At 40.5% G+C, this 262,305-nt stretch overlaps 5 protein-coding genes and 1 pseudogene across 27 annotated transcripts; 3 read left to right on the forward strand and 3 right to left on the reverse strand.

The window, feature by feature from the left end:
- Positions 1 to 3,330: 3,330 nt before the first annotated feature.
- On the forward strand, positions 3,331 to 10,146 carry TMEM126A (transmembrane protein 126A). The gene is made up of 5 exons (XM_045818141.1): positions 3,331 to 3,491; positions 5,476 to 5,574; positions 7,947 to 8,140; positions 9,104 to 9,218; positions 9,882 to 10,146. Exons 2-5 carry the CDS (start codon positions 5,483 to 5,485, stop codon positions 10,072 to 10,074), a joined length of 594 nt encoding a protein of 197 aa, XP_045674097.1. The 5' UTR covers positions 3,331 to 3,491; positions 5,476 to 5,482; the 3' UTR covers positions 10,075 to 10,146.
- A 3,545-nt stretch (positions 10,147 to 13,691) lies between these two features.
- On the reverse strand, positions 13,692 to 22,978 carry CREBZF (CREB/ATF bZIP transcription factor). Of its 3 annotated transcripts, XM_045817919.1 has the most exons (4): positions 17,841 to 22,977; positions 17,552 to 17,629; positions 16,388 to 16,456; positions 13,692 to 14,614 (listed from the first exon to the last, which is right to left on the reverse strand). In XM_045817919.1, exons 1-2 carry the CDS (start codon positions 18,911 to 18,913, stop codon positions 17,614 to 17,616), a joined length of 1,089 nt encoding a protein of 362 aa, XP_045673875.1. In that variant the 5' UTR covers positions 18,914 to 22,977; the 3' UTR covers positions 13,692 to 14,614; positions 16,388 to 16,456; positions 17,552 to 17,613. The 3 variants fall into 3 exon arrangements, with proteins under 3 accessions (XP_045673875.1, XP_045673877.1, XP_045673876.1); XM_045817921.1 differs by having other exon boundaries at positions 17,552 to 22,978; XM_045817920.1 differs by lacking the exon at positions 13,692 to 14,614 and having other exon boundaries at positions 15,075 to 17,323; positions 17,841 to 22,978.
- Positions 22,979 to 32,848: 9,870 nt separating this feature from the next.
- Positions 32,849 to 35,207, reverse strand: CCDC89 (coiled-coil domain containing 89). The gene has a single exon (XM_045818099.1). It carries the CDS (start codon positions 35,143 to 35,145, stop codon positions 34,039 to 34,041), a length of 1,107 nt encoding a protein of 368 aa, XP_045674055.1. The 5' UTR covers positions 35,146 to 35,207; the 3' UTR covers positions 32,849 to 34,038.
- Positions 35,208 to 41,677: 6,470 nt separating this feature from the next.
- Positions 41,678 to 144,714, reverse strand: SYTL2 (synaptotagmin like 2). 21 transcript variants are annotated; one of them, XM_045818305.1, is made up of 21 exons: positions 144,474 to 144,713; positions 144,023 to 144,221; positions 98,539 to 99,041; positions 89,354 to 89,505; positions 87,135 to 87,270; positions 79,572 to 79,653; positions 77,687 to 77,801; positions 75,627 to 76,430; positions 68,581 to 72,408; positions 65,727 to 65,828; positions 63,731 to 63,784; positions 62,434 to 62,484; positions 58,770 to 58,864; positions 55,821 to 55,940; positions 54,352 to 54,521; positions 53,200 to 53,302; positions 50,938 to 51,108; positions 48,742 to 48,820; positions 45,870 to 45,969; positions 43,578 to 43,783; positions 41,678 to 42,758 (listed from the first exon to the last, which is right to left on the reverse strand). In XM_045818305.1, the coding sequence occupies exons 3-21, from the start codon at positions 98,649 to 98,651 to the stop codon at positions 42,613 to 42,615; spliced, it is 6,627 nt and encodes a 2,208-aa protein (XP_045674261.1). In that variant the 5' UTR covers positions 98,652 to 99,041; positions 144,023 to 144,221; positions 144,474 to 144,713; the 3' UTR covers positions 41,678 to 42,612. The 21 variants fall into 21 exon arrangements, with proteins under 21 accessions (XP_045674261.1, XP_045674265.1, XP_045674264.1 ...); XM_045818309.1 differs by lacking the exon at positions 144,023 to 144,221 and having other exon boundaries at positions 62,434 to 62,481; positions 87,135 to 87,189; positions 144,474 to 144,714; XM_045818308.1 differs by lacking the exon at positions 144,023 to 144,221 and having other exon boundaries at positions 87,135 to 87,189; positions 144,474 to 144,714.
- A 32,202-nt stretch (positions 144,715 to 176,916) lies between these two features.
- Positions 176,917 to 237,634, forward strand: CCDC83 (coiled-coil domain containing 83). The gene is made up of 12 exons (XM_045817822.1): positions 176,917 to 176,982; positions 177,267 to 177,330; positions 182,570 to 182,688; positions 191,183 to 191,267; positions 200,653 to 200,815; positions 204,210 to 204,377; positions 213,378 to 213,469; positions 216,076 to 216,144; positions 225,458 to 225,579; positions 230,502 to 230,581; positions 231,117 to 231,316; positions 237,473 to 237,634. Exons 3-12 carry the CDS (start codon positions 182,594 to 182,596, stop codon positions 237,632 to 237,634), a joined length of 1,236 nt encoding a protein of 411 aa, XP_045673778.1. The 5' UTR covers positions 176,917 to 176,982; positions 177,267 to 177,330; positions 182,570 to 182,593.
- Positions 218,366 to 221,080, forward strand: LOC123805526 (annotated as a pseudogene).
- Positions 237,635 to 262,305: the final 24,671 nt, after the last annotated feature.

The following is a 262,305-nucleotide window of genomic DNA, read 5'->3' on the forward strand; positions in this document are numbered from 1 at the left end:
CCAGCAAAGCTTTCATTTAGAATGGAAGGGCAGATAAAGTGCTTCTCAGATAAGGTCAAGTTAAAGGAGTTCATCATCACCAAGCCCTTATTATATGAAATGTTAAAAGGAAAAATAAGATCAAAACTATGAATAGTAAAATGACAACAAACTCACAACTATCAACAACTGACCCTAAAAAACAAACTAAGCAAACAACTACATAGGAACAGAACAATAGATATGAAGATAATTTGGAGGGTTATCAGAGGGGAGGGTGATCACGGGGAAGGAGAGGGAGAAAGAATGGGGGTAAAGACAGGGAATAAGAAGATAATTGGTAGGTATAAAATAGAAAGGTGGAGGTTAAGAATAGTATGGGAAATAGAGAAGCCAAAGAACTTATATTTATGACCCATAGACATGAACTAAGGTGGGGGGGGGGATGCTGGAGGGTTAGGGGGTGCAGGGCAGAGGGGAATAAAGGGGGGAAAATGGGACAGCTGTAATAGCATAATCAATAAAATATATTTTTTAAAAATGTTATAGCTAATAAGCCAAAAAAGAAAGAAAATGGAATATTCAATTAGTCTAAAAATACTTTAAAAAAAAGGAAAAGGGAAATGTAGAATAGACGGAACAAGTAGTAAGATGATAGATATAAATCCTAGACTATAATAATCATATTAAATATGTGTTCTAAACACTTCCTTTATTAAAAGCCAGAAATTGTCAATTTATATAAAAAATTCAATTATATACATGCCTATAGAAAGCCTGCACTACATATAATGACATAAATAGGTTAAAATAAAAGGATGGGAAAATCTATCTCATATTAACACTAATAAAAAGTTACTGGACTGGCAATATTAATATTAACATAATTAATATTAATGTTAAATAGCATAATAAGTAAACTGCAATGCAAAAGATATTACTAAGGATTAAGAAGGTTATTTCATAATTATACAGGGATCAATTTATCCTAAATGTTTATTCATATAATAATGGAGCTTTAAAATACATGAAGAGCTCATAGAGCTGAAAGCAAAATATGGAAATCCCCATAATAGTTGGTGATTTCATTAACCTTCTCTCAATAAGTGATAGAAGAAGTTGATAGAAATTGAGGAAGCATAAAGAAGTTTTAAACAATGCTATCAACCAGTTTTTGCTATCTAATTGATGTCTTAGAACACTTGGTACAACAGCAGCAGCATATATATTCTTTTCAGTCACACATGGAACATTTACCAAGATGTACCAGAATCTGTACTATAAATATCAATATATTTAAAAGGATTCAAATCACACAAATATATTCTGATCCCAATGAAATTTGATTATAAATCAATAATAGAAAGGCATCTGGAAAATTGGAACTATTAGGAAACTAACAGTTTTAAATAACCCATAAGTCAAAGAAAAGAGAGAGAGAAATCAGAAAGTATTTTCAAGTGAATTAAAATAATAAACAGCATTTCAAAATCTGTGGGATATACTAGAGCATAGTATACAGATTAGTACTATGAATTGGAGGGAAAGTCAAAGTACTAAAACCCATGTTGGGGGTGGGGGGAAATCTCACTTCAATGACCTCAGTTTTCTAATTGAAAGAATTAAAAAATGAAGAGCAACTTAAATCCCAGGTAAGAATAAGAAAGGAAAAAATATAGATCAGAGCTTAAAACAATCATGTTGAAAACAGAAAAAAATCAGTGAAATAAAAACAATGGTTATTTGAGATAAAAAAAATGATAAACCATCAGTCAGATTGGGCAGACCTGAAAAAAGAGAAGACAAAAATAACTGACACCAGAAAAGAGATGTGATTTCACTACAGATTCTACAAATTTTAAAGAATAAGGCAATATTATGAACAATTGAGGCCAATAAATTTGGGAACTTAGATGAAATGAACATTTCATCTTGTGAAGAACATTGATTTTTAAAATAAAATCTCAGTGTACTAAATCCTTCCAGAATATCATGCTACAGATTCTGTATAACATGAACATTAATTTAAAATTACCTTCAAACCATTAAATATGAAATTAGAATAAGAGCATAAAACAGAACATTAGGAATCAAAGTATTCTCTTACACACACATTATAGTTAGTATCTTAATAAGCTGGTTTTCCCAAACTTTCTCTGTAGTTACATTTGAAACTGTCCAATTGGAGCTTATGCCTTCTACCTTGGAAGCTGAAGACCTGTTTTTATGTTCTGCTTCATTGACTAGGGAATGTTTGACATCCGATAAATCCTTCTCAGCCAAGGAGTTTTGGGGGCTTTTCTCATCCTGCTCACTTCCCCTTGTGAAGTTTTCCGCTTTATCTGGAATACCACGTCGTCTTTGATAAAGCTCAATTATTTTCAGAGCAACTTAAATAAGCACTTTTATTGGATGCTCACATATTCACAAAATAATCAATGAAAATGTTATTTCCCCTCTTATTTTATAGATGAAAAAGAGGCTGCTAGGATGAGAACTGAGACATCTACAGAGGCTTAGTGCAAGACTTTTATTCTCAATCTTCCTGAGTGATGCAGCCACCAGGCTTCCTGGCTTTCTAGTTTTTCCTTAGCCACATTCACCCAATCCTGCTTTTTTATAAGCAGTGCTAGGCAGGGCTCCAGGGAATCTGCAGAAAAACAAGCTCTTTCTCTTGAGGTGGGCCAATAAATTATATTGCAACATGGCACAGGGAGCTAAAGATCTGAGGGAAAAGGGAAAATCGATGGAGCAAAGAAATCTTGTTTTTTGACTTTAAAGATTTTATTTATTTTTAAAAAGAGGAAAAGGGAGGGAGAAAGAGAGGGAGAAAAACATTCATGTGTGATTGCCTTTTGTGTGCTCCCTACTGGGGACCTGGTCTGCAGGTGCCCAGGAATGGGAATTGAAATGGTGAGTCTTTGATTTGCAGGCCAGCACTCAATCCACTGAGCCATACCAGCCAAGGGGTCCTCTTTTGACTTTAAAAATATATTTTATTTATTTTTCCATCATCATTTGTCCCCAGTACCCATTATATGCTAAGGGCTGTGTCTTCCTAAACCCCACATCCACTTTGAGGCAGGCTCTATCAGACAGTAAATTAACATGTCGAAGACAGGTTTTCAGTGAAAATGGCACTTCCGGTAACTTAACTTTCACCTGAAAATTTCAGCCTACAAGCTCTACCCAGGAAACCAGAGTTAGGTTGAACACTCCCCGCATTAACCCAAGTCTCGCGGGTCACCAGCCCAGCTCCTCCCTGGTAGAAAGCCTCTCAGGAGGAAGTCGCTGGTGCTTGCAACCTACCTCCAGAGAGCCCAATCAGTGACCGAGGCCACGCACCACGTCTGGGCCGAGTCACGTGCCAGTCAAAGATGGCTGCGCCCAGGCAAGTTGAGTGACGATTGCAGAGAGCTTTGGTGGCTGAGGAAGCCTAGAGAAAGTACCGACTTCTGAGAGGACTTCTGAGAGGAGAGCGTAAGGCACAGACCTTCTGGGGAAAGAGTGCAGTAAGTGTCTTGGTATCTGAAGCACAGCACGGGAAAGAGATTCTGGGGCTGGGTCGGAAGGGGAGAAGAGTTGGCCCTGCAGCACTGAGCGTCTCTTCATTTTCCACCTTGAAAGAAGAGACCTTATATTTAAGACCAGTAGAAGTTTTTTAAAAACCTTGCACTTGAATTTAACCCCTGGTTTACTGCCAATTTACTGAGTAGCTTGGGCCTAACTTCATATTCAGAGGCCCAGCTTTTTTTTCCGTTGCCTACCTTGAAGTTGTTCTGAGTGAAGTGAGATAGCTAATTCAAATACTAAAGTATTTGTAGAATTTAAAGGTGGCGTTGTCTTTGATAGGGGTTTACTGTTAACAACGGGGACAAAATGACCTATTGTGGGTTGCCAGGTCAGAACGTTTACCAAATTAAGGATGACTTTTAATAGCCACACAGCAGAAATGGGTAGTTCACAGAACTCAAAACCTTATCCATATAGAGAGCATAGAACAGAAAGAAAACTAATAGCATTAGGCCGGACTTTCTGAGGGTAATTTCTTTTATTTCAGACATATAAACCGTACACTTTGTATGTACTGAATTTGATTGTGTATTTCTCCACCCTCCCCCACTTCCCAACCCCAACACAAGCAAAGCGGTTTAAAGCTTCTGTAGGGTAGGGATTGTCTATTATGTTATTGTAACCAAAGCCCTCAGAAAATTTGAGTCCAGGATACCTAAATTTTTAAGTCCGCATTGTACTTACTAGGTTAATTTAAGTTTGGGTATACGAATTATTTTGAAATATATTTCGAATTATATATGAAATGTTGAGTGCCCTCAACATTTTCCAAATGATCTAATATATTTAACAGGTACCCAATAAATATTTGTTGAATTACTCATTGTGGTAAATTAATCTTGTAGCAAATGGGTGATAGTGAACCAAGAAAATCTAATTTCATAAAACCATGTTGTCCTTTGCTATTATCTCTGAACTTCTGCTTTACTTAACTCTGCTACGTTGAAGTATTATTTAATAAGCTAAATCTTCAGGGAAAAACCATTGCCTTACTCTGGCATTCACCCCAGCTAGTGCATGGATCAACAAACTACTGGCTTGTCAGCCAGAGGAAGCCTATAGTTTCTGTATGTATGAGCAGCCAGCTAAGAATGATTTTTACATTTTTAAAAAGTTATTTTAAAAAAGTATTAGACAAAGACCATAATTGACCCACCAAGCCTAAAATACAGTACTATGTTTTGTAGAGGAAAAAGCTTACTGACTTCTGCTGTAGTATATACCTAGAAGTGAAATTGTTGGGTATGTGTGTCTTCTACCTACTATGTAAATACCAAATTCTTTTTTGGAGAGGCTGTACTCAAATTGGATATAATTTTATGCTTCCACCAGCAACATGAATTACCCCACAATCTTGCCAGTAATTGAAATGGTCAGGTTTGGTTTTGTTTTTAGCTATAGTAGGTACACATACTGGTATCACTATGGTTTTAATTTCCACTTCCCTTATTATGAAGTTTAAGCATAGTTTCACGTTTACTGGTTCTTTGGCTTTCCTTTCAGTGATGTGCTGGTTCAAACCTTTTATCAATTTTCCTCTTGGCTTGCTTGCCCTTTTTTTGTTTCTACTTATTCACATATTCTGGGTACTAATTACTCATGTCAGTTATGTTAAAAACATTTCTGCATTAACTTAGCTTTCTGGTGCCTATTAAACACAAGTTCTTAACGAATTATTAGTTTAGTATTAGTTTCATGTCTTTTGGTGCTATTTGCAAGTTAAGTATTTGCTTTTCATGTTTTGATTTGTCTTAGAATTGATTTTCTTGTGTGGGGGGGAGGGTACTGTGTGTAGGCAGATTATGAATTCCATCTATAGCTAATTCTTTTGAAATTATTAATGGTTTTTGGAAGTCTTTTTATAAGCCCTTTTGTCTTTTTTTATGATAAACATTATTGAAAATGTTATTTTAATTTTTTAAGACTCAAGATGGAAAATCATGAACCAGTTGATACTGTTAAGGAAAAACAAATTTTTGATATCATAACCAGAAAAATCAATCAACTTCCAGAAGCAGAAAGGTAAGATCCTGTCTTAATTTAAAAATGTACCAAACAGATTTTCATTGATTATCTGATATTTATTTGGTTTCAGTGCCTTGAGAAAACCAAGGCCCACCAAGATTAACCGCTTAGTTTGAAGTCAAGGCTAGAATTCATGTCTTTGGCATTCATTTCTATTATTTGTCTTCATTTCTATTATTATAATAGCAGCCTAAATAATGCCATTTAACACATACAGATAGAAAAAAATCTCAGAAAACAGGACTGTGGTTAAGATCTTTTAAGATATTACTAAATAGAAAAAGGCTATGCAGGAAACGTACTGATCTATGACAGAGTGAACTATAAGTCCACTTTCACAAAATGTTTTTTAGATCTAGGCAAGAATGCCTCTTTGGTTAATTTAAACTGAAAATATGAGACAAAAAAGGATGAAAAGGAGTCAGCCTGGGGAGAAAGAAGGAACAGTATCTCAGGCAGAGGGAATAGCATATGCCTAGGCCACAGGATAACAGTTTGTCATATTTGAGGAACCATTGTTACTGAAGTGCAAGGGAATTGGGCAGAAGGTTGAAGGAACAGGAAGAGTTTTAAGCAGGGAATGATGTGATCGATCAGCTAACATTTCTAAAGTACATTGCAGTACTTTTTGGGAAGTAGATTTGAGGTAGGAGAGAAAAGGAAAACCAGTAGGAAAATGCATAGTAATCCTGGTAAGTGGTGATGGTAGGGTGGTAGCAGTTGAGATCTAATAGGATGGGTTTGGAGTAATTTCATATACCACATATTTCATTGCCACTTGTTAAATTTGTTCTTATATTTTACATGTTTAGTTCATGTGCCTAGTGATTTTATGTATGTTTTTGATAAAATATCATGTATTTCTAGTTGTATAGGCATTTTTTTTTAATTGACTAGCAAAGGGTCTGCTAGGTAACTTGGTGCTTACTGAATTAACTAAAAAATATGACTTAAAGCCATACTAAATTAAAATATGGTTGGGAGACAGCAAATTTTACTATTCCAATTCCAGTTGCATTTCTCGTTTATTATATTTTACAGTAATATATCAATATATAAATTATATTAATCTTATAATATATAAAATATATATGGGCAAATTATCTCTCAGCATTCATTCCTCTGACTAAAATAGAGATGATATATATTGCTCAGGACAGTTATAAAGATAACTTATTTCAGAGGAAGTGTTCAAATTTCCAGTTTCTACAAAAATAGGTCTTTCACATTCATGTTTTCTATTACTTGGTAGGTTCTTCTCTAGGCTCTTGTCACTCTTTAAAAATTATTTTATATAAGTTACTAGACTGCCTCTCTCTTACTGCAATTACAATTTTAATAGACATGTTATATCTCATGACTTTCGTCTTTTAATAAACTGAAAACAGTGAAGGTAGAGGGTAATCTGTTGTGCCTTCAGCAAGTCTGCTGCTTATAGCAACAACTGAATGACAAACAACACAATGCCTGCAAAGTGAAAAGAAAAGTAATATCTCATACAATGTAAGAAGCTATATTAGGAATTTCTAGAAACAGCCTTAAGATGAGTGTTAACAATATAAGTCTGAGGGGATATTGTGTGGCTAATCTGGCTGAATAGTGAGAAATTTAAGAAGTTGACACCTGTGTTGTAGATGGCAAAGCAGGGTAGTCTAGTTAAGCAGTAGGCTGAAGAGTTTGAAGTACTTTCAATATCCAGCAATAATTTTTGGTGTTTTTTCCAAAACTAAAGAATGCCCAAAACATGTGTTTTAAACTCATACATACCTTAACTTAGAACCACTATCTCAAAATATCATTTTACTCTTATTTCAGTGGGTTGTTGTAAGGAACCTGGTGTAGAGTATCCCTTAAATATTATTATTCTTCCAGGCCCTCAATCTTAACTCTAATGCTTTGTGGAAGAATGAAAGGAAACCAACTCCACCTCCTTAAATGCCTTGTGTCAGGTGCCTTTGAAACCAAAAGGAACTTCTTTGTACTCATTGTCTTGAACTTGTTTATAGTGGGTAATGCTAGTGGGGAATGCCTCAAAATGTGCTAGAGAGGTATTAGGTATTATGGGAGCCCAGAGGAGAGACATCCAAATCAGACTCTTCAGAAACTCCTCCCTGTTTTATATAGAATTATCCTTTGCAGAATCACAAAGTATGTTTAGCAAAATCTAAATTTATCACTGTATCCTTAATTGTTACCAAATTCAAAAGCCTTCCGAATAAAAATCTAATGAGGTTTTGGTTTTATGAAGCTGTAAGGGATAATATTCCTAAAGTTACGATAAGTTCTCTAACATATGCCAGAATTGTTAGAGTTCCTAACACACAACAGAGCCAAAGAAAACATTACTATTTTTTTTTTTACCCATTCAGGAATCTACTTGAATATGGATCAACATATATTGGACTTAATGCTGCTCTCTGTGGCCTAATAGCAAACAGTCTTTTTCGGCGCGTCCTAAATGTGACACAGGCTCGTATAGCTGCTGGTTTACCAATGGCAGTGATCCCATTTTTGACAGCAGAAGTATCTTATAAGAGTTTTATAAGTTTACCATTGAATACAGGTAAATTCTATGTCACTACTACCAAACTTTGCTTTGGTATATGCTATTTGTACTCTGCATTACTTCTTAAAATGGCAGTTTGTATTAGCATCGTCTACCAAACAAGTATATGTACACAGCAGTTATACATACTTTCCTTTATCTAACTTATCTTTCCCATGGTGCTTAAAATAAAAAATATTTGGAAACTCATTTAAAAAAAATTTAGAGAATTCCTTAAAGGGAAAAAATGTTTTTATGGGAATAAGACTTTTATATAGTGAATCTCTCAAGGCACTTAATATACATACAAGAATTAACAAATATATGGAGACTTGATTTCCTTTTGACAGTTTATCATGTGATCACTTTGAGTATAGTTCATCATGAGTAAGTTTTTGATTAATGATTTGAAATAAAAGTTTTACTATAAGTGGTGGTGGGGAGGGAGGCAGTCCATTTAAATTCTCTTCTGCTAAGTGCTGCTCTAAATTTAAGTTGTATGAGTATTTTGCTTGAGTCCCCATAATCAGTATGGAAAAACATTTGATTCAAGGAAATGTGTTGCCCAATGAATTAAACTTACTGAGTAAAAAATAAGATATACTAATTTGGAAAAGAATAAAGAATTTCATAAAAGTCACACTAATATAATGTAAACTATAAGATGAAGTATTAAAAAAATTTTCCATGGGTTAAAAAAAGTTTCTATCTTAAGATGAGTAGAATAACACAAACTGAGATTATATTCATTCAGGTTCAGAATAAGGGAGTTTTTTCAAAGATGGTTATTAATCAGTTACTCCTAATTATTTTAAGTTATCTGTACACATAATTACACCTTTTAACATACCTTGCAGAATTGCATTTGCTGTATTACTGCCTGAAAACTGAGGTTCTGTGATATGTAAGAGGAACTTGCATTCTTTAAATTCTTTGCTGGACTGTCATGACCTTCATTTCCAGAACAAATTTATTTCCTAGGTGATTTGAATTGTGAAACCTGCACCATAACACGAGGTGGACTGGTGGGACTTGTTTTTGGTGGTCTGTACCCTGTTTTTTTGGCTATACCTGTGAATGGTGGCCTAGCTGCCAGGTAGGATTCTTTGTTTTCTCATAATCACTGAAAAATTATAAATGATTACTTAGAAAATCTACAACTTAAAACAGCAAAAACATTTTCTCAGGCAATGTTAACTTTTGATTTGGAGGAGTTAAGACTTGCTTTTTCTTCTGAGTAATCAGCTATTCTCAGTAATTTGCAAACAGTTCTAGAAATATTTTACACCGTAGTCTTGGGTGTGTAGTTCAGGTTCTTAACCATAATTTACAGTTTTGGTTAATTTACAACTTAAAAAGCTGCTAATACCATTTCTAGCATTGAAACTGTTATATACACATTGTTCTTAAGAATTTAATTCCACTAAAGGAAAATTCCATCAGAAAATGTCTAGCTATACACCTTCTACTCCAAAATAACTGTTATTTTCTAATGAACTTTTGTATCGAGTAGTCTATGCTCTGTGAGCCTCCAGGAGTAAACTGGAGAAAGGGGCAAAAAAAACCAACAAAACAGAAAAACCAACAACAAAAGAACCAACCCAAAAAGAGTTTTAGGAGTAATAATAGCATTGCCTTAATTTTTACCTAGAGTAAACGAGGCAAGATTTCTGTGATTAATATATATGTTGTTGTACATCAGTTTGCCACTTGACACAACAATCTTTTCTAGCAAATTGTTCTCAATGTTTTCTTACAGGTATGCCTCAGCCCTGCTACCGGAGAAAGGAAACATCTTAACCTACTGGATCAGAATTTCTAAGCCTATCTTTAGAAGGATGTTATTTCCTGTTTTGCTCCAGACTGGATTTGCAGCATACCTTGGTTCTAGACAATATAAACTACTTATAAAGGCTCTTCAATTACCTGAACCTGGCCTAGAAATTCAGTGATTGTTAAGCAAATGTGTACGCAAAAATAAAATGTAGAAAAAACCTACTATATAAACATGGATTTGTAATTTATCACATGATGTACAACTCTTGAGACCTACAAAAGGCTACATAAGGCAACCAAAGGCTGAATATCACTAAAGACTATCCACTTAAACAAGAACATAACTTCTCTAGTTTGCCCAATAGTATTGCTTCATTGCACTTGTTCTATTCCTTTATATTAGGCAGAGTTTGGTCTAACACAGACAAAATATAAACATAAAGTAGTTTACAATGAAGACCTCATAAAGAATCCGAACAGGAGTGAAAATATCAGAACAGCAAATGTTATTAACACTTCATTTTCCATAGGTATTATTGATCCATAGAATCTTAGAACATACTTTATCAACCTACCTCAGAGGGATCAATTCCAGTATACAGGTAATTCAGGCCCAACCTGAGCTCCTCTAATGATATAGTTGCATATTTTAAAAGTCACCTTATTTATAGCCTTGGAAAGCTATATTCCTGGAGGATTGAAGCCAGTTCTATCTTAGAAGTTTCCATCTAGTGTGGAACAATTTTTGGACTCATAGACTCCAGCCTTTAACTGTGATGCTAATCAAGCTAACTATCCTCTCTGGCCCTCAATGTTCATCATTAACCTCACTTGAGTGATATTAAATAACATGTAATTTGCCTAACAGTGACAGTATCGAGCACTCACATGGCAGCCATATTCTTCCTATTGCTCCTGGTTTTGTTTTTGGAAATATCCTCATCTTTCCTCATTTCCTAAGATACAGCATTTCAATTTTAGGCATGACCTATTGTGTTCCCCTTCCTAAGACTTCTGATCTCAGTTCTTTAAAACCATTTTCTTTTGTGACAGCATTTAAATCAGTACTTTCCAACAACTTTCTGTGGTGGTGTATATCTGATTGACAATGTTAGCTATTAGCCGTTGAGCACCTGAAATAATGACTAATGCAACTGGGTAACTGAATTGTACATTTTAATTAAATTTTTAGCCACATGTGGCTAAAGGCTACAGTATTGGACAGCACCTATCTAGACACACTTTCCTTATAAAACAAGTCAGTTGTACCAGATTACTACATGATATCACAGATCATCCTCATAAGCATCTTAACTATTCCTTCCAAATATAATGACATAACTGTTAAGGAATCTTATGCTACTTAAATCATGAAAGGAGAACACAGCCTGTCACCTAGGAAAGGCACCTTGGTGAATGGATTTCTCCAGTGCAGCCAAAGATTAGAATTTAAGTAAAATTTAAAAATATGTATTTTTAATTTTTCAGAAAGCAAAGATTTGTTCTTTTAGCAGGTACTTAAAATGTATTATTCCCTACCAAACTTACACGAGAAATGATGCCAACTAAAAGGCAAACTATTCTTTTACAATGGATATTCTCTGGATTACCCCTGGCTGGTGTAGCTCAGTGGATTGAGCACTGGCCTGTGAACAAGGTTCAACAGTGCAATTCTCCAAGTGGGTTGCAGGCTACATCTCCAGTAGGGAGCATGCCAGAGGCAACCACAGTGATGTTTCTCTCCCTTTCTCCCCACCTTCCTTCTCTCTAAAAACAAATAAGATCTTTGGAAAAAAATTTAAAGTTCCCTATTTTATAAGCTAAAACTCTGGCCCCAAATTATACATTGTATCTGCACTGTCACTTTTATTTAAATCAGAGTTCTGCTTGTCACCATGAGAGAGTTGGAGAACAATGAATTAAAAGTAATTCCTGACTTCAAAAATAAGAAACCCAAATTACTAAATTTAAAACCCACTGATGTTAATTAGTTCAAATTGTTTCCTTAGATATCCTTAAACACTCCCAGTGTTTACTCCCTAGCATACCATTTATAAATGAATACAAGAATTTACAATGGTTTCAGGATTTCTCTCTAGTATGTGCTTTACATGGTATATTTCTTAATTCATCTTTTCAATTTAAAAAGGCAACAAGCAAAAGAGCATGTTATTTTAAATCTGTTGCTATGCAGCTATCTTACTGAAATTTTTGGTCAGGGGGGCAGGTAAATAATGAATTATAGATCTGCATTATAATTTAAGGAAACAGTCATTTGTAGCAAATACCTAAAGAACAGTGCCTCAGAAAAATAGTTTTTAGTGTTTCAGTTTAGTGACAGTAAACAAACCATTTAAATCTCTTTTACAATTTACTTATAGTTCTTTGACTTTAAGTAGATAAGATTCATATATTATTTTAAAATTAATATAATTTGCAAACCCCAGGACTAACAGCCAGAGGTGGGGAGGGAGGGAGTCTAGGAAATTGACCTCAATGGGTAAATAGGAAAGGTACATACACAATTTGGAGTAACATTCTAAATAAAGGTGGCCCACTAATAAAATTCAAATCTCTGCATATTAGCACATCTACACAAATGTTCAAACACCATTAGCAACTAGATTTTTTAATTAACCCAAAACTGAGCAAAATATTCTCAGCAAAACAAGTAACTTTGGATCAACAAGATTTTAAAATATTACTAAAGTCTATCGTGAACTGGCTTCTTTTCAAAAAGTGTGGTAAATACCTGAGTAACAAATACTGAATGTACAAATTGGGGAAAGGAAAAAACTAGGAATTAAAACACTACTGTCAGTAACCAAAGCAATGAAAAAGGTAAGTTAGTGAGCAACTTTCTATTAACCTATATCTAAAAAACATAAATATTTCTCTAATATCACATTATTTATGTTCCTAATTATAATTTACTTTCTGAATAAAAATGAAAATATCTCCAGTTTAGTTTTTCTACATTTCAAAACTGGAAGTAAATGACTATTTGCAGTCTAGGCTAGAGCTCAGTCTGGTATTAAAAGACAATAGGGAGTAACCAGACAGACTATTGTGGTATTCAAGTTCAAATATATAAAATATACTGTGCTGGCCAAACAAAGCACTACAAGTTTCTAATGAAAGCCCTCCCTCATTTTGATTTCTGGCTTCTGAAGAAGAAATCAGCACAATAAGATATAAAAATAAAAACATTTGGGAGGGTCTCAAATGTTTGAAAGTGAGTCTGGGAAAAAAATCTAAAAACTTTAAAATATTTTCCTACCTAGTTTTCAGGTTGTTTATATCTTAAAAACCCGACCAAGTTAATAAGACCTTAAACCTTCAAAATGAACTTGGTAATCATATATTTTAAGAGATAATTACTCATTATCTGTGAATTACCCACTCTGTGTTCCATCAAAGTGGTATAGTTGCCAAATAGTGTTGATGTCTAATCAGTTGTGGAATTACAACCATCTGTACTGTTTGTACTGTAAAAGCACCTATCCAATCACATAAGTATAAGCCACTGGAAATGCTCTTTGATGCCAGGTATCACAGACACTGAATACACTTAGAATACAAGATGCTGAGTGGATTTAATAAGGTTTTATATAATACCATTACAATAACCAAACTGCAGTTATGACTATGGAGAGAAAAGAAATGAGAGCCTCTGTCCTACCCTCTCCCACTTCTATCACCTGCCCAAATGTAAGATAGCACAGCTCAATCTAGACCAGGTGAAAGAATGTATTAACATAATCCAACAAAAATGAAATAAAACAATCCAGAGTTTTTAGTGTTTTTTCACACTGTAATAAACTGGAAAAATGTTTCAATTAAGTAAAACAACCATATTCCATGAAAAAAGCCACTCCCATCATCCAGAATACTAAAGCCCTTACATAACACTAGAGAAATTTTAATTTATGTAAAACAGTAGAAACCAGTACACCATTCATTAAAAATCTCAAAATATTCAAAAGAAAGTATCAAATACTCAGAGAAAGCTCAGTAAGCCAAAACCTCTGAATCTACACATCCTGGTATTACTCTGAATTGCAATTAACTACCCACATAGTTAATCATAAATCAACTTTTTCAAAGATATACAAACAATGCATCTATTTTAAAAGGTTACTCTTTATAGTTAAGGGCTGTACATTAACTTTCACATTCTACTTGGCAATATCTATCTGTACTTCAGATTATTTCTCATGTTCCAGGAAATAAATACAAACTCATGATGCCTGTGATCACTGATGGCCTGTTTATGCAATTCCACTCCACTAAATATAATTCCATAGAATGTGCTCTTGATAATGTAAAGAACCTAATAATAACTCCTTGATGAAATACTATAATTCTCTTCTCCAATGGTTACAAGTTTTTAAAAGGTATACGAAGAACTGAGTATCACTCCTATGAAAGACAAAAAAAAAAGTCTAATTTTGTTCCAAAATTAACTTAGTCTCATGTATTTCTATTAAGTCTTTCAAGGATTCCAGAGAATCTTTTCATATCTCCATTTCTGGAAAGTGAAATCTGGAAAGTGAAACCAGTATAGAAGTAATTTGGGAACTTGAAAATGGCATTCATTTTTTCAGCAGATGCCAAATTTTTGACCGACATGGCTCCCACAATTACTTTGTTATCATCAGTCCAGTCAGTTAACAGGTTGTAGGAAAAGATTCGTTTTTTGCAGACACTGCTAAGCTGTTTAAAGAGAAGAGAGAGAGATTAATTTAGTGATTATAAAATGTACAAATATTTAAAATATTCTGAACACTTTTTGTTGGCTTATATCAGAAGTGTGACTACATTTTAAGAAACATGGACATTTTAAGTTAAGTCAGGTCAAGGAAGTGCAGAAACAGTAAGTCATTATGATAGAAATAGTAGGTCAATATGATGTGTTAGTTCAATTAATGTATGAATTCCTGTCACCATCAGAAGACGAATATTAAAAAGCTGTATCTTTAGTTTTTATCATTTTGCCATAGAGACAAAATTAGGAGGAAAAAAATGTTGCCCAAATACTAAATTGTTTTCATCTATTACAGTAAGCAGCCAAACCTGAAAATTTCAAAACAATCCATATATTCCAGAAATCACCCTTATCCAACTATTATTCATCAGAACACAATTTTCTAAAAATAGTAAGACAACAGTTTTATATTAATCATAACCTTTTTAATTAACAAGTAACGAATAGGACACTTTTAAGATATTGTTTACTACATACTGAAATAAACAGATCTGTTGTAAATTCAGAAACTCAAAACATTTACAGTAAAATGTGCTTACACATAAATATGACCAAATTTATTTAAAGCCCCTGATAGATAGGTCCTAAATACATGCAATACCATGTAAAAACAAGACCATGAAGTTGATGTAAAAAATGACAAAATCACTGAGTCACCAAAATTAGAAAAAGAAAATGAAATGGAAACTAAGGAAAGACAATTAAAACCTAAGTAACCTAACAAAGCAGCTTTAAAAATAGGTGAAACTAATCTCCACTTTCAAAAGTTCTTAATCAAGTATGTCCAAAAAACTGCCATTTATAAAATGACATTCTACAATCTACACTTGGAATTTCAAAGCATCCCAGTTCAGAAAGCTTTTGACTACTGTTTGTCCCCAGCCCAAACTTCAAATAATGCAGGAAAATCATTGACGTAAGAAGAAAATATTCCAAGGAATCATATAATTTTTAGAAAACGCACTTACTGCTTCCAGAACCTTTTAAGACCCACAGTCAACATTAACAACAATCATATTTCCTATTCTCATCCATTATTTTTCAGTGTTATATTAGAGATGAAAAAATTGTTTGAGCCCATAACTGAAAGATCAACAAACCTGATTTTATTATGACACCATATTTTTGTCATTGGTACTGCACAAAATTATATACAAAGAAATATATACAAAATGTTCAAGTATTAATTAAATTTCAATTCAAGGCTTCTGTTTCAAAAAGCTACATTTAACATATTCCATAAAGATAGCACAAATTAGTCATTTCAAATAACTTTTCCAACTACTTTTGATATATATAAATATATATTTGTATATATTTATATATATTTAAATATTTATATTTCAGTAGGCACTAAAAATCCATGCATTGTGAGAGGCTTGCTCCTGCACTTAGGTATAGGCAGGTTCATCACTCCAGGTTGTGAGTTTGGCTACTACCCATTCATGCTCAAGTGCAGTAGATGATTTTACAAAATCTGCTGTGATGCACTGGATACCAGAGACCAAGTTAGGTCTCAAATAGCATTATCTAGCAACAAAACATTTACAGTTGTGCAAGAACAAGGATTCCATTTTCATAACCAAATAACAACAAAATAGAACATTTTGTGTGTAAGATAACTTACATCTTTGGACTGCTGGAAAATACTTTTTAATTATGAACATTTTAAAGACAGCAGAAGCCCTGATATTACCTCTTTTTCCTCATTCTTATACTACCTTTTAAAATAAAGCAGGAAATGTGGCCAGCAGCTGGTCCCGTCTCTTCTGCCCCAACAGCTGTATCCACTTTAGCACAAAGAAAAACAAGGATGCTAAATAGGTATATACTTTATCAAACAGTGATGTTTCACAAAGAATTTCTTAATGCCTCTTACACCAAAGGCCACTGTAACTCAATATATACAACTGGACAATAGATAAGAGTACTTCAAGGGAAGAATGTATCCCATCTTTGGAAAAAGAGTCAATCATGTCATTAAGTAGCCAGAACCACTCAATTTCTAAAATTATTTTTAGATAGGACAAATACCCTTTAAATACAGAAAATAAGAAAATAAGATTCTTTGTGAAGCCTCACTTTACATGTTTTCATTCATATTTCACAACCTTCAAAATCTAATCATACATAAATTTAACCTAAAATTTTAATACAACAAAAATAAAGGTGTTCAACAATGTATTTATACTCAGTGACAGGGTAGTATCACTGTGCTGGTTCTCAAAGAAACATTCCATTAACCATTCTTATTCCTCCTTCAAGTAACTAACACATGAGTCTGATATGCATGTTAATTTCCAATTTCTGTAATGGTGAGATATTAAAATCTATTAATCTGAATATTGTATTTCTGTATCTTCTACTTAAAACTAAAAGGCATTCTTGAGTATTTAAGAGTTATTTCGCTGTCACTTCCAGCAAAATAACTATCACATTTGTGCATGCCCCAAACATTTATTGTCAACCTCTGAAAAGTTGTTCTAAAAATTGGAATTCCAATTTGCACCTCGTACAACTCGGAACTTCCATTCAACTTCACCTGTTTGACTGTCTCCAAACTGTATCTCAATTAGCAGCTTTCAGTGTACAGTTGGAATCGATGTCATCCAAGGCCATGTCCACACTGGGGACAGAAGAGCTAGGTACACGCAAGTCTGAACAAGGGGACACATTAACAGCTATTTCAACCATAAGAAGCATCTCAAATACATTACTGACCAGCACAAGTCTGTTTCCAGGGTGGACAGGGCCCAAATTAGATTCCCCTCCCACCTTCCAAAAAAGAAAAAATAATAATCACACACACACAAAATTGAGATGTTGCCCATTAAAGTAGACTAAGCAGCAGAGCATGAGCGTTACGTGAAGAGATGGATCCTTACCAGGTTGTGAGGCGGGAACGACTGTTCTGTAACCCCTACAACGGAGCCTGGCAGGAAGGAAATCACCTAAAAAAGAAACTGTCAGAGAGATTTAATAGTCACATGTTATCATTGGGAGTTGGTTACAGTGTCACATTCATGCTTTTAGCTAAACACTTAAAAGATTCAATATTACTTTTTTTTTCCTCCTGAAATGTGTCCAGTGAAGATGTCCCACTAAGGTGTTTTACATGGTGTAAGGGAGTTGAAAGGGGTAAACGCGGATAAAGAGCAGATTACTTGACCCTACATTTTAAGAGAAGACGACGCCTTCCGGGCGCACGCCGAGCAGAACTCCACCGACACCTTATCCTTGTCCACATGAAGACACACTCCTCCCGCTGAGTCGTCCTCTTCCAGCAGGTCCTGCTGCTGCTTTCCCACCGGCAACGCGTAGTCATGGTCACCGGCGGGCGAGTCTCTGAAGAGTGAGGTGGTCAGCCGCAGTCCCACGCCGCTCAGCCGGCTCAGCAAGCGAGCCAGTCCGGTCTCGTTGGCTAAGACAGCCCGTAGGTAGCGACTCTCCTCCTGCAATGCTTGCACGCGCTTGCCCAGCTCCCGATTCTCGACCCGCAGCTCCTGGTTCTCGGCTGCCAAGGCCCGGACTCGACTCTCCAGCCCCATCACGTACTCCTTTTTCTTCAGTCGATTAAGACGGGCAGCAGCCGCCGCCGCCTTCCGAGGACTCTTTGTCGCCGCCTGGGTGTTGTCATTGCCGCTGCCGCCGCCGCCGACACCTCCTCCAGGGGACTTTCTCCGCCTCTTTTCGCCGCCGCCACTGTCACTGCCGCTGCTGCAGCCTCCGATACCATTTAACAGCCTCTGCAGCAGGTCAGAAAAGCGCTGCATCTCGGCAGCCGCAGACTCGTCGTCGTCATCCCCTCTCCAGAGGCCACCGCTATCCGAGCCTCCGCCGGAAGACGAGAGGGGGCCCGGCGAGCTGAGCCCGGGTTCCAGGTGCCAGTCCGGCTGTCGGGGGTCCAGCAGATCTGCCAGTTCCAGCCCGGACAGAAAGTCCATGTCCTCCGTCTCCTCCCCGGGGACGTTGGCAACCGCCTCCTCCTCCATCTCCTCTGGCGAGGGCGCGCGCACCGCTACGCCGCCGCGGCCCCCCCTCCCTTCCTCCACCTCGCCCTGGTCTCCGCGCCGCTGCTTACGGCCAAGAGATCCGAAGGCCGCCGCCGTCTCTTCGTCCTTGGCCGCTGGTGTCACCCGGGTCAAGTCCGGGGGCAGAGAGCAGGGGGCGGCCTGCGCAGGGCTGTCGCTACGGGTTGGGGAGTCGGTGCCGGAGGCCGCCAGCAGTTTGGTAAGGATGTGCCTCATGGAGTCCAGCGGCGGGCCCACGTAGGCCCCAGCCTCCCAGACCGGGCCTCGCGGGCCCCAGAGACCCCAGGCCCCAGCGCGGGTAACCGGTGAGCCGACCAGAACGAAATTAAGGGGAAGGGCCGAGTCGCCTCCCCCGGCACTTGGCTGGCCTACGCTCCGCACCCAAGCTGGGGTGCAAAGGGAGATCCGGACAACGAGGCGCCGCGATGACTCGACCGCGCCACCAAGACAACGGCCTAGGCGGAAGTCAGTCGTCTCGACCCAGCCCCTCCTACGGCGTTTCGCGCTCCACCTGGCTCTAGTATCGCGAGAGTTCAGGAAGGTCTGGAATGGGAGTTCTTCCAGCTCTCCAGTGATATCGTGGTAACAGCCTCAAAACTAACAACAAAACCCCGAGGTGATTGAAAAAATTATCTGCCCTCTCTGCCTTCACTTCTCAGCTCTGCATTCTATCCCACTTCCAATGCAACCACTCTCGCTCAGAAACGACCTTTCAGATACCAACTTCTGAATAAATTTAAAGTTATCCTGGATTTCTTTGGAATTTAAGACTGGTGACCAGATCCCTCTTGAAATTGCTCCTTTCCCCTTTCGCTATACTACAAGATCTTTTCATTCCAACACTTAGAGCACTAGGAAAAAAAAGGGCGGGTAAATAAATCATTCATATACAGTTGAATTTTCCAACTTTTTCTTATAAAAACTTCCAAACATATAGAATATAGTACAGATTTCACTCTAATTCAACCCAATACCCAGACTCAACAATTCAGCAATTAACGTCTTGCCATATGTGCTTTACCTGCATATAAGTGTTTGTAAAAACATTATTTTTTTCTGAATCATCCCAAAATTGCAGACAAGACACACCACCCCAACATACTTCACTATGCCTCTCTAAATATAAGGACATTCTCTTTTATAATCAGAACACTATTATCAGGTCTTGAGAAAACAATTATTTGGTAATACTATTACCGAGGCCTATTCAAATTTCCTCAAATTTCCTCAGAATAATTTTTTATTTGGATATTTTCTTTTGAGCCAGGATCCAAATAAGAATCACTATATTTGGTTGCTATGTTCTCAAACTAGATTAGTCCCTTTTACTTTTTAGTTTTTCTTCATATTGGTGTTTTGAAGAGACAAGGTCATTTCTTTGGAAAAATTCACCACATTCTCAATTTGTTTCCTCATAGTGTTATATTTGTTCCTTTAATCCCACAAGGTATTTGAGATTGGAAGCAGGTGACAAATACATTAGAAACAAAACAATTCAAACTTTTAATAAGCGAGATCAGTGAAAATATAGATGAAATAGGAAAATAAGGATTTCCAAAAGAGGGAAAGGTTAGTTCAGAAAAACAGATAAATTGAGGTAACAATAGATTAAGTTTCCTGGCAGCCCAAACAAAAAACAGAGAGAGAGGGAGGCACAGAGAGAAGCAAACTTCCCTTTGTTTATACATGAGTAAAATAAACAGTGTATGTATTCTTTAACCACTTTTCAAGTTCTTAGGTTTTAAACTTCTTTAGGGAATATTGAATAAAGCAGCAATTAACCTCAACACTAACTACTTTTATTTATGTGGCTGTTTCTTAGAAGGATAGAAAGCAAGTTCAATGAAAACTGGACATTCATTGATAGGTCCTAAACATCCAGATCAGTCCCTAGCACAGCTTAGATTTCAATAAATATTTGTCAAATAATTGAATAAAGGAGTGCTCCAGTTTTGGCTGAAGGCATAGTATTAAAGGCCAACTAATGAAAACAATTCTGCCAGGGGCAAAATGACTATGATCTTCGGTATCTAGAAGAATAAGTAAATGGCCTCCATGTCCCTTTTAACCTTTCCACTAGGAAAAGCTTGTGTTAAAGTAGGATACTGAAAAGTTCAAGGTGACATATGTTCTGACCTGCCTTGAGTTACAGATGTTTTCTGTGGCTGCTAATCCCATCCAACTGCATTTTCTCCTTAACAAAAATTCAAAATCATGGATTAATTTATTATATTTTTCCCTAATTATAAGATTTTGGTTTAAATATGCATTCCTTAAGAGCCTCTCCAGTTGGACTATAACAAGTAGAAAACAGAAAGAGTAGAAAATTTTTACAAGGTAGCCTCAAAATACAAAAAAGCAAGTGAAGCAAGAGTACACCTCCCAGAAAACAGTTCTTCTACCCCTTTTGCCATTCATCCTTTTTCTTCTCCTTACTCTTCTCAGTCTTGATTTCTTCCAGCTGTTTTATTTTTCTTTTTCTAGTTAATAATGATCATTGCAAAAAATTCAGAAATGTATTAAAAGTAGACAGATATTACCCACAATCTAACTACCCCAAAATAACTGTTATTAAAATTTTGGTATGTATCTAAAGAGATCTATGCACATACACATATTGTTTTGTTATATTTCTTTGAATTCTACTGTTTTGATATGAATATATTATGGACTTCTTCATGCAACTAAATGTAGATCCACATGCTTATTTTTGATGACTGTCTAGAATTCCATTTCTGGAACTTTACAACTTATTCACTGGGAACTCTTGCCCTAACTAAAGATGGCAGCTAAAAAAAGGGTAAAAGACACTGGGGAACTGACAAAAAAACAAACAAACAAACAAAACTCAGACACTAATGCATTATAGGAAGGACCAGGTATGAAATAACATAGGAAGTTCCATACCAAGTATTTAAATTAGGGTTGGCTGAAGGTCAGAAGGAAAAAGAGCCACAAGGTCTGCAGTGAGAGAGGAGGTCTGCCTGAAGAAGATGGTGACAGAGCTAATGGAGCTACACGGACCTGCCCAGCCACCCAGGCTCATGAAAAATGCTTGAAGCTGAACTGTGACCAGGACTGCTGAGTGGCAGACTTCTTCTCTGAAGGACATACAGAGAAGCCACTCTCTTGGGACGTGTGCTTCCCTGGAGTCCAACATAATCCAGTGTAACATGCCACATATTTTCCTGAACCATTACACGGAGGCTAAGAACAGTGCACCCAAAATCCTATAGAAAAAAAGCTGCTGCAAAAGGAAGATGACTCTAAAGCCCACAAGTGCACATTCCAAAAAGGATGGAAATGTTTGCATAACCAGCCAATGAATAAATAAAAATATGGGAAACTTCTGGGCATGTTTTGGCTTGTAGCATTTTGGAAAGCGAGCGAAGTTCTGGGTCTCATGGAAAAGGAGGGCTCTAAGCAGAAGTGCTGTTGGCACCTCCAAGATTGGAACTGTTAATTAAAGCCTGTTTTCTTCAACACTAACTGTTGGGTCATATGTGAAGGCACCAGGTACCAGTTTGCTCAGTAACAGTATTACAAACCACACAATAATGCTGTGCAAATATATTGGTTCACTTATTCTATAACTTCCTTAGAATAAATTCTTTGAACTAGATTTTCTATACAAAATATTTATACATAGACTCTATTACCTATGAAAAGGTATGTCTCACCAATGGTGCATGACAGTATTTAGTTCCAGCACATGCAATGACAGTTGATTTGTTCTTTTAAAATGTGCCAATCAAAAACAAAAAGTGCATATTTTCATGTGAATTTGCATTTCTTTTATTATGAGAATGTTAATGTTTTTCATATACTGATTGATTTTTAATATGAACAACCTTTTCACCTCCTTAGTCCATTTTTCTTTGAGGAAGGAAAGGACATCTGTCAGGAAAAATGTTTGTCTTTTTCCTTCTTGATTTAGATGAAGTTCTGCATTATAAGGAAAACATACCTTTGTCCCATATATATTTTCACCCAGTTGATTATTTATTGGGGGTTGGAAGGGCTAAAATTGCTTGTTTTGCTATGATTATTAAATACTCAATCATCAAATTTTTCTTCATGGGTTCTGGCTTTAATATTAAGCCTAAGAAGTCTTTATTAACCTAAATAATACTAATATTTTCCTGTATGTTTTAGAACTTCTTTAATTCTATTTATATTTTACTGAGTGTTTTTTATCAGCATAAGTGACATATTTCATTTTGATCCAAATGGAATTTATTCTGGTATAAAATGTGGCATAGGAATATAGTTTTCCAAAATGGGATCTGCCACAATAAAATTTATTGAACAATTCATACTTGTTCCTCTTGTTTTTCAACATGTATCCTATATGTCAAATTCATACATGTAGTTGGATCTATTTCTGCTCTTTTTCTTCTGGGTAATTGATCAATCTCATCATTCTGGAAGCAAAATCATTCCATTTTAACTGCAGCTTTATAAAATATCTCATAGGACAAGTCCTTTGTTTTATTTTCTCAGATTTTTTAATCAACAGATTAATATTTATTCTTCCAGATAACTTCATAAATTTTTTAAGTTCAAAAAAAATTGAAATTTTTATAAAAATTGCATTAGGTTTATTAATTTATCCTTCCCCGTTATTTAATGCATAATTTGTTACTGGACTAGATTATCTCTCCTTTTATATTTTCTGCATGGTTATTGTTGCTATGTAGGAAAACTACTGATCTTTTTTTGTTAAATTTTTAACTGACTAGCCCATTGAAATTTCTTAATAGTTTTTATTTTCAGCTTATTCATTCAAATTTTCCTGGTAGACAATTATATCACCTTATTATATATAAGGATAATTTTGCCTCCTTTGCAATACAATAATGAAATAACACTTCCAGACTGATGTTAAATGATACTGTTGATAGCCAATTTCCTTGTCTTATGTCTTACTTTAACAGGAATGCCTCTAGTGTCTGGCTATTGATTTGAGAGGAATATTTTTATTAGGTTAAGTTCAGTTGCAGAAAACAGATACCAATCCAACTATTTTAAGCAGAAAAAGATGGAATACAGAGAATGCATGCTTACAAAGTCGTTGAAACGATGGGAGGAGTGGGCATTAGACTGGGTGATCAAGAATACCACTCAGTACAATGCAGCCAAACAGGCCTGATAAAAAAATGTTATCTCTGCCCCAGATGGGTAAGTGTTGGCTTCAAGGATACAGCTGCTGCCAAAACTCTCAACTCCATATATTATATTGCTGCCTAACAAGATACCCAAAACCTTAAAACAACAATAAACATTTACTCTCTCTCACAGGTCAGAAACATGTAATTGCCTTGGCTATACAGTCTGGCTCCAGAATTCTCATGAAACTTAGTCAGATTTTGACTTGGGCTGTAGTCATCTGAAGGCTCAACACAGACTGGAAGGTCCACTTCCAAGGTGGCTGACAGGTTTGTCCTGGGGGACACCTCAGTACTCCCTCCATGTGGGCCTCTCTACAAGCTGTAGTGAGCCTCTACACTACATGGTGGCTGGCTTCCCCTAGAGAGAATGATCCAAGAGACCAAGGAAGCAGCAGCAATGTTTTTTATGACCCAGCCTCAGAAGTCACATAAATCAATCAATCACTTCCGTGATATTCTATGAGTCACAAGTAAGACTTTATTCACCGTGGAAGGGGACCACACAAGAATGGGGGTACCAGGAGACAAGAGACAAGAATTATTAGGTGCTATCTTGGGGATTGGCTACCATATCCCATAAAACCAGCAAATGCTCATTGGAATGCTATTGCAGAAAAATGTCTCCAAAAATGTGCTTGGCAGCAACAGCCAAAGCAAAGGAAAAGGTCTCCTGACTCATTTACATCTTCCAAATATAACTGCAGAAGAGTCTGCAAATACAGTTTGCTTAGTGTTTCTTTGTTTTAGCTTTTCCATTTCTGTAATACAGAAAAGCACATTAAAAGAGGGACTAGAATAGATGATGAATACAAATCTATCAAATTCTGCACAAAGACCATGACTGTATGGTACTTCAACACCAATATATACATTTATGAATTTTCTATAGCAGAGAGTTGGAGCAGAGATGGTAGGAAATGAAGCTGAATCAGGGCTGGTGCTTTGCTGAGCAGATCCAGCAGAATGGCACAAGTTCTACAGGGGACAGAGTGCTCTCTTTTTTAAAAGTAAAACTGTTATAGGTTTAGACTGATATTTGCAACTCAAATTTAAGATTAAATGATTTTTACTTTACTTTTTAATATCTTAATTTATACACTGAAAATTTCATCTCAAAAAACATTAACAATCATTTTTTTGCTTTAACCTCTCTCATTCTCTTGTTATGTGTATGTATGTATATATACATATATAATATACTTTAAAAATAGTTTTAAAGTATAATATAGCAGTTTTAAAAGAATACCAATATAAAAACTAACCATAAAACTAATCAATGATAATCAATGAAATTACTAAGATTTCTTCGTGATTCTAATTCTTTTTGGAATATATTATATTACGGATATTCATTTAAAATGCTGTTTTCTAGAGTCGTTTGCATAATTATTTTCTCTTTATGGTTATATCAATGTGAAATTCATAAGGTGTCTTGATCATATCTCTTACTGAAAGTTTTTGCTCTCTGATTTCCTCTTCACTCAGTAAGATCTTAGTTAAGGTCACCCAGTAAGTGACAAGATTTGAATTCAGACAGTCTCGTGCCAATGCGTGCATTCACTCACGGCTCTAATACTTTGACTAGTTCAGAGATCATGGACCTGGGTTTCCAAAGGGCCTAGTAGTAATGCATTTGAGTAGGGATGGGGTGAGGGGAGGATTGAGCCAGATTATAAAGGCTCACACTTCTGACTGGGACGAAGGTAAATATGGATGTGAGCAAAGTGGAATTAATCTGGCCACAGAGTCTTATATTAGAGTCTACCATGACTACTTATTCTGCATGCTGGATGATGTGGCTATTGGGAGAGGCAGTTTTCTTTTTGGGATTTAAATACATTTTAAATTTTTATTTTTAATTCATTTTTTTATTTGCATTCCGAAGGGGTAGGGTTGAGGGAGGTGGGGATGGCTCCGGTGGGAGGGAGTGGTGGGGGAAGAAAAGGAAAGGCAGTTGTCTTATCAGGAACAGGAAGTGTTGTGAAGGCTTCTGAGCTACTGTACTCTCAGGCTTTCTTCATCTCTTCTCTTGGATGATTCTTACACATTCTACAGACTTTAGCTTAAATGCCACTTCTAGGTAAAGCTTTCCCTGACCTCCCTGACATTATGTTGTAAAACCCTGCTATGCCCTCCCATGTGATCCCATCTTTCAGCATTTTTCTTACTCACTGGGATGCAAATTCAGTGAGGATAAGATCTCTGTCTGCTCACGTTGTATCCCAGAATTTAGCAATAGTATGCTCTTATAAGTATTTGTTAAATTGATAAGCTATAATAAATGAATGAGTTATTAATTAAAACTGAAAGATCAGAATGGCTTGGTCTGCCCTACCTTTACCATCTTTTGTTTACCTGTTAGGCTGAAACCAAAAACCAACTCCCAAAGTCTAAAAACTGGAAATGAGAAAACAGGCTTTCTAAAATTTAAAATTTAGTTCTCACACAAACATGTGAAAATCCATGAGAAAAGTTGTGTATATTTAAATGTTAAAATTTGGGAGAAAAATAGTAATCACTAGGAGGCACTCCTAAGAGTAGAAAAAGATTTTGTCATGAGCCATATGTTGTTGAACATTTGTGAAAGTGGAAGCTTCCAGCTCAATGGCCTGACCCAGATATGTCAGGACACATTTGGCTCTACATAAAATAGGTTTTGTCAACTCAATTCTTGGAGAAAGAAAAATTTGTAGGCTTTTTGAGGTCCTCTACTCAGAGCTTACTAGGAAGTTAAGCAGTTATGTGCCAGATTCTTTTATTTCTGTTTTTATTATCTTTTTAAATAAGTAATACATGCATGTGGTTCAAAAGTCAAATGATATAAAATTGTATACACTGAGAAGTTTCCTTTCCATCCTATCTATCCCTAACCACGGTAGTCCCAAACCCCTCCACACCACTAATAACCACTTTATTAGTATTTATTTTTCTCAATATGTATTTATGCAAGTAGGAATAAATATATTCATTTTCTTATTTCCCTTTCTGCCTCTCCACACTTACACAAAAAATAGTATACTACAGATATTATTTGCATCTTGTTTTTTTCCCCTCTGTATATCCTGGAGATATTTCTATAGTACTATATAAAGAGCCTCTCTCTCTTTTCTTTCTTATTTCTTCCTTCCTTTTCTTCATTTACAACATATTCCAAGGTATGAAGGGCCCACAGTTTAATCACCTCCTTATTGATGACATATAGCCTGTTTTCAATTTTTTATTATTACAAACAGTGACATTTTAGACCAGTACAAATCAAAGTAGGTTAGAGCATTAAATAGCAACAGTCTGGCAAATAGCTGAGTGAGTCCCTTTGTGAAACTGGAGAATGAGGGGCCTGGGGAAGGGGCCACCATAGTCAGTTAAATGTGCATTGAATGACCAGGGAAATCTGTCCAAAAGGAACTTTTTTCTTGGGCTTTTTCCAAGTGAGATAAACAGAATGTCTGGAGAGAACAGCATGAAGCAGAGAGGTGCATCTGTACAATTCTAAGCTCTTAAATTTAATAAGATGTTTTTACCCTGGCTGGCGTAGCTCAGTGGATTGAGCGTGGGCTGGGAACCAAAGTGTCCCAGGTTCGATTCCCAGCCAGGGTACATTCCTGGGTTGCAGGCCATGACCCCCAGCAACCGCACATTGATGTTTCTCTCTCTCTCTCTCCCTCTCTCTCCCCCTCCCTTCCCTCTCTAAAAAGATGTTTTAGTGTTTGGAAAATAACCTCGTTTGTCTTTAGGGAGATGGAAAAATAATTACATGTCCATTCTTGGCCACTTCCCAAAATCCCTACAATGTAGGAGGCCAAGTTTAAAAAAAAAAAGGACTCCCAGCCTGATAAGGCCGTGTCAATGTAACTAGGTGTGTTACAACAGACACTGTTGGCAGCCAACCCTGCCTTCATCAGAGAGCCCCTTCTACTCTGTGGCATAGGCTGGCCTTGTTCCAATCCAGGGGCAGATCCTGACTGGCCCAGGTTAGTCATGGTGGCAACAGTCCCCATGAAGATGCTTGGTTGAGGTGTTTGCATATGGCCCAATGTTGGCCAATGACAATGGAAGACAGGTCACCTGGAGGAGCAGGGGCAGCTTTGGGAGAACAGTTAGGGCCATGGTCCTTTTTCCTTTATTCATGTGCCAAGCTGTAGTATCTCAAATGTTTGTCTGGTTCTCTTGGGTTTGCCCAAGTCGGAAGGAGAGAATCATTCCCGCACGGACCCAGCCACAGTAACTCTACAGGTATCTCAGTGAATGAGGGCTGGACAGAAGAGCAAGCCCCTGGGCAGGTACTCCTTCAGACAATCTTCTTTAAATTATTATTTTGTTTTAATACAGTGAAGTTGGAGGGAAATAAAGTTTCTGTTACTACTTTGCTTATTAGAAACAAATTAAATTAATTTCTACTAATTGAAACAGTGTCACTATTATGAGAATACCATACAGTCAGTTCACTTTTCCTGTAGCTCTCATTCCTTTTCTTGCTCTTTTCCATGATTTTTTTGAAACCAGACAAGTTCCTTAAAGGCACACTGAAGGGCTTACAGTATATTGAATAGGTTACAGTATATTGAAAAGATAACACTTATCAGCCACACAGTGCTACTCACACATTCTTCGACTTTAGAATCTCTGTCTGCTAACTTTCACATTAGGGCTACTGCTTGTAGAATATTGCAGAAAATTTACTAGGGCTACAGGTCGCTTTATAAAGCAGTTTCATTGTTTTGTTTTTTCAATTTCCCTTCAAGGGCAGTAGTTTGGCCACAGTCCATTGACATTTTGCCAGTTTGTTTCAGTGATAAGATCATCTCATACATCAGCATACCACAATACACTAGTTGCTCATCCCTGAATTTGGCTCTGGGTCACAGACTGACTACAAATTAAGCACTGAGAGCATGGGATACAAAGTGCTGTGAAGCACAAAAAGACAATGCCATTTTGTGGCTAGTTAGAAGGTGGTTTGTATAGTGGGAGGGGGGGAAGAGCATAGGTTTTAGAGCCAGAAAGGAGATCCAGCTACATAAATTGCAATGCTCAGCAGGATATGAAAATGTACAGCCCCTTGTCACACAATGATTAAGAATCTCAAGGCAGCAATAGTGAAACATTAAAGCAGGCAATATACCCATGAAGCTGACTCTGCCAGAGTGGCTTGGGTCCAAAGCTCGCTCCTGCCAACCCCAAAGCTCCTGGCTTTGGGCAAGTCAACTTCCCAGTCTCACTTTTTTTCATCTGTAAAATAGTGAAAACTGAACATCCCTGAAGGGGTGATATGAAGGTGACAAGAAAAGCACTTGACACATCATAGGTTCACACTTCTTTTACTTTCTTAGTCTATGTTGTGAATTCTTTTCCTTGTTGTTTTTTTTTTTTTGAGGCATCCTTCTTTGACCCTCTATGCTCATTACCCATTTTTGATATCTTTCAAAAGGGTATTAGACATTATGAAAGGCTCATACCTAATCATTTGTGACCAATGAAGAAGCAGTTTTATATGGTCCAACCTAACCCAAACTTGCTAACACTGTCCTTAGACCTGGGCAACTGAGATCCTTTCTTCACACCCATATTTTAGGGGACATGTGCCCCCTACCTTGCCCACCCTCTGTGTTCTTCCAGACCAACCCTTCCCCATTAAGGAGGAATCCCAGGCCAAGTCTTCTACTAGACCACACTTGGGGGCCAGGACCCAAGATTCCCTTACCAAATGACCATCAGCCTTCTTCTGGGACCTGCTTGGCCTCTGCCCAGAAGCCTCCTCTTCCTCCTCAAAGGCTGGGCACAAAACTTGGGCTGGAGAGACCATCACCAGAAGGCTGATTGGGACAACTGGGTGGAGCTTGGACTGGGGGTTAGGGAGGGAGGGAGGGATGCTGGCAGCATGCACACCAGGCCCCTGGCAGAGCCTCCTGAACTTGGGTGGGAAGAGGAGGGCTGGTTTGTGGCCCTTATTTGTACGCTTGTACCTCCCCATTCACCCTCTCTCTCCCCAATATAAGGGACCAGCCTAAATTTCGAGACTACCTATATGATGCCCACAACCTTCTCTTCCAGTTCTATATGTAGACATGCTTCTCTGTACCTCAAAATCAGGTGCACCTCTGCACCTCTGCACCTGATTTCCCCAAATATTCTGGACATTTTTTTAAACTTCCATGACTTTCTACATGATGCTATCTCAAACATTTCTCCTTTTTCTTTACCTGATGAAATTCTACTAGCTGTTTAACAACTAGATTGTATATCAACTCCGGTATTAGTGATCTCTGAACATCCTCTCAACCATCCAACCCTTACCCCCAGTCAGAGTTAACTGTTCTGTGTGTTTGTGTCAGGAGGGTGGGAGGACCTGGCATTATCCACTGGGATCTCATAACACCCCCTGTGGAAACACACCATACTGTATGTAATTGCTTTTTTATCCATAGCCAAGAGTGTGTGAGAGCTCTTCCAGGGCAGAAAACATACTACTACATGCTCATTCTCAGTGCCTATCCCCAAAGCATGGCTCTCAGTGGACAACCCACAATCTTTCAGTGTGGTAGTGTCATCAAAATCCCAGCTTCTTTGGTGACTAGCTGGTTTTGGGCAAATTACTAAATCCTGGTTTCCTCTTCTTTGAAATACAAATGAACATAATTACCTTCTTGAATGGCCCTAAGGATTAAATAAAATTATCTATTTCAAGAGCTCCATCATAATGATACATAGTATGGGCTCAATAGAGGATAACCATTATAAAGTTAGCCCCTATATTCTGATCCTTGGTAACATGTAAGAGGAAGTAAATAGTCTTTTCAAAGCCAGTGATATAGTTCCCTGATATCTGTATTTAATATCTCACTCGTGATAAAACTGTGAGAAAAAAGGTTTAAAACATGCTTGAGGTAATCTGAAGCTTGAAAATTGTTTATTAAATAAGGGGGCTAAATGGTAATGGAAAAAATACAATAAAAAATTTACAAAGAAAGGAACTTCCAGCCAAAATGGAGGTGTAGGTAAATACCCTTTGCCTCCTCGCACAACCAAAGGACAACAAATTTAAAAACAAAAAATAACCAGAACTGCCAGAAAATCAAACTGTGTGGAAGTCTGACAACCAAGGAGTTGAAGAAGAAACATTCATCCAGACCAGTAGGAGGGGTGGAGACAGGCAGCCGAGGCAGAGACAGGCAGCCAGGGTGGAGAGGACTCATGGCAAGGTGGCAGCTGGAGGACCAGGGTGGGCTAGGTAATGGCTGGTGGAGTGGGTGGTTCTACATTTGCATGTGGATAAATCAGGAGCAACAACTGAGGAGCAACACAGCCCTCATAACCCAGGGTTCCACTGCTGGGAAATTCACCCTCAAAACCTCTGACTGGTAAAACCTGTGGGAATTCAGGTGGCAGAAGAAACTCCCAGCCTCACAGGAGAGTTCATTGGAGAGATCCACAGGGTCCTAGAATGTACACAAACCCACCCACCTGGGAATCAGCACCAAAAAGGCCCAATTTGCTCGTGGGTAGCAGAGAAAGTTACTGAAAGCTGGCCAACTGCTGAGCAAGTGGCATTGTTCCCTCTCAGACCCCTCCCCCACATGCATCACCACAATGCAGCCATGTGTTGTCCTGCCCTGGCAAATACCTAAGGTTCTGCCCCTTAGTACATAACAGGCACACCAAGACAAAAAAAAAAATACAGCCCAAATGAAAGAATAGATCAAAGTTCTAGAAAAAAATACAACTAAGCAATGAAGATATAGCCAACCTATCAGATGCAGAGTTCAAAACACTAGTAATCAAGATGCTCACAGAAATGGTTGAATCTGGTTGCAAAACAGAGGAAAAAGTGAAGGCTATGAAAAGTGAAATAAAGGAAAATATACAGGGAACCAACAGTGAAGGGAAGGAAAGCAGGACTCAAATCAATGGTTTGGAGCAGAAGGGAAAAATAAACATTCAACCAGAACAGATTTAAGAAAAAAGAATTCAAAAAATGAGGAGAGGCTTAGAAACCTCTGGAACAACTTTAAACATTCCAACATCCAAATTATAGGGATGCCAGAAGGAGAAGAGGAAGAGCAAGAATTTGGAAACTTATTTGAAAACATAATGAAGGAGAACTTCCCTAATCTGGCGAAGGAAATAAGACTTCTAGGAAGTCCATGAAGCTCAGAGAGTTCCAGAAAAGTACCCAAGGAAGCACACACCAAGGCAATCATAATTACATTACTCAAGATTAAAGAGAAGGAGAGACTCTTAAAAGCAGCAAGAGAAAAGGAGACAGTTACCTACAAAGGAGTTCCCATAAGACTCTCAGCTGATTTCTCACAAGAAATCTTGCAGGCAAGAAGGGGCTGGAAAGAAGTATTCCAAGACATGAAAGGTAAGGACCTACATCCAAGATTACTTTACCCAGCAAAGCTATCATTTAGAATGGAAGGGCAGATAAAGTGCTTCCCAGAAAAGGTCAAGTTAAAGGAGTTCATCATCAACAGGCCCTTATTATATGAAATGTTAAAGGGACTTATCTAAGAAAAAGAAGATAAAAAATATGAACAGTAAAATGACAACAAACTCACAACTATCTACAACTGATCCTAAAAAAAACAAAAACAAACTAAGCAAACAACTAGAACAGGAACAGATTCACAGAAATAGAGATCACATGGAAGGTTCTCAGTGGGGAGGGGGAGAGGGGAGAATGGGGGAAAAGTTACAGGGAATAAGAAGCATAAATGATAGGTACAAAATAGACAGGGGGAGGTTAAGAATAGTATGGGAAATGGAGAAGCCAAAGAACTTATATTTATGACCCATGGACATGAACTAAGGTGGGGGAATGATGGTGGGAGAGGGGTATAGGACAGAGGGGAATAAAGGTGAGAAAAAAATGGGACAACTGTAATAGCATAATCAATAAGATATATTTAAAAAATTACCAAAAAGTAAAAAATAAAATAAAACAATGAAGGTACCAAGAAATATTTTTTAATGAATCCAAACCATTAGGTAACTCTTGGCACTCCTGACACCAAATGTGTGAGCAACACACTACATTACAATTTGTTTTGAGAGGTATTCTTAATAATGTTTATATATCATCTAAATACAGGGAAATGAGGAAGCATAAGGTGTATTTTTAATAACTACCTCTTTAAGAACTTTATATAAATATGTAACTATTTTGTTTTTATAACTATATATTTAGGTATTCCTATAAAAATGCTTAAGTATACATATACACACTCTGTTTAGAAGTTTCAAAAAGGGAAAAAGCTAATTGCAAAAAAACCCATGTGCTAATAAAAAAAATCACTATCAGTTTCTATATGTATCTATCCAGTCTGCTATGACTTGTTATCCCAAATTGGGGCCTTCTTTCTATTAGTATAGGGTACACTATTAAATGAAACTGCTGACGTTTTTGCCTTCTTGTATCTCTAAATCCTGTTTTTATTAAGGAGAAAAAAACAAAAAATGGAATGCGATCTAAGCTCACAAGAAAAAAATCAAAACTAGTTGATTGCACTTATTTGAATCTTATTGCTAATACAGAAGGACTATAATAAAATTTGCTTAATGATGTCAATCTGTGTTTTCCAAATTAGTGCAAATAAAATAAGAAGGATACTGTTGTAAAGCTAGTGATGCAAGCAATTGTTTGGCCTGTTGCAAAATCAGACACTTTCTGCAAGTTGTCCATGCTATTATTATGTTGTTCACTATTATAGCTTACCATTTCAACTATAGGAGACTAAAAATCTACCTATCTACAAGGGCTCATTATACTAATTTTTCTTTCACAATAGCACATCTGATTGCACATTTAATATTTACTTAAATCTATAGGAGCTGCTAATTTAAAATCATAGGCTATATGAAAATATCTGGGTTGAGAATAAATAGTATATTATAGGAGAGGTAGGGATACTGATAGCACACTTAGGAAGATTTCAAAGGCACAGAACGCAATCTGGTAAATGACATGTTTTCTAAGCGGTATGACTGAAACTTAGTATTAGCCTTACAAGTCAACAACAACAATATAATAGTAAAACAGCTTTTCTTTGAGGTGCCTTTTGTGCTTAAAAATATTTTTTTAAAAATGCAAAACCATCTTTACTCTTGCCATAATGCTAAGGCACAAATATTTGAATTCTACATTGGAGGCCAGAGGAAGCAGAAGCTTCCTTATGGGAAGAGATGGCGGAGTTTGGCATTGAGTTCTCTCTCCTTGCTTAAAAGATCCAGACTGTGCTTTTTGAAGGCTTCTGACTGTAGCCTGAGCTCGTCGTAGGCCTTCTGGATCCCATCCACCCTGCGCTGAAGTTCCCGGACTCTTAAGTTACTGTCCACAGCCACTGCCTCTTGCTCAAACCGCTCTAGCGCTTGTCTCCTGGCCACATCTGCAGTCTCCAACTTCTCCTCAAGCTGGCAGATCTCTGCTTGCTTGCTCTGAAGCACCTTGCCCCTCTCCATGGACAGCTGCAGCAGCTCCTCTTTCTCCCGAGTGACCGTCTGCAGCCTGGCCTGCAGCTCCTGGCTCAGGCTGCTGTGGGCCTCCTCGGCCTTTGCCATCTGCGCTGTGGCCTGCTGGTGCTGCTGCTTGAGGTTCTGCAGCTGGCTGCGCAGCTGCTCTGTCTCCTTCGCGTGGGCGCTTGCCTGCTGGCTCTGCAGCTCCAGCAGCTCCTTCTCTCGGGCCTGTGACCTGCTGGTCTCTTGGGCACACCTCTCTTTCAGAGTCTGCAGCTCTTCAGCCAGGGCCTTGCTTCGGGCGGTGAGCTGCAGGACTTTAGTCTCCTTGTCCTTCAGCGCTTGGCTGAAGAGGTTGCTGTTCTCCAGCCTCAGCTTCTCATTCTCCTCTCTCAGCTTGATGTTCTGACTCTTGTGTTCGTCCTTGAAGCGGATCATCAACTCATGGTTGGCTGCCAGGGTCATAAAGCGTTCCTCCAGCTTCTGGGCAAGCTCACTCTTGGCCTTTAGCTTCTCGGTCTCCAGCATCCTCTTCTCCTCCAGCTCTGCATTGAGCAACTCCAGGACCTGACAGCGCTCCAGAGCCTCATCTGACCTCCGCTTCAGGATGCAGATGAGCTGGGACTGCTCGTGGATGCGGGAGCAAAGCCTCGCTTTCTCACTCTTCTCCTCGTCCGACAGCCCCCGGAGGTTTGCCAAGGCTTCCCTCAGACCGTCCAGTTCCTTAAATCCTATCTCCTCTTCTTGGTTTTCCAGTTTTTTGTTTTGTGAATCTAAGTGTTCTTCAGAGGGTGGGGTGTCCATCCATCCTGACAGCCCGCTCATCCTCAGACGCAGGCGCTCTTTTCCACTGTCCGCTGACTCCACGGTCTTTCCCCCTCAGATTTCGAAAGCCGCAGTGTTGCTAGGGGCTCCTGGCAATCTCCAGCCGCAGCTTCTTCCAATAAGGAGCCCTGTGATTGGTGGACAGGCCTTCAGACTGCTTTGAAGTAACAACAGCTGGGAGAGCCTAGAACCAATCCTGTCAGGTTATGCTTGCCTTTCTAACCAATCACAGCTCTCTGCTCATAGCTGGCCTTTACTGCACAGACTCTGGCCCGCCCCCTCCATTTCCAGCTAGCGTCGGGGCAGGAAACTTGACTCCACCTAATTTCTGGTAGGACTAAACAAATCAAGCTGGCTGTGACTATTCCTCCTTCCTCTCCACACTTCAACTGTCATTAGAATAAATTACTGTCTTTGGAAACACAGCTGGTTCCTTAAAAACCTGCAATCTATAAATTCAGAGTAGCAGTGGGACTCTGAGAGCCAGGACCCTGATTGGCTGTGAGTTTGCATCTGTAATGTTTGGCACGGTTCAGTAAAAGAGCAAACTCCCAATGAATTTTTTTTGTTGTTGTTTTCCTTAGCATTGTCCCCAGGTGTGAATAAATGCTCTTTGTTAGATATTCATCACTCCCTGTTTTTACCTTTACCAAAATAAGGTTACAGAAGGAAACTTGATGTAGATATGATAAACCTTAAAACAGGAGAAAATATCCAAATGAGGTTTACCATTCATATATCAAAGTCCATTCCAGATGAATTAAATAGTAAATGTAAAGAGTAAAAATCAAAGTATTAAGTAGAAACTAGAAGAAAATAAAGGTAACCATAAAAGTTCTGGGTTAGGAAGGACTTTCATAGCTTAAACATTATGTAAAAGACAAGTAAGGAAAAGTCTACTTTGACTTTGTTGAACATCTGAAGTTGTGTATAATTTTAAATATTATGTGACCTCTGAGGTCTTTCCAGTCTCTCCTTTCTTTGGATTTGCCTGACGTTTTACTCCCTATCCCGGAACCAACTATTGGTGTTCCCTTAACCAACCAGCTCTCTGGCCTTGTCTGTAGGTTCCCTTTGCCTGGAAGGCCTTTGCCTCCCTTGTCCCTTGTTACTCTCTAGCAGTTCAGTATTTGACAGTTAAGAATTGTCTCTGTGAAGCCTTTCCTGGCCCCAATATGTAGAATTGATATGTAGAATTGATCACTCACCTCTTTTAGTGCATCCAGCGCAGCCTTTTTGTACTTCTAATCAATGTGTCAAAACCTTATTGCACTCACTGTTTACCTGCCTGCCTCCCCTATTAAACCCCGAGATCATTAGGAGACTACATGTGTTTTATCCACGATGACTAGACCAGTGCCTGGCACATTGGGAAAACTCAGATAAATGTGTGTTGAAAGCAAAAATCAACTTGAGAAATTATCCATCATAAATAAAACAGACAACAGATTTGTATATTTATAGAGAGCCTGTGAAAGCCAATAAAGCTATTTAACATCTTACAAGAGAAATCAACAATTAGGTTCACAGATACGGGGACAGAAATGGTAAAGAATTGAACCCCATCAATGACCCAATAAATACAAGTTAAAATTAGTATTTAATCTACCAAATTATTAAGTTTCCCTTCTATTTTCAGACTCCTCAGGACTGGCAAACATGTAGTGAGATAGGTATTGTCTTATACTCTTGGTGGAAGTCAGATGACAGCATGTACTGAGAACTTAGAACATTTTTGTGTTTTTTTGGTCTAATGATTGCCCTTCTGGAGAGATCTTTGCTCAGAATATTATCTGAAAGAAAAATTTTTACACAAAGCTTTTCATTGTAGTGTGCTTTATAACAACTAAAGTTGAAAACCTAAATGTCTCCAAAGAGAAAATATTAACAAAATTATGATATTTTCATGTAACAATATTATCCAACCATTAAACATTATCTTGTTTATAGGCAATTTAATGGCATGGAAATGCTTATGTTAAGAAAAAACTGAATGATCTTAATGCTATGAAAGCTGAACATAGAATGTTGACAATTCCTATGATCTGACCACTGTCTCTGGTGTCAGATTTTATCTCTCAAGTCAAAATGATAAGGAAAAGGCCTGGGTGTTAGTATAGATGTTGGATGGATTTTTTACAGTTCAGATTTCACTGAGAGCAAAACAGATCTGAGAGAAGAGTTTCAGATTCCCCTTTGGTCTCAAAGATCAGGCTGTCATGTCCCAAGCCTCGAATCTCTTGTCTCGAGAGGAAACGCAAGGTTGAGGACTGAGGATATTTCCTGAACTGAAATTTTTGTAACTACTTACATTATAAAATATGGAGGTTGTATGAAAGTGGGTTCTGAAGACTTTAAAAAAGTACGAATTAAACATATTTGTGCCCTGGCTGGTGTGGCTCAGTGGGCTGAGCACCTGCCTGTGAACCAAAGGGTCACTAGTATGATTCCCTGTGACCCTTGCACATGCCTGGGTTGCGGGCCAGGTCCCCAGTGGCAACCATGTGAGAGGCACCCACACATTGATGTTTCTCTCCCTCTCTTTCTTCCTCCCATCCCCTCTGTCTATGGTATATGGTAAGTAAATAAAATCTTTTAAAAAATAAACATTTGTAACTTTTCCCTTTCTCTTCTTCACCTTTCCTTGAATTTCAACTTTATAGACTGAAATGGAACTTGTAAAGTTGAGGCAAGCGATTAGAAAATTAGAATAGTCCTCTTCGTTAAAATACAAGGGTCATACATAATTGAAAATTTTATTTGCCAATTACCTTATATGATCTGATATAGTTTAGTGAACTCACAGAATATGTGAAAAATAAAAAGAAGAAGACTGGGAAAATATTCAAAATTTTAACAGCAGTTGTTTCTTGAGGATGAGCTGTGGATGTTTTCCCTCCTCCTTCTGCCTAAGTCTCTTGCCTATAGTGGATGTTCAATGTTATTTGTTGATTAAATAGAGTTTCCACATTTAAATTATTTTATATTTCTTCTGTTAAAATTATTTTAAATAACATTAAGTCCATAGATTACTTGTCAAGGCTAAGAATCCCACAAGATCCTAACCAGTATTTACTCATTGATTTATTCAACAAACATTTGCAATGTACAGAGTGGGGATAGATGCAAAGTATACATTAATACATTAGATACCATAGCTCTTCAAAGAACCTATAATTCAGTAATGATGGCTTTTGGTTCCTCTCTACCAGAAGTTCCTCTCTACTGGGTTGTTTCCTTTGTTCTACCATTTTTTTTCCCCCAGCTACTTTTGATCTCCAAAGTAACCAGTATATTCCCTTCTCAGAGGTCCAAGGAATAATGAACCTTGGTCAGTGTTCTCCTTAGTGGTGACCAGTGAGGCCCCTCCATTTGCCTTTAGGTCTTTTAATGTCTATCTCTTTTTTAATTTAATTTTATTTTTATCCACTGCCTAGGCACGTGCCCTGGCTGGGAATGGAACCTGCAGCCTTTCAGTGCACAGGACAACAGACATTCCAACCACAGAGCCATACCAGCAATGTTTCTTTTTTTCAAAAACTACTATTAGAGTTCTTCTATACATCCTACACAGTACTAGGCATTTGTACATCTTCTCTCACTTAACTATATCTAACAATCTTTTTGAAAGATATGCACCATTATTCACATTTTAGAGTTTACAGGGAACAAAGAAACTATGGTACAGAAAGGTTAAGCAAGTTGCTCCAGCTTATCCAGAGAGCAGGTGATAGAGCCAGATTCAAACCCAGATCTTTTCTCTTTCTTTCCTTAATTTAATCTTCATTGCATTTTTTTACATTACCTTTTAGTCCCCTTATACCTGCCTCTCCCCAGCAATCAGCACACTGTTGTCCATGTCCATGAGTCCTTTTTCCTTTTTGCTCAATGCTTCCACCGTTTAACCTCCCCCACCTTGCCCCAACTAGCTGTCATCCTATTCTCCATCTATGAGTCTGTCCTCATTTTCCTTCTTACTTCAGTCTGCTCATCAGATTACACATATGAATGAAATCATATGGTATTTGTCTTTCTCTGCCTGGTTTATTTCACTTAGCATAATGTTCTCCAGGTCCATCCATACTGTTGCAAAGGGTAAAATTTTCTCCTTTTTTATGGCTGAGTAGTATTCCATTGTGCAAACCCAGATCTTTTTGATACCAAAGCCAATGATTTTTAGTTCATACTTCATTCATTTGCTCATTCATTCATTCATTCAATTCACATACCAAGAAACTATTCTGTCCAAGGTTACAGTCCAGCTCTTAAGATGATTACAGCCTAATGATGAGACAAATAATAGAAAAACAGCAATTCGGTGATAATTGCTAACATAATTGTGAATAAATCAGACACATCACTCCTCTCAAAGAATAAAGGTTAGCAAGCGATGATCTGAAGTCTGATCCCGCATCCTGACTGAGCTACTCAATGTGGTAGAGTGAGTCTTCTTGTGAAGCTGAAGGAGAATCAGGTCTTTTGGAACAAGTTCCAAAAAAGTAGAAGGAACAGACTGTGATTGGATCAAACATGTGGGGGCATTTATTTTGTGAAACAAACTAGTGAAATTAATGAATAAGCCTGGGAGGGAGTGGAGACAGAAGAGATGGGAGAGCAGTCCCAAAGCAGAATGCGAGTGAGAATACGGATGAAGGCAGATGTTCAGGGTTTTTACTTGCGTGGTGAATTTGGATGGCAGATGTGTAAGGGAGTCCAAGCAAGTTCCTTGGTACACACAGCTACGTATCTATGGAAGAATTTAGCTGAGGCTGACAGTAATCATACTTTTGGTGGATTCCTAGGCCATGTGAACAGGTCATGGGGTTCCTAGGATCCTCCTCGCCTACTTAGAAGCTCCAGCAATCATGGTGAATGGGAAATTTAGGCCTCTCTGGAGTCAGCAGTGAATATGAAATATTACTTCATTTTTTTCAATAACAGAATTTGGAAGTGTTTTCACTTGAGGGAGACATAAATTACAGCCTCTTGATTCCTGCAGGACCCATGTCTATACAGCACGCCATTCTTCTGATAATGGATCACTTCTCCCTGGCCACAAGGTGGACTCAATTCCAGGCGGGGTCAATCATAAGATCTTGCTCTACGTGGCCACGTGAGTGGTTCAATAGGTGGGGACATGACCCCAAGCCTGGCCAGTGTCTCCCAGATATCTCTCAAACTGAACCTAGAAAAGAGAAGTACTTTCAGCCAAGAGATTGTAAGGCTCTCTCGCACCCTCAGAGATAGTATCTAAGTTTCTGGTCCCAGCCTGTATGTCCCCAAAATAACCTAGGTTCCCGCAATACATTTTTAATTCTGAGGGCTAATGATGTATTTCTAATAAATTCTCCCTTTTGGGCTGATTTCTAATAGGGTTTTTTGAATTTAAAAAATAAAAATGATGGAGGGAAAAAGCCCTAAGACATGCAGTTCAAGGAGATACCTCCAGTTTTTAAAAAATATTTATTAAAGTTTTAGTGGGAACTTTGCTTACAAGTCTCACTGGCTCAAGTCTGTCAATGTGAGTCCACTAAAGAATTCAGGTTGCCCACACTTTGTAATGCGTGAAAGTCCCATTTAGCCTTCCTTTTGTAGCCAGGTGAGATTTAAGGTTGTGCTTTATATTTTCTTTTTCAGAAAAAGAAAAGAGACATGAAATCTCCTTGATGTCTGGAGGCAGCCAGAAAGTGCTGTGGCAGGCACAAGGAGGGTGTTTCTATTACTCTAGTTATTCAAGGAAGCAGGGAGTCCTAGTTCGAGATGGGGATATACTAGAACCAATCTCATTAGTGCTTCTGAGCTGGCTGGCTGCTGGGAGGTGGCTGGTATCTGAAAGAAAGGCTGAGAAAGTAGCTTGTGCAGCTCTGAAGTGGCAGGAGCTGGAACAGGATTTGCAATTCTGCTAATGTTCCGGGTAACCTTGGAGGTGTGCCTCCACTCAGCTCACCTTGCCCCTCCCCAAGGTCAGCACAGGAGGAGGAAATAAAGATAGACTACACACCTCCCTAAAAGACCTTGCCAGACAATGGGAAAGGAGTTGGTCCAGGTTAGTTGCTCTTATTGGTAAGTGTGTAGAAGGTTCTAATATCTGTTTGGGGGAGGAGGCAAGCACGCTAGTTGTTTTCAATGACATTTGTTAATTGCCTGTTATAAGATCTTACACTCCCCCACCATCCAGGCTTCTTCTAGCCCACAGGGAATCAGTTCTCATTTTGAGAAAGGCAACCTAGTTGACTCCCAAGGGAGAATGGTGCCCTGTATGTTAATATGGTCCAAAAATGTCTCTGTGGAAAACTTGTCAAGAATAAGTGTTAGTTTATTTTCAAAGCTTTTCAACTGCTTTTTAAAAGTAAAAACTCTGAATAAAATAGCTAAGACTGCCCACTTGGAGGAAATAATGTCCAGAGCTGCAGTAAAGACTGGAGAAATATTAGCCTAGCAGAATTTCTTTAGCCTTGCTAGGGAATTTAGCATTTAGGATTCATAATATAAAGTATTTCATTTAAAATAAAAAGTTAAATTAATTTGAAAATACATTTGAATCATAATAATTTATTCTAAGGGTTTTTACAAAATATTTTATGAAAATTATACATACATAGGAAGTACAATATAATTTAACAATTTACATTCTAATTAAAACTTTGTTGCAAAGCATGTCAGTGACCACTCTCATGCTGCTTTCATATAGTAGAGTTATAAGAAAAACAATCTATATATGCAACTTTTTTTTTGGTGTTTTGCTTTTTACATACTCTGTTAAAAAGTATAGGCTTAAGACCTACCCCAGGAGAAAATTAAGCCAAAAAATAAATTTCACCTATGGCCAGTGGGTGGCACCAAAGCACATTCAAGACTTAACACTGGGAAAAGGGAAAGCAGTTTCTCGACCCAAAATACATGCAGTAAAATTCAGTCTCATTCCCTTAACATGGAATTCCATGTTTTAATAGAGATTACAGAGTAAATGGATTTCTTATGGTAAAATTCTTTATCATCACTGATTTTCTGCCTCCTCTCCCCCATATTAGCATCCTTTTGTCACTTTTTCCCACAACCTACACATTTCTTACAAGGAATCTCAGTGGTCAAGAGGCAGGCTTTCCTAAATGGAGCACAAGACTGGGTGGAAGCACATGATGGCAAACTTGGAAACTTTGCCCATTAACAACACCCCACATTTAATTTTTTGGCAGCTTTTTCTGTGAAGCAACAGTTGGATTTTCCTAGCTTTCTGAAATGTCTTCTTTAACACTGGAGTCACAAATACATTACATATTTTGTTATTGTTTAAATCTCTTGGGCCTTGTAACCAAAGAGGACCTGCAGGTTGACTTTAATATGCTGTGTGGCATTCATTAGTGCCAACAGATAGGAGGTGAAGATCTCTGCTCACAGAGTCTGATTTTCAGGACCACATTCCACCTGGTTAGTAGTGTTCAGTGGTGGAGCCAATGGACTTTGAGTTCACTTGGAAATCTTAGCAATCAACAGCATTCTGAGAGGCAGGGTTGCTTCAATCCAAGTGTTGGGGGAATTCACCATCTTTTCCCAGAGAGCAACTTCCTCTGAAGTAGAGTCCATCCAATCCACTTCAGTACCATAGCTTTTACCTGAAAAAATAAACAAAAACAAACAAAAAAAATCAAAACAACAAGGAAGCATTGCATTAAGAAAGGAATAGTTTGTTGGGGGATGGGGAGGAATCACTCTTTAATTATAACCACCGATGGAAGTCAGCTAGGAAGAGTTTTAACATCCCCAGGAGGGCAGATCTGGGACCCAATAGAAGGAAGAAATGTTTAACCATCTGAGAAGAGTACTCAAGAGCTAGATGACAATCTGTCACAGGCATAGGGGAGTGGTAGGAAGGATTCCCCCACTGGGTTGGAGGTGACACTAGATGAACCCTGAGGGAGTGTGGTTACAGCTTTAGTGTTGAACAGACTCAATTTTGAATCGTGGCCCTGGCACTTATTAGCTCTGCTAATTTTTTAAAACCTCAATTATTCTGGAAATAACATTAGTAACTCCTCATAGAATTGTGAGGGTTAAGTGAAATAATGCAAATAAAGCACTCAGAACAGTGACTAGCGCTCCATAAATGTTAGCTACTATTATTATTCACAGCACACTTTTAGCTATGAAGAGTCATACATTCTTTTTTCAGGGAAGAGTGGTGACGAAGACTTTTCTGCCCCCCCCCGCCCCCCAATAAGGTAAATGCTATGTGGAGAGACTCAGCATCCTGGTAATCTCTATTTCCTGAGCCCTTAGCACACACAGCCTGACATTCCTTCACTGGTTCATTTACTTCATTACCCTTAACAGAAATAAAATATCTGCTCTCACTGGGAAGAAGCAATGCAAAAATCTCTAGTGTCTCCAGAAGCATTTGTCTCAGAGAAAATTAAAAATGTAACAAATATTACCTGTCCCAAAGCCAATCCGAAGACCTCCCAAAAACTGGTTGGTTAATTTGTAATGGTCCCAGACAGTAAGCTCCACACAGGCCTCCGTGAGATCTTCAGGCCTGAACCCGTCATACACCATGGTGTGGTTGAAGACAGGGTTGGTGGTTTTCCCTACGGCTCTTGTCTTCTGGCGACTTTTCCTACTTGTATCTGGAAGGATGGTACTACAAATGGAAACATTATTGTGAGAGCATTTGAATAAGATAGTGAGCATTTATGCTTCCGATGCACTTCAACACAGCTACTGAGGATAGAGTAGAGAAATCGTGCTGATGGGATGGGGGGCATTCCATTGGAAAGACTGTGCATCAGAGTGGACTAGACTTGCTTTGAATCCTGACTCTGCCACTTAGTGGCTGTGTGTTATAGGGAAAGTTACTTAACCTCTCAGATACTTGCTTCCTCATCTATAAGATCAGAATGGTAATGCCTACTTCATAAGATTAATATTAAAATTACACATTAAGCAAATAACTTAGTTCAATTCTGCATTTAGTAATTACTTACTATGTAGCAATTGTTTGAGGATGCCTTTAAAATTTGGAAGTACAGTCTATTGCTGAATTATCTGTGATAGCCTAAGGAATTAGTCTTGCACAGAATTGACAAAGAATATAAACCTCTCCAATTTGTTAGATTTGATTTTGGGGATAAATTATATATTTGCAACCATTTACATTTAATTTGTGGTAATCACTGAATTAACTTTAACCTATCATGGCTCTTGTAAAGGCAAGAAGGTCTGAGACTAGTCTCAGAATAGGAGACTGGCCTGAGCTGAGGAACTTTACCAGCTAGTATCTGTGAAGCATGCATGGCCTTTTTGTTTTATTGATGGTTTATTTGCTGTGTAGAAGCTTTTCAGTTTGATGTAGACATTCCTTTGTTTTTGGTTTTACTTCCCTTGCCTTTGGGGTCAAGTATATAAAACCTCTCTGAGACCAAGGCCCATAAGTTTAGTACCAATGCTCTTTCTATGTATTTTATTGTTTCAGGTCTTATATTCAAATCTTTAATCCATTTTAAGTTAATTTTTATATGTGGTGTCATACCCCTAGGTCTATTGCAGCCAGCTATGTTCATTATTCACAATGGCCAAGACATGAAAACAACCCAAGGGTCCTTCAATGGATGAATGAAGAAAATGTAGCACATTTATACAGTGAAATACTACTCAGCCATAGAAAATGATGAAATACTGCTACTTGCAACAACATGGATGGATCTTGAGTGTGTATCATGCTAAGTGAAATAAGTCAGGTGGAAAAGGACAAGAACCATACAATTTCACCCATATGTGGGATATAAAACAGACATCCAAACCCATATGTGGGATATCCCTATATGTGGGATATAAAGCAACATACAACAAAAAAAAAACAAACTCATAGACACAGACAATAGTATAGTAGTTACCAAAGGTGAAGAGGAGTGGAAAGAGGATGAGGAAGGTAAAGAGAGTCAAAAAGATGGTACTAGAAGTACACACAATGCAATATACAGATGATGCATTATAGAATTGCACACTTGAAACTTATACAATGTTATTAACCAATGTTACCCCAATAAATTTAATTTTTTAAAAAGAACATGTATAGAGAAAACCATAAATAATGTCACATAAAATTAAAAAGCTGCGGTTGGATTTCTGGTAGAATCTGTACAGATAAAATTAGTCAGAGGGAGCTAGGATGGCACGCTAATGTCTAATTACTATTTACCAGATACCAGGCATTTACATGTTTCACAGAGAAAAAAAATTTTGCTACTTAAGAACCAAAATTGTCTTAAGCTCTTATGAGCTATTAGCTGAGGTCTTTTAGCAAATAATTTTCCAGATATTTTCAGGCTGATGCCAAAGGGCTTTTGCAAATGGGCCACAAAACAGGTCCTTCACTAAGGAGCCAAGGGGTAAGACAGCCCACTGTTAGAAATTCATAAATTCTTCAGTACTGAATCTTGTTCCCACCAGGAATGTTCCCACCTAGGAAGCATTGCATATGTGTGTGTGTGGTCTCTGGTTTCATTTTTATATGTGCCCTCTCATCTTTATGATTTTAAAACTATATGAAGCCTTAAGGGGGTTGTGTCACAGATCCCCCTAGCTCATGTAGTCACTGTCTCAAGTGATTTCATTTAAACTGTGGATGATGAGTTTCAGCATCACAGATACAGAGAACTAAAATCAACCAGGAAAGGCCAGGCTGCTGCAGAAAGAACTGAGGGAGGCAGAATGATCCATGCCATTACCATTTAACAAAAGAGTTTAGATGGCTGCCCCTTAGCATTGGCAGGTCAAGGCATTCCTTCACCCAGATGTGCACTTCTCCAGTTGTAGGAAGCTTTTTACCTATAATAGAAAAAAGGGAGAAAATAAAATTTTACTACCAGTCCTCTCTTGGCAACACTGCATCTAAAGATGCCAATCCAAAAATGGCCTAGCCCAGAGATATAGCTAGTGCTTGAATACATGATCCTAATTGGTTAGATCTGTACATCCTTAACTATATCTTTTATAGTCTGGCTGTACTGAGCTCAGGCAGCTCTATGAAAATAATTTATGTGATTCCAAGTACAGAGTATGACATCATTCCTCTTGGATTTTGCTTGGCTCAACAGGATCAACTATAGACATCAGGTATGTGAGTCATCCATTTATAGTTATATTTGAAACATCTCCGTGAAATGCATATACCTTTCAAACACCGATACCAATATCCATTGGGGCTGACAGGAGGTATTTTAAACATGTTACTGTAAAATAACCAAAACAGGTACTGGCTAAAGTGTAGTTATTCTTCTTGTTAAAAGTAGAGTGTAAAAAGCTACACATTATATAAGACTTATTACACACAAGTAATAGTGAATATTATGGATATGGGATTACTGGGAAGTTGTTTTGGTCCAACATTTTTGTCTAGACTGGGTACACCTGGACAGAGAAATACTGCCATATTTTTCTGGATGAGTTAACCCAATCAGTCAACCATACAGATGTATAAGAAATCTATGCCCTTGGGAAATGTTCACCATTAATCTAGAGAGAGTAATTCAATAACAACTATAAAAATGGAAAACTGAATGAAATGCCAAGTTATTACTGTACTGTTCTAGGAGATAATGTGATCAGTGAGGGGGAATATAGTCAGGAAAAGCTACCTGGGGAGCTAGGGCGTCATCTAAGACTTGGAAAGGCCGAGGAGAAGATCACGACAATACAGAGAAGAGAAACTACATGACTGAAAACTCAGACAGGGTGAGGTTCATCCCAGCACACAGTCGCCTGGCGCCCACTGCCAAGAAATGCCAGTGAGGGGATGGGAAAAGAGACTAGCAGAATTTCTCTGCATGTTTACCATAAATGATAGGATACAAATTATATACAAAAGAATCTGCCTTTTAGAAAGATCTAGAAGTAACAAGATAGTGGTTTGGCAGCCAGTTTGGCCTAAAGATATGTTTGCTTGCCCTCTAACTTTTTTTAAAAACTGAATTAAAATGTCTTTCTCTAGTTCTGTCATTGTCCCCAGCATCCATTATGTCTTTCATCCCACAGCTTCACTGCATGGTTGCTGAAAGCATTTGCATGTGCAATCCCTGATTTGGGCCATAACATTCATACAGATTCTTAGGAAGAATAACTCGGGGAACTTGCTTGGGAAATTCGAGGGGGGCAGGCATTCATTTTCTGCCTGTCTCTTGCTCCTTAATGGGGCTGCAGACCTGAGGCCCTAACATCAAGAATTAGTAATCTTCAGGAAAGATTACAACTAGTAATCAGCAGGAAAAAGCTTTCTCTCCTGATGAGACCTTAAGAGTGAAAGACCACTGACTTTTAATTTCTTAGAGTTTCATATGAATTCTTCCAATTCCCACCCGTGAAAAACAACATTCAGGTTCCATTATTATCACAGCACTGTCAGCAGGTCCAAATTCTATATACAGGAAAGGCCATTCACAATGGGCAGACACAAACTTTTGGGAGAGTGAGATGAAAGTTAAAATAAGGACTGGAAACTGGACTGGCAAAAATAAAAAATTTGATTATAGAAACAGAAAGTAGAATGGTCTTTACCAGGAGCTGGGGGAAAGTGGGGTGAGGGGAGTTGTAATTCAGTGGCATGAACCCTGAGAAGAAAAAAATACACCTACTAAGAAGGGCTCCTGGTGGCTAACTGGGATCAAATAAATAAGCAGAGTCTAGCAGCCATTTCTGCGTAGGGGCCTCTCACACAAACTGCCTGCCTGCACTGTGTTTCTGCCATCTGAGCCAGCCCTTGTAAAGGTTTCCTGGAATCCCATTTCAACCAATAGTATTGAGGCTTTCACCATCCAGTTGGAGCTGTGCAACTCAAGCCAATCAGAGCAACTTTATTCTGACCCATCAGCATGGTGCCTTTTGGACCAATCAAACTGTGAAGATTTGGAGTCCTCATTTGCATCAGGACAGACCAATTAGGGACCAGGGGTGAGGACTTCTGTTCATATAAGCCAGCTCCCCTCTGGCTCAGGGAGCACATTTTCCCTTTCCACCCAAGAAGAGAGACTATGTCTCTCTGGCTGAGCTGAAACGCTGGAGATGTGCTGCCTGAGCAGAGCAAAGCCAGTCACATCATCAGCTGGAGACAAGGGGTGCAGAAAATAGCAGATCACTGAGGAGCAGAGCAGAACTGTCTAGCTGGAGAGGGGCCTGGCCCCAGAGTTTTTCTACCGCTGTGCTGTGTCACAGTTGACTCTGTTTTGTACTGAGTACAGTTTTCTCCTTCACTGCACCCTGAATTGGGGAATCCTGTGAGTGTTGAACCGGTGTCACTGTCCATCAGTTGACAATGGGTATGTTCTGGAGACCTGTTTCGCAACAATGTGAGTATACTCAACATTAACGGTACACTTAAAACTGGCTAAGGTGGTAAAATTTATGAGTTTTTATCACAATAAAAAAAACAGGAATTTTCTAGTTTACAACTGTGAATTGACTCATTTGGTCTATACAATTACTAGGTTAATGAGTTTGTTTAGGGCTTCACCTTTGAAAAATATCACAGAACCCAAAGAGAACCTTGGAGAGTGGGGGGATAAAGAAAGGGCAGGGCATAAGTCTGGACAGAAAATCATTACATACCAGGAATTGGCTCAGGAACATATTGGAGAGCTAACTTCATTTCACCTCTGTTTTCTGCTTCAAGGGCAACTGGTGCTGTCTGGAAAAATGAAGGAATGTCAGCAGGTGTGAGACAAACCGTTTACTCTGGTTGTTGGTACTCTGTTACGGGATTTTATCTGCCTCATTTCTGGGACAGTGGATCACTCCTCAGTGCCCTGGATTAAAACTTCCCTCCCCATCAGACCTAGACTGTTACTTTTATATCTGGGAGAGCTATACTGTGTATCTTGAAAAACCTTTCAGGGTACCCAGAACACACTTGAAGGCCTTTTAGTCTCAGAGATAGTGGAGAAATGAGAATGGCTTTCTTGGAGATGGGAAATGTGTTGTGGGGTGCCTTGTTTTTCATAAAAACATGTTTTAATAATCATTCATCCAGCTCATAAAACAATGTATTTATATTATCTTTCTTTGAAAGAGTGGGAAGAGCATGGGAACATAGAGGTACGGGGAAAGCCAAATACCACATTGTCTAAGCTGCATTAACCTGGTTATTTCAGACCAAATGAGTAGCTATCTACAAGAATAACAAAGACTGGGCAATAATTTTAAAATGTATATCTATTATTTTCAAGTATATGAGAGATGGTTTTACTTTCAAAATCTGGTCCATTAGAGCCTTATTTCCAAAACTTGGCCAAGCATCAGAAACATAAGGTGAGTTAGTTCAAAATGAATACTTTTGGCAACTTCTGAGGAGTTTAGTCGGATCTAGCAAGTCTTGGGTAGGGCTAGAAATAAGTGTTACAGGTGATTTTAATGTGATATTTAGGAAGCCTTTCTTAAAGGAACAGTTTTATTATGTAGATACTAAATAATGGCTTATATTAATTGTTTATATGTATCAATTGCAGCTATGATGGACTAGCTGGGATCATGTCAACCCTCACACCAAGAACAAAAATCAGTTACAAAGTCTACTTGAAGGTAAAAAGGGATTACAAAGACAGACAGAACTCAAACAGACAAGATGTTGGAGCCTGACATTTTTCTCTATTTCCCACTTTGAGGCATTACCTGATTGTTAAGTAATGCCAAGCTGAGAGAATAAAAAAACCTAGCAGAAAGAGACTAAGAAGCTGAGCAGGGCTTTTGGAGATCTCGTAGGGCTGGGGAGACAAAAACTGAAGTCCACAGCCAGCTAAGGAGGAATGGCCTTAGCTAATATTCTAGACCAGTGGTTCTCAAAGTATGATCGACAGGCCAGCATCATCAGTGCCTGGGAACTTGTTGGAAATGCTTATTCTTGGGACCAGATCTCATTAAATCAGAAACCTTGGGAATAGGGCCCAGAAATCTATGTTTTAATAAGTCCTTCGGGTGAGTTGGAATCATGCTAAAGTTTGATTCCTTCCCTGGTCTTTTCATTTGGAGCCCCTGAAGGGCCACGGCCTCAGAATATGGACAAACAAGAACTAGATGGACCACATGAAAACTGAACCCCAGCTTCTAGTCAGTTCACTCCCAGACTAGATTGAGGTGGTCTGTCCCTACTCTGTGTGTCAAAAACAAAAGTAAATTCTTTCAAATTATCCCTGGAATTTTTCATATGCAATGTCCAGCATGCAATAACAAATGAATAGACATACTAGGACAAAGGACCTAGTATGTCCATTCATTTAATAAACAAATAAAAGAAATAAAATGAATATGTCTACTTATTTAATTAACAAATAAAATAAAAATAAAATATTTAGATAAGACTCATAAAAGTTTAAGATACTGGAGTTTTCAGATACATACTTCAAATAACTTGGATTAACATATAAAGATATTGTCAAGAGGGAGAATTTTAGCAGAGAAATGGAGTTTATAAAAAGAATCAAATGAAAATATAAATCTGAAAAATATAATAATTGAGAACTTACAGATGGGTATCACAGTGGATTAGACATAGAAGATAAGAAAATTGTTGAACTGAAAGGTAGGTTAGCAAAAAACAGCCAAACTAAAGCATACAGAGGGGAAAAGAGAAAATACAGAAAAGAGAATAAGAGACATACAAGACAGTAAAAGGAGAGAATGATCCCAAACTATGGATAAGTATTCTGAATGAAAATGCACTTTCATAGTAGCTTCCTCCTACACACCAGGCCTCCAACCAACTAACCAACCAACCAACCAACCAACCAACCAAAAAACTCTTGAACTTACCTTCCGCTTCAGAGGATACCACTTCAATTGTTTATTCTGCTTGTTGTCCCAGTCCCAAGTTTCCAAATCAAGTTCCACTTCCCCTAGAAAGCTATTGCGTTTAAATGTATCCCGATGCCATACAGACAGGTTCAGCTTCTGTGTCTTTAAGGTTTGCTTTTCAATTTTATACTGCAGTTCAAAGAAGGAAATTAAAGTAGTGAATAAGATTACTTTATGCCAAAGTTATGACATAGAGATGAAAAGTCATCTGTGCAAATCAGATCTTCTCATCTGTTAGACTCCCAGTCTCAAGAATATTGCAAAGTCATCTTATTCTAAGTGTCTTGTTTCAAAGAGCTAAAACCCATCTTTCACAAAAGCTGATTTTCTTTGCCCCTTTGGAAAAAGCAAACTATGGCTCAAATATCATAGCTGGTAATAGCTCTCTAAAAACAAAAGCCAATTATTCAATTTTTACTGGATGTTTTTAGTTCTAACTAGGTAGAACATAAATCAAATTTAGTCTAAAAATACAAATGAAGTTTAATCCAATGGTCTGTTTCCTATCTAAGGAAAAGGTATATTTTTCAATATACTGTATTTTTTAGAGCAGTTTCAGATGCACAGCAAAACCGAGTGCAAAGTATAGAGTTCCCATGTAGACTTACCCCCTATGCTCCCAACATCTCCCACTTGATATCCTACAGGGACAAGGAATTTCTCCAGCAAAGATGGACTTGTTTTTTCTTGCTTCAAATGGTCAAGTGGAAAATATTTGGCATCCTAAAAGTTTTTTTTTTGTCTAAAATACAGTCACTCCTTGATTATATGTAATCATGGAAGGGATAATAGTACTTCTAATCTAAAAATAATCTCTATTTGGCTTTATGAAGTAATACTCCTTGAATGTCCATTTTAGGTGTACCAGACTTGTTTTTCTCTGAGTTGACTATTTAAATTATTTGGCTTTTTGTGAGTGTAGGGCTGAAGTAGCTGACCTAGAACTAGCCAAGGTACTGAGGTATATCATAGTCAAACTGTAATTAAAAACTTGCTACAGAAAATCCACAAAAAATTCACCCCTGGGTGACTGAGAATTAATTTAATGTGACTTCTTTTCTCAGATGATAACCAAATACTTGGACAGAGTTTTCAGAAAGAGGGAATGAATAATACTTCTATTTGTAGTTTTAAATGATCTGTTACTCAAGACTAAGATAGCATGGTGCAGTTTTGGGGGAAAAAGAATATGGGTATTTGAGTCAGGTACTTTCATTCATCTGTCCATCCATCTATCCTCCCAACAAACATTTCTTGAGTACCTATCCCAGACACTGTACCAAAAGTCAACATTTATTTAGTGTTTAATGTATACTCATCTCTTCATATATTCACAACTACTGAGAATGTTAAAAGGTAGGTATTATCATTATCTCCCTTTTGCAGGTGTGAAGTACAGACTGATTAAATCATTTACGCAAGGGCACGAAGTTTTAAAACAGCACAGAATTGGTCCCTGCCCTCAGGGAACTTACAATTTAACCAGAAAGCAGACAACCCAGTAGAGTGCTGGAAGTTAATATAGCCTGTTATAAAACAGGAAAACTGAGGCAGCTGACAGCAGGGGGACTGTGGGGTTAAGGCCAGCTGCTCATAGGAAGAGGTGTTTAAGGCTCCAGGAGGTGGTTAAGGATATTCTTCCCCAGAATGTGGGGAAGAATATTCCAGCCTGAGGAAACACGAAAGTCCCAGCAATGTGAGAAAAAGTAGCTCTTCCAAAGAACAGAAGGAATCGGGTATCCTGATCAAAATCTGTGACTGAAAAGGCGAGGCTGGAGCTCAGGTTGTGAGGGGCCTGGTGTGCATGTGAGGGTTGGACTTGACACTAACGATGATCGGGATTCTAAAACCCTTTAAGCAAAGAAATACTACGATCAGTTATGCTTTTTGGATCATTTTGGTTGCAATGCTCAGCTTCATCAGTTGTGTATCCGTGAGCAAGGATACTTTATTTCTCTAAAGTTCATTTTCCCCATCTGTGAGTTACAGATAATAATACCTGCCTGCCAGGGCATGTAGGGAGTGAATGAAATAATGCCTACAATATTCATGATATATCATCTCATACAAAACAGTTTCTCAGAAAATGTTTATTCCTTTCCTTCCCATCTCTCAGTAACTGACTTCATCTGTGGAGATACTATCCAAGAAGACATGGCTAGTTACACACACAGGTAGGTCACCATTTAGGATTTTCCTAGATAGGGAGTTCATAGATACCCGCAGTATCTCATTATACACAGGACTCAAGGTTTTCTTCACTATAAGTGTTTTCTTCTTGCCCATTTTGCCCTTGTCTGGTAACAGGTAAGTCTTCACATATCTAAAAAGAGAATTAAACAGATAAGAAGGTCAGAGAAAATGAAAGGGATTTTTAAACCTCTATTTTTAAAAATGCATTGAAAATGGACAGATACAATTCCTTCATGATAATGAGAAAAGCGGTAAGTAACAAGCTATTTCAGTGGAATTGATCATGAATTCCTTACTTTGGCCTCATGTAATGGGGGGAGGGGATAATAGACCTCTAACATAGTGCTTTATTCACTAGCTTTTTTTCCTATTAAGAAAGGCTTTGGTATTTGCAGAATTATTTTTAAAAGTTTTTGTTACTGTTTTGAAATAAAATTAATCTTGACATACACCTAGTTCAAGCCATATTCAATGCAAAAACAAAACCAAAAAAACACCCCGATATTGAGTTCAGTTCTTTTTTTTTTTTTTAAAAAAAGAAGAAAGGATTGGGTTTATGCTAGCAAAATGACAACGAATAAGACTTCTGCACAGGCATAAGTGGGGAACACCATTCAACTTTTGCAAATAAACTGAAATGCAATTAAACTTGTGATTTCAAAGGTGAATTGGTAATCCCCCTTAAAGTGCTTCTGCGGAATACAATTCAAACTACCTCATTCAAAAATCTTAACTAATCCTGTACCACTGAACATCGTGTAGTATGCCCACATGTCCCTGATTTTAGAGAAAGTTTGAGAGTGATGTGGAAAGAGAATAGGGTCCAGGGTTCAAGCCCTCATTCCTCATTTTGCTGCCAAGTGTCTGAATTTATGTAACTAGGCTGCTTCTCTTATCTGGCCCTTGTTTCCTTATCTGTAAAAAGAAGAAACTAGAAAATAGGACCTTAAAAGTTCCTTCCAATTTGAGACTGTGTGCATCTCTGATATTTTTGCAGTTGAATAAGTTCAGCGTGTGAATATATAAAGTAAATAAAACAGCATTCCTCTCCATCCAACTTTTCCTTTTAAACAGTCCTTTTAACAGAGTTATACACAAACCCTCCCTTCAATTACTTTCTTGCCTTCCCAATTTCTACAAGGTTAACTAAGAGAAAATAGTGACTCCAAGTGTACTTACGGGTCTGAACGCTGTTTTTTAACATCTGCAGCTGCTAAGTCTTTACACTGGGCCACAAAGATATGCAGCTCCTTCAGGGAGTCCACATAGTCAACTGCGAACTGAATACTTCCTTTGACTTCCAGGTTGCCAAAGTCTCCACTGTACACGCTCATCACACTGCCACTCACCTGAAAGCATTGGAAACACACAGTGTTTGTCTCTGTCTCATTCTTGGGCCCAACACAGGGATCATGGATGTAATCATTGCTTGCCATCATAGAAGCAGTTTATTTTATATGGCATAGAGACACACCAACACACAACCTGACGTGATATACATGATATGACTAGTGCTCTAAAAAAAATTGCCCTAGGAGGCATAGAAGAAAAGTAAAATGCGAAGTTATTTAGATGCTGGCTCATTTCACAGCAGGTTGCTTATATGGTGAGGGGTTTTCAGAGGTCCATTTTTAGGCATGCTTAGTATTGAAAATGTTAAAGAAAGAGGATGTGAGAAACCCCACGCACACAAATCACAGTGACACTTGCTCTATCAAATTTCCAAGGCACTGAAAAGGAATTTTACTATGTTACTCATCTGCTGAGTCTAGGAAAATGCTTACTGAACCATATGCTTTTAGAGGTCAGGAAGGGTCGAAAAAGGATGATTGATGAAGGGAGTTTAAAGCCTTCCCAAGACTATACGTTAGATTGTTGTCAGCAGAAATTAAATAGATTCTAAAAAAAGAAGTTTGAGAAATGTGAAGCTAGTAAAACATTTTTAAATAATTCATTGTTTTATTGTAGAGGCTAGTAAGGATTTATGCACAGCTTTATTGTTTGTTTAGCACACCTTGTGAGATATGTGCATGTATATCGGAGAAATATTTGGGTTAGTATATGTAGATATATATTCCTACTCATATACTACATGCACACAGAATTACCTCACTTTATGAAAGAAGTTCTATGTGAAGGAAAACTTTCTAGATCAAAACTGAGCAACCACACTTAGGGAGCTTTGCTTTTAAAACCCTGTTCAGAATCACCGCTCCTATTCTTTAATGCGAATCAGTACTTTTACCTCATCAGGCTTGCTGAGGGGGCGGGGGGGGGGGCGTAAGATTCTATACCTGTCAGTGGTATATAAAAGTATTTCTGCTATAAACAGACTTGATAACAGTTACCCATTTTTTTGCACAGAAAAATTTAGTGGTTCATTTTGTTGGTAATTTAGGTTTATTTTTGAAGTCCTTAAAAATCATATTGATTTATAATGAATATGAACTCTTATGCTTAAACACACACACACACACACACACACAGGAGGATTTAGCTAGCCAGAAGCTAATGGTGGGTGAGAGGAAAAGCTCATGCCCTTGGGATCTGAGAATGACAACAGGAGGCGATTTTACGGTAGCAGGAGCATGGCAGTGCAAGGTTCACAGAAGCGGTGGGCTATTAACATGGAGCCTTTGTTTACATACAGAAGACAAGGACGTCATGCCAGAGGAGCTGCTAAGATTGGTTAAAGAGCTGGGGCTCTTCTTGTGTCTGCTGAGCTGGTAACTGCTTTCTGATGCTGTATCTGTTTCTCTGTCATCACTCTATAAAACATCATATAATATATACACAATTTAAATTCAGAATGAGTCAAGATTAGAATCTGTTTAGATAAAGACAGTATCTTGGTATCACATTGATCTATGACATTTTCCAAGGTCAAAGGACATGAGTGCTAATTGCCAGGGAATGGGATTCAGGATAAGGTGGGTGGTCTGCCTGCCTTGGGCCTCACCTACAGAGAAGAGTGGTGCTTAGTTACCAAAATAACTGTAATTTTGGGACCTACAAGGTGATCCCAAGGTGCTACAGAGGACAGCACTACTGTGAGCTTCTTGTTACTCTCTTAATGTTACATACATATGTTTCTTGGAGAACTTTATTGATATGCATGAGAAATTAACTTTACCCAGGCAATAAGTTCTAAGTTTTACTGTAAAAACATAAAATGTCATTATGTGTTATTAACATAGCCTTAACTTCCCTAAAAATCAAATTAAACTAGGAAAAACAAATGGCAGCCTGATCTGTTCCAATTAAAAGTGATACAGTTAATCAATATTAGGCTACCTCGCATGTGTTTCTGTAGTGCTCTTGTGCTCATATTTTTGTTGCTCTAGGGAAGTAGATTAAATCGTGCATTCTACCTACATTAGATTTTAATACATTTTTGAAAAAATATAGCAACAAGATGCTTATTTTATATATGTCCCAGAGAATATTTACCTGGATCAAGAAAGTGGCCATAATAAATTTTATTATATTTAGATCTAAAGATTTTTAGATGGTAGTCTTAAAAAATCCATGATTCCGAATGAGCTCCTTTGGATGTTAAAGTTTACAGAGCAGTTCAGTGGTTCCGGGAATCAGGGCAACACCTTTATGAAGTAGTTAGTTCATGCAGACATATTCTAGAGCCATGCACTTTATGTATCAATATAACAGATGCCAATTATAGTGCAGATCAAGAAAGGAGTTAAAAAAACAACAAAAAATTTACAACCTGTATGAATGAGAAAAAACCCTCCAGGATTAAAAACATATCCAACCCTTTTTAGTATCTCTGTTGTCACATTCTCCCCCCACAGGCTTACAGTCCCTTCCCTCTATCATAGCATGCACTACGTTTTGCCTCATGTATCAGCTCATTGGTGAGTTACTGGAAGGATGGGACTCTGTCTTGTTAACCTGGAACACTGACTTTTCATACAGCTGGCAGTCAACACATGTCACTGATGCTAAGCCTCAAAGGGCCCGTGGACAGAGGAGCAAGGCCTGATTTCATCTCCACGTCCTCTAACATTCAGTCCAACCCGTGTACTACTTTGAAAGGTAAAATGATACGGCTTAATTTGGCATCTCTGATGCACAGACTCAAATGATTTGGACTCTATTGTGAGGCAGCAGGTTAAAACTGAAGGAAGGACAAAAATAAAAAGCCAGGAACTGGTGTCATTTGTCTCTCAGATCATTATATGGTTCATTCATATGAAGACCAAACCATATTTACAAAGGTATGAAAGCACAGTTGGCCTCCAGCTAATGAATTAGTTTCAAAGAATGAGTGGTTCCTCCCAAAGTAACTGCAATGTGGGCTCTTACAAATATTCAAGGGCTGACTATGTGTAGGTACAGTTCATCTAAGGCCCGAGGATGGTGCCCAGGAGTGGGGTAGGCGAGGTGTAACTTGCATGTTGTCTACAGCTTTCCTTGCATTCTACCTACAAAGAGAATGCTTGAGGATGAAGCTTTTTATTTCATCATCAAAAATCAGATCCACACTGCAAACAGTAACCACTAACATTATTGGGTACCCACCATGTGCCAGGCCCTGTGCTATGCATTCTCCCCACATCATCTCACTGACTCCTCACAACCTAATGAGGTGGGTACTAAGAAGCCAGACTCAGGGAAGTTAAAGGACTTGCTATGATCACACAGCAAATTAGTAGCATAGCCAGGACTGGGAATGCCTGACTCCAAAGCTCAGGCTTCTACTTACCTGGCTATAAGAACATGGAATCTTAATGAGTTACAGTTCTACAAGTCCTTTTTCATAGCTGTTGGATTTTGGGAAAGTTACTTAACCTCTCTGAGGTTCCCTATTTTTTTTTAATAAAACAGAGAAAATACTGCCACATTTTGTGAGTGAGAGTTAGATAACAGACCAAATATTAAATACCTGGTACTCACTAGATACTCAGTGAATAGTAGATAATAGTCATGTTCTTACTTGAGACAGTAGGTATAATGGTTAACAACGTGGGAGTCAGATCTGGCCTCCAGTCCTGGTTCAACCTCTTTCTAGCTGAGTGAGGTGACTTCACCTCTCTTAGCTGTTTCCTTATCTGTAATATCTAGGGATAATGATGGTGCCCATCTCCTAGGGTCGTTGGAGGATTAAATGAGATAATGTATATAATGTATATAAAGTGCCTATGCTCAGTAGATATCCTTGATTTTGCTATGTCATTGTTATTTTATTATTTTAACAAATGTTTTCTAGCTAGACATGCTACTTAGACTAAGCTTTCACAAACCACCTGTACTCTAAACTATGGAGGAGTAGTTAGTTCCTGCCAAAATATTTTTGTCTAGATTTCTCATTTTGTACCCACTTTGAAACAAAAGCCACATTCCCAAATCTATGCAATTTGACTTCACTACCAAAAGGAGTTACTGTCTGAGTCCAATGAGACATGCCTTGCCTTTTTCCAGATCAACAACACTACCTCTATTGATATGAAAGGCAAGGGTCAGTTCTGCTAACCTCTGGTCTCTGCCATGGCTGAATACAAACACCCCAACTCACTTGGCATAGCAACTCCACTTATTTGATTCCATTTTTGTGAAGGCACAAAAGATAAACTTGCCTCATCTTGGAGAAATGCTGGAACAGACTTGCTCATCCTTTTGAGTTTGTCGGGGTGAGAAAATTGATTATCAGGCTGTGAAGGCACTGTGGAAACTAAACAGCAGCATTTCTGTTCAAATTATCTTTACAATTGTCAGATAAACATAAGGCATAAGTTCAAAACACATTTTTCTTTCATCTACGAACAGAGATGTTTTTGTAAAATGGTTAAAGGCACAGTAGTTCACATGCACAGGATCATAAGGTAAGCAACATGCTGTTTTTATAAACTAATTATAGAGAGAAAACTAGCAAGGAGTTGAACCAAATAGAAAATAAAAATTAATTTAAAAACCATTTGCTTTTATTGAACTGGAGCTGGATTTGAATTATAATAAAACATACTGCCAATGGTCCTGGCCAAGTAGCTCAGTTGGTTAGAGCATCATCCTGATCCACCAAGGCTGTGGGTTCAATCCTTGATCAGGGCACATTTAAAAATCAACCAATGATTGCACAGATAAGTGAAACAAGAAACTGATTTTTTTTCTCCCCATCCCCTCTAAGAATCAATTAAAAAAATTAAAACATACTGTCAATGTGAATTGTTTTTAACTTATTTTTTTCACATCATAGCTTTGAACAAGATCTATAATTTATTGATTCATCTCCTTGAGATATATTTTTAACATGCTGCAGGCTGAAAAACTATTTCATTGGACAGCAAGGATCTCTGTATATAACTCAATCATAAACATGTCCTGGTTATTGAGTGTCTAAAAAAAAGGTTTGTTTGTTTAGTGACTGTGGAGATTACCATGAAAGACCATTACAGTTTTAAAACTAATTGCTTTTTGAAAATAAAAATTACTTTTTAATATTTTTAAATTTTTTTTACAGTTGACTTAAGTTCCAGGCATAGAACCCAGAGATTAGACATTATATAACTTATGAATATATCACCCTTCTGCTACCATGGTTACTACAATACCATTGACTACATTCCCACTTTCCATCCCATGATATCCTGTGCCTACCGACCAATTTGTGCTTCATAACCCCTTGGCTGTTTCGACCCAGTCACCCCACAGCCTCCCCGATGGCAACTGTCCAAATGTTCTCTATAAGTCTGTTTCTGTTCTGCTCATTTGTTTTTTTTAGATTTCACATATTAGATACCTGTCAACTCAAAGAATTTTCAATACAAATACCCAAGGCCAAGTTTGAATGATTCAAGTAAGGATACTCTAAGGACTTAATATGAAAATGTAGCACGTGGTTTCTTTCTGATACGGTAAGCATATGTGTGGAAGTCACAGTAAAATGATGAAATTTATTCCTAATTTGTGGAACTCTAGTTTAAAAGCTCTTTCCTTCTTTGTCTAAGGATCACAATGTCGAAGCTTTTTTTGTGGTGAATCAGAGCTTTTATAGTGAACGAGTTCATACTGTTCAAAGCATTCAGAGCAATGCCTGGTACATGGTAGGCCCTACACAAGTATCTGTTAAACGAATAAATGCTATCTGATAGAAATTCTCTAAGTTATCTTTATAATGTGATACAAATATATTGACTTTATCACTGAAAGCAATACTAGGAAGATGAAAATCAAATTATATTTCTATATATAACTCAAAAGGCTCAGATTCAGCTCTAAGCATTAGCTAAATGGAATCTAAGTGAAGGAAGACTGAAAACTGAGCTACACATATTAAGTATTTGCTTATTCACAGAGTAGGTCTCAGCCAGCCTTAGGCTCACACATGTATCAAAATACATTTCCGGTATCTCACAAGATGGCCCCTTCCTTTGACCACTTGCCATCACACAATAATGCGTATGTGCGTGGACTCGGCGACTTACACAGAAGCAGGGTGACATCTGGTCCCGGGAGGGCACAGGGCAGCCCAGAGAGCATGCAAAAATTGTTATCATGACACTGCTCCCTGTTATTTTAAAAGTATACACCCAGTACTCAAACATGTCAGTTTTATATTTATTGGGATTTATTATGTCTTGATCATGTATTTTGTTTTCTTCAGTAAACCATTTAAAAAATTTAAATTTTTCAATTAAAGTGGACATTCAATATTATATTAGTTTTAGGTATACAGATCATGCATTTCATTTTGTCTCGTATGGTAAGAATACACTCTTCACTAGAGAAAAGAAATAATCTCAGCCCAAGGATTAAGAGTCATCTTGGAAAATATCATAAAACAGAAAGAATTTATCCAGAATTCACTGCATGATTAGTCTATTTGTTTTGACCAATAACCAGGAGATCACCAATGAAGATGTAGCTATGTCGACTACATCTGTATCTACATATCTACATCTATGCAGAGGTAGATAGGTATACCTATACTTTGTTTTTACTCTTGAGTCTAAATATTGAAAAAAACAGCCAGATGAAATAAAATGCCCAGATTTAAGGGTTTTCCAGTTCAAAAGCAACTGGAAAAGCCCCTTACCCACCACACCTGAAGGGCAGAAGTCTTGTTTCCTCTGCAGCAGCCAGACAGAATAACACCAAGGACTGAAGCCCAGATTGCCGTGTTTCCTAGGTAGTTCTTAAGAATTTGTCAGGTCATGTGCTAAAGCTCAGCACCTTCATCTCAGGCAGGACTGCATGAGCGAAGTTTCAGCTTTCAGACAAGGTGTCACCACTTTCTAGCACCAGCACTTTGTTTCCCTCTCGAACGGCTCCTTCATTTAAGCTGCTCTTCTCATTAAGACCGAGGAGCACATCCAAAGAGTGCTGGGAGACTGTTATGAAAACCCCCTGGACTCCTGAGGGCAGGCCTGCACATCATGACCTTCAGACCTCCAGTGCCTACGACTGGGACACTGACTGAGGTGGGAGGTCACTCACACATATCTCCCTGCTTTGCTTGCCCACAAATACCTTTTCAATGTGCTATGTGCCCCAACATCATAGTCACAGTTAAGCACAGCAGTCTTAAGATTGAACAGAAAAGAGTGAAGAAGCATAATCTTTGCTTGGTCATGAATATTAATTAGTTGACAGGCATGAACCACCACAAGTGTACAATTATTTCTTAAGATTCAGATATTCACTTGCTTTACATGTTGAATATATCCTGTTTGAGTCCAATTTTAAACCTCAGAGCTTACTCCCTGGACATCATAAAATTGGCTTCTGTAGATATGCAGAGAAGCATACATAACCACACTACACACTCACTGTCAAAGTACAGTTCTTTCTTAGATCCAAATAAATTGTAAATTGCTCCATTTGTCCAGTCTGTGGAAAGGCCACAAAGGTCCAATACTCAAGACCATACTGCAGCATAAAAGCCAAGTGATATTGGAAGGTGCCAACTTCATTTAAGCAGACTCAAAGAGCAGAGAGACTAGCAAAAGGAAAATATCCAGCATTAACATATACATGTAACACATGTTACATACATATGTATATATAATAGCTTTTTAAAATATATAATTCTCCCTCAGTAGAACTACCAATTAATTTTTCAGCACAGACAGTAGTAAAATGTTTTTAATATAACCCTTGCCAGAATGAAATAGTTTTGTAAGCTGCAAGAGTTTAGCACCAATAATAAAGCTGTGTTATTAATGGGGTTAGTTATTTCAGTGTATTTAACACCATGTACAGTGGCAACATTTAGTCATTTGTGAGAAAGAACCTGCTACTCACTTCCTGGTATGCACTCATTTGTATCGCGGTCCTGATCTGCTTTTTGATCTACTCGGAAGGGCAACATTGAGAATAAATACCATTTTAACAGAAGGATTAACAGACACATGAAAGTAAAGCTCAAATGTCACTTTCATAGCAGAGACTGCAGAATGAGTCTGACCGGTGTTCAGCTTGCTTTCCTCCATTCCCCAGAACAATCTTCATTAGCGTGTCCTCTTCAACTAAAAGTCCAACATCCAGCATAGGAGCTGTTTAGCATCTTTCCTCCAATTCACTAAACCACAGCTTTTAAAATGGAAAGAGCACTGGACCAGAAGTAATGAAGCTGAGATTCTAGTCCTTACCTTCCCACCGACTAGCTACAGGATCTTAGACAAGCCACCTAATTTCTTGGAGGCTTTCTTATCTGTAAAATGAAGGTAAAAACCCCTGCCCCAACGACCTCAACAAGGTTGTTGTAAACATAAAATGAGAAAGACAAATCTATTACATAAAAGTAAGGAATGACCTTTGAGGATCTCTGCTACTGCTTTTATATGGGGAGGCTCAGTGAATATACATTGTTATTATTCTAGTGAAAGCAATTTAGAAAACAAAATTCCAGCATACAAATATAAATTACATATTTGCATAAATGCTGAACTTGAAAACTCAGACTCATTTCTATCCCTCCCTTCCCCCCACCAGGGCATTATTACCCTAATTCATTTTATAACTAAACCAAGTAATACCTGAGCAACTGAAAATCTTCAAAACCTTCTGGCCACTTAATGTTCAGAATCCGTTCATTTTACACTTGGTCTGTTCGTAGTTATTTACATGAACAGAGGCAGAATTCCTACTTTTGTTCTGGGAGCCTTTCCTTTGAATTTAAAGCATGAAGCCCATGTATGCTCAGAGTGATCTATATGCTGAGACATGATTATCAAATATAAGAATAACTTAATCCAGGAACCCACTCCAGTCTCGCAGCCTTCACAGGGAGTTCTGCCAGTCAGAGTAGCAAAAATCAGCTCACATCCATAGAAATACAATTGCCTATTTATAGAAACCCTTGCTTCCCAGGGTCTCTAAAGAGATCCTCGCAATGCTATCACTAGCAGAAGCCTTAGGAATACAAACAGTTAGTATTAAATTAACCAAGTCAGAACCGTTTTATAATAACTTAGGCACCATTCATCACAGAGTGGCAAATGACGTTTCTATTTTTTTCAATAGCTGCGTCCCAGTGACTGCCCAAACCACCCCAGAATCTAATACACAGACATACATGCAGACACATAAAGATATTTACCATCTTCAGCACTACGTACTAATTCTTCTGGCAGATTATCTATTTTTGCTTGATCTGTTCAGGAGAAATTAACAAATGGTTAACACGGCTGACCCTTGCCGAGAAAGAACAATGAGACTGTCCCTGAAAGCCCCCGGAGTTGGAAGCAATTAGTCAAGATGCGGTGAGGGGTGCAACCAAGATGTCTCCCCCCCCAAATACTTTCTCTTTAGCCACTTGAGCCAGTGCCATAGCGGTAGCTCCCGTTTCAGCCCCAATGCAGCTTACATCAGCACACTGCTGCACACAGACTCCCAAGGGTTAGAGGGTGAGCTCAGAGCAAGCAGTCAGCCGGCAGCAGGAGAAAGCATGGGGCTGCAACAGCCTCCCTATTCTTCTAAAAAGGGTAAGACACTAGCCATGACTAACACCTTCCCAAACCCACGGTCATTAACAAATATTTCTGTGCACGCATCACCATTTGTGTACGCCTCTGGGAGCCTTGCTTGGGAAGTCAAGTGAAGAGATGTGACTGGGGACCAGCTGCTAAGTGGAATCTTGGCAGGCTAGTATGAGAGTGGGTATCGGTATTTGGAAGGGAGCATGCAGGAATACCCATCAGCCGATGGTAATTTTTTTTAACCCTACACATTCCTGAGTACACTAAAACTGCACCATGGAAATAGCCCCATGTTTCACAAATAAGAGGTTTGCCAAATTGAACAATTGTTGCTGAGTTGTTTTTTTCTTCCCTCGGGGCCATCGCCATTAGGAAGAACAGTCGGGGCTGACCCACAAAGGATTGGAAGGCCTTCTCAGCAAGCATTCCTGCGGATGTGGGGGTGGGCCACCTGTTAAGGAGGCTTTAGAGGGAATTCCTGCATTGCAGGGAGTTTGGAATGGGTGGCCTTCAAGGTCCCTTCCAACCCTTGGATTCCAAGATCTTTGGCAGGGTTAGGACTGCATGACGAATTGTGAGCACTGCCTTTGGAGCCCTAGGAATCACTGAATTTTAGAAATTGTTTAGTGGAATGTTTTTTTTTCTTCTTTTTAAATTCTGACTTCCTAGTTTCAATTGCAGATGCATAAAAAGTATTCTAAACATGACAACGGTCAATTTTTAATCATAGGAGTTTGACAGTGGTTAACTTTCATTCAATAAACTTTCTTTGACCATCTGCAATCCTGAGAGTGTATCTTAGCTGAAAAACAATAAGAACAAAACCACTAGAAGTTGTGATTTCTAAGTCCATTTGTCTGGCGCACAAATCCCTATATACATTATGTGTCACGTTACTACTGAAGAAATCCTTCACCCACTAAAGCAGCAGCCAGGGGGGAATAGTGTGCCTCATGTGTTGCGTGTTAGGTAGTCTTTAGGCTTACAGTTCCAGCAAGAAATGCATGAAAATAAGGGATGAAAGAGAAAGGAGAGTCTTTAAAGCCAGGGACTAATTCATCTCCATAGCACGCAAAATTCATCAGACACCCAACTCTGTCATAAATGCTCTTGATTTTGAACCCCTGCTCTGCTGTATGATACTAAGCAAGTTAGTTTACCTCTTTGACCTTCATTGTCCTCATCTGTAAACTGGGGAAAACAACAACTGGTCCCTCACACGGTTACTTATGCCAGGTGAATAAAATAGTGCAAGTCAAACACTTAGCCAAGTCTTGCCACATAGTACTAGATACACGTTAGTTACTACTACCAGAACCACTAGCTTTCACTGTCTTTTAAAACTCACCTTACTTGAATAAACACTCAAACTGGGATTCTTCAATGCAAGGAAACCTAGTGTTTTAGTAACAAAATCTCATGCGTTATTTTAAAAGCAAACTTCTAGCCACTTTCGGACAAGCCTCTTGGGCTCACTTGGGCAAGGTTATTCTCATCTGTTAAGCCCCCCTTTAGGGGTTTCAGTGCACGACAGCATGCGGTGAGGCCACAGAGGAGCACATGAGCAGTTTTAAGCTTAGGTGGGGGCAGGAACAATGGGGCAAACTTTATTCTCACTTGATGACTCTGATGAAATGTCTTCTAGACTTTTGGAAGGCATTTTCCTAGCAGCACTCCTTCCCAAAGTTTTCAAAACAGGACTGGGTTCTTCTTCTGAACCTGTTATAAGACAAAACCGATGAACACTGCACAATAAAAAAATAACCCACCAAACTCTTATAACCAATGGACATTGAAATGGTAGGCAGAAAGGAGGCATTGTGCCATAAGCATCTATACCTTTGCTTACTCTATGAAGCATTTCAAAGATGGAAATAAAATTTCTTCACAAATAGTATGTCCTTTACAAAAATAACTTTCCTGGTCAAGAAACATTTGCAAGTATAAATCATACAGAAACAAGATTGCCACATTAATAGAAATGTGATCTCCTAGTCTTCTACACCTCTATTTTAGGCACATGATTTGTTCTGTGCCAGACTTTGAATCATTCCACTTCATTTCTAGCTTTTGAAGACAGCCACAAAGTGGTTTTAGAAGCATTAAAAAAATTAGCTAAAAACCATAAAAGGCAGGATTCAGATGTTTAACATCTGTGTATAATCTAATACAACACAGATGGGTGAATCGTCCAAATCAACAGATGTAGGCTTTTTTGGGTTTCATGAGCTACTAAAATTTCCATCAAAATATTGGGAAGTGACATGAGGTAGTCAACTTTTTGTTTTACTAGGCACTTTAAAGGGTAGGGGGTGGCTCTATCACCTATTAATACGTTTTCTTTATAAAAGGAGGACCAAAAGGAAAAAAAAAGGTCCATGACCTCGGAATGCAACAACTACATACATACAACCTTTCAAAGAATTTCCCTGGACCACCCTTCATTTTTCTGTTTCGACAGTACCAATTCCATCATGGGTGACCTTCTGAGTGCTGCCATCAATCATGGTTACATTCTCAGGGCCTAGGACAGCAGTTGGCTGACGGTGCTTCAAAAATGTTTGCAAAGCCAATGAGTGATTCCATTAATGAATCAATAACTTTGATTCATTTGAAAACTACCCCAGCCAATACTTCACAGAAACGCATCCTGGTTCTGCCCAATGCTAATGGGTGTTCTACAGCAAATGGTTCCAAGATGAATTAGACTGGGGACTCTCTGTGTTCAAAGCTAAAAGGTTTCTCACTATAGACCTTCTTGGAAATTTTAATGCTAATAATGTACATAATCTCCCAGCATTTCCAAAGTCTCTGACAACGGAAACTTCAAAAGAATTTGTTTTTATTTTTTTTAGGAGCACGTAGAGAGGTATCTGTCAGTTAAGAGCCTAGCCACAGGTCGGATGTGTTAGGTTGTTCACCAAGTTTTGGTGCCTTTGTAGTCGGGTTCCCCTCTGCTCTCACCACGCCACCCATTTGTTTTAAAATAATTTAGGTTAGAAGATGCACAAGTGTGACTGTACCATTTTATACCTCTTACAAAGCTTATGATTTTAATATATCTTCTCTGGGCCCTGTCTGGGCCATTATTTAATATTGATTATTTCATTTTTAGATAGGCTTTTTGCTGTTCAACCAGTTAGGCTGGTACACTATAAACACACCACACACAGTAGGCAACAGTATGCATGGTACGCAAGCCCTCCTCCTTCCGTGGGCCGCTTTGCTCCAGTGACGCGTTGGGGCAGTTTGGCAAACATCTACTTCGCCAAGTTCAACATGCTGACTTATATTCTTGCCTATATTCAGAGACAGGTGTTTCACTTTCCTTTTCTTACCAGAAACATTTGTTATGGGGTCTTCAACTTGATGATTAGGACTAAAAATGCATTCTTTGGTCAGATTTTAAGAGGCTCCACAGCTACTTGCCAAGGAACCTAAACCTCACAAGGCAGCCACTCAGCAAAGCTTATTTATTCTCATGAGATTGAAGGGAGCTGGAAAGTGAGAAATCCTGTTCAACTCCTAGGAAGGCGATGAACACTAGATGTGCAGCTTTGGTTAAAATGTCCTGCCAGGGAGCATCCTTTGTCATTTCATTACTCTCATCAGGTAACGTATTCCTATTTGTTCCTGGGTTTCTCTGCCCAACTGCCTGTGTTGACTGGAACAGCAAACTGAGACAAACCCTGTGCTTTACAGCCTAGCTGAAACCAGTGCCCATGATCCCACTCAGGTGAATATGATAATCACTAAGACCTTCATCCACTCGGCCAAGGCCGGAGACACAGAAATGCAGCAGGCCAGGCAATGCCTTTGTGTGGAATCAGGTGAGGTCATCTGACCAAAGTCATACTCTAGAAGGGGAAGATTCTGAAGACAACTGAAAATGCGAGGGAGAGTGTGGCAACAGAAACACCACAGCACAGGGATCTGAGGAAGCAAAGTGCCAGCCTTGCACTCCGTCCCTGGTGTTGAGCCATGGCTGCAGTAAACAGTGCCCCTAAAAGGGAAATCTGTACTCATTTGTGGCAATTTCTTGCCACAGATATAACTAGAGAGTTCTGTTTGGATTGCCAGTTATGAGAGAAATTCTAATTATTTCCAGAAGGAAAAGTAACTTGAATGTTAGAGGTAGTTTCTAAACACAAAAAGTTCTTTTTAACTTTTCTTAAAACTATTTTTAAAAATAGTTTCGAAAAGTTCTAGTGGTGATTAACAAGAAAAAAGTAAAACTCTAGACCACTGCCCTGTGGGTAAAACTGTCTCTATGTAACTTATTTAAAGACTACAAAAGGAAATGTAGTTTTTAATCAAGAAAGGCTAGGGAGAACTGAAGTCCTAAGAAGAATTTAGCACTATCTGGGAGTGTAAAATTAATTACAATTTTAAAAACTCCACATCATCCTTTACATCATCATTCCATTAATTAACTCATTAACCAATGGGTGAAAAACTTCAAAATGCTCACTGGACATATTTCTCCAGCTTTCTGCTTCAGAGCCAAAGTTTCCATCTGAAAAATCACAGTCAGAGACACCTTCTCTTTCTTCTTCTTCCTCTTGCCTCTCATAGGGCGATGCCAGAATCACTTCAACTTGTTTTTGTAGACTTGTTTTTGTAGAGTTTTCCTTGTTGGTCAGGAGAGGAACAGGCTGCCTCTTTCCAGACACACTGATTGTTTCAGGACCCTCTTCAAAGCCAGGCTCCTGAAAAGCCACTTCTCGAACCCCTGCAACCTCACTTTCACTATCCTTGGGCTCTGGGGGCTTTATGGTTTCAATGATCCCTATTTCATGGTCCACACAAAGGGTCTGAGGGATGATCTCAAGTCCACTTTCAGAACCACAGAGATATCCTGATAAATCAGTCACAGCTTCTCCTCTCAACATGTCATCACACTGGCTGACTTGAGATTCAAAAACATTACTCTTAAGCTTCATTTGGGGGGCCTCTTGGGTTCTGCCCAAGAACCTGGCCTGCTCTGACTCTGAAGTCTCCTTCTCAGGAGTTCCTTCCCTCACTGACACCTGGAGCTCATCAGAGGGAGCTTCTGATGCTTCTTTAAGGAGTTTCTCAAAACCAATATCAAAAGCACTCTCAGTTATTGACGGAGCCTCAGACTTTCTCACTATTTCTTTTATTTCCTCAGGATGGAATTCAGAAGCAGCTGGCCTGGGCGCCTCAGTACTACCTGTCTCTCTTTCATATGTTGAGAAGAGAGTTTCATTTGTTTCCTTCAGTAGTTTCTCTAAGCCAGCCCTGAATTCAAGGAATGCTGATTTAGGTTGAATAATTGTTTCCCTCACAATTTCTGCCACTTCTTGAGGTAATTCTTTGCTATACCAATCAACAGTAGAACCATATGAGCTAAGGGTTTCTTCTGATGGAGTCACTGGGGCAGCTAAATAAGATGCAACTTCATGAGTTTTATCGGGAACTGCATTGAAGGAATACAAATCCTTTCTATCTGGAACTGTAATGTCCATTGTAGCTGATGGTGGAGAATTTTGAAGGCTACCTGCTGCTTGTACTCCTTCAGGAAATTCTTTTACTTCTCCAGGAACTACTTCCCTCCCAACTGGGTAACTCAACCAAGCTTCTCTAAGTAGCTTTTGTAATACAACATTTACATCTTTCCATGCAGGTTTGGGTGGAACGGTGACTTTTTCCACAGTCTCTGAAATCTCCCTTTGAGAAGGTAGTGCCTTATCCTGAGGAGCAAGATAAGCATCTCTGGAAGAAGGCACATCTTGGGGAGAGCTGGCCACAATCCCAAAAGAACCCTTTCTGTAAAGATGGGAAGGTTGATCCAATGGGTAAGAGCCTTCAGCAGCCTCCTGAAACAAGTTTCCCTGGCACTCACCACTTTCAGTTTGCTGGGGGAGAGCTATTCTTCCCAAAGTTTCTTCCCCTTCTGGAGAAGGAGCTATCATCTCTCTCTGATATGCTGATGAGTCGTCACTCTGTTCTATGCCTTTTTCAAAAACTCCACTCTCTTCAAGCTTGGAGTTGACCCTATGGGTAATGGGTTCCAACTTGCTTTGCAAGGGAGAGGGTAAAGTTCCAGTTCCTTCCTTCAGGAGTTTTTCTAGACTAGCAGCCAAAGTGTTTGGTTTGACCTTTGGAGGAGCTACTGTTTTATCTACATACTCATTAATGATGTCCTTAGGTCCTTTGGATGCTTCCTCAGTATCAGCAAAATCTGCCTTTTGAGGACATGTCCTATTTTCAGCACCACCTGGTCCAAGCACTTGTTTTCCAGGAACTTTTTCATCAGAAGGTTGGATTGCTGGTGATGAAGCTTCTGAAAGTAGCTTCTGTAAGCTGACATTAAAAGTGTCTTTGTAGTCTTTAGACAAAACATTTGTTTTCACTATGGATTCTTGAATCTCTTGGTCTGAGTTATCCTTTTCTTCCTTGAACACTGGAGTAACAAACCATTCCATATTCTTTTGCACATTTTCCTTTGATGACTCATTTCCTGGCAGCTTATGAGTGGACTCTGTGGATGGCTTCAGTGGAAATGTGGTTTCATACGGTAACACCTGGAGTGTGCACTTGGAATTTAATTCCTGTATTTCCTCTGTTGCCGGAACTTGTGGGGGGCTTAGAAGTGTCTCTATCTCAGGGGTATTTTCTCCTGATGATTTGATATCATGGAATTCTTTGTGTTTCTGACTACTAAAAGGCACATATTTTTTTTGGCTTGTTTTGGTGGTATTCTTCTCAACATTGTCCTGACTGTTTGGGTTGCTTCCTAAGTCCCAAAACCTTCTTAAATTCTCAAATTGAGAGGGATTATAAACCTGTTCTGTATTGGATTCATCTATTCTTTCTTTTAGGGACATAACTTTAAAGTTGGGATTTGATCTATCAGTTAAAGATCTGTCTTTCTCCAAAGAAGTATGTATTTCACTCCCAGCATTTGAAGAGTGCTGCAGTGCTGGCAAAGTGATGTCTCTTTCAAAATGTAAACTGTCTGACCCTGGCAATCTTTTCATAGGCTTGTTTATCTTATTCTGAAACAGAGACACTTGACCAGATTGGTCAGTTGAAAGATCATTTTTGGATGAGCTTGATATTTGGGCCCTCATCTCTTGGGGTCTCTTTGAGGAATGAAAACCAGAGAGAGGAGCTGGTTGGCCATCCTCATCAAGGACCACTTGTTTGGCAGTCACTTGATTGTATTCATTCTGGCCTGTAGCTAAACTGCCCATGGACTTTACAGGCTGATAGGCTTTAGCAAAAGGTTGTCTCTGATTGTGTGAAGATGTGGGTTCTTTCTGAGTTAACTTAGGTGCAGCTTTCTCACCTTCCCAAAAGGATATTCTGTCACTCACTCTTTTGTATGTCTCCCTTAGCACTTGGTTCTTGGGAACCTCACCAGCTTCCTGTTGCAGTTGGACCCCAGGCTCCTTCCAAGGAGATGTGTTTTGGGGAGCCCCAGGGAGTGACTCAGTACCCTCTGGCTCTATGGAAGCTTTCAGAATATAAGTATCTCCTCCTTTGCTCGCTCTCTCTGCCTTCATGTTGTCTTTCAAACCTGGTCCTTTGACAATTTTTGAAGTGTCAAAATTGACCTCTGTGTTTCCTCTGTCTTTTTCATAAACATGAAACTTGGGCTCTTCTTCACATAAGCTGCCAACATCCTTAATGTTGCATGGAACTTGATGTGCTGCACCAGATCCCTTGAGAGCACTGGTTGAGTGAGGTATTCCATTTCCCACTCCTGCGTTTTTTGAAGCTTGGCTGAAGTCCATAGTTTTACTCCTTTGATTTGGACTGTAGATTTCAAATGGCTGCAATATGCCTGGACCTTTCTTGCCTTGATGGGACAAATTAATAGATTTGGGTTTGAGATTTGCATTACTGTCTTGGCACTTTCCAGAAAGCAGCATATTTCCTTCTCCCTGGGACATTTCATCAGATTCCACAGGCATCAATTTAACTTTGGTGGGTAATAGAGCTTTTGAGCCATTTCCTTTTAGAATGATGTCATCTGTCACCAAGGCAGTGGCAATCTGTGATTCTGAGTCTGCCTTTTCTTTGGGCTCTATTCCTCGGAGATGTTGGAGAGATGACTTATTGTCATCTAAATGAGAACTTCGGTTAAACCAGTCTAAGACTTTAGATATGGAATCATCAGTTGTCTTCCTTATCTCAGTGGCATGTGGACCAGAGCGTGAGACTGTCTCATCTTTTAAGGTCTTGAGAGGAGGAGGCTTACCTTGCTGATGGTCTCCTGAACTGTGATCTGGCACCTGAGAAGGCTCAGGCTCAACATGAGACAGTTCATCTGCAATATAGAAATGCTTTTCTAAATAAGAAAAGAGAACACCTAAAGAATTATTATTCAATCACTCACATTATCTTTTAAAAATGCACTTTATATTTACATGTTCCACACCATTAGTTGTTTATACCAGCATTTTTCAGGGGTTATAAGGTAAACCTAATTAAGATATTCCGAATTAAGATATTCTGCCAAAGATGTCCTATGACAGTAAGGGAAGGTAAATGGAGATGCCTGGAAGTATGGGGTGTAGACCGAATAGGGAAATTTCTTTCAGGTCTTTGGTTTACTTTAAAAATTCATGTAAATTTTGTATTCTGCTTCATGTTGCATTTACATATAATTTTCTCTCACTCTCAAATCATCTTTGCATGAAATTGACCTTCCAGGAAGATACGCCATGCTGATTTTATGACTCTACCTACCCACTAGCACACTCATAATCACTCAGGGTTTATACCCAAGTTTGAGGAACACAGACTTAGGAGATTTCAGGAGTTGAAAAGACATCTTTCAAGGAAGATTAAACAAAAATAGAATATCAGAATGAATAGAATATCAGAATGAAACAGTGAGAATGTTTGTATTCCTGGGCCAGACTCCTGATCTATTAAACTAGAATCTCTGAAGATGGGCCCAGGAGTCTTTACCAACAGCGATCCCAGTGACTGTCTTGCATACTGGAGTTTTAGGACCATGATCTCAAGAAGCTCCTTCATTATCCCCAATTTCCATCCTATAATTTGTGACTTAGAAATAGTTTCGATAAGCCAAATAAACCAAAATGAGGACCAATGGAAAATTTGATCTCTACCTGACATTGGCTAACCAGTGACTAGGAGGCTGGAGAAGAATATTTAGGTTCTTTCTAAGCCATCAAGAAAGTAGAGAGAGTCCTTTCTGAGCCTTAATCACAGGACACAGGGTACATTTAGATTAAGGGAACTCAGACATTCTTCCCCTCTGGTTAAGATTCAGGTATTTCAGCATGTCTCCCTCTTCCTTATGAATGCTAAGTTATGTTTCTGGAAATTACGTGAGCTAAATTTTTATGAAGTCAGCTACATTTCAAATGCACTAGAGGACATATTAGTTAATAAAATTCAATCTTTAATTTTATTTTTCAACTCTGGTTAAATATGAAAACAACAAGCTTTTATATTATAATTGACAATTACAGGTTATAATAGATACTGGTTTCCTTTCTTACCTATACTTTGTACTATTAAATACATGTAATAATTGTGAAATTTCTTTGAGAAATCTTTAAGAATTCTGTTAGACTGTTTAACAGAAAACTACTCAATGATGAAAAAGTGTTCGTAATATACTGTTACTGAAAAAAGAAGTCTAGGCAGTACAAACATAATTTAAAATTATATTCATGCCTAAAAATTATTGAAAAGCTCTACAATTAAAGGTTAGCAATAGTTACTGCAGGGTAATGACATCACAGATATTTGTTTTCTTCTGTGAGCATTTCTTCTTTTTACTTCTGTCCCTTCACCCCTAGGCCCCACTTATTTTAGCTATTGAGGTACAGCATCATTTATCAGCTGTTGGCTCGATGCACCTGAGAGCATTTCTTCTTGTCAAATGTTTAGTAATGAAAGTTTATTACTTTAAAAATAACACTTATTTTAAAACTTGGATGTGAGGTAATGTTCTGTTTCTTTTAAGGAATTCTTTTGTTTTGTGTTTTGTTCAGGATGACCGTGACATTGACTATTCTGAAGTTCAGAGCTAAAGTTAAACCTTCATAGTTTGAAGAGATTTTACCTTTTACTTGGTCCTAATTTTCTTTTTATGCTCCATATTTTTTACTGTATATTTTTGTGGTGTTCCATAAAACAGGTGTGGTGTTAATAAGCAAGCAGAACTTAGTTTACAAGCTCTGGGGTCAGAAGGCCTGCCTGTCCATCAAAAGCAGCCCAGCTAATGACTGATGTCTTCCTCCCAGTGTTCATGGTCAGTTGGGATTTAAAAATCAGAAAGCACAAGTAAGTAGTTATTATGAAGTTTCAAAGATATTCTCTAAAAGCAGTTGCAGTTTGAAAAACGGTAAAGATTTGCCAACTTTTTTCTATGGAAAAATATTACCAAAGAAATATCCTTCATCTTTTGAATAAACATTTAAGTAAGCATCATCCAATTATTTGCTAATATTTACTGAAACTTTAATAATTTCCTTTAATATGAGTTCCTTGATTTCTTAAAGAAGTACCTGCTGATTTTTAATTTTTTAAAAGTATTCTGTTCTCTTCAAATGATTTAAGTGTCGAGGGGAAGGGGGGTGAAAATGCTTTATCCTTTAAAAAGTAGGTTGATCTGAACAAGTATGAAACTGCAGAGCTGAGCAAAGTGACTCCAGTTAACTCACTACTGACAAATAAGGGAGAGAGAGCCAATGGGTTAGAAACTTGCCTGTTGCTACCATAAATATTCTTGACAATAAAGAAATAATCATAGGGTTGGATGAAGACTTACTGAAGATGGGAGAGTACAAGGAATTATTTTCACCATTGTTTCTGTTTTTTAAAACATAAGAATTATGAAGTAATCATGTAACTATGGGAAAGCAGTTTGAGGTATCCCCTGAGAGTTGTAGAATCTTCAAGAGAGAGCTAGTTAGCTGTTTGGCAGGAAAAAGAAGCATTCTTGTTACCTCTCAGCTCACACCAGCTGGAAGAGAAAGTTCCTGCAGAGCTTTCAAAGGCGAAGAAAAAAGGCCAGAGGCCCTGTGTAGGCCAAAGTAAGTACTCAAAATCTCGTTTCCCATCCTTTGAGGATAAGAAACTGAAGGTTCTCTTGAGATTAAAAGAGAAACCAAAGTTTGGTTAAGTGGTAATTGATGAATTTGAATTAGATAAGTAATAATATATTTATTCCATAGAAAGGTATTAGCATATTTTTAATTCTTGCTCTGTATAAAAACCTTGATACAACTCAAAACATGGCAATTTGCTTAAATAATTGATACGATTACATTTTTAGGTTAAAGCATAATGGGCCAGAAACCGTGCTATCCTGATTTCTTTAATCATTGGGGATTGAGGAAAACCTGCAAACCCATTAAGAGGTATAAGCATTCTCCAGTGGCATCTGCTTGAATTCCAGCAGGAATGGCTAGGAGGCAAAGTGCAGCTTCCACTGGTGCCTGGCCTAGCCATTTCAAGCCCCCTGAGTCAATGCTTATTGCCTGATAGTGACAACTCTCTTACCAGCAGGGTTTTTGGACAATTCCGATTCAAGCCTTGATAATTCTGATGATTTAGCTTTGTGTTCATCGACGGTGGGTGAGTTCTCACTGCACTGTGGTCTTGCTGTTAAAACCTCCAAGGGAGAAGGGTGCCCATGAATTGACAAAGAACCAGAAGTATTTGGCTGATGTGTTTCATTTTTTAATGCACTTGGGCTTGAGTCTGATTGATGTGAAGGCAAAGGCTTTCTGTATTGGGAAGACTTCAGGTCCTTCCAAAACTCATCCATGTTTCTGGCATCTTCTGTTCCATTCTTCAACCTGTCAGATTCTAAAACACTGAATTCCCCCACTTCCCGGCCATGGATTAGCCCAGTACTCTGTGGGAGTTCATCCTTCACTGCAGAGAATCTCACGTGCTTTGATGGCTCCAGTGAGTTTGAGGAGGAGTCATCTTCTAGAGAGCGCTCCTTCTCAGAAATTCTCTCATGGATGGTTAGGCCAGGTGACACAATTTTGCTTTTGGGTTCAAAGTTCTGATGAAAACGAACAGTTTCTGAGTCTGTGCTGCTGGAACTGGAGTTGCGCTTCAGGATCCCTCTTGGAACTCCTCTTGTATTTAGGGAGTCTGTCCTCTGTCTAGGAAAATACTGGTTATCATCCTGCTTTAAATCATGTGATTTGTAGATCATTTTCCTGGCTTTGGGGATTGGAGTTCTGATCTGGGATCCACTCTCAGGGCCTGGAAAATTCTGCTTTGGTTTCTCTAACTTTTGGTTCGAAATAGCCAGGATAGATGACTTTTCTTTTGTCCCTGGTAATTCACCTGAAATTTATGACATATTAGATGATATATCAAGTGGAGAGTAATGTATAATTTAACATACTTAAGAAAAACTTAATCTATATATAGTAAAAGTATTAAAATATTAAAGGCAATAAGTATGTAGTATAAATGCAGAACTAATTAAAAAGCCTTTTAAAATGCATGCACGCACTTCACTCAACTATATATTTGAGATTAATGTGCTTTACATACATACTTTGTGGTATTTTATACTCAATAAAAAAGTTTTTAAGAAAACAATTTGAAAAAATGCTGCAGGGAGGGGAAGGAAAACACAGAAGTCACTTAAAAAAATATATGGATGGAAACCAGAAAAAGAGACTCAATTAAACAAAACAAAACTCAATACCTAAAACAAAAATTAACTTTGTCAAATGTTTAAAAAAGTAATGTATTCCAGTGACTTCTTTCTGTATAATATTTATGCTGTGTAAAGTATTCCCAATGGAGAGAAATGTTAATATTTAAACAGGCTGATTGAAAGTCCTAACTTCACTTTCAATTGTTGATTTTCTACCCCTTACCCAATCTTTAATGTTTGTGAAATTTTCTTAGTTACTTCTTTTTTTTATTTTTTTATTTGAAAGATAGAGAGAGAAACATTGATTTGTTGTTTCACTTATTTATGTACTCATTGTTCTATTCTTGTATGTGTCCTGATTGGGATCGAACCTGTAATGTTGGCATATCGGGATAATGCCCTAACCAAGTCAGCTACCCAGCCAGCGTCTTTTTACAGTTACTTTTGAAGAGATTAAATTGTCTAGTATTTCCTTTTAATGGTATGGAAGAATGGTGAAATTTCATAAGAGGCAGACTTAAATTACTAGTCACAAACCTGACCTAATGCTCCTGAGGGACTGGGCTGATGATTACAGATTAGAGAATCAAAACATGATCAAGTAGTCCTTTTCTTTTGAGGCAAACTTTTAATTTTCAGCAGAACTGAGTCTGCATATGGTAGATATCCAATAAAAACTGTTAAATGAGTGACTGAATGCCTCTGGTGAAAAAATTTCCCAGTTCAGCTCCAAGGCTGGAATGCATGATCCTCTGGCTTCCAAAATGTGTGCTTCCTTCCTTCCCGGGAAACCAATGGGCAGAGCAGAACAAGAAAACCACCAGGACCTTTCACTTTCTCTTAAAAGTTATTTTAGTCAAAAGAACTCTGAGAATTTCCCTTTGTCTACAGATAGCAGAGATAAAAATATCTAGTCTATAAAAATAATATTTACCCTCTTTTGAAGTCTGAAAGAAACCAGTCCTTCCATTTGCTGACTGCTCTTTCTTGGTTTGTTGAGATAAGTGATCTTCTGGCAACTTGGAGCTATTAAATGGGTTCTTCCTTTGCTGGGGGAAAAATATTGTTTATTAAACCCATTTTAAATGTCATAACAACAACTCAGTGTTAGCAAATGCTTATTATCTCCAATATTTGATAGTCTTACCCCATAAATTCTATCTGGCACACTTGAAAAATGTCTGTGCTGGTTAATCAGTTTAGCATAGAATTACTATATGAGGTCTGTCCATAAAGTTTCCAGCCATGTAATATGAAAAATAGAGACATTCATTGAAGAAGATACAAGATACGAGAAACATAGGACAATGATGTCTCTGCCACCTTCAAAGTAGGCACCTTGGTACCTCACACAGTTCTCCCAGTGTCTCTTCCATTGTTCAAAACACTCTGTAAATTCTTTGTTGGAATCACCATCAGCTGCCCTGTCATGTTTTCCTAAATCTCATCAAAGGTCTGAAATCTCTTCCCTTTCAAAGGTGATTTTAGTTTTAGGGAAAGTCAGTAGTTTTTGGAATCCCCAGATCAGCTTCTAGTTCTCGCACTGTCAGTAGCCGATCTTTGCTGATTGCAGCCCATACGCATTCAACATTTTCAGGTGTTCTGCTTGCTGCAGATCATGCCAGAATGTGGATCACTTTCAACAGATTCTCAACCATCTTTGAAGCATTTGTGCCACACTTTTATTTGTGCTGCCCTCATTGTATTGTCCCTGAAAGCCTTCTGAATCATCTGAGTCATCTGAATCCTTCTGCAGAGGAATGTTCAAGCTTAACACAAAACTTGTTGCAGATCTATTGTTCTATTTGCTCAAGTCATTTTGAATGGGACAGCCACACAGTACACAAGCTCACTCAATGTGGCCTACTGCCCCCACTGACTAGTACAGTGAAGTCATCATTGTTCACACATGCGCATTCCAGTCCACTCTCCTTGGCTGCCAGGCTACATCGATGTTGTGTGAAATATTCTCATTATATTAACAATGGCTGGAGTTTTTCTGGACAGACCTTGTATATGTCACACAAAAAGGTAATGCTGTTATATAAAATATACTCAATTCCAGAGTTCTACAATGTCAGACCAGAGCCAGGGATTCAAATTTATATGTCACATTTTATAGAGAAAACTTAGGCCTGGATATATCAAAGATATGGTTAAGGTCAAGGTATACCTGACACTCTAATAAGGACAGATTCCCTATCAGTGCTCCTTCTACCAATGAGACTCTCATTGTGCTAGATTAAACCTGTACTAAATATAACTGTAATCGACCTTTTCTATAAAGATTTAAAAGATACTTATCAACATATCTTGAAGTATTTATAGTCACTATTATGATTACCAATTCCAATGAAGAAAGGATACCAGTAAACAGAATTTTTTAAATTAATATATAAGACTAAGTATCAATGTTTACTATCTATAGTTTCATAAATTGGCAATCCCCTCCCCCAAGCAGACCTCTAACAGAGGGTCAGGAAGCAACGAATAGGAAAAAAACCTGACATGGCATAAACAAGCCACACTGTGTAAGCTTAAAAAGAGCTTAAAAGGCATGTTGAAGCAGCCTCAAATAGCGTCAGACTTTTTACTCTCTAGGGCAAAAAATCTGGGTCTTCAGCATGATATACCAATAATATGGTATTCATTAACTTTCCCACCATACAAGTAACTTCTTGTATAAAATAGTAAAAATCATCCATATTTGGTACCAAAAAATACTACAAAATCCCCTTTATTTCATGGTGCTTTGATAAAATGAAAAAAATGGAATTCCCGCCAAAAATGCGATTTTTCAAAGCCTGAGTCCAGTCTACCTTAGCTGGAGACACAGCTGAGCTCCTGGAGTTTTCCGGAGACATAGCAATCACAGTGGAGGCTGGATTGACCACGGTGGAACTGCAAAAGAAACAATAATTCAGAGAAGAAAACCTCGCCCTCTGGGGAAGCATAAATCATGTCTCTGAAGCCAAACATTATTAAGGCAGGAAGGGAAAGAGAGTTGAGCCTAGAAATGATTAAGCAGTGAAGCAAAGGAAATGGCAGAGCAGAAATGAAAGACAAGTATGAGACAAGAAAAAAATAATCCCTCAGAAGCCCTGAAGTTTCTATCATGGTACCAGGCACACAAGGGGTTCACCATTTAAATTTGTAGAAATGAACTTGTCTCAAAGTCAGAAGCTAACATCAGATGCAGACAAAAGTGACCAAGTGGTCTCAGGGGGGAATGTTGCTGAAACATGACTCTGAAGAGTTTTAGGGCCTCATCAAATAGGCCAGGGCCAGAATGGCAGTGCTTGTTCTAACTCAGGTAGCAAATACCAAAGAGAAGCCTCAGGTGAGACAAGTGACTCAGCAAAGGGACAGAAGAAACAGCAGATCTAAGAGATTCTGTGCAGGAAGGCAGGAGGATTTGGGCAACTTACTAAGAACTTTCAGCCCAACTCTTCAGGCTGGCCAGGTGAGTTCCTATTCATATACAAATGGGATAAAGGCCAGCACAGCATCCAGAAGATGGAGGGAGGTTAAAACCTGGAAATGGCTTAGACCATGATTCCCTACTGAAAGGACCAGACAGACCCAGAATGAGAGTACAGTGAGAGTGAATGGAGGAAAGTGAGCTGAGCAGGCTCCCTCCTGAAAAGCCACTCCCTTGGCTATTGAGTAAGAAGGACAGGAGAGGGTCAAAGTACCTCTGGATGGGGAAAAAACCACCTGCTCAGATTTCCTGTTCCAGTGACCTGGCCTTGCCTCGGGCATAAGAGGTGAGGTCACTGTTGGCTGAACCACGATGCTGCATTAAACTCCACCTGTTCTCTCAGTGGCATCACTGAGTCAAGAGTATGGAAAATACCTCAGAGGGTGCTGGCTTTCCACCTGGCAGCAAAGAACCTGGAGGCTGAGAAGGAGAGTAACTTGCCCCAAGGCTACAAAGCCTGGCCCAATACTATTATCAAGATTGTGGGCTAGATGTTCCTACAGTTTCATTTCCTTTCTTTCCCTCTGCACTTCAGCTGTCATTTTTTGTACAGAGTTAGTCCCAGAAACAGGCTGAAATTTTGAGGTAGCCATTATTCCTTTTGTTCCCCTCCTCATTGCTCCAGAAAGGAATTAGAGGAGGTGAGGCAGATCTATATAAAATACAGTCTGAAGGGGGGAAGGATGGTGAGGGAAAGGAAAAGAAACAAGAGTAAGAACTTACAATGGAGCCAGAATTAAAGCTAATAGACAAACACATTACAGGAGGCTATTCTCGCAACAGATGGGAACACACTTGAATCAAGTTATCGAGCAGCCAGGGTGACAAAGGAAATCTGGTCACTGATAAGAGCTCACAATGTCTATACAATAAACAAACAAACAAATAATAGCTCAGGACTAGAAAGCAATTTCTCTTGAGTGTCATTTTAAGAAGCGGTGAGTGATGTCAGGAGCCTTATAGAATGTGCCATGCTCAGTTCCTTGGAGTGTTCTGTATCATCTCCCTCAGTCAATAAAGCAGCCACATAATAATCAGAAGAAATGAGCCAGGTGTGATGGTCAAGGGTCTCCATGGAACACTCATCTTCTCCTGACATCTTCCTCCTCTCCCCTTCCCACTCACCAAGAATAAAGGATAAGCAGCGTCTCTAGTTCTTTCTCTGTTCCCTAGAAATCCAGTCCTTAAAGCTCATATTGCACATGGTGTTGTCCCCTCCTTCCCAGAGATAAAACCAGTCTCTCTCTTACTAAACTCTATCCAGCCATGTAAGTCATGTCTATTCTGTAACTTCACCCTGTGTATATATATCTTACTGCTCATAGTAAACTGGAGGGACCCTCAAGAGGATCTCAACTACCTTCCTATCCCTGTAATGCCTTGTGTGGTGCCTGGCACACAAGTGGTGAATGAACAAACGAAGGCAACTCAGCCAGTGGTAGGGAAGGCAGCAGTGGCAGCAGACAGGTGACCATATTTGGTTTTATTTTTTTAAATCCATGTTATTTGTCAAACTACAATAACCCACATTGTGTAGGTTTTAAACAAAATGTCTTTGTCCTGCTATTCAGAAAGCAAAAGAATGGAAGAAATGAGGCATTCAGAACAGATGGTTAGACAGTAAAATACCAGAAACACACAGAATTCACTGGATTACCTTGTAGTTGGGGTGGGGGGAGTGGGATGAGAGTAGGATACCTGGTTAGCCGCAGTTTACAAGTCTGCTTAATTTAAAAATTTTAGAACAAGAGTCTTATGTCTCAAGCTCTATCTCTGAAAATACAGCTGCCTCCTAGATTAAGCTCTGGCTTTGCTTCTCTCAAGGAAGACAACAGTGTTTTGCGTACCGGTCTTTTATTGGGCAACCGTCAGTACAGTAATCGCCTTAATTCTCAGCTGATCTTGGCATCATCCCTGTTAGCTATATATCCTTCACCTCATTTTCTGGTAAGAAAACTGAGGCCAGAACAGGTTAAGTAACTTGCTCAATGTCACAGTTAGTTGTGAAATAGTTGGGGATTTGAACCAAGTGCATCTCACCCTGACTCCAAAGACAATCATCATAACAGCTCGGCTATACTGCCTGTTTCTGGCATCAGTAAAGCAGTGGTTTATGGCCAGAGGACTGGAGTACAGTCTGGGTGAGCCTTCTTCCTAGTGACTCTTACATCTGTCACTTCCTGTCCACCTGTGCATTACTCTCACATCTGACCTCCCGACTCTAGAGTGCCATTCCATTCAGCATTCCATCACTAAGCTGCAATGGTCTAAAGCACAATGTAGACTCTGTCCCTCTTCTACTAATTACCTTTCCCTGGATCATCAAGGCCTGGGGAATAAAGTCTAAATTTCCCAGAAAGGAAATGGAAATGGTCCACCATCTCCTCAATATACCTTCCCACTCCTTCTGTTGACCCTTCATACCAAACAAAGTGGTCTATGTACCTGCTGTCCCCAAACCTCACTGTCTCTGTGGTCTCCACTCAACCTGTCCCCCAGCTCCTCCCTCAAGTGTTTGCTCTGTTCTCTTCCCCAAATCTTCGCTTTAATCTTCAAGCACACTCCAACCCTCACCTCCTTTTATGATGCTGCTCCTGTGTCAGCCTAGCTGGAAGTGGGTCTCCTTGTCTCAAATCTTACAGCATACTTTATTGGTATTTTGGATTGGGAATTCATTCCCTGCCTGGCCCTATTTGTTATCATGTGATCAGATATTGTTAGATGGATGCACTTGTTTTCCTAAGAGCATGTAGCCTCTTTATAGCCAGATACTGTGTCTTTGGTGTCTTAGAATCCCTCTCAGAGGGCAGTAGACTGTGTCTTGCATATAAAAGTATTCAGTATATCCCACAAGATGAGCTTTTTAAACAGTAAAGCATGCCAAATTCTACACCCTATACTCCATAATTTCTTTCCATAGGCACCCATAAGAAACTCCCTGCATACTAGAAGGAACAATTAGACAAAATTGTTTATTTCCTTAACAGGATTATTAAAATATTAGATTGTGACTTTGGCATTAGGATTCCCCTCCTAAAAGTGTCTGCATTTTAATGCAAGCCTTTGAAGACTAAAATTAAAAAAAAAAAAAAAAAAACAATGTTAGGTACTGTGGCAGGGAATCAGGGAAAGTGGTAGGGCTTCACAGAAGTCTTAAAAATCACACCACATAAGCAGCCAGAAACTCCATTCATTTCTATGTCCAGCCATAAAGTGCTCCAACTTTCAAAGTTTAAAAAGCTTTTTAACTTTAACTAGCCTTTCTTTCTAAAACAGTGAAAAATAATAGCACACATCACATACTTTCTACTGATGTATTTTCCATTTTAAATATCAACAGTGTCTAGAATCAGAAGGAATCCTGCAAGTGATTTTCTTCCCATTTTTTTTTTTTGTTGCTGCTGATCTCTCCCTTTGGACTGCGAGCTTCCTGAAGCTAATGCTGCAGCTCATCCCCAGTGCCCAGCACCAAGCCTGCACATGTTACACTCAAGGAATCCTAAACACATGAATAAACAAATGAGGAAACAGCTCAGGGATAACTCGAAGGAACAGAATTAGGATATATGCTATACCAAGTCTTTCAAGTCAGTCTTCTTTTAAAGTAAAATATTACTTCTCTGGTGTGACCACATTTCATCCTACAAATTTATCTAACACAAATATTCTCATCCAAGTACAAGGCACTGTGATGCACAGTGAAACTATTCCTACCACAACTGATTTGGGTAAATCCAAGACCCTATATTAAGAACAATTCTTGTAAGACCTCAATATAAATGTCTCTGTGGGACAGGCCTCCAGGAAATGAAATGGCCACATCACTGGATTGCAATCAATCCAAGGACAAAAGATCAAATGCATTGCCCGTAGATCGACTCATCAGAAAAGAAGCTCAAAACTTCCATCCAGACAGGCTGGCATTATTGCAAAGTCAAATATTCCTTAGAATGGAACGCATGTTAGACCTCTCAAAGGAGAAAGGAGGCTGCCAGGCAACCGAGGGATGTGGGATAGGAAGGATGTGAGAGGAGGAGCCAGAAGGGGGAAAGAACTGGGAAGTCTGGAGAAACTATTGTTGTTGGGTTTTTTTAGAGGTCTTAGGCTGGTCCTATCTGTGGCCACAGAGCTAAGACAATATAAGTTAACAGAGGGTTACCCATCCTCACAGAGATTACCTTAAAGGAAGAGAGAGAGAAACTAAAAGGTCAGTCCCCTTCCAGGCTGTTTCAGGCCGGAGAAGCACCAACAGCCCTGCTCAGTAGAGAGGCTACTAGACTCTCAGTGTTTCCTGGAGCACCCAAACATGTTTTACAGAATATGTCATTGTAAGTAACAAAGGAGGGGCTTCTCATCCCAGAACACGCCTGCCTCTATAGCCAGGACACATTACACCTCATTTACGGAATGGGTCCTGACCACAGGAAGAGAGTGCCTCACATTTCCATTCTGTACTCCCCATTTTGGCTCAGTCCTGCAGTTTATGTACATGTTCTACAATAACTTGGGAGGTGTGGCAAGATGTGCCATCAAGGTGTGGTTCATGGACCAGTGACAGTCATGAACTGTCTGTTGCTATTCATGATGAGGTAAGTGCAGAAATTGAAAGAAATGCCTTAAAAAACACACACAAAGCAAAACACTAGTCCTTTACCACAGAGTTTTCCAATGCCATCCACAGTCTGACCGACAGAGCCCTGCTGACGGTCATTAGCCAGAACTAGAACTGTGAGCGTTTGGAGTTTTCTCATTCTCTTCTCCTCTGTTCACCAAACCTCTCTCTGCTTCCTGGTGTGACAGGTGCAAACAAATACGAGTTCCAAAAGAACACAGGTAGCTTCCAGTGGTTGAGTACATGCTCAGTACCCACAGTGGTTTCATTCCTCCCACACAGAATGCCCACAGAGTGGCACCCGCAACAGAAAGAAGGAATCTAGCCAGGGAGACCATTAGAAAACCTCCTTCAGAAACTACAATATCCAGTCACTGTTACCTCAGCTCTCTGACTCCTGGCTAAGAAAATATTGACAGGTATTGAGTCATTCTATTGAAGTTCACTTAGTCTAAAAGTACAATCCCCAAAATACACTTAACACACCCAGTTCCCAAAGGTTAAAGTATAGGTGAGAAACACTGCAGGAACCTGATACTGAGCAAAGCAGTGGTTTCTGACAAGGAACAGAGGAAGTAAGTGACAGCTCCACCTACAGTTCTGGGTGATTAGCACCCACGCCATGTAATGAGCAAAGCATGCTAGATACATCTAACATTCTTATTCTTGCTTTCTGAACCATACCCCATCTATATTGTAATGACTTAATTTTGCCACTTGAAAATTGCCAATTTTCTTTCTTCCTGAGAAGCGCTAAGTGGTCCCCCCACCTCATTTTATTTCATCTCACAGCATCCTGGTGAGGTAGCTCTGTCCTGATTAACAGATGAGACCTGAAAGACTCACAAGACCCTAAAGGTCACACAAAGGAAGGCAGAAAACAATGCAGACATAAAGTTTGGAAACTCAATAGCCTCAAACTGAGGAATGGGTGGGGTAATACCCAGTAGCCCACATGGGGGCATGAGGAAAGTGAGTTGGGCTATCAGGCAGTGACCCCTCTGTTCCTCAGGCCTTTTGAGATGATGTGAGTTTCTGGGAGAAGGACAGGAAGTCTGACCCCCATAAAACTGCAATGAGCTAAGTTCATCTCTGAAATTCCAAAATGTTCTGTGGTGCTTGTACCCTCTTCCCTCAGTCAGTGCTCTGGGGCCCCTCCACCCCCATCAAACCTGGCTCTTAGGAGCTGCTCTCAGTTCCTTGGTGGTTTATCTAAATGACTGTATTTTTGCTCCCAGAGTTTTTATTATTTAAGGTCTCATCTTTCCCTGTAGAAGGAAGGCAGGTATTCACCCCATTAGAGGGGTTGCAGGCAGCTGGTAAATGGAGAGTCACTGAAAGGAAAGGAGTAGGATATTCTTCACACCCTTTCCTGAGCTTCCTGAAATAGCTGTGTGTACATGAGAGCCCACGCTTCCATTCCTTCAGCCTCTACTGTGCCTTGGACCCCTTGACTCAGTGAGTCCCACCAATGAACCCATCATCTTTATCCCAGTTGGATACTCTGAAGTGAACTGTCTTCACTGAGGAGATACAGATAAAGTGGAACCACCCTCCTGCCAAAGGGTAACAACTATACCTTCAAGTGATGAACACCAGTAGGAAAAACCTTAAATACTTAAAAGGTCATCATCATGCTAAAAACATTTGTGGCATTATAGATCCACATCAGCCAGATGGTGACATGTAGGACAATGTACATCCTTAAAAAGCCAGGTATTCTGCATCCATTATCACTAATTGTCACCACAGTCTTTCCTGATGTAGATTATCATTCCTATCTCTAGTTAAGAAAAGAGACTCAGGGAGGTTAAATGACCTGCCCATGGTCAAATGGAATAACCAGCATATTCAGGATTTGAGCTCATATCTGCCTGGTTCACATGCTTGAGCATCTTCCATTGTACCAGGCTGTTATAATTTGGTTATAATTCATCTCTTCCCTGAAGTGACTCATCCTCTATATTCATGTTACAGTACCTCTTCATTTTACCCTAAGGGAAAATCCTTAGTACAAATAAAAAACAACTTCTTGTTGGTGCTGAAAGAAATCACCACTTAATATTTTAATTTTACTTAATATTCAGATTCATTAGACATTCTGGAAGCTGGGGTACAGTACTACCCAGGCTTTGCTTACCTTGGGGCCCAGAATTTTCTCAGAGATGCCCCTTCCCCATGCCCATGACAGTCTAGCATCTGCACTAACAGCCTGCTATTCTGCCTGCACAGCACACCAAGCCATGAACGCTGCATGCAGCCGCTCTCCCCACAAGTGCCTTGTCTTACCTGGGGCTTGCTGCTCCTACGTCTTCTGCTGGCTCTTCTACAACTCCAGCTAGCTCTGGGGGAAGGAAAGCATCTTTGTTGACATTATTCACCCAGCTTTCCTTTGCCCCATTTTCTCTGTCCTCACTCTGCTCAGCTGAAACAGGAAACAATAAAGACAGAAAGGTTATCTCTCACCTCTGTGACCTACAAACTCATATCATCTCTTATCACTGAAGGCTGGAACCTGAATTTCAGGCCTTCCCTGACTGTCACAGCAATCACCAATGTATCTGAGTATTAGGCATCAGAATTGTATCTGCAAGAGAAGCCAATAGATTCTTCTGAAGTTAGCTCCCTGTGTGCCCACACCCAGCAGTCTCCTGAGAGTAACGTGCAGGTAACTCCAGAGATGACTGAAGCAAAATTCTGACTGCCTCTAGGTGAATCTGACCCAAAATTGTGTCAGGACTGGATGTGTATGGCCAGGAGACTCTGAGGACAAGGAATCCTCATTGAAATGGAAGCACCATCATCACCAAGCATTTACTGAACTTTTACAATGTGCCTAACTCGAGGCTGGGCTCTGGGATAGTAAGAGGAACAAAGGCTTTAAGCCTAGAATTTTCCCCTCTACTACCTTCTCCTCCCCCCATTCTCTGCACACCCACGTTCTACATATTCCTTAATACACAGCTCAGATGCCAGGACCCCATAAAACCTCTGTGTTCACTCTTCAGGAAACAACCTCTTTTACATCTGAACATGGCTCTTGACCTGCTCCTCTCAGATAATGAGCATCAACAGAATGAAGACAGTGCCGTGGACAGAGCTGAGTTCTTTGCATGTATTCTCCTGTGAGGAGGGAGTGACTTTCCAAGTTTGTGGATTTGAAAATTGAGGATCACAGAGTTCTAGAAACTTACCCAAGACCACATAACCTGTAAGTGCCAAGAATACTTTCATCAGTGTTAAGAAGATGAACAATATAAGGGCTTTCAATTTCCATACATACTCACATTCCAGGGTGGTATTCCCCATAAGTCTCTTTATAGTATAAGCCTAGTTTTTTCAATTGCAAAATGGAGTCCACAGTACTAACCTGTACCCCTCAGGATTCCTGAAGGTCTGGATGGTTTTGAAAATCAAGAGGCCTGTGAGCAATGTGTGGTCCATACCAAGCAGGCAGCCTTTCCCTATAAGGAGTGTGGCTCTTTCTTTCAGAAAGACTGAAAGCCCAGCTCTGCCATTTGCCAGCTATCTGACCTCGGGCATATAGAACTTTACATACCCCATATATAGAATGGGGATAATAATACGTATCTTACAAGATTGCTGCTACAATTAGAAGAGAGAGTAAATGCCCATCATATATTAGGTGCTCAAAAGGTGATAGTTATTTTTCTTATTGAGTACAGGCTAGATCTAGGAAAGGGCTGTTTTCAGTGGTTAAGATTTACACTGACTAGTTCATAGTTAGAATGCACCAGGGAAATATTTAATGAACTCAACAGAATTCTTAAAAAGCCCTCAAAATACTGTCTTTGGAGTACCTTAAATAATGTACTTGGTTGATTAAAGAAGTATCAGATGTCAAGGTAATTTAATGGGGAGGCTAATCTCTTTCCAAGTTCTTCACCCTACTCAGGAGAAAAGGTTCTACATCTTCAAAGTTAAAAAAGAAAAAGAAAAAAGAAAGGTGGCCCTGGCCGGTGGCTCAGTAGGTTAAAGCATTGTCCTATACACTAAAGGTTGCAGGTTTGAACCCCAGTCAGGGCACATACCTAGGTTGCAGGTTTGATCCCTGGTTGGGGTGCATATGGGAGGCAACGAATTGATGTTTCTCTCCCCGCTCTCTCTTTCTCTCCCCAACCCTTCTCTTCCTTCTCCTCTCTCTAAAATCAATAAATACATCCTTGGGTAAGGATTTAAAAAAAAAGAAAGAAAGAAAGAAGAGATGTTAGGCCCTTATAAATCTCAATTGTGCAGCTATTACTACTCACCACGGCATCTATAAGGCTTCCTTTCTCCTTCTACACCACTCTGAGTCACTCAGCCCCTACTCATCCACCCAAATGCAGAGCAAGAAAAGTCTGAGCCAGAGGGCTACACATTATGAAAAGTGTACACTTAATGATTTCCCTCAGCAGATTTTCATAATAATTCTGACATTTCCCTTCTCCCAACTTCTCCTTCCCAAACGAAGGCTGCCTCTGACTGCACTAGCCCCATCAACTCACCTGCCACCTGGAGCCTCTTCTTCCTCATGGATGCTCTGATGATATCTGTGCCGTGGATTTTGTCTCTGTGCCTTTTTGCCTTTGCTTCATAAAACCATTGGCCACTCATATTCTTCAGCTGCTGGCCATCCTTAATTTTTTCAGGCAGATGTCTACAAAAGGAAAAGCTTTACTTTGCTGAGAACCCACAGTAAATAAATGAGTTCATTGTGAAACTGCATAGAGCAATTTGTAAACAGTCAAAATGAAGCTCTTGATGTCTTGGAAGATTCCACAAATCTCCCAGATGACGAACAAATGTATGTTCCCCACTGACTGAGAAGTCAGAGAAGCCAAGGCCAACATTTTTTTAAAATTCAAAGATTTAACCCATGATCCCCAGATGATGCCTGAAATTTCTCAAAGGCAGATCCACTTTTTGGCCAGTGCTGTGTGTGCACTGTTCACATGCAAATAACCCTGGGAGAGATGACATAATAAGCTTCCCTAAGCCTCTGTATCCTTATCTGTAAAAAGGGGTTAACAATAGTAACCCACCTCATAGTGTTGCTATGAAGATTAAATTAGTTTATGTGTGTCAACCACCCTCTGCACATGCCTGGCACCTAATAAATACTCAATGACTAACCAGCGAGGTAGTTATCAGCTTATCAGGCCTTTCCTTTTCAGTGACATTTTCCTGGAAGCTTTCAGGAGACAGGGCATGATGTCCCTGGTTAGGGAAATGAATGCTGGAAAGGCAGGCTGGAGAATCAAGAAAGATCAACTTTATGGGGCGGGGGGCAGGGAGATTAGTGGAAGCAGGGGCAGAGGCAAATTCCTTTTATGCAGATACTGCTTTGAAGGGTTCTGCAATCATTCATGCTCTCTGAAAAGCTAAAACTTAATTAACCACCCAAGTACTGCCCTCTGAGACACTCCTAATTTACCCTGGCTAGAAAAATTATGTTCTTCTTCACAAGTCTTTTAACCTTTGCATCTCTCTATCCATCTCAATAAAATGAGAATCACAAAATCTACCTTTTCTTATTCATAGGGATGCACTAAGAATAAAGTAGAATAAAAGCCTTAAGGAGACTTTGAGCTCTTAGAAGATAAGGCACTACACAAATCCAAGAAGGTTTTATGACTGTTATTCAATACATATGCATGCTTCCCAAAGTAGAGAAGCTAAGCTTTAGTCAGAGAGTGTGTCTAGTGGCCATGCCAGGGTGGCAGCAGGGCTGGGCATGACGGCTGGTAGCGGGAGGAACAGGAGACATAGTTACCCTGAGTCTCTCCCAGGTGTGCTTGGAGAGCGTCTTCCCACCTGGAGTTCAACACTCTGTCGGGACTTCCCCCACTCTCCCAACCCCCCCAGGAGGAAGTGACCCTACCCCAAACATGCCCCATCATCACCCTTGGACACACTGCCATGACTGCCCATCACTAAATCCTGACAGGAACAGTATTATCACTTCACGCTTCTACATCACCAGACAGGTTATGGTTTTTAGTAAACGTTTCTAATGGTTTTCCACTGCCTAGGTCTTCAGTAGAGCAAACTACCCTGGGGCTGCCAATGGAGTTTTTGCCTTTTGCTTCCTAAAACACCAACTTTGGGTTTAAGTCCAGAAGAGATAAGTCCTTCAGCTTTCCCTATTAAAGAGTGAGCCCCTATGGTCAGGGTCTGTACTTAGCACCTCTTTGCTTGTTGTGTGAAAAACAATAGGGATTTTATTCAGTGCTTGTGGAGTGAAGGTATCACATGAGGCCCCTGACTACTTAAGGCTACCTATTTGGATTCATTTTCCAGCATTTAACCCCCATGCTCCCACTTGCCAACATACCAGACTTCTCACTGTTGCCCATACTACTCCTTCACAATCCCTATAAACTTTAGAAGCAGGAGGGTGCAGCAGAAAGACTATGGACTTTGGAGTCTCCCACAAATTAGGTACAAATCCTAGTCCTGACCCTTCCTGGATGAGACCTCTGGCAGGTTACTGGACCCCACCAAGTGTCAGTCTCCTTGTTTTAAAGCTAGGGGACAGTAAGACCTCCTCTGCAGGACTTCAGGGATGATTCAATGAAGCATTTCTCAGAAAGTACCTAACAGTGCCTGAACCTCAATAAAAGGTCAGTAAGTATGAATACTCTATAGATATCACTCCCTCCCTTCTCTGCCCAGCATGAAGGGCTCCAGTGCTCTGTGTGCACACCTGTCTCACCCACTAGGCTGCTGACTCAGCGAACTCCTCGAAGGTGAGGACCACATCCCAACCACCTGTACAATACCAGCACCTAGCACACAGCCTGGCACAGAGCTGGTACCCTAAGACTCTTTGTTGACTGACTGAATCAGTGAATAAATAAGTGCTCAGCAGCCACCCGTCTGAGTCAGGCAAGCGATAAGAGAGATCCTGTCACTGCCAGGGGTCAGGGAACCACACTATCACAATGGCAGTGCCTTCTCATGATGGGGCAGGATATCATCTCTCAGTGGAATAGGAAAAAATGTGATAAAATATGGCAACTGTCATCATCTGTTTGAAAGACACTGCAAACCCTCATAGCACAACAGCTCAAATTCTCCACATGAGATTTATTTACTTATTTTTGTTGTTCAACTAAAAGGCATTTGTATGGGTCTGCATGCCATTCTCAATCTCTCCTGCCTGAGAGATGGGCTGGATGCCCCTGCTCCTGCTAAGCGTTCAGTGCACAAAGGGATGCAGGCTCACTGAGACGTGTGGCACCTGGAAAAGCCGGGAGCCATCAGAGGAGGGAACTAAGGTTGGGTCACCAGCTCATTTCTTTTAAAGTGGCAAAAGAATAGGAAACTCTCTCAAATTCAATACATGCTATTTATATATATCTTAACATGATAACCTACATTTAGTCAATTTCTATTTCTATCTCAGTTATTTGAACTATTTTACAGATGAATTAATGTGTGACATCAAAGTCCAAGTTTTGTAAAGATGTAAATCATTAAAAAAAAAAACAACACTGCCTAGGAAGTGCTGTTAAAATCTTCTCTATCAGCCCATGTCGTATCTCATTTTTCCTGAAGTCTAACCAACCAAATCAGCATTTGATTTCTGATCATTGTATCATTTAGTTGAAGTGGGAAAAGTGTAAGTTTTCTGGGACTCACTGTTTACACCGTACCATCCTCTCCCCACATGCACGTTGTGCTTAGTAAAGAGCTGAGGGAAGAGAAGATGCTTAACAAAGCCCCTTGGGCTGGTGGGCAGAAGCGAAGGCAGAAGGCCACTCACTGCAGAGAGAACACTGTCCTGCTGCCCTCCAGGCCGAACGTGCTGGTTGTGCACACATGCACACAAAGCATTGCTTTATACTGAGCTCCATGTTTGGCACTTTACATCATGTAGCATCTCATTTAGTCCATGCAACTTCACCAGATGTACAAAGAACTTAGTCAACTGCAAAGGATGGCCCACTTTGCCTCCTCTGTATGTTAAAGATATCTGTTCATTTGTTCATTCACTAATTCATTAATCCCCTATCACATACCAGGCCTATGGTTGGAATTGTACATAAAAAATATACAGCCCTAACTGCCAATGTCAACTTCTGTGGTGCAGAGACTGTGAGCACTTTCACAGGGAAGCCAGAAGAGCAGTGAAGCCCTCCAGCCTGGCCTCAGCACCTGTCCTCAGCCTACCTACTTCTCCTCCTTGTAATTACAAAGCACACCCCAGCTCCCAGCTATTCCTCATGATTAAGCAAAGGCCTAACATCATAGGCAGGACATGGCTGATAGTATCTAGTCAATTGTGAATAATAAGAATCAGCAGGCTGGCCAGAGAGGCTGATTGGTCCATTTCCCAGCCTCTCGTTTTTAAACTCTGCAGTATACCCCTCAGTATAGATGGTGAGATATGTGACTTCAAAGTACGCTTAGATGCTTATTTTGAGTGTGAGAACTAGGAAGGACTTTAGATACAAATGGCCTCACTTTATAGATTAAACAAGTGAGGCCCAGAAAAGTTAAGAAGTTTGCCCACGGTCACACAGAACTGGGAGAGGAAGCCAGCTTGACTCCTGGCCACTGCTCTTTCTACTACCCCAACCTGCCTCGGAGAGCCAAACATGATTTTCATTTCTAAGATGGCTATTGCACTTCACTCTTTCTACAAAGGAATTCAGTCTTTGATAGAGAATCTGAAAACCAACGCATGTGAAAATTAAATAAACTGCAAATGATCCTTACAATGGAAAGTGAGAGGCAACATGTGTCCTTTGCATCATGGATACAGCACAGACCCCACAATCCGCTGAGACACAGCACAGAGTGTGGGAAGCACAGCCTTCCTAGTTTGATAAGCAAGGCTTCAATCTATCAGGGCACTCAGCCTCTTCCACTGGACTTCCTCATTGTTGAGTGGCTCAGCTCCACTGGTATGCGGATGAAAGGGGAAAATGTAAGTGAAGCTCTGTGTACAACATAGGTCCTCGACAAATGTTGCTCCCTGTCCCCTGTACTTGGACAGAAAACACCACCTGAGGTCCTGGAAAGCAGTTCTTCAATGACAGCTGCCTTCATTTAAAAGAAACTAGGTCTTGAGGATGCTGCTGAGAATCCTAAGATGTGGTCGCGGTTGAGATCGTATCTGTTATGAGAACGCCCATCGCCATGGATGTGGTTGTGTGTGCAGGGGTGGGGGACGTGGCGCTGGCGGTGTGCAGACACACATGAGCAGCGATTTCCTGCTGGCAGTGTGATGCGAAGCACAGGAAACACCACCTCTCCAGTATGTCATTTTCAAACCATGAAAGACTAAAATTACATATGTATATGTATGATGGTGCCTCTTAAAAAATAAGAGGGCAGAGGGGGTGGGGAAGAGAGAAAAAGATTCTATCCTGATGTCTGCTTTACTGCTGGGTTGTGAATGTCCCCAGCTGGTTGTTAGGGCAGCAAGCAGAGTGGAGATGCACAGTGATAACCGGGCTCAGCACTCGTGGCTACAGGCAGAGGGGCAGCATGACAGACAGCTGTGATGGCAACAGAGTTCTGGAGCTGTTATCTTCCATCTGTACCCCAGAGACACTACCATGGGTATTCCCTTGGGTTTAAGTCCATGTTGTACCGTTTACAGGTTGAGTGATTTGGAAACTGAACACTTCCTCTGTATGGCATTCACTTTTCTCATCCATGAAGTCAGGATGGGAGGTAACACATAGACTAAATCATCTCTAAAGTGTCTCAGATGAGCTTGGATGTGAGCAATTCAAAGCACTGGATACATCAGACGCGGCAAATAGATTTCTGTTGGAATGCCAAATTTCATCCACAACCATACCTAAAAGGATTCTGAGGCATATCCGGTTTTGATGAGCACATCATGGCCATAGGAGGGTTATACTCCAAAGTCCATAACAAACTAGCTTTTGGAAGAACAGTCTCAATTTTAGTGGCAGGTTTGATTTTCTAATGTTTTACTTAAACTAACATTATAATAATATAATTTAATTTCTAAAGCCACATACCAACTATAAGGATGACTGGGGCATTATAAAATCATGTTTAGTAAAACAAAAGGTTAAGATTTTAAATTTGCAATTGATAATCCATTAAATATATAAAGGCCATTGCATGGCAAATTCCCCGATGACTAGAACCATGATTCAATCATCCTAGAATTACTTTCATACCATTGTGCAGAGGAGGTCCCCATACTTAATAGGTACTCACTTAAATTTCACTGCATTACATAATTGAGAGTTTTTTGCAATAATTTCATAAGAAATCAGACTACCAACCAGATACTTCTGTCCTACTTAGAGGCATAGGTGGAGTGGCAGAAAGGGACTTAAAACATATTCATCACCTATTATGAGCTAAGAAGAGTAAGAATTATTTTACTTACTCCTGATTTTAATCCTTTAACTTTGGTCCTATGGTTATTCCCAGTCTGAGTTGAGGCTCAGAAAAGTTAAGTAACTTGACTAACAAACCACAGTTGACCAATGGTGAGGATAGGATTTATGTCAGTTTTGACTCCAAGGTCTGTGCAGGGAAGTTCTTCCCTTGTGTCAAGGTGAAACCCTTACTGTTCTTCTGACAGAATGCTATCAATGAACTGTATGGAGCAGAGGGGCCAGCACTGGACCAAAAACTTTTCTCATTATGGCTTTGGCACTGACTAGCTGTGTGACCCTGGGCAAGTCACTCCCCCTCTCTGGGCTTTACCTTCTTTATCTATAAAGTGACTTGGTAGACCAAAAAAATCTTTCCAGAACTGCCAAGCTGTAACTCTGATGGAAGAGCCAAAAACAAAGAGCTGGAGGATGGCCAGGGGACTGGAAAGCAGAAGCCCACTGAACAGAATTTCCAGAAACCAGAGACCTAGTTCTGGTCCCACCAGCCCAGGCACAGAACAACCTCATGACCATCCCCTCAAGTCCTTTCAGACGTAAAGCAAAGAGGAGATCAGACTATGATTCCTCTTGTGTGAAGCGGGCAGTGGGCTGGGCCCCTTCCCATGCCCACAGGCTATGGGCCTTGTGCCTATCTGCTCCCCCTGCACACCTTCCCTTCTCCCCAGGTCCAGGCTCCTGGACTTGCCTGTGGCCATGCCAACATGGGATGTTGGGACCTAACTAAAAGGTCCCCCAGAATGGTGGTGGTAGACAGGGCTTAACTCATACCATATTTTTCACCACCTCAAGCCTTCTTCCTATCAGGTTAAAAAGCAAAAATCAAGGGCAGCACCAGTAGCAGCTGCTGGGGCACCATCAGATACAGAGGACCAAAAGAGAGTCTGCAAACTCACCACTGCAGAGGGACTCAGCACTTCTGCAGCAGCCACAGACTAACTGGTGCCACAATCTCCACACTCACTCCCCTTACAAGGCCCAGGAGGAACTCTGCATTTTTTTTAATCCTCACCTGAGAACATTTTCAATTGCTTTTTTAGAGAGAGAGAGAGGAAGGGGAGGGAGGAACATAGATGTGAAAGAAGCATCAGCGGGTTGCCTCTGTATGCACCCAGACCGGGGATTCATGCTGGAATTGGGGGTCACAGGCACCCCTGCAACCCAGGTATGCTCCCTGATTGGGAATCAAACCTGCAATGTTTCAGTTTCTGGATGACGCTCCAACCACTGAACCTCTCTGGCCAGGGCTGACTCAGCAGCCCGGAATTCCAGGGGCCAAGAAAATACAGAAGGTAGGGGAGAACAAATCTCTGTCACAAGGTGGCTTGGTAGAGAAGGCAGAATTGCAGACCACATGTAACAGCATGGAAGTGGAAGGAACTGAAGGAACTCTCAGCAAACCAGTATTCACAACCCCATCTTCCTGAAGTAGGAAGAGGACCCACTGCTTCCTCCATCCCGTCTTCTGAGAGGCTAATAGAATCCCCAATTCCCAGTGTGCTTTAAGAATCAACTAATATGGTGATAGAAGGAGATTTGACTTGGGGTGGTTCACATGCACTCCAATAAACAGGTGATCTATTAGAGAACTGTACACCTCAGACCTATATAATTTAATTAACCAATGTCACCCCATTAATTCAATTTTTAAAATTAAAAAAAAATCAACTAATATTGTTATCTGTGTTGCCTCCGCCCTTACTTCTAAAATGGGTGTAACAGTCCTGCCTGGAGCATAAGAGAATAACATTCATGAAAGAGCTTCAGAAACTGTGAATGGGTAAAGCCTTAATGCTACCAACAGGCTCCGATGGCTGATTAGTGTAAATCCTCTGTTCCTTCTGGGGAAACTGCTCAAGGCACCTCACCTGCTGAGCGTGGAGAGCAGTGCCCTGTCCAGGTGCCTGGAACACTGCAGGTGACCTGGGGGGAGGAGCATGACAAGATCCCCATTCTCATGATCTCCACTACCTACAGTGACCCCCTGTCACTGTCACAGCTCAGTGTGCTACCTCACACCAAGACAGCCACCCCCTTTCCCACAGCCATGTCCCAGGGTGGCCTGTCTGCTATTGCTTTTTCAGGGGGAGAAGGTGGACTTAGTGAAGAGTACCTGAGGCCAGGATTTGATTCTCACTTCTGAAATGACCAATTGTATGAGCTTGGGCAAGTCACCTGACCTGTCTCAAAGTCAATTTCCCCACATATCAGAGTGAGTGAAATTATATCCTCCTACATCCCCCTAAAGGCATAAGAGTGTTGTGAGCTCAGAAGAAATAATGGGTGTGTAAGCCCTTTGCAACTTGTTAAGCACTGCCTATGTACAAAATAGTAGTAGAAGCCATAATCAGACACTCTGGACTGCCTGAAGTGAATTTCAGCACGTTCATTTGTAAAGCATCTGTGTTCAGTTAGGGTCAAAATACGGTAAACAGTGCAAATAAATCCATTATTCCTGGTTCTGTGTGCCAGAAAATAAGAACATGGTTCTTTTTCTCCATCTCGTCTTCTGAGAGGATGTGTTCCTTTAGGATAACTCCTGGGGTGGGATCATGCAGGTAATACTGCCTTATACTGAGGAAGCCTTTTGCTGCCTCCAAAGCCCGAGATCACATAGGCAACAGATGGCAGGGCCCAGAGGCAAGCCCGCTCCTTCACCCTCCTGATGTCATGCTCCTCCTACCACATGGGTGAGGGAAAGCAGCAGAAATGTGGACGTGGAACACTTGGGCTCCTCCCAACAAGGACAGTGTGTCAGAGCTGCCACTCCTTCTGGTGGGACACAAACGGAAAACCGGCTCTGGCAGAGCCAACTTTAATTGCTGTTGAAACCAAACCTTTCTGAAAGTATGCAGGAATATGAGCTATCTCCCCATTTATTTTCTTTTAAAAATTTGCAAGTTTAAAATCTCCTTAATTTGGTCCATAATTCAGTTTAAGAAAGTGTTTTCTACAAAAATATGGATATAAACATACACACACATCCATATATGTAGATGTAGATGTAGGTGTTTATATATATGTATACATATGTTTCATTTTTAATTCAGTGTTTAATAAGTTGAAGGACTTTAGTTAGGTTTTTAATCTTTTCTGGCAGAAGTCCTATGGGATAAATTAAGAGACACCAAGGAGGAAAAAGTCCTATCCAGGAAGTAAACCTAAAATTGGAACCCATAAATTCAGGCTCCAAGTCAGAACTACCACTTATGGTTGAGAAAAAAAAAAAAAACATGTCTCATCTCCTTACAGACTGGCCCTCCCACCCCCACACCCAGGGACCTCCAGGCCCATACCTGACTCTCTCTTCTTCAACTCTCTTCAGGGCCGCATCCCGCTGCAGAACCTCCATGATGGTCTCTTGCTCCTCCTCCGTCAGGAAGCTTAAGTCGATCATTTTGAAAGGCATATGCAAAAATAACAGTAACAAATCTGGCTTGAGGATCTCAAAGCTAAACAACCCTGACTGTAGCCCGGATGATTAAAAGATGCAAAAGTGAAATGAGATAATATCTTGTTCAGTTCTGCAGCAAAAGTCTTGTTATGGCTCAGCAAAAGTTTTAGGTGGCCGATTGCAAACTCCTAAGCGGCCTTTCCCATGAGGCAGGAGTGGTCTGCAGGGCAACGTGTAGAAGAGGCTCTGAGGAGGAAACTGCATTCCTTGCCAACCAGGTCACTTGTTCCTACGGCTGCATTTCCACTCACACGCCTTCTCTGGACTAGTCTTAGACACGGTTGATTCTCCTTTGGTCCTCGTCACCAACTCAAGGGAGGTGAGCAGCATCTGAGCATCACCTACCTGGAGAAATGTGAGACAGTAGACAGCAGTGAGAGGTAATTCCTATAAGCATTGCTCTTTATTACAAGATTTAAAACATGCCTGGGAGGAAAACAGACCATGTGAGATGGTCTCTGAGACCAGGAAACCAGTTCTGCTGGCTTCTTGAGCAAATGGCAAGTGGGTCGTGAAACACGCTTCAACTCAATTCCAGACCGCCAAAATGGAGAGCACGCACACATGCCTTTCAGTGTTTAACAATTCACTGAGGAAAGGCATGTTTTCAGAACGAAGCTTGTTCTCAAACTCATGGGACACTGGGCTAAAAAGTCACGGTAAAAGTCAGCAAGGCCAGGGAGATGTGATTCAAGTTGTCAAGTGACTATGGGTAAGAAATTACAAATAAAAATTCACCAACACTCACTTCATGAGTACAAATGTCACAGTGGATTATACCTGTCCTCTGTAATGACAGGAAAGCTAATACCAGGTAGACATAGTTTGCAAAAAACAGTGGGAATTGTTATTCTTCCCCTAGTCCCACCTCTAACCTTTGCTGGGCCTAGAGCAACTCACCAAGCTTGTCTCCCTTCATATCTGAGGAGAAAGAATACTTACTGGCATGTGTACATAAACTAGGGAAAAGAAAGAGGCAGAATTTCAAAACACCCCATCCTCCAAAGTGAGCATTTTAAATGGGGACAATGGGCAAGAACCCTGTTTTCTTTGAGGCATCTTAAACCCATGTGCAGTGAGAAGTGGAGACCTGAAGAATGCCACTGCCGGGCAGGACTCAGAGACCCTCAGCTCCAGGTTCGGGGCCCTTTTCATAAGTGCACTGCTGCATATACAATAGAGACTAAAACCCAAGAGTTTAGTAAAGCAGCCTCACTGAGTGAATTCATCCAACTGAGTAAGAGTGTACCTGGTTGTACATGTGTATTTTCCTTTTCTCTTTGGATTATGTTTCCTATCTCCCCCACAAAGTTTGTCCTTCATGGACAGGTACTCTGAAGACCTTTGTTTTATTTTCCTGTATCTCTTTACAAAATGCCCACAGAGACTACTCCAATAAATATGAAGACAGTACTTTATTCTCTTTTGTGACATTTTGCATGTATTTGTCTGCTTGTTCATCTTGAAAACTACTCAGCTTTCAAGATGAAAGTCTCCACCCCCAAGGAGCCTCCCCTACCTTCCATAGCCAGAGTTAAATGATGTAGGTGATTTTCTTATTGCTCCTAACTCTTCATCCCCTACCTGAAAGAGAACTATGCAACCACGTTGCCGCTAGAGTGAGCAGAGTATTCATCCCTACCTTCCTCACGTTGGGTTTGGCCTGTGACTTATTTTAGCCAATGCAATGTAACAAGTGTGGTGTAAGCACAGGCTGTAGATGTGCCCTGCATGGTTTGGCTTGGCTTCTTATGCTGCTGCATGTGCCACAGGAGAGCTTGCCCAGGTAGCCACTGCCTCTTCAGTCTGGCCCCAGAAAGAGGGATATAAGGACTGGCCACAACCTGACCCACCTGAAGCAGGTCACCCCTGCTGGCCTGCAGATATGGAAGCAAGAAATAAATATTTGTTGTTGAAAGCCACTAAAGTTTGTTGGCTGTGATATAATATTTTTGTAGCAGAAACTTGACTTTACAAAAACTTTTTCCTCCATTAGATAACTCCACTGATGTAATTATTTATCTGCCTTTAGTCTCTCCCATTTGACTGTGAGTCTCTGGATGAATAAACAAGTGAGTAAGTAAACGAATGAATGGACCCAATCCAAACACACGACTTCACCAGGGGACAGCTATCTCAATTCTTTCATGTACAGTTGCTTTCTTTCATGCACAGTAACTTCCTTAGATCTCAAAGTCTGGGAAGGAAATAGATTCAAGCCACATTCCTGGAGCCATGTCCCCAATGAGGCATTACACTGCCATATGGTCCAGTGAGAGGTTGTTTTGAAGTTCAATGAGGGGACAGGAAGAGAACAAAAGAGAAAAAACACTTGTCCCGCAGTGGTAGCTGGCAGGGCTGCTAAGAGGGAAATGCTGGTTTCCACACCCTCACAGAGAACCAGAAGCAAAGCTGTGCTTCTGTGTAAAAGCTTCTAAGGGTTAAAAGTTTTTCCTAAAAATAAACTGTTAGTGAGACAAAGGGCAGTATCCTCCTTTTACAGACAAAGGAGTGAAGGGCTGGGACCCTTGACTCCTAATTGAGTAGCCAGGAGTCACACCCCATCAGATGGCAGGGAGCCCACAGGTGGCTATTGAGACTTTTCAGTACCAGGTGCTCCCCCAACTCCCAATATTCTAGGTGCTGTGTATCACGGGAGCTAATTGAACATTTCATCCATTCAACAAACATTTATTGAGAGCCTTTTGTGCCTGGCACTGTTCTCAGCACTAAAGATACGGCTATAAATATGACAGAAATAAATTTCTGGTCTTTTGTGGAGCTTACATGCTAGTTGAAGGAGACAATGTTCAAACTCAGTAATAAAAAATAAATTTAAAAAATCACACTAAATAAATGAATCATGTCACCTGTTAGAAGATGAAAAGGGTCATAGAGGAAAACAAAGCAGGGAAGGAAATTAATCATAAGGGTTGTGGGGAGGGAGTTGGAGTTTCAAAGAGACTGTTTAGGGTAGACCTCGCAGAGAAGATGGCATTTGAACAAAAACGTGACAGGGGTGAGGAAACAAGCCATGCAGATACCAGAGGTTCCTGAGGTGAGGGTGTGTCTGCCGGTCAAGAAACAGCCAGAAGGCCAGTGCAGAACCGTCAGAGTGTGCCAGGAGGAGGACAGGGTAGAGCAGGTCGGAAAGGAAATAGACCGGACTGCATTAGGCTTGTTTTTTTTTAATTGATTGATTTGAGAGAGAGAGGAATAGGGAGGGAGGGAGAGACAGAGAGAGAAAAATATCTGTCGTTTCATTAATGTATGCATTCATTGGTGGATTTTTTTTTAAAGATTGTATTTATTTTTAGAGAGGGGGAAGGGAGGGAGAAAGTGAGAGAGAAATATCAATGTGTGGTTGCCTCTCGTGCACCCCTGACCAGGGACCTGGCCGGCAACCCAGGCATGTGCCCTGGCTGGGAATCAAACCAGCAACCTTTCAGTTTGCAGGCTGGCATTCAATCCACTTAGCCACACCAGCCAGGGTCATTGGTTGATTTTTGTATGTGCCCCGACCAGTGATCGAACCCACAACTTTGTCTTATTGGGACAATGCTCTAACCAACTGAGCTACCTTGCCAGGCCCGTATGAGGCTTTGTAAGAGCTATAAGATTTCTGGCTTTTTCTCTGAGATGAAACAGCATTAAGCAAGGCAGGAAAAAAAAGAGAATGAATATTTACTGGGTACCCCCTATGTGCCTGGCACTTTACATATATCATCTCGTAGACTCCTCACAAGATCTAGGGAGGTATTTTGTTATCAGTGTTTTCCAAACGAGGAGTTCAAGTCTCAGGGAGGTGTCTGCCACCAAGCTTGTGTTTTGTGGGTCTGGCATTTACTAATGGCTTTGTCAGAATAAGCCACCCCAATGCTTATATCTCATTTAATTCTCCCCTCCACATGGATTTCTCAAACTGAGGAAGCAGAACAAAAGTCTTCTGTCTGGGCCCTGGCTTGTATGGCTCAGTGGATTGAGCGCTGGCCTGCAAATGAAGGGGTCTCTGGTTTGATTCCAAGTTAGGGCACATGCCCCCGTTGCAGGTGGAGTCCCCAGTGGGTGGCATGTGAGGGGCGACCGCACACTGATGTTTCTGTCCCTCTCTTTCTCCCTCCCTTCCCCTCTATCTTAAAAAAAAAAAAAGAGTCTTCTGTCTGGCTCTGGACCCTCATTCTCTGCTTAACATCAAAGAATCACTGGCCCACAGCTGGCGGTCAGCATGGGGACAACTTCAGTGCAAAAACTTGGAGGGACGAGTTTTGGCCACAGGGATTCCTGATGGGTTCACAGAAGGAGTAGCTCCCACTGAACAAAATGTTCTCCTTAGGTTCAGCCCTCCCTCCCGCCCCTCCTCTGAATGCTGCTGAGTGATTTTTCTAAAAAAACAAACAAACCAAAAAAATCACTCCAAGTCCTTACCACAGCCTGTAGGACTCTACAGAAATTAACGCCTGTTTTCTCCTCCAAGCTCTTCTCCCCAGGCCCTGGCCACACTGAGCTTGGTCAGTTCCTTTTGCCTCCAGGCCTGGGCATACACTGCTCCTTCTCCTGAAATATCCTTTTTTGAGCTGGTACCATTTGAATCTCAAGTTAAATGTCACTTACACCCAGAAGCCTTCCCTAACCTTCAAGGCCAGGTCAGAGGTCCCCCCCAGTGTGTTCCATTAGCAACTGACATCCTCAGTGAGGACACCTCACACTGTCTCGAATCCCTGCCTACTCGTCTTTGTCCCTCACTAGCTGATGAGCAAGGCCAGGGCCTCTGAGTGCTCTGTATCCCCGGCACCTGCCCCTGTGCCTGGCTCCTGGCTCCTGCTACACACTTGAGTATTTACCACGTGAACATAGGTCCCCTTCACACGAACCTGGCTCTAAGGCCCATAACTGAAAAATCGGGTCCACATTATTCATCAAGTTCCAGCCCCAGATCCTCTGTGTGACAATGTGGTTTCAATTTTCTCACCTACATAATGAGTCTATTTAGTCCTGCTTTCCCTCCTTATGGAAGTCACTGTGAAGCTCTGGTGAGAATGCAGGAGGACACCATCAGGGACAAATAAGGACTGAGCAGCAGCTGGAACAGCAGCACACAGGGGCAATTCGAGGGCTCCAAATACAGACTGTGCTGAGTTCAGTCTCCATGCATCAGCCCTGCTGTGCCACATCGATAAAGCCAATACTTTTCCTGGCAACTGTCCAGAAGTTAACCTGGAGAAAGAAACCAAGGCCCCAAACAGTTGGTCCTTGCTTTTGGTGGCAGCAAAGAGAAGAGCTAGGCTTGTGGCTCCAATCTCAATCACCCTGCTTCATGCAACCCAGGTTAAAGCCTGGTTAACAAAAGCATTTGTTTTCCAACTCCTTCTGGAGTTGGCAAAGAGTGGCAAGGAGGGGCCTGGTTGGCTGTTGTACCAAGGCCTGCAGACCCCAAGGAAGGGGAGGAAAGCACGAGTAAGTAGTGACTCTCACATGATGAGGTTTTCGGAAGAGAGGCAAATTGTTCTGACAGTCCCGTGACATCACGCAGGAAGCCTTGAAAGAAAAGCCTGGGAGGCAGAAGGAGAGCAGGGACAAATGCGCTTGAGTTGGGGTGGGGTGGGGTTGGGGAGAATGGTGCGGGACAGAAACAGGCCTGATTAATTAAGAGTCTCAACCCCACCAGGGGCGATCCATCACACATAAAACCAAAAGCTTTTGGAAACTTCCTAAGTCACAATGGCATCAAAGGACAAATGGAATAACCACAAACAGTTTAGGAAAAGCCTAGGAAGGAATGAGTGGAGTGAGACGATCAGAGAACATTTGCTCATCTCCCTCCTGGCAGAAAGATCTCCTCACAGTGCACTGGCCTGGCAGTCACCAGACCAGAGGCCACACTGCCAGGACACCATGCCTAAAGCAGAAAGTTTCCCTTTTGGGCTGTTCCACATCTCAGGTTTAGTCGGCATTTAGTTGAACTTGCCTGTAATTTCCACCCTTTGCCTCCAGTTTGCCCTGCAACCCTCAGCTCACTCCTTTTCACACACATTTAAAAGAAAGAAAGCTTTCATGTCTCTTTTGTTGAGGGCTAAGATGAACTTCCTCTTTCCTTCAGCTGTCCCTCACTTGGTGTATTCTAAATCTCTCACGATCTTGGTCATTTTTCTCTAGACTAAAAAATGAGCAGGTGGTGCAAAGTACTTTACACACATAACCTCAGTGAATCCCTCTGACCACCCAGTAAAGCAGGCATTCTTCACACAATGCAGACAACACTGGGCTCGCAGAGCTCAATAACTTGTCTATAGTTGCTCCACCAGGACATGATTTCGACGCAGGGCTGTAAGATTCTAAAGCCAATGGTTTTAACCTTCACTACATCACCAGCCCCCTTATTCTCAGAGAGCTTACACAGTAGTTAGAGACAAAGATGAGTCTAGCACCCTACGTTTCCCGATTCCCAGGCCAGTTTTTTCACCCTGCTGTTCCTCCTTCTGCTCCTTCCTTCTTCACCATCATTTTCTGTGACCATCAGGCCTGGGCCCTCAATGCACAGCATGCTCTTCTGTGCGCAACCTTCCAGGAACAGGAGAACAATTGGGCCCTTTGGATGTTTTCATGGACAGACATTGGGGGGAAAGGACAAGCGTGGGACAGAGGGAAAAGGGCACCTGTGTCAACATGCAGGTATTTATACACATGCCCATTAGCCCTGTAGAATGGTAGAAATCCCTGGAACCAGAGACTAGCACTAAAAAAAACCTACCTTACATATTTAAATCAATCAGAATGTTTTGTCATATGCTTATGTAAAAATGTGTTCATGTGAACAGCAGATTTTGTCCACAGCACGGTCAGGAAACATGCTACATGAATATGTTCCAGTCTCGGTGTGGTCAGGGCTTTCATCACTGTTTAAAACATGCAGATGATTCAGCCTAATGTTCTGTCTAAATGGGGCTTTGTCGGGGTGGGGGGCGGGGGGGAATAATTCATTGTCTAGTGACCAGTCTAAGGTAGCCTCTCAAAAAGGAGTGAGTTGAATGACGAAATAAAAGGAACAGCTGAATTGAACCTATGAAGAAGCGAATCAGTGACAGAATGTAGTGTAATGGAATGAAGTTATCAAGTGTTTCTGGTTTATTTTTTTGTAAAGGAACAAATGAAATGGCAAAACCAAAGGCAACCTCAAGATACAAAGCTTTCATGTTTGTGAGGATTCTTCCAAAGGTGAAAACTATTTTTCCACTGCATTTAGCTCCCCCGACTCCAGGCTGATGGGGCCCACTGCTAATGTTTCTTTCCCACAGACTGACCTGGCGATCTCAGACTAAGCAACAGGGAAAAGACTACTTATATGTGACAACTCCCCTCTCCCTTAATCCCATATTCAAACCTAAAGATGATGTCCTTAGGTTTCTGAAAAGCTTCTTTTGGCCATTCTTAGGCCTCAACTTTAGACTTATCCATAGGAATTAAATATTTCAATCAAGCCCCAACCAAGGGCAAGATAATGAGCCATAAAAGGAAGATAGCATTATACACAACTAACCCTCATACAAGTACCATGTGAAGTACTGACAAAGGAGGCACAAACCAAGTGTTGGGGCCACAGGGATTTAGGAAAGAGAGGAAACGCAGTGAGCCTGGAAGGCTGAATTAGAGATGCAAGTGGGCCTTTTGGCCAAGAGCAGTGGGCTATGAAACCACAAAGATGTTCAAAAGGAGATTAAAACTAAAGCTACAGGGTATAAAGGGGGAGACAGCACCTGAGGTCTGCCCCTGAGGGGCCAAAAATGCCAAGAGAGCAAATTGGAACCTGAATTTTTCACATTTTCCAGGCTTGATAAATGTGCCAGGATCACCCCTTTAATCTATAGTTTTGTGGTTTTTAACAAAAAGATAAAAGGAGTGAAGAAAAAAAGGAGCTGGGTGAATGGGCAGCTAAAAATTCATTTTAAAACTTCACATTCAGGCTGAAAACTCAAATCACTTCTAAAAAACGATGACAATCTCCAAAAGGGATGGCTTCCCTCTAACAACAAACACTTTGACAAGGAACTGGGAGACAGTAGAACAAAGGAGGCCTGAGGTGCTGGGAGCTGCTGCAGGAGCCAGCACACCCATGGGCTCACGATGGTTTCCCGGCTTGGGAAGCACCAGGAGCCCCCCGAAGTGCACACCGCCAGGCAGACACGTCCTCTCCCCTTGGAATGGCAACATCCACAGTCCCAGATCTCAGTGCAGGAAGAGGGTAAGTTGTATGTCCCAACGTTCTGCCAGTGCACAGTCTCTGCCCTCAGACCTTGTCTTCTGGAAAGGAGGGCAGATGTTGAACAGGCCCAAGAAGTCCTACAAAGCAGAAGAGCTTCCTGCTATAAAACTCTTAACCTGTGGGGGGGGGGGGCAGTGGGGAGGCCTAATGTAGTCTCAGGGGGCCAGGAAAGGCTTCCTAGGAGAAATATGATCTCTGTCCACTATGAACTCTATAGTGATATTGGAATTGGGAGTTCTATCACTTTACCATTATTTATTACTACTGCCTGTATCCAGTTCTGGCTGATGAGCAGCGGATTCCCAGACACTGATTGTTCAAGTCCTACTGAGTCCAATTCTTCAGGGATGAGAGCCAGGAATTTGCATTTTCTGAAGTGTTCCCACATGACGCAGTTGTTTGGCCAGGTTCTGGGAATCACAGCTACAAAGGATCCTAACAGGTCCGAAATGGTTGACGACTGGTTAAAGAGCACAACAATTTGTAAAGTTGGCATGTTCATCTGTTTTCTAGCTGTAATGAGCTAACACAAAACTGAATAACAGCTGAATCAGTCATAACTAGTTCTTTGCACAGATGAGGAAGCTGAGGTGCATAGGGGTTAGACCAACTGCTTAAGGTCACACAGCTACCTAATGTGAGAGCTGGGACACGCAGAGTACACCATCTTTATCTGCCTGGACATACACAATTTCAACCTAAATAAGGATTTGCAAACGGGCTAATAAATGGGTTGGGCTGCATTTTGCAGTGATCCTGAAACCAGCACAGTGATAACAGCAGGCATTACAGATGAATTCTAGATTTAATTATTTTCTAGGTTTTAAATTCAGAGGACAGGAGTAGAAGAACCAACTGATTTATTAACCATGCTGGAATTAAACCCAGGATCATAAAGTTAACTGAACTGTAGCAATCCCCAACTCAGACTTTAAAGGGACTACATAAAGTCTCATTTTTATGCAAACATGTACATTCCTAACCAGCCTGAGAGTGAGGGACTCTCTAGATGTATTAACTTAGGGCTTCCCAAACCTCACTACATTAGCAACACCTGAGAAGCTTTTTAAAAATATACCCATGCCGGGTCTCTTCACCCTCCACCTCCTCACAGCTATTTTGATTTTACTGGTCTATCTGGATTTTTTTTTTAAACTGCCTAGGTGATTGTTAATGGGCAGCCAGCATTGCGGTCACTGAACCAATGGTCCTCTCCTCTCTTTGGCTCCTGCTTGAGCCCAGGACCTGGGGTGAGGCAAGCAGGGTATGAAGGCACAAAGTAAGAAGTCAGGGTTGCATGAGCACAGCACCTGCACCTGCGGCACCCTGAGAGCAAGGCCTCCTTAAAAGTGACGCACTTCGGGCACAAACTTTAAGGAGACGCCCACTCTCAGGGTACCACCTGTGCAGCGTCAGCCCTCACATGTCCTTGTCTGCACAGATTTGTGTCCTGGGTGCCTCACTTGCCTCACTAGCCCAGACATACTCAAACCCCTCTGGCCAGGCCGTTAACCATCCCAAAGATACATCAAGATGCTACCATGTGTGAGGTCCCCCTCCTTGCTCCTCTCCATCCTCTAAAGAGACACATTTTGAAACTGATGCCTACGACATCCATGTACTGTGATGGAGTGGAACACACTGGTTTTGGAGCCAACAGTCAGAAGGGGATTCTTCTTTTATTAGTCCCTCGGCAGTTCCCCTAAGGACTCTGAATTTGTGTCTTGGTCTGTACCATGTGGGCAGCACTTCACAGGGTTGCTCTGAGGATGACATTAGGCTGTGAGTAAACTGGTATGGGACATAGCAACTGCTCCACAAGTGCCTGGTGACAGTGGCCCGCCAGCATTCCACTAACTGGGTCCCCTTCCCGAGCTGTCTCAGGTTGGAATGCTACTGCCGCTGCTGTTCCTGTTTTCCTCATCGCACTCTCCCCCACCTTCGACCTCCCACCCATTTCAAGAGTCAAAATCTTGGTTTCCGCCAACACTCCCCTATCCTTCCCACCAGGCCTTTAAGGAGATTTAAAAAAAATCTAAATTTGATGTTGGAAGTTTGGAGTGGAGAAGTTCCCATTTTTAAATCACCAAGAATTCTTCTAAACCTTCTCATCTTAGGCCTAGACCTCAGCTTTAGAAAATCAAAAGTCAAGAGTCTGACATTGTGGTCTCTGGTTCAACATTAATAGCCCTCATCCAGTTCTGCTCCCTCTGGCGGTGGGCACAGAGGGGTCTTGGCATCCCTGTGTCCCCAGCACCTGGCAAGGTGCCTGGCATACAGCCAGTGCCTCGTTCACTGAACAAAGGAAAGAAAAACAGACATTGGAAGGGGAAAACCAAGACAATTCAACAGCATAGAGGAAAAGCCAAGAAAGATTACAAGAGTGGAGCTAAAAAAGTTTGGCAAGTTATCTTCCATAGATGTACAGTATTTGCTAACTCCCTGTGGTATAATGGTCCTCCAAAGAGGCCCAAATCCTAATTCCTGAAACTTGTGAATATGGTACTACGTGGTAAATGGGACTTTACAAATGTGATTAAGTATCTTGTGATGGGTTTGCACAGCAAAGGAAACTATAACAAAATGAAAAGACAGCCCACTGAATGGGAGAACATGTTCACCAATGATACATCTGATAAGGGGTTACTATCCAAAATTTACAAAGAACTTATAAAACTGAACACCAAAAAAAATACACAATCCAATTAAAATATGCACAGAGGCTCTGAATAGACTCTTCTCCAAAGAGGATGTACAGATGGCCAACAGACATATGTAAAGATGCTCAACATCACCAATCATTAGAGAAATGCAAATTAAAACCACAATGAGATAACACCTCACATCTGTCAGAATGGCCATCATCACTAAGTCAACAAACAACAAGTGCTGGTAAGGATGTGCAGAAAAGGGAACCCTCATGCACTGTTGGTGGAAATGCAGACTGGTGCAGACACCATGGAAAGCAGTATGGACTTACCACAGAAAATTAAAAATGGAACAGCCTTATGATCCAGCAATTTCACTTCTGGGAATATATCCAAAGAAGCTTGAAATACTAATTCAAAAGAATATATGCACCCCTATGTTCACTGTAGTGTTATTCACAGTAGCCAAGATTTGGAAGCAGCCCAAGTGTCCATCAGTATATGAGTAGATAAAAGTGCTATGGTACATTTACACAGTGGAATACTACTCAGTGATAAAAAAGAAAGAAATCTTACCTTTTGGGATAGCATAGATGAACATGGAGAACATTATGCTAAGTGAAATAAGCCAGTCAGAGAAAGACAGGTACCATCTGATTTCATTTATATGTGGATTCCACTGAATAAACAAAATAGAAACAGACTTCATAGGTACAGAAAACACAATGACAGTTGTCAGATGGGAGGAGATTCGGGGGCTGGGTGAAAAACGTGAAGGGATTAAGCAAAAAACCCAAAACACCCTCATAGATACAGACAATAGTATGGTGACTACAAGAGGGAAAGGGGTGGGGAGAGATAGAAAAGGTTAAAGGAGGATAAATGGTGAAAGAAAGAGACTGGACTATGGGTGGGTGGTGAACACACAATACAATATACAGATGACACGTTATGGAATTATATACTTGAAACCTATGTAATTTTATTAACCAATATCACCCCCAATAAATTTAATTAAAAATAAAAGAATCTTGTATTGGGAGATTATCCTGGATTATCTAGTTTGGTTCAATGTAATCTCAGGTCCTCATAAGAAGGATAGTCAGAGGAGATGAGGGGATGAAGGCAGTTAGAGTGATATGCTTTGAAGACAGAGGAAGGGGCCATGACCAAGGAAGGCATGCAGCCTCTGGTGGCTGGAAAAGGCGAAGAAAGAGATTTTCCCCTCCGGCCTCCAGCAGAAACTCAGTTCTGCCAACTCTTTGATTTTATTCTGTGAGACCCATTTTAGACGCCTGATCTCCAGAACTATAAGATAATACATTTGTGTTCTTTCATGTCACTAAGCTTGTGGTCATTTTTTACTGCAATAAAAAAAAAACAATACACAGTCTGAGGACAGATAATGTACCTTATTCGTCTTTGAATTCTCAGCTTATTGCCTGGAACTCTGCTGACGAAATAAATCCTCATAAGCAAGAGCAAGGTGGATGCTTTCCTCTCCTTGCCCTACGGCCCATCAGTTACCAGATTCAGTTGATTGAATCTCTGCAACCACCCTCCAATTAAACCCTTTCTCTCCTTTTCTACCTCTCATTTAGTAACTGTCTCTGAACGTGGCTTCTTTTATTCCTGGTTCTCCCTCATTTCTGTCTACTGAACACAGTCCAGCTGGATGCACACAGCACTCCAAAGCCCCACTTCAACTCTGCCATACTCTGACTTAAAAACCTCCCCTAGCTCTTCCCTGATGGCAGAGTAAGTCCAAATTCCTTATCCTAGTATTGACATCCTACTTGTTCCAAGCTTCCTATCCAACATTCCTACCCCATGAACTCCAGCAAAACCACTCAATAGCACGTCTGTACTGTCATTGCCAGACCTTTGTTCTTGCTGTTCTCTCTGCCTAGAATGTCTTTCTCTTATATTGTGCACGCCCAAACCTTACCTACCACTCAAATCATAGTCTACAAGACACCTCCTCCATGAATCTGCTCCTGCAGCCCCCCTTTCTCCTCACAAATATTCTTTCCACCAGCTGGCAGTAACTACTTTTTTCACTGAGACTTCAGAGCCTGTATCTGTACACTCTCATCTGAAGCACAGGCCCCAGCATCAGAGAGACCCTAGTGCAATGTGCTAGTTACTCAGCTTCTCTGAGCCTCAAGCTTCGTATCTGTAAAATGGGCATTATATCTGTCTGGCCAGGTTGTTGAGAAGATTAAAGTTCATACATAGGTGTTCAACATAATAAATATTCAATAATTACACAAACATTATAGTAACTTACATACACATGAAATTCCCACCTCTAGACTGTAATGGAAGGATTTATGTCCACTTCATTTTTGTAACCACACAGTACCTTGCACATAGTAGTGAAAAAACACTGAATCTTTTAAGCACTGAATAAGTCACTGAACTATTGGGAGGCCCTCTTCAGGCTTCCTGTTCTGTATGTAGTAAGGATGGCCTCCTTTTTCTCCACTTCAGAGAGCAGAGAGAAAGATGGAAATTTTGTAAGACCCACTCTCTTTGCTTATTGCCCCTAAGCTGCTATACATCCCTACTAACAAGAAATGAGTATTGTTTTCATTAACATAAGTTACACATTGTTATTTTAATGTCACTGAGTCCTAGCTCAGAAAACAGCTGTTGTCCCGGAGCTGGGGGAACAAAGTTCCCTTTGACTCCGTTAGGTTTAGAAATCCCATGCTGGAGATGCTGCGGCATTCCTTGGTGGGTATGCAACAGTTACCTTCCTTTAAAGGCATTCCTTAAACCGCTTTTACGCTAAAGCAGAAACATGGGCCTTTGTTCCTTCCATCTAGCTGGCATCATCATGAGACTGAAAGTCAGGGTCTGGTTTGAAATCTTGTCACTCACTTACTAGCTTGGTGACCATGAACACAGCATTTACCTGAGCCTCAGTCTCCTCATTTCTAAAATTAGGACTCACCACTGTCCACCTTCCTTGCTGAATCACTACAGGGAGGTCAATGAGACCATATATGGAAAGACATTTTTATAAATGGCAAAATGTTATATTTATACAATTAAATTTATCCATTTATCTTCCCCACATAGCATGAGCTCCAAGTAGACACCCTTGGATTGAACAGGAGAAAAGATTCATCATGCATTCTAAAAGAAATGAAGAATGCTTTCGCTTTACCTGCCTTTCTACAACCCTCAAAACGAAATAGAGTAGTGTTGTTGGAGATGCCAAATAACTACAGGCAAGCTCCCCTCACAGGAATCCTAAGGAATGTCTGAACTGCTACCTGTAGAGTGTGCTGAGGTGATATTCCTGAATGAAAGGTGATGTTCAGGGTAACTACCACATCATCAGCACCACCCCTGCTCAGGCATCTTGCCAGACTCTTTCTATAGATGACAACCTGAGTCTTTAAAATCCAAACATCATGCAAGGTAGTAGCTGTAATCCAGAAGGACCAACACATCTAAGACAGCACTTAACATCACTTAGCACTTAACAATAAAAAAGGCAACAACCATCTCAACCCCAGTTTAGTTTTCTCCAACTCCAGTTCTGTTACAGATTTCCCAGGACAGGCTGACTTGGGATTCAGTACAATGCCTCACAGAAGGGTAAAAGCCCTAATGAGCAAAACTCATAAAAAATTCAGCTGGTCTTTTGGAGAAAAACAGCTGGAGCTGACCTTAGGAATTCCACTAATTCCCCCTACCACAGAGCCTAAAAATAGCCAAAGAGCATTTCTAACTAGCAATGACCTTTCCTTTAAAGGACATAATATGCAAAAAGGCATGCTAGGGTCATTAACCCCAACCATGCAGTCCCCCTGATAAATCCTTGTCCAAATGTTCCTGTGAGAATCTGCCTTCACAAGGTCAACACTGCAATTTCATGGTGAAGGCTCCCTCTGCCCTACTCCCCCGGCACCACTGGGTCTGTAGAAAGATGTACACTGTTAGCCACTAACTACCTGTGGGGCCATAAGGAAGTCACTTCTCCTTCCTTGGCCTCAGTTTCCACATCTGTAAAATGAATTGCTGGATTTCAACCTCCAAGGTCTTCTGTTGGTATAAGACTCCCTGGGAGGTACATTCAATGGCTCCTCATTGCCTTCACGATAAAATCCAAACTTAGTGTTATATGAGTCTCTTCCAACCTGCCCCTGCCTTTCTCTCCATTTTCCCCTACACCATACCTAACTTATATTTACCTCTGACACCTATATGCCTTTAGAACATGCAGCTCCCTCTGCCTGTAATGCCCTTTCCCAGCTTCTTAAATTCTTGCTCATTTTTCAACATAGAGTCCAGGGGTCACTTCTTCTGGGAAGGTGAGTCTAGCCCTTTCCTTGCAAATTGGGTTAGGATCTTGTCCCCTGTGGTCTCAGAGGACTCTGAATTATATAGGGACTGTCTGTTTACTTAGCTGTCTCCCTTACATACCTGGGTGCTCCTTGAAGGTCGAGACGTGATCCACCTCTTCTGTACTCCTAGTATCAGATTCTGGGCCCACCATTCAATGTCTGCTGACACTGTACCAAATTCTACCAGAGGACTGCATGCATTTTATAGTGTTATTCCAAAAAACCAGAAATTAATTTTTTTTAAAGGGATGTTTTCTCACCCTGGCTGGTATGGCTCAGTGGATTGAGTGCCACTGCCTGTGAACCAAAGGGTGACCAGTTTGATTCCCAGTCAGGGCACATACCTGGGTTGAGGGCCAGGCCCCCAGTGCGGGGTGTATGAGAGGCAACCATACATTGATGTTTCTCTCCCCCTCTTTCTCCCTCCCTTCTCCTCTCTCTAAAAATAAACAAAATAAAATATTTTTTTAAAAGGAATGTTTTCTCTATTCAAAAAGCAAGAAAGAAAACTATCTCCATGCCTTTACCTTATTAGGAGAAATTAGATATAGCTGTTTGGAATTGTGACATAATCTTGTGGACTTGAAAAATATACATTTGTCCCTGAGAAACCCCTCTTTAAACCAAGTGAATCACAGTTTTTTAAAAAGGAGATTCAAATTTAGAAATGATGCCCAACTTAGTGGGTTGTTGTTTTTAACCAAGAGGAAGGAAGGTCTCCAAAAGGGGTAAATTATACACTAAGCTTTCTGAAAATTCTCAGCCAAGCCCCGGAAAATCATGAAAAGCAGAAAGAAAGAATGCAATCTTATATAGAAAAACAAAATTCTTTATGAACTACCAATAATATTAAAAGGTATGTGTATGTATATAGGAGATAAACAACTAAGTTAATTGATAGGTAGGTCTTGGACTTGATGGAAGAGTTGGAGAAGAAACAGAAATTATCTCCCTCCAATGCCTTCTTCCATCTTTACACACAATATATCTCTACACAAGGCAAGCCAACAAATGAGGCAGTACTGTCTGTGTTTTACAGATGAGGAAACTGAAGTTCATGGAGAATAAGGGATCTGCCTAAATCCACATCTCCTCTAGGCCACCAAGTTGGGGTTTGAACCCAGGTCTGCCTGGCCCCAAAGTTCTGTCCAACACATCAGGAAAGGCTATGGGAAGGCTGGAAGGAAGGGCCAGGCACACAAGTGCCCTGAGAAAGAACCTAAAAATGCAAAGTGGAACTGGGGTTTCCTTCAATCCTCCACACACCTAAGACACTGAGCTTCACAATACAGAATGTTGTGAAACTTGATGTGTAATGCAACCACTGACAAAGGGATTTTTATTCTTGATGTGATGCCAGTTTACCAACACATATGAACAAATTCCTTAAGTGTGGAAAGTAGGCAGGGTGTATGATGTTGCAGCATCAGCAAATCTATTTTTCCTAAATCCTCATGAACAACAAAAATGCATGCACGGATCTGGGAAAGAGCTCTATAGTATTAGTCAATCCTAAGACATCCTCCAATGGCAGGCAAAAACAATCATCGACACTTCATTAGTCAGGGTCAGCCTGTGCCCTGCCTGGAGGAGCAGCTGAACACGGGGTTCTGGTCCTTGCTTTGCCACTAATGACGGAAACCCCAGGTTTCTGGGTGGCCACACCCATGAAATGAAGCATTTGGTCTCCCATCTCTCAGATACCTTCCAACTGTGTGATTTTTTTCTCATGAGCATAAAAGCCATTGGCCAGAAAGAATTCCAACACCAGTTTGCTACAGAGTTAGCTGAGGGAGAAAAATATAGAGGAAGACTACTGATGGAAAAAAAAAAGAAAAGAAAATCACCCTGCTGCCCTGTGCAAAATCCCTTTTTAGAAACTAAACATTTTTTCATAAGATATAGTTATATTGAAGAAGAGAATGATGATTAGAAGAATTGGATATAAAAACTGTCAAAAGTCTTCCTTTCTCACTGAGACTGCCCTCTGCTTGGAACTGGGGCAGGTACCATGGATACAGCTATTATGTAGTAAGAATGGATTCCTGTTGTCAAGAGGACTTGGGCTCACTGCAGTAATAATAGCTCCTATGTGTACAACGTTGGGTTTTACTCTATGTGCTAGCATACGTACTCTTCTTGGGAGGTAGGAATAAGTATCATCATAATCCTCTCATTTTTTTATCCTCACCCAAAGATATTTTTATTGATTCTAGAGAGAGAGCAAGGAAGAAGAGGAGGGAGAGGGAGGAAGAGGGAAAGGGGGAGAGAGGGAGGGGGAGAGAGAGAGAGAGAGAGAGAGAGCGAGAGAGAGAGAGAGAGAGAGAGAGAGAGAGAGAGAGAGAGAGAGAGGGAGGGAGACATCCATCAGTTGCCTCCAACATGCTCCCTGACCAGGGATTGGACCTGCAACTGAGGTATGTGCCCTGATAGGGAATCAATCCCATGACCTCCTTTTGGTGTACAGGATGGCGCTCCAACCAACTGAGCCACGTGGCCAGGGCATAATCCTCCTTTTACTGATGAAAAAACTGAGGTTAAGCAGGGTCAAGGGGCTTATCCCAGTTTCATACAGCTAGGAAGAGAACACATTTGCAAAGGGGGAAAAGGACTACAGACAGATGAAGGAGTATATTTAAAGTGTCAATTGTATGATAAGTGGTGAAGTGAAGAGATTATGGCAAGAATTGGGAAGAGGTAGAGCTTGAGTTAAGCTTTGAACATGGGGTAGGATTTAGACAATTTATACCTGCATTCACTGGATTCAATGCAGAAGACAGCGTAGTGCTACTTTAGACAGGGTGGAGTGCAGAAAAACAAAAGTATGTCTATATTTATATACAGACAGAAGCACCTTGTCTGTCATTTAAGAAGTGGACATTCTTTAGCCACCACCAATAATCAGCATGTACGCTCTGAGTGTTTTTCCCAGCAGGAGAAATGGGTGGCTCTAAGTCTTTTCCCTTGGCGCTCACAGTCAGCATCAGGGAGACAGGCGGCTCACACATGGTTAGGTTTATGTGATCTGTACCCCTGAGCTGGGGTGAAAAGCCCTGACCTTGGCACTCTCAACCAAAACTGTGACTACCTAAGCTAACTGGCCTTCTCAAAGTATTCTTCTCTGTGGGTGTGACTAATCACATGCTTGTAAGCAAGCCTGCCTTCCCAGATTGCATTCATTGCTGCCAAGGCTCAAGAATGTAATTAATAAGCAACCTGGACCCACTCCTGGGGTAAGAAGGGAGAGGAGAATGGCTGGGAAAGATTTCAAGGTGATGATAGAGCCTCAAAAATCACAGAAAGGCTTAATAAAACAGGTCCAGGCTCTGAATATCAAACAAATGGGCTTTAAGCCAAAGAACAGGAATCAGGGAGCCTGTGGGATTCGGCTGGAGATCCTTGAAAGCAGGGAGCTCAGACACAAAGAAGAGTGAGGTTCAAGTTAAACCACAGTCCTGTTGGGAGTAGGGAATTTAGGTGACAGGCACTCTAATGTTTACTCTTAGCAGAACTACAGGTTTTACTTCTTACTATGGAGACTTTAGTCAACTCTCTAGAATTTTGATTCCAATTTTATTTCTTCAGGTAACATTTGAAACAACACCTATTTCATCAGGGTATCTGAGATGGAATTCACAGGTATAGTAAACACAATATAGGGCATGAAGAGATTAAATAATCCCACTCCCTCACCCGCAATCCCAAGCAACTGGCAAACAGTGGGGATAGGATGGAGGCAGGGGCTATTTGATGATGGTATCCAGGAAATGGCTTTGGAATTTGAACTTGAAGCTAAAAAGTGACTGTTTCTGCCAAAGGGAATTTAAATTTTCTCTTTCATCACATTAGAAACTATTTGCAGAGCAAATGCAATGAACAAAGAGAAACATGAGATCCTAAGTTAGAGAGTAGAACCAATTCCAGCATCTTTTCAGCCTTCTGGCATCTTGAGAAGCTCATCAGAAGGCAGCAAAGCCTTCCATAGACATCCACCAATGGAGATGAAGACTTGTCCTACAGCAAGGGCCTCATGATGACTAAGTTTAGTGAGGAAGAACAGGACAGACATACAACACTCTCTCTATCTAAAATACAGAATATGGCCCTGGCTGGTGTGGCTCAGTGGATTGAGTGCTGGCCTGTGAACCAAAAGGTTGCCAGTTCGATTCCCAGTCAGGGCATATGTCTTGGTTGCAGCCAGGTCCTGGTGGTGAGCATGTGAGAGGCAATCACACATTGATGTTTATTGCCCTCTTTTTCTCCCTCCTTTCTCTCTCTCTGAAATAAATAAATAAATAAAATCTTTAAAATACAGATTATGTATATTCTAAATACAGAAGTCTGTATGTGCATATATGTGGATATATGTAATATATGTGCTTATTAGCTCTCAGTTATTTGCAGCCAGTTTATGAAATCCTGAGAATTCCTTACCCTATTATTATACAGAGAAAGTGTGGTTGCTAAGTGACTATAAAACCAAGGTCCTGGTGTCCAAGAGGTGGGTAAATTCAGGCACCCTACCCCTAAAAGGATGTCCTAAGAAAGATTATTTTGGTTCAGATGTAGCTGTTTATGGGGAGAAGGACAGCAGGATTATGTGTGAAGTTTTTGCTGTCACTGCTGTTTCTATGAAGATCCTCCATGCTGGAACACTTACATTAGCTGTATCACCAAAGCCTCAGTCCAACACTGTGTGGAAATTGTCATGATCATTCCTATTTTACAGAAGAGGAATGGGGCTCACATAAGTGAAGTAACTTTACCCTTCTGTCTTCTCAAATACTATGAATACTATGTCACATACAGATATGTGTGTATGTATGCACATTAGAGATATCTGTTACTTTTCACAAACTGAGGTAATAGAATGTCAAGTTTTCATTTAAAAACCAGCCCCAGTGGGTGTAGCTCAATGGACTGAGCATGGGCCTGCAAAACAGAAACTCGCCAGTTCGACTTCCATTGGGGCACATGCTTGGGTTGTGGGCCAGGTCCCCAGTACGGGGCATGCGAGAGGCAACCACACGCTGATGTTTCTCTCCCTCTCTTTCTCCTCCCTTTCCCTTCTCTCTAAAAATAAATAAATAAATAAATCTTAAAAACAAATAAATAAATAAAATAAAAACCAAAACAATATGGGTCATAAAAATCATGTTATTCTTTTTATTTTTTCTTAGCAAAGGTAGATCTTAAATACTTAAGCTATAATGGAAAACTGAAATGATTTAAGTAAAACCATCTTAACCATAACTCGGATTCTGGAAGAAGATAAACTTTCATTCTATAAATTTTTATTCAGCAAAACTCAATCAATAAATACCTCTTAAGGACATGCTGTGTGAGAGAGACTCATTAGGTACCTTACACAGCAGAGTGAGGCTGGGATTGTGGCAAACCTGTGTTCTGGAGAAGGAAAAATATCCTGAGAACAAGCAGGGTCAAGTTTTCTCCCAGCTCAGGCACTCACTAACTGTGTGATTTTAGGCAAGTCACTTCACCTTCTGGGGCTTCATTCTCATTTGCAAAATTAGAGTGCTTAAAAAAGATGCACTTTCTCATAGACCCCTGCTCAGATTCAGACTAGTTAAAAGAGCAAAATTCAGGCCATGACAGAATTTGGCTACAATGGATCACGGCCCTATAGCTCAGGAGTATACTTCTCATTTTATCTCAAAGCCCAAAATAACACCACCCCAATCTTGCAGGAAACACAGCGAACATAGTCATCCTCTCCACTGTGCTCTGGCTCTTCTACAGAGTGGGCTACTTACTGTACAATCACTTAAATATCCCTTGTTCTTGATAATAAATAACAAACTGGGTGACGATAGTTCTTATTAATCATCATGGTAAAAATATCATAGGCTTACATGGCACTTACTATCTTCCAGACACTGTTCTTAGCACTTTGTATCATTAACTCAATTTCTCACAACATGCCAAGTACCATAAGCATTTAACAGATAAGAAAACAGGCTGAGAGAGACAGAGTAACCAGTAAGTGGGATGCAGGACTCTGCTCAGGCGGTCCAGCTCCAGCACCTAGTCTTCACCACCACACCACTCTGTCTTTCCTGGACAAAGGTGCCGCAAAGTGTGGAGTCCTTCTCCTGTGTGGTCTGGTTTGGGTGACTGGGGTTGTAGCTTTGTAAATCTTAGGCTCTTCCTGCCCCCTTTCTCTCTGCTCTGTGAACTCTCAGTCTTGCCTCATTTTCTATCACTGGTGGATTCTGCTCACAGATTTCCCCAGACTGGCCTTCCCCAAGGAGCCTGAGGAGAGGAGACCCCAGGAGGCCAGATGGGCACCATTCAGCCACAATAGCCAAGGGGCTATGTGCTGCAGGGCGGACTTCTTGGTGCAAATGAAGACAATGTCTTAAAACCAACCTTCACAAGGAAATTGAAAAGCTATCTTTCTTAAACCCAGGGAGAAGTCTGATCCAGTCAGAGGACAAAAGAGACATTTCCCCAGGAAAAGTGTTCGATGAACTCGGATAAATGTGAAACTAAGCTTTGTAAAACTTTAATGGCAAAGATGGAGCAACATAACGGTCTACAAACAGAGTCTGGACTTTTAGGGCAACTTAACCACTAATCGCCTCACATTCCTTCTGCCTTATTCTTCCATTAGAAAGGCCAAAGCCACCAAGAGGGAAAGAAGCGTGTGGTGAACCTCATGAATGTGTTTCAAAAAGGAATAAGTAAATTAACAGAGATGTTGGGGGAGGGGTGGAGAGGGGAATCTTATCTAAGGATATATTCTCTCCTTCACTGAGTTTTTCTAATCTGAGATGCAAGAGAAGGGGAAAAAGTGGAAGAAAACACCAAGGAGATCCAGGAGAACTAGTCTGCCTGAGATGCTTTTTCACTTCAAATTCTGGGTCCATAATTACATTATTCCCCCAAATAATGGCTTTCAAATGCCACTACTATCTAGGCTGAAATAAAGGGAAATAAATGATATCATCATGGGGCTTACTTTATTGCATGTTCCTTTTATTAAATTTGTGCACACCAGAAGCACAGAAAATTATCAGCCTTCAACATTCACCAAAAAAAAAGAATTATGGAAAAAATACATCATATTAAATCTTAGTTGTAATTTCTTCCCATGATTCCACAGCGCTGGTAAGGGAAAAATGCTTCCATCATCTGGACTTATAACCTAGTTCCTATCAGCCCTGGTCACTATACCACAGCCTTCTGCCTGCTGCAGCACATCAGCATTTGCATGCAGTTAATGCAGTATCTTCTTTTTTGGCTACTACTTCTTATTTGAAGCGATCAGAACTGGCTTCAAGGTGGGGTGGGAAGGAGTGGGAGGTGAGAAAAGGGCAATTTAAGCCAAGAGAAGTCCCACGCCCATGCCACACTGCAACTACAACTATGTGTGATTCGTGCTAAAGTGAAAAGTACCTGAGTGTCTGTCCCCTAAAACCAGAAGGCACGAATCCAAGGAGGTCCATGCTGTGGAATTCAGTGTCACTTGAGGGTAGAGATTTTTGCAATTCTAAACAAAACTAAAATGAAAAGACATTTACCAAATACAGGAGTGGATAGGACAGAGTTTCAGTGTGAGCTCAAGCAAACAACACAGCTTATTTGAGGGCAACTGGAAATACGATAAATCTCCTTCCGGATGGAAAGCAAGGAAAAGTGGCATTTCACCTTTTGCCTCAAACAGGCAGTACCTAGCAAATGTCTAATATCTTTTGAGGAAGAAAATCCTTGTCTACCAGTTTCATAAAAAGAAAAGCAGATCGTTAAACAATTTCTGTAGAAACTTTTTCTGTTCTTTTATTTCCAAAATAATTAAAAAATGGACTTTAAGATTTTAGATGAGTTTTTTAACCATCATGTAAATTTATAGAAAGGCTTGAGTTCTACTGGAGTCCACAGGAGCTTAAATGAGGCCCACAAACTGGATTTTTATTTTGTATTTCCCCAGAGCAGCTGTGTGCTGAGGCTGTAGGTCACTGAAGTGCAAGAGTCGACAAAGGTAATTTTCACTCATCCATTTCTTAGTAGAATGCAAGTAGTACAATGCCTCACTCCAAAAGTACTTGTTGAATGAGTGCTAAATAACAGAATAAAATATTCCCCAGGAAGGAGGAACAGTGACCCCCACTTCATACTCTGCTATGATTGGACACAACTATGCCACATAGGTAGCATTTGAAAATTCCTGCTGATAGCCATTTTAATTATCATGGCCAGAAATTAGAAATAACCCAGATGCCTTTCAATAGGTGACAGCTAAACTGCAGTTTAGCCATGCCATGGGACACTCCTAAGCAACCAAGCAACACTCTATGAATACACACAATGACTTGGATGAATCTAAGGGAATCATACAATCCCAAAGGGACACACACTGTATGATATCACTTACGTGACATTCCCGAAAGGGCAAAACTGCAGAAATGGAGAATGTGTTAGTGGTTATGAGGGGTCGGGGTGGGGAAGTGAGAGGGTGATGCATCCAGTTGTAAAAGAAAAACGGGAGGGACTCTCGTGGGGATGGAACAAATCAGTATCTTGATGATGGTGTTAGATACGTGTGATAAAATTGTACAGAACTTAACACACACAGGCACATACATCCCCACACCAGTATGTGTAAAACTGGGAAAGTGGGATTGTGTTGATAAAGATGCCCTGGTTGTGATTCTTGCCCAATAATTATTGTACTATACCTATGCAAGACGTTACCATTGAGAGAGATAGCTTAGGTCACACAGATCTCTCCACATTAGTTCTTACAGCTGCATGAGAATCTACAATGACCTCAAAATAAAAAGTTTAATTAAAAGTGAATATATGTTTTATTTTTCAATTACACTTCACAGTCAATATTGTTCTGTATTAGTTTCACATGTAGAGCATAGTGGTTAGAAAACCATGTCCTTTAGAGTGGTCCTCCAGATGTTTTAAGTACCCACCTGGCCCCACACTAGTTAAAAATAAGTATCTTGAAGCAACCTCCCCTCTGCCACCATCAGCACCACCAATTTCACACCGAGTGTGTGCATAACATAAACCGTTCCCAACCACCTACACCGGACTCTAAACTCCCAACACACCAACTGTTTTCATCACACAATCTAGCTGCTGTTCTTACATGAAGGACAAACATGTCATACTTTCATATCTTCGTATCTAGAATAAGAACTCCTGAGACAGGGCCCACATTTATACCTTTTTCAGTACCATCTCAATGCCTAGCACAGTGGAGACTGAATGAAAGTTTTAAAAATAAATAAGTGAATAAAGGAATATATGCATTTTCTACTCCTCATAGTGGATAAAGCTGGATAAACTGAAAATTCACAATGCTTTTGCTCCAGTTTTCTCCCCTGTGCCCATCTGCCTTGCAGACCTGGAGCAAGACTGGAGGTCGCCTCCCACGCAGCTGCGTTGGGCGCAAGGACACACACAGCGGTAGCGAGAGAGCTGCACTGACTATTTGCTGTGTGAGCTTGTGCTGGTTAATTTCTGAGTCTTTCCATTTGTGAAAGGGAGGATAATACTTAGTTTTGCAAAGCTGCTACGTGAATGAGATGTGATGTACATAAGCAGCCTAGCTCGAGGTCAATTTAAATAGATGCCCACTAAACATGCTATCCTTCCGTAGACACTTCCAGGCACTAATTCTCACTTTACAGTCCAGAATGATGGCCAGTCCTTAGTAAGCTTACACCTTTGCAGTAAATACGCAGTGTTTTATTGAGGTAGCACCTTTCTCTAAAGATCAAACTTTGCTTCCACTTATTATCACTAAAGTAACATAGACAAAGTAAATGCAGATACAGGATAGGGTAAATGGGAGGAGGCCAATTAAAGGGAAAGATAATAAGGGCATTTACAACAGCAGCGAAGACAGTGTGCACAGGTCCCTCCCCTGACAAATCACTATGGAAGCAGGCTCGGCTTGGGCTTGCTCTTCCCCACCATGGTCTCATGTGTAGTCCTGTCCAAAGGCAGTACACACATGAGGGGAAGACAACCAAAAAAGCCTGGTGATTCCAAAGAACGGTGGGCTGGTGGTACTGGGAAGGAGGGAGCACCTCTGCTGATATTCTCTGCTAGAGAAGTATTTGTTTTCAGGGTAAGTCTACTGCTTCCTTCTCAGGGCTGGGAGTGCCTTAGTCCACTCTTACCCACAGAATAGTAATTTCCCCCAAAGTGTGCAGCTGTCTGAAAACATGTTTGCTCTGGATGTGTCACTGGGTCATGAGGAGGTCTCTGAGAAATACTTTACACATGGGTGTCTCCAAGCACAGGCAGCAGAGATATCTGCTGACACATGAGGCAGGAATAGACAAACACTGGATGTGGTTCCAGGGTCCAGATTTTAAAATAATATACTAACTCAGTTAGTTGGTCAGTTAACAGCATTTTGAGCCTCAACTCACTCTACTCCTGGACTCTACTAGAAACTGAGAAGGACTCACCCGTAAGAGGGGCAGATCCTGCATAGTATAAGAGCATATTTGTCAAAGCAAAGGTTTTAAAACTAGGATATCATCCCAAGTACATTCCCTATAATTAGCAGAAGTACATGAAATAGAATACAAAGCTATGTCCACCTTAGACAACACAGGTGTGACACATCCCATCAATTCCATAAAAGATGAATGTGCTGTCCAGAAGGATTTTAACTCTTCAAACCTTTCAGTTTTACTCTCTTCCCTATTAATCAATGAATAATAATAATAATATCATAACCATAATTAGGTAATTACTTTGTGCCAGGCACTAGACTAGACCCTTCAAAGAATTATTTATCTCACTTAATCTTTGAAACAACCTTAAGATTGATGCACGTAATATTTTTCCTATCATATACATGAGGAAATTTCAGCTTAGAAAGCCCAAGGATGTATAACCAGGGGCATCTTACTCAGAACCAATATTCTTGATCTGCACACTAAGCCACTCTACCATATGTTTGCTTGGTGCAGGGGTGTCCAAACTTTTGGCATCTCTGGGCCACACTGGAAGAAGAAGAGTTGTCTTGGGCCACACATTAAATACATTGTGACATACAGCTTTTAAAAAATCTCATAATGTTTTGAGTAAATTACGATTTTGTGTTGGGCTGCATTCCTAGCCATCCTGGGCCGCAGGCAGCCTGCAGGCCTCGGGTTGGGCTCCCCTGGTATTCCTGCTATTATTAAAATAAGAATGTATACAGTATTGATCCTTCCAGCATATTAAGTTAAACCACACAAAATTGCTAATACATAACTATTTTGACCCCTAGAAATGGCAATTTCACTTGGTTCAACCTGACATAATTGCAAGACAGAATGACATGTGCTTGACCCCAGCCCCTGACTAGATGCATGACTTTGAGCAAATCATTTAACATTTCTAGTCCTCATTTGTTTCACCCCATAAAATGAAGAGGTTGAGCTGAATTTATCTTTAGGTTCCCTTCTAGCTCTACGAGAATAGGGAAAGAAGGAGAAGAAGCACCATAATTCATTTGTTCAATAATTATTTATTAAATGACTACTGCAGGTCAAACAAACACTGTTTTCTCTTTCATTCTAAATTCAGCCACATTTCAAGGACAGCTTTCCAGCAGCTTCCTCTGATCCCTGGACTCCCACGTGTTAGAGACAAAGAACAAGCTGGAAGATTCTTGGGAAACTGGGGTGTGCCCTGTGGTGCTGGCAGCTCCCGCCTCACCAGAATCCCACAGCAGAAGAGAAAACCAAAGGACGTAGGATCCAGTGTAGGGTGAAGAGATGAAGTATGGCGTGGCAGAAGAAATGTACAGGTGAACAAATATGTATCTTCCAAAACAAAAAACTCTCAGTAAATATTCTGGCTTACAGAATCTTCCAGAAAAATATTCCACCCCCTTTTGGACTTCTTATTTACTCGCCAGGCAGACAGTTACCTAGTCTTAAAAAATCCAGAAAGGAAGAGCCCTCAGCTCTGCTGGGTAGAACACCTGAGCATCTGGTCACAGCCTTTGCAAATTACAGAAAAACACCAAACTTCAAGCTTGAAGACACGGATTCAACACCTGCCTGTGCTACTTTGTGAGCCTGGACTTTACCACTTAGGCTGCCTCTGCCTCAGTGTCCTCACCTGTAGAATAAAAGATTCAGACAGATGACTTCTACACATCTTTCCTGTTCTACAGATTGGCCAGCCCTTTATTATCTTTTTACCAGCTAGTCTGCCATCTGTTCCCTTTTGCACGGACCACTGTGGACACAGCAAACAGCTGTTTTCTCACACGCCTACAATAGCTCTTCAAATACGTACTTGAAAACTCCATGAGTGCCACTTCACCCCTTCTCCTCCGGCCTAAATCAAAGTCTTAGATGAAGTGCGGTTAGCAAGATGTCGACAGAAACTATGCAGGGTCATAGGCCTGAGCTTTGAGCACACAGGAAGGGAATATGTGCAGCTAATAGCTGTTCTCTCTCAACTTCTTCACATTGAGAAAGACTTGTAACTCCTAACCTCATTCCCTGGGAATTCCACCAGCTGTTATAGGAATACAAAAGCTTCAAGAGAAGATCGGTGACCTTGACATGCTGAGAGTCGAGATCGAACCCACACACAGTGTGTAATTGGTGAACTCTACAGGACAGATTATTATTATGTACTAAGTTGGGGTGTGTACCCAATAAGAGTCAAAGGAAGCCAGATGAACAGGGTCTGAGGAAGGGTATAGTCTTCTCCAGGGGAAGCCTGTAGGAGATTAGACTCTTTGAATTATTGAAAAAGACATAACTTTTTCAATAGGGAAGCCATGACAGCAACCCAGGCTTTATGGGAGTGGGAGGTGGTCTTCAAATCAGGGGTGACCCTGAGATCTATGCACACAGCACCCTCAAAACAGGGAGGCAGTTCAGAGTTGGCTGTCTGACAGGGCAGAGGAGACAGGTGACAGCCAAATGTCTTTTGCCCTTCTGCACTCTATTTTGTGTCTTAACCTATAGCTTACCTTTCTAGTCCATGTAATATAAACTATCTTTTAATGGGGTTTCTATGGGGTATTTCACTTTAAATATCTTGAAGTCTCTGGAAGGATGTGATTTTCAAACAAGTGCCTCTAGGAAACAATACACTAAAGAGTCAAATGATTTTGTAAGAGAAGTAGAAAAATGCAACTAGACCACCTTCTTATACCACACAAAAGAATGAATTCAAAATGGATCAAAGACTTAAATATTAGACCCAAAACCATAAAAATCTTAGAAGAAAACATAGGCAGCAAAATCTCAGAAATTGCTCACAGCAATTTTTTATTGAATATACCTCCTCAGACAAGGGGGAAAAAAAGAACAAATGGGACTACATCAAACTAAAAAGTTTTTACACAGAAAAGAAAATATTTGGCAAAATAAAAAGACAACCTATAGAATGGGAGAACATATTTACCAATACATTTGATAAGACATTAATATCCACAATTTATAAAATACTTATAAAACTCAACACACACAAAAAACAAAAAACCCAATTTAAAAATGGGCAAAGGACCTGAATGGACATGTCTCCAAAGAGGACATACAGATGGCCAATAGACATATGAAAAGATACTCAATGTCACCAGAAAATGCAAATTAAAACCACAATGAGATAACTCCTTACACTTGTCAGAATGGTTATCATCAATAAATCAACAAACAACTGCTGGCGAGGATGTGGAGAAAAGGGGACCCTTTTGCACTGTTGGTGGGAATGCAGATTGGTGCAGCCACTGTGGAAAGCAGTATGGAGATATCTCAAAAAAATTAAAAATGGGTCTGCCTTTTGACCCAGTAATCCCATTTCTGGGAATACATCCAAAGGAACCCAAAACACTAATTCAAAGGAACATAAGCACCTGTATGTTCACTGCAGTGTTATTGACAATTGCCAAGATACGGAAGCAGCCCAGTGTCCATCAGTAGATGAGTAGATAAAACAACAATGTGACATTTACACAAATGTAATGCTGATCAGCCATAAAAAAGAAGAAAATGTAACCCTTTGGGACAGCATGGATGGACCTAGAGAGCATTGTGCTAAGTGAAATAAGCAAGTCAGAGAAAGACAAATACCATATGATTTCACTCATATGTGGAATCTAATGAACAAACTGAACTAACAAGCAAAACAGAGATGGACTCACAGAAAGGGATGAGGATGACAGCTAGTGGGTGGGGAAGGTTAGAGGGTGGAGGGATTGAGCAAAAAAGAAAAAGGACTCATGAACATGGACAACAGTGTGGTGATTGCTAGGGAAAGGGAGGTATAAGGGAACTAAATGGTAATGGAAAAAATATAATAAAGATTAAAATTTTAAAAAAGAGAAGTAATCATAAAAGAAAATTGTTAATAAACTCACCTCCCCCCTCCCGCAACCAGATTCTTAGTCTCAGAGTTTTTATTACATCTTCTTCTTCATTACAAAATACAAACACCTTTAGGAGAGGAAGTAATTTGAAAATTGTTATTAATCAAATTCTATGTTTTAGAGATGAGAGGTTTTCTTTTTCTTCTTCAGGACCTTTGAATTATAAACCTGCTCCAAGAGACAGGCATGGAGAAGAGTTTCAGCCACCTCAAATTTTGATAACATCCATGAAATGTAAACTGAGGTATCTCATAACCAATGTTTTATAAACCTGTCCTTACAAATCAAGCAAATGTTCTCAACACTTCTTGTCATGGAAATTGTCCTCACAGGCAAATAAATAGCCATTCCATCAGTAAAGCCTCGCAGCTGTCACATTACTTAGTTCTGCACAAATGAAAACTATTACCAAAAAAAGGTTGGAGAATCTGTGGCCGGATCTGGCAAACAACTGCATTTTCACATTTCGTCAGTGTGCTCTCTCAATGCAAATATGAGCCCTGCAAAATATTTAATCAAGAATAACAATGTGCTCTGAAAAACAAGCTGAGCACAACTGGAAACATGTCCAAATAAGAAGTTAATGCTTTGCCATCTGCCATGAATGATGCTCTGCAACTCACTAAGAGAGGAGCTCACAATTCCTCTGTCCCCGTGCTGCAGTGACTCAAAAGTGCAGAGTCAAACTTTAAAGAACAACAGGACAGGCCGTAAAACCTCCTGCTTCCTGCTTCCTCAAGGTCACAGAACAGACTTTCATGTCACAAAACTCAGAAGGATCCAGACCCCTAACTGGGCATCACGTCTCTCCATAAACTGGTCCTGCAGTGAGAGAACCTAAATCTTTTCTGCTGGTCTATGCTTGATTTCTACTATTTGCCATGTACTTGAGAAGAAGAAAATATGTTGGGGGAAGTACAAGAACACTCCAACATGAATTCTCATTTCTTTCTGATAAAAATTTAAATAATTGTTTGAGGTTTCCCTAGCAGTGGAAGAAAAGCAGAATTTCCAGAAACTGCTCCAGGAATTCATGGAAAGTAGAGCCCATCAGCTGCACTTTCTTTTTAACAAAACCAAGGAATACCAAGACTAGACAGACTTTCAAAATGGCTAGGTCCCCTCAAAAGATTTTTGACAAGGGTACTAAGAAGATTCAAGGGGGAAAGGACAGTCTTTCAACAAATAGTGCTGTTTTAATAAGTAAAACTAGATATCTACATTTAAAAGAATGAAGTTGGACCCTTACCTACCATATACAAAAATCAACTCAAAATGGATCTATGACTAAAAACCTTAGAAGAAAATACAGGTGAAGAGCTTCATGACATTGGTTTTGGCAACAATTTCTTGGCTATGACACAAAAGTCGTAGACAATTCATGAAATTGTTAAACCAGAATTCATGAAAATTGTTAAAAATTTGTGCATCAAAATACACTAACAGAAAAAAAGCAGCCCACAGAATAGGAGAATATATTTAAAATCTATATCTGATAAGGGATATATATATTCCTATATATATATGGTTTTATATATATATATATATAGGAATTATATATCCAGAATATATAGTGAATTCCTAAAACTCAATAACAACACAACCAAAAAAAATGATGATTAAAAACTGGGCAAAGAATAGACATTTCTTGAAAGAAGATATACAAATGGCCAATAAGAAAATGAAAACATACTCCACATCACTAATCATTAGGGAAATGCAAATCAAAACTACAATGAGATTCCACCTTCACATCCATTAGGAGGCTACTATCAAAAACCAGATGGCAACAAGTGTTGACAAGGATGTGAAGAAACTGAAATCCGTGTGCACTGTTGGTGGAAATGTAAAATGGTACAGCCTCTGTGGAAAACAGTATGGCAGCTCCTAAAAAATTAAAAAGAGTTATCATATGATCCAACTGTTCAACTTCTGGAGATATATATACAAAAGAATTGAAGGAAAGTCTCAAAGAAATACTCACAACACCCATGTTCATAGCAGTATTATTCACAACAGCTAAAACACAGTTTCCACTGTGGGTGAATGAATAAACAAAATGTGGTGTATACACACAATGGAATATTATGGAGCTTTAAAAAGGAAGGAAATTTCAACACATGCTACAACATGGATGAATCTTGTGGACATTATACTAAGTGAAATAAGCCAGTCACAGAATGAGAAATGCTGTGTGATTCCACCTATGTGAGGCACTTAGAGCAGTCAGTTCATAAAGATGGAAAGTAGAATGGCAGTCACCAGGAGCTAGGAGTAGGGTGGAATGGGGAATTATTGTTTAATGGGTATAGAGTTTCAGTTTTACAGGATGAAAAGAGTTATGGAGCTCGATGGTGGTGATGGTTGCCCAAAATTGTGAATGTGTTTGAAGTTACTGTATATTAGAAAAAGTTAAGATAATAAATTTATGTGCATTTTACCATAATAAAAAAATGGGGGGAATGCCTACACTTCTACTTCCCTATGTCACTAAGGGAAGGATTAAGTGGCTGCTCTTTGGTATCTGCATTTATGTTTCAGAACTACCACTCAGCAATCACCTTGGGTGAGAGACTTAGCCTCTCTATACTTCAGCATCCTCATTGATAAAATATCTACTTAAAGGTGCAGTGTGAGGATTAGATGAGTTTGTATGCATAAAGCACTTAGTCTAGCAGAATAAATACCACATAAGTATTAATGTTATTTTTATTTTACTAGCACCACTAAATCTATTCTCAGCATCCCAAATAAAACCGTGCCCCACCATGAGGAAACTATTTGCATTTCATTTTCTGAAATGATGGTGGCCTGGCCCCAGATTCAACGTTTGACCTTAAAAAAAAAAAGAAAAAAGTGAATCTTCCCTTCATCAGCCAGAGCACACTAATGGGAATTAGGGCCCAAGTCACTCTGTCCTCTGGGCAACGAAAGAGATAAGATACTTATGCCCAGTCACACCCATTCAACGAATGCCAACCATGACCCGAGCCTACGCCGGAAACTGCACCAGGTGCTGCATGTATTTGCCCACGGTCAGCACCTTCCACTGGACTCTCTGGGGTCCAAGGCCTGTCCCCTTACTGGAGCATGCTGACCATCTAAAAGAAATGTTACATGACAACATTTCCCAGGATGGAGCTGACAAGAATAGAAGAGGGCACCCCAGACTGTCCATTTCTAGTTTTCTCCCCATAGTTCCATTTAAAAAACAAAACAAAACAAAAACAATTCTTCCTTTACTTTCAAATTAATAAAGCAGATTATTCCCAGATAAATGTTTGCCAAAATCTGTCAGGATGGAAGACTTCAGGCAAGCTTGCTTTGAAATTGACAGACAACATGACCCAGCCAAGCTGACCATCCCTCCGGCCCCCCCAGCCCCACACCCCTCCCCACCCACAGGCGCAGCTCACTGCTGGGCAGTGTGCACACAGCTGCAGAGGCAGCCATGCTGGGCAGCACACAGGACGCAGAGACCCCATGCACGAGCACATAAGCTATCATTGCCAGGGAAACCTCCTTCTCTAAAACTTCCAGCGAGGCACCAAAAGCTAAAACTTCTCAAAACTTAACATTTACTGAGGCTCAGGTGAGACTTTGCCACCTGTGAAGGAGCTGATATAATGGTGATTATTTTATGAACAATTATTTGTGCTTGGGCAGCATGTGGGAGAAGAGAGGAAGCACTGACTTGGGAGTGAGGCCTGCCTGCTTGAGTTCCAGGGCTACCACTTCATGGCTGTGTGACTCTGGGCAAATTTTTAACTTCTTTAAGTTTCATTTTCCTTACCTGTATTTTGTGGATTAAAATTCCAACTGTGTTAAAGACCTAGCTGATGTTTGACACAATAGAAGCTCAATACGGCAGACGACCTGCCCACCCCTTATTTCCAAACAGGAAAAATGCCCATGGAACTCAGCCCCTGATTCAGAGGCAGAATGAGAATAAAGCCCAGGTAAAAAATTGCCCCTAATTTTGTGAAGAGCCTAGTTCTGATTACTGACACATTTAGGACTCTGATAGTACCTGAGATGTTATGAAAAACTCAATCAAACCTTCTCCAATAGCTCTTTCTGACAGAAATTTTATAGTGAGCAATGGAAAAGGCATCAGCTTTATCTGCAGAGCAATGAATACTTTGACATGTCCAGATACATGCAGCCTTAGGAACTGGGCTCACCTCTGATGTGAGGACCAATAATCTCTGTGCTTTTAATACCTCTGAAATCTTGGCTCAGGGAAAAGTGGAAAGGATTGGTTCTGCTCTGGTGACATTTCATGGTGTGTTAAGGGGGTTCCCACCAGCCCCAGGTTTTGATAGTCTACTAGGAGGACGCAAAGGACGACGTATGGTCATAGTCACGGCTGTGATTGACTCAGTGACAGGATACAAAGCAAAGTCAGCAAAGAGAAAAGGCAGATGGGGTGAAGTCTGGGGAAAACAAGGTGTGAGCTTCCAAGAGTCTTCTCCCAGTGGAGCCACACAGGACATGCAACAAGTTGTAACAACATATGGGAAATGTTACAAATCAGGGAAGCTCATTGAGATTCAGGGCCCAGAGTTTTTACAGCAGATTGGTCGGGTAGACACCCCATTCCTGGCATGTCCTCAAATTCCAGACTCCAGAAGGAAAGCAGGAGCTCATCATAAACTGTACTGTTTGTATGAAAGTTGAGGTACAGTGAGCTACCCTTATCATATAGAGTGGTGGGAACCCTTCCAAATCCAAGTCCTCAAATGCTGGTCAAGGAGGCCTTTCTAATGAGAAGCCGTCTCAGGTTTGCTATTTTAATCCCTCTCTGCACACATGGGAACAGAAAACCAAATACCTAGTTACTAACTGCCAACTGACCACTAAATTCTTATGGCCAGTCTATGTATCGAAATTCTTTAAACAAATAATGAACATAACATAGTGCTTCAAAACATTCATTCAGCACATTTGCACTGTATCAGCCTCCTGGGCTCCGGGCATTGAGGAAATAACAAACTCCTTCGGTCCCAGCCCTCTAGAACCTTCAGACTCACAGGGAAGATAAGATGAGTAAATAAAAAGTGATGATAACACAAGGTGGTATGTGATGACAACCATAAAAGAGGTATAAGCAAACACTAAACCAGTTAGAGAAGGAAGAGGAACCTTCCTGCTGTGATCAACCAGAAAGATTTTGGTAAGCATCACCACAGAGTTGTAATTTTAAAGACAGGATTTTAGAGTAAGTGACAGGGCTGGGAAGAAGTCGACAAGGGCAATGAAAGTGTCATTTGACTGGAATCGGTTTAATTGGAAGACAGGGTTCACAGAAGGGGATGGTTTGAGACAAGAATTTCAAACAGAAGCTAGGGTCAGATCATCAAAGGTCTCAACTATTGGACGAAGGAGATTGTCCTTTATGCAATTGGTGATGGAGAGCCTGTGTGTGTTTGTGTGTGTGTTTCCTTTTTTAATCAGTCCACTTTAGCATGAATGAAGGAGTGGGGTCACTACAAGCTAAAAAGCTTGGGCTTTCACAATAGACCTCACAAAAGCCAAAGAAAGCCAGAAGAGGTGAAATACAAGTGTCCCTTGGGAACACATCAGGAAGGAAGCAGTAACAATGCTCCTTGGAGACACAGAAGACTCAAAGACTCAAACACAGCTCCAACTTCTTGACTTAAGCTGAGTTAACTGGGGGACTGATGCACTGAACCAGGAATGCCTGGAAGGGAAGCTGGGTTGAAAGTAAAAACTAAGAACATGGCAGAGGATTCAGTGGACACATCTAGAACTCCAGTGGAGATGAAGAACCAACACTCAGGAGAGAGGCGGTGTCTGGAACTATAAATATGGAAGTCCCCAGCTCCAAGGCTCAGCTATAGCAGTGGGGGTGCTTGAATATCAGCAAGGGAAAGAATGCAATGAAAAAAATCACAGAAAAGAAAGCAAATGACATTGTACTTGTCGACTGAAAACAGAAAGAACAATTAGGTTGGAAAAACAGAAGAGCAGCATATCACAACACTGGGGAAAGAATTTCAGAAAAGAAGCAGTTATCAACCCAGCTGGCTAGAGCAAGGAGTCAAAGCAGACTGGAGCAGAGGAAGGGCAATAGACTGGGCAACTGGCATGTCACCAGTGACCTTTGCCAGTCAAATACAGGGTGGGGCAGAAAACTGTGTGTATGAGCCAAGGCCTCATGTCACTGAGGAAGAAACTGAGATAAAGTTCTGGGCGATGAGGTAGAGAGAATGGTGTAAAGAGGGGACCCAGCCTTCAGAAGAACAGATGGTCGTGAAGAGATGATACCCAAACAACCCACTGATGGCCAGGAGCAGCGCCTGCCCCTTCTCCCTCAATGGGCAGAGATCGGGGGAGCTCCGGGACAGTTAAGGGTGCTCTTCACAATCCAAAAGCACAGTGATGATGGTTCCAGAAGTTTACCTGTCCGGGGCGCATCAGGAGGCACGCTATTTTCCCCCAGACACACAGAGCATTGGTAACGGGCATTTGGGGAAGCCAAACACCATGCATGATAAGCCCACAGCTATGTATTTCTCCTCCCTAAAGCGAATAGTTGTTAAGCCTGGTAGAGAGGTAACACTATAAACACACACACACACACACACACACACACACACAGCACACCACGACAGGGACGTTCTCTATAGCTAGACTACCTCGGTTCAAGTCCTAACTCCACCATTTAATAGCTTCATGATCTAAAACAAGTTACTTAACCTCTGTGCCTCTATTTTCACCTCTGTAAAATGGGCTTCATAACAGTATCTATCTTAGAAAGCTGTGCTGAGGATTAAATAAGTTATTTTTTGTAAATAGCTTAGCTCAAATTCTGGCACGTAGTAGTGTTCAATAATTGTTGACTATTATTATCTTATTTCAGTCTCACTACAATGCTATCAGATAAAGCAAGGCAAGCCCTATCTTCTGCATATCACTGATAATGAAACTGAGGCTCAGAAACACTCTCCCAGTTTCCACACAGTGCAGGACACAAGACAGGACGTGAAAAAAGTCAAGCTGTACAAAACCCTCCACAATTGGCCCACTGCTTACCTCTCTGGCCTCAGCTCCTGCCATCCTTGCCTTGAACTGTGCCCGCCACATTACTTCCTGCCCTTCTGAGCTCTCTGACCCCTATTCATCCCTCAAGTCTCCTCTCCAGTGTCACCTCTTCTAAGGAAGCCCTTGGCATTTGAATCGCCTTCCCTTTCACCAGACACCTCTCTGCTCTGTGTTCCCCTCTAATTACTGACCTCACACTGCACAGGAATTGGGGACATCTGTCTCCCCTACTGGATTATCAAAGGGTCATACTAGACATGATAGACCCAGTGAGAAGGAGGGCCTGAGGTCTAACATGTAAAAGGAGATCAGGTTCAAAGATCTTGTATTCCACAAGCTCAAGGTGAGATTCCTCGAGGAGCTGAAAGCATACATCTTGCTCCCTGCGTACTGAATGCCAACCCAAGACTTCCTTTCAGTTCCTGACTGCTCAGAGTGATCTTGGGGAAAGGCTACCAGAGGAGAGAAAAAGCAAGCACATTCACTGCATCCTTGCTTCCTCCCACACCAAGCAAACACCTGTGCCCAGTTCCATGGTAGGGGCACGCACACGTGTCCCCAGCAGAATCTGACAGGTGGAGCCACATCTCCACCACACCCTTGGCTCCCAGCCACCACTCAGTTCCTGTGGGGAAGCAGGTGATCCTCTCTCCGCCCACACATCTCTAGCAACCAAGGCCAACCTCCCCAGTGGCTCCCCCTGGGGAACCCGGGGGTATGTCAGCTTTTCCCTCTGGTCTGGATAAAGCAGACAACACTTAGGAAAACATAAACACAGACCTAGAAACACACAAACACACACTTGTGTGTACTTGTGCCTGACTCCGACTTCTTGGGGAAAAGGGCCACCCGGTTTCTCTCGATTTGCCCATAAATGATAGTTTTGTGGTTCAGGCCTCCCTGCCCCTCCCCCCAGGAAACTCAGAGACTGTTAACCACAGCAGTGCATGCTGAGCACAAGAAACTCTGTAGAGCATTAACCAAATTCAGCATGCACGGGGTGTCAACTATTTCCAGAATCTTAAACTCAATTCTGGAGATATTAAAAAAGGGCCTTAAACATTCTGTGTATGTCCAAGCCTCATTCATTTTGCCAAAGGTATACCGGGGTCTTTTTATTAAAAAAGGGTAAATATGTTTAGCTCCAAAGCAGGCTGTGTCTTTTTGGATTAATTTCGCTCCAATGTGGTCTAGTCTATAAATTAGTACATGCAGTTACCATTTTCCAACACATACATACCTTCCTGTATAAGTCTTACATAGTAGCACTACATTTACAAGTCACTTTTACAAAAGTCGTTAAAATATGCTATCTTATCTGTACCCATAAGTCCAAACAAGTGTGCCTTCATTCAACTCCAAATCCATCTTCTATACTCTGGGCAGTGTTACTGTCCTAAAAAGAAATCTAGCTCTTTTACTCACGATATTTAGACACTTTCTTACAGCCTCCAAGGTAAAGGGCAAGTCTTAGCCCGGTTCGGGCTTCAGTCCAACACATGAGCGACACCTCCAGCCATAGCTTACCTGTCCATGTGCCGACTCAGGGGTCTCTCCCTGCCCCCTTGCTATCCCATGCCCTTCCTGCCTCCATGCCATGGAACTTGAAAGTCCCTCAACCTCTTCTCTCCACCCCACTACCTTCTCAATCTAGCAAACTCTTTCTGGGCTATGATTCTACCTCATCTGTCTCCCTCCAACTTTCCCAAGCAGTTAGTCTCTCTGCAATCTCACAATAAGCAGTACATATTTCTCTGAGAACATTTAGCACACTGTATTATATTACTTTATCATTGTTGCCCTTATTATGGGCATATTCTTGTTCTTTTTTTAATCTCTAGAATCTGGTTGTAAGCTTAATGACTAAATGAAAACCCAGTAAAATAGTGGGGCAAATACAATAAACCCCATTTGCTACATGTGGAAACTGAGGCATCTGTAAAAGGAGTGACTTGATGAAGTGTAGTTGGAAAATGCAAAGTCAAGAGGAAGCCTAGCGGGAGACAGATAAGGGAGGAGAAGACAGAGGGAACAAACAGACAGGAACTGACACTAAATAGCTACTCTGTGTAAGAAACACTGTTAAGCACTTTAATATACTCATCGACTTATTTATTCCCTAGGGCCATTCTGTGAGAGATACATGCAATTTTTTTCAGAAAAGGAACTGATACTCAGAGAGGTTAAGTAACTTGTTCAATTACATAGCTACTAAGTGGATCCAAGGTTTAAACTCAAGATTGATTCCAAAGCCAAGTTTATTCCACTACAAAGTAGCCCCAATAGGAAACATGGGCTTCGAGACTCACACTTGCCCATGCACACAAGCCAGAAACACCTTCCTCACCAGGGCCACCCCCATCACCTTGCCAGCCATGGTGTTTCATAACACTCTGGCCTCTGACTTTCCACTAGTGACAGCTCCTCACAACTGTGTCATTCTCAGCAACTAATTTAACTGGCCTGTGCCTTAATACCCTCATCATAAAATGGGGAAACAATAGTACCAAAAATAGTATCGATAACAGATTAGGGAGGATTAAAAATTGGATGCAGGTACAGTACACACAACAGTGTCTGGTACATAGTAACTGCTCCATAAATGTCAGATACCGTCATCATTCACTCGCCTCACAGGGCTGAAAAAGCAGCCTAAAGCAACCAAATACAGTACAATATGCTACTTTACCAATGAAAGATAAACCAGATTTTTGAAAAATAACTTCAGAAGATTAACTGTATCTAACCAATTACTACCAGTAGCTCCACAGCATTTGCAAACTGAATGCCTGTGGTTTCCACTGTTCACAAGTTACATGAGTATACGTCATGCAGAAAGTGCAGTTAAATCAAATATAGTAGAGATAGGTGTGAGGTGGTGAGTCCTGGGCTAATGAGTCCTTGGCCGACCACCCAGCAACAGCATGTTAATCTCTTTTTTTGCTGTTTTTTGTAAATATGTGACTTCATTCAATCCTCTGCACAACCTTGTGAGGCAGGTACCATCATTCCCATTCTACAGACACACTGAGGAAAATGACATGCTGTGGCGATAGCTGCAGACTTGGGGACCGCAAAGGTCTTGGGATGTACCCTGAACATGACATGGTAGACCCGATACAACCCTAGAATCCATTCTATGAAGAATCAAAGAATTAAACTGAAAACCCACACCTCTTACATCTAAAACTCAAATGACTAGCCTAACACTAGCAGTAGTAAAGAATCTGCCCTACAGAATCTAACATGCCACAGCTCAGTGCTCCTCCCAGGGGTGGGCAGTTGAGGCGCTGGTCTGACCGAGTGAATTGGCTTGGCCGAGACCCAGCCCAGGCCCTCAGCCTCTCAGCCCTGTATTTGAACCAACTGATTCAGCCAGTGGCAGAAGAGCCCAGGAGCCTGTGGCCATGAGTAATGCCAGCACAAAACACATCTTTCTAATCAGAAGCTGATGGTACCAGTTCCATCAAGACTAGCAGTAAAACAAAACCTCTGGAAAGGCAAACAGAAAAGCAGAGACTTTCTTTCTCCCTCTAACTCAGAATGCAGATTTGTGGAATTGTTTACTAGGTCTTATACCCTCCCCTCTGAAATATTTATTTCTTGATGCATTTTAGAAAGGAGACTCATCTAGGAATAATAAACCAAATCTATTTCTGCTAGTAGTTGCACAGTGTCTAGAAAGTAAGACATTAGGAAATGCTTTTATTTTGGCCTCTTTTATCTCTGGCATCATGATGAGGATAATGCATATGAAGTGTTCCTGTGGTTGAAAGTACTTCACATATGTAAAGAAATTACTGCAATCACCTGAGGGTTATTGCAACACATTTCAGCAAAGACTTCATCTCAGAAGAGTCATTCATTCATTCATTTGTTCATTTAATTCATTAAACACACTTTACTGAGTTCTCACCAAGTGCCAGGCAATGTACATGCAGAATTGAACTAGACAGTCCAAGCCCTTGGGGGACCAATCTTTTTGCAAACTGGTCTTTTCATCTCTGTGGTACTCCAAACACTCCAGCTGCTCTCGCCTCTTTTGGTCTCCAACTTCCCGGCACCCCCACCCTGAGTTCTGCACCACTAAAGAGTGTGCTCCCCTCACATTCTGCAAAAAGTCTAAGCACATGGCCAAGTCTCTCATGGGCACTAAGGAAAAAAAAAATATCTAGTGATTTAAGAGGTGAGTGTTTAGTGACACACATGGCTTTATTACAGTAACCTACTTTCATTGTACTTCTGTCAACCTATCTTCCCAAAAGTTGCCTGAAAGCAGTTCTTTCCTCCCAACAATCTGAGAAGGGTCTACTAGGTTAAGAGTTAACAGACAGAGGAGTAGAAACAAGTTTCAACAATCTACTGACCACATGTCCCACATGAGGGCAGTCGGCCTGGGAGACCCTTAGAAAATCATGAGGGGGCACCAAGAGCTTGAAGCAACAGGAAGTAGACACATTTTCTGCCATCTGATTCATCCGGATGTGGTAATTCTCTACCAGACTTCTATTTGGGCAGATGTTAATGGAAAGTAGCCCAGAATCATAGATTTTTACGACTGGAAGGAACCTCATCTGGTCCAATTCCCTTACTTTATAGATAAAGAACCCAAGGCTCAGGGAGAGGATATGACGAAACCCAGACTGCACAGCTTGTCTCTGAGGTAGGACTAGAAGCCAAGTCACCTGCCTCCCCATTCCTCTCCCCAGAGCTTCCAGGAGCCAGGTGGGTGCCTGCAGGCAACCCCACAGCATGCCCTTCCATGGCCCCTCAAGCACACCACCATTCTAGCTGCTCTCATAGCTTCTTCCTTGCATGACTCTGCCTTGCTTAAAGCAAAAAGACACAGCTCCCAGGATCTCTGAGACCCCTGTGCAAATAAAGAATGCCCCTGAGTGGCATGTCTGCTTTTATTTTGTGAAATGAGATTATTTTTTGTCCTTTTCTTCTGAAGATCCATGAGCTGCTAGGCATCAAGAAATTCTACATACTTTGAAGAAAACTTAGAGTGGGGATCAAATAGAGTATTTGCATTCATAATTAATTCCTACTAATTAGATTCCAGCATTTTACAGTAACAATGTGTTTTATCTTTCTACATCTAAACTTTAAAAAAATAGCATACACACCTGCATGCAATACAAGTAACAATAATGCTTGACACTTGGTCCTCAAAGGGAGTCTAGTAGAGCATGGTAGAGTAGGGTAATTATCCTCAATTTACAGAAGCAAAAATTGGTTCAGGGAAACTACCAGTCTGCCCAAAGTCAAACAGATAATAAAAGGCAATGCCATAAAAATGACCTTGCCTAAGGCTCTCTCCTCCTTACTGTGCAATTTAGCTTTAGAATTTTCTGCTCAAATTTTACACATCAACAGCACTGAAGAGTAACCTTTGCTGCTACACTTGAAACATGTAAGACACTTGAGTCACTGGGAAAGGAGCACAGCTTGAGTGTGCAAGTTCAGCAGCAGCTCTGCAGCAGGTGCTTCCCTGCAGGAAACTGAATGACATAGGTGCATTATGGGAGGAGCTTTGAGGGTTCATAAACAGGATTAACCTTATGATGTTTTAAATTATTCATAATTCTCTCCATTCTTTCAAAAACAATTTGTGATGGCTCTTAGCTTTGACAATAATTCAATCAAAAACAATTAATTTGTTCCTTTTCAAAAATATTTACTCATAGATGCAGAGAAAAGGACTTGGAAGGCTGTATCTTGAGGATAGATGTACTGATTATTAGCAGTACATTATTAATGCTAATTTTTTTTACAATGAACATGTATAGCTTTGGAAATAAGAAAACAAACAACAATGATCTCGTAAGCGGAATCCATAAAGAGCTGAATTCACAGAAACCGAGAGCAGGACGGTGATGGCCAGAGGCTGGGGGTGGGTGGGGAAGTGCAGCAATGTTGGTTCGGTTGTGAGATGAATAAGTTCTGGGGATCTAATGACAGCACGGTGGCAATAGTTAATGGTGCTGAATTCCATACTTAAAAGTTGCTAAGAGAGTTAATCTTAAATGTTCCCACTACAAAAAATAGTAGCAATATCTACATGTATCAAAGCATCATGTGTACACCTTAGATGCAATGTTATATGTCAGTTATATCTCAGTAAAGCTGGCGGGGGTGGGCAGAGTGGGGAGATAAGAAAACAAACAATAAAGATTGTTTTTATTTTTAAAACATTTTCTTCATTCTGAAAAATGGGAAAGGGTGTTATCTCCACAGCGGGGTGGGAGCTCTATTACTGTGAACCAAGTACTGTAAGTGGAAAATGCAGACAGCACTCTAAGTCCCCAGACCAGACAGACCCTTGGCCTGGCCTCTTCTCCGTCTCAGTGCTTGCAGCCTCAGTGTGCCAGGACACCGATTTTACACAAGGATTTGGGGGAAAGAAAAAAATATATATATACATATATATACCAAATTCAACATACAAAATCAAAGGAAAAAATTGCATTGATCCTTAAATCAATTTCCAAGCTGGCTGGCACCGACCTGGGGCCCTCCCCGCACCCAGGAGCCTGTGTCAGTCTGCACTGCTCTCCAGGACCCTCTGTGGGAAAGCTGGGGAAGCCCTAAGGCAAACAGCACCATCTGATTCCCCTCTCTGTGGCTTTTTGAGAGAGCAGCAACCTTATTAATAAAATCACGTTTACTGTTAGTTTTTTTTAAGTCAAATTTCTCCTCATCTACTAGACCTTTAAAAATTCTTTATAAAACAGCTGGCGGCAAATGCATTACCAGGGAAATCTAAAAGCCACAGGAGCAGAGTTCACCCTGCCTCCCTAGCCAGAGGTGAGAGCTGTCTGGCCTGGCATCCTGGCTTCTGGGGCCAGCTCTGGGCTGCCTCGCATGTCTACAGGACAGCAGGCTGTGCAGCACAAGGTGCTAATTCAGTCATTCCACAAATGTTTATTGAGTGAAGCCTGAGAAAGGCCTCTTAGGGGACAGTGGGATTATTCACAAGCCAACGGTCAGGGCTAACGGATCAGAGGTGGACAATCAATCTTTCATTAGACCTCAAACCACCTCTGGCCTCTGGGATAAAGCAAACAGGGCCCCTGCCCCACCCACTCCCGAGCAGCTGGGTGGGATCAGGCAGGCGTTCTGGAACCAGAGAGCTGCTGGAGAGAGGTGGAGGCAGTCACTGATCGCCACCAAAACCACATAAATTCCTGCACCATAAATGATATAACACCTCTAAATGCTGTGAACAGTGGCTGGCACTTAGTGAGAGCTCAGTACTCATTTTTGCCATTACTATTCCAGCTTGTCCTTACACAAGGAGCATCAAAAAGTTAGAAAGAACACAGGTTTTACATTCAGAGAGAATGGATTTGAATCCCAGCTATGCCACTTACTAGCCATGTGACTAGGGGACGCGATCTTTCTGAGCCTCGGTGTCACGTTTATAAAATGGGGTAAAGGAGCCCTGACCAGGCGCCTCAGTGGGTTGGAGTGTCATCCTGCACACCAAAGAGTTTGCAGGTTCCACCCCTGGTCCCCAGTGGGGTTGCGTACAAGACACATCCGACCAAGGTTTCTCTCACAAACCTCTCCCTCTCTCTCCCTCTCTCCCTCTCTCTCTCTCTCTCTCTCTCTCTCTCTCTCTCTCAAATTAATTGACGTATCTTTGAGTGATGATTGAAACAAAAGAAAAAGAAAAACACTTCAAATGGGGTGAAGGGCAGTAGCCCATTCCTCGTGAGAGTTTGTGAGAATTAAGGACACACTGTATGCAAAGAACAGTGTCTGGCCCATAAGCACCCAATAAAAGATATTAAATATTACCACTGGTTTGCATCACACCTCCCCCACCTCTCTTGAAGGGTCCGGGAACCTGATTTTACCTGGAAACCACCCTAAAGCAGAACTACAGCAGGGAGGGGAAGGGGAGGAGGGGAGGGGAGGGAATAGTGAGAACTTCCACGGAAACCCATCCAAGTCCCCAGTTCCTTTCAACCATCCTCCTCTGTTGGGTGGCTCCATCCAGCTGACAGCTGGGGCCACTATTCGCTAATTGGGAATGGCTGCCAAGAAGGGGACAGGAAGCTGGGCAGCAGTTAGAATCCATCCCACCTTCCAGTGTCTGTCTGTCTGTCTGTCTGCCTGAAACCCCACTGGGCTTCCTCTGCACATCCCTGCCAGACTGTGCGGGTCAGGAGGCTTGACAGTATGATTCACAGTCTGTTCTTATCTAGGCTTCCATCCCAACTCACAGCCCAAACCCCTGCAAGGAGGGTGCTGCAGGTCACAAACCAACACCAAATGAAAATAAGGACTTTTTATCCGGACAGGGGGTTTATGAAGGAAGGGAGGAGGAGAGGGGAGAGGGAAGAGGGCAGGGGAAGTGCAGAGAGAGAGACCCACTTCCTGCATGCTGGTGGAGCCCCCTGACTTAGCCGCTGAAGCAGTTGGTTTTCTCCCTTAAAAGATGATAAATTCCATTCACCTAATGCATAACTCACCTTGGGACAGGTCTGGGTGTAGGAAGAGAATTCCAAAACAAATCTGCTTATTTCCCCAGCAGAAATCATCAGCCCCCCAATTCCCGTCCCAACACCCCACCTGTAGATAGGTCCTGAGGTCCTGCTTTACTTCACCTGAGCAATCTAGGGGAAGTTACTCTGCAGCCAGGTCTTGTCGGCAGCGCTCCCAACCCCGGCCCGGTCCTCAAAAGTCGCAGGAAACAGGACCGCCCAGCAGAACTATCCAGCCATCTCAGTTTCCTGGAGACTCGGCCCTCAGGGCAGCGCAGCTGGCTCTTAAGAAGGTGGGAAACTGAGGAAGGGAGCTTGCTGGCTGCCAAAACGCAGTTCACGTTTTAGAATTCAGAAGACACCCTCATTGAACAGAGAAATAAACAGAGACCCAGAGAGGGCGAGAAAGCTGCCCGGGGTAACACAGCGAGTAGGCAAAATGTGGAGACTAGAGCCCGGGCAAGCTTCGGATCTCAGACGGGTAGGGAGCGTGTCTCGCCGCCTTCCGCAACCTCTTGCCCGCAGACCCAAGCCAGGTGGTGCAAACCCCGCAGCCCCGGGCGTGGCGCGTTACCTTCCTGGAGACCAGGCAGCGCGAGCCTCCTCTCCCCTGGCGGGGCGCTGGCGGCTCTGCCCGGCTCGCTCGCCAGCCCGGCGGTCCAGGTGTCGCCCGGCAGCTGTCAGCGCGGGGCTGCGAGTGCAGGCTCCTCCCGCGGGCGGCGGGCGCGCTGCGCGCGGGGGCCGCACCGGGGCGGCGGGCCAATAGCGCCGAGCCTGCTCCCCGGCCCGCCCCTACTCGCCTCCAGCCCCCCGCCTGCCCTGGGCCACCGGCTCCCGCCCCGTCGGTTTCTTCCTCCAGCTGGGCCCTCTCGGTCCTCTTGTCCCGACCTTCTCGAGCGTACCTTGCCCGGAAACAACTTTTTAACTGCGCAAACAATACAGCGCTGTTATTTATTTATTTTATTTTATTTTTTATTTTTTAACGCTGTGCATTAGGGGACCTTGGAAGCAGAGAGCGTGGAGCGCGAGAAGCCGATCCACTCATTTGGCGTCAACCACGCAGCGGGGAAAGGGCCGCCAAACGCTATGTAGCCTCGTGACCCAAGCAAGGCGCTTTAACCACTCCGGGCATCAGTTTCCTCACCAGTAAAATAGATAAAAATACCTCACAGGTTGAGAGGATTAAATGAGGTCATCCCTTCAAAGTTTCTAATAAAATAACACCTGGATAAGCAGTGCTCACAAGGTGTACCGCCTGAGCCACCCTATGGGTGTACAAGAACGGCTGGCACAAGGCTGGAAGATGCAGACACCTGGGGAGACGGGCATGCCTATAAATTCAATATTGCATCGTAGCCAGATTTCAAACACTACTGATGATCGGGCCAGCCCAGACAAACTTCCCAAGTTGGTGGACCTTGAGACCTTCTCCTTCATCTCCCCAGTTAGTGTTGTCCATGTAAATGAAGGCAGCCCAGGTCTGCCTGCCCTGGGTTCTTCCAAAGGTCTTGCTCCTCCCAAACTTACCAACGCGGAATCCCAAAGGCATCATTCAGTGCCAGGTGCAGGACCGCTAACCTGGCTGAGGAATCCTTTCACTGTGTTCATGTGCCTACCCTAGCTTTCACCCAAACTTCTGGAGTCTACTCTGCCCCTGTTCTAGGTGAGCACTCAGCATACAACAAAGGATTAAGCCACTCTCCTTGCCTTTGAAGAGACAAATTTGTAAATAATTTCAATTTAGGGTAATAACTGCTATACTAGGTGTACAAAGTATTATAGAGTCACACATTGGGAAAGGAGGGCAATAAAAGCTTAAATAAAGTGTGACCAAGGTAAGTCTTTTTTTATTTCATTTTATAAATTGTTGTTCCACTACAGTTGTCCCTATTTTCCCACCACTCTCCCCTGCCCCACCCAAACCCACCTCTTGCCCTCAATCCTACCCCGCTTTGGCTTTGTTCATGGGTCCTTTATACATGTTCCTTGACGACCCTTCCCCTTCTATCCCACATTACCCTCATCCCCTCTCCCCTCTGATCCTTGTCAGTTTGTTCTTTATTTCCAGTTTGTCTCTAGTTCTATTTTGCTTGCTTGTTTGTTTTGTGGATTAGGTTCCACATATAGGTGAGATCATATGGTATTTGTCTTTCACCACCTGACTTACTTTACTTAGCATAATGTTCTCCAGTTCCATCTATACTCTCTTGAAAGGTTGGAGCTCCTTCTTTCTGCTGCATAGTATTCCATCGTGTAAATGTACTACAGTTTTTCGATCCACTCATTTACTGATGGGCACTTAGGCTGTTTCCAGCACTTGGCTATTATAAATTGTGCTGCTGTGAACATTGGGGTGCATAGGTTCTTTTGAATTGGTGTTCCAGGATTTTTAGGAGATAATCCCAGCAGTGGAATTGCTGGGCCAAAAGGCAGTTCCATTTTTAGTTTTTTTAGGAAATTACCAAGGTTAGTTTTGAGGGAGGGTTATAAATTAGGTCAGATGGAAGCAGGAGAAAATAGTGGGTGTACAGACAAGGAAGACATGGACATGCCTGTCATATGTAGTGGCTGGTGTACAAGGTGTGTGACAGGCAGGCAGAAATGAAGCTAAGGAGTTAGATACAGGAGGGGTAGCATGCCTGCCTTGCTGGGGGGAGCTGCTGTATCCTGTTGGTGATGGCTGCTGGTAAAAGATTTTAAGCAAAGAAGTGGCATGACCTCATTTGTTATGGTACATCCTTTCAGTGTTGATATGTCTTCCTTGATTATCTCCTCCCCTACTTCTCCAGCCTGGAGGGCAGGTTCTGGGTCTGGCTCACCTGTCTTGTACCTTGTACAGGGCTTTGAAGGAGCTCAGTGCCTGCTACTCCCAGTGTCACTCCTCCCCAGGAAACAAATGACCACCCTACCTGCTAGGGAGGGACTCAGGATTCTCACTTCAAGCTCTGAGGCAGGCCGGTGGGAGAGAAATTTTGATAGGATCTTGTTGAGGGCCCTCAACTCATCCAACGAGATTGTGTGGCTCAGAGTTTAAAAGCCCGAGCTCTGATGTCAAATGGCCACGTTTCAAATACCGGCCCCACCACTTTCTACCAGGACCTTACAGTTACTCCTCTGTGCTGCACCGTTTGCTTAATCGTTAAAGGGATGCAAATGTTGCCCTCTAAGTCTACTGTGAAAGTTCAAATGAGAAAGTGCATGTGTTTAGCAGAGAGCCGTACACGTATGAGTACTGAACAAATCTTAGTTAACATGATTATATCAAGTCAGCAGTGTCTTGTTCCTCTTTACCTATAGTAGACTGCCACTCTTCAAAATGGTTTGCATATAAATGACACCTAAATTTCACAGAATTCTTGGTTGATATCAAAACAAAAGGCAAGGGGGTAGGGATAGTACAGGGCAGTTAAAAATGTACAGGCTACAGTGCCTGTCCCAACTCCACCAGTCAACTATGCCGTGACTTTGCACAAGTCACTTAACCTCTTTAAGCCTCTGTACTTCTCCCATAAAATAGAGAAATAGTGCCCGAACCAGTGTGACTCAGTGGGTTGGGCATCACCCCCAAAGTGAAAGGTCTCTGGTTCAAGTCTTGGTCAGGGCACATGCCTGGTTGTGAGTTCAATCCCCAGTCTTGGATGCACAAGGTACGCATATGAGAAGCAACCAATCGATGCTTCTCTCTCACATCATCAGTGCTTCTCTCCCTCTCTTTCTCCCTCCCTTCCCTTTTCTCTAAAAATAAATAAATTTTCTTTTAAAAAATAGAAATTCAATAGTAACATTACCTGCCCTATGTAAGGGAGATGCTGTAATACACATAGCACATTGCCTGACCAAGGGAAGATCTCAATAAATTATGGTACATTAATGGTTACAAGAGAGGTCTTACACTTTTTGGAAAGAGAAGAGTAATCTAGAAGTAATGCATTGGAAGGAGAAAGTGAAATCCTGGGAGTGGGGGAGGCACACTAAACCTACACGTGAAGATCCACGCTGGATCTGTGGAAACTGAGCAAGAAGGGATAAGTGAGCTCAGAAACACGCAGGTGGAGTATGGGCCTGCAGGCTTTTTCCAGGTGGAAATGGGTTATTTAAATTTGTAACCCCTGTCTGAACAAAAATAAAATTCTTGCAACTCTATGGACTGGAAATGAAAAGGAGTGCCGTTTGCAGGGTCGAGGATGACTGCTCTCTCTACCCTAAACGACTTATACTTTCATAGGCACTCAGTAAGTGCTTATTAAATTGTATTGGCAGACACGTCTCTCATAGTAGATGTGTTATAAAGAGCAGCTCTCTTGCCACTGGAAAAAAGTAATAATGAAAAGAAAAATAAAACTGCCTCATGAAGATATCACTTTGTCCTGAAGGTTTGTGGATTTATAGCTTCTTACCCACCAAAAACTGAAGATACTGCTGACATGCTGTACAATTACATCTAGTGCGGCAATGTGGTTAGATGACTTACAGCAGTAGGTATCAAATGTATGGCACTCAGAACACAGTTCAGTCATGGTACTGAGTCACCAAAGCAGGAGTCTGGTTTTCTACATAATTTGCAGATACTGAGTATCTTTTTAAATTTTGGAAGTACAAGATTTTGGCCTGGAATCAAACTGTGTTCACAATCTCTCCACAGTCTTTAATAACGCCTTGCATTTCTATAGGGCTTTGTTTCAAAGCTCTTTCACTTTGATTATCTTGTTTGATCTTCACATCTACCCCAGGAGGTAGGAAGGACAGCCATTTGTATCTGCATTTTACAGACCAAGACAGGAGGAACTTGAAAGGATCAGGCCCCAAGCCTGGCCCAAATGGCACACTAGTGACAAAGTCAAGTTTGGAACCCAAGTATCTGCTATACCAGGGAGATTGTTGATATTCATGAAGATCTCAACATCACTATGCATAACCTTTATGCCTATATGTGCATATGTTTTCATACAGAGTTCCTTTCACAAAGTGAGGAAAACCCTCTGTGTGGATCACGTCCTCAGATAGGGATGTATAGTCCCCACAACCTGTCACTTCAGTGCCTCTCACCTGGGCATTATCATCATGCATTCCAATATTAATTATTTTGTTTTAAAAATCTCTGGGTTTATTCTATCAGTGTTTTAGAACAAATTTTCTTATTATAATGTTTATAGAAAGAACAAATGTTACTTCGAAAAAAAACCCCAAATGTTCTAGGGAAACTTAGAATAGTCAACTACAAAGAGACAGAAAGTAGAACAGTGCTCACTGGGGGCTGGAAACTCGGGTTTGGGGGGCTGTCGGGGCGGGCTTTCCTCATGGGGGTTTGGAAAAGCTCTGGAGAGGGATGATGGTGATGGTTGCAGAACAACGTGAGTGTAATAAATGCCACAGAACCACACATTTTAAAATGGTTTGAATGGTAAATTTTATGCTATGTATATGTGTGTTATGTATAAGTGATGCTAAAAAAACACCACTTTGGTTTTTTAATATGAGATTCCCTTTGCTGGAGGCTACCTTTTGGGATTTTGTTTGTTTTTCTTTTTTTAATTCACCTTACCGAAGAGGCCTTTGTACTTGCCGTAGAAAAGAAGATAGTGATCTGTAGGGAGCTCTACTAATCTTTTATTAAAAATCCAAAATGGGGTTTAGGTTAGTGTGATAAGGTGAGATACTAGTAGGTTACTATAGCTACTATTAATTGAGTGCTTTCTACCTGCCTGATGTTGAGTAAATGTTTTTACCTATTATTTCATGTAATCCTCTGTGCAACTGAGTGGTAACAGATGAGAAACTGAGTTATGTGAAAGTTACTCACTCAGAAACTCTGGGCCTAACTTCCCCAGGGGGCTGGTAGAATCTCCCCTGAAGCTCCAGTCAGTGGTCCAGGTTATGCATTTGGACTAAAGCAGGGTAATTTCCTCAAGTATTACTTAGGACACTGCTTCCTGTCTGCTGAAATTACTGTCACCTTCTCTTAACAGAATCATTGTGTCCTATGTGACTAGGCCTGTGTTGACCAAGATGATATCCACTCACCACATGTGGCTATTGAGCACTAGAAATGTGACTAGTCTGGACAGAGATATACTGTAAGTGTAAAACACCCACAGAAAAAAAAAAGGAAGATATCTTATTAATGATTTTGTATTGATTACATGTTGAAAAGATAATATTTTGGACATAAAGAATTAAATAAAATATAATATCAAAATTACTTTCATCTGTCTCTTTTTACTTTTTTTGTGTGTGGCTACTAGAAATTTTTTAATTAAGTATATGGCTCTCATTATATTTGGACAAGGCTGCTCACAGCTATCTGAGTCACTTGCTCTACCTCAGTTTTCCCCCTTGGGAGTAGAGGAGTAACCTTTGTTTCCTGATGACTCAGTTGGAAGGTCTCCCTTCACCTAATTTCTCCCATTGTGACATGTCGTAGAAGGCCTTTTGAGTTATTACATACAGCACAGGAATGACATATTGAAATATGTGACATACCTCTGTATTCACTACTCTGATTTTGAATTCACAGCACAATAATTACAAAATGTTGTCATTACTACTGACTGGCATTTTTATTCCCTAGCCTTTTTCAAGTACAGGGGAATCTGACCAACCATAGACATCAAGAATGTAATGCCTGGAAAAAAGGAAACAAGTCTTGTTTCATCCCTTGTTTGTTCAGTTACTCATTCATTCACTCATGTATTCACTTCATTTTACAAGTATTTATTGAGTGACCATTATGTGCATAAAATATCGCCATAAGGAATTAAAAGATGAACCAGATCAGTGTCTGCTACTGATTCTCTTTCAAAAATATGTTAGCTTATGTCCTTGCTTTTTCTACTGAATATCACAGGCAACATGATATCACAAAAAAGCCCTAAGCCAGAGTCATAAAATCTAGTCCTGGTTTTATGAGTGGTGTGAAATGAACAGGTCTCTTCAAATCGATTTCTCAGGTTTTTCATCTATAAAATTGGAAAGAATAAAAATACTCATTTTGTCTATTGTGAAAATAAAATAAGATAGTGGAAATGATAATCTACACTTACCATTTTTTACTTATTATAAGGCACTGCATTAGAAACCAGGAGATTTGGCTTCCCTTCTAGACCCTACAAACAACATACTGTATGATTTTTAACCTCTCATGTCTCAGTGCCCTTATCTCTAAAGTGAAGGTTAGGTTGCACACATTCCAAATATTTTCCAGCTCAAAATCCCAGGTTTTAAGAGTGTGATTTTAAGGTAATCATTTTCTGAATATCAGCATTTAAGTTTACCAGAGTCATAATTATCAGGGCAATTCTTTAGCCATAGATCTTACAGGGTTTAAATGTATGAAATACATGAGTCTCCCTAGAAGTTGTTCTTACTCGTTTGCAGAAAAATCTCTGTATCCACTTATTTTACAATGTTTTGTCCTTTGCAACTATTTCAGCTAGCTATTGGTGTGTAGCACCAGTATAGTGGTGCTACACACATAGCTCCAAACGTAGTGGTTACTTCCAGTCAAGATGGAGGCATAGGTACACACAGCTCGCCTCCTTGTACAACCACATCAAAATTACAGCTAAAATATAGAACCACCATTACTCAGAACCATCAGAAATTGAGTTGAATGCAAGTTTGACAACTACAGAATTAAAGAATCCAATCCATCCAGACTGGTAGGAGGAGTGGAATCAGAGAACCTGCTGGTTCCACATCCACATGTGGAGGGATATCTCGGGAGCAAGGAGTCCTAGCCCCATACCAAGACCCCCAGCCCAGGGTTCCAGTTCCAGGGAAATAAGCCCCAACAACTTCTGGCTATAAAATCGCGCAGGGACTGACTCAGTGGAAGAAACTTCTAGAGTCCCAAACAGTCCCTCTTAAAGAACCCACACACGGACTTAATCAGACTGATGCCCTCTGAGCTCCAGCACCAGGGTAGCAGTTTGAAAGGCACCAGTGGTACACAGGGAGGAACTGAAGTATCAGGCATCAAGGAGAGAGCTGGGGGTTACCAGACAGAAAGGCAGGCAGAAGCCACTGACTGTCCATTTTTGGAGCCCTCCCCCATAGAACCACAGAGCTGGCAGGCAGGTGCTGTATCTGAGACTCCATCAACCTGGCTAACACTGTTCCCACTGCCCTGGCAATCCTCTGAGACTCTGTCCCACCCTCTTTGTGGGCCCACCAAAGCTGCTTTTTCATATGAATGGCTGGTCTTGGCTCATGCTTCACAACTTCCTAAATCCTCTCTAACGAGCAACAGTCAGACTCAGTAAGCCCCCAGCCCTTGTACTTCTTGCTAAGTCACCCTATGCATAGCACTAGCAGCAGCCAGCCCAGATTCACAGCTTGGCTTCACCTGGGAATCTCCAAGCCCAGAAAAAGTAAAAAGCATCTCAGATTGCTTTATAGCTCAGGCAGGGTGGCCCTGGGCAAAACATGGGTAGGGCTCACCTTGGCCTGCATCATCCAGGAAACCCCAGAGCCTGTGTACCCAGTGGATAGCTACAGACCACATGGGAGCACCACCACCCTGCCTCTGCACAGCTGATCCTCTATGGAGTGCAGAGGTGGGTGGTTTGTGGTCACAGCCAGTCCTTGTAGCTGACTGGCCTGGGTGAATCCCTCCCATCAACCTGCCAACAGCAATCAAGGCTCAACTACAAGAGGAAGGTGTTCTCAGCCCACACAAAGGGTGCACTTTGAGTACCCAGCTTGGGTGACAGAGGGAACTGTGCCACTGGACCCTACAGTTGTGTACTAGGTGTCTTACCTACTACGTTAGGCCACACCACCAAGACGTGAAGTCAAAGCAGCTGTACCTAATACATAGAAACAAACACAGGAGGAGATAAAATGAGGAGACAAAGAAACATGGCCCAAATGAAAGAACAGATCAAAACTTCAGAAAAAGAATTAAGAAAGAAATAATCAATCTATCAGATGCAGAGTTCTAAACACTGGTTTTAAAGATGCTCAAGGACTTAGTGAGGACCTCAACAGCATGAAAAAGATCCAATCAGAAATGAAGGATACACTAATGCAAATAAAGAACAATTTACAGAGAAACAACAGTAGAATGGAAAAAACAGAATCAAATCAATGATTTGGAAGATAAAGAAGTGAAAAACAACCAATCAGATCAAGAAGAAAAAAGAATCCAAAAAAATGAGGATAGTGTAAGCAGCTTTTGAGACTTCAAGCATTCCAACATTTGCGCCATAGGGGTGCCAGAAGGACAAGAGAAAGAACAAAGAATTAGAAAGTTGTTTGAAAACATAATGAAAGAAAGCTTCTCTAATTTCATGAAAGAAATAAACATGCAAGTCCAGGAATCACAGAGAATCCCAAACAAGATGGATGCAAATAGGCCTACTCCAAGACAATCAGAATTACAGTGCTAAAGGTTAACTATAAAGAGAGAATCTTAAAAGTGGCAAGAGGAAAGAAGTTAGTTACCTACAGGGGAATTCCCACAAAACTTTGCTGATTTCTCAAAAGAAACTTTGTAGGCTAGAAGGGATTGGCAAGAAATATTCAAAGTCATGAAAAGCATGGACCTACATCCAAAATTGCTCTACCCAGCAAAGCTATCACTTAGAATGGAAGGGCAGAGAAAGAGCTTCCCAGACAAGAAAAAACTAAAGGAGTCCAGCATCGCCAAACCATTATTATATGAAATATTAAAGGGACTTATTTAAGAAAAAGGATCAAAACTATAAACAATAAAATGGCAATAAATACATATCTATCAACAATGGAATTTTAAAAACAAACTAAGCAAACAAGAACAGAGACAGCATCATGGACATGGAGAGTGTTTTGATGGCTGCCAGGTGAGAAAAGGGGAATGGAGGAATGAGTGAAGAGGTAAGGGGATTAAGAAGTACAAATAGGTGGTTACTGAACAGCCACGGGGATGTAAAGTACTGTATAGGAAATGGAGTAGCCAAAGACCCTATGCATGACCCCGGGCATGAACAATAATGGCGTGGGTATGGCCTGAGGGAGATAGGGTGCTGGGTGGAGGGAGGCAAAAGGAGAAAAATTGGGACAACTCGAATAGCATAATCAATAAAATATAATTTAAAAACAGTGGTTAAAACAATGATTTAGTATTTCTCATGATTCTGTTGTTTGGACTGTTCTTACACTGTTCACTCCTCACCTGGGGTTTCTTACATTGCTACATTCAGCAGAGAGTTCCTCTAAGGCTGGAACATCGAAGACACCCACTCATCCTGCAGGGCCAGTTTCCACACAGCTTCTCTCCGTTGAGCAGTCTAAGCCCCCAGCTTCTCCCACGGCAGCTGAAGAAGCCTGAGCATTACAAGAGACAAACCCTGATGTGCAAGTATTTGTGTCATACTTGCTAAGGTTCTCTGCCGAGGCCATTTTTGTGGTCAAATTCTGAGTCAACTTGGGGAAGCCCAAATATCTAGAGGCATGTTTTCTAGAGGAACCTCCGATTTTATAGTCTACCACCACAATTTCCCTTCAGCCGAGTTCTAGTTAACTGAGATAGTAGCCTCTTCTCTCATGCTTCTGCATAAACTACTCCAATTTTTGCTCTGTGCCTGGGTTTACTTCTGTTTCTGCATATGTCACACTCCACTTCAATCATCAGTTTATGTTTTGATCTTCCCTCACCAAAGCAAGAGGTTCTTGAATAAGGACCTCTCTGAATGTCGAGCATTTATTACAGTGTCTCCACACAAGAGATAGTAACACTGAACTCCACTGAACTGAAGCCTTTGGAACTTCACTAAATGTAAAGGCTAGAACATCCCATTTCAGATTGTGCCAGGGCAAAGACTTCTAACTGAGGTTCTTTATTTTTACTAATCTCTATCTGAAATTTATCATTTCCTTCAATTATAAATGTAGCACCAAGCACAGTAGTATTAATTAGGAGGTGTGTGAGTTTATCCCCAATAGAAACCCCAAATATTTTGTATCCATTACAGTTGGCTTATTGCAAATATTGCAATTATCATGATTTTAATAATAATTTTAAAGCAACCTGAATAATTCATCTTAACATAGTTGACTTTCTTCACAGTCCTAGGTGTTTTATTTTATTCCATTTAGAAATATTTTTCTGAGCAGTACATGGGTTTCACCATACTGCCTAGGCTGTCCATGGCGAAGAAAAGTTGAAGAACTCCTGACTAGAATGAGCTCCTGACTTGGGAGACATGTAAGTCTGCTGGGAAGACTCCCCACCCAGCCACAAATGGAGTAGCATCAGTGTTGCCTTATTACAAAAGCAAATTCTCAGGCTCTGCCACAAACCTTGTAAATCAGAAACTCTGCAGGCAGTGCCCAGCAACCTGTGTTTCCACGAGCCTTCCAGGAAACGCTAATGCACACTGGAGCCCGAGAGCCACTGAGCTGGTGGAAACAGTAGTGAGTCAAATCTGAGGTCTACAGCACAGATAAATATCTCCTATTTCCTCAACACTGAGAAAAGCACTGTAGGAAAATGTTCTATTTCTTAATCTGAGTGATTATAATACAGGTGTATACATATATAAAAAGACCTTAGGCCCTACCCTTAAGATTAGTGCACCTTACTGTATGCATGTTATATGTGACTTCAAAAAATAAGTATAATACATAAGAGCAATACATAATCACTGACCTTAAGGAACTTTCCATTCAATTTAGAAGTCTCTTTATTCTGTCGTTTGTTGAGTCCTAGACAGTGTGCTAGAACATTAGTGAATGAGCCTGGCATGAAATTTATCCTCATGAATATACGTTCCAGCAGAGAGTCAGAAAATAAACAATTAGGAAATAATAATTATGTCATTATAATTATGAATAATATGTACCACTAAACAATTACCATATTTCATTGATTCTAAGATGTACTCTTTAACAGTTTAACATTTCTGAAATAAGGATGTGTCTTCCATTCTATGGTTGCCAGTTCAATTATAAGCGTTCTTCTAATGGTACATACAATAATGGTGCATCTTCAGTTGATGGCATCTTAGATTTTGTGAAATGTGATAAATTCTAAACTATTAAGTATTATAGAAGTTCCGGGATATGTAGATCTATAAGCATTCCACAAGTCAAAAAGGCCTTCAAGGACAAGGTGAGACTTGAACCAGGTTGAAGAAAGAGTAGGATTTTAAAGAGAGGAAGGACAGGGTCAACTGGAGGTGAAGCACCCAAGGGATAAGGGGAAACTGATTTAGAGATGCAGATCTTGGTGGGACAGAGGAGGGGGTGTCAGGAAGCAAAGGCAGCTGAGTGACTGATAACTTGAAATCAGGTTATAAAGGCCTAGAAAGCAGAGTAAATGATGCAGTTAAAAATGAGGAGCAACTGAAGATTTCTGAGCAGAATAATAAAAAGTTAAGTCTCACTTTGGTGTATGGAATGAACTCAGCAACAGGGGCCAGATATGCATGTCTGTTTTCAATTTTGGGGCACCACTGTCTGAGCTTAAAGGAAAGAGACACATCGCTTCAGTTCTCAAGGTTATGAGCTCGCAGCAGAGCCTCAGCAAATACAAGAGTACTGCCACCCAACCTCTCCTGCAGACCCAGTGGGAGAACGCACCCACTGAATGCTATTGCTCTCCAGCAGCCTGACCTAAATGACTTCACTAAACTACTGTTGAAACCGGAGTCAGTCCTGCCAGCCCGGGGCTGCTGACAACCATCCCTTCCCCACCTTAGCCTCATGGTGAGCCCTAAGTGCTCAAAGACTTATCAGCCTTTCTTTTTGAAGAGGTCTCATAGTCATCCCAAATGCATTCATTCAACCCTCCCCACACCCATGTAAGGTAGGTGCCACCATTACCATTTTACAGGTAAGAAGGCTAAGGATCAGGAAGGTGAAGCAATTTTACGCAAGGTCACAGGGCTAGTAAGTAGCAGAATTGGGATTCACACCCTCTCCTGACCCTTCTCAAAGCCTGCACTTTTAACCAGTACTCTGTGTGAGTCTCAGCTCTAGCCAGACTGTCAGATCAATGGCTTCAGACTTCCAGTTATGGCATCTGGAATTAATACTAACACAGCCTGGGTATGGTGTACACCCACGTGACCACCAAATGTCAGCCTTGGCCCTCGCCCATCATACTTGCCTTTCACAAGACTGGATCTTACCTTAAATTTTATTTTGCCCTTTAGTTATTCTGCCAGACAGAAAGGCAACCCTGAATCCCCGACGCCTTCATCTTCTCCTGAGTATCTCCTCCTTATCATAGTCCTCCCAAATAAACCCCTGCCTGCTAAGCCCCAGTCCCTGACATCTACTTCCTCTGTGGGGTCAGGGTGCTAAGGCTCCAACTTAGAAACTAGATGTGGGCTCAGATTAAGGCAGGACTTGTCAACAGCTAGAGAATATAAGAAGAGATCGCAAGGAGAGAATCTAGGGATGGAGGCAAGGAGGAGTACCAACAACCAGGCCAAAGAAGTACTAATCCAAAGGAGCCTGGCACAAAAGAGCCAGCAAAGAGAACACTGCATCTGGAGCCAACATTATGGAGCAGGTAAGAGCAAAAGGGAGGATGAGGGTGAAAATAGCAATGGCTTCCCAAGCACTGGAATGTGGAGACAGAGCATCTGGTAGGGCTAACACGTGTAGGGAGAATGGGTGAGGTCACTAAACTGGTTCGGACACCTGGGACTGACTTCCTCTGGCTTTCTCTAAGCCCTCAGGCATTGTCAGAAATTGCTTACTCTGACCACAATCCAGCCCAATCCTGGCCTTCTTCCTCTCTCTACTTCATTCATTCACTTATTCAATTAATAACCATTTGAGCCTCCACTAGATTATAAACTCCATGCAGACAGAAACACTGTATCTTCTTCATCATTTTAAGGCCTAAAACCCAGAACAATTTCTGGTACAGAGTAGCTATATATTTGTTGAATCACATTCATTCATTCATTAATGAATGTTTGCAAATGTGTTGAGTTCTAAAATATCTTTTCATTTGCAACAATAACCTTACGTGTGGCCTGCTGACACTTACCAACTAGAGATTTGAGTAGGCTAGCAGCTACTAGATACTTCCCACATTAAGATCATTTAAATTTTTCTAAGACAAAAAATAGCATATGGACTTGAGAAAAGGTAAAAATATACTTTAATTAGTCAGGTTTTAGAACACCTAAAATGAAATAATTTATTTTTCCTTTTTTTAAAATTTCAAATCTAATTTGTGGTCAATATTATCTATAACACTAAGCATTTACCACTGGTTTCAAAAGAATTTGCAACAAAGAATGCCTGAAAATTGTAAAAATTATATAGTCAACATTGTAGATAAAAAAAAATTATAGAGTTTGACTATAAAATTTTCTAGAATTGAGTGGACTCCCAGAAGGAAAATATTCATGCAAAGCTTTGATATGTTACTGTTGATTGCTTCTGAGGGCACTAGATCAAATAACACTCAGAAGTTCTCAAGATGCACGTATAGCCCACACAAGCCCCAAATTCTCTGTATGTTGACTACAGGATGCTGTGGTCCGTCTTGTTGAAGCTCCATCAGCCACCCTCATGTTCAGGGTAAATAACTATTCTGGGACTCACAAAGAAACCATGGCAAACCCTGAGGGGGCTTTAACTTTGAATTAAAGGAAACCACAAGACAGCAAACTACTGACCATAAACATGTTTACATTCTGTCTGATGGGGTGTGAGTGACTTGCAGAGCTGCTGCCCCTGGTGCGGTCAAAGCCACCTAGAGTGTACGGGGGAAGAAGAAGAGGGAAACGCGGTCAGAGGATCCAGCTACAAGCAGCTGGAGGCTCAGAAGGTCCAAGGCAAAATTGGGCTTGGATTGTGCAGGTATTACCATCTGTTGGGTATGTGAGGGGAAAGGGGGAACCTTAAACAAGTACCAGGTGTCACTCAGAGTGACTAGGGTCTAGAGAAGATTGCCCAAAGTCTGCTCTATGATCATCAAAAGTGTCAGTCTGAGTACAGGGAACAATTTACAAAATTTTGCTAAAGATTTCTAACTAATGTGTTGAGTGGAACAGATTGCATTCAGTAATAAACAGAGAAAAATTACAACTGTCAGGGAGAACTGGAAATGATACATTTCAATCCCTAACTCTTGCTGAATGCTGACATTCTGAGATAAAGCAGATGAGGCTGTAGCAAATATTCCCCCTACCTGTTGCTGGGTAGTAAAATGGGAACAAATGAGGCAGTAGGAAGTCAACTCCTTGCTTACTAGAGAAGTATGCCCTGCTAAGAAGGGCCAGGTAAGGAGGGCACTGGAGGACTCGAGAAGGCAAAGCCATGACCACAGGCCAGGGCCCCTGTGCACTATGTGCAGACGACTGCCCCAGTTGCTGTTCCACTGTGTCTGCTCTCCCAGAGCCTTGGCAGAGACTGGCAGAGCTGAGATTTGGGACAAGGCACATCGTGAGCCCTACTAGCCGCTCCATACATCCCCAGGGAAAGGATGGCTGGACCATTAGGTATACTGTCCTGAGTGAAGAGGTCAGAGAATGAAGTTTGTATAAATTAGTGCCACTTCCTTCTTTGTTCACAATGCCTATTACATCGCTTATTTACTTTCTGAAGTGCTTGATGCCAAGTGTGAAATGCCAAAGAACCATGAGAGTGAATTGTAGAGGAAAGGGAATATTCCCGTGACTAGTTCCTAGAAGCTATTTTGCAATATGGAGCAATGCTTTGTGTTTCTAGGTAATTAGATTATCTATAACTAGTCTGGTGGATGGGTGGGTGAGGAGGAGAAAGCTGGGTTCATACTTTCAAGCCAAATTGTCTGGAATTTGGAGCAGGGTTCAAAGAGTTGCCCAGCTGTATAGACTTGGGCAACACAAGAAGACTAAGGAAAAGGTGTCTGAAATATCCTAGAAAGCATGAAGGCTCAGAGCCAGAGAGATAAGAACTGGAATTCAGGTTGTTATCTCCCATTGGTTAACTTTTGACAAGTGCCTTTAACTTCTCTAAGGCTCTGTTTTCTCATGTATAAACCATGGATAATAATAATCTCATACAGATGCTGTGAGAATTGAGCTATATAAACTATTAGGGCCAAAATAAACACTTTTATTCTACTAGTTTGTAAGTTCCTTGAAAGCAGAGAATGATCTTAGCAGTACAGCAATGACCACAGAGAAAGATGTTTAATTGTCATCATCAGCCCTGGCTGGTGTGGTTCAGTGGATTGAGTCCTGGCCTGTGAACCAAAGGGTCACTGGTTTGATTCTCGGTCAGGGCACATGCCTGGGTTGTGGGCCAGTTCCCCAGTAGGGGGCACATGAGAGGCAACCACACATTGATGTTTCTCTCCCTCTCTTCTCCTTTCTCTAAAAATAAATAAAATCTTTTTAAAAAATCATTATCACCATCATCATCTACTCCAGATCTATGCCCAAGTGAGGCTGAGGCTGCTAGTCCATACATTCTCATTCTTACTCCTCAGAGTGAAGTTCATGAACCACTGACATCACTCGGGAACTTCTTAGAAACATGGATGTCTGATCCCACCCAGACCTAATAAATCAGAATAGCCATTTTGGCCTGGCCTCCCAGGGGTTTGTTTTGCACATTAAGCTGTAAGAAGCACTGCTTACTCAAAACTGACTGGAGGGATGAGGAGGCCTGAGTCTCCCTGAGGATAGTATCTCACGGCTCCAGGTGGGAGGGCCTGGGGAAGGCAGGAGCTGTCAGGTTGTGTCCAAACTGATTCCTTAAACTGTGACCACTGTATGCTGGGGCTTAGGCAGGTGGCCAGGCTGTTCTGCGTCGGAGAAAGCAGAACCGCATCTGGCTGGGCAGGCACAGTCTGCAAATCGTATGGATGTGTGAGCAAAGGCTGAGCTTCAGAGTCAAAGCCTGGGTTTGAAGGCAATGTCCAGAGGTCAAGGAGGCAAGAAATCAAGCCCATAGAATTCAGGTGAGAGAAACTAAAAGAGGCTATGCTGGTCTAGAGATGAAAAGGCTGGGAGAAACAGAAAGCAGGCAATTCTACCAGTCCTTATGGAGCTCCTTATGGGTAGGACAGAGGGCGAGTTCTCATTTTCGGAGAGGTGCTCCTTGTTCTGTGTCTCACCTCTTCAGCATGCAAGTGGATGTGTCTTGAGGACTATGTGTCTGTAGTCGGAGGGGAACTCACCATTACGATGTACTTGCTCCTTCTGAAGGCAGATATGAAGCTTGCTGGAAGGTTCCTCTGTCCTGCTGACAAAAAGAGATAACTGCTGAGGTAGAAAAGTGAAAATTTCAGGGATGACTTTTCAAAGTTCTGTGAAAAAAAGGACAGAAAGCTGCAGGGCCCTTTGCTTATACCATGACCTTGTGTGTGCTCAGAGACCAGCGGGCTGCCCCCAGGAAAAGCCAGTCCCCCAGTGACTCGGACAGCATTGTCTTAGGAGGCGCGGCGCAGAATCCTATTATCTGAGGATATTGGAGCTGGAGGGACCTGGGGGTCATCAATCATTTTTTTTAATGCATGGAGCCCTGTCTTCCAACACTATCTTACTCAGATCCCCAACACTTGACATGGGTATTAGCAAAGCTGTTCATACTGAAGCAGAAGGTGGAGCCCCAAGGCATTCTCTTCTACCCCGTAGGCCCCGGTGCCCTCGGAGGCCCCTGGTGGAACCCCCTGGGTTCCGTGGGCCAGTCTGACTGCTCGGTGACAGCCCTACCACTATATAAATGAGGGAAAGGGGACCCGTGCTGACAGGGTCTTCCATGTCCTGGCTCTGGCTCACCTCGCTCCCCACGAGACTCCTTAAACTTTGGCCACATGGACTGTTTTCAGTTTTCAGAACATGCTGTGCCTCCTCCTCTGGGTCTTTCCAAGTGCTACGCTTTCTATTTGAAAAGCTCCCTGCTCCCCCACAAACCTCCTTGTCTTCCTACCCCACTCCTGCCTGCCTGCCTTCTCTGTAACCTATGTCTCAGCAGGGACCTGTCTGTTGGTGTCACCGTCCCAGCACAGTGCTTGGCCAATACTAAGTGCTGTGTATCTCCTTTTGAATGAGTAGATGAGCACTTGGAAAGGAGCCTTGCCCCATGGCTCCCACAGTCATTGAATCAGAGTCAGATTCAATGACTCTGAGGTTCAAGAATGCTGACAGCCTTCCCACTCAGATCGGGGGTGACTGTGAGCAGCCTCTTATCCAGTCTGTGCCGATTCCTTTTCAGGTAATTCTGACCGGTGTGCAACAGTGAGAGGGTGAAGATCCAGGCAACGGGCAAATGTGTTCAGGAAATGCAAAGTGAGACACACTTAGGAAACGTGGGTAGGTCCATGTCATAGCTGCGTTCAAAGGGACCACAGTCACTGGCAGATACCTGTTTCTCATGAGCACAGTTTTCAAACATCATCCTGACCTTCTGCCACCCTGAGGGTCTTCGACCTGACTCTCTTGTAACACCAGTAACCAACCATGTTTGACGTTCCTAGTAGACAGTTTTCCAAAAGTTCCACAAGAAATTATTCCTGACTTCCCTAATAACAAAAAAAGCCATAGAACATAGTGTTCAGTATTTTGCAGGCATCTCTGTAGTAGATGAATGAATCTCTTCAAGAACACCCATCTGACAGAGAAAAAAAGCTAGATAAATATGAATTAATGTCACACCAAAATTTTTCTGAGCGTACTGCAGCTACATACAAATGCTAAATCAACATATTACAAAACTGTTTCTCCTTATTAGTATGTGGGCAGCAAATTGTTAAGAAAAACTAATTATCTCTTTAGATAGTATTACCCCAAACATAACTTTAATAAGCTTTGTAGAATGACTCATCAGGTTAACTCATGTATCTGTTTAAGCATCATTTTCTTTAAAGGGACACTTCCTGGTAAACAGGTCTTTAATTAAAAGGAAAATTATATTTGCATCCCTTGAAGATAAAGGAAAAACTACAAACTATTTAACTATCTATGTTCTCTATTTCTACTTATCTTTGGCACCAGTTACAAAGCAAAACTACCTGAAAGGAAGATTTCTCCCACCATAATCTCTTCCAGTTACACAGGACTTAGCCATTTATAAAGTGTGTTCACATATATGATTTCATTTGATCCTCCCCACAGCCCTGTAAGGCAGGTGGAACAAGAATGACAGTTATCATAAGTGGGATGCAGAGGCCCTGGAAGCTGCATGACTCACTCACAGTCGCCCTGCTGTGGGGGTGGGGTGGGGGTGTTCATCCAGACCTAGAATCCAAGGTTTGTGATCCCAGGTCTATCTCAGAGTTATCCTCATCAGGGAAAGTATGGTTGGGCTGGCCTGACATCTCAGATCATATTGCAGAGGCACCTTGTGGGTCTTCTAGTGCAGTGATTCTCAAACCACATTCTCAGAACCCTAAGACACCACAGTGGTGCTTAAGAAGCCATTGCAGGGTAGGTGAAAAGATGGGTATTGGGCTATACTTCAACCCAGGAGCTCTGTTTTTATGTCTTATATGCTGGTGTTTCTAGTAAAATTTCTTCAGAAGTATTCTACTGCTTAAAAAATAAGTTTGAAACTCCAGTATACTAGTTCAAACTTCTCATTTTACAGACTGGAAAAGGCCCACAAAGATCCCCAAATTGCCCAAGTTCACATCCAACTAAGACTAGAAACCAGACAGGTCTCTGTCCCATCCACTAACTTGTGACTGGGATGAAAGGCAAGTCTCTCAGTGCAGTGCTTTCCCTATATCCACAGTTTCCAAACGTCAGTGTGTAGCGGGACCACCTGCAGCACTTGTCACAGACGTCTGGGCCCTACCTCCTAAGGTTCTGATTCAATAGGGCCAGAGCGGGGCCTGAGAAATTTTCAGGTGATGCTGAGGCTGCTGAACCACTTGTCTGCAGGATACAAAACAACAGAAACGTTAACTGAATTGACCAACTAATTGGGCATTTTGTCAATTTTATTTCATTCTGAGAAAATGATAAAGGGAAGTTCCTCCTTCAGAATTTATAAACCCATTGCTTTAGCCATGCCACTACATGTGCCTCAATGCCTAGCACTGATATTCAATCACACCAAAGGCCCTAAACCCTCGGGTAGCAGATGACAATGATGTCTCCGCCCATGTCCTCTCATCCAGCCTCTGAGTGTATTGCGCCTGCTGCTTCCATGCACACTGCCAGCTCATGATTTTTTGGTGTCTCTGTCTGAGGCCAGTCTTTAACCAACAAGAGCTAGCTCAGTCCACAAGTCGGGTGTGTGTGTGTGTGTGTGTGTGTGTGTGTGTGTGTGTGTAATTAATGCCCCCACTTTCCAGGGCACTCTTTAAACAAAGAGGACATGAATCTGTGGATAAATACTCTGGCATCCCTGTCCCTCAGCAGGACAAGTTTGAAGCTTTTTCAAATGTCCCCTCAGAGCGTCCCAAGTGAGATTGTGCCCATTTCCCGCAGCAGTAACTCACCTGTAATGCATTCTTTGTTGGCATTCCTCCCTTTCCTGTCCACTTCCACTTCCTCTTTTGTGCTTCCCGAAGTCATTTCCTAAATAAACTACCTGGGTCCCAAGTTCTTTTCTCAGGGTCTGCTTTTGGGGAACACACACTATGACACTGTCTCAAAGTTCTTCACCAAGTTCACAGAAGCATCACCTCCCAGCACTTGCTCACCTTTCAGTTCCACAACCTGGGGCTTATTCACAGGTCTTTGGGCTGGTCAACCCAAGTGAGGGTGCACTCCATGGGCGTGAATGAATAAATGGTACAGCTGATTGCTGCTGTGTTTACAGTAGCAGAAATACAGGCAGTTGAATCACATGCAGATACCCATGATTTCTGAATTGTATACTCAAGTGGTCACTCTTCTGAAAGAGGCCAAAGTTCATCTGTGAAGGGTGTACCTTGAAAAGAAACCTGGCATTATGCATATTTTTCAGGGCATCACCATAAAAAGCATCTGTCAGTTCTGAAATAGAGCTGTTTCCTTTTGTACTGTTGAAGCAAGATTAACCTTCAGCAAATATTTACATTTGAGGAGTGGAGTTTCAGCAATAATGGCATCAACATTGTCAAACTGCAGTTCAAACTGCAATGAAAAAAAAAACTATAACAAACAAATTGCCCTCAAATTGAAGTAAAATAATAAAGACAGATCCTTTTGGTTAACAAAATAATTAAATAATTTCACAGAACAAGAACAAATAATCCAAAAATTTATATGGAACCACAAAAGCCCCCAAATAGCCACAGAAATCTTGAGGGAGAATAACAAAGCTGGAAAAATTATGCTACTTAATATCAAACTATACTATAAGGGCATAGTAATCAAAACAGCATGGTACTGGCATAAAAACAGACACATAGATCAATGGAACAGAATAGAGAGCTCAGAAATAAACTCACACCTTTATAGGCAATTAATATTAGACAAAGGAGGCAAAAAATACAATGCAATAAAGATAGTCTATTATATAAATGGTATTGGGAAATTGGACAGATCTGTGTAAAAAAATAAAACTAGATCTCCTTCTTACACCACATACAAGAATAAACTCAAAATGGATTAATGACTTAAATGTTAGACTCAAAAGTATAAAAACTCCAGAAGAAAATGGGCAGTAAAATCTTGGACATTGCTCATAGCAATGTTTTTTTCTGATATATCTCCTCAGGCAAAAGAAACAAAAGAAAAAATAAACAGGCGGGACTATATCAAACTAAGAAGTTTTTGCACAACAAAGGAAACCATCAACAAAATGAAAAGACAACCCACTTTGTGGGAGAACTCACAACTGGTAAGGTGCTAATTCTAAAATTTATAAAGAACTTATAAAACTCAACACCAAAAAAAACAAACAATCCAATTTAAAAATGGGCAGAGGACCTGAAGAGACACCTCTTTAAAGATGACATACATGTGGCCAACAGACATGAAAAGATGCTCAATATCACTAATCATCAGAGAAATGCAAATTAAAACCATAATGAGATATTACCTCACACCTGTCAGAATGTCCATCATCAATACTTGTATATCAACAAACAAGTGTTGGTGAGGATGTGGAAAAAAGGGCCACCTGTGCACTCTTGGTGGGAATGCAGACTGGTGCAACCACTGTGGAAAGCAGTGTGGAGTTTCCTCAACAAATTAAAAATGGATCTCCCTTTTGACCCAGGAATTTTGCTTCTAGGAATTTATCAAAAGAAACCCAAAACATTAACTTGAAAGAATATATGCATACCTACATTCATTGCAGTGTTATTTACAATAGCCAAGATTTGGAAGCAGCCCAAGTGTCCATCAGCAGATAAGTGGATAAAACAGCTATGGTATATTTATACAATGAAATATTACTTGGGGGTAAAAAAGAAGAAAATTTTACCCTTTGCGACAGTATGAATGGACCTGGAGAACATTCTGCTAAGTGAAATAAGCCAGTCAGAGAAAGACAAGTACTGTACAATCTGCTTTATATGTGGAATCTAATGAACAAACTGAACTAAGAAGAAAAAGAGAAACAGACTCATAGACAGAAAGCAGGCTAACGGCTTGAAGGGGGCCAGGGGTAGAGGGACTGAACAAAAGAGAAAAAACTCATGGACACACTGACAGTGCGGTGACTGCAGGGCTGCCAAGGGGAGGGTAGAGATGGAAGAGGGTGTAGGGGGATAAATAGTGATGGAAAAAAATAAAATAAATCAAACTTCATCCTAAATAACAGAGATATGTCATGGATTTCATTCTACTCTTTGTTCATGGATTAACTTTTGTCTTTATTTTTTAAAAAAAGTTTTACTGGGGGATAATTGACATACAATAGACTGCACAGATTTAAAGTGCACAACTTAATAAATTTTGATGTAGGTGCGCACCCATGAAACCATAGTACTGGCTTATTTTTAAAAGCTATATTATTGAGCTTTAAGTATATATCATTCTAATGTCTAATTTCAGGAATCATCTGTTAATTATCATATTTGCATGTGATTCATTATGGGCTAAAAGCTCTTTACATTACTCCCTATTTGAGGTGGCTATGTGAGTATGCTCAAAATAATTAGCAGGCACAATTGCTTAGAACTTATGAGGCCTCTCTGGCAAATTATTATAAAAACTACAAGTTACTGAGTATCTACCATTGCCAAGATCCAATTTGTTGTTCTTTAGCTATGCCACATGTAACCCTTGCAAGAATCCTATGAGGTATATATTATTAATGCTATTTCACAAGTGAGCAACTGAGACTTTGAGACATTCAATGACTTAGAGACATTCATGTAGCTAGAACATGACAGAGCTAGTAACTAGGTTTCTTTCATTATGGCAGTATTTCCAAAACTGTCCTTTATTCATTTTTTATTTATTCAACCAGTATACATACACCAGGCGCTAGGTTGGGTGTTAGAGACACAGCAGTGAAGGTGACTGACAGGGTTCCAGCATCATCGAGCTTACAGCCAGCTGCTGGTGAAGACACCACTTCACTGAAATGTGGTTACACAAATAATTGATTTTTGTTGTTATGAATGCTGTCAGGAGAAGCACAAGGTACATGCATTTGGGGACCTGATCCAGTTTCAGGGCAGGCAGCTAGAGGGGGTGTTAATGAGGAATAACCTTTAAGCTGAGACCTGACAAATAAGTGGGCCTATAGTTTTTAAGTAGGGGAAGTGACATGATCCGATTTGCAAGACTGATTATGGGAAAGTCACTTACATAGTAGGGGACAGGGAAGGGGGGGAAGTGTTCCTTGAGAGTTGCAAACTCAAGCTGAACCCTCAGGCGGGTCTGGAACCAGAATCCACACGCTTATGTAGCACAAGAAGCCCCCACACGTAAATATGGTTCAGAGTGGTTCTGAGCTGGTTATGGTCTCAGGCATTTGGTTAGTGAAAGCAAACTTCCTGCAGAAAAAACTTTAAGCCAAGTTTTAAAAAATTCTCACATACAAGGTTTCAACAAACACGAACTCACAATTGAAAAAACAGGAAACAAGCTCACATGAGGAAGCATTAGCCAAAACAGTAAAACACAGGCTCAGAACTACAAAGACTGCAATTATTAGAATATCAGATTCAGAATATAAAATAAGTTTAATGTGTTTAACAAAATAAGACTATGAAAAGTATGACTAAGGGACAAGATATTTTAAAATTGATCAGACATATTTGAAAAAGAACCAGGCAAAACTACTAAAACTTACATATGTAAATAGAGTATTAATCCTTTTATCTTAAATGTGTTGTGCATATTTTCTTTCAGGTTTGTTGCTTTGTTTTAACTTGATTTATGGTAGTTCCTGTCACTCCTGAATTTCTTGCTCTTTCAAGGCCAAACCTGACCATCAACTTTGGGTGGCAAACATACAATGCAACATCCAAATGATGTGTTGTAGAATTGTACACTTGGAAGCTATATAATTTTATTAACCAATATCACTCCAATAAATATAATTTTGTAACAATCTGCCCATAATTTACCTTTATGGCTTTTGCAGTTTGTGTCTTGCTTAGGGAAGCTTTTTCCATGCCAAGTTTATTTTTAAAGCCCTCATTTTAATGCTTATTAATTCATTTAAATCTGGATTTTATATTAAGATAGGAGTCTAATGTTATTTTTAATGGATTTTATTTGGAAATTCCAACACTTTCTTAGACCCTTCTTTCTCAATAATTCAAAATACTAATTTTAACATAAACTGGTTTCTTGTTATAGTGGATGAGATTTTAGTTCTCTTACAACTTATGGCCTCACTTTCCCGCTTCCTTCTCAGTCCAATTTTTGGTTAAGTCATTAGTCTCTATTCATATAAAGAAAAAGCATGCAGATATTACACATTGTTGAGGCAGATAGTTCCAATGATTATGTTTCTTATCTTGAACTTTTATTTTTCCAGTAGTCAACAATTGCCTTGTTATTTACAGTTGTACAGTTTCCCATGAATCTGTTCAAATGTTTGATTGGACTTGTCAAACACCTATTATTATTATTATTATTATTATTATTATTATATTATTATTATTTTCCAAATACGAAAGTACATTTGGTAATCTTTCTGCTCTACTCTTTTGCTGGCAATCTCAGTCTTACAAGTAACTCTCAGTTCTCCTGCTCCACCGGGCCAGATTACTTCCTAGGCCAACTGCACCGCAGTCATACTGGAGTTTTCTTCACTGCTTTCTTATGCTGCATCCTCCAATGTCAGTATGTGGAGAGTTTTTCTCTTTGGTGAAGAAGCCTCCTGTCTCCTGCCTGGGGAGCATATACCTGGCAGTATTTGGAAGTACCATCTTTCTGGAAGTAGATCTAGTGACTCACTGTGGACAGTGGCTCACGGCCCCAAAGTCTCTGTCAACCCATGCTGGCTCAGGCCTCTTCCCTCCCCTCTGGTCCCCCAGCCTCCAGTCTCTCCCCATTCCCTTTCTGCCTAAAAATCACTGTTCCATTACTTTTTCTGAAATCTTGCTTTTGGCATGCTGGGAAACCTTCCACCACTTCCAGTGCTCACAGAATAAAGTTGGAGCTCTGCAACGCCACCCCCACCCCCAGGTGCTCCACCTGTCTGTGTGCAAGCCTCTGGGCAGCTGGGAGCCACCCCGAGAGAGTCACGCACCTGAGCCTGGCGGCAGTTGTGCAGGGTGGGCTGCGTGTGTCTCATCTTTCTTGATCCCAGCACAATGTGTGAGTGGCCCGGCTGTAGAAAAAAAGGTGTTAAGACTGCATTTGTTGCAAAGGGATAAAAATTTACCTCTTAAGCTTTACATAGAAAGCCTAGTAAGGCCCTTGACTGGTTAGTTGAGAAATATCAGTGAGTTTTGGGTGTGGGGATTCAGATGTCACAATAACTTAGAGGTTTCATGCTGCACCTGTAATTTGCTTGTCAAACACACAGCATAACATGCCTGGGTTACTTTCTGAAAGGGATCGCCATTTATTCATTTATCCAAACATTCCCTAGATATGTATGGAGCATCTGTTACATGTGGAGAGGAACTCACTGACATGCAATATGGCTCCAGCAGCAAAGGCATCTGGGAAATGTTGGACTCTTAACTCTCTACAGTCTCAGGCTTGGCTGACTACCCAGAAAACCAGGAATGCTGCCCAAAGACAAATGGCATGCCTCCAGGAAGGAGGTTAAAGAGTGTATAGAGTGTGATAACTGCCCAATGTTATCTGCTAACTTAGGAATGCACTGTTCTTTCTGGTTGTCTCGCTGCCTACCCACCATAGGGTTTTACTACTAACCCCATATAAAAAGGGACCCTGTCTTGGGAAGGTGTGGATTCTTCCCAGCTGACCACCACTAGAAGCAGCAGCTGCTTTGCCCATATAGGAAGTTTCTCTTGCTAAAGTTGTCATGAATTTGAATAAGGCTACATGTCAGTTCTTTGGAATCAGCTCTGAATTTAGACTTTTGGGGCTCTCCCCCAACAATGTGCTGGGCTCTCTGCTGGGCACTGGTGATACATCGGTGAAGAGGAGAGAGCCTGTCTACACCCTTACAGAGCTAACTGATTATCTTGGTGAGTCATTACAAGGGTAAAGAGAGTATAAATTGGAGGTAAAGTGCATCCTGGCAGCTGTGGTGGACCAGACTGCCCTGCCCACATCCCTTCAGCACTCAGCAGGAAAGCCATCGGCTTCTTCCTGCAGGAGACTCTCCAGCAGAGTGAGAACTTCTCTGGTCCACAGAGGGTAGGAGCATGCTCAGCCCCTGCATGGTGCAGGCCATGACTGCCATGAAATCAGTGCCCCAAGGAGTAGTCCTCAACCAAATTAGAATGCAGAACTAACCAGCCAGCTTCCTCACCTCTGGCTGGGATCACTTTGAAGGGGCTGTACGCTGACTTAGTCTGGGCTGCCGTAATAAAGTGTCCTAGACTGGGTGGCTTAAACAACAGACATTTTCTCACAGCTCTGGAAGCTGGACGGCTGAGATCAGGGAGCCAGCATTGCTGATTTCTGGTGAAGTCTCTCTTCCTTGTTTGTGGGCAACTGCCATGTCACTGTGTGCTCACCTGACCTCTTCCTTGTGTGCTCTCTGAGAGAGAGAGAGAGAGAAAGAGAGAGAATGAGAGTTAGTTCATCTGACCTTGACGGTGTCTCTTCTTGCAAAGGCATCCTATTGCATCTAAGCCTCACCCTAATGATCTCATTATAGGCTGTTCTTAATTTTTTTCCAAGTCATCTTTTACCATATTTATTTTTACTAGGCAAGTCTTCAAATTCAGCTAGCATGTTACTTGGTAAAACTCAGTCACAAAGCATTGGTGTGGTCCAGAAGAAATAGGGCCCAGAAGAGCTCCACAGTTTCCTACTTTCTGGCATTCTCTCTTTGTAATAATATTTTAGAAGGAGTACAGGAAGAACTAAAATTCATTGAAAACCTACTATGTGCCAGGAATTGTACCAGGGGTTTACTTCATCTTTAGGTCATCCCTGAGAAGTATGCAATATTATCTCTTGTTACAGATAAGGAAATTGAGGTGCAGAAAGGTAAAGTAACTCATCCAAGGTCTCAACACTGGTAAGCAGCTTCAGAAAAAGGCTGGACTACCTTTCTCCAAATTTCATGTTCTTACACAAAGCAAACATCAACAAAGTGTGGTTCAGTGCCCTATGTCTCTCAGTCTCACCAGAGTTCACAATGAGCAATTCCCAAAGTCGGGGGCATGCACTAGAAGGATCTTCTGATTTCAGGGTCCAGAGATGAGCCCCGCCCCGTTCAGCTGCTCTCTCTCATCTGGACAGCTCTCTCTCCAAATGCCCCTGCTGGTGACCCTTGTGTGTAGAGCCCTGACTGAAGTCTCTCAATTTCTGTCATTGTACATTTGCTTTTTCTGGACATATCGTTTAAGTGGAATCACATAATGTGGTTTTTTGCAACAGTTTTCTTAGCTAGTGTACTGCATAAGAGGTAAAATACTTCATATTTTCTCAACACCATATGAAGTACAGGGAACAACCCAAGACTCCATTATTTCTTTCTACTTAAAAATATAGCACACTACCTTGGATTTGCTGGTATTGATATATATTCCTGAGAATGTCCCAATTATGTTCCTTTCTGCAAACAAATACCATTTTGTAGATTCACATTATGCATGCATTTGGAAAGAATTGGCATTGGCATTATTCAATGGCATGTATTTTCTGTTCAGGTATGTAGTATTTCTTTTTCAACCCAGTCTGTTAAGTCATAAGTTTTGAGAACTTTTTACAAATTATTACTTAAGTTTTGAATATATACTATTAGTATTGTAGTTAACCTCTTTATTCTGTTTGTGGTATTTTTATATGGCACATTTTCCCATAGTCTGTTCTAAACCACTGTTTCTGACTAACAAGAAAGCTATTGCATTGTGTATAACAATTTTGGAAAACAGTATGGAGGTTTTTCAAAAAATTAAAAATAGAACTACCAAATGATCCAGTAACCCCATTATTCAACAGAACTGAAATCAAAGACATTTACACTCCCATGTTCACCACTGCATTATTCAGAATAACCAAAATGCAGAAACAACCTCACTGTCCATTAAGGGATGAACAAAGAAAGAAAACATGGTATATTCATACCCTGGAATATTGTTTAGCCTTAAAAACATATAGAGGAAATCCTGCCATTTGTGACAACGTGGATAAGCCTGGAGGGCATCATGCTAAGGGAAGTAAAGCCAGCCACAGAAGGGCCAGTACTGCCTGATTCCACTCACACAAAGTATTGAAACAGTCAAACACACTGAAGCAGGGGATAATGGTGGGGGCCAGGGTTCAGGGTAGGGGAAACGGGAAGTTGCTGTTCAACAGATAGAAAGTTTCCATTACACTAGGTGCATAAATTTTAGAGATCTGTTGTTAAATATGGTGCCTATAGTTAGCTGTATCATAATGTGCACTTAAAATGTTGTTAAGACGGTAGATCTTATGTAGTGTTCTTACCATAGTAAAAAAAAGGCGGGGGGAGACAACTGGAAAACAATACAGTTCTTAAAAGATGGGAGTTAGAGTTTATATTGCCTCATTCTCCAGATGTGAAGTAATGTTTCTCCATACGTTCTAATTCTTTTAATATGTTTGTTGGAAGCAGAGTTTCATAGACTAACTACTTCCTGGTGTGGGAGTAAGCATCTTATCTGAATCACAGAAAGCTCCAAAGATGGGGCAAGCTGATAACTTTAGCCAAGGAGATGAGGTCATTCTTTTCGCCAATCATTGCAGTCTTACAAAAGGCAGAGCGTGAGACAAGTTTCTTGGACCAGAAACTAGACTGAAGTGAGAAGCCCTGAGGCAGAAGAAAGATTGCAACTGTGGTCAGTGGAGTTCATCCTGAAACTGTCCCCATCTTGACCCCTCCTGCCCTCATCCACACTCCAGCCAGACTGATTTTTTGTCATCATCAAAGAGCATGGTTTAGAGGGCCCATCGGGATCTGTCCCTGCTCGCTTCTCCAGCCCCCTGTCTCACCCCTCCTCTCTCCAAGACCCTACTAAATTTCTTTCAGTGCCATGAGAAACTTACCTTTTCTGTTTTTACCTCTAGGCCATTGTACATGCCCATCCCTCTGTCCCAGCCCCTCTCATGCCCAGCCCTCCAAACTGTCTAATTTCTGCTCATTGTCAAGTCTCAAATGAGATCTCACTTCCCCTAGGAACTTTTCCCTGACCCTCAGGACTGGCTTAGGTTTGCCCTGAGCACTCTGCATTTACCCCTATTCCAGGAGTTATCCAACTGTGTTGCAATTGCCTATTAACTTGTCTGTCCCTCCCTCCCCCTAGACTGAAAGTGCCTTCAGGCACAGATAGAGTCTAACGTCTGACCTCCTGAGATACCCAAGTCAGAACTGCCCGGTCAACTTGCTCCCGAATTCCTGGTCCATAGAAACTGTGAGGTAGTAAGTGATTACTGTTGTCTTGAATCACTCAACTTTGGGTAATTTGTTACATAGTAATAGGTAACTGATACACTATCAACACATAGTGGCTTAAAACCACCACCGTATCTCAGATTCTGTAGGTGGGTCATTGGCGATCTCTTGTGGCACTGACTGAGAGGTTAACTCAGCAACATTCAGCTGCTGAATGGACTAGCTGGAAGGGTCCACGACGGCTTCACTGATACATCTGGCACTTTGTGGGCTCAGCTAGAACAGCTGACCACAGAACCTATACTTGGCTTCTCTAGTTTTTATGTTCAGATCTATGATCCATTTTGAGTTAATTTTTTATATAGTGTATGGTCAGTCAAGACTCTTCTTTTTACCAGACAGACAGCAGATATGCAATAGTTACAGTAGCATTTGTTGAAAATACTATCCTTGCTTCATTTAATTACCTTGGCACTTTTGTCTGAAGAAACTGAGTATAAATATCTATGTACCTGTATTTGTCTGTTTCTGGATTTTGGGGTCACACTCTCCTGATTTGTACATATATTCTATGTGGTCATATTTTTAAAATGCTGGAAGCAGGCTGCAACTCACTGTAGCTGGACTGCTCTCATGAGATCACACCCAAAACCCTCAGGCACGGTCCTCATCACCCAGCTCAGTTCCTGAGATGTGACTCTGGCTCTCGCTTTCCATTCTGGGCTCTTCTCCTTCAGAGAGAACAAAGAGCTCATAAAAGTAATTTCAAAAATTAGTTAGGCAGAGGGGATAGGTGGGGGGAAAGAAATGTGGTCTCTTTTTGCCAGCGTTCTGGTCATCCACGTTTAAACTTGGTTTAAAGAGCTGAAGAGAAGAGGATGGATGGCAGGGCTCTGCCTCTGGCCTGAAGGAAAATACTGTGACATAAAAATAACGTGGAAAACAATCCTGTTTTACCCTATTGCAACATGCCAATGCATGTTGGGTCAAACAGTCCCCTACATGAGTTTGTTATCCTGCCTGCTTAAAGGGAGCATAAACTTTTCCTCTCAAGAGAATATTTTACTTCATGATTTCCTGTTTGCAAAACACCAATTTAATTGTTTCAAATTTGTCAGGAAAAAGGATTTGGATAAGAAGTTACAGCAGGGCTTTTCCATTTCTCAAAAGTAACTTTGTTGTTAGTAAATTTTTTTGTTTACTAGAAGTTTGAACTGATTGGCAAAGTTGATAGGTTAATCACTAGCTCAGGTCTCTAAAATTATTAGAGATTTACTATGAACACATTTAGACGATTGCCTTAGGGTCTGTTTGCAGAGGTAGTGATCCTCAATGAAAACAAATAAAAACATTTTTAAAGTATAAAATATTTAGCAACTGTGCATACCAAATAGGCTCTTTGTGTTTCTGTTCAAACCAGACAACAAATGTGGCTTTTTCTACCACAGAAAGTCTCCTATCTCCTTTTCCTCATCCAACATAAGGGCTAACAGAAAATCGAGGTCAAATGAGGAAACTTGGCAAATGTTTTTTAATCTGGCTTCACTGTTTGACCACCAACTGGCAAACACCATAAGAAAAACTGCACAGGAGATAAATGATAGGGTACAAGTACATTTTTGACTATAGGCCCAAGCTCTTGTAAAAGAAGCAGGCCCATGATTTATAGGAAATACTTGGGAATGAATTCAAAGTGCTGAAGAATCACAAAATCGTTTTTCCATTTAACAAACAATCAAAAAAATATCTCCATGCTCTAAAAATTTGGGGTGATAGCTTTTTTTTTCTCCTGCATTTGTATTCTATTGAATAATTTTGCCACCTGTTGTTATTCTAGGGAAGATAAATACAAAAGCCCTTCTCAAATACATAGAGCATAGCAAATTATTGGCACTTAAATATGGAACACTGATAAAATAAAGAGATGGAACACATTAATTATATCAAACTGGTTAATTTTGGATGGCTTTCTACTGATGACATAAATGCCCTTAACTAAAAGATAATTCGCATTTTCATTCACTGCTTCAGTTCCCTTCCTTTAAGAAGTTCTTACTATGTTACTAATATAACACAACATTAATCATAAAACACACAATAACCTATTTTTAAAAATCAAATTCAAGACTACCAAACAGGTGACTTATGAAAAGAGTGGAAGCCCAAAGGAACACCCCACTTCTGTCTTCCCAGGACAAAAGGATAGAAAAAGAACCGCCGTGTAACTAGTGAAGTAGGTACTCCCAGGATGTAAGAAATTGTCCTGAATAGAGAACAGGCTGAAAGTGATCAGAGGGGAGAGGAGAGGGAATTTCAGGGGAAAAGGGGAACGGTTTATAGGAACAAATATAAAGGACACATGGACAAACACTGGGGAGGGTGTGGAAATGGGAGGGAGGTGGGGAGGGATGGGTGGGTGGGTGGGTGGGCTGGGATGGGAGTAAAAGACAGAAAACTGTACTTGAACAACAATTAAAATAAAATTTAAAAAAAAGAAACTCTTGAAGCAAAGAATGAGAAAGAATGCAGGCAAAGAAAGGGGAAACTTTAAGCTACAAAAGGTGGAAACAGGGAAAGATGTTATCAGTATTGGTTTTCTTGAAGTTTAGGAGCAAAAAAAGTAAAGCAAGAAGGAAAATAGAGTCAAGGACTTTTAGAGCTGGAAATTACCATGTAAGTAAGCACTTAGTCCAGGGGTTGGCAATTTTATTTGGAGCTAAACCCAAAAGAACGCAAAACAAAAGCAGATGGAAGAAGAGCTGCCGTGGTGGAAGGGGCTGAGTGGGTCAGAGGCGGGCGAATGCACCCCTTTCCCCATCCACCCACCAGTAAGTCCCGAGGTCTCGTTTTACAAACGAACAGAGACGAAAGCCACCGGCTCACAGGCACAGCACAGGGGCCGGAGGTCACGACTGTACACAGCTCACCACTTCTCGTTTTGCCACTAGAGGGAAGCACGGAGGGGCGTGAGAGTTTTGCGGAATCAGCGGGTGATCTGCAGGGGTGAAAATCCCGCCTTGACGACGGCGGGAAGGTGCACCGCTGCAGCGAAGACAGCAGTACGGACCCTTGGCCCGGACTCTCCCCGATGTGGCCACCAGGTGGCGCGCCCGGCCCACGGCTCGCGGCTGTGCTTGGTTGTGGATCCTGGAGGCCACACCCCGCGGGTCGCCGTGGAAACGGAGGGCGTGTTGCGGGCGTTGGCAGTGGCGAGCGAGTAGGTGGGTCTAGTCCGAAGGCCCCACGAGAGTGCTTCCCGCTGGTCCACTGCGGGGTACCCGCACTTGGAAGCCGTGAAGGCAGGTGGAGAGACTCACTGGGTCCCCGTCTCCTTCTAGGCTGACTGTTAACGGGCGTCTCGGCCCTGTGCCCACCGGTTCTGACCGGTCCCAGCTCGCTGGGCGCTGAAGTGGGCCTGGTGCCGGGCCCTCCGGGTGTCCTCCCGCGGGAGCTGTTCCTGCGTCCTTGGGGGCCCTGGGCGGGGTCCTGACGGCCACACCCCGCCTCGACACCCGGGAAACAGGGCGAGGGAGATCTTTCCATCTGGCCCGAATATTAACCCACCTGTCTTTCTGCCTTGCAGTACGTTGCCCGAGTGCCATTGTAGACCGTCCTCTCCCAGAGGGCGGGATCTGAATTCGCATCAGGTTTGTAACTTTCACGAAGCCTCGCAGTCCCAGCACAAGGCAGCTGCTCAGTAAAGCAACAATGCCTTCTATTTGTATGGGGCTTTAGCACTTGACAGTTTTCCCAAAGCGTTTGAGCTTCATCAAGAACTCTGGGTGGACTTAGGAAAGATGGAAGAGAGACGGAGGGTCAGAGAGGCTTAGAGACTTGTTCACGGGTGGACGAGCCAGGGAGCCGGATGCCTCGCTTTTGCTAGTGCTTTTCTCCCCGACCGCCAGGCGGCGGCGTGCCTTCTGCGTGAGGACCTCACCCGAGCCCCTCCCTCCGGAGGTGTGTTCTCGACGCCCTTTCATCCTCACTCCTGATCCATAGATTTTTCTTTCTTTTATTATTGAATTAATTTGTTAGATTTGTAGAAACTGACTTGTTTCCCCATGATTCTCTGCTGGGCAAAGAGTTGAAATGGTTCAGAAGTGGGAAAAGATACCCCATCTAAGAGGGGAAAAAAAAATTCTGTGAAGGCAGAGGTCAATAATGACTGGATATTTAGTGTGTGTGCTAATTGCTCACGGATTTCCTGTCTGCCACCCCAAGACCCAAATTTCGTAGATCCTTCTTACATTCACCACTGCCGTTTGAAGATAGAGACCTTTTTGTTCTCCCACTCTGTCAGAGTATGAGAGTACTGCTTGTGTTTCCATTATCCTCACTATAATCTCTTCATGGTTATGTTTCTTGTCTTTCTTGACATTTCTAAAACTGAAGAAGAGCGGGGGGGGGCAGGGGGAGGTAGTTCTGGTTGCTAGAAAAGTTAGTATAACATACCGAATTTCAAACTATTTTTAGCTATTTGGGATCAAGAGGCAGATCAATTTTTAAGCTAAGAATCCAGTATAATTTGGGAACTGCAGTTCAAAAATGTGCCGCTGACCAAAGGACTTGTGTTGGTGAGGGAAATACACGCTACCGTAATGCACATCACAATCACGTGAGTGAAAGCTGAAAATGGTCCTCGGCCAGATAATTTTAAATGCCTTGGTTTTACTATATGGTTGTTTAACATATTGTTAAGCTGGCTGTATTCTACAATTTAAAGCTGTTTCGTTTTGGGCTACAGGTACATAATCTGTACAAAGGAGGTCTGAAGTTTTTTAAGCTGACTTTTAGCAGTGTTATCACTACTAAATGACTTTAAAAGCATTCAGGTTTTGTTTTTGTTTTTAACATATGCTGGAGCACATTTGTAAAACATTTAAAAGTTGTATTTAAAATGTGTCCTAGCAGAAGTGAGAATTTGAGTTTAAAAATGATTTTGCTTTGATTTCCAAAGTTAGGGTGCAGACAGCATCAGAAGCACATAAGCAGGACCACTGGTAACTACTACAGCGGGTGTGGCTCAGTTGGCCTGAGTGTCATTCTGTAACTGCAATGTGGTGGGTTTCATTCCCTACTCGGGTACATACCTGAGTTGCGAGTTTGATTCCCGGTCCAGGCACACAGATATTTCTCTCTCTCTTCCTCTCTGTCTTTCTCCCTTCCTCTTGCTCTAAAATGCAATGAAGAAAATGTCCCTGGGTGAGGTTTATAAAAAAAGCGAGTATGCATTATGTACAAGTCATTCCTTCAAATCAGACATTTATTAGGTAGCTGGTTGGGCCAATGTGCCAATATCTATTTTGAATTCGGGAAGATAAGGGTTTGTTGAAATAGCGAGTTGCTATTCAATGTTGAAAGAGCTATATTTTGTCAGAGATGAGTGCCATGAATATTTTCAGATATATAGTACAATTAACACTGTACAAGACACATGTCTTTAAAGTGAGATTATTCTTTAACAAAGGCCTTTGGAAGTACCACATTAGTAGTGGTGGTGGTGGTGGTGGTGGTGGTGGTGGTGGAAGCAGTAGTATTAGATTACACAAGTTTGTAGCTAGTTAATGGCAATGCCAGGATTAGACTTCAAGACTTCCAACGCCATGTACAGACCTTTTAAGTACATCATGCTCTCAACCGCTATTGGAATCTTACCCGGAACTGTTGTCATTACTAATGCTACTAAGTAAATATCTTTCCTTTTAATCTGCATTTATATGAAATATTAGCTAACAGACATCAGGATCAATTCCAAATGAAATAGAATTTCAAACTATTTTTAGCTGCTCCCCAGGAAGGGGCAGCCCTCCCATCTCTCAGCCTCTGCAAAATTATGACACAGTCATTAAGGAGCCTTCTGGATATTCATGGCTCCACAAAATCATGAAAAACAGTGTTTAGGAACTTTCTAGATACCGAGCCAGTCTCCTGAGACTACACAGGAGAGGACATACTCTTTCTTTCTGGGGTCATTTTGCAGAGTCAAGTAAAGCATTATGGAATAACTACATTGAAGAAATGATTATCATATGTCCACTTTTACAAAACAGACTTCTTTTCACTGAGAAGCATTTGGGGAATATTTTTTTAAAAATGTCTGACAGAAAGTGATTATGAAGTAGACTCTGGGAAGGCTGGAGACCTGAGTCTCTCAGCCCAGCCTCCTCACCGGCCCGCACCCCACGGCATGTTATGGAATGCCCAGGCAGAGGGAACACAGATGGCCCGAAGGGTCGCACAGCGACTAAAGACCTCCATATCATGCACAATTTGGCTGAAGTCTGTTAAAGATGTTGACTATTTTTTAAAAGTTCTGCTGGGGCATGCTTCTTTTTCCCTGTCAGTCTGAGTCAAGTTCTTGCCTCTTCTGTATTCTATAACCAAAGGCTAGATAAAGTGCCAAACACAGAGCAGGCACTGAGTAAGTGTCTGTGGTTACTGACAAACAGACTAGGTGTCCATTGTCAGGAAATAGTCTAAGTGAAGCCTCCCTGGAAGATAATTACATTACTTTGTGAGGGTTTTATAGAATTCTCAGCCTTTACCAATATAGAAATCATCTAAGTAGTCAGGAACTGTAAAACCTTGTAAATATTTATAAAAACCCTCATTGTTTGTAGAACATTATCAAATGCAAAAGTGCATGTTGAGGTGATGTCATTAGTTATTTACAATGATGCAACTATTAAGCAGGCAATCCAAATGGCTTACTAATTTTCTGGAAAGTGTGTGAAAAATGAATCTTAATTTACTTTATGCATAAGTCATTTGTGCTTAATGGATCCACATTTCCACTCATATTTTATTAAAATCCTTTGCCATCAGCTGCAGTTAGGTAACTAATTATACATTAGTCACATAGTTGAAAACATCAGAGCCAGGTAACTGAGGTAATTTTGCAGATGAGGTCATTTTTCCCTCCAGCACCAGATGGGTGCTGCAGGTGGGAACCATACGGCTTCGATCTGTTCCATATGACTCAGAAAGAAAATTAGAGATGAATGTTGACATTTGTTTTAATTTTTAAATGAAATATTCTATAGTAGAAATCATTGTTAAATAGTAAGTTATTATAAAATGGCAAACTTGTCAGCATGCTACCTTTTTGTGCAACTGTCAAGTTAAAAATTCTAATTCTAAAATATAGAAAATAAGATAAAAGTTCAACTCTGCATCTGAAACAAAAGAAAGCAATTTTTCCCTTTGCTGACAAATTTCTGTGAACTGTGATGGTGTAAAGACACATTTTGGTTCATAGCTTATGGAATTATTTTCAATACTTTCATATCTGAGAAGATAGCAGTTCATATATTGCCTTGTCTTAATGTGTTACATCTTTTTGTTGTGTCACCTATATGATTTTCAGTTGGAAGGTATTGTAGTACATTTGCATTCACAAAAACTCTAATCAGAGTGCAGAGATGAACACACTTAGCTAGAAAATCTCAGACACAAAGACCGAGCCTTGCTGGAGGCCTGGGTGTGTGAGCAGCATGTCTACAGGAAAAAAAAAAAAAGTGTGTTTTCATTTCAGAGACTTTTTCCACTGTGGATGTGAATAATCACGTGGACTGCCAATCCAGTGGTCCAGATCGATGATGAATATTGACAATAGCAGACTGCACAGAGCAGCCTTCCCACATATCGTCATGCTTGGCCGCAGGCGGGCAGCTCTGCTTTCCCTTTGAAGAAGCACAGTCTGGAACTGTAACCATAGGGGGCATAATATTTATTTATTAAATTCTCTTTATATGTCAGACACTATGCTGGGTGCCTTATAAATATTAGCTTACTTAACCCTATGACAGCTTTCAGAATAAGATTTTGGTTCTCACTTTACAGATAGTGAAACTGAAGCTCGAAAACATTAAGTGACCTACTCAAGGTTACGTAGATACTAGGCAGTGGATCCAGGATTAAACATGTCTGCCTGTATTATTCACCCGTCTTATTTATTTCTTCCTCCGACGGGCATTTGTTGCGCATCTGTTGTGCTAGGGCAGGAAGCAGAGTGATGCACCAGAATCACATCACTGTCAGTTTCGTGGAGCTTCCAGCCATTTAAAAAATCACAATGGTTATGCTCCTTCTCCCATATCCAACTACTATTACATTGACTGAAAGTTAGGGAGTTATTTTTTAGAGGTTGATGGAAATTGAAAGATTTAAAAAATCTGTTTAAAAAGACTATGATCTGAAAAGATGTACTTTAGTACCCATATCAAATCTATGAAGTATTCCTGTTTACTATAAAAAATATCTGAACAGTGGGCCTGATTTACCCTTTTTAAAATATTATTTTTGTAAATTTTTTATTAGGTGAACAGTTACTGTTAATAATAATACGTTGTTATTACATTGTATTTATAAACCTCTTAACCACTTAAAAACACTTTAATGTGTGCTTTTATTAGCTCTTTATAACAACTATGAGCAAGCCTAATTCCTTTAGATCCAAGTTTCTTGGTGATCATAGAAAATTGTGCTTTTGCATCATCTTACTTTTTCCAAATTAACATTACTGAGCAGCTGCTATATGCAGTGCATGCTGCCAAGCACTGTGGAGAAATAAAGTGATTGAAAAAGTTTAGTCCTTGCTCTTGAAAAAGCTTGACAGGGGCAACAGCTGTATATGGATAACATAAGGGGACAGATCGCCCACACTTTTGGGCAGGGCGACGCTGAACCTGGGCTAAAGACAGAATTCCCCGAACTCAAGGACCCAGTGATTTACGGACTAGTGGTGGGTGTTAGGTGGGAGACAGTCTGGGCTGAAAAGCCCGTTTCAAATTAAGATTCAGTAGTGTCTTAGCTTGAGTAAATACAAGTAGAGGGGTTAACACCAAGAGTTTATTTGCTTTTCTTATATCTTTTCTTTCAAAACAGGTTTCTTACTAGCTAAGCAACACGATGGAAAATACAGCGAAAGCAAATAAAAAGGATATTCAAGATGGGCTGCTGAAAGAAGTGAAATTGCCTACCAGTGAAGCATTTCTAGACTATCAGTAAGCTTAGATTGTTAACGGTCTCTTGAATCCAAAGGTTTCCACGTGTAAATGGCGACCGTTGTAAACACTCGTCCCACTCCAAACACAAATGACGCGCTCAAAAGCTGTCAAGGGTGGTGCACCTGAAACCTGTATGGCTTTGAAAATCATTGTCACCCCAATAACTTCAATAAAATAAGATAATTTTAAATCTGTCAGTGGGGCCGGATTGAAGGTAGATTGAAGGCATAATGGCACTCCTGTGCTAAGTGCATATTTTTGAAAGTTTTTGAAACTTTAATGGTAACATAGTCCAAGGGGTAGCTATGAAACAGCATTCATTACTGTGGTTTCAGCCCCCTCCCTCCCCCCATTGTGTTGCTGGTCACTGTCCCACATATATACACACAACAGCTTGCTGGCCACACTTTAAAATGCAACATAGAATAGTTAGCGTACATTCACAGAAGAGTAAACGAGGAAAGTTTTCTTCTTTATTTAACTTTTCATTTCCAGACATTCCAATTTGCATTATCTCCAAATAGCTACAGATCAAATACAAATGATTTAGAATTATTTTTAATAAGAATGATATTTCTTAATTTTCCACTCCAAGGAGCTGGAGACAAAACTAGAGGTAATACCTATTCTATGTTTTATCCAACCAATGGAAAGTGAGCCCCTTGAGAGCTTTTGAACCTGAACTTCTGGCATTGGGTTAGTGTTTTAATATGTAATTCTTAGGGAATGAGTGATTACACATCTATGTCAGTCTTTTTCCAAATAAGAATGCACTTCATGCATGCATTATTGAACTAATACTTGAATGTTTACCAAGAACAAGGCAATTGCTGGGTACTGGAGGGTAGCAGTGAGCAGGACCACGTGGTCCCTGCCCTGAGTAAGCATGAGAGACAGACATTAGGCAATTAACTCAAGCTTTAAAAAAATTATATAACTACAATTAAGGTGCTATGAAAGAAAAGTATAGGGCCCTGGCTGGGTAGCTCAGTTGGTTACAGCATCATCCCAGTACACCAAAGCTGCAGGCTGGATCCCCGGTGCATACAGGAAGAAGCAATCAGTGCATGCATAAATAAGTGGAAAATAAACCGATGTTTCTCTCTCTCTCTCTCTCTCTCTCTGCCATTTCTTCTCTCTCTAAAAAAAGAAAAAAGTGCAGGGTGCCATAGCAGGGTCAGGAAAAGCTTATTTTAGGAAGAAATCCTTCAGCTGATCTCTGGAAGAGGAGTGGGTGTTATGAAGACATACAGTTGTGTTGCGCGTGGGTCACCGGCCAGCAGTGACCACGGAACGCTGTGGATGGCTCGATGATAAACACGTGAGAAATAACAACATGCACAGAGACAAACTAGTTTCTGTGGGGAAGTAGGGACGAAATGGCCACCCCCCCCCCCCAGTGGGGACGAAATGGCCACCCCCCCAGTGGGGAGCGCACTGATTTACTGTCCATACCTGCTTTTATTAGGCTCATTTTGCATAATAATTCAGGTGAAGTACAGTACTCATTAGGGGGAAGTAAGGAACCATAGAAAACAATAAACTCTGCCAGCCTATTGAGTTGGGGGTCAAAGAGCTGTAAGACTGAAGAACAAAATAACTTCCTCCTAAGACCCTTCTCATTCAACTGAGAGCATTCTAAACAAAGGAGGTTTCACAGTAATTTACATGTTCTTTCTTAGGCCTGATCACCCCGGGGAATCCGCACTTCTCAGTACAGAACTGCACCACCCTGTCATTGTTTCAGGCTTAGGTGGAGCAAGGGAACTAAGGCAACTGGGAGACAAGGAGGTTTTTTTCCCAGATGCTGAGAACTCAGGCTATGTCAAAGCCGAGGAGCGAGGGTCCATCACCCCCCTTTTGCTGCAGCCCCCCCAAGTCCTTCTTTTGGGGGGGCCTCCCAAAGTGATCGTGCCTGTCTTAGGTCGTTCCCCCCATGGGGAATCTTACCCGTCTTTGGCTAACCGACCAAGCTTTTTGGGGTTCAGTTATGAATAAAGCAGCAGAAGCAGCATTCCTGCCAGGAAGATAAGCTTTTGTCTCCTTGCTGGCTTACAGTTCCAAGGGCGTTCCCTTAGCCTTAGCCTAGGCGGGGGTTTCAGCTTCTGATACCAGTCAGGGCGGTTCCCAACACAGTTGTAGAGAGAAAGGCTTATGGAAAAGACACTGGGACAAGGAAATGCTTGCTACAGTCCAGGAAATGAGAGAAGGAAGAGAGAGGGTGAAAGGGCAAGCCCAGACTCAGATGGCTTCAGCCAGGGCCAGTTAAGCCGAGCCCTGTGGAATACTTGCAATTCAGGAATGGCAAGTCATTTATTGAAGGAGACAAGGTGGAAAGTGGGGAATCCATGATAGTGGTGACGAGGTCTATGTTTAAGACAATCATTTTTTAAGATATTTATTTATTTTTAGAGAGAGGGGAAAGGAGGGAGAAAGAGAGGGAGAGAAACATCAATGTGTGGTTGTCTCTCATGCATCCCCTACTGGTGACCTGACTCAAAACCCAGGCATGTGCCCAGGCATGTGTCGCTGGAATTGAACCAGCGGCCCTTTGGTATTTAGTCTAGCACTCAATCCACTGAGCCACACCAGTCAGAGCTAAGACAATTATTTTTAACATTCAGGGAAATTCATCTCCTTCTTGAGAGACTATTCATATGTTCTTTTAAGAAGGCAGTAAGTGAGAAGGTTAGAACACTAAGAGAGAAAGATCCATGGAAAGGGACTTTTAACAAAGTTCCCTCTTATTTTCTGCTTGAGATGACTTTAAGTAATAACCAGATACTGCCTGCACTCATTTTTTGGTCTAACTGAAAAGTTCCTCATCTCATCTTAGGAGAGATGGACAAAACATCAGACTCTGCAAATACAACCTGGTCTCTAATTTGTTACCACAGTTTACAGTGATACCATCCAATTACAACTGTTTCTCTCTCTTCTGGGTCAAACAGAGGCCAGTCTTCCCACTATTTAACTGAGGTTTACAAAACAGCAAACATTTAAAAATTCTCATGATCTAGTACAAGGTATAAATTAAACATCCCATGCTTTTGTTCTCTTTCCTTTGCAACAACTGAATAAACAATCTTATGGACTGAAACAGCCACAGCCTTGCTGCTAGGGACACTTTACTCACTCCATGTGTTCCCAGGTGACAGAACTTTTGTCACATGATAAATCAGCAAGACACAACTTATTGTCTGAGGAAGGATTCTTTAAGGGTCTCCTGGTAGCATCTAACAGCAGCTTCTAACAAAGAGCTGAGAGCACGTGGTAGTTGATCAATGATTTCTGAACAACTGAACTTTTAAAAAAAATATATCCCAAGAAAATAAGATCATGAAATTCCATTGTTGTTTGGGAAGAGCTGAGATGGCTGACTGTAAACCTATAAGCTGATCATCTCTGAGTGATGACAGTTCTTATTTTCTCCTTGTATCTGTACCCCCCAAGTTTTCTGCAAGGAGTGTGGATATAGATATAGAAATAGATGTGGGTATGGTTATAGATTTTTTAAAAAGATAAAAGTATACAATTTTTTGGAATCCAAATGTATTTTCCTTCTTAGAATTCTCAGTGAAATTACATTGAGGGGGAAGTTGACACATTGCCTCACTGGTTTATTATGCTACTTGCATTATCATTTACTGTGACATATGGGTTACTGGGCATTGCAGAGATGATGGAGATATGAAAAGGAAAAAGTATAGAGAATGGTGAATCTTGAATTCCTGCACTGGCTAATAGTGTGGAGTTCTGAAGTTCATCTTCATCTGCTTCTTAGTAAATTCATCTCTCCATAAGGCCTGAGGAGATGGAAGTTAATCCCAAGGAGAGTCTAGGGTAAGTTAGACCTACAACTAACATCAGCTCCAGAACTCGGGGGCAGGGGGAAGACGATGGAGCTGCCAGAACCTTTACTAAAGGTTAGGGTATCTCAGAAATGCCCTCAGTTGCTCTGGCTGGTATGGTTCAGTGGACTGAGCGCCAGCCTGAGATGTGAAAGGTTGCTGGTTTGATCCCCATTCAGTGCACATGCCTGGTTGTGGGCCAGGGCCCAGTTGGGGGTGTGCAAGAAGCAACCAATTGATGTATGTCTTACACATTGATGTTTCTCTTCCTCTCTCTCTTCCTCCCTTCCCCTCTTTCTAAAAGTAAAATAAATAAAATTCTTTAAAGAAATCCCCCCCTGAGGTCACTCAGATCTTTCTGAACTACAGAAGGAACAGAAGACAAAGCCCCGGGCTGTTTGTCCTTCACTGCTCTGAGGGGAAGGAACAGGTAGACTTAAGTGCAGGGTGGACTGCAAATAAGTATACAGATGACCAATTTAATTTGAATTTCCAATAAGCAAATAAGAATATAGATGACCAATTTAATTTGAATTTCCAATAAGCATTTTTTTTAGTACAAGTGTGTTCCATGCAATACCTGGGGGTTGGACCGAACATAATCTCCAGTTTGATCTTTGCGTGCTCAATTATCATCCAGGCAGGCTCTCAGTCCAAACCAGTGGAGATCACATACTTGCGATTCATTTGCCTGCTCTATCCTTGCAGAGAATTAGGATCACCATATTATAATTTTAGAAATTATGTGAGTAATTAGCATAGGCTTTTTTCAAATCATTTTCATTTATAATCTTTTTAATTTTCTCCTTAAAAATGGGAGGTAGGCTTCCGGCCAAGATGGAGGCATAGGTGGACACACCATGCCTCCATGTACAACCAACATAAAGACAACAATAATTTAGAAACAGAATAACATTCAGAACTGAGAGAAAATTGATCTGAATGGAAGTCGGACAACCAAGAAGTTGAAATAGATATGTTCATCTAGACCGGTAGGAGGGGTGGAGTCGGGCAGCCAGGTGCAGGTCACGGCTCAGAGAGCAGAGAGAGTTGGGACGGGCTACGTAAGGCATCTGGGGTACGAAAGACCACAGTGGGTGGACCCTGAGTGTGCAAGCAGCAGCTGGCAGACCCCAGCCAAGGGGTGCCAACTGGCAGACCCAGTGAGCCGGCGATTGTAAAGCAAGGCCGTGCACACAACCCAGGATCCCAGCGCTGGGAAATAGAGCCTTGGGACACTGATTGAGGTCACCTGTGGGAGTTGAGACACACAAAGACACACCTCACAGGAGAGGTCTTAGAGGGTCCCACGGCATGCACAAGCCCACCCACACAGGAATTGGCACCAGAGGGGCCCAGTCTGTTCACGGGAAGCAGCAGAAGGGACTGAGGTCCCACAAAGAATGGAGCAAGAGCCATTGTTCCCTCTTGACCCCACCCCCACATACAATGTCACAACTTAGCGACTGGGGTGCTCTGCCCTGGTGAACACCTAAGGCTCCGCCCCTTACTGTAACAGGAGAGACCAGACCCAAAAAAAAAAAAAAAAGAGAGAGAGTGAGAGAGATGCCTCAAACAGAAGAACAAATCAAAGCCCCAGAACCCATCATTTTAAATGACTGAGAGATAGCCAACCTATCAGATGCACAGTTCAAAACACTGGTGATCAGGAAGCTCACAAAATTGGTTGATTTTGATCACAAATTAGATGAACAAATGCAGGCTACAATAAGAAAAATGAAGGAAAATGCACAGGAAACCAATAGTGATGGGAAGGAAACTGGGACTCAAAACAATAGAGTAGACCAGAAGGAGGAGAGAAACAGCCAAACAGAAAAGAATGGAAAAATAAGAATTCAGAAAAATGAGGAGAAGCTTAGGAACCTCCAGGACATCTTTAAATGTTCCAACATCTGAATTATAGGGGTACCAGAAGGAGAAGAGGAGGAGCAACAAATGGAAAAGTTCTTTGAACAAATAATAAAGGAGAACTTCCTCATTCTGGCAAAGGAAATGGACTTCCAGGAAGTCCAGGAAGTTCAGAGAGTCCCAAAGAAGTTGGACCCAAGAAGAAACACACCAAGGCACATCACAATTACATTAGCCAAGGTAAAAATGAAGGAGAGAATCCTAGAAACAGCAAGAGATAAGGAGACAGTAACCTACAAAGGAGTTCCCATCAGACTGTCAGCTGATTTCTCAAAAGAGATCTTGAAGGCAAGAAGGGGCTGGAAAGAAGTATTCCAAGTCATGAAAGGCAAGCACCTACATCCCAGATTGCTCTATCCAGCAAAGCTTTCATTTAGAATGGAAGGACAGATAAAGTACTTTTCAGATAAGGTCAAGTTAAAGGAGTTCATCATCACCATGCCCTTATTTTATGAAATGTTAAAGGGACTTATCTAAGAAAAAGAAGATAAAAAAATGTATAGTAAAATGACAGCAAACTCACAATTATTAACAACCACACCTAAAACAAAACCAAAAGAAACTAAGCAAACAACTAGAACAGGAATGACCCACAGAAATGGAGATCACATGGAAGGTCAGCAACAGGGGAGTGGGAAGAGGAGAGAGGGGGAAAAGGTATGGTGAATAAGTAGCATAGAATGTAGGTTGAAAATAGATAGGGGGAGGGCAAGAATAGTATGGGAAATGTAGAAGCTAAAGAACTTATGGCACGTGAACATGAACTAATGGAGGGGAATGTGGGTGGGAGAGGGTGTACAGGGTAGAGGGGAGTGAAGGGGGGAAATGGAACAACTGTAATAGCACAATCAATAAAATATATTAAAAAAAAAAAAAGGGAGGTAGAACCCAGGCCCAGAGGCTCAGTTGGTTGGAGCATCCTCCAGTACACCAAAAAAAAGAAAAAAATGTTGTGGGTTTAATTCCCAGTCAGGGCACAAACCTAGGATGCAGGTTCAATCCTGATCAGGGTGAGTGTGGGAAGAAGACAATCAATGTTTCTCATCCACATCGATGTTTTTCTCTCAATAAACATATCCTTGAGTAATAATTTTTTTTAAAAAGGAGGTAGAAGGTGCACTCTTTCAAAATTTGTGTATATCTAAGCTTTAGGTAAGAAGTAAAAGATGGTTTATACTTATCTCTATCTTTATTTGTAACTATTGTGTGGAGGCCAGCCTAACCATAGTAGTTTTTCCATTTACTACTGTTCTCATATCCTGTTATTTTCCCCACAGCATGTATCCCAATGTGTAAATAACATGTCTGTGTGTTTACTTCTTTAGTGTCTAGTAAAATGTAAGCTCTCTGAGGGCAGAGACCATAAAGATACTGTCCGTCACTATCTCTGTATAGCCCAAATGATACTGGGCACGTGGAGGCTGCTCATTACCTCTGTGTTGTATGGGCCACTGCACGGAAGGGAACACTGACAAATTTAACTGTAGAATTTTGGAACTGAAAAGGAAAGATAGAGCTCATCTCCTTTAATTCTCTTATTTATAGAAGAACAAGCAGAGGCCTAAAGAGGTTAAGAGGCAGTTTAGTGGAGAACCAAGCCTAAAAGCCAAGTTTCATATTATCCAAACAGAGCTTTTTTTTTTTCCTGCCACTAAAGGATTTGCTTGTTTTGCTTTCATGTCCCATTTTTCTCATGATTGGGAAAGAAGGGGCCTTATTCTCTCTACTAAATATAAAATGTCACAAGTATAAATGATCATTAGGAGGAAGGGCCGAAGAAGTAAGATTCAAATTCAACTGAAATTGATTAAGTATTTACTTTATGTTAGAAACATTCAGATATGACTTCTTATTTTAATCCTAATAAATCATGTAGGGATGGCTATTGTTATCTCCATTGACAGCATGGAAATTGAGTCTCAGAGAACTGACTTGCCTGAGGTAAGATAGGTAAGAAGAAGCAGGGCAAGCTGGCAAACTGAAGTTCCTCATTCAGTGACCCCTACTCTGCTGTTCACTACCCCACAGAACTGCTATATTTTTGTGTTGTTTTTTTTAATTGAAATATGGGGTTTATATAGAACTATTTCTGTGGCCTTATTTTGGTCTCAGATTTAAAGTTATAAGATTTACTAGGTAAGAGAGATATAAAGATATACTTGACATTTGAAATAGCCATCAAATGGCCTATGCCAAAGCCTTTCTGAACTTCTCTCTCTCATACCTAGCAGATGCTCAATAAGATTTGTGAGTGTTGAAAAAAATGTATGGGTGTCAGGAAAGAAGCTTTTATTATTTATAGGAGAACTGATATATTAATGAACCAATAGGTATGCCTAGTTTACCTTACTATTTCAAGGAGATAAGCACGCCCTCATAAAGTCTTTGTTTTGTCATTTTTGTCTGAACATTTTTAGAATCCTAGAAGGCATGTTTTCAGTGCGCCAACTTCTAGGTTCTTTAATGCTGAATTGTTAATAGACAATTGGAAAGCATCAAGATTACTGCTATGAAATACAAATGGTGATTGATTTAAAAAACTGAACTTATCTCTCTAATACATATTTAAAGAAAGATTTTTATCCTTAAATGGATTTTATAATATATTTAGTACTATATGACAGCTCCAATAATTTAGTTTAATTTTAAAATTCTGTATCACTAATTTTTCTTAAGGAATTGTAACTAATGTTATCTTTTTTCATTATCAGCTGTCAAATAAAGGAAAATGCAGTGGAACGACTGATGGCTCAGATAAAGAAGCTTCGAGAAAAGAACCAGAAGTACCATGAAAGAGTGAGTAGCAGGTTTTAAAGCCCAGATCTAGTCATTACACAAATGCTTTAAAAACTGAATTATGATGAAATATACCCTAGGAAATTATCTTAGTGCTTGTAATGATGAATTTATGTGCTATTTAGTTTTTTGTACAAGTAAGGCAAGAAGGTGCTGCTATTCCTATTATTTTAATTACAATGTCAAAGGAAGTCAGTTTGAATTATGTTATTTAGGTCATGAGGATGTTCAAAGTTTTAAAGCTCTGAAACCACATTAATCTTTTAATTTCTTATTTAACCAAATGATACCACATTGTTTCTTTATTTTTAATTTCTGTTATCTGTTTTCTTTTAGATTTTCAGAGTGTGAACATGTACATTGGTTGAAAAGTACAATCGTAGTTGCTAAAATGACTAAATTAATGTTTAAAATAACGTGTATTTTTTTAATGCTCATTGGACGGAAGACATGCTTATTGATTTTAAAGAGAGAAGGGAGGAAGACAGAGAGGGAGAGAAACACCAATGTGAGAGAGAGACATTGATCAGTTGCCTTTTGTACACGTCCCAACTGAGGATCAAACCAGCAACCTAGGCACGTGTCCTGACCAGGAAGCAAAACCCTGACCTTTTGGTTTATAGATGACGCTCCAACCTACACTGGCCAGGGCAAGATCATATATTGTTCTTACAAAATTAGACTAAAATGAATATCCAAGGAGTGCTGTATATGACTATCAGGACTGAAGACCAACAGAAATAAAGTTTGAAAGCAGTAAATGATAATTAAACTTACCCCCTAAAGCATCTCATGAATGAGGAAATACTGAGGGTGTCCTCTATTAAAACATTCACTTTATATGGACCTTGAAACTTCCATGTTAAATGTTATTTGGGGAGGGGTGTGTTGTCTAAAAAGACTATCAACAAATTTTAATGAAATCTCGGGTCAGAGACCTGAGTCTGCATCCTGACTGCACAACTTACTGCTGATGTTAGTTTGGCCAAAACTGGTGTAAGCCTTGATTCCCTCTTATAGAATGGGATTCCTAGTCATCTTCATAGGGCCAATTTGTTCATTCAGCAGATATTTATCGGTCAAGACAGGCCTTGGTGGTGATATAACTGTGACCCTGACATGGTCTGAATTCTCAAAGAACAGTCACTTGTAATAGGGACAAAAACAAACTCAGGTCTATGGACGAGTGTGGAAAGGGAAATTTGGCCTAGCTACTTGGAGTGAGCTGCTAGCAAGCAGCCAATGGACAGCCTCCCATGGTCAGCACTGGCACTCCTAGGTCAGCTTTGCAACTTCCATATGGTTGTGGAAAGGACAACAGATCAGGACTAAAGACTCACCTTCCCAAAGCCTATCAGTTGGAGCCAGAAACTAAGTTCTTGTTTCTATGAAGATTAATGCAGGAATAAGAGAGGCCTAACTGCTCTTGGGGTGATTAGTGGACCCAGCAGTGCAGTGCATGGAGTGGTCAAGCCTGGCTCCAACTGTATATATCTGTTTTTTCCCACTTAAGCTGTTACTGACCCAGGTTAAGCCACCATCATCTCTTACCCATCCTTCCTCTATCCAGAACATTTTCCACAGTGCGACCAGATTGCCCTTTCAATACTGTAAACCTTTCAGTGCTTAAAGCCTTGCAGTAGCTTCCTATTGCACAAAAATAAAATCCATAGTCCTTACTAAAGTCTTCAGGGCCTTGCAGGGCCTTGACTTCTGACTTCTGCACACCTCTCCCTCCTTGCCTTCAGCCACCCCGCCCTTTGGTTACCACTGCTTCTTTTAAACCTTGGAAAACCCAATCAGTCTCTTGTTTTTGTATCTTTACAATATAGAGGCTATTTTCTCTTCCCAGAATTCTCTTCTCTTGGCTAGATCCTTTTAGTTCCCCCAATCTAGCTGGAATGTTGAGGTTACATGTATTCAAATTGCTAAATTGAATATGACTCACTAGCAAGACACATTTTTCTCTTCAGTAGGTAAAAATTAGAATGTTCCTCTTCTTAATGTGCGTTCAGACTAACACCTACCCATCATCCCTTCTTATGTGTGTTCAGACTAACACCTTGTTTATAATCTTTCACTGTTTGCATTCATTGTTCCACTTACCTCATTTGATATTTCATAGTTCACTGTGTCCACTTCCTTACCTCCCGATTCATTCTTTATTCCTACAGTTCCACCACTGCTGCTCTAGCAACAGTTACTAACAACCAGTTAGCCAGGTCCAATGGACACTTTAGGTAGTTCTGACTTTACCCCGCATCCCTTCAGCCATCACACCGGTCACCTTGAAGCTCTCTGTCCTTTGGGTTCCAGCACATCACTCTCCCAATTCTCTGATCAATTCTTCATGTTTTTTATTCATGTTTTCTTCCTGGACCTATCCCTTTAAGTAGGGTGTTTACCAGTGTTCTGATCCCAAACCTTCTCTCTCAGCCTAACCTCTCTCTGGACCACTTTATTGAACACCACAGCTTCAAACACCATCTCTGTGGTGATCATTCTCATGTGTGCATGTGATGAAATTTCATAATTCTACACACAAAAATTAATGCATATAAAAATGGTGAAAAATAGCATCTCTAGTTTAGTTTAAAACACAGTACCAATGTCAATTTCCTGGTTTTGACAATGTACTATATTAAATATTATCATTGGGGAAAGCTGGGTGAATAGATAGGAAATCTATGTACTATTCTGGCAAATTCTGTTCTTGTTCTTATGAGTCATATAGTTAAAAGGGTAAATGCTCATAAAATGCCTTATAACAAAACAAAACGAATCCCTTTTTGAAGCTTATTTACTGAAACTCCTTTCTTCTGTTTTATAATGTAATCATTATTTTTACCTCAAAAAACAATCAACATCACTTTATAATATAAACACATTTTTAGCACATTAGTAGATCTAAATTTTATTTCAGTTTGTAGCTCAAAATAATTTTTCAGACATAATGAATTTTGTAACATGTCACAAATATTTCCCTTCCATTTGAAACTTATATGGAATTTGGGAAGTTTAATATAGATGCTAAATTTATATATAATGGCAAATAGGATATAATAATGTTTCTACAACATATGATTACATTTTTAGGACATGTGATGCTGTTTTAATTTACAAATAAAAATACCATATTTGAAAAGAATAGTTATTGTGTTAATTTAATGTAACAATTGCATTCCCTTTGAGAAGTATTGTGTTCTGTGAGGAAAGAAAGTTTTCTTTATCTATTATATATTTCTCTATGAATTGTATGTAGTGATTTTTATATTATCAATATCTTTGTAAATGTTTTGCCTATATATCTTGGTAAATATTTTTGATCTGACATTTAATTTAGAGGTTGTTGTTGCCTTACTAAAATTAACTAACATAACTAAAATTAGATATGATTTATTTATTATTGAGAACATACTTGATAAAGTAATTTTCCACTTCTACAAAAAGAAGTAGAAAAGCCCACATTTGGTAAAAGGATTAGCAGTACAGTAGTTTAGCAAGGAATAGTTTCATTGCTATGATTCAAGTTTCTAAAAATATTTCACTTTAAAATAACTTATGTAAAGCCAAAGTAATCCAATTTATTTGTAAGAAAACAAACATGAATCTATTTCATGCAAGAAAATGGAATATTTGAGAATTACTGGAAGAGTAACAAATGGTTTATTTTTCAGCTGCTAATATTGATAGATTACAACCAATAAAATTGAAGCAGTAATCAAAAAACTTCCAACAAACAGAAGTCCTGAACAAGGTGGCTTTACAAGTGAATTTTACCAAACATTCAAAGAAGAATTAATACCTATCTTTCTCAAACTTTTTTCAAAAAATTCAGGAAGAGGTTCTACTCCCAAGCTCATTTTGTGAGGCCAGCATTATTTTCATTCCAAAACCACACAAAGACACTACAAAGAAAGAAAATTATAGGCCACTATCTCTGATGAACATAGATGCTGAAATCCTCAAAACAATATTAGCAAACTGGATTCAGAGATACATTAAAAAGATTTTACACTATGATCAAATGGGATTTATTCCAGGGATACAAGGTTGGTACAATATCCACAGGTCAATAAATGTGATACACAATATAAACAAGATGAAGGATAATGATCACACGATCATATCAATACATGCAGAAAAAGCATTTGATAAAATCCAGCACCCATTTATGATAAAAACTCAGCAGAGTGGGAATAGAAGGAATATACCTAAACATAATAAATGCCATTTATGACAAATACACTGCCAACATCATACTCAACAGATGAAAACTACAAGCATTTCTCATAAGATCAAGAATAAGACAAGGATGTTCACTTTCACCTCTCTTATTCAACATAGTACTAGAAATCCTAGCCACAGCAATCAGACAAGAAGACATAAAAGGCATCCAAATTGTAAAGGAAGAAGTAAAACTATTATTATTTGCAGATGATATGATACTGTACATAGAGAATCCCAAAGATTCCACCAAGAAAATACTAGAACTAATATAAATGAATTCAGCAAAGTATCAGGATACAAAATTAATATCCAGAAATCAGCTACATTTTTATATGGCAATAAAGAACTAACAAAGGGAAATTAAGAAAACAATCTCATTCACAATTGCTTCAAAAGAAATAAAATACCTAGGAATAAATCTAACTAAGGATGTAAAAGATCTGTATTTAGAAAACTATAAGACACTGAGGAAAGAAATTGAAGAAGATACAAATAATTGGAAGCCCATACTGTGTACATGGATAGGATGAATTAACATTGTTAAAATGTCCATACTATCCAAAGCAATCTATAGAATCAAACAATTCCTATCAAGATACTAATGATGTATTTCACAGGACTATAAAAAATATTTCAAAGATTTATATGGAACCACAAAAGGCCCCATATAGCAACAGTGATCCTGAGAAAGAAGAACAAAGTTGGAGGAATCATGCTACCTAATATCAAACTAGATTATAAAGCCATAGTAATCAAAATAGCATGTGACTGGCATAAAAACAGATACACAGATCAATGGAACAGAATAGAGAGCACAGGGATATACCCACAACTTTACAGCCAATTAATATTCTACATTGGAAGCAAGCACATACAGTGGACTAAAGATAGTTATTCAATAAATGTTGTTGGGAAAATAGGACAAATAACTTGCAAAAAAATGAAACTAGACCACCTTTTTATGTCACACACAAGAATAAATTCAAAATGGATTAAAGACAGATATTAGACCTAAAACCACAAAAACCCTGGAAGAAAATATGGGCAGTAAAATCTCAGACATTGCTCATAACAATATTTTATCTCACATATGTCCCCAGGCAAGGGAAGCAATAGAAAAAGTAAACAAATGGAACTACATCAAACTAAAAATTTTTGTCCAGCAAAGGAAACCTTCAACAAAATAAAAAGACAACCTACAAAATGGGAAAACATATTCACTGATACATCTGATAAGGGATTAATACACAAAATTTATAAAAACTTACAAAACTCAACACCAAAAAAACAAACATCCAATTAAAAAATGGGCAAAGACCTGAAAGACACTTCAAAGAGGATATATGATGGCCAATAGTCATATGAAAAGATGTTCAACATTACTAATCATCAGAGAAATGCAAATTAAAAGCACAATGAATTTTGTAATAAAATTATATATGTTAGAAAAATAAAAATAAAACCACAATGAGATACCACTTCACATCTGTCAGAATGGCCATAAAAATAGGCAAATAAATAAATAATAATTCTTCGACTAGCCCTACATTCCGAAGATTTTATCTTGTGTTTCATCCTAAAATGTTTATAGTTTTACCTTTTCCACTTAACTCATGGTCCATTTGAGTTAATTTTTGTACAAATTATAAGACTTAGATCAAGGTCATTTCCCTTCCTCTCCCCCACCTCCACCCTAGAGTAGTGAAATGGCAGAAGGCTCTAAACTTTCTCTTCTTATAAAGGCAATAATCTCATCATTGGGCTCTATCCTGATGACCTCATCTAAACCTAATTCCTTCCCAAAGGCCCCACTGCCAAATATCATCACATTGGGGATGAAGGCTTCAACACATAAATATCCAGGGCAGATATAAACTTCAATCTCTAGCACAGTACTTCATTCCTTTTTAGGGCAGAACAATATTCTGCCTGCATGAATCTGTGTTAAGCCCTTCTACTAAAGTTCTCATTTCAATTATTGTACTTTTTAGATCAAGAATTTCTATTTTTTTTAATAATTTCTTTCTGGCCCTGGCTGGCATAGCTCAGTGGATTGAGTGCGGGCTGCGAACCAAAGCATCGCAGGTTCAATTCCCAATCAGGGCACATGCCTGGGTTGCAGGCCACGGCCCCCAGCAACCACACATTGATGTTTCTCTCTCTCTCTCTCTTTCTCCCTCCCTTTCCTCTCTAAAAATAAATAAATAAATAAAAAGATTCCTGCATGTAAAAAATTTTTTAAAATAATAATAATTTCTTTCTCTTTATTGCTATTTTCTATTTAGAGAGAAATTATTTTCATACTTTCCTGTAGTTCTTTATGTATGGTTTTCTTTAACTCTTTGAATGTATTTTAGATAGCTGATTTAAAGTCTTTGTCCACAGTTTCTATTGACTGCCTTTTTTCCCCTGTGTAGTAAAATTCCCAATAAGAATATGCATGGATCTTACTTTCTTGGGGGTTTTTTTGCATTCCTCATAATTTTTTTGTTGTTGAAAGTCAGAGATTTTTATTACTATAATGTGACAGCTCTGAAGATTAGATTCTCTTCTCTCCCAGAGTTTGTTGTTGTTGCTACTTATTGCCATTGTTGTTTGTTTACTTAGTGACTTTTCTGAACCAATTCTGTGAAACCTATGTTTTTTGTTGTGTGTGGCCACTAAAGTCTTTGTTCACTTAGCTTCGTGGTCAGTTAATGATTGGACAGAATTTTTTTTTAATGTCTCTAAACAATAAATTTCCCAGCCTTTGCTGCAGGCATCTATGTGCTTGCTGGGCCATGACTTCTACACTCAGCCAGTAAACTTACAACTTCACCTTCACCTTAGCTTCTTGCTTCAGCAGGACCTCAAGGTCAGCCAGAGGTGAGTGCTTAGAGCCTTCTTAGGTCTTTCCTAAGCACCTGCACAGCTCTCAGTATGCTCACAGCCTTATACGTGCATGTGACCTTTTAAATTCCTGAGAATATGTCAAAACTCCCTATGGACATCTCTCCAGCTTTCCTTTAAAGTTTTTTTTCCATCAGTTTGTTGTTTTTCCCAGCTGTTATACCACCGCAGGGAGCTATAATGTTTAACAATTGCCTCTGATTGTTTTTGACCAACTTCAATCTGGGAAACGGCTATTCACACAAGCACTGAGTTAGGTCAAAGACAAGGTCTGCTGGTGGGATTTTCCAGGGAACTACCAGATATATTAAATAATGATGGTAATTTGGGGATTGTGCTTTAGAAGAGTTCTGCTCCCCACCACCTTTCTCCCTGACCTGCTAACCCAGGCTGCTAGGCTGCTGGTTTTCCCCAAGACTATAAGGCTCTTGGTTTTCAGAGCAAGGTGAGATGCCACAAAACTCACTGTCCTTACCCACATTCAACTGTTTTTCTTGAATAAATATTCTCTGGAAGTTATCACAAGCCTTTAATTTCCAGAGTTCTGAAAAGTCGATTTTCACAATTTTGCCAGTTTTCTAATTGCTTTTATGGAGGAGAGGATTTTTGGAGGTTTTTATTCAAATATTTCTGCTTATGTCACTCCCAATATGATTTAAAAGAGTAGTTTAGAAGGAAAGAGATTCAGTTTTCAAATTTAGCATATTATGAATCCCTTAATATTAAAAATTATTCAAAGACAATTAATTATGATGTTTAGAATATTGTAAACAAAATATCAGAGAAGTTAAACCACTAAATTTTGAATATCATACCTTTTAATCTTTGTTCCCAATTTTTGAAATTACTAAAAGCCTATCCATCCCAATCCTTTTTTTGGGGGGGGAGGGAGGTCTCTTTTTATCAACACTGAGCATCATAAATTTTATTGCCTATTGCTTTTGTTCAGTTTGTCAAAGTATTAAGTTAAAATTCTAATGCACTGAAATGACAATCAGATCACACATCCTATGAAATAAAGAGGATTAAAGTAACATTAAATCCTAGTTTATTAAACTAATGCTTATTTTGCCAAACAAGTTTAAGAAATCAAGTTTTTCAGTCCTCAAGTTTAAAGTTTGTTGGATTATGTAATAAAGAATGGAGTTTTAGTAGGCTCTAATACTATCAATAAATCATAAATTCGTTATGTTACCTGAAAGAACCATTCTGTCCAAAGTGTGGTTGGTCGGCCAGCAGGCTTGGCATCACCTGGAACTTGTCAGAAATGTGCCACATTTACTGAACCAGAATCTGCATGTTAGCAAGATCCCCTAGGGCCTGGTATACACAGTAAAGCTTGAGAAGCACTGGCCTAAAGAATCAATTTTGGGAGAACAAAATACTCTTAAAGTATCTAAGTTAAGAGTATAAAAGACATGAATATCAGAAATAAAATATAATGTTGAAAAGTTATAGTAAAGAGCATGTTAAATTATAGGCAAATAAGTAATCTTTAAAAAGTATTGAAATATTTAAATATATACATTTTATTATGTATTAAAAAATTGAAGGAGAGACACCAGGGAAGTATTAGAATTTTAAGAGGCCCTAGAAAAATTACAAGGAAAATGTACTGAGTTCACACACACTAAAATATCTCTGCATATACATAATAAGATAGTAATGGCAAGAGTAGGCTCAAAGTTGATGAAATATAAGAAGCTTGGAAACATAGATGAAATAGCCACAGAGGAAACCCAGTCCATATTTTAAGTATGAAGTATTGGAGTGGTGAGTAGCCATCACCCTAAAATAAGAGAAGTAGGGTCATTTGTGAAAAAAGCAAAGAATAATGTAAATGCCACAAAACCAGCCCTTTTTGTCTACTTTGTTCACATGTCTATCCCTAGTGTACAGACAACCGCTTAGCCCCACGGATGCTGACTGAATGACCGGTGAGTGCTGAAGAATGGTGGTGCTAAGCAGAGAAAGGGAACTCCAAGGGCTGATTTTAACGTTCATTGATTCTATTATGGGGTAAGAGACTGGTAGATAAGTAACACAATTTTTTTAATGTAACTTGCTGTCCAATAGTTACCATATTGACGGGTTTAATTTTGTTTTGTACTTCATGTTCCATAAACTTTCAGAGGTATTATTATATAACTCATTTCATTAAATATTTTTTCTCACTTTGCAAGCCTCAACATGTGACTGTGTTTTGAGGAAGGTCAGCATAAACACTTGAGCAGACATAGTTAACTGCTGTTGATTTTCATGACAGAATCGACGCTTAAAGGATGAACAGATTTGGCATATCCGGAACCTACTCAAGGAACTAAGCGAAGAGAAGTCAGAAAAGTCAAAAGTTGTATCAAGAGAGGATGTTGAAACAGCAATGAAGGAGAAGTGGCAGTTTGAAAGAGACCAGGAACAAAACTTAAAAGGTGATTTACGAACTTAGAAAATTATCATAAAGATGAATCAAGTTATTTCTCGAATGCATTAGTGCCTGTTTCCTAATGTTAAAAATGCTGTGAACATGTTTCAGACGGCATCATTATCACCACAACCAGAAACACATGTAGGTGAATGAACAGGAGGGGGAAATAAAGCAGCAGAGACACTGAAATCAAGTGAGGAGGAGGAGTAAGGACAGTGATCAAAAACAAAGACACTTGGAAGCCACCTGATTGTCACACACTGGACAATATCCTGTTAGACACTCTGACCTCCTCATGGTGGGGATTTGTTCTTTCTTTTGGGAAATTCTCTTGTTTGGTGGCTTCGCTGGCTTCAGTGTCAGTTCCGACTTGGGAATGATTAAGCGAGTATAACCATGAAGCTCCCCCAGCCCTATATCTCCATATGGAGCTAGGCTCCTTCTCCCACACCCATTTAGATGGGGAAAGAGGGATTAGAGTTGGGGAAAAGGCAGTTTGGAGGACATGGAGAGAAATGATGCGAGGTGCAGAATATGAAGTACCCAGAACGTACCCTTGCCACGGGGCTTAGGAAATAGCACGATCCTGGGGGTAAGTCACACACACAGTTTTGACACTTACATTTTTTTAAATTCCTATTCCTTTATCTCAGACATCCTGCCAAAATTTCTAAAACCACTTTTGCCAGAACCCCTATAAATATCATATCTGCTAGGAAGCTGGAAAACGTGGCAAAGAGACTTGAGTGCTATCAGGAAGTAGTACTAGAAGCTGGGAGGCAAAACGAGGGACAAGATTTTCCTGAATTTCTCCAGTATTTCAGAGAGCCTACATATCCAAGCACTTTGCACAGAGCAGGCATTCCATTCATAGATAACTTGTTGTTTTGACTGAAATAGTTACCAACACCAAACATTACTCAGCAAACTTCATTTTTCAGGGTTTCCAAAATTGTTCCCATAAACTTCCACCTACCCAGGTCCCTTTATGGGCAACAGTGATGTAATGAGATGATAGATGCTGTATTGTGTGGGTTCCTCTCCAGGAAAGTTTTGCTTATGTTTGGGAGGAATACTTTAATAAATCCCTTGAGATGGGAGTGAGACCAAAACAGATACTACTCAGATGTGCTCACTGAACTGCCTTCAAATCAGAATGGGCCAGTGAGGTGTGCCTGTTTATGGTTTGGACTCGTTCAGGGTGCGTATGTCACACCAGACTGGGGCCCAGCCGGATGACTGAGCACAGCAAAGCAGGCCTGGGCATGAGTGTGGTCCAAGGAAGAAAGCAGCCCACAGATGCCAAGGAAGAGAGGGGAAGGGAGAGAACAGATGTGTCTGAAAAGGATTCCTCAGGCAGTTATGTTATGTACCAGGTAGTCACTTGCAACTGGCTCTGGTTTGTGGAGAGCAGCCCTCCCATCATGTGGCAGCTCGTTTCAAGGCAGAGTCTCAGCCCCACCCAGACCTGGTGAATCAGAATCTGCATCAGACAAGATCCTAGGGGATTCTTATGCACAGCAAGGTTTGAGAGGTACTGATGTAACCTCTTTTTTCCAGCTCCAGTTAGGACTCTTTCAGTTACAAGGATAAAAATCTAACACAAACTAGCATAAGCATAAAGAGGAAGGCACTTTTTTCACATAACCAAGCAGAAAACACAGGGTGACCCAGAGCTTCACATGCTGTCAGATCCAAGCTTTTTGTTTCAACCCCGCCCCCATCTCTCTCCTCTCTCTCCCCTTCCCTCATTCTCCCTGCCTCCTTCATCCCTCTCCTCTCTCTGTCCTCTCCCTGAAAGTTGGCTCCTTTTTCTCAGGCTGTTGTCCCCATGAGGCTGGAATACTAACTATAGACGTCTCTGACTTTACACCCTTATAACCTCAAAATGGAGATCAAAGAGCCATGTTTTCTACCAGTTTCAATAAAAATATTTCTGTGGAAGGACTCTGAGCATGTGCCTAGCTTGGGACACACACTCATTCCTGGGCCAGTCCCTGTGGTCAGGGAAAGGGACCACTGTAACTGGCCACATACAGGGTGGGGCAAGAGTAGTTTCACAGTTTCGAGTATGTGAAACACAGTTTATTCTTGTGTTATTATTTTTTAATTACAGTATTATCTTCCACACAAACTACCATAAACCTATTTATGCCCCACTGTATATTTGACAAGGAGTAGGAAAAGCATGTTACAAGATTGGAAGTGAAGAGGGGTTGTGGAAAAGTAGAACAGCCACTACATCCATCTCTCTTTCAACATCTTCGATGATGATAACCAGCATGCCGCCCCCCTGCCCCCGAAGCTGACCATGGCACAGGGCTGAGGCAGCAATAGTCTGCTCAAATAAGAGGATGGCTGGCCATCTGGGTTATAGGAGCATTAATTGTTTAATGACAATAACAAGTGCCATTTATTAAGAGATTTAAAAATATAATCTTACATCTTTGGCAAAAGACGTGTCTGGTGTCCTTTTGGAGCATCAGACTGAAGTACATCCCTCTGGTCTGATTGGAATGCTTCAGTCATTCCATAAGTGTTTTCTAGGACCAATTAAGTGCCAGCCTCTTGCTAAGTGCTGGATTTACGGAGCTGGGTAAGATGTGGCATCACTGTCACGGCGCTCTCAGATAAGATGGTGTGTGGCAGTAAGCCAAATAGCCATTAAATTCATTGCACCTGGCTCTCTGTAATGCTTCTTTTTCCAAAATACTCAGCAGCATAATATTCAGCCTAAAGATTGAGTAGCATGTCATGATTCTCAGGTGTTCCAGGGCAAACTGAGAGCTTATGTGGTTCAGATCTGGCAATATTTGTACATATTTAATTAGGAGACTTATCTTTCACCCTGAAGTTGTACAAGTGAGAGTGGGGAAAACATGTTGGCATGACTGTCATGTACTGTCATTCCACACAAATGAACTTTAGAAAACAGGCTCACACAACTTATTCATAGAAGGGGTCGCCAAGGACTACAGAATCATATAAGGTAAAATCACTTTGCCCAGAGGCATAATGGCCAGAAAAATGACAATTTACTAATAAAATGTATATGTGACCTAATATATTGTACAAGATAGGACCCTTACAATGTCACAATGAAAACGTGTGGGTCCTAGGCATATAGCTTAATCATCTATTACAGCTCTCATTCACAGCCCAAAACCACACATCTACTTTAGAATTAGAATTTTAATTTTACTTAGAGTTTGAATCATGGGGGTAGTTAAACAACAGTTTGAATAGTTTAGATTTCCTTCAATTGTAGATATAAAAGTGGATTTATGAGATAATAGCATTTTAACATCAGAGCCTAACTTCATAAAAAATCAGATTGCAACATATGATGGTTACAAGGACAGTAGGAATGACATGGTGTTTTGATTTTCTTTCAACAGATATGCGCTTGCAAATAAGTAATGCTGAGAAACTATTTCTTGAGAAACTCAGTGAGAAGGAATACTGGGAAGAGTACAAGAATGTAGGGAGTAAACAACATGCTAAACTCATCATCTCCTTACAAAATGACATCAATAAAGTTAAAGAGAATGCAGAGAAAATGTCAGGTCAGTTGCAACAAAGTTAGCTCAAGTTCAGTACAACACCCTTTAGAAGGTGGACATTTGATGGAAGAAAAAAAAGAGTGGTACTCCCTGAATCATTTGCTCCTCTCTGCTGGGTCAGTTCAAACAGTTTGAGCCCAAGGGCAGAGGTGGAGGGAGGACACTGAGAAACTGTCCCAGGACCACCTACGAAACCGGGAAGGGGAAGTAAAGGGAAAGGAGGCAGGGTGGAGAAACTGTCATCTAGGAAGAAGTTTCATTCAGTGGGTGGTGTCTGTGTGCTCCTACACCTGGGTCTGAGGTAAGTTCGCTGAGGCTGGAGGATCCTGGGCCTGTGTGATGTTAGGAAATTTACCTGAAGCAAGCTAAAGCAACCTCAGGTAAATACTAAGCTCTAATCAGAAAAGACTGGAGAATGAATACAAGAGGGGAAGTGAAGAGGGTATGGAGCAGATAACATTAGGCGTGATGAAGCTTAACAGGACTGGTTCTGGGAACCGTGAGGTCCCCTGTCTGTGACTGTGACTAGCATAGTGGCTTAAATGAACACCGGAGACCCAGAGACAGGAAAGCCATAGGATAGAGCGAATGGAAGCAATCTAGCCTGAAAGGACACTGTGGGTGGATGGCAGTGGTGAGCCCAGTGGGTGATGGTGCCCCGCACTGCAGGGGGGTCCTGTAAGGTTGTTCCCATCGTCCCAGGCTGAGAGCCTGTCCGGACACTCCACTTCTAGACCAATGTTTATGTGAGTTTCTCAGCTAGAGGTCTCTGCACCATAACGGTAGTATAAATTTGGCCCCAAATTAGACTGGGCTTGGAATTACACTTTTTCAAAAATGTGTTCTTATCCCCAAAAGAAAAGTGCAGAGTGAGAACATGATACCTTCCTACTCCTGTCTGTTCCCCAGCCACTCAGTCTTCTCTCTAGATAAAACCACGATTACCAGTTTCTTATGTAGCCTTTCAGAAAGATTACACATGCGTAAACAAACAGCATGCCACAAAATGTGATTTTTCGCATAATATGGACAGCATGTTGTATTAGTATTTCCCTCATTCTTCCAATGGCCACTGTGTTGTGTTGTACTATATAACCAGTCCCCTACTCATAAGCATTTAGGCCATTCACTGTCTTTGACTATTACAAATAATGCTACGGTGAGTACCCTTATACATGTCTCATTTTACAGTGATGACTACCCTTATATTTCATGCAGTTTCATTTATGTGTATCTCTAAGGAGAAATGGCTGGCCCAAGCAGTCCATTTATTTTTATTTTGATAGGCCTGGCCCTCCATACAGGTTGTACTGTTTATTCCTGGTGTGCCTGGGGATGCTTTTTCCCCACATCTTCAGTGACAGGGGATATTACCCAACTCTTTGTTCTTTGTTAGCCTTGAAAGTAGAAAACTGTATCCCGCTGTAGCTTTGATTTACATTTCTCTTATAAGCACTTGTGAGTACCTTCTCCTAAGTTCAAAAACCATGCGAATTTTCCTTCATTTGAACCAGCTGTTTTACACACTTTGCCCACTTTTCTACTGTGTTGTCGAACACTTCACATTTTCAGGAAATTAGTTCTTTAACAGTGATAGAAGCTACAAATGTCTTTCCCATTTGTCATTAGTCTTTCATTTGTGGGGTGTATGTATGAGAAAATTTTGTAGTCTTATATTTAAATTTGTGATTTTTTTTGAGGTAGGAAACCAATTTTATTTTTTGCCAGATGTCCCAGCACCATTTCTACCCTACTGATCTGAGGTGCTGATTTTGTCTACTTTAATTTCCCATTTGTATTTGGATATCTTTAAGTACTTTCTATTCTGTTTTAATCTATGTATTTGTGCACCAGTACCATACTTTTAAATAGTTATTGTTCTGGAGTGTTTAAAATATTTTAAAATTTTACCCAGATTTTTTTTAAGATTGTATTTATTTTTAGATAGAGGGGAAAGGAGGGAGAAAGAAAGGGAGAGAAACACCAATGTGTGGTTGCCTCTTGCACACCCCCTGCTGGGGACCTGGCCCACAACCCAGGCATGTGCCCTGACTAGGAATCAAACCAGCCACCCTGTGGTTCACAGGCCAGCACTCAGTCCACTGGGCCCCACCAGCCAGGGCCCAGTTTCTTTATTTTACATTTTTAAAGCAGACAGAGTGATCTCCTCAAGTAAACTCAACTCATTATTTTTTTAACTTTATTTTTATTATTGACACTGTTGCAGGTGTCCCTATTTTCTCCCACTTTCCGCACCTCCACCCAGCCCCACCCTCAACCCCATTATCTAGATCAGACATTTGGATAATTTGTTTCAGCTAAAATTTTTCATGCTGTTGTATCCAACTTTGGGGTGGTGGTATTAACATTTATATGTTGAACTATTGTACTTATTGGTTGTGCCTCAGTTTATAGCCCCACTTTGGTATCATGGGAAAATGGATGTGATGGGCTTCCTTTTCTGCCATTCATTTCTCCCACTTATGCAGCAGCAACTCTTCCCCAAAGCGTTAAAGCACTTCGGGGGCCACAAATTGGACACAGTGATTACGAGGAGAACTCCTAAATCATTTTGTGTGCAACCTTAGTACCAGCCTCCCCTCTTCTTCTGCCACTCCCCCCATTCTTCCATGATTTCTCTGGAAATCTCTTCCCAAACCCATAATTATGGGGTTCATGTTAGTTAAATTGCTTCACTTGTGATGATCAAGTATTTTAGAAAAAAGAGGGTTTGCTGAAAGTGAAACAGAATGTTAAAATGAAACTTCTTCAGTCTCACTTTAAACTGGGGTGGCTATGTAATGGATACCACGTTTCAAAGTAAAGTGAGATACTACTGTGCAAACCTGCAATATGATGAAACAGAAAAATGGTTCCACACTTCCAAACACTGAATTCCAGTCTATAAAAAAAGTTGGAGAGGCCAAGAAAAGATGATCAGAAATTAGGGGATAGTTTTTTCAAAGAGCTTATGGTATGCTGTAAGTTCTACACTGTCCCCCAAAGGGACAGGTGAAGGGTAATCCTTCCTTCACCTCAAATCAAGATAGAAAGTTTTGCCTTGGTTGGTGTGGCTCAGTGGATTGAGTGCCAGCCTGTGAACCGAAAAGTGTTGCCATTTCAATTCCCAGCCAGGGCACATGCCTGGGTTGTAGGCCGGGTCTCCAGTTGGAGGCACTCAAGAGGCAACCACACATTGATGTTTCTCTGCCTCTCTTTCTCCCTCCCTCCCCCTCTCTCTGAAAAAAATGAAATAAAATATATTTTTAAAAAAAGATGTGAAGTTTTCAAGGAATTTCCTCAGACTGTTCAATATGTGTCCCCTCCAGTATAGGGGACATTCAGATCTATTTTATGACTCATTCCTGGGAAATCCATGGGGTGTGTGGCTGACTAGCTAGTAGTTCTGACAGCAGAGCTAAGAAGAGGTGGCTGCTGCCCTGGCCTAGGCCTGTGTCTTAGTCCACGTGGGCTGCTATAACAAAGTACCGTAGACTAGGTGGCTTATAAAAAACAGAAATTTATCTCTCACAGACCTGGAGGCTGAGAAGTTCAGGTCAAGGTACCAGCAGATTCAGTGTCTGGTGAGAGAACCCGCTTCCTGATTCATAGGTGGCCAGCTTTGCACTCAGTCCTCAAGGTGGAAGGAGCAGGGAAGCTCTCTGGGCTTCTATAAGCCTGTATGTGTGGGAGGGAGGAGGAGATTAACAGCCAGAGGCCAAAAGAAAAATTGTTAGTCAACCTCCAAGGACAATACATCCCCTGCAGGAAGGAAATGCAGGTCAAATATAACTAGCAATGAGGAAGGTGGTCCTCTGAAAAATAATAGCAATGCCCCACGAGAGGAGGAATCAACCTTAAATGCCAGTGAGGACCAGAAAGGGAAACATTTGCTTGGGGTAGTGTCAGACAGGTGAGAGCTTTTTGTCCCTTTCCACACTTTAGCCAGAAGGCGATGTTAGGATATTGGATATAGGAAACTGGTCACTGATCATTTAGGACACATTCATTCTCTTAACAAAGGGAAAGGAAACCTTAGATTAGGCACAGGAATAGAAAAAGGGTGGGGTTATTACAAGTCATTAGATATTAGAGTCACAGATCACTTTTACGTTTTGTCCTTCACCAGGTGCACAGGACAGGGACCCATAGAAGTTCTTTGTGCACTGGCAGTGAGTTAAAAGACTTGGGTTCAGGTCCACTTACAAAAAATATTACTTCTTGAAGCCACAGTTTCCTCCTCTGTAAAATAAGAGTCCCTTGGTGATCTCCAAGAGAACTCACATTTCCAGCACCTGTTTTCTACACCTCATCTAACCCTTACAAGTCCCTTTGAATTAGCTATCACTGTGCACTTAAAGATGAGGAAACAAGATGCCCAGAGAAGCTAATTGCCTTGACCAAACTCACAAGCTTAGTAAGTAGTGGAAATGCGATTTGAACCCATGTGTAACACCAAACCAATAAGCTTCAATAGTCCTCCCAGCTCCGTGATTTGGTGAGGTAGGGATGGCTCTCTGATATACACTGTGCCTGAGAAATTGCTGCATGGCAACTATTGCCACCTGCCCTTGCTCAGTTTTCTCCAGATGGGGCGGAAGGGAGGCCACTGCCACTGGAGAGAATCAGCACAATAAAGCTGCATGACACTATGACACCAGAAGTATGTGAAGAGTAGACAGCAAACTCCCAAAAAGCTGTGGAGGAGTAAACAAAGCACAGCTAGATACATCAGAGAAAGCGGAACAATGGAAAGCAAAGCCTCAGCCAGGGTGGTTTTTCGGTCAGCTTCTGAGAAGTACCACATTAAACTGGGCATCTGAGCAGCCAAGAGTCTAAAGGCACAAGGTCATAATCCCCCAAGCTCCCACTTGCACAGGAGTTTGCTCAAACTTTTATGAGAAGGGGGCTTTTATATACTCTCAGTTTCTCTGGCTGTATTCACAAATGAATAATTAATAGTTGTTACCTGAAACATCATCTGAATCACAAAGGATAACAATGAGATCTTCACATCCTCTCTTGTGCTGGTTGTTCTGCTTTTCAGAAGAAAAACAGTCCATACAATTTTTTATGGAATTTGAAACAGAGTTGGATGTTACTACTGCTTTTTCAGTATGAAAATGGCAAGTGAGAGAGCTACAACTTTAGTCAGAGCATATTTGGTCATCTATTTTTTATGATTTACAGCAAGAATCAATATTTCATGCTATCGAGCTCCAGGTTTTATGGTTTCTTTTAGATGCTAAGAATGTAAAATTTATTATGTCTAACCTCCTGATACATTGCAACTTTTAGACTGATTTTTGTGTTTTTTGGGGTAGAAGTTTCAAATAATACCCAGCATTAGTCTAGTGGGCTACATCCTGAATTGAAAAAGAAATTCTATCAGAAATGAGATGGGAATGATTGATATATTCAAGCAATGACTTCAAATGAGTAAGAATAATACAGGTTATGGAGATGGGCATATGTAGGCTGGAATAATGAAGAAGTCTGTTTTCTTATTCTCCAGATGTCAAGTTAGACTAGTTCCCAAGACCTCATGAACTCTCTTGTTTATAAATCACTGCCTCAGTCAGACACTCTTGTTTCAACTCCACTAGAGGCAGAAACTGAGCATCCCAACCCCTTTCTGGCCACTCCACAACCTGGGAAGCTCTCCCCTTCTCCCTTTTTACTCCTCCTCCTCATCCTCACCAAAGTTGTCACTGAAAGTTGCTATCATTGGCTGCGGTCGCCCTGTGCTGAAGCCTCAGATCACTGCCTGGCAAAGACTTGCAATTTGCCAAATTTAATTTTCTTCAAAGCATTTTTAATATCTGTTCTATCCCAGGGACTGCAGTAATAGAAAGATATGGAATCGCATACTGTGTTCATGGATAGGAAGAATTAACATCATTAAAATGTCCATGCTACCCATAGCAATCTATAGATTCAATACAATTCCTATCAAGACACCAATGATGTATTTCGCAGAACTAAAACAAATATTTCAAAGATTTATATGGAACCACAAAAGGCCCCAAATAACAACAACAATCTTGGGAAAGAACAAAGTTGGAGAAATCACACTATCCAATGTCCAACTATACTATAAAGCCATAGTAGTCAAAACAGCATGGGACTGGCATAAAAACAGACACATAGATCAATGGAACAGAATAGAGAACCCAGTAATAAACCCACACCTTCATAGCCAATTAGTATTTAACAGAGGAAGCAAGCACATACAATGGGCTAAAGATAGTTTATTCAAAAATGGTATTGGGAAAATTGGACAGATATGTGCAGAAAAGTGAAACTAGACCCCTTCTTATGCCACACACAAGAATAAATTCAAAATTGATTAAAGACTTAAATGTCAGGCCTGAAACCATAAAATTTCTAGAAGAAAACATAGGCAGTAAAACCTTGGACATTGCTCATAGCAATATTTTATTTGCTATATCCCCTCAGGCAAGGAAAACAAAAATAAAATAAAATAAATGGGACTATTTCAAACTAAAAAGCTTTTGTTTGGCAAAGGAAACTTTCAACAAAATAAAAAGACAACCCACTGAATAGAAGAATGTGTTCACAGATATATTTGATAAGGGGTAAATATTCAAAATCTATAAAGAACTTATAAAACTCAACACCAAAAAAACCCCATACAATCCTATTTAAAAAACAGGCAAAGGACATGAATAGACACTTCCCCAAAGAAGACATATGATAGCCAATAGTCATATGAAAAGATGTTCAATGTCACTAATCATCAGAGAAATGCAAACTAAAACCACAATTAGCAGCTCACACCTGTCAGAATGGCCATCATCAATAAATCAACAAAGAACAAGTGCTGGTGAAGATGTGGAGAAAGGGGAACCTTTTGCACTGTTGGTAAGAATACACACTGGTGCAGCCACTGTGGAAAGCAGTATGGAGTTACCTCAAAAAGTTAAAAATGGAACTGCTTTATGACCCAGCAACTCTACTTCTGGGAATTTATCTGAAGAAACCTGAAACACTAATTTGAAACAGCATAAGCATCCTTATGTTCATTGCAGCTTTATTTAAAATCATCAAGCTATGGAAGCAGCCCAAGGGTCCATCAGTAGATGAGTAGATAAAACAACTATGGGACATTTACACAACATGTACCAGCTTATAAAAAAGAAGAAAATTGTACCCTTTGTGACAGTATGGATGGACCTGGAGAACATTATACTAAGTGAATTAAACCAGTCAGAGAAAGACAAATATCATATGATTTCATTCATATGTGGAATCTAATGAACAAACTGAACTTACAAGGAAAACAGAGAGACGCGTAGATGGAGAACATGCCGACAGCTCTTGGAGGGAAGGTAAAGGGATGGAGGGATTGAGCAAAAAGGAAAAGGACTCATGAGGTGGACAACAGTGTGGTGATTGCAGAGGGGAGGGAGTATAAGGGGGATAAAAGGTAATGGAAAAAATACAATAAAAAAAAGAAAGATATGGAAGAGAAGATTTTACACTCTGCTTTCTGAGTTTTCACCTATTAGGAGAAGCAGTTATGCCAGTACAAAGTACAGATGAGGGCTGAATAACTTGTGCCTAGCTCCCTGGCTGTCTCTCCAGAGTGTTAGTTTGGCTTCAAGCTATTGAAAGACCAGACCTGCAGATCTCCCCTGCTGTAGTTGTAGACCCCTGAGTTCTGCTTTGGCTGACTTATCTATAGAGAAAATTTTCCCTTTAAAACAATGTCCTAAATGGCAGCTGGGTTCCACACTACTGTTGGTATTGTACAATACTATTGTCTGGTTACAGAATAAACTAAATGGGTCTCTGTGGAACAGTCCAAAAATCCAGCAACTATAATTGTCAACATCATTTGTATGGAAAAATACTTTCTAACTTCCAAATATGTATCCTTCAGGCATTATAAATATAGCATAGATGTTATCATAAAACAAAACTAACTTTGATTGTTCTTGGATTTGGAGTAGTCCAGTTCCTTCCTGTTGCACATGGTTGACTTGCTCACTTAATTCAATGTTTGCTCAAATGTTACCTCCTCCAAAAAGCTTCCTCTGGTCACCCTATCTAAAGTAGAGAATGTTAGTTTTTCTTCATCACACACATCTCCACCTGAAACATTGATTTGCTTGTTCATCTATTTATGGTCTGGCTTCCCACTAGAACGTACATGTCAGAAAGGCAGAGGTTTGTCTCTTCTCTGCCAGTAGTATCAGTGCCTTAGATAGTGTCCCATACATCAAAACAGCTTGGTGATGATTTATTGTATGAAACAATGAGTAAGATGGACTGATTGTTCCAGCTTCACTTCTCTCACTCTGTAAAGCAGCCTTAATGTCACCGCACCTCACTTTCCCTACACAGGGGCGTTGATTGCATGATCTCTAAGCAACTTTCAAGGTTTTAAATTTTATGATCCTTTGCTCTCTCAATTCTAACATCTGTAACCGAAGGAAGCCCAGTGAGGATAGAGAATCTGCCCTTCTTCATCTCTGTCCTCTTTCTTCCTCTGAGCCTCAGAACCAAGTCTACAGCCTTTCAGAAATAGCTCTTCCGTCGTTCTCTCTCCTCATGATGTCCTTCCTGCCCCAGGAAATGCGTGCCAAGAATAGTGGGAATTTAGTTAGATGAAGTCAGAGGTACAGGATGCTACTCAAGCATGTAATCAAAACTTCTTTATGTGTCTGTTGTGGAATCAGACGTTGTGTGATATAAACGGCAGATTGAAAACTCTGCCTTTGGAGAGACAGTCCTTTCAAAGTACAGATATTCTTGGGAGAGATGTCATCTTAAATTGATTCATGTTAAGGTGTGAGAAAGTGATTGGGGCATTCTGCTAGTTGAAGGTACTAGATGCTTTAGTAAAAGCGTACCCTGAAAATTCAGGGCAAAAATGTGTACGAAAGGAGAGGCAAAGAGCATGAAAGATAAAATTTACTGACATCATAGTTTTACCTAGGGTCGGTGTTGTTATAGCTTCTAATTTTCTTTTTAAAGAACAGTATAAAATCACTCTGGAAGATGCTAGAAAAAAAATAATCAGAGAAACTTTGTTGCAACTGGACCAAAAGAAGGAATGGGCCACAGAGGTATATTTAAATTTTCTTATTTAAAAAATTTTTCCCCTTATTTTTTCTTGTGGTATATTTTAATAGTTAAAAACTTGGGATCTTAAGTTAGGAGTTCTAATTTAAATTACAGTTTTACCACTTATTGGGTGTATAAACTAAATTTGTTACTTGACTTTTCAGGGTTTTGGTTTTTAAATAATAATATTTACCTTTAAAGAATAATGAGGATTAGCCCTGGCTGGCGTAGCTCAGTGGATGGAGCGCGGGCTGGGAACCAAAGTGTCCCAGGTTCGATTCCCAGCCAGGGTACATTGCTGGGTTGCAGGCCATAACCCCCAGCAACCGCACATTGATCTCTCTCTCTCTCTCTCTCTCTCTCTCTCTCTCTCTCTCTCTCCCCTCCCTTCCCTCTCTAAAAATAAATAAATAAAATCTTTAAAAAAAAAAAGAATAATGAGGATTGAATGTGATGACTTAAGTAGCACAGTGCTTCATCAGGAACATGAGCTCAGTAAATTATTACTCATTTTTTTTGTGTGTTTTTTTAATAATCTTTTTTTAAAAGATTTTATTTATTTACTTTTAGAGAGGGAAGGGAGAGAGAGAGAGAGAGAGACATCAATGTGCGGTTGCTGGGGGTCATGGCCTGCAACCCAGGCATGTACCCTGACTGGGAATCGAACCTGCGACACTTTGGTTTGCAGCCCGCGCTCAATCCACTGAGCTACACCAGCCAGGGCTACTCATTTGTTCTTAAATATAATAACAATGGCTATAAAAATTATTAAATACAGTTGTGGATGAATTATATAGAATGAAATATAATTTGTCTAAAAAGTACTTTCTTCAATATCCAAACCTAAGAGAGTATACTTTACATTGCTAGAGCTTAAAAAATTTAGGGTATTAAAAAATATTTAAGATATTATTTCTAATCGTATGTTTTTTAATTTCTTTGTTTGGCCAAAATCTGATTTTTTTTCACTGTCCTTCCCCTGCCCCTAAAATATCTCCAAAATCAGTGAGGTCCCCATTGGGACTGTCTTTTCATCTGGAACATTCCTTCTTCAGAATCATAAATATCTGGTCTTTTCTAGAGTTTTTCATTGAATTTCAGTTGCAACTGTTTGTTGCTTCCCTGTTGGTTCAATTGTTCTTTTACTGTTATTATTCTATTGTATGATCTTTACTGATTTATACAAATACAGAAGGTTATGAAAAACTGACCAGTGGTTTGTCTGCCCACTCAGTTGGGCCACTTTGTGACTAAATATGACAAAATGGTGAAACCAACAATTAATTGGTCTGACTGAAGTTGAGATGATTCAAATGTATATGTGGATCAAATATGCTTTAAGTATACATACTCAATATATGATGAGGACTGTTTTGCTGTTCCTAGCATTTTACATTTAAATCTCTCGATAATTCTATAAAGGAGGGACTTGCTAATGAGGAGACAGAGGCACAGAAAAATTTTGTGACTTGCTGAGAGCAAGTGGCAGAATCAAGATGCAATCCAAGATGTCCCCTTGAGAACATCGCTCTTGCTCAATACACCGTACATTTTCTTGTGTGGTCGAAGTTGAAAACCACTACTCCATTGGTAGTGAATTAAGCCATCAGCCAAATAATTTCAGTTATTAGTGTCTTCCTACTTTGTCCAAATGAAATTATATGTCTGAGGGAACTTTAGAAGTGTCCGTTGTAGCTGGAATGTAAGAGTTTCTGGTTCCTAGGGAATGAAAGCCACTCTTAGTTTAACTAGCATGATTTAAAGAAAAAAAATTTCATTGCAAATCTTCCAACTCTAAAAGATACATTTACCCTTAAAATATTTTTTAATTATTCTTGTCTATGTTTATGAACTAGAAGATTTCTCCTAACTTCTCTTCTTTTGGTTATTCCCTTTGGTTGCTGAACATTGAAGTTGTAGCATGGTATCCATGATATCCATGCAGAAGCACCTTACAGATAAACATGATCTGTCATCCACCATAAAGTTCCTTTGGGTGAAACTGTGAATATCCAAGGAATTAAAAAATGAATTTACATTTTATGAACCTAGAGACTAAGGCTTTTTTCTGTTTTCTGCATCTAAAATGCCTTTTCTACAGGAGGCTGTCTAGCTATAGCTTGCCACCCTGAAACTATTTGCTGTTAACTTTGTAAATATTGTTATTACTGGCATGCATAAATCTTTCCAATTAGAAAGGTGGTAATGCAATTTTTTATGCTTTTGCTATATGTTGGGTTATGTCCCTGACCATGAATTTGAAGAATGTTTGATCACTACCGTTTAACCATCTTAATTGTGTATCAGATCACCTACTGATTTGATTTCAACACGGCAGTTGGACTCAGTCACAATAGAGACTAAATTGCCTGGGCAGCCATTGTCCAGTTCTCTGAAGCACCTTTGTGGGAAGAGTAAATTGGTAAAAACAATCCAGTAGGATAGTAAAGAAAGAACAGCTGAACCATGAGTTCTTAGATATGTTTCCAAACTATGTGCAAAACATAACTTAAAATGAACAATCAGATAAGTTGGTTGTGTATCATCATTGCTAAAATTGTGAATCACTTTGTGGCAATTCCTCCTTAATAGAGAAACTTTCTTTTAGAATGCTGTGAAGTTCATTGACAAGGGTAACTATCGACATATCTGGGAGAATGACTGGCTGAAAAAAGAGGTAAGTGGAATTTAAAAAAACAGTTTATTTTTCTCATTTTTTTGAACTGGAGATGACTTTTCTCTGTCAGCTGCAGTCATGGGGAAAGCACAGAACTGTCACCAACTGAGGTAAACTAAAACCCAAGTGGGGTCTTAGTACAAACTGCTATTCAACGAATACCATAAATAATTTCAGTAATAACCGGAAATCACTTTTGGTGTCACAATTCACGAAATATACTCAAATATACAAAGCTTCTGAATGCCCTAAAATTGACCTGGTCTTCCTCAGGACCTGATACCTTCTGAGGGACGGCAGCAAGGATAAAGGGTCACTCTACCTTTATTGCCTGTTGCTATGAATTGCCTCTTTGGGATAACATGGTCTCCTTCAGATAAATGTTCGGTCTTTTAGATTTTCTCCCCTCCCTGCACTCCTCTAAGACAACCCTGGCTGTGTGGGGAGGTGGGGTTTACATGCCCTCTTGTGGGGAGTGTTGGTAAAAAGAGCTCAGGTCTAGGGGGTTTCCTCTAGATCCTCCCTCCCTCTGCCCTTCTGCTGTGCAGGGAGTACTTTCGGCTACTCCCTGCCCTGGTGACTTCTAAATGGACTGCTCTGGCCTTGTGGACATTGTGTTGCAGCCAACACCAAACCCAGAGTTACAGCCATTTGCCAGTGGTCAAGATATCCCTGCCCACTGCAGTCTCTACATCCCGCTTCAGCCTGATGCTCAGGCTCCCTCCACACCTTCTCCTGGAGAGCAGGCAGGAACTCGTGCACCCAGCTGTCCGCCTGTCTCCCTGTACCAGGGCTGAAACCCTGTTCTTGTTAGATATGATCATGTGGGGGCCTCTAGATCTCCTTTACTATGGGGTGCTTCCCTGTTTTCCTTGCATTGCCTGTGCTAGTCCCTAAGCCCTTACCTCCTTTTCCTCATCTGCCTGGAAAACTTCAGCTCTTTCTTTAAACACTTGATTGTCAATTTCTTCATGAATCACTTTATAACTCCACGCAGGAAGTCTTAAGTGCTTTCCTCACAGTGCTCTTGTTTCACTGTAACTCTCACTTTATGAAATGTGTTGAAATTGTCTGTCTATGCATCTGTCTCTTCATGGCATAGAGTAGGCCATGCCTTTTCAACTATATACCCATGAAACTTAATGAATAATCTATGCTCATTAAATAGTTATTAGATGAAAGAATGTCCATGAGTATAGATATATTTATTGGAAGAGTGAATCAAATATATGGCTCACATCTTGGGTGAAGATATGAGAGCATGTTGCTGAGTGAAACAGGAACATAATCTTGTGTCTAGATGTTACGGGGGTGCTGCAAGGTTGAGCAAAGCTCACTGCAGTACTTTGAAATTCCCTTTACACCCAGCCAAGTAGACAATGAACTTAAGCTTAGATGCCATCTGTGAAAGGAAACTCACTATCTTTTGAGAGAATTCACTTCAACTACACACAGCTCTTGTGAGCAAGTTATTAGCTTGTGTTTCTCAAGGCACATCTTCAGCACTAATTTGTGTGTGTCCTTAGCCCTGGTTCTATATTTATTTTGTCTGCCAAACATTTCCAGTCAGATATCCCAAAGGCACTTCAAACTCCACATACCTAAAGCAGAACTCATTAAATTTCTCCTTAAATTTTCTCTTTCTGCATTGCCTTTTGCACTGTCTGCTCAGATACCTGAGGTAAAAATGTCACTGCCACCTTTCTCCTCTTCCTTTTTCCTTGCTCCTTATTTGACTAAATAGAGTTAGTGAGTCTATGAAATAAGAAATTTAAAAATTAATATGCTTTCTATGATACATTTCTATGATATGACAATTATTTTTAAATTGCCTTTATAAAGTCATGGTCCACACTACCTCCAAAAACTATCAAGGTGAATCCCTAATCTTTAAAAATATGTATTAATTTGAGCTGCCATGAGGGCAAGAGCGGGCCCTGTCAGACAGTGGAGAAGCCCTCCCTGCCCCACTTCACCTTGCGCCAGCTGAAGGGGACGGCCAGACAAGATCCTTTTCACAAGGGGAACTTATAGGCTTTCCCTTCTAGCCCCCGATTTGTGCTTTAGAAAGGCTGAAAGAAATACAGTGAAAGATTGCAATAACTTAAATCATCCAAAACTAAGGCAAACATAATGAAAGAGCTTTTAGTACTTGTATAGGAAATGGATATGTACTTGTAACACAACAATATTCAAATATCAGGACTTGAAGCAGTTAAGAATGTCTCTGCTGAGTGGACACACAGCCATTGTTAACCCTTCACCACCAGAGTATACAAATACTAAGACAAACAGGTGATTGACAAATCAGCTGCAATATCTTTGAAAAGTTGTAGTGAAGGCTTTATGGAAGCACAGATTTTCCTGGCCTTTCGGCAGCCAGTGCCTTCTGTGAGACTAAAGTTGCCTGATTATTTACCATTTTAAAGAACCCAATGGGCTACGTACAGTTAAGAAGCACTTAGAACATAAGTATTATGTGCAGGCTTCAGAATGTATAGAACACAATGTTCTAAAATTATTTCTACAGCAAGCCTGGAGATGACATTCTTCTTATGACACAAGCACTAGAGTTGTTTAGGCAGAAATTATTTTGGATGCCATAAGAAGAGCAAGTTGTGGGTGGTAAGGAAAGAATAAAGAAAGGCAATCAGCAGAATGTTAGCAGTTTCTTCTGTTAAAGAAAAAGTTCCCTGAAGCATTGGGAAAAGTATTTAAGCAGCAAGTGAGTCCTTTGTAATTCCTAAAACATCTATCTCTCCTTTACATCTGGCACAAGGTACTCTACCCAACTTTACCTCCTGGTGGCTCAGGTTACAAGGTGTGTGAAGAGGAAAGCAGACACAACTCCTATAGCTTCAGTAGTTAAAGCTAGGGGTGAAATGTTCCCTAGCACATACAGAAAAAAAGTCAGCAAAAACACCTCCTATAAAAGAACTGCTGAAGAATGTTTTACCAGATTCTCAGCAATAATATAAAGTTTCTGTGAAAAGTGTTAGAGTAACAGAACAATTAAGGCACTGTAGTAAGATTCTTAAAGAAATCCTTGTAAAGAAGCACTTTTTGTATTCATGGGTCTTTTATAATCCCTTGATGTTAATGTGGTAGGACTTCATAACTTCAGTCACTATGATACTGTGAAAAATCCAATGGATCTGGAAACTGTCAGGCAAAAATGGATAACCAAGAATATAAGGATGAATTTGCTGCAGATATTAGATTAACGTTCATGAATTGCAACAAACGCTTCAGATCATGAAGTAGTGACTGGCAAGGATGCTCTAGGATGTTTTTGAAATGCATTTTGCAAAGACCACAGATGAACCTGTCCAGAGTATGCCTGTATGTTACATCAAAACAGACACCACAGAATCCCTTTGTAGAGAAAGCAGTAGTGAAGCTTCTTCTGAAAGTAACTCTTCTGGTGATTCTGAAGATGAATGAGTTTAGGGTCTTAAAAAGCTTCAGGAGCAGCTTAAAGCTGTTCATCAAATAACCACAAGTTTTGTCCCAAGTACCTTTCCATAAGATAAAGAAAAAGAATGAGACATCTAAAAGGGGAAAGAAAAAAATGGTTAATAACAGAGATGAAAATCCAAAAAGAAAGTTTAAGCAAGTGAAATGAAAAGTCCAAGAGCAATCAGCCAAAGAAGGTCTTCAGAAGGAAACAAGAGGTCTTCGCTCTGAAATCTGAGGATAAAGATAATGCTAAACCCATGAACTATGATGAAAAAAGGCAATTAAATGTGGATATAAGCAAACTCCCTGGAGATAAACTTGGGAGACTCGTTCATGTAATACAATCAAGAGAGCCTTCACCAAATAATTCCAACCCTGATGAGTTGGAGAAATGGACTTTGAAACACTGAAAGCAACAACACTGAGAGAACTAGAAAAACATGTAGCTGCATGTCTAAGAAAATGACCACTGAAACCTCATGGTAAGAAAATAATGAAGACCGCAGAAGAGCTTCATTCATAGAAAACAACAGGAGCTGGAAAACTTGGATGTTGATAATCAGTTAAATTCCATAAAACATAAAACAAAGTCTGAGAACACTCTGTCATCCAAGGCTGTTGGAAGTGTTCCTGACTGAGTGAAAGCAGCAGCAGCAGCAGCAGCTCATCAGAGTTTGAAAGCAGTAGCAGTGATTTCGAATCAGAAATGTTACCTACATTCACTGGAGTTAAACAGAATGATTCTCCTTTTAGAGAGGAAGTAGAGACACAATTTTCTATACAAGATGCAACCCCTTGTTCAACTGCCCTTGTTCATCAGTTTGATGAACACCACCAAATCACTAACAGTTAGCATTTAAGCATCAAGAATTAAAACATTTACAGAGTGTGAAATGTATTTCACCTTTGCAAACCCTGCCTCCTCAGGCAATTTTGAACACCAGAATGGCCTGTGATGCATCGGTCTGCTGATGACACGGTGGTATTAAAATCTGAGTGTCAGGTTCCTGTGCACAAGGATATAAAAATCAAGAATGCAGACTCTTGGAGAAGTTTAGGCAAACCAGTCAAAACTTCAGATGTACTGAAATCCTCAGATGAGCTCTTCAACAAATTTAGGAAAACAGCTGTAGAAAAGGAAATAAAAGCTCAGACACAGGAACTAATATGGAAACACCTAACAGGAACAGAATAGAAAGTGTCCAAAAGTACTTCAAGAAAATCAGAGGGATCCTAGCATCACTCTGGATAAGATGCAAATAAGTGCCAATAAGATGCAAAACAAGTGCCTTGGAGAAGAGCAGAAAGAACATCAGCCGTCATTGGAAGCTCAAGATGAATCTAACACTGGCTTCACAAAAACCATAATTTAGCAAGTGAGAAAGAGCAAAAGCAGAGAAGAGAAGCAATGGCTACTACCAGTGGTATAACTTTTCAAAGCAATATTATGACAAGGTTGGAAAGCAGCTTTGATTAAAACTCAGTTTTTAAGTTAGCCATTAACTTAAAATGAATGACATAAAAGGTTAAAATACAATGATTGCTTTTAGACACCAAAATACCATTCTTTTCTTTTCCTTCCAATTTTATTTTAATCATTCCCTCTTTACTCCCATCCTAGCCCACCCACCCCTCCCTCCCTCCCCACCTCCCTCCCATTTCCACCCCCGCCCCTAGTTTTTGTCCATGTGTCCTTTGTGTTTGTTCCTGTAAACCCTTCCCATTCTCCCCTGAAATTCCCCTGAAATTCCCTCCCCTCTCCCCTCTGGTCTCTGTCAACCTGTCTTCTATTTCAGTATCTTTGGCTATATTTTGCTTGTTTGTTTTGTTGTTTAGGTTCCTGTTAAAGGTGAGATCATATGGTATTTGTCTTTCACTGCCTGGCTTATTTCACTTAGCACAATGCTTTCCAGCTCCACCCAAGCTGTTGCAAAGGGTAGGAGCTCCTTCTTTCTTTCTGCTGCAGAGAATTCCATTGTGTAAATGTACCATAGTTTTTTGATCCATTTATTTACTGATGGTCACCTAGGTTGCTTCCAGCACTTGGCTATTGTAAATTGTGCTGCTATGAACATTGGGGTGCATAGGTTCTTTTGGATTGGTGTTTCAGGGTTCTTAGGATATAATCCCAGCAATGGAATTGCTGGGTCAAAAGGCAGATCCATTTTCAGTTTTCTGAGGAAATTCCATACTGTTTTCCATAGTGGTTATACCAGTCTGCAGTCCCACAAACAGTGCACTAGGGTTCCCTTTTCTCCACAACCTCTCCAACACTTGTTGTTTGTTGCTTTGTTTATGATGGCCATTCTGACTTGTGTGAAGTGGTATCTCATTGTGGTTTTAATTTGCATCTCTCTGATAGCTAGCGATATTGAACATTGTTTCATGTGTCTTTGGATTTTCTGTATGTCCTCCTTGGAGAAGTGTCTATTCAAGTCCTTTTCCCATTTTTTAATTGGGTTGCTTGTCTTCTTAGAGTGGAGTCATATAAGCTCTTTGTATAACCAAAATACCATTTTTATGTTGTATTTTGATTGCTCTAAAATTATCAAACAATTTTAACTTCAAAAACAAGTATTAATTAAAAAACTTAAGGGGGACTCAATAGTTTAAAAATATTAGGAAGGTATTTAGTACTTTTATTAAATCAATAGTATGATTCTAGTGATAATTTAACAGTTCAAATCTTATATTTTATAAGATGTCATAGATATTAGCTTTAGAGAAATTATCATAAAAATTTATATTTGACTAATAAGTAAGCCTGTTTGTGCCTTGATCTTTCCTACTCAAGCCACAAATGACATTTCATTTCATTTTATATTTTTACTTCTCTGGAAGTAAAAGACAGAAAAAAATGTCAAGTTTAATTGAATAATGAGCAAAAAGAGCTTAGTAATAAAAGACAAATTATTTTAAGGAAATTAATAGATTATCTTTATTTCAATAAATATTCATTTTAGCATTGTTAAATTTACTCACAAAATTAATTAAAGCCATTTCTAGATATAAGTTCTATCAAGAGAATTGAAAACTTCCTGGATAAAGAACAATCTGTGTGTTCTAATTTATATATTTATTAAAGAAATTAATCTCTTTGAGGAAGATTTTGAATCAGTAACAGGAATACTTAATAATGGAACTCCTGAAAATATTTCTTCATTTAACTCTCTCTGGACAGTAACCAAAAGCTTAGACCTCTGGGGTGGCCACGAGATGTCCTAGTGCATGCCTTTCATTGCCTGGTTTTATTTAGCATGCTAAAGAGGAAAATGAAGAAAACTGAAATTTCTAAGCAATTTAGACTGACTTAAATGGAAAGCCAGAAAAATTAGATGAAAGGATGCAAACAGGTTAGCAATCAGCATTTCAAGTGTGAGGAGGCATGATGCTAATTTGGATTTTGCAGGGGAAAATTTCAAGAACATACATTTTTTTCGGGATCCTAGATCCTTGACTAAATTATTAACTATTAAGTTTTAAGTAAATTATCTGTCTCAATTTCTTAAGTACCTTTCTTGTGTATTTGGGGAAGAGCAGGGTCAGGAAGGAAAGGTGGTCTTCTACTTCCTCCTCTTCACTTTCTTACTCCAGAAAATCTAAATGTATCTGTTTGGTTATAAAAGAAACTAGTTTCCATTTTCCTAATATTCAAAAGGCTGGGAAGGAGACAGCACCTTATGAGTACCTTACTTATTGCTCTAAAGGGGTAGGTGATGTCATCAGATATCCTTAGTTTGAAAGGTTGGATTTAACTCCCTGAAAGGGCCCTCATTCCCAGGTTTGGAACGAGACCAAGAACTGTGTATGCTGCCTCCCAAGCATGCCAAGCCCTTAGGTCAAACATTTCCAAATGTTCTATTCATTCCTTCTGTGTATAACTCTATAATTTTTCTCATCCCTTGACGTTTAAAAATTATAAATGTTTCCTTAAGGCATTCAAGCTTGTGACCAAGCTTGTAATCAACATATGTGATCCTAAAGCACTAACCCCTAGCTTTGTAATCTAGTATTATGGACTTAATGGTGTTGCTAAATTATTTAAGGCAGGTGGATAATACATGCTCTTCTTTCTAACTCAAAGCCACAGTAATATTTGAGCATTTCTATGACACTGGTATTGTTTTATATTATAATTATTTGCATATTTGTTCCCTGGATTATAGACTCTCTTGAGAGAAGCCATGCCTAATTCGCTGTTGTATCCCTCTACATCTAGCGCAGAACCTTGTCATAGTAAGAATTCAAGCATTTAATAAATGACTTATGTGACAGAGGTATGCATGTAGTCATACACTGAATCCTTCCAGATTCTAAAACACAATAATTAAAACTCAATTACAAACCAAAGATGTTACTCATCTCTTTCTAAGTACTCATCTTCATTACACTCTGGGCAACTCCTAACAAGAGATACTGCATCTAACCCCCACGGCTTTCTTGTCTCATGTTTCCTCAAGATACATTAATTTTTCCCATTTCGGGAGGGAGAGAGGTGAGTTGCAGATTTATCTGGTAACATTTTTCTATATATTCTTCCTACTATCAAGCCATCTTTAGACAGAAGTTATCAAAATACACTTTTTAAGAACTGATCAGAACTGTATCAAGGTAGCCAGCAAATTTCGCTCATATTTGAATTAGTCATACTACTGCCTGTTAATGACCTTCCATCACCTGCAAGACAAAAGCCAGACTCTTTAACATTATTTGCCTCTTCCTTCATTGTCCAGTTCTCCTCCTACTTCTTCCGATTCCCACTTTGTATCTAGCCGCACAAGAATAATTGTGCTTTTACATATGTAGTTCCTTCTGCCTAGAACGTACAGTCTCCTTTCTACCTAGGGAAACCCTACATAGCCTTCAAGATCTGTTAATTCTAGCCCTGGCTGGCGTAGCTCAGTGGATTGAGCACAGGCTGCGAACCAAAGTGTCGCAGGTTCAATTCCCAGTCAGGGCACATGCCTGGGTTGCAGGCCGTGACCCCCAGCAACCGCACATTGATGTTTCTCTCTTTCTCTATCTCCCTCCTTTCTCTCTTTAAAAATAAATAAAAAAATAAAATCTTAAAAAAGAATTCTGTTAATTCTCCCTCACTACCCTCCACCGCTGACACCTGGCAGACACGGGCTGAGCCTGTGTCTCCTCCCACCACACCTGGACAGCTTCCTATGGCTTTATCACACACTCTCCTGTTTTTATCACCCTCTCTTTCTCAGTAGGCCAAGAGACACTGAAAGGCTATTTTATCTTGATGATTCTTTTTAAAAAAGTGTACTATAGTTTTTGACACATAGTAGACATATTGTATAATTGAATGAATGAATGAATAATATTTCATCTACCTGATATTTCTCACAACAGCCTCAGTACCAAAAGAAAATAAAATTATATTACAGTGGCTTATAGAAAGAGCTCTAGACCTATACTTGTTTAAAATATCATAACTTACTTTTTTCCCAGTATTATTAGTTTTCTGTGTTGTTTATAATTAACCTTATATACATATATATCCTCATTTAGCTATTAATATACCATACTGATAATTAATTAATCTTATTTTCTTATCTCTGCCTATAGCCTCGTCTATAGGTAAAGTTTTTAGAGAGTAGGAAAGGACAACTACTGCCATTCAGTAACAGCTGCCTAACCCTGCAAACAAGTTGTGCACATGACCTGGAAAAGAGTCACATCCATTCCTTTCTAGAGAGGAAAAACAAAGCAAACCCAGTAATAAATAATGCAGCATAGATCTTCCTCTCAGGCAAAAGCAATTTTAGGAGTTGAATTGCTCATAGAAGACTAAATAAAACTAAACAAGTGCCAACCATCCATTCTCTTCTTCTGAGAACAGGTTGCAAATCATAGGAAGGAGGTTGAAATAATGGAAAAAGCTATTCATAAACTGGAAGAAGAAAATTTGGTGCTCATTGATCAACTATTCAACTGTAGACTTGTGGATCTCAAAATACCCAGGTGAAACTTATTGACATAGCTAGAAAGTATTTGGTAAATATTTGTAACTGTAAAAAGCTGTTTTTAAGGATGATTTAATTCTTTCATGCTCCAGTCAAATTGCAGTAGTTGAAAAGAAAGGAACCCACAAAATGGGCATGATGAAGGTATATTATTAATACAATCGACCACTGGTACAGTGCAAACTTTGACTTGCTTTTTCTAGCAATACACTGTAGTCATAATAGCCAACACTTACTATGAATGCCACAAGTGGTGACCTTCAGAAGCCTCCAGGCCAACAGGGAATATGGGAATCAAAATAAATGCAGAACAGTGCAGCAGAAGGTGTATGAGATACGAAGTTTGCACAAACGAGAGAGTGATCAGTTTTGTGGCAGCTTCCTGGAAGTGTTCTGGGTTTCTAGTTACTTTGTAGAAGATAGAATTGTTTCCTTTGATACTTAATAGAAGAGTCAAACTACTTTCTAGGCAGAGAAAATAGCCTGGCATTCAAAGTCACATTTATATCTGCACAAGAGAAACCACATGTGTACATGACTTTGTATTGTAGGTTTTTTCTTACCTGACAAAGACTTCTTTATACACCAATTTTGATGGAAAACCAGGGCCCTGAATATGATGGAACTAAAACTCAAAGTGGCATTTATGATTTAGACAAGTAGTCAGAAATAAGAAATAATCTAAATAGTAGCATGTTTAGGCAGAGAGGGGGAAGAAATCACACAAATATAGGATGTATGTGTGCAAGATGGGAGAGAAATGTCTGCATCTAGGAATGAAGGCAAAGAAGTTCCACACAGTGGAAGGGCCAGGAAAACATTTCCACCCAAGTAGTTGCTTGTGTGGTGTAGAAAAATACTATTTGAGTACAATAAAGAATTGTTTATGAACTTCCTAATGTGTCCCAAGAAGGGTGGATGCAGGTAAGTTGTAAGGGTTTTGTTTGGTGGGTTAAGGGATAGGGGTCAGGATACAAGATTGGAGAAATGGAAAGATAGTGCACTTACTTCATAGGGAGAAACTGGGTGGGGCAGGATAGAGAAAGAGGCCCTGGAGAGGAAAATACCATTGTAGGTGATGCGGGCAGTCAAGCTGAATGAACTGGTTGTTTGGTGGACTTCTGTATTGCCAGAAGCTCTTAAGCTGATGCCCTTGAGGGCCCCTAGCAGGTGGAGCCTCATTGTCCCCCAAAAGGCAATGCTCTCTCTTGCCTGCCCTCCTCTCTATGATCAGGTCTCCAGCACCGCCCTCCTGCTTCAGCTCTAATCCTTGCTACCTGTCCTAACTGTCCCCTTCTGTGTAATCATGTCTAATCTCTGCCAGCTGTTGCTGGTGTTGTGGCTTCTAACCATTGCTCCACCTGCTGTCTACTGACCTCCTTTCTGAACCAGCCAAACCTTAGAAAAGAGCTACCCTGTAAGTGTCCAGCCCCACTTCCTACTTCAGTCAGCTCAGTCTGGTGTATCTGATTTGGTGCTGATGAGAATGTGAAGTGCCAACTATAACAAAGGGGAATTCTTTCACTGACCAAAGAAAACGTGTCAAGGACAGGAAAGGAGATGAGAAACTTTTAATGGGGATTTTCATTAACTTGTTTGTTGTGTCATGTGCAGTTTTACCCTATCCTCTGTCTTCCCCACAAAAATCTTCAGTAAAATCCACATTTGTCATCAATGCTCTGTGGTTTGGCTTTTTTGAGGGGCAGACATGAGTGCTTAGTCTTGCTTCAGAGTTGGGAGAAATTAAATCAATAGCTGTCCAAAGAAAAAGGAACAGCATGGGACACGTTTGTAAGAACTGGGTTAGGTGCCCCAGTGCGTGCTGTGGTAGCACCCCAAACTCTCCCCTTGTAACCATCATTTCATCCCACTGGTGATTCCTCATTTAATGTCTGCTTCCTTGCTAGACTGTAAACTCACTGAGGCAACTTTTTAGAACATTTTAGAAAAATCTCCAGAAAGAAACAGAGGAAACACTTAACAGTTACACTTTTTATCCAGAGGAAAACCTTATATATATATTCAGGAGCTATTACTGTACCCATTTTTAAGTCAAAGAAATGTAATACATATTGTACATTTCATGGCAATTGCTCTTTTGCCTCTTTTGTTGAGAATTGAGTACTGTATAATACTAGTAGTGTGCTGAGAAATAGGCATAACTGTCCTCGGTGGACATATAAAAAGTTCTATTTTCATATTTGGATGAAGAATGGGGTTTTCTAGGTAATGGAGTGATTACTCCATTTGCCATCCAGAGTTCCCCCAACATTTTCCCTTCACAATTCACACAGAATGCCACAGCATTTGTTTGCTTCATTAGATGAGGTGAATGCCACCCAGAGGTAACTGCCCAGGAACTCAGCTGTCGCAGGGTTGAGGCTAAGTGGACTAATACCTACAAATCTTTCTAACACTAACTTCATATAATAACATGTTTTAAAGTATTTTCTATATTGTTAAATATCAAGCATTGCTGCCCTATGGTCATATGTAAGTGACAATAAACTAATGATGAAGAGAAACAGATTTACAATAGTTATGGCACTTAGTAAGATCTTAATTATTCAAAGTGGTAAAACCAGAAGAGAATTCTATGGCCTGGAGTTCTGGCCAAGATGGAGGTGTACGTAGAAACAACTTTGCTTTCTCGCACAACCAAAAGGAGGATAACAACCAATCTAAAATCAATAAACAACCAAAATTGCCAGAACATCAAACTGCATGGAACTCCAACAACCAAGGAATTAAAAAAAAAATCAATCAGAACAACCAGACCAGCAGCTCAGCAAAGAGGGTTGCCCTGCCTGGGTGAATACCTAAGGCCCCACCCCCTTACAACTTACCAGCTGCACCAAGACAAAGAAATATGGCCCAAATGAAGGAACACAGCAAAATCTCAGAAAGAGAACTAAGTGATGAGGAAATTGCCAACCTATCTGATGGAGAGTTTAAAGCCCTGGTAATCAAAATGCTCACAGAAAAGATTGAGCTTGGTCGAAAAATGAAAGAACAAATGAAAGATACACAAAATGAAATAATGCAAAATATTCAGGGAACTAACAGTGACAAGAAGGAAACCAGGATTCAAAGCAACAATTTGGAACATAAGGAAGAAACAAACATCCAACTGGATTATAATGAAGAAACAAGAATCAAAAAAAATGAAGAGAGGCCGAGGGTTCTCTGGGACGATCTGAAACATTCCAATATCCAAATTATAAGGAGAAGAACAAGAGCAAGAAATTGAAAACTTATTTGAACAAATAATGAAGGAAAAGTTCCCCAATGTGACAAAGGAAATAGACTTCCAGGAAGTCCAGGAAGCCCAGAGAGTCCCAAAGAAGTTGGACCAAAGAGGAACACACCAAGGCCTACCATCATTAAATTACCCAAGATTAAAGACAAAGAGAAATTCTAAGAGCAGCAAGAGATAAGGAGACAGAGATAAGGAGAAAAAGGAGTTCCCATAAGGCTATCAGCTGATTTCTCAAAGGAAACCTCACAGGCAAGAAGGGGCTGGAAAGAAGTATTTGAAGTCATGAAAGGCAAGGACCTAAATCCAAGATTACTCTATCCAGCAAAGCTATCATTTAGAATGGAAGGACAGATAAAGTGCTTTCCAGGTAAGGTCAAATTGAAGGAGTTCATCATCACCAAGCCCTTAATATATGAAATGTTAAAGGAACTTATCTAAGAAAAAGAAGATAAAAAATATGAACAGTAAAATGACAACAAACTCACAACTATCAACAAATGAACCTAGAAGAACGAAAACAAAAACTAAGCAAACAACCCGAACAGGAACAGAATCAGAGAAATGGACATCACACAGAGGGAGTTCATTGGAGAGGAGGAAGGGAGGAATAGGAGGGAAAAGATACAGGGAAGAAGAAGCATAATTAGTAGGCATAAAATAGATGGGGAGAGATAAAAAATGATGTAGGAAACAGAGGACCCACAGAGCTTATATGTACAACCTATGAACGTGAACTAAGGACGGGGGGAATGCTGGAGGGTTGGGTGATGCAGTGTGGAGGGAGGATAAGGGGGGGGTGGGATTGGGAAAGCTGCAATAGCATAACTAATAAAAAAAAAGAAAAAAAAAAGAATTCTATGGCCTGAGTCATGTATACCAGCAGACCAGAGCTACATATGAAACTAACCTTTGCCGAGTTAAGTCTGAAGAAGGTTTACAGGTATAAATATTTTATGTAATAGTTATATTATTTTTTGGAGCTTTCAGCATTTTGAATAACACTTTATCCATGTCCTGTAAATAACTGACAGGTGTAAACCAGGTGCTTTGGTGCTGAGCTGCTAAACAGGAGGGGTTGTTTACATACCTTCAGGGGCCCCATTGCTCGTGCAAACCTCATGGAAAGGCCATACAGAGCTTTCAGGGCATTCTATTTTCTGATTGAAAATTTAGTGGGGCTCTGAAAAGGGCAGCAGAGAGCTGTATCTGCGGGTGGAGCTCACCAGCCTTGTAGCTGAAGCACGCCACTCAGTGAAAGCCAGAGCCTAGATGTCATCTTGGATTCCTATGGCTTGCTCTTTCTCTTTTTCTCTTTATTTTAAAACCATCCCATCGAGGCCACTCACATTACTCACCTGGATTACTACAACAGTGACCTAACCAGTGTCATGCTCACTCTCATTTCTGGGACTTTATGGTGTGTTATTCTCTTGTCATGGAATGGCCTTCCTTCACCCCAAGACCCATCATGGCACAAACCATCACCCTAAAATACTGTAAGACTGCCTGCCACCCCACTGGGTCTTATACACCTCAAGGATAGAAACTGTGTCTCATCTTCACTTATGTGTCTCTAGCACCTAGAAGAGGGATAGACACCAGTGAGCCAGTAGCATGGTGTTTGTTGACTGACAGACCACTTTTCTTATTTATTCTTTTAGGCAACTATATCTTACCCAAGCAGCTGGACAGGAAGTACCACCTGAAGAAATGCCTTTGGAGTTGCCAGAAATATATATAGGTATTATTTTATTGTAATGGTTATTTTTTTAAACACTTATTGAGCATCTATTATGAACAGACACTTCATATGCAAGAACTGTTCAGGGAATAGATAGACACCACCTTCTCCATATTCCTTCTGTTCTTGTAGCACTTGTCTTAACCTGTCTTCTTTCTCCTGTCCTATTTTCACATTGAAGTCACCATGTTTCACAGGGAATTACATAGATACTGTTGGAAAAGGATGCTGCATTTTCTACACTGGTGTGGTTTCCAACCTAGCCAACCAACCAAAATACCAACACACACAAAGTTTCCCATGACCACTGTAACTTATTCACCAACAGAAGGAAATACAACCTAGATAGCATTTCAGATAATGGGGTTCACTCTAACATTAATACATAGATTCTACATTTCTTATTCTCAAATTCATCTCCCATAGGAGATTCTCAAAGGTCTTTCAAATTACACATGTGACAAAGTATGTATTATATGTTTATTTTTATCTGTCCAAAATATATACATAATTAATTTATTTTCATTCATCCCAGAGGAGTCCAAATTGGAGCCCACAGAAGTAGAAAGTAAAGACATGATGAGCTCATCAGTTCAGATCAGTGCCTTACAGCTGAGTCATGAGGATAGCGTCAGATCTGACCAGCATCTGGAAGCAGATGAAGTTAGCTCATGTCCAGAGTTTGGAGCCTCTGATTTGAAATACTTACTATATGAGGATGAGCAGGATTTCAAGGTAAGATTCAGGAGTGAATAATTTTGACTACTAAGATAATGCTGTTTTGTTAATGGAAAAAACTAACCTAAAATATGGATATTGAAACATTCTATTTGCAGTTATTAGTAAAATTTGTCCACCTTTCACATCTCTCATTGGATACTATTTTTATCCCTACCTTGCCCAATTTGCTACCTACATTCACTTATAGACCTCTATTACTAGTATACCATGTAAGTTATCTAATGCCACATAACAAATTACACCCAGACTTAGTGGCTTATAACAATAATTGCTTATTTTCTTGCAGGGCTTGTGTTGGTTAGAACATTGGGAAGGGCCCCACTGCACACTCGTCACTTGGACTCTTAGGCAGCTGCAGTCACATGAAGGCTTGGTGGGGGCAGGAGGACCCATTTCCAAGGGGACTCACTCACAAGGCTTGCAGGTTGATGCTGGCTAGCTAGGGGCCTCAGTTCCTTTTCACAGGGGCCTCATTACAAGGCACTCTTCTTGTCCCTATGTTATGGTGTCTGGCTTCTCCAAGAGCAACCAATCCCAAAGGCTAATGTAAAAGCTGCAATGTTTTGCATGACTTAGCCTTGGAAATCATACACCATGCCTTCCCTCATAATCTATTGGTTAATGTAGTTATAAAGTTCCACCCAAGTGGAGGAAATGTAGCTTGTACATCCTGAAAGAAGAAGGTTGGCATCACATTGTCAGAAAACCATGTGGGCTAGGATATATATTAGTGTGGCCATCTTTGGAAAGCACAAACTGCCATATATACCATTATATAAAACCCAGAGTATTCAAGCATTTATATTTTTTAAACTTTTGGTACATCCTGCCTTCTCCCTCCAAGTGCCATTTCCTACGGATGAGGAAGCCAAGAGCCATGAGCGAAGTTCACCCTGTGGGGTGTGAGATTCTGTCTTTTTAGTTTGAACCTCCATTTCACAGCCCCCTTCTTCATACAAGGTCTGGCAGTCATCACGGGCCTTGACATCCCCTCAGCCATCCCTCCCCGATCTAAGTTCAGGTTGTGCTGAGAGACTCTTAGGCACTTCCCTTGGGGTTTAAAATGACTCTGAGACTGCTCCCTACCCTCAGCTTCTCAGCCTTGAGCCCACATGGCCACACCTTTCAGATTGAGTTCTAAAGGCTCTTGCTGCCTAAGGAAGGAGCCCAGAAGAGGAGGAAGAGAAAAGAGAGAGGGTTCAGCAATGGCTCTTTCTCAGGGATGGCTGTCATTCCAGGATGTGACCACTGAATTCTCTCAGGAGTGGGAATGCCTAAGCTCAGCTCGGAGGGCCTGCATGTGATGTTGGAGAACTAAGGGAGCCAGCTCTCCCTGGAGGTTGTGTTGAGGTCCAGTGACAAGATTGCAAGTAATTTGAAACTTGAGCAAAGGAAGCATAAATTTTGAATACAAAACAAGGAGTTTTAGCCTAAAAAGTTTGTAGCAAAATTGTTAAATTTTGACTTCCAGTCAAAATGGCAGCATAGAGAAATGCAACTTGCCTCCTTGCACAACCACATCAAAATTACAGCTAAATTATAGAATGACCATTACTCAGAACCATCAGAAATTGAGTTGAATGGAAGTCTGACAGCTACGGAATTAAGGAAACCACATCCATCCAGACTAGTAAGAGGAGCAGAAATGTGGAACAAGCTGATCCCACATTCATGTATGGTGGGTAAAAATTCAGGAGGGATATCTTGGGTGCAAGAGGTCCCAGCACCGTACCAGGCACCCCAGCCCAGAGTTCCAGTGCAAGGAAGAAAAATACCCATAACTTCTGGCTGCAAAAACTATCAGGGACTTAGTCAGTGAAAGAAACTTCTGGAGACCCATCAGTTCCTCTTAAACAATTCATACACGGACTTACTCAGACTCACTCCCTCTGAGTTCTAGCACTGGGGTAGCAGAAAGAAAGGCATCAGTAGCATACAGAGAAGAACTGAACTGTCTGGCATCAAGGTGAGAGCTAGGGGACAGCATCCTCCCAGACAGATAGGGAGGCAGAGGCCATTATCCTTTTTCTTAATACTCCCCACACAGAGCCACAGAGCTGGCAGGCAGTTGCCATATCTGAGACTCCATCAACCTGTATAACACTGTTTGTTCCACCCCGGAGATGCCCTGAGGCTCTGTCCCACCCAAATTACAGCTATTGACAGTGGCTTTTCCATATGAAAGGCTGTTTTTGGCTCATGCTTCACAACCTCCTAAATCCTCTCAAACAAGCAACAGTCAGACTCAGTGAGTCCAGACTCCTTGTATCTCTTGTTAAGTGGCCCCAGCCACAGCACTCACAGCAGCCAACTCAGATTCACAGCTTGGCTTTGCCTGGGAATCTCCAAGCCCAGAATAAGTAGCATCTCAGATGCTTTGTAGCTCAAGCAGGGTGGCCCTGGATAGAATACAGGTGGGGACTGACATTGGCTTGCACCACCCAGGAAACCCCAGAGCCTGTATGCCCAGTGGACAGCTACAGACCATGTCAGAGCACCAACATCCTGCCGCTGCACAGTTGATCTCCACAGAGAGCAAAGGTTGGTGGTCAATGGTCACAGCCAGTCCTTGCAGCTGACTGGCCTAGGTAAATTCCTCCCATTGATCTGCCAACAGCAACCAAGCCTCAACTACAAAAACAGGGTACTCAGCCACCCACACAAAGGGTGCACCTCAAGTACACAGCTTGGGTAATAGGGGAATCTGTGCCACTGGACCCTACAGGACAACTACTACATTAGGACACGCTACCAAGATGGAGTCACAGCAACTATACCTAATACATAGAAACAAACACAGGGAGGCTGCCCAAATAAGGGGGGGGGGGCAAAGAAACATGAGCCAAATGAAAGAACAGATCAAAACTCCAGAAAAGAGCTAAAGGAAATGGGGATGAGCAATCTATCAGATGGAGAGTTCTAAACACTGTTTATAAGGATGCTCATGGAACTTAGTGAGGACCTCAGCAGCATAAAAAAGATCCAGTCAGAAACAAAGGATACACTAATTGAAATAAATAACAATACATGGAAACAACAGTAGAAGAAATGAAGGTGAGAATCAAATAGATGATTTGGAACATAAGGAAGCAAAATAAAAACAAACAAACAAAAATAATCAAAACAACAAGTAGGAAAAAGAGTCCAAAAAGACAAGGATAGCATAAGCAGCCAGTGGGACAACTTCAGGCATTCCAACATTCACATCATAGGGGCGCCAGAAGGAGAAGAGAAAGAGCAAATAATTGGAAATCTATTTGGAAAAATAATGAAAAAACTTCACTACTTTGGCAAAGGAAATAGATATGTAAGTCCAGGAAGCACAGAGAGTCCTGAACAAGGAATGGATGCAAAGAGGCCCATTCCAAGACACATCATAATTAGAATGGCAAAGGTTAAATATGAAGAGAGAATATTAAAAGCATCAAGAGAAAAGAAGTTAGTTATCTACAGGGGAGTTCCCATAAGACTTTCAGCTGATTTCTCAAAAGAAGCTTTGCAGGCTAGAAGTGATTGACAAAAAATATTCAAAGTCATGAAAAGCAGGTACTTACAACCAAGATTGCTCTACCCAGCAAAGCTATCATGTAGAATCAAAGGGCAGATAAAGAACTTCCCAGACAAGAAAAACTTAAGGAGTTCATAATCACCAAACCATTATTATATGATATGTTAAAGGGACTTATTTATGAAAAAGATAAAAACTATCAATAATAAAATGGCAATAAACACATCTATCAACAATTGAATCTAAAAAACAAACTAAGCAAACAAGAAGAACTGAGATAGAATCATGGACTTGGAGAGCATTTTGGAGAGCAGGTATGAGGGAGGTATGAGAGAATGGGTGAAGAGGTGAAAGGATTAAGAAGTACACATAGGTAGTTACAGAATAGCCATGCGGATGTACAGTACAGTATAGGAAATGGAGTAGCCAAAGAACTTATACACATGACCCATGGACATGAACAATGGCGGGGGGGTTGCCTGAGGGAATGGGGAGTGCTGGGTGGAGGGGGACACAGGGGGAAACATTGGGACAACTGTAAGAGTATAATCAATAAAACAATTTTAGAAATTGTTTAAAATATAAAACCTTTTGGTACATTCCAATTACTCTCACATCAACCCTTTGCTATTATCCTTCTCAGTACTACCAATATCTTAAAAAGTTCTCCTATAACCTAAAGTCTTATAGGAGAAAGAGTGATATAAGAAAGCAGTAGAAACTGGATAAATCCACAAAAAACTTTAACTAACTAAAACTCAGTCCTGCTGCCATCAAGTGACACAGTTAAAGATTGAAGTTCTAGTTCCTATGGCATTCAAACACCCCCATGAGTATCTTGGAATCATGACACCAAGTATGTTATAATGACCTCAGGCTAGTGGACAATTGTCTGCAAAGTTCCAAAATTGGAAACTATTTGGTTGAATGACTTTCTTGCCAATTACGTAAATTTTTGATGTGATGAAAATGGCATTGTGTATGTGATGGACTGAATTTATGTCTTTCTGCCTCTGCCCCCACCTTCATATGTTGAAGCCCTTACACCCCATGTGACTATGTCTGGAGATGGGTTCCTTAGGAGATAATTAAGGTTAGATGAGGTCATAAAGATGAGGCCCTAATCTCATAGGACTGTGTCCTTATAACATTAGGCTCTACCTTATGAGGACATAGTGAGAAGGAGCCCATCTGCAAGCCAGAAAGAGAACTCTCCCCAGAACCCAATAATGCTAGCACACTGGTCTTGAACTCTCCACCCTCCAAAACTGTGAGAAATGAATTTCTGTTGTTTAAGCCACTTAGTCTGTGTGTTTTGTTATGGCAGTCTGAGCAGATTAACACAGTGTGTTATGGTTCTGAAATATGTGGTAGATGTCTATCAATTTGCTTTTCTCCTCTCTTTCACTTATGATAGTTCTATAATTATATATTAAAAAACTAAATACAGTTGTATGCATTATTGGGTGATAAAACATCGACTTCTTTCATTTTTTGATATTCAAAAATTCTAATACATGTTTATTGAGGACCCCATGACATTCCAGGTACTTGTTAGATGCTTGGGGACTTAATGGGGTGAACAGGAAGAAATGAAGTCTCAAAGATGCCTATACGGCAGGCCCTGCCCTAAAATCACTTACATGCTAATAGAAGACATAAGAATATTATTAATTACTGTGCAAGAGGAATGTACCATCTCTACTGTCTCTCTGACCAGTCTGTGAGCTTATCATTGCACCCCAGCATTTGACACATAGCTTGGCACATAGTCAGAACTCAGGAAAGGTTTGTTGAAGCACTGAAGGAATTCAAAAGAAAACATTATGACTTGGGAAGTCTCCCAAGAGGAAGGAACATCAGGGAAGGCCTGAGCTGTTTCAGCCTAGTTTGAGGGTGTCTGTGGGATTTCATGTAGACTTTTAATTCCTTTTACTGATATCAAACTACAGTTAGTTTGGCAGAATATTATAAGTTTTATTTATATAGTAGCTAGAGGCCCTTGAAAAGTACAAAATTCATAAGAATTTAGCCCTGGCTGGCGTAGCTCAGTGGATTGAGCATGGGCTGTGAACCAAAGTGTCGCAGGTTCGATTCCCAGTCAGGGTACATGCTTGGGTTGCAGGCCATGACCCCCAGCAACCGCACATTGATGTTTCTCTCTCTCTCTCTCTCCCTCCCTTCCCTCTCTAAAAATAAAAATGAATGAAATCTTTTTTTTCTTTAAAAAGAATTTGCTCGCTGTTAGAATATTAATAGTCAAGGTGATGTTTGCAGATATTTCCCTTTGTTCTTGAATAATATAGAAAACTCTGCTATAGTTATATTCTATCTATAGCCAACAGTTTCATTTAGCAATTGAAGAGCTTATAGAGCCTGTAGCTCCCCAGTCTATCTAGCTGGTGCCCCTCCACCAGGTCCCCTGAAAGACAAACCTGTCAGATGTTCTGACTGCCCTTTGGGAGATCTTGCCTGCTATGTCCCAGTGGCTATATAGGTTTATTGAGTGGTTTTTTATTTTTAGTAGTTCTCCTATGTCACATGTTATACAACATTCAGGCAATTAGGAGGGAAATGAAATCTGTCATAGGGTAACTTGCTGAATAATCTCTCCTACTTTCTTCTGTATCTGCTCACCATAGAGTTATGCAAACTTGGGCCCTCTGAAAGTGAAGCTCATGCGTGTGGAGAGCAAGAAGATGCCAATTCATTTTCAAGAGAAGGAAGTTTCAGTCAAATTCAGTGAAGATGTCAGGAGCCCAGAAAGCCTCATCACATATAAAATGATGAAGTCTTTTTTCTAAGAAATAAAGATGCAAAGTGAAAACAACAACTTTTCCTTATAAATTTTCTTTGGGATCTGAAATATATCAGTTGTCCATTTGATTTATACTTTGGTTCATTTTTAAACAAGTTGTTATTTCTAAAGGCCATAATTACATTTAAAGTCAAAATTCCAAGTATTCAGCTATCCATTTGCTTGCATGGCATGAGTAACAAAAATGAAAGTACAATTTATATTACTATATTCAAGTAATCAAAGTATGACAGTGGGCCCAAAATGGTCTCTGAGCCTCCTTATCACTTAAAAATTCATAGATTAATCTATGATTCCAATATGAAATAGTTTGATTAGAAATTTTTATAACAAACATTTAGAGGTTTGCATAGCACCTCCTACACATCTTTCCTCTGAGGACACTAAATGGCCCTCAGAGCTGGCTGTTCCACAGTTCAAGCCTACTCTTCTTTAACCTGCTACTATTTATAATGAATACAAAGCATTTTACAAACAGATAAATTTGAGGGTGGTAATTTATTGTATCAAAATATTACACCAATAGGGAGATCCCTCTTCCATCAGCTATATAGGGTCTAAACAGCTGATCGTATGTAAGGCCATTACCATTTCCCTCTTATGGGTACCACAAACCAAGGCAACTATGACTGGGCCTGAATTTGACATCAGCATTTCATTTAAAGGCAAGATCTACTTATAAAGCTTTCTACAAAAAACATCTTTAAATATAAGGCCACAGATGTACTACAAGTAAAACACCATGCCAACATTAACAAAAAAGAAGGTGATGTGATTAACTATCAGACAAAGTAGACTTTAAGGTAGGAATTGTTAAGAAAAATAAAGACAAAATGAGGAGAAACATTTCCTAATAATAAATACATCAATCCATCAGGATGATGATAAAACAATCCTAAATTTATATGTATCTAATAAACATGATCTCAAAACACATAAACCAAAATTTACCAAATTAAAATGCACTATGGCAAGCCTTATGTATATTTTATTACAATAAAAAAAGAAAAAAGAGAGAAATTCACAATCAGACTTGAAGTTCTTACCACATCTCTCTCAGTAACTGATAGATCAATCAGATTTAAAAATCATTAAGGATATAAAAAGTTGAAGAACTGTAGACTACACAGTTTTTTCAAGTGCACATGAAAAATTTACAAAAATAGACCATATCTGGGTCATAAAGCAAACCACAACAAATATTTAAAAACTGAAATGCATAGGATGCAGTTCTCTGACCAGAGTATAAAAAATTATTTTTGAAAGTAAGCAAGATACTTCTAAAAAACCCATAGGTCCAGAGGTGGGTGCCCTCCTGTGTAACTTACACTATCTGCATCTGTAACTTATGTCTGCCACAATACAGTCTGGGCAGCACAAAACAAAACAAAACAAAAAAAAACATGGGTGAAAGAATGGCAAGTCAAAACTTGTAGGATCCTGAGCTGCCTAGGTAGCTCAGTTGGTTAGAACATTGTCCTGACATGCCAATGTTGCAGGTTAGATTCCTGGTTAGAGCACATACAAGGATCAACCAATGAATACATTAATAAGTAGAACAACAAATCAACATTTCTTTTTCTCCCTGTCTCTCTCTTGCTCTCTCTCTTTCTCTCAAAAAATAAATAAATAATAAACTTGTGAGATCCCGCTAAAGTGGTATTTAAAGAAAAAAATAACTAAGTTCATGTATTAAAAGGAAGAAAGGTTGAAAACTCAATCTAAAGGTCTATTTCAAAAAATCTAGAAAAACAACAAAAGTAAACTTAAAGGAAGTATAATAAAGGAAATAAGGAAGGAAACCAGTTAAATAGAAAGTTGACCTATGAAAGAGAAAATCAACAAAGCCAGAAGGTGGTTTCTTGAAGGGTTAATTAAAATTGTTAACCCATAGAAGACTAACCAAAATGGAAAACATCAGTACAATTTTTATAGAAACCATTAAATAGATAATAATAGGAAATTATTGGGAAAAAAAGCTTTCCCAATAAATTTGGCAACTTAAATGAAATGGAAACATTTCTTCAATAAAATTTTTGAAAAACAGAAAGATAAAATTTCTAAATAGTCCTAGATTTGTTTTAAAAATCAAATATTTATTTAAAATTTTCCCACAATGAAAAAATTACAAACCCAGATGGCTTGCTTCCCTGGTGAATTTTTCTAAGCATTTAAAAAAGATATAATACTTCTGGAGACTTCTGGTCAAGATGGAGGTGTAGGTAAACATGCTTCAATGCCTCACACAACTACAGAAAAAATTACAATTAGACTACAAAACAAATATCACCCAGAACTGTCAGAAAAATCGAGCTCTATGGAAGTAACCAAGGATTTAAAGAAGCCACATTCATCTAGATGGGTAGGAGGAGTGGAGACGTGAAGAGAGGTGGAGGCGCGGAGAGGTGTGGATCCCAGAGAGTGGCATGTAGCAGCAGCAGAATGGGAAGTCCCACATTCACATGTCGTGGATAAAAATCAAGAGGGATACCTGGGGAATGAGGGAACCAAACCCTAAACCAGACTACCCAGCAGCCCAGGGTTCCAGCACCAAGAAGATAAATCCACATAATTTCTGCTTGTAAAAACCATTTGTGCTGGGGTAGTGGAATAAACTGCCATATTATCAGGACATTCCTATTAAAGGGCCCACACAGACTTAGGACTTACATAGACCCATCAACTCTGAGATTCAGCACCAGGGCAACAGCTGGAAGAGCACCAGTGGCATATGAGGAGAAAATGAAGTTACCAGAAACAGGGCATCTGCCAGGAGATAGCAGTGATGAAGTGATGAAAAACAAGGGCCTACAACCTAGATTACTCTATCCAGCAAAGCTTTCATTTAGAATGAAGGGCAGATAAAGTGCTTCCCAGATAAGGTCAAGTGAAAGGAGTTCATCATGACCCAGCCCTTATTACATGAAATGTTAAAGGGACTTACTTAAGAAAAATAAGATCAAGACTATGAACATTAAAATGGTAACAAATTCACAACTATTAACAACTGAATCTAAAAGAACAAACCAAGCAAACAACCAGAACAGGAACAGAATCATAGATATGAAGATCATTTGGAGGGTTATCAGCTGGGAGGGGGAAGGGGGGAGTATGGCAGAAAAGGTGCAAGGATTAAGAAGCATAAATTGGTAGGTACAAAGAAATAGTATAGGAAATGTGAAGCCAAAAAACTCACATGCACGACACATGGACATGAACTAAGGAGAGTATTGCTGGAGGGAACGGGGGTACTGGGTGGAGGGGGTCAAACAGGGAGAAATCTGGACAACTGCAATAGCATAATCAATAAAATATATTTAAAAAATAAAAGATATAGCTCTGGCTGGCGTAACTCAATGGATTGAGCACGGGCTATGAGCCAAAGTGTCGCTGGTTTGATTCCCAGTCAGGGTACAAGCCTGGGTTGCAGGCCATGACCCCCAGCAACCACACATTGATGTTTCTCTCTCTCTCTCTCTCTCTCTCCCTCCCTTCCCTCTCTAAAAATAAATAAATAAAATCTAAAAAAAATAAATAAATAAAAAATAAAAAAGATATCATGCCAAACATCCCTAAGATCTTTAAACAAAGAAAAAAGAAACACTCCCGAATTGGTCTATGAAGTCAATAAAATTCTAATACAAAAACCTAGGAAGTCATTACAAGGAAAAATTACAGGACAAGCTTGGCCAAGACGGTGGTGTAGGTAAATGCATTACTTGCATCCTTCTACAACCACATCAAAATTTCAGTTAAACTACCGAACAACCATTATTCAGAACTGAATGAAATCTAGCTGAACAGAAGACTTACAACTGAGGATATAAAGAAGAAGCCACATCGAGATTGGTAGGGGTCCTCCCTGAAAAGCGAGGGGTCATAGCCACTTACCAGGCACTCCAACCCCCAGACCAGGGTTCTACTCCTAGGAAGAGAAGTCCCTATAACTTCTTGCTGTAACAACCAATGGAGACTGTGGCTGAGTGAGACGGAGGTTTCTGGAATCCAGGCATTTTTTTTAAAGGGCCTGCATGGGCTTAATCAGATTCACTTGCTCTGAGCTGCAGCACTATGGCAGCAGCTCAAAAGGCACCAGGGACATATGGGGAGGAACTGAATTGTCAGACATCTCTCAAACAATCAGCATCTGGCTTTGGTATACCCCATAGCTCTTGCTAACTGGTTCCAAGCCCAGCACCAGTGGCAGGTGCCTTGGTTTGCAGCATGGCCTCTCTTGGGTAATTCCAAGCCCATAGCAAATAGCAGTCATCTACAGGTCACTTTGTGGCTCATGCCAGGTGGCCCCAGGCAGAACACACACAGCAGCTGACCTTGGCCTGCACCTCCTGGGAGACCCTAGTGCCAGCACACCTACTAGACACCTTCAGACCACACTGAAGCACCACCCAGCCATCTCCACAACCAACACACTCAAGAGGTGGGCTCAAAAGGCACTGGAGCCCTTGCTCCATGTGGTGGGCCCCTGCACAGCTGATCCTCCACCACGGTAACACCCAGTCCTTGCAGCTGATTGGCCTGGGAACAAATCTCTCCCCTTGATGTGCCAACAGTAATCAAGCTCAACTACAACAGAAAAGTGTACACAGCCCACTGGAGAGGGTGCATTGCAGTGCCCAGGTGTCTGAATGAGAAGTGAATGAAGAGTGTGCCACTGGAACCCACAGGATACCTACTACATAAAGCCACTCTACCAAGCCTGGGAGATGTAGCAGTTCTACCTAATAGATAAAAACAAACACAGGGAGGCTGCCAAAATGAGGAGATAAGTAAGTCCCAAATGAAAGAACAGAACAAAACTCCAGAAGAAGAACTAAATAAAAAGGAGACATGAAATCAACCAGATGCGAGTTCAAAACGCTGGTTATAAGGATGCTCAATGAACTTAATGGAAGAGTAGATGAACTTAGAACTATAACAAAGATAGGAAACACAAAAATGGAACTATAAAACAAAAAACAACCAGTCAGAAATGAAAAATACATGAATGGAAATGAAGAATACATTATAGGGAATCAACAGTGAAGCAGATGAAGTAAAGGATAAAATCAGAGATTTAGAAGATAAGGAAGCAGGAAACACCCAATCAGAATAGCAAAAATAAATAAATAAATAATAAAATAAAATAAAATCTAAAAACATAAAGATAGTGTAAGGATCCTCTGGGACAACTTCAAGAGCACTAACATTTGCATCATGGAGGTGTCAAAAGGAGAAGAGAATTGAAAACCTAAGTGAAAAATATTGACAGGAAACTTCCCTAACCTGATGAAGGAAATAGGCATAGAAATCCAGCCAAGTGCAGAGAGCTCCAAACAAGATGAACCCAAAGAGGCACACACCAAGACACACACACCAACACATAATTAAAATTTCAAAGGTTGTGTGGAAGGACCGAGCAGAAAAGAAAAAGAACTTATGGACATGGACAAACAGTGTGGTGATAGTGTGGGGGAAGAAGGGGGACTAGATGTGGAAGAGGATATAGGGGGGATAGATGGCAAGGAAATATACAATAAAAAATGAACAACAAAAAAAAGAATAAAAGGAACTGAGGGACTGAAAAAAATTAAAATTTCAAAGGTTGAAGACAAGCAGAGAATCTTAAAAACAGCAAGGGAAAAGCAGTTAGTTACCTACCTACCAGGGAGCTCCCATAAGACTGTCAGTTGATTTCTCAACAGAAACTTTGCAGGCGAGAAGGGATTGGCAAGAAATAATCAAAGTAGTGAAAAGCAAAGTAGTGAACTACAATGAAGATTACCCTATCCAGAAAAGCTATCTTTTAGAATCAGAGGACATATAAAGAACTTCCCAAACAAGAAAAAGCTAACCAGTATTATATGATAATGTTAAAGAGTCTTTATTAAGAAGGAGAAAAAAAGATAAAAGATATGAACAATGAAATGGCAATAAATATAGTATATGTCTATTAACAACTGAATCTTAAAAACAAAATAAATGAACAAGCAGAACCAAAACAGACTTATAGGTGCAGAGAACGGACCAATGGTTGACAGATGGGAAGGGGGCTGGTAGGATGACTGAGAATGGTGAAAGGATTAAGAAGTACAAATTAGCAGTTACAGAATTATCATTGGATCTAAAGTACAGCATAGGAAGTATTATCAATAATGTTGTAATAACTATATTTGGTGTCAGATGGGTGTGAGATTTATCAGGATGATCACTTAGTAAGTAATATAATGTCTGGTCACTGGGTTGTATACCTGAAACTAATATAATATTGTATAATGTCAACTGTAATTGAAGAATAAAAAATTATATAGTTAAAAAAATTAAATTCAAAGCTGAAAAAAATTACATGCCAGGACCTCTCATAAATATAGACATGAAATCCTTCACAAAATATTAGCTTATTAAATCCAGCAAATATACAAGGTCTGTACAGAAATGTCCGGCCATTGTTAATACAATGAGAACAGTTTGCATGACATTGATGTAAGTGGCAGCCAAGGAATGTGGACTGGAATGGTGATTTTACTGTACTAGTCAGTGGGGGTGGTAGACACTGTTGAGTAAGGATGTGTACTGGGTGGCTGTCACATTCAAAATGACTGAGCCAGTAAAGCAATGAATCTGCATCAAATTTTGCACTAAGCTTGAACATTCCTCCACGGAAACTATTCAAATGATTCACAAGGCCACAGCTATGGGCAACTGGTGATTGACAGCTTCATCATGACAAGGTGCCTGCTCAGGCATCACATCTCACAGTTATTGGCATCAAATCGCTTAGGTGACTCAGCCTCCCTAAAGCCCAGATTTGGTGCCCTGCAACTTCTTGATTTCCCCAAAACTAAAATCACCTTTGAAAGACAAGATTTTCAGGAAAATATGAGATGGGCAGTGAGGTTCAGGAAAATATGAGATGGGGCAGCTGATGGCGATTGGGAGAACTGTGTGAGGTCCCAAGGTGCCTATTTTGAAGGGGACTGAGGCATCATTGTCCTATGTGCAATGTTTCTTGTATTTTGTATCTTTTTCAATAAATGCCTCTATTTTTCATATTACATGGCTCAATACATTCTGGGCAGAAATTAATATATAATTTCATGAATAAAGAATGCAATATTGGTATAATATTCAAAAATCAAAGTGGAAAACATTAACAAGATGATTGTATCAATGTTAATATCCTGGTTGTGATATTTTTCTTTTTTTTTAAAAGCCTTTTTTTTAAGATTTTATTTATTTATTTTTAGAGAGAGAAGGGAGGGAGATAGAGAGAGGGAGACAGAGAAACTTCAATGTGCGGTTGCTGGGGGTTATGGCCTGCAACCCAGGCCTGTACCCTGGCTGGGAATCGAACCTGGGACACTTTGGTTCCCAGCCTGCGCTCAATCCACTGAGCTATGCCAGCCAGGGCTGTGATATTTTTCTATAATTAAAAAATGATATTATTCAGGGAAAGTGGTTAAATAATACAATGTGTCCATTATTTTGTACAACTGCATATGAATCTAGAGTTGTATCAATTTTTTTAAAAAATCAAGTGTATAATGAACAGAGCATAGGAGGTAACTCAAGTGATCATTCCAAATAGATGCAGCATGTGATAAATTCAATAATGTGATATTCATAACAGTACGTATGATAAAGCTCTTAGCAAACAAGGAATATTTTTTAAACTCTATAGCCAACATTGAACTTAATAGTGAAATATTAAACATTTTCCCACTGAGGTTAGGAACAAGACACATATATATGTTCACTATCACATTTCTATTCAACAATGTTGAATAGACCTGGAAGTATTCTAGTCAGTTCAATAAAAGCAAGAAAGAGAAATTAAAAGAATAGAGATTAGAAAGGAATAATGCCAAGATTCTATACATAGATAACTCAGAGTAATCTACAAACTACTAGAATTTATAAATGGAGGAGTTCCAGTCAAGATGGAGGTGTAGGTAGAAACCCTTCATTTCCTCGCACAACCAAAAGGAGGATAGCAACCAATCTAAAATCAATAAACAACCAGAAGTGCCAGAACATCAAACTGCATGGAACTCTGACAACCAAGGGATTAAAGAAATAGTCAACCAAACCAACCAGACCAGTAAGATAGGCAGAAAGAGAGAACCCGCAGCAAGGCGGCAGACCGTGTGGGCGGGGCTGACTGAATGGGAAACTGGCACTCAGAGCTGACTGTGGACTAGAGTGGGGGTTGCCTGGGTGGGAGAAACTCCCAGTCTCACACAAGAGTTCATTGGAAAATGGAGCTAGAACGGAGCAGGTGAGCTGCATTGTTTCCTCTCTGGCCCCTCCTAAACAGGCAGTGTATCAGCTCAGCAACAAGAGTTGCCTTTCCCCATGTGAATACCTAAGGCCCCACTGCCTTACAACATAACAGGTGCATTGAAAAAAAGAAATAGGGCCAAAATGAAAGAACAGAGCAAAAATTCAGAAAGAGAGCTAAGTGATGAGGAGATAGCCAATCTATCTGATGGAGAGTTTAAAGCCCTGGTAATCAAAATGCTCACAGAACTAATTGAGCTTAGTTGGAAAATGAAAGATACCCAAAGTGAAATAAAGAAAAATATTCAGGGAACCAACAGTGGCAGGGAAGAAACCAGGATTCAAAGCAACAATTTGGAACAAAGGAAGAAATAAACATTCAACTGGAACAGAATGAAGAAACAAGAATCCAAAAAAATTAAGAGAAGCTGAAGATTCTCTGCGACAACCTGAAACATTCCAATATACGAATTATAGGGGTACCAGAAGGAGAAGAATAGGAGCAAGAAATTGAAAACTTATTTGAACAAATAATGAAGGAAAACGTCCCCAATCTGGTGGAGGAATAGACTTTCAGGAAGTCCAGGAAGCCCAGAGAATCCCAAAGAAGTTGGATCCAAAGAAGAACACACTAAGGCACATCATCATTAAGTTACCCAAGATTAAAGATAAGGGGATAAAGGGATAAAGATAAATCTTACAAGCAGCAAGAGGAAAGGAGACAGTTACCTACAAAGGAGTTCCCAGAAGACTATCAGCTGACTTCTCAAAAGAAACCTTACAGGCAAGGAGGCACTAGAGAGAGGTATTCTAAGTCATGAAAGGCAAGGACCTACATCCAAAATTACTCTATCCAGCAAAGCTATCATTTAGAATGGCAGGGCAGATAAAGTGCTTCCCAGAAAAAAGTCAAATTAAAAGAGTTCATTATCACCAAGCCCTTGTTATATGAAATGTTAAAGGGACTTATCTAGGAAATTGAAGAAGATCAAAAACTATGAACAATAAAATGACAACAAACTCACAACTATCAACAACTGAATCTAAAAAAAGAAAACAACAAAAACTAAGCAAACAACTAGAACAGGAATAGAAGCAGAGAAATGGACATCACATGAAGGGTTATCAGTGGGGAGGGGGAAGGGAGGAATGGGGGGGGAGGTACAGGGAAGAAGAAGCATAATTGATAGGCATAAAATAGACAGGGAGAGGTCAAAAATAGTATAGGAAAAAGAGAATTCAAAGAACTTATATGTATAACCCATGGACATGAACTAAGGGGATGGAGAATGCTGGAGGGTTGGGGGTGCAAGGCAGAGGGGGGATAAAGGGGGAAAACTGGGGAAACTGTAATAGCATAATCAATAAAATACTTTAAAAAAAGAAAGAAAAGAAAAGAAACAAGGGGCATCCTGGGCTCCCAGAGCTCAGCTCACGTGCTGCTAACTCCAGGAAAAATAAAATAAAAATAAATATAGATATAAAGAATTTATAAGTGAATTTAGTAAAGTCATAGGGTACAAGGGCAACAAAGATTCCTTATCTTTATGGCAACAAACAATTGGGGAACATTACAATAATATTTATAATATCATCAAAAACAGACTTCCGGCAAAGATGGAGGTATAGGTAGACACACCGTGCCTCCTTGCACAACCAAAACAAGGACAACAATTTAAAAACAAAAAACCAGAGCTGACAGAAAATCAAACTGTATGGAAGTCCAACAACCAAGTAGTTAAAGAAGACACATTCATCCAGACCAGCAGGAGAGGTGGAGACAGGCAGCTGGGCAGAGAGGACTTGCAGCAAGGCAGCAGCTGGTGGAGCAAGTGGTCCCACATTCATGTGCAGATAAACTGGGAGAAACACATGGGGGGCAAGATTGACGGCAAAACCCAGGGTCCCAGCACCCGGAAATAAAGCTTCAAAACACTGATTGAAAACACCTGTGGGGGTTGAGGCAGAGGGAGAAACTCCCAGCCTCACAGGAAAGTTCATTGGAGAGACCCACAGGGTCCTAGAATGTGCACAAACCCAGCCACCCAGAAATCAGCACCAGAAGGGCCCAATTTGCTTATCGGAAATGGGGGAAGTGACTGAAATCTGGCAGAGAGTGGAGCAAGCGCCATTGTTCCCTCTCAGACCCCTTCCCCACATACAGCATCACAACACAGCAACATGGGTTACCCTGCCCTGTTGAACACCTAAGGCCCCGGCCCTTACTACATAACAGGTGTGTCAAGACCCCCCCAAAAATGGCCCAAACAAAAGAACAGATCAAAACTCCAGAAAAAATACAACTAAGTGATGAAGATATCCAACCTATCAGATGCACAGTTCAAAACACTGGTAATCAGGATGCTCACAGAACTGGTTGAATTTGGTTACAAATTAGATGAAATAATGAATGCTACACTAAGTGAAATAAAAGAAAATGTACAGGGAACCAATAGTGATGGAAAGGAAACTGGGTTTCAAATCAACGGTGTGGACCAGAAGGAAGAAAGAAACATCCAACCAGAAAAGAATGAAGAAACAAGAATTCAAAAAAACGAGGAGAGGCTTAGGAACCTCTAGGACATCTTTAAATGTTCCAACACCCAAATTATAGGGGTACCAGAAGGAGAAAAGGAAGAGCAACAAGTGGGAAAGTTATTTGAACAAATAATAAAGGAGAACTTCCCCAATCTGGCAAAGGAAATAGACTTCCAGAAAGTCCATGAAACTCACAGTCCCAAAGAAGTTGGACCCAAGAAGGAACACACCCAGGTACATCACAATTACATTAGCCAAGATTAAAATTAATGAGAGAATCCTAGAAGCAGCAAGAGAAAAGGAGACAGTTACCTACCAAGGAGTTCCCATAAAACTACCTGCTGATTTCTCAAAAGAGACCTTATAGGCAAGAAGGGGCTGGGAAGAAGTATTCAAAGTCATGAAAGGCAAGGACCTACATCCAAGATTGCTCTATCCAGCAAAGTTTTCATTTAGAATGGAAGGACAGATAAAGTGCTTCTCAGATAAGGTCAAGTTGAAGGAGTTCATCATCACCAAGCCCTTATTACATGAAATGTTAAAGGGATTTATCTAAGAAAAAGAAGATAAAAAATATGAACAGTAAAATGACAGCAAACTCACAATCATTAACAACCACACCTAAAACAAAAACAGAAGCAAACTAAGCAAACAACTAGAACAGGAACAGAATCACAGAAATGGAGATCACATGGAGGGTTATCAACAGGGGAATGGGAGGGGGAGAGGAGAGGAAAGGTACAGAGAATAAGAAGGTACATAGAGAGTAGGTAGAAAATAGACAGGGGGAGGGTAAGAATATTATAGGAGATGTAGAAGCCAAAGAACTTGTATGTACGGCCCATGGAATGAACTAAAGAGAGGTAATGTGGGTGGGAGAGGGTGTACAGGGTAGAGGGGTGTGAAGGGGGAAAATGGGACAACTGTAATAGCATAATCAATAAAATATATTTAAAAAACATGAAAAACAAGGAATGTATCAAATGAAATATGAGCAAGTCTTTTATGCTGAAGATATCAAAACATTGTTGAAAGAAATTAAAAAAGACAAATATGAAATGGAATGAACAGATACACTGTCATCATGCATTAGAAGATTCAAAATACCATGCCAGTCCTTTGCAAACTGATCTATACACTCAGTGCAATCCCAATCAAATTCCAGCAGGGGTTTTTTTTTGGTAAAAAAATTAACAAGCTATTTCAAACACTATTATGAAAATTTATATGTTAGGCAAAAAAAAAAAAAACAAAAAACCCTATGATAACCAAGACAACCTTGAAGAAAAATAACAAATAACAATATTGGAGGGCTTCACACTAAGAAATTTTAAGACTAAATGAAACATTTCAGTAATTAAGATAATGTGGTATTGACCCGAGGATAAAGAAAAAGTCCAATGAAATGAAATAGAGTTCAGAAACAAACCCACGCATATTTGTCATTGTTTCTGAAAAAGATGCCACTACAATTCATTGGACTTGGGAGAGGGGATAATCTTTTTAAATATTTAAAATATATGATGCTGAGTGATAGTATAACTGCATGGGGAAAAAAATGAACATTGATGCCTACATCAGACCACACATAATCAATTCAAACTAAATCAGAGACCTAAATATGCAAGGTAAAACAATAAGCCTTATAGTATCAAGTACAAGAGAATATCTTTATGTCCCCTTTTGAACACCCAACAGGCCTTCAAAGCCTATGCTTGAAGTTAAAAACTATGTCTGGTAAGTGGGCAAATGTGAGTTTGATGGTGTTCTGCACAGCTCCCCAAGCCTGCTGCTCCCTACATCACTCACCTCCCTGGGAAAAAAATGGCATAAAATCACTAACTGTAAAAAGACTGATAGATTGGATTTTATTAAGATCTCTTTTCATTTAAAGACACCATTAAGGGAGTCAAAAGGCAAGCCTCGTACTGGGAAACTATTTTAACTCTCCAAGTATCTAACAAAAAAATCATATAAAGAACTTTTACAAGTCAGTAGGAAAGAAGACAAATGACTAATATAAAAAGGAGATCAACATTATTGCTCACTAGGGAAAATCAAATTAAAATCATGTGATACAAGTATACACCCAATATAATGGCTAAAATTAAAAAGTTGAAACTAGTAAATATTGACAAGGATACAGAGCAACTTGAACTCTTATACTGGTGGGAGCATAAATTGGCACATACAATTTGGAATAGAATATACATGCAATATTAAAGCTATACACACACACACACACACACACACATAAATAATTATCAGAAATTCCATTCAACTTAATATAGGATAGAAATGAGTGCTTCTGTTTATCAGAACACATGGATAAGAATGTTCCCAACAACTTTACTGATAATAGCCCAAAACTTGAAACTACCCAATGACTAGGTAAATAAATTTTGCTATATTCACACAATGGAATACTATACAGCAATAGAAAAGAATAAACTACTGTTAAATGTACCTATATAAATCAATCTTACGGATGTAATATTGAATGAAAAAAGATGTAAAGGAGCATATGATTCCAATTACATGCACTCAAAAACAGGACAAGCACACCAATCTTGTGGATAGAAATCAGCACAATTAGTACTTTTGTGGTAGAGAATGACTAAAATAGTACATAAAGGAGTTTTTGGTAATCTTTGAACAAAATATCTCTGCCACCAATCTCATGCCAACAGAAAGCCCCAATCCAGAGTGCAGTTAAAGGAGAAACTTTATTTAGGTTTTTAAACTGGGGAAACGGAGCCTGCAAAAGTGCACTCTGAGGAGGCAAAGGGTAGGCAGCCCTTTATAGAGACAGTTCACACCCTGGTTCCTCATTAACCCATTTTATGCAAATGAGGAATACAAATCTGCAGTCTGATTGGTCCAAATAGCACTGCCCAACTGGTTGGCTTTTTAGTAAGTTCTGGAGTCACTCCAATTGGTAGTATAGATGTAAATGAGGATGGACAGTTTAGGTCTCAGTCCCATTAGTCGAAAGGTAATACCGGGAGCTCCCTTATAAGGGTTGACTCAGGCAGCAGGAACACAGTGAAGGAGGCTGACATCTGAAATGCACTGTGTGAAGGCCTCTGCTGGCAGTGGTTGCTATACTCTAGTTGTAAATTTGTGCCTATAAGGAGCTTTGTGTCCATGAGGAGCCCTTCTTAGCAGATACAATCCTTCTCAAGGATTATATGGTATGAATGTCAGTTAACATGGATGAGTTCATTTTGTAAACATTTATCAAGCAGGAGACTTAAGATTTGTGTATTTGATTGATGTAGTTGATACTTCAAAAACGTTTTTCCCAAAAATGGCCCCCTAAACACCACATCCTAATCTATTTCATAAAGTTAAAAGGCTGTGTTTACGTCTTGTCGTGTGAACGGAAGAAAGTGTTTCCTGACAGCAAGGCAGAATTCTTTGCTGGGGCAGTTTTTCAAAGGTCAGCAGAAACAGAAATGTCCTTGGAAAAGCTAATAACACTATGGAGTGGTTTTGCCAACTTTCATTTTAAGGAGGAAATGTAAACTTTTTATAAACATGACTTATCTTTACTTTTAAGAGATAGGGGGAAAACTTACTGATTTTTCACTGGGACAAATCACAGAGCCTCCAGTAACCAACAAATAAAGGCTGTGAGACAGGCCACTGGCTTCAGTAGGTCAGCAGAAACAGACATTGTTTTTCTCTCACCCTCAGAAAGTTCAGACCATGAGATTATTAAAACAAGCCAGGCATAACATGGTACAATTCCAGCATTAATTTGTTAGTTGTGGCAGTTTCTCCTTCACAATATGAACTTGAATCAGAAGAAAATATCAAATGACTGAAAGTCTTGTTTGCTGCCAAGAAGATGTCAGAGTTGAAAAGCATCCTTTGAAAAAGGAAGGGGAAGAATGTTCCTTCCCTCTATTAATATAATTTCCTGTGTTTAGAATTTGCAGAGGACAGTATCTCTAAAACAAGTATGCAGGATTTTTTTTTAACAACCAGATTTTAAAAAGCACAGAGTGGTTGCTTTGTTAGACAAGTACATTACAAGGTGAGTCTCAATAAAAGGCGGTGCCACTGTGAACTTCCTATCGGTGTCCCCGATTCCACGAAGTGTTTATCAATGCGTCCTTCCAGCCCAGCACTGTGTTAAGGCATCACAGAGGCAAAAAATTGCTCCTTCCCTTTAGATGCTCACAGTCCAGTTAGAGAGTCCGATGGGTGAGGGAAGCTTCTCAGGGCTGATGAAACCTGCTTTCCATCAATATCAACTGCAGAGAAGGAAGGAAAATGGGAGAAGGTAGGATGAGTGAGATATTCCAGGTGGGGTTGATGGTCATGTCTAATTCGCAATATTAGGACCTTTAGTAATAGGTTTGGAAAAGAAATTTAAGACAAGTTTAGGGGGATTTTATGTAGGTTTCAGTTCTCAGAGTAACCAAGCGCCTGAGTTTTAGATGGTGTTGTTCAAGATTTGGGGGTAGGGACTGGGTGTGGGCAGCTTTATCCTCAGGCTGGGAAATTACTTATTTTGGCCCAGGAATTAGATGGGTTTGAAGAAACTAAGGAGGTGTGAAGGGACAGGGTAGAGTATAGGAAAACACCCCAGGGTGGCTGCCTCAAATCTTTTTCAGTCATTTAACCTCTTTCAAGCCTGGTTTCCTCATCTGTATAACATGGACCGAATTCCCATATTGCAGGGTTATTTTAGGGATTAGAAAAAGTGTCTGTAACCAGCCCATAGTAGACATGTACTATTTGGCAGTTGACACGATGCCTGACATTTAACAGTAAGGCCCAAGATGTGTGGTTGCCTTGGCAGTGTATTCATGTGACGGCTCACAGAGAGCGCCTTGTGTCCCATCTGTCACGTGCTGTGAGGCATCATCGCCTGGCCTCTGAGGAGAGCAGGGCCCTGCACACTTGCACTAAGGAGCTGGCTCCATCCTGGGGTGGCTAGGGAGAGCGACTCAGCCGCCACCTTGAGTGAGGGCTCCACGAGGCCCGACCCTGTGTCTGCTGATCTAGGTCAGGCTGTAGGGACAAGTGGTAAACCCAGTTCCAAAAATTCTTAAGAGGGTGGGGGAGAGAGGGCCCTGGCACTGTGGGTCAGTGGTAACATTTTTGTTTCTTTTTGAGTCCTATAGTCAGATACTAGAGCCATTCAGGGAAGAGGGAGGCCTGGGGAATTTTGTGGCAATAAAAAGCTGTTTGTTAAAGGCCTGCTTTACCCTCTCTTGTTTTACTAGATCTCAACACAACGGTTCTCTGTATTTTTCTTGGAATAAAACTGGCTTTTGCCCTAGACTCAAGGAAATGTGCCCTCTAGCAGTGGAGGCTTTCTAAATGTTAGTGACTTTAACTCAATTAAGAATTTCCATTTCCCATTCCTGTGACTTTGTGAGGCTTAAATTCCCAGAAAGCCTGCTTTCTTTTGGCCATGACGCTTTCGGCTGGTTATGTTTTAGGTCATTCTGTTCTTATGATTTGAGTAAGTGCTAAAAAGGTAGTTTTAACGAGTCTTCACACAGAAATGTTTTCAGATTTCCAGCAGATAAAATGCTTTTGAACGGCATATTCAGATATGCTCACTGATTCTTAGTAAAAGGTTTTGTCAGCATTTCCCTCCTCAAGCCCCGCGCTCAACTTGCTGACCTCTGGCCTTCTTGGGTTAGGGCCATCTTTTTGTACAGTCTCAGCTATAAAAATATGCTGGGCCTTGCCACATTTCCCTCCTAGGAGGACGGGAAATAAACTATGCTGGATTTCCCTCTCAGTGACTAACCAGGCTGCTGAGGCATTTTTACCTTAAAGCCCTCAGGCACCAAATCCGGCTCTGGCCTCAATCGAGGTTCTGGGGCAAGGGTGCAATTAACCTCAGACCTCTGATGTTCTTTGTTCCATTTCATTGGCCTCAGTCATTTTCTCCTAGCCACTTAAAAAGTGTCTTCAGTGACTTTTGTGCCATTTATGTGAAAAGGCCAGTGTGGGATATTGCTGGGCTTGAAGTCTGGTGAGAAGGGACCTACTTTCAACAAGTCTTGTAACATTTACTGAGTACCAGCTGTTTGGACTTGTCTATGTTCATTTTTAAAGTTGCTGACACTTTTTACTATTTAATTTTTTTGAAATATTTCCATTTAAAACTCGAATGTATTTTTAGGATATTTTAGATCTCAACTTACAATATGTGACATGGTAGGGTATTGAAGTCTTTGATCAGAAAAAGAGTTCAAAAAAGTAACAATTCTTTTAATAAAAATTATATGACTATAACAGAGGCTACCAGTTTTTCTTCAAATCTCGCCCCTCCCCCCCCCCCGCACTTCTATAATAATGCATTCATGTAGGCATTTTAGCTGAGTACCTGGCCACCCAGCTTAGACACTCAACGTGCAGGCCTCCCTCACAGCCACGTGGCACAGTTCTGGCCATTGGGTTGTGAGCAGAAGTTGTGCACAGCTTCAGGCTTCCCCTCCCCTCCCCTCTTCTCCCTGCCTCCGCCTGATGCTTGGGACGTGCTTGTGACACTCAGCCACAGTTGGTTGTGAGAGGAAACACATGGAACAGCAGGACACCTAGCTTCTGAAAGCAAACACCTACAGTCTCGTAGGCAAAGCTGCTGTGCCAGCTCAGACTTTGATGTGAGGAAATAAATTTCCATCTTGTTTGAATCACTTCTAGGGTGAGTTTTCTGGTATACACCTCCAAATCTGACCCCAACATAGAGACCAAAAGGACCGCATGAGAAGTCCATGTTTTCAAGAGTAACATATAGTCCGTAAGACATTAAATAAGGCCTGGGGGAGTATTTATTCTGTTAAAAATATTGGGGAGGGGGACATAAACTACATTAGAAATTATTCTATGTTTTTATATGTGGGCATCTAAAACTGCTGACCTAAGTATACTTAGATGTGGGGGGCTGGCCATCTCCAAAGCAGTGTTTTGTCACCAAACTGCAGCATTACTGAAGCTATCTCAGTGCCAAGGACTCCTGTTTGTGTAAGGACATGTGGAGTCAGGGGTTCAGGGTTCAGTGTTCATCTTTGGAAGCAGAGCATGGGATCTTCACTAGCTCTTGGCTGATGTCAACTATGCAAACACAGCAAAGTGGACAGTTCCCAAAACTGATATTTTAAAAGACTCTTAAGTAATAGCAATAAGCATGTACTTCAATGTGCTTGTTATATGCACTTACATATATTAACCTAGTTGATTCTTCTTATAATCCTATTAGGTAAGGTCTATAATTATTCTCATTTTACTGGTGGAGGGAGATTTATGCAAAGGAAAATTGAATAGCTTATCAAAATATTCTTAGCTAGTTAAGGGGCTGTGTCAGGATTTGAACACCAGAGTTTTGCCTCCAGAACCTAGGCTCTCAACCACAAGCCAGTCTGCAACTGAATAAAAATAATAGTAATTAATGTACTGAACCTTTATCCTGTGCCAAGTTGTTCTAAATGCTTCCATTTACTAATTTAGTAAATTTGGCAGCCCCATGAGGTAGGCATTATTATTCCATTTTATACACAAAGCAACTGAGGCAGTGGGAGAGTAACTAACTTGCCCAAGTGAGTGTTTAAGCCCACAGCATGGCTGCATAACCCACACCATCACCATTGCACTGCACCATCTCAAGCGGCACATGATTCCCTCAACGATGGAGATGTTCTCAGAAGGGAAAGAATGCTCTTCAAGGAAAGAATTTCCTGCAGATTTCCCTCTGTATATGCCCAGGCTCCAGGCTGTTCTTTGCCTCTCTTCCTTTTTCCCCTCCATCTCCACTCTAGTCCTACCCATTCAGCACTTCCTTCCTCCCACTGATTTTGCAGCCCATCCCATTGCATCTTTTTTTAAAAGCATCCTCACCTCAGGATATGTTTATTGATTTTAGAGAGGAAGAGGGGGTTGGTGGGGAGAGAAAAGAGACAGACAGACAGACAGACAGACAGACATTGATCAGTCACCTCCCGAATGTGCCTGGACAGGGAATAGAACCAGCAACCTAGATATGTGCCCTGCTCTGCCTGGGAACCAACCTGGACTCTTTCGGTGCATGGGATGATGCTCCAACCAACTGACCCACCCAGCCAGTGCTTCTGGCATCTTTTTTTATCCTACTCTAACACCATTGGTACATTCTTTCCTTTTAGAAAGCTTTATTGAAAAATAATTGACAAGTAAAATTTTAAGATATTTACCGTTTACAACGTGATTTGCTCCAGTATACTTGTGAAAGAATTCCTCCCATCCAACAACATATCCAACACCCCGTGCATTTACCTTTAAGGGGGAACATTTAAGTTCTACTCTCAGGAAATTGCAGTTCTGCAATACAGTCGACCCTTGCGCAATGCAAGGATTAGGGCCTCACACAGTTGAAAATTCACGTATAACTTAAGTCAGCCCTCTATATATGCAGATTGAAAATACAGTAGTGTTATCAACTATAATTACATTATACATTAGATCCTTAAAACTACTCCTTTGTTTGCTATAGTCTTGAGGGTCTCATAAATGCCTTGTTGGCTTTCATAGGGGTCTGTCCCTTGGATGGGAGTCTTAAAAGTTGAGTTGTTAAATGTGACGGCCCAACCCCTCACTCCTCAGAGCAAAGCTGGAATTGGGAGCTCCCTCCTGATTGTATGGTGCTGTGCTGAAGGCAAGATTTATGGCCAGAGTGTGTCTCAGCCTTTCCTACCTGTTTTGATATGTGGGAGTCCCTCAGCTAGTTTCTGATTTCTATCAAAGGTTAACTGGTCAGTCTGTAGTTGTATATTCAGTGTTTGTGGGAGGAGGGGAGTTCAGGAGCTTCCTGTGCCACCATTTTGGACAATCTCTTTCTACTGATTGTTTCTTATATTTGGCCAGCCCCTGCAGCTAAATTTTATCTATGCTGAAGGACTATAACAGTAGTCTCCTGACTGGTTTGCAAGCTTCTTTTGTCTTCCTATAATCTATTCTCAATATAGCAGTCACAGTGATCTTTCTCCCAGTGAAAGTTTTTAAAGAGTTCTCTGCTCAACATGTACAGTGGTGTCCCAGCTCAGGATGAAATCCAAACCTCAGCAGGACCTGGAAAGCCCTGGCCCACTGCTACCCCTCCAAGCACAGCTACCAAGCTCCCTCTCAACCACTCTGCTCAGGCGTCCCTAGTATCATTGCTGCTCCTCCAAGAAACCAAGCAGATGCCTTTAGGATCTTTGGTCTTTCCTCTGCTTGTATATGTTTGAAGGGGAGCTAGGCACCACATCATACCACCTCGCTTCCTCACTTCATTCAAGTCTCTGTTCAAAAGTCACTTCATCAGGACTTCCGGCCAAGATAAAGGCATAGGTAGATATACTTTGTCTCTTCACACAACCAAGAGAAGGACAACAACAAATTTAAAGACAAAAAATAACCAGAATTGCCAGAAAATAGAACTGTATGGAAGTCCGACAACCAAGAAGTTAAAGAAGAAACATTCATCCAGATTGGTAGAGAAGGAGACAGGCAGTCAGGATGGAGAGGATGTGCTGCAAGGTGGCAAATGGAGAGCCAGGTGGGCAAGGCAGTGGCTGGTGGACCAGGTGGTCCCACATTTGCATGGAGATAAACCAGTAGGAACAACTGGGGATCGAGACACACCACGGAACCCAAGGTCCCAGAACAGAGAAATAAAGCCCCCAAAACTCTGGCTGCAAAAAACTGGTGGTTGCAGTTGTGGGAGAAACTCTCATCCTCACAGGAGAGGTCATTGCAGGGACCCACAGGGTCCTAGAATGTACACAAAACCACCCACTTTGAAATCAGCACCAGAAGGACCCAATTTGCTTGTGGGTAGTAGGGGAATGACTGAAAGTAGGCCAAGAGCCAATAAAGTGGCATTGTTCCCCCTCTGACCCCTCCCCCACATAAAATGCCACATGCAGCTAAGTGGGTTCCCCCGCCCTGGTAAACACCAAAGGCTCTGCCCCTTACAATGTAATAGGCACACTAAGACAAAAAAAAATATGGCCCAAATGAAAGAACAGATCAAAGCTCCAGAAAAAATACAGCTAAGTGATGAAAAGATAGCCAGTCGATCAGATGCAGAATTCAAAACACTGGTAATCAGGATGTTCACAGAAATGGTTGAGTATGGTCACAAAATAGAGGAAAAAGTGAGGGCTATGCAAAGTGAAATAAAGGAAAATATAAAGGGAACCAACAGTGAAGGGAAGGAAACCAGGACTCAAATCAACAATTTGGAGAAGGAATAAAATATTCAACCAGAAAAGAATGAAGGAACAAGAATTCAAAAAAATGAGGAGAGGCTTAGGAACCTCCAGAACATCTTTAAATGTTCGAACATCCAAATCATAGGAGTGCTGGGGGAAGAGGAAGAGCAAGACATTGAAACTTATTTGAAAAAATAATGGAGAATAACTTCCCCAATATGTCAAAGAAATAGATTTCCAGGAAGTCCAGGAAGCTCAGAGTCCCAAAGAAGTTGGACCCAAGGAAGCACACACCAAGGCATATCATAATTACATTACCCATGATTAAAGAGGAGAGAATCTTAACAGCAGCAAGAGAAAAGGAGACAGTTACCTACAAAGGAGTTCCCATAAGACTCTCAGCTGCCTTCTCAAAAGAAATCTTGCAGGCAAGAAGGGGATGGAAAGAAGTATTCCAAGTCATGAAAGGCAAGGACATACATCCAAGATTACTCATCCAGCAAAGCTATTATTTAGAATGGAAGGGCAGATAAAGTGCTCCCCAGATAAGGTCAAGTTGAAGGAGTTCATCATCACCAAGCCCTTATTATAAGAAATGTTAAAGGGACTTATCTAAGAAACTGAAGATCAAAAACTATGAGCAGTAAAATGACAAGCTCAAAACTATCGACAACTAATTCTAAAAAAAACACAAACAAAAACAAAAAAACCAAACTAAGCAAACAACTAGAACAGGAACAGATTCACAGAAATAGAGATCACAAGGAGGGTTATCAGTGGGGAGGTGGGGGAGAGGGGGGAAAGGTACAGGGAGTAAGAAGCATAAATGGTAGGTACAAAATAGACAGGAGGAGGTTAAGAATAGTACAGGAAATGGAGAAGCCAAAGAACTTAGATGTACAACCAATGGACATGAACTAAGGTGGGGGAATGCTGGTGGGGGGTGGGTACAGAGAAGAGGGGAATAAAGGGGAGAAAAAAATGGGACAATTGTGACAGCATAATCAATATATTTTTTAAAAAGTCACATCATCAGGTCCTTCCTTGATACCTGAAACAAGAGCACCCTATTACATCATTCCGCTTACATCCCTCTACCCCTTTGCCCTTTTTTTTTGTAGAACTCATCACTTGTCATATTTGTTCATTGCCTATTCTCACAAGAATATAAGGTCCATGAAAGCAAAATTCTGTCTTGTCTATTGACTTTTGCATCTAAAACTCTTGGCTCATAGAAGGTATTCAATGTGTTGAGTGGATGAACAAGAAAGTGAATTTACTTTCATCTTAAACTTTTCCTTGGACTGTATGCCCTTCGCTTATTGTATACCTCTTTTAGTTCATAGCCAAGCTTGATACCTCCACAGCTCTTCCCATCTTCAATTCCATGTAACCTGCCAATGCCTGGGTATAGCTAGGGTGTAAAGTTTAAGTTCTTAACTGCTGGGCAGTTTCCCATATTTCATTTGTGTTGACCATTCCCTACTTCAACCATGTCGCTGACATCTTTCATATCTTTCATTTTCTCCAGCTCTGTTCTCTCCTGGTTTCTGTTAATCCTTTACTGTCCTTTAATACTGGCGATATTCTCCAGGACTCAACATTGACCTTTTTCTTACTCCACAGTTGTTTTGGTAACCTGAATTACGGTGATGGGTATTCTTCTGCATAAAGTATTTTCTGTTAGTTGGGATTTCTTTTAGATTTCCAGATGTGGGGTAACAGGGCAAAGAATGCAAACATTTTTATGACTTTCTGAAAGGGATGTCCAATTCACAATGTCTCTAAAATGATCCGAGTTGCTAGGAACTCCCAGGTGTTAAGAATTGAATAGACCAAATAGGTAAAAAATACAGATGCAAAGGGGCAGAGAGCTTGAGCTCTAATAGGAGACAATGAAGGGAAAGAGCCTGAGCAGAAATTTCACAGCGGAGGTGAGAAATGGTGGAACTGTTGCAGGCCTCGAACACTTGGTGGGCAGTGAGCCACAGGCACACTGAAGGGTTCCAGTGGTTACAGCTCAGGATTGAAGGGCAGGGGCTGGAGCCAACCATGCACGTGAATTCCCCGTGGGAAAGATCACCCCCACTCTTCTCAGGAAGCTACATTTGGTGGGAAACTATCAAGTGTGGAAACTTTGTGAAACATGCATGCTAAGGCTTGCAATCAGGAAACCATGCCTGAATGTGAAACTAAAAATGCCTTGTGGGTCCTCTGGTTTCCCATAACCCAGGACAAGAGATCTGGAGAGTTGCACCTACTTCCTAAATCTCACGAAAGTAAAACTCACTCATTGGGTGACTGGTGCAGAATCTTGTTCTTACAAGCACCAGAAATCAGAATTCCCCCCGGTCCTCTCTCTCCTTCCACTTCATTTCCAGCAGACCAACCCTCCCAAGGGAGAAAATGTCACCAGGCTATCATCCAAAAGACCCTAATGTTTCTCAATACCCAAAGTACATCACGAGCTATGCTTGCTTACAGGAACTGGAAAGGATTCCTACGTGCAGACTTAGGTGCCGAGTGCAAAAACCAAGACAGTGGTGGGGCCTCATGTGCAAAGGGACCAGGTGAAACAGGGTAACTAGGCTTGTGTAAAAGAATTTGATCATTCCATGCCACAGACTATAAATACAGAAGGTTCCTGACAGAGTAGGGGGATGTCATTAGCCCATTCGCTTGTCCTTCTCCAAATCAAATAATAAAGCTTCGCTCTGCGTTACTGGCCGCAGTCTGCTCTACTGGTGTGAACAGCCCTGGACAGGACCTTGGTTTGCATCCCTGACCCAGAGGTGTTGGTAACAAAACCATCTATTCTTGGTGGGCCTGGGGAGTGGCAGAGCCTGGTAGTGTAGAGTGGCCTCTAATCTAGGATGATAGCAGTGAAATGTCACTGCACCAAGTGTCTACTCTGCTGCTGTGAACTGACCGTGAGATGGATGTTTCATGTTGCAGTGGTCTCAAGGAGTGACTTCAGGGGGCAATGCTTTCAGTTACTCTGACCTCCTACTCATCGATATGAACAATTCCTATTTTTAAACTTATGCTATGCAACAATTCAAGTCCCCTAGCCAAAAGTTCCTAAAGGTGTTAATTTCTGGATTAAGGGTAGGAACTCTCAAGATTCCTGACAACTATGGCTAATTTCCATCCCTCTCCCCCTCAAAAAACTATACTGGCTTAATACTCACTTCAAAATTAGATTGACAAACTGTTCGCTCTTGCCAACGTTTTTATATGCAAATGCTGTCAGACAGGCAAAAAACGTTGTCTACGCCAGCATACTGTTCAGTGACTGTAGGCAAACCCAGGGACTTAATAGGATCACAGCTCAGCCACTTAGGTGATAAAGATCACACAGTAGGTGACTTAATCTCTCTAGGCGTGTTTCCTCATTTATTAAATAGGTTTAACAAAGGTGTCTCTTTCAGACGTGCGTGTATATATATGCACTAAGAACAGCATTATACTTGGAGAGCATTGTTGTTTTCATTTGAATTTCCTAGTTACTACTAAAGATGAATCTTTTATCACTGGTCATCAGTCTTTCTTCTTTGGGGAACTTTAAAAAATCACATCCTTTCCCTTTTCCTATTTGACTGAGATGATCACCTATAGTTTCTTCATCCTTTTAATTCCCTGC

Source organism: Phyllostomus hastatus, unplaced genomic scaffold (assembly GCF_019186645.2).
Source record: "Phyllostomus hastatus isolate PE091 unplaced genomic scaffold, TTU_PhHast_1.1 phas_scaffold_317, whole genome shotgun sequence".
Taxonomy (NCBI): Eukaryota; Metazoa; Chordata; class Mammalia; order Chiroptera; family Phyllostomidae; genus Phyllostomus; species Phyllostomus hastatus.

Bases quoted from the DNA above. Each gene is read 5' to 3' on its own strand.
- TMEM126A (XM_045818141.1), top strand. From the start codon at position 5,483: ATGGAAAATCATGAACCAGTTGATACTGTTAAGGAAAAACAAATTTTT. The intron at 5,575-7,946 runs GTAAGATCCTGT...TTACCCATTCAG, and splicing joins CAACTTCCAGAAGCAGAAAG to GAATCTACTTGAATATGGAT. The intron at 8,141-9,103 runs GTAAATTCTATG...TTTATTTCCTAG, and splicing joins AAGTTTACCATTGAATACAG to GTGATTTGAATTGTGAAACC.
- CCDC83 (XM_045817822.1), top strand. From the start codon at position 182,594: ATGGAAAATACAGCGAAAGCAAATAAAAAGGATATTCAAGATGGGCTG. The intron at 191,268-200,652 runs GTGAGTAGCAGG...TTTTCATGACAG, and splicing joins ACCAGAAGTACCATGAAAGA to AATCGACGCTTAAAGGATGA. The intron at 216,145-225,457 runs GTAAGTGGAATT...TTCTGAGAACAG, and splicing joins ATGACTGGCTGAAAAAAGAG to GTTGCAAATCATAGGAAGGA.
- CREBZF (XM_045817919.1), bottom strand. From the start codon at position 18,913: ATGAGGCACATCCTTACCAAACTGCTGGCGGCCTCCGGCACCGACTCC.
- SYTL2 (XM_045818304.1), bottom strand. From the start codon at position 98,651: ATGCCTTTCAAAATGATCGACTTAAGCTTCCTGACGGAGGAGGAGCAA. The intron at 87,271-89,353 runs GTGAGTTGATGG...TTCCTGTTTCAG, and splicing joins GAAGAGGCTCCAGGTGGCAG to CTGAGCAGAGTGAGGACAGA. The intron at 54,522-55,820 runs GTATGTAAACAA...CAATGCTTTCAG, and splicing joins GCATGACGTCCTTGTCTTCT to GTGAGTGGCAGTGTGATGAG.
- CCDC89 (XM_045818099.1), bottom strand. From the start codon at position 35,145: ATGAGCGGGCTGTCAGGATGGATGGACACCCCACCCTCTGAAGAACAC.